General features: G+C 46.4%; 2 protein-coding genes across 2 annotated transcripts; both read right to left on the bottom strand.

The window, feature by feature from the left end:
• Positions 1-34,106: 34,106 nt before the first annotated feature.
• RASSF10 (Ras association domain family member 10) lies at positions 34,107-35,621 on the bottom strand. The gene has a single exon (XM_047070530.1). The coding sequence runs from the start codon at positions 35,619-35,621 to the stop codon at positions 34,107-34,109; it is 1,515 nt and encodes a 504-aa protein (XP_046926486.1).
• Positions 35,622-89,517: 53,896 nt separating this feature from the next.
• On the bottom strand, positions 89,518-267,027 carry TEAD1 (TEA domain transcription factor 1). Its single transcript, XM_047072209.1, has 13 exons — positions 266,799-267,027; positions 160,579-160,643; positions 158,129-158,191; positions 157,977-158,039; positions 144,511-144,522; positions 143,535-143,669; positions 142,099-142,145; positions 141,158-141,219; positions 139,168-139,292; positions 123,301-123,474; positions 100,577-100,717; positions 95,566-95,718; positions 89,518-89,631 (listed from the first exon to the last, which is right to left on the bottom strand). The coding sequence occupies exons 1-13, from the start codon at positions 266,953-266,955 to the stop codon at positions 89,518-89,520; spliced, it is 1,311 nt and encodes a 436-aa protein (XP_046928165.1). The 5' UTR covers positions 266,956-267,027.
• Positions 267,028-288,358: the final 21,331 nt, after the last annotated feature.

The following is a 288,358-nucleotide window of genomic DNA, read 5'->3' as shown; positions in this document are numbered from 1 at the left end:
TTGGTGGTTGCCAAGGACTAGGGGAGAGAGGGGGAGCCCTTACTAATAGCTGAAGGGTTTATCTGGGGGCAGTAAAAATGTCTAAACTCTAGGCTGTGGTGATGGTTACCCAATTCTGTGAATATCCTGAAAACAATTGAACCATACACTTTAAATGGGTGAATTTTCTTTTTTTTTTTATTTTTTTATTTTTTTTTAATTTATTTTTTTTTTCAACGTTTATTTATTTTTGGGACAGAGAGAGACAGAGCATGAACGGGGGAGGGGCAGAGAGAGAGGGAGACACAGAATCGGAAACAGGCTCCAGGCTCTGAGCCATCAGCCCAGAGCCCGACGCGGGGCTCGAACTCACGGACCGCGAGATCGTGACCTGGCTGAAGTCGGACGCTTAACCGACTGCGCCACCCAGGTGCCCCTGGGTGAATTTTCAAGTATGTGAATTACCTTTCAATAATCATGGTTTTAAAAAGTTTGGTGTTGGGGCACCTGGGTGGCTCAGTTGATTAAGCGACCGATTCTAGACTTCAGCTCAGGTCACAGTCTCACGGTTCATGAGTCTGAGCTCTGCATCTGACTCTGTGCTAACAGCATGGAGCCTGCTTGGGAATTCTGTCTCCCTCGCTCTCCACCCCTACCCCGGTCGGTCTCTCTCTCTCTCTCTCTCTCTCTCTCTCTCAAAATAAATAAAAATAAACTTTACAAATAAAAAATAAAATAAATAAAATAAAAGCTCAGTGTTCTTTAAATTTAAGATACAATTACCTGGGTGGCAACAACATTTAGCAGTGTGATCCCTCTCTACAAAGAGCAATTTTTAAGAATATAGAAAGAAAACACACACACACACACACACACACACACACACACACACAAGAATGGATTGGGAATCACGGGGCCATTTGAACTTGGCAGGAGCGGCTTTGCTGGAGAAATATAGGCAGCAAGGGGAAGGGACTGGGTCAGAGGAACCGGAAGTGAGGAAGCAAACAGAGGACACCGTGGTTGCAGACAATTCTTTCAAGAAGCGTCCCTGTGGAAGGGAACAGAGGGATGGCACAAGAGCTGGAAAGGCATGTGGGGCTTGAGTGTCGAGCGCTGATGGGAAGGATCTGGTGGAAAAGCCCCAGGTGGAGTAGCGGCAGTGAAAGAAGATAATCCATACCTACAAACAGATCCAAAAGAAGTTCTGGGATCCAGAACCCGTGTGATACCGAGAAGCACGCTTTCTCCATTGAACAAGAGGGGAAAGGACAGGCTAGATGCTGGTATAGACAGGTCTGCGGTTTGGCTGTGGAAAGATGAGAACGCTCCAGATGGCTGGCTTCTAACCGTGGAGAAGGAGAGAGGATTGGAGGTCTGGGGAGATTTCACATCCTAAACTCCGTACGAGCTGCGTGGTTTTGGCAAACGTGGTGAGCGTCTCTGGGCCAGTTTCCTCCTTTGCAAAGCGAACAACACCTTGGAGTGTCCTCGCGAGGTTAAAAATGAGGTAACAGAACACAGGACAAAGTGACCGTCACACAGCAGGCTTTCAACACGTTTGTTTTTTTAGTTCGTTTCTATATCCTCACTCACTTCGTCAGCATGGCCAAGTACACGCGGAAATAAGAGTTTCTCAAAGGCAAAACTCTTATTTTATTAATCCCTGTGTTGCTGTTACCTATAACAGCACCTGGCACAGAGTAGATTCTCAATAAATATTTGCTTTCTACACTCAGACCCGATTCCTCTTCCCTAAGTAGCTGTCGGGGAGGGATTTTTACCGGTGCCACGCTGGGGGGGGGGGGGCGGTGAAGTTCCTAAAGCCCAGAGAGGTCAAGTCGTCCAAGCCAACCCTTCAGTCCAACGTCAGTGTTTTCCCACCATCTCCCGGCTACCTGGTTTTGCTTTTGTCTTTTGCACTGTTTTCCCTTCCTCTTCTCTGCGGGTTTCTTGTGTGTGTGTGTTTTTGTTTTTGTTTTTGCGTTTCTTTTTTTTTTTTAAATATATGAAATTTTTTGTCAAATTGGTTTCCATACAACACCCAGCGCTCAACCCCGCGGGTTTCTAAGCCAGTCCCTGACACGCTGCCTGGAGCACCCCGTGTAAGCCTCACAAGGGCACCAAGCCTGGTCGGTCTGCTTGCCCTTCCCCCCACCAGGATCGTCCTCCCCTCTTCCTCCTGCCCCGCCCCGACCTTATGAAAGTGTCTAGCACAACCCAAGGCTTAAAGGCTTCCTTCTAGTTGTTTTCAGACCCAGTATGTAAAGAGAATAAATGAAAATCCTAAAGACGGTAAATTGTCATTGAGCCAGTGAAGGTCACGGTCCAGTTCTGGTGCGGTTGAAAAGGCCCCAGAGAGTTCCCTTGCCCAAGTTGACCACAGCTAGAAAAGGAAGAATAACAAGATCAAGGGAAAACCTGACTCTTCTGCTTTAGGAGTTTCTGCCCCATTTTTTTTTTTTTTAATTTCTTAACATTTTAATGAAAAATTTTGAACATACAATTACAGTGGTATAATTGTATAATAACCTAGTAGAAAAAACCGGTATAATGAACCCATGTACCTGACAATTAGCAAGATTTTGCTGCATTGGCTTCATCTTTTTTTTTTTTTTTTCTAATGCAATTCCTGACTTCCTGTTATTTCACTCCCCACCCCAGTATGTATTTTTTTTTTTTTTAAACTGGGCTTTGTTTTGTTTTTTCAATCTAGACACAGGACCATCTTTATATACCAATGAGCTTGACAACAATCTCTTGGTATCACCTAACACCAAATCCATATTCAAATTTCTCGGTCTTCTTTTTTCCTTCTTAATTTTTATTTTTAATTTTTTTTAACGTTTATTTATTTTTGAGACAGAGAGAGACAGAGCATGAACAGGGGAGGAGCAGAGAGAGAGGGAGACACAGAATCCGAAGCAGGCTCCAGGCTCTGAGCTGTCAGCACAGAGCCCGACGTGGGGCTCGAAATCACGGACTGTGAGATCATGACCTGAGCTGAAGTCGGACACTTAACCGACCAAGCCACACAGGCGCCCCATTAATTTTTATTTTTAAACAACTGGTATGCTTGAATCACAATTCCAGCCCCTCACACTGCATTTGGTGGTTATGTCTCTTAAACCTTTTTAAGCTAGGGAGTTTCTCTTTCCCAAGTGTCTCCTTGATGTTTCATGCCAACGCTTTGAAAGAAGTAGATCCATTGTCCTGAGAACGTCCCCCATTTTAAACTAGTCTATTTGTCTCCTTGTGGTAAAATTTAACTTTGCTTACCCCCCCGGTACCCCGCTTCCCACCCCCAAGTAGAATTGGCATTCAACATTTGACTGCTTTGGGTTTTTTGATGATGGTTCTTTGAGGTGGTGCTCCGTGTGTCCCTTTAGCCCACGTCAGGAGGCAACAGTGCTGACCGCCTCGCTCGTGGCCATGCTGAGGTTGGTCAGTGGGTTCAGGTGGTGGGCCTGGCCTTTTCTGGAAAATAGCAACCATGAAACGTGTTCCCGAATGTCTAATCAAGAGTATTTTTTTTTTTAAGTTTATTTATTTATTTTGAGAGAGACAGAGAGAACAAGCAGGGGAGGGGCAGAGAGAGAGAGAGTGAGAGAGAGGGAGAGAGAGAGAATCCCAAGCAGGCTTCGCACTGCTTTTTAAAGAGCAGTAAAAATACTGCCCCCTCTTCCCTCCCCCCCCCCCCCACCAAGGGAAAAAGAAATGAGAACTACCCTGGCCTCACCCTTGAATGGCTTCCTTCTCCTGAGGTTCAAAGCCCTATAAACACTTGAAAAAGACAGCCTGGGGGCCAGCAAGCACTAACATTCTCTCCTAAGACATCATCTTGCTTGGAGCCTGCCTGCTTCCCAGACCCCTGGTCAAGATGAACTTCCCTTTCTCTGTACAGGAATTGGGAGTTTTCTCTAGTAGCCACAAGGGGCCCAGGCAGCCCTATTCGAATCCTGAAACGTTTGACTTCATAACTCAGTGGGCACTTGTGTGCTTGGCTTTGTGTGTCAGATTTTTAAAAGTAGAAAAATCTCACCTCCTGTGGACTGAAAAGGTCTCGGAGGCAGTTGCTTTAAGACATCTACGTCTTGAGTGCCTCGCGGCTGCTGGGGAAGAGGGAGACTTGAGTCTGTACTTGGCAAAATGAGAATCTTAGAACTGGGTCAGCTCAGCTTTTATGTGCTGTCCAAATGCCTCCCCCCTTCCACGGGGGCTCTCACTCTGCTCAACGCCCTCAACAGGGCTTGTGTGCTGGAATTCAAGAGTAGTCTGTATTCAGCTCTTGTGGGGGGTGGGGGGGGGTAAAGGAAAGCGGGAGCGGGACTCGCGGCTAGTGCCCACACGCCAGAAAAAGCGTGTCGAGTGTATTCGGGGGTTCGGTAGCCTCTAAAAGACGCTCTGGCTGCCAGGTCCGCTTCTTGGGTGAAGACAGTGGGAGCCATTGAGGGCTTGTTTCCACAGCAATGTGAAACACACTACGCGGGGCCGCTTCTTCCTCTGAGTGTTTTTATTCCGGACATCCACACCTCCGAAACATGACGAGAGCAGTCTTGATTGCACAAACTCCCTCTCTTTGCACTTCCAGCAACATTTCCTAGCCCGCTCCGGAGCTGGAACAGATTCTTTCCTTCACCTGCCCCTCCTTCCCCATCTCTCCTCCTGACCGCCGCGCCAGCCCTGGAGACTCCAACAACACAGGACCTGTCCTCCCTGCGTGTGGAAAGAGGAGGCTGCAGCCTCTTTGGTGGCCCCACCCGCTGCCTAGGGGACCTCCTCCTCCCCCCCTCCTCCTCCTCCTCTTCCGAGAGTTCACCAGGACCTTGCCAGGGGTCAGGGCCTCCCCCACAGCTTGGCTCGATCAGAGTTCCCCTTGACCAGGTTCCCTTGGTGACTGCCCTGGAGCCTGAAGAAAACAAAGGTGGAGATCTGCCTCCCTCACCTGCGCTGGAGCCCAACCAGCCACCCCAGGCCAGCGGCTCCCATACCGGTTGTGTCATTCCGTCACCTCGGCTCACACAGTCTCTTTCTTCTGTTTGGTTAACTTACATAACTTTGGCTCACGTACCCAGCAACCCACGGGGAGGACTCTGAACTTGTGCGTTCGGGAATTTCTGAGAAAATGCCGCAGAGCACCAGCTCCTGGGGGCCCAAGGTTAAGGCGACAGGAGGATGGTTTCGCGTGTGCGTGGATATCTGACTCACATTAGCGATGCGTGTGCCGGGCGTCCCTCCAATGGCACCGAAGGACTAGACGGTCACAGGGGGATCTCCTGGGGGTCACAGAGGGTCTTCTCCACCAGCTGCTTTCTTGTTTATTATCTTCGATGGCCAGACATTTTGATTTATTGGCAGGTTTTTATATCTGGGCCATAAGTGAATGCTTTATTTAAACAAACGTGTAAACTCGAAGAGTCAGACGTTCTCCCACTGAACCATATGTGTACCCTTTGCATCAGAAAGAAGAAGCCAAAGAGGGCAAAGACCCATAAATCTAAAGCATTACTGAAGACCTTCTAGATGCTCAGTCATTTTCTAGAGGGTCAGGCAGTTCTAGTTCTCTCTACTGAACCTGGGTTCAGTCCTAAGCCAGACACCGTCCTCTGCAGGTGAGAGCCCTTGGAGGCTCCACCTCCACGTGCATAAACCACGGAAGATAACAGAACTCTTAAAGGTGTGAAGAGACTTAAAAAAACGAGAGCATGTGTGCAACGTTAGCCCCTAGTGGGTACTCATTAGGGGTTAGCCCTCTTTCCCACCTCATTGAAAATTTGGAAGCCTTTTTAGAACGCATTAAATCAGTCCAGCAACTTGGGACCATGAGCTTTGAAGTCCAGCTCCTTGAGCTCAAATCGTGCTTCCCTCTCTTACAAGCCCTATGACCCTGAATGTGTTCATGAACTTTGCTACGCCCCAGTTCCCCTACCTGGAAAGCGGACACAGTGGCAATACCAATCTCACAGGGCTGTCGTGATGCTTGAGATAGCAGTCCATGGCACATAATAAGTGCTCAATAAATATTAGCTAAGACTTGCCAGAAGCTGAGGAGAATGAGAGTTGGAGCAAAATTACACTTTCTGTTTGACTTTGTCATTATGAAAAAGCTGTCTCAATTGGGGGGGAAGAAAAGTGCTGTCGCGTTGCCCCGAGAGGAGCAGAAGTCGCCCATTAAGGAGCTACTTGAGGTTTCTGAAACGTGCTATCAGGAAGCCTTACTTTTGACGGGGTGTGGAAAGTTCCGTACAACAGGCAAACTGTGAAATGAAATAGGTTACGTTTCTGTAAACTCTTCCAGCTCTGAGCAGGTTAGTGCCACTCGGGGCTCTCCAGGGACAATGCACGCTTTTGTTGGGGACCGACATTTAAACGTGTTTGATTGTTCCGTACGTGTTGTTTAAAGAGTTGCTTTAGTAAAGTTTAATGGCAAATTCCATTCAGGATTTCCTGCCAAGAAATCTATAAAGCTTTGTTTGAGACTGAAAGCATTCAGAAGTGTTGTTTTTTTTTTTTTTTTAAAGCTGGGAGGTGCTGGGTGTATATTAAAAAAAAAAAAAAGGAGGAGGAGGAGGTGGAGGAGAGAAGCCCTATGGAGGCAGGAGGAGTGTTTGATGTAAGAACTGGCTGGTCAGCTCGAGTCAAGCAATTAAGAAAGGTTTAAAAGGGCCAAGATGAAGAGAAGCAAACAGCTCCATCAACGCCCAACCCAGAAAACAGCCCGGGCTGTGCTCTGAGCCTCTCATTCAACAGCTTTGCTCCTGTTCTGAGCTGACGTGATGACAAAGCAGCTTCGCGTGCATTCTTCGCAGAACGTGACGTTACATAACACCTGCTCTGCGTGGCCCGCTGCGGGCACCGTGGGTTAATATCCAAGGCCGCCATTCTGGGGCTAGGCTCAGGAAATACCTTGGCAGTGGTTTTCATGCCAGTGTTCACAGATGGCACCCGGCTGAAGAGCTTCAGGCTTATGTATCCAGGTAAACCACCCTATATTTGTGTTGGAGGAACACAGGTGAAAAATAAAATTAAAGTGTCCACTAATAGAGGACTTTTTAAAGACAGATAAATATCATACATATAATGTTAAGTGATCTGTGCCATGGCAAAAGGGCATATACAACTCCATGAAACAATTTATGTGAGTTTTAAAATAAGACGGTATTATATATTATTTACAGATGCAAACACATGTTGGCAAGTACACAAACATGTGCCCAGAAATCCCATATACCAACATCGGGGCAGTTAATTGGCTCTGCTCTGGAGAAGGGATAAAGGAAAGGAGGCAGAGGGGCGGGGGGTTTACTTGTATCTGGACTATTTTATTTCTTTAAGTCCAATGAAGGGATCTGAGACTAATATGTCTTAAAAGGTTAACATCTATTAAACCTAGCTGATGGGTGCATGGGTATCTGCTATATGTTTTGTACTTTTCTGTTTTTCAAATATGTCATCATTTAAAATTTTAAATTAGGAAACAGTGGTATATTCATATGGTGGAATATTATGTAGCTATTAAAAAGAATTTAATAAAAGCATTTTAAAAATTAAAAAAAAAAAAGGGGAGCCTGGGTGGCTCAGTCATTTGGGCGTCCGACTTTGGCTCAGGTCATGATCTCACAGTCTGTGAGTTCGAGCCCCGCGTCAGGCTCTGTGCTGACAGCTCGGAGGCTGGAGCCTGCTTCGGATTCTGTGTCTCCCTCTCTCTCTCTGCCCTTCCCCCGCTCATGCTCTGTCTCTCTCTGTCTCAAAAATAAATAAAAACATTAAAAAAATTAAAACAAAAGAATTGAAAAATTGTACAGGTCGTCAGAGGAATATGGGCAAGTGGTATTTTGGATCATAATAACAGGTTGCTCTACAGTATGATAGTATAATCTATTTTTGCTTAATACAATGCACACACACACACACACACACACACACACACACACACACACACTCTGGAGTCTAAACCTTCTCCCTGGGCTACACCCTCATATTCAGTGCTTGCAATCTCCATTTGGATGTCACTCAAGTGATCAAAAAAAAAAATTAGTGGGTGTATGACCAGCCTCTTGATCTTTCTCTCCAGACATTGTCACCTTCTCTTCCCCATCTCAGTACATGACACCGTCACCCATTAGTTGCTCCGGTGAAAATCCCAGGAGTCAATGACAATTCCTCCCTTGTCCTTAGGTCCTGTGGGTCCCACCTGCCCACTCTCGAACCCCCACCCACTCCCCAACTCCTCCATTACCTCCTAGTCCATTGTCACTCAGTGGGGCCTGAAGGCGTCTCCCAACCAGCTGTCCAGGCATCAACTGCTGCTCCCCACAGTCTGTTGGTTCTCCACCTAGCAGCCAGTGGTCCCGTAAATCACCCCCTACCTGAAACCCAAGAATGTTCGCATTGCTCTCAACTCCTTAATTATGAGCCAGGATCTCCCACTCTCCCCTGCCTCATCGAGCCATCTCCCCCTCCACCCCTCGGGAAATACTTCCATGCTCCCACCATGGCCACTGTACCTACGTGCTGTCCCTCTGGTTCCAGATGTTTGATTCCTTCTGCTTTTGTAATCAGAAATCACCCATTAATTTAATTAAAATGTCCACACTGAAAGAGGATCAGATCAATCTAGTTACCTTATGTTTTATTTATTTAATGTGTTATTTATTGACTTCATTCAGCAGACGCTTCTTGAATACAAGCTGTGTTCCTGGACCTGGGCTAGAAGTTATGTTGCCCCTGTTTGACTTTCGAATCTCCAGCCCAATCGCTTCAAGATTTACATAAGGGCTTTCATTTTGATTACGGCCCTTAGTACAGGAACATCTGTAATGAGCCTAGCTCTGCTCTGTGATGGGTGAGACTCAGTGGAAATGCAAACACGCTCATTTCTCATAGAACAGAAAGACTTGATTATAATAAACCACCCCCTTGGGGGGACAAGGCTTAAATGGTTCCCATTGCCATCATTTTCCTCTCACTACAGACAAGTACAAGTCCAGAACACAAGTGATTTTCACTATGTTCCCACTGACCACTTGTTCTGAGATTTCTGCATCAACCCTGTTGTCAACCGATCCCAGTTACTAACTTTTTTGTGTCTGAAGGGTTTGCAGGACACCTCACTGAGGAGCTTAAGGCTTGGAGCCCAGTGTGAGCAGTTTCTGGGATACTCAGACAAGTGCCCAGTGAGCTGTGCACCTTGCCGGTGAGATCTTTCTTGTCTCCTTGGGCGCAGTTCAGCTAAATGACTCATTTCAAAATCCCCAGGGCAGAATCTACAAGGAGAACATGCATTTGTAAGACCTGAATTCTCTAGGTTGGTTATTGATATGAACTGAAGCCAGTTTCTGTTTTTTCTCGCCCAAAAAACCTGAGTGTACAAGAAAAATACTCAGTGAACGTCTGACCAATTATGACATGAATGGAGGTAGTTAGTCTAGCATAGTGTTTAAAGCATGGGCTGTAGCGTCAGAGAAAGCTTGCTCAATATGCTCTTCCCTTCATGCCCTGCCCTTTGCTTCCAGACAAACTCCTACTCATCCATCAACACCCACCTTAAATATCACTTCTGGAAAAATCTCCCCAGTGCAATCGATCTGAGTAGGCAGTTCTTTTTATCTAGGTTCCCAGAGCATGCCTATTATGTCAAGGTGACATACCGTCTTACAATTATTTGTTTGCTTATCTGTCTCTCTCATTGAATAACGAGGTCTTCCTAGGCCAGAACTCTACCTTCCTCACCTGGTTTATCGTGAGGTTTGTCAGTCACAGTAGTGGTCAAATATAAGCCCTCAGTAGTCAGTCAGACCCAGATTCGAATCCTGCTCCACTTCTTACTAGCTTTTTGACCATGCGAAGTTACATAATCTCCATAAACCTCAATTTCGTCATGTAAAAGATATTTACCAATACGTTGTTGAGAAAATTAAGTTAGGCATTGCACATAAATGTGCGACAGGGTAAAGGTGCACACGGAAGAATTTTTAACTCTTGTTTTTATTATTAACCACATAAATGTTCGCTAGCCAAACTAATAAATAAATGGCCCAAACCTCTGATCACAATCCCTTTATGTCAACCAAAGAAGGCATCACGAATGAAAGGGAGGAGGAAATGTCCTTGACATAGCGTTCGCTTTTCCTTAAAAATACAGCTAAAAACACATGGGTATTTTAAATGGTCACTTGTGAAGGCCGCCTGCTAGAAGAAAATAGCCTAACCTTTCCAAATGGCTCCCTGAGTTATGGTAAAAATGAAACTCGGTTTAAACGCTGAAGGTCTTATAATGTTCATTTCATAGTCTACCTGTTTGGGCAAGCGAGGTTCTCTGGGAGCCTACAAGAGACAGTTTAATTAGCGGTCATTAGAATAGATGCAGCTGATTACACATCAGTTGAAAGCATTTCAGGTCTTTTTTTTCCTTCACTTTGTAATCTTCTACTCTTCTCCTTCTCTGGCAACTTTTCTGCTTACTTCTGATTGAAGTTTAAGAGATAGACACGTTTTCATAAAAATGTACAGCCTGTTATTCTGCCTCAGGCCCTTCATCTTTTCTTAATTAGGATAATAGCAGCACCAGATCCTGGAGTACCTACTGTGTGCCTAGCCAGACAGCGTGCTAAGTGCCGGATAGAACGCTATGTCTCCATTTCCTGGAGCTTATCGCCGTCTCACGTACCAGATCTTCTGTTCCTCCGCTATTTCACTATTGGATGTTTGCCTCTCCTCCCTTCCCACTCCTCACCATCTGGGAAGGTAAGAGTCCAAAGTCAGGGAGCTTTGATTTGTTTCCTGATACAGCCTAAGGGATTAGAACGATGCCTGTCATATAGCCGCTGCTCAATAAACATTTGTGGAATGAACACATTTTCACACAACCCTGAGTTTGCTCGTCTCATCTTCGTTTTGACGTGAGGAAAACTGAGGCCCCAAAGTAGAAACTAAAGAGCCCAGCGTCACACAGCTAGTGAGAAGCAGCGATGGCCCTGGGACTCAGGTGTGTCGGACTCTAAATTCTATACTCTCTCCACTAGAGAATGCCTTGTTATAACTGGTTCTCTTCTGGAACACACACATCCTCTGTGTCTGGACTGGCTTGGGACAGGATTTGAGATCTAGGGTCGGCAAGACCGGGAGTGCACACGATTGTGTTGTCAGATGGAGACAAGGAGACAGGGTCAGAGTCCTGGCCACCAGGAGGGGGCTTAGAACGAGGATGCCAGACCATAACACTCTCCAGCTCTACGCTCAAAGAGAACTTCCTGGTCCTCTCAAAACCCCATTTTTACTGTGAGTCAGAAGTTAATATAATCTCCCCTGCCCCTTACAGACCTCCCAAACTTTCTATGAAGATTCATGATGTGTGAGCAGAGATTCCAGTCCTTTGGAGAAAGGTGCTCTGTAAATGTCAGGTATTATTAAGTATTATTATAATGATCATTTACTGCTGTTCATTCCCTTTGATGTTCTGCACAAGGCCCCTTGGTTCCTGGACCCTCTAGTCAAAACTCAAACCTATTTCATCCCCAGTTCCTTGCCTTTTATATCCTGAAAGTTAACAAGATGTTGGCTGAGTTCCATAGTTCCATTCTGGATGTAGATTTTGATGCATGAGCCAAATTAAGAAACCATGACCTATGGTGGGCCTGTCGCGGGCCCTCTCCTCTTCACGTTGTGCATACTTGCCGTGTAAGACCTTTCAATTCCAAAGCTTCAGCTGCTGGTCACACGTAGATGACCACCCAACCAGCATCACCCCCCTCCACTTTGCTTTCCAAACTCCAAACCCGTTTTTGCAACTGCCTTCCACGCGCCTCTACCTGAATGTCTGAAAAACATCTCCTATCCAGCATGTCCAAAGCGCAGCTTATCATCTTACCCTCAGCCTAAGCCCACCTCTCAATTCTCTGTCCAAATGAATGGTGTCTGTCGTCTTTTACTCCTATTCAATTCTGATGTCCTCACTGCCCACATCCAGACATCAAGTGCTATCTCTTCCAAATCAGAAATGCCTCACATCCGTTTCCTCCCTTGCAGGTCTACAAAGACTGCATTAGTCCCGGCCCCAAGCCGTTGCTTCCCTCCTTCCTCGTCTTTCTGCACACAGTTTCTTCCCTCCACACAGGGCCACCACAGCTGTCTTTTTGACATGACAAATCTGACGATGTTACACACTCCGACTCTAGGATCTTCAGAGCTAGCTCAGGTCTCATGCTCACATCCTGTGCCCCATCGTGTACTGTCAATCACGTCCTCCCCACCATCTTCATGCATACCCAATGCTTCATACCCTTCACCTCCCCTAACATGCGGTGGTCTTATTAATTCATGCCTTCATACCCTCTGTTCCCCTTGTCTGGAATGCCTGCCCCCCCCCTGTACCACACATCACCTTCACATACATTTTTTTAGGTCCCTTCTCTGCTTTTCCAAATCCCTCCGCGTGGAGTAACATTCAGAGTCCTCTACGGTCCAGAAAAATAGGACCCAATAGGCGCTATGTATAGGAAGGGATTTATTATAAGGACTTGGCTCACATTATGTGCAGGCTGAGAGGTCCCACGGTCTGCGGTCTGCATGCTGGGGACTTAAGAAAGCCAGTAGTGTGATTCATTCTGAGTCTGAAAGCCCGAGAGCTGGGAGCAGCGGGGGCAGGATAAGATAGATGTTCCAGGTCAAGCAATCATGCAGGAAGGGATGAATCTTCCTCTCTCCAACTTGTCCTATTCAGGCTCTCAGCAGATTGGATGATGCCCACCCACATTGGGAAGGGCAGTCTGCTTTACTGAGTGCACCAATTCAGTGCTAATTTCATCTGGAAATACCCTCAGAGACACGCCCAGAAATGACATTTAGCCAAATACCCGGGCAGCCTGCGTTCCAGTCAAGTTGACACATAAAATAAACCATCACGCCTCTCAAAACGATTCTAGTAATAGCAGGCCTATGACACCTGGGTTAGGACGGGCACTTTTCTGACCTCTTTATATACTCATCTAATCTTTGCAACAGCCCAAGGGTAATTATTATCTTTACCTCCATTTTACGGATCAAGAGGCTGAGACCGGAGTGAAGCCTCTTGCCCAAAGTCACCCAGGTAGGAAACAGAATTGCCCATTCCGATAGAGACGGTCCGCTCCAGAGTCCACGTACTTGACCACCCCCGCTTTTGTCCCCCACGGAGAGATTAATGTACCTGTCTAGACTGCAAGTTTCTTGGTCTCCCCAACTCAAAACCTGGATAATTATTATTAACTATTTCTCAGGTTTTGGGGAGGCAGTAGCAAAGCTTAGAAAGTAGATATAGATGTAGACGGTAAAATACTAATTGAATAGTAAGCAATTACGATTATCACCCTCAACCCTTGCAGCCATCTCTTGACCACCATTTATCCTTCCAGCTCATTCTCCTCTCTGTCACGAAGTTAGTCTTCTACAACAGAGATGAAATAACATACTTCTGCTGCCTAACGTCTTTCACGGACTCTGGATTGTCTCAAGGTTGCTACCCAAGCTTTTTAGCCAGAAATATGGGTCTTTCCTAACCTGGCCCTGCTGTGTCCTGCAGCATTTTCTCTACTGTTGACTTGCAGGTAACTTACACTCCACACATGAGATCACCAGTCATTTTCTAAGCACACCCGTGAACCAGGTCCTCCCATGTTTTTGCCCAGTCTGTTTCTATAAGCTGAAATGCCCTTTCTCTTTACCTATTCAGTGAATAGCTACTCATCTAGTAAGACCCAACTCGATGCCACCCCTCTGTGAAGCCCTCTGACATCCTCAGACAGGGTTAGGCCCATTTCCTTTATGCTACCACAGCCCCTGGGACACAGTGCTGCATCCATCACCCCGCCAAAAAAGGAAGCTTCACTAATTCAATGCAATTCAATTAATTTTTGCAGCCAGCTGTTAGCTGGGTCTCCCTCTCTCATAGATCTGTTCATCTCGAGAGTTGTCCTAACATAGCTGTACCAACTGAGTGGCTTAAACCAACAAAGACATATTGTCTCAAAGTTTTGGAGGCCAGCTGCCTGAAATCAAGGTGGCACCAGGACCAGCTCTAGGGGAGAGTCCTTCTTCCTCTTCCAGCTTCTGGTGTCTGCTCCCTAATGTCCCGTGGCTTATAGATACAGCACTCCGATCACAAGGCCATCTTCTCCCATGTGTGGCCACATCATCTCCCTTCTGTGCATGACTGTCTCTGTCCAAATTGCCCCTTTTTATAGAAACACCAGTCATGTTGGGTTAGGGCCCACCCTAAGGGCCTCAATTTTAACTTCATTACTTCTACAAAGACTGTATTTTCAAATAAGGTTACAATCTGAGGTACTAGGGTTAGAGCTTCAACCCATATTTTTTGAGGGCACATAATTCACCCCGGGACAGTGGCAAATCGTGGTCATCCAGAAAGTTGAATTTTCGACACTTGGGCCGTCTGAAGTCTTCCACCCAAGTTCTGTGATCCTCATGGCTTCCTTCCTCCTGTTTTCTCCCTACCTCCTCTCCTGTGTTCAAACTATTTCAGTTCCAACACACAGTGCCCATAATTGCAGGCCTTCAATATTTTCAACAACTAATCCAATAAGATCAAGAATTCCAAGCATTTAGCAACTTCACTTCAGGTGAGGGGCTGAGCACGGGGAAAGATCTCATCAGGCACCTGCCATGTCTCTCATTCCATCCTGTTTCCGGACCCTTGGCCAACCAACCCAGGATCCTTCCAAGAGACCTTCTTCATTGTCTCCAAATCACTGGGAGACACAGTCCAGTTCTTGCTCCCACCCCCACTTGGACTGCTTCCCCCACTGGGACCACTCCTGGCAACCCAGCCTGGCTTCTCCGGCCACCCCAGCCCAGGATTCTCGCAAAGAAAAATTTGCTCCACTTGTTGCATTTTTATCGATCACATATATGCTGGCACTAAGTTAGATGCTGCTGATACAACAGAAAGCAAGGTAGAAATATCCCCCTGTGTATACGGGTATAGATTCTGGCGGGGAAGATAGATGTTAAGGGCGTGATTGCAAGTACAATGAGTGTGATGACACAAGGACATGTACAACAGCAATAACAGTGCCACAGCTTTTTAATGAGGATATACTGTGAGCCAGGCACTGTTCTAGACCATGAGAAATTCTCATGGGGCTTGCATTCTAATGGGGGACACAGACAAATAAAAATGTCAGGTAGTTGTAAATGCTATAAAGGGAAATCAATCAGGAGTGCCTGGATGGCTCGGTTGGTTAAGCATCTGACTCTTGATTTCAGCTCGGGACATGATCTCACAGTTGTGAGATCAAGCCCTGAGTCAGGCTCCACGCTTATAGCAAGGAGCCTGCCTGGGACTCTCTCTGTCTCTCTCTCTCCTCTCTCTCTCTCTCTCTCTCTCTCTCTCTGTACTCCTCCACCCACTCACATGCAGGCACAGTCGCTCTCTCACTCTCAAAATAAGTAAGTAAACAAGCAAAAAAGGGAACATGAATCAGGATACGAAGGATAAAGCAGTCTGGGCCGGGGGGGGGGGGGTGTATTGGTTAGGATTAGGCACAACTGCACAGAACAGGCAGAATAAATAAGGGCTCATATTAAATGAGGTTTGTTTGTTTCTCTGAAATGAAGACACCCAGGAGGAGGCAGTCCAGGGCTTTTAGAATAGTTTCCAGGCCCTCTGTTTCTTCTCTGTCATTTTTAGTGTGTCTTACATCTTCAAGATTACCTCATCATTCAAAATGGCTGTGAAAGCTCCAGCCATCATATCTGCAGCCCAGAAATGAAAATGGAGAACAGGAGTGAGGGCAAATAGGAGGCACCGGTCCGCTAAGTTGCCTCTTTGTTTTTTTTTTTTTTAATTTTTTTAACGTTTATTTATTTTTGAGACAGAGAGAGACAGAGCATGAACGGGGGAGGGGCAGAGAGAGAGGGAGACACAGAATCGGAAGCAGGCTCCAGGCTCTGAGCCATCAGCCCAGAGCCGGATGCGGGGCTCGAACCCACGGACCTCGAGATCGTGACCTGAGCTGAAGTCGGACGCTTAACCGACTGAGCCACCCAGGCGCCCCTTAAGTCGCCTCTTTGAAGGCAATTTGCCAGAAACCTCACCCAACCTATTCCTTTTACATTTTAATAGCCGCCCCTAAATATAAAGGAGACGGGGAAGCGCAATCTATCAGCTGTGTACAATGCTATCCAGAATATAAACAGAGTTTATGCGTAAGGGAAAATGGTTTTGAATAAACAAGTCACCATATCTACTGGGGCCCATCAAAGGCTTTCCAGAAAAAGGAGGCTTAGGCTGGCAGCCAAAAAATGAGAAAGGGTGTGCAGGCCAGGGCATCATTGCTGCAGTTTTCTTCACACAACAGCACTGATGCTTAGGCTGGGTCCAAGCTTAGCTTTGTTCTGCAGTGTCTAGCTCAGAACTGGGCCCAGTGCTCGTCTCGGGAAATATTTTTTGACTACGTAGTGGCCTCTGATTGAGTGCTTATGTCACCCAACATGCAATCTCTGCCCCAAGATGAACGCCCTCCAAACAGAGTCTCTCAGTTATTTCCGTTCTGCTTCCAGCAAAGCAAATGACTCTTGGGGAAAAATCATCTGGTATCTAGCTACAGGCATGGATATCACGGGTACCCAGAAATCAAAATAGGAAGCATGTACCGCAATAATACCTGACCATAACTTCCGAATGAATCAGGAACATTGCTTCACAGACCATCGCATCTCACGTATTAAGTATCCTTTGTTGTTTATAGCTGTAGAAGTTGCCAAGGTTGGGTTAAGGTAAGGGAATAAGAAGAAACCTGCCCAGCCCTTCCTGTTGATGAAATTCCAATGGAGCCTGGTTCTCAGGTTCAGTGATTACTGAGCCAAGTCTGGAAGCTCTAACACTGGGCCGGTCTCTATGCTGTTGGCAGACCTGGCAAGCTTGGATGGGGCAGCACAGAGGGCAGGCCAAATGAATGTGCCTTGCCCAGAGTCTGGCACATGGCAGATCTTCAATAAATATCAGCTTCCTGAATAGCTGGGGCATTTGAGAAAATGTTTATAGAAGTAGGACATTTGAACTAAGCCATAAAGGGTAAAGAGAGGTTCTTGCAAGGGTGGGAAGAAGGGACAGACACTTGAGATGAAAGGAACAGTGTGTGCAAAGGGAGAGAGGTGTGAATGGGAAAACTCAAGCAGTTCAATGAGTCTCGGGGGAGGGTGGAGGCAGGAGGTGAGGCTGTCAAGATGAACTTGTGCAGGGAAGTGCTAAGATGCTTGAACTTTCTCCAGTGGGTAACAGGGAAATTTTGGAGCAGCTGAGCAAGGGAGAGATGTGGTCAGAGTCACGGGGTCATTAACGCCTCTCCTCCCCAGTCACTGCTCTGATGCAAGGCTTCCCCATATTCAGAATATTGGTTCCACCGATTTACCTTTCTCTGTTCTTTCACCTCAAGACCTTTTCCTCTCACCATCTCAATTCCTGATGCTGTTGTGGATATATCAACATCCATGTAGATATATCTCCTAACACCTTTGGCCTCTCAGCTTTGATGACGTTGGCCTTGAATCGTTCTCTTTAGCCATCTGTTGCCAGAGCAACATCATAGACCTTCTACACCTTGAGAAACTCAAAGCGCAGTTTTTCCCTTCCTTTGTTATCCTTTGAGCAGCTAGGGGGATCTAATCACATCATTCTCCTGCTTGATGCTCTTCAGTGATTCCCAGGGCATTACAAATAAAAATCCAAACACCTTCCTGTAGCCTTCTGGACTCTACGTGTTCTGGCCCTTGCCTACTTCCCCAATCCCATCTTGGGCCACTCTCCTCCTCACCTTCCATTCTTCCTTCTGTGGGCCTTCATCTTGCAAGACTACAGTCACACCTCTACCCACATCATACCAGACTTCGCAAATGAATTCTCATTACTTCCTGTCCCCACCTTCCCACTCACTCCTAAAACCACTAAATGTGGCTTCACCTCCTACCAATCCACTGCCACTCCTCTCTCCAAGGTTATCTTTCTAAATTACCAAATCACATGGGTCCAGGTGGCCACCCCTGTCCTGAAACTCACTCCTCCCATACGGTCTCCACGATGTTACTTTCTCTTTCTTCTGTGTTGTTTCTTAGTCTCTGTGAATTTCCTTTCCTCTGTCCACTATTTCAGTATTAGTCTTGTCCAGAGCTCAACTTTAGTCCCCTTAAATTCCCACTCTGCACCTTTCCTTAAGCATCTGATCCCTGTCTATCGTTTCCCTTCCCCCACCATCAGATGATACCCATAGGAACCTCAACTTACTCCAAACTGACTTCACCACCTCCTACTCCCACCCCTTGTCAAGACCAATTTCACCCCATCCAAGGAAATCACCCAGTCTTATCTTCCATTTGCTCAAGCTGGAAACCTGGGAGTCATTCTAGGTTACTCTTTCTCCCTTGTCCTCTACTATTGATGAGTCACTGCATGTGAGTGAAGTTACCATCCAGTGTCTCAGATCTCTGCTTTGTCCCTCCCCTAGTTCAGGGCCTCCTCACCTCTCTTCTAAATTGTTGACCCACTTGATTGCTATCTTCCCTGCTTTTGTTTTTAATCTCTCATCCCCACTGGACTATGAGGGACCATGTCTTTTTAATTTTTTTAATGTTTATTTATTTTTGAGAGAGACACAGTGGGAGTTAGGGAGGGGCAGAGAGAGCCGGAACACAGAATCCAAAGCAGGCTCCAGGATCTGAGCTATCAGCACAGAGCCTGATGTGGGGCTCAAACCCATGAACTGTGAGATCATGACCTGAGCTGAAGTAGGACACTTAACCCACTGAGCCACCCAGGCACCCCAGGACCACATCTTAATAAATGTCTTATCCTCTGGGTCTGCCAGAGTGGTGGCACATAGTGTGTACTTAGAGTGGGTATTTCTGACTGTACGAATGAAATGAGCATATGAATGTGTGGATAAACTAAGGAACAAATGGGACAAGGCACATGACACCATCCAACTTAAAATAATATGTTTACAACATTACAATTCACAGATCACTTGAATGACAACTCTGTGAGGTGGTTATTATTGTTCCTAACCTCTCTCGTTACATAATTTGGCCCAACTATAAAATTAGTGAGTCACAGAGTGAGGCAGTAGAAAACCCTGGATTTGAACCCATGGGTCCAAGTCTTAGACTTTCCACCAAAGATAGAGCTTTGCTCAGCAATTGCATTATTTTTAGGTCCTTCCATAAAGCTGGTATTAGCCAAATTGATTATCTACTCTACTTAGCAGGAGTTTTTCTAAATGACACATTTTTTTTTTCCTTCAGAAAATGAAACGTATTCATTTTTGCAAAGCACAGAAGTTTGCCTTCATTGTTGTTGTTCCAAAGAATGTGTGGTCACGTACGACCTTCAGGCACAGATTGCTCTCCTGGTATGTGTGTTCAAAATTTAGTCCCAGTCACCAAAGGCAGGAAGATTTATATGCTCTTTGGTGGATTGAGACTTCCTTTAAATTTCTTTTTAATGTTTATTTATTTTTGAGGGAGTGAGACAGGCAGACTGCAGGTGGGTGAGGGGCAGAGAGAAAGGGAGACACAGAATCCGAAGCAGGCTCCAGGCTCTGAGCTGTCAGCACAGAGCCCGGTGTGGGGCTCGAATCCACACACTGTGAGATCATGACCTGAGCCAAAGTCCGTTACTTAACCAACTGAGCCATCAGGTGCCCCTGTGGCTTGAGACTTTCACTGCCTTGGTGATTCTGGTGTCTCTTAGAAAGGCTGGAATAGATACAACATCACTCAAATAGAGTTGATATCCTGCACTGTATCTCCCTAAGCCCCTCCCTCCTCCCATATCCTCTCAGGGAATAGCCACCTATTTCTCAGGCCATAAACCTGGTCATCATCTGAGTCCTCTGGATTCCTCCCTTTGCACGTCCAACCCAGCACCAAGTGGGTCCATTCTACCTCCTCAGTGTCCCACGAGTTTGTTATCTCTCCATCCCAACGACGACAGCCTTCACTCAGGTGTCTGCCTGGACCTTACCTGCATGAAGTATCAGCCCCCTGATACCTCTGCCCACTTCCAGTTTTGCACACACCAAGCCACCATCCACACTCTAGCCCAAGTCATGATTTAGCTAGACAACTCTGCTCGGTCAGATTTCTGCCTTTAAACTTGCAATATGTCCCCATTGGTCTCAAGATTAAGTCCAAAGACTTCATCATGGCACACAAGGCTCATGTGACCCAGCCCCTGCCAACCTCTCCGCATTTGTCCCCTCTCTCTCCATTTTCCGCCTCTCAGCTCTGGCCTTGTGCTCTCTTCCTCTGCACTTTGCACTTACTGGTCCCTCCCTCCCCCACTTCAACTTGGCCACCTCCAACCGGTTCTTCAAATCACAGTTTAAGCATCATCGGTTCCCAGTATCTGTGGCTTCCACAAACTGGGTTATAACGATGCTTTTTTTCTCCCATGGAAGCCATAGCACCTTCCCATACTGTATTGTGATGTCTATTTGCTCATCTATCCTCCACTGCCTTACTCAGTGAGCTCTGTGACGGCCTGGGGTGTATCTTGTTCATCTCTTTACCTCTCTCTAGCTCCTGAGCCTGCAGATGCCTGTAAGTTTGTTGAATAAATGAATTTCTGTTCTCAATCTCTCCCAACTTCTCCTCCCCCTGCCAATAATAGTGGAGGAGACACAAGTAAAACACCCAACCCAGTCAGTGTTACAAGAACCATAACGGAGTTGTGTAATAAGTAAAGTACCCTGGAGCAAGCAGAAGGGAGCCCCAGCAGCTTCAAGTGTCTTCAGCCTGGCAGAAATAGGCCTGGAGTGTTACCTTTTTGAAAAGCAGCAAATGGAAAGAGCACCCAAATTCCAACCCTGAAGATCAGCTTAAGAATAATTCATCACTCCAGAGGGTCCCGTTGTCTCAGTCAGTTAAGCATCCAACTCTTGATCTCAGCTCAGGTTACGGTCCCAGAGTTGTGGGATTGGGCCCCACGTTGGGCTCCATGCTGAGCGTGGAGTCTGCTTGAGATTCTGTTTCTCTCCCCGTCTTCCCCTCCCCCCATTCTCTCTCTCTGTGTCTAAAATTTAAAAACTTACAATTAAAAAAATTTTTTAATAAAAAATAAAAAAAATTATTTATTTTTGAGAGAGAGAGATAGAGACAGAGTATAAACAGGGAAGGGGCAGAGAGAGACAGAGACACAGAATCTGAAGCTGGCTCCAAGCTCAGAGCTTTCAGCACAGAGCCTGACGTGGGGCTCGAACTCACAGATTGTGAGATCATGACCCAGGCTGAAGTCGGACGCCCAACCAACTGAGCTACCCAGGTGCCCCTAAATTAAAAACATTTTTAAAAAGAATAATTCATAACTCCAGACCAGTGGCCCCATTCTCTCTCCATATGAGAACCCCTTCTAATATCAAAAGATTTAGAAATCCCCACATGACAGCAGTTGCTGCATAACATCCTAATGTTCCTCTAACTTCAGCAAGGATCTGAAGAGTCTGATTATATGCATCACAATTATGCATCTACAAAAATTCCCAAAGTAGCAGAACATTCATGTGAAAGGTGCCCACAGACTGTGCCTAGTGTGAGGTATGGGTTTGTGGACCCCAGCATGCTAGGAGCCCATGTTTCAGACCCACTGATGCTAATATCCACCCTTTACACCCCCCACTACCATTTCCCCCCTGGAATTGGGCCAACTCAGGCAATCACTGACATGGAAGAAAATGAATAACTAACTGACAACACTTCATAACTAAGTAGTAAAATCTTGGATTGCGAGTAACTTGTTCTGCGAGCGTATCGCAAGATGAGTAAACATTTCTAATAAATTTTAACTTGATAAACGAGCAATGTCTTGCAATACAAGTACGACGTGATGCCGAATGTCACACGATCACAACTGAGCCAATGATTCTTGAAATTTGCTTTGATATGCGAATGCTTTGCATTACAAAGATGGTTCTGCAACAGATTATGCTCGCAAACCAAGGTTTTACTCTGTTTCTATTCCGGCATTGAAAGATTAATTCAAAACTATAAGAATTTGTATTTTAACCCATGATGAACAGATTAAATACTTTCTTTTAGGCATCTAATCACAGGGTCACTCTACTGGACAGTCTGCTTAGCTTCCACATGATGAGATGAGAATACCGTCTTTTCCAGAGGGTGTGATCACTTTGTAAATCCCTCAAGGCATGGCAGATTGGTTGGCTGGGGGTCACGCTGAGCCTGTCCAGTTATTCAGGTGCACCCTTCACTCTCATGCTTTTAGGTCCTGTTTTTGGCAGCCATGTTTAACCAGGACACAGGAAACAATCCCCCACAGTGCTTTGCTCATATCTTAATTATGATGTCTTATTCATTTTTTTTAAAGTAACAAGTTATATGTACTTATCTCAAATTCAAAAGATCCCCAGGTTTATACTGTTAAAAAAAAAAAAACAGCTTCCCACACCATTCCTTGATCCCGTCTCTCAAATATAACCCCAGATAACAGTATACCAGAGTTTTGTCCTGTTTGGTTTATTAATAAAGGGGGGGAAAACCCATAAACTATAACATACGTATCGTTCTACAACCCAATTTTTCCTTCTTGTGCTCTCTTTTACAATTTATTTTTTACTTTTTATCATGGAAATCCTCAAACCAATACATAAATATAGAGAGCAGCATAATGAATTCTATGTACCCATCACCAAGCTTCAACAAATAGGCACAATTCGTCAATTTTGTTTTACTTATTTCTCCTCTGCATCAAGTTTGTTGTTGTTGTTGTTGTTGTTTTCTTGGAATATCCTAGAAAGTCCTAGACATCATAGCATTTTGTTATGTATTTCTAACAGGTAAAATCTTTTAAAGACATAACCATTTTGCCATTATCATATCTAAAAACAATAATCCCCTAATAATTGTCTATTTTCTATTTTCCCTGATTGTCATTGAAATTGTTTTAACCTTTGGTTTATTTGAATTAATATCCAAATAAAGTCTATAACTGGTTGATATGTCTTAGTTCCTTTGAATCCACAGTTGTGGGGCGCCTGGGTGGCTCAGTCGGTTAAGCATCAGACTTCGGCTCAGGTCATGATCTCGTGGTTCATGAGTTCAAGCCCCGTGTCGGGCTCTGTGCTGACAGCTCCGAGCCTGGAGCCTGTTTCAGATTCTGTGTCTCCCTCTCTCTCTCTCTCCCTCCCCCGTTCATGTTCTGTCTCTCTCTGTCTCAAAAATAAATAAATGTTAAAAAAAAAATGAATCCACAGTTGTAATCATTACATCTCCACTCCCTCTTTTAGGCTATTTATATACAGGCTTTTGTCCTGCAGGATTTGCCACAATCTGGATTTGGCTGATTACACACTCAGAAGATCATGCCACATTCTGTTCTCCCTGTTTCCTACAACCCCCTCAATAGCACTAGATTCTTGATTAGATTCAGATGCCATGATTTGGGCTAGCATATTTGATAGGTGGGGCTGAGTGCTTCCTATTTTATCATACTGGGAGGCACACTGTACCTGAATGTTCCATGGGTGCCAGTGTGATCAGCTGATCATCCCATACAGCTTCCCATTAACCTGACACCTGCTCATTTTAGTACCTATCCATGACCACTCTCTACATGCACTAATTCATTAGGGCTGGGTTGTATATGGGTAATCGTTCCTTCTGCACTTTCTAGTTAAAATTCTCTTGTACAGAAAAACTTCCCCTCATCAAGCAGCTTGATGGACTTAGAAGCATGGTGTGTACAGACGAGAATAAATATTCTCTTCATTACTGATTTCCAGAATGACAACTAGGCATCCTCGCGATTTCCAAAGGTGATTAATGAGTTAATTTCTTTTTTTGCAGTATCATTGTGAACCCCTAGCTTTTTACATTTTTCATGTGCTTCCATCCATAACAGTTGTTATTCTCATTGAAATTGATTTCCCCATGTTTAGCCCCTGGAGTGCCTTCAGGTTACTCCTGAATTTAGATAAAACTACCAAGTCTTTACAGTTCCTTGCTTTCTAGTACCTAAGAGGTGGCAAGCCCATCTTACCTATTTCTTGCTGTGGATTTGGAATTATGATTACTTCAAGCAGCCTTTATCTTTTTAATAGAATATGGTATTTAGATACCACCATATAGGGGCACCTGGATGGCTCAGTCGGTTAAGCATCTGATTCTTGATTTCAGCTCAGGTCATGATCTCATGGCTTGTGGGATAGAGTCCTGCATTGGCTTCTGTGCTGACAGTGCAGAGCCTGCTTGGGATTCTCTCTCTTCCTTGCTCTCTGCCCCTCCCCCACTCTCATTCACGCATGCTGTCTCTCAAAATAAATAAATAAAATTCAAAACAAATTTAGATACCATGATTTAGGTGCCAGCGGGTACTCATTGCCGCTAGGCAATAATTGATTCCAGACCCTTTCAGGGGATAAAGTTAAGAAATGTGTAATTTTTAAAGTTATAAAAATAAGGAGCTTATGCTATTTCCATTAACTTGCTTTTTTATTTAATGATATATTAGATATTTTTCCATGTCGGCAATGCAGATCTGTATTATTTTAGTAGCTGCATATTATCAGCAATATGATTATAACATGGTTTCTATAACCACTTTCCTATTTAGGATGGTTTCTGATTTTCGCTATTACAAGTATTGCTGCAGTGACCATCGTGAGCTTATATCCTTGCCCACTTGCACGAATACTCTGTGGATACCTAAAAGTGGAATCACTGCCTGAAAAGTATGAGTCCAATGTTTAAAATCCCAGTGTTCGTGTCATAGAGAGTACATGTAGTGATTTAACGCTACCTGCTTTACTGATCCCTACCTTTGAAGGCCTAAACCCTAGGCCTGGTACACAGTAGGCACTTAATAATTGTGTGTTGACCCAGACTGAGGAGCCACGGCCTACAGAAGTATATGTAAAAAAGAAAAAGTCTAGGCTAATGTCTCTGTAACGACGCTAAGGGACGTTTGGGAAAGTTCTGTGCCTCTAGTCCCAGGAGGGTAACATACAACAGACCTAAGCCTGACCTGCAGATTGGAGTCCAGTTTGTCTGAGCCTGGATCAACTAACCCTTGTCTGACTCACAGATGCATGAGAGAGAATAAATTGTTATTTTAAGCCACACTGAACTCGGGAGTGATTTGTTGTGCTTTGCTATTATCTTATTCTTGGATAGAATGACTCAACATCATAAAGATGTCAGTTCTCCTCCATATTATGCACACTTCATATGATCCCAACAAAATAGACTGAGAAGGGTTATTATTAGCTAAGTAAGATTTCCTATAACTGAAATTATAGATGATGCGAAAATGAAAAGGGCGCGAGACCGGAAAAGTGAGAGTAGTGTGTTTCTTGCTCAGGAAAAATAAACATAAGTATGGTTCCTAGTAACTTTGCAGTAAGTATGGCTCCTAGTAATTTTGCAGAAGAGCAAAATTAAATGTACAACTCCCAATCAGCCAAAGAAAATTCTATCCATCCGATGAAAGAAGGAAAAGGGGGGAAATCCTGTAAGTGATATAGTAGGAATTGTAGGATAAAGACCTCCAAAAAGTCACTTGTCAATAAAAACAAAAAGAATAGTGGCAAAAAAATTGTCAAGGACTTAAATATGAGAGCTTGAACTGTAAAACTCTTAGAAGAAAAAATAGAAAAAACCCTTCATGACCTTTGATTTGTAAAGATTTCTTGGATAAGACAACAAAACATAGACAACAAAAGACAAATAAACAAGCTGAACTTGAACAAAACTTTAAAAACTTTTGTGCATTACAGACACTATGAACAAAGACAATCCATTGAATAGGAGAAAATATTTTCAAATCACACAGCTGATAAAGGATTACTATTCAGAAAATATAAAGAGCTCTTATAACTCAACAACAAGAACAACAACAAAATTCAATCAAAGCAGGCGAAGGATTTGAAAAGGCACTTCTCCAAAGAAGATAATAGAAGTACCAGGAGCAAGAGGGGAGGAGAGAATAGGAAATTATTCTTTAATGGACACAGAGTTTTTGTTTGGGATGATAAGAAAAAGTTCTGGAAAATGATAGCAGTGATGATTGTACAACATTGTGAATGTACTTAATGCCAATGAATTGTATACTTAACACATGTTAAATGGTGAATTTTGTTATCTGTATTTTACCGTAATAGAAAAAATTAAAAGGAAACACAATAAAACGTATCTCTTCTTTTATTTCTACTGGAAAGTCCTAAAAACAATCACCAACCCAGTGGCAATGAGCACCCCTAGTATCTAGACTGTGGTTTCTAAATATCATTTGCCATCGAAAAAAAATCAAGGCTCTGTGTAGTGATGGCTGATTTCAGGTCTGGGACAGGGTACAGCGCAAGCCTGGATCATCTCGACAAAGGAAGAGCAAAGGAAGCTTTCGAAGACTATGAAAAAGATCCAGGAAAAAGATCCAGGAGTCAACCTCTAGCCAAAGATGGGACCGTAACCACAATGGTTTGAAACACATTAAATATTTTAAATCTGAAAAGTCACAATGATTCCCCAAAAGATGAACAATAAAGGAAAAACTCATTAGTTACCTTTGGAGAATGCTAGAGATCAGCCACATTATTTTGAACCCTAGTAAATAAAAATAAAAAGTAAGAATGTTGCTTTTGTCCTATAGTTCAGGATAATTAGGCTTTCAACTGTCCTTCAGAGTAACACTTTATAAAGGGAAGAATCTTTCTGTGGAAGTACTTCAGTTAATCAACGATGAAGAAATGAGAGAAGGAGAAAGAAGGGAAGGAAGGAAAAAGTAAGAGAGGAAGAAAGAAAGAAAAAGTATGGGGTTAATAGAAGAAACTACAGAAGCATATCTTTGTGACTTTATTTCTTAGACAAGAACCTTAAACCATAAGCCATGGGGAGATGTGGGAGTGCTACATTTAACTATATTATAATTAGGTATCTTTCAACAATAGACACCACAGACACAGTTAAGATGGAGTCAAATTAGAATAAGATATTTATACTTGCTCTATAATTAACAAGAAACTAGTGTTCAGGACACATAGGAATTCCTGCAAATCTGCCAGAAAAGAGAGACCCACAGGAAAAATGGGCGGTAACAGGCAGTAAACAGAAGGATAAAAAGCATGTGAAGGTCAATTTCAGTAGAATTCAAAGAAATGCAAATTAAGACAAAATGTAAACAGTAGAAAGTTGGATAATATGAAGTGTTGAAGAGGCAATGGGGAAAATGGAGACTCTTCACTGCCAGTAAGAGCCCAACCTGGGAGTGTAGCCATTCGGGAGAGCGATAGAGCAGTTCGGCACTCAAACTTCTGGGTTCCAAACTCAGACAAATTCTCTCATGTCGCCACTGATTTCTGCCTGTGTTCACTGGAACACTGTTTGAGGAAGTGAGGAATCGGGAACAACCTAAGTTTCCTTCCCCCAAAGAAACGTAGACCTTAAAGTGACAGAATACCACACAGGTCAGAAAATCATGAGCTAGATTTACGAAGCACAATGTGGAGTGCTTACACAAACATAATGTCATGAAAAAAAAGAAAGAAATATAGTGAGCTGTAGAGTCCAGTAAAGGTCATGCATATTAATCATCAGAACACAACTGTTTCATTCTACGTTTCAAAGATACGTATACCCATAGGAGCGAATGGAACGTGCTGGCACATTGCTCGACTTCAGGGAAACCATTCACACAGTTTCCTAGGTCGATGGTGCCCCCTGGAGGTGTGCAACGTGACAGCCTTGAATATGTAAGATGGTTTGAAAGGTCATAGATCAAATACACTAGAGGAATTGCTTACAGTGGGAGGAAGAAGAGAAATGGGGGTGGGAGTGGGGGAGGAAGGAAAACATGAAGTAAAACAAGAAAGAAGAGGGCCCTTGCACACCCAGTGGCAGTGTGACCTGAATGGAGAAACAGGATCCACTCAATTCTGTGATTTTAGGCAGGGGAGGGTGGGCCTTAGTAGGCGGCCTTGAGCTGGATAACCAACAACCTTATAAATTCTGCTCAGAAATGTGGATTTTACCTTGAAAGCTCTAGCGAACCCTGGAGGTGTCTGAAACAGAAAAAAATTCAAGGGAATGGACGAGAGGGGCAGAGGCTGAAGCAGCGGGCCTTCAAAGCAATCCATTTTTGGGCTACACATGTTCAATGGAAAGAGCGTGGCCAGAGATGCCTAAACCAAGTGTGCACGACTCCGTGGGCACAGGGGTCCTTGGAGGGCCCAACGTTCCCTCCATTGACCCTCTGCTGATTCTCATGTGCCCAGAGGCTCAACCAGAAACAAGGCCTGCTTAAAAATGCTGGGGGCAGTTTCGGCACAGCCTTGGTTGGTACCACCTTCCAGATGTTATTGTGAATAGCACACAGCTGTCTGCCCTGATGGCCGAGGAGTCCCTATTGGTGACTGGCTAGCCATCTGTGACTTTGGGGGGGAGGAGGGGGCATTCATCGAAACCTCCATGCTGATACACAGGGTATTAATTTTTTGTGAGAATTTTTTTCCCACTGTCAAGGACTTCACCTGACAGATAGATGCCCAGATATTTACACAGGAATTTCTCCTCCTTTGTCTTTTTTCTAAATCCCCACCTAGTAGATGTTTACTGGGTCTACGATTTTGAGAAAGGCACTCCACCTCCCCGGTGGAAATACGTGGACAAGAGCTGATCATCTCTGAGGCCCTTCCAATGCCAATGCTCTACAGTTTCTTTGTCTGTAAAGAGTGGAGGTTAGAAAGTTCTAGGGGCACCTGGGTGGCTCAGTCGGCAAGGCGTCCTAACTTCGGCCCAGGTCATGATCTCGAGGTCTGCGAGTTTGAGCCCCGCATCAGGCTCTGTGCTAACAGCTCAGAGCCTGGAGCCTGTTTCAGATTCTGTGTCTCCCTCTCTCTCTGCCCCTCCCCTGCTCACACTCTGTCTCTCTCTCTCTTCCTCAAAAATAAATAAACATTAAAAAATTTTTTAGAAAGTTCTATCTCACAAGATGAATGCAGAGAAAATGCATGCAACAATACTCAGCCCAAGGATCTGATGTCTGGAAAGTACTCAGCAAAAAATAGTTCCTTATCGTCCTCCTTTCCGTCTGTTTAGAACAATATATTTCAAACATTTCCACATTCACAGTTTTACAAATTTCACGGTCAAATGTTCCCTTTCCAAGAATAAGCTCAGGTGTTTTATTACATGTAGAAAGAAGTTCCCAGAAAAATCAAAACTGTTAATTAGAGGCTGTTAATAAGCAAGTGGGCTTATGTATTTATTTTATGTTGATTTAATTTCAGATGGGAGTGGGTAGGGAGAAGCAGAAAATCAAACACGACTTATATCATCACCTTTTTAAAAAATAATTTTTTTAATGTTTATTTTTGAGAGAGCACGAGCGGGGTTGGGGCAGAGAGAGAGGGAGACAGAGTTGCCGAAGCAGGCTCTGTGCTGACAGCAGAGAGCTCAATGTGGGGCTTGAACTCACAAACTGGGGGATCACGACCTGAGCCGAAGTTGGAGGCTCAACCAACTAAGCCACCCAGGGGCCCCTCTCTCATCACCTTCTCAGAATAACCTTTTCTCATAGACTCAGGGTGAAAAAGATAATAAATGTTTGTCTTTTATAAATCTGTTTCTCTTATTTGTTAATTCTCCTAATCTCGCTCATTGTTGGCCAGCTCTGATAGGAGACAGGATCGCTATTCCAAAGCAGGTGCTCAGGGAAGACACGGAAAACAGGAAGAAGGGAAAGCACCGCATCCTCTGAACACTTCCGTTGGATGACCCACATTTCTGTTGTAAGAATATTTTAAGCCAGTGGTTGCCAGCCCTGCATTCCTGGGGCCACAAAGAACTATTTAATTAATTTTGGTTAAAATATTTTCTTAACAATGGGGCGCCTGGGGGGGCTCAGTTAGTTAAGCGTCCAACTTCGGCTCAGGTCATGATCTCCCAGTTTGTGAGTTGGAGCCCCGTATTGGGCTCTGTGCTGACACAGCTCAGAGCCTGGAGCCTGCTTCAGATTCTGTGTCTTCCTCTCTCTCTGCCCCTCCCCCACTAGCACGCGTGTGTGTGTGCGCGCGCGCGCGCGCTCTCTCTCTCTCTCTCTCTCTCTCTCTGAAATAAATAAACATTAAAAAAATATTTTCTTAACAAAACGTAATATCTAATGAAAGCCAAGGGGTGGTGAAATAGACCCCATCACACATAGCAGCTTGTTATTAGAACAAATCTTTTGAAAAGAAAGTTGATGATTAAGTACCAAGTCCTTAAATGTTTGCACTCTTTGGCCTGGGAAGTCTCTTTCCATCTTATTGGGGAAAACAGAAATGTGCACAAAGGAACATGTCACAGTGTTATTTTATAACCGTAAAAAAAAAACACTGGGAATAACTTACTAACATGAGAACAGTTATATGCACTATGGTGTATCCACCAGATGGATGGAGCCTCAGGTCAAAACCCGAGCATAAAAGCATACATACGACCTCATTTAAAGTATATATATTTTTTTTAAAAGAAGCAGAATATGGGGCACCTGGGTGGCTCAGTGGTTAAGCACGCAACTCTTGATTTTGGCTTGGGTCATGATCTCACAGTCGTGAGTCTGCTTAGGATTCTCTCCCCCTCTCTCTGCCCCTTCCCCGCTGGTGCTCTCAAAAACAAAAACAAAAACAAAAAACAAAAACAAAAACAAAAAACAAAAACAAAAAACAAAAAACCCCCAGCAAAATATGAAATCACAATTCAAAAGGTTGGGAAGGAAAACATGCCCAATTTTGGTAGTGATAAGCTTTCGGTGACAGGATTTTGAGTGACTTTTCTTTCTTTTTACTTATGTTATTGTTAGGTTCATCATAAGGACCATGGAATGTAAGTTGTCTAATTAGCAAATCATCACCACCGTGTTTTATATGTAAACAGACAGAGATGCCAGGGGAAGTCTTTTTGGTTTGGGAGAGGGTGGAGAATGGGATAATTAAGATCAAAGTTACGGTAAATTCTATCAGCTCCCAGCAAGGAAGGGGTGGGTTGGTGGGAGCCCCCTCCATTTCACACTGTCCTGCACAGGCTTGCTGCTTCTTCCCCGGGGTTTCCTGTTCCGCGGGGAGAGCAGGAGATGAGTTCCTTCTCCCAGGGGCTCTGACATCCTGAGTGGATGCTTCCACTGCTGTGCATTCATGATGCATATTTTTAAATATGCCATGAGGATTATTTTCTAAATGAAATGACGTTTTCAAAATATCTCGCATTTGTTAGGCACTTTCTAGGCACAGGCACTGTTTCGGTCCTTTTGATATCCAAATTTCACGTTTTCTCAGGCGTGGGAAAGTTCTTAGTAAAAGGAACTATTGTCTCCTTTCTTTTTCACCTCCTGTTCCTTCTCCTACCCACACAGGGAGTGGCTCTTGGGGACGTAAGTGACTGGGATGAAAGGAGAAAGGGGGCAGACTGGGCTGCCCTTTGTTATAAACAGAGCCTCCTCGCTGCCCGCTGCCCGAAGTGTTGACTGGAGAAGCATCTCCAGGTAGACGGGACAGGAAGGCTCTGGAAAGAGGGCACCAGAAAACCTCACAGCCCTTCTCCCTGTGATGTGGCTCATTTGCTTTACAGGCTTCGGGCATATTTGCTGATGTCAGCAGCCCGTCAAAGTTTAAAATAATAATAATAGTGAAAAGGAAAACAGCCCCTTTCTGCCAGGCAGTCCTGTTCTGCCAACGTCTGTATTCTCTTTTGAGTTAATAAACATCTAAGAACCACCTCCCCTACCACTCTGGGGGATTAAAAAAAAAAAAAAAACGGGAGGAAAAAAACACAATAATTTTAAAACCACCAGGTCAGCCCATTGCCAGCAGAAGCCATTCAGACAAGCAGCGTCTGTCACCCTTCAACGAGGATTGTGCCTCTGCCTCAAAAGGGAAGCTATCATTAGGCTTTGTGTTTATGAGATCAAATGATCATCTAGGGGGCAGTGGCCCTCTTCCGGTCCCTTCCCCATTTCAGTCACGCTCAAGACCAAATGAGTAGACGTTTTCCGCATCAGGCGAAACTAAAACACCGTAATTACGCCAGCTAATGTCTTCCGAAAACATTAATTAAGAAAATGGCCTTTTAATCCCCCTTTTCCTTGAAAACCTGCGACATCCACGTGCATTGTAACGGCAAGGGGCAGGGGAGGGCCGGCTCCCCAAAGGAAACAGCTGAAATGGTTGGAGGGCGGTCAGGTGAGCAGGTCCCCACTGGTGACCAGCAGACGCGACCTCTCCAAGGAAAGAAACGTCTCTCTAAAGCAAGACCTCTGACGTTATCTTCACGTGCAGTGTTGAAACCAGAGCCAGCCCCTGCATGGTTGGGCTGACACCGGGCTTCTGCAAACCACACACACACGCCATTGTTAATACCTCCTCAGGACAGATTAGATCCCACATTCCTCAGAAGCACTGAGCTCCAGAGGGAACACTGCCAACAGGCTCCTTCCACAGGCCAACAACTAGCTACAACTGATAACTTTTCATTGAAATAACTGCAACAATTACCCTGAGTCCCCACCAGGGCTCTGTCACCGGGCTATTAGGAGAGAGGTGTTGTGCTTGTATCTCCTGGCGGCTGCAAAGGCAGGAGCCAGAGTCATTCGAGTTGTCTTCGAGCTCACTTTTGTATGCTTTTATCTATGGCTACGTGCCATGGTTAATCAAACTGCTCACCCAAGGTGTACTATTAGACTGACTTCTTTTGTTTTCTTTGGGGGGCCTTACCTAGTAAGCCTGGATACTTGCCCTCTCCGTTTAGGCTTGGACAAGTAACTAATTAATCTCTGACCAAAGATACTGAAGGTTGGCTTGGGTGGGGGTAAAACACCTTGAGGTCATGGTTGGTTTTAATCACACAGCTTAGTTCAAAAGCTGAATGCTAACAAAGATCTTGGCTTTCAAGTCTTAGTTTCAACCGGCGTGCTCATTAAATAGCAAATTTAGTTGTACTGAACTTGGCTTCTGCAACTTTCCTCCTAGTTTTCTTGGAGGAGCAGTGATTGAGTGGATGAAGCAGCAACATGAATGAAAATTAAGGACGGCACAGGTACCTCTGCGGGAGCAAATCCCGAAGGGCCTACATTAAGCTGTAACCAGGGATTAGGTGTCCCAGGATTCTCTATCATCTCAAAAGGGTTATGTTTGGCTTTTGTAATAATAAAAGGTCATTGTAGGGAAAGGATTCTATTTTACCATATACTGTATTTGCTAGGAGGAAATACGAGGCTAGGCTTCCATACAGCTCAGCCTTTGAATGAAAAGAAAAGATGGGGCACCTGGGTGGCTCAATCGGTTAAGTGCCCGACTTCCACTCAGGTCATGATCTCCCGTTGGTGAGTTCAAGCCCTAAGTCGGGCTCCGTGCTGACAGCTCAGAGCCTGGAGCCTGCTTCGGATTCTGTGTCTCCCCCTCTTTCTGCCCCTCGCCCCTCATGCTCTGTCTCTGTCTCTCTCTCTTAAAAATAAATAAACATTAAAAAAAGAAAAAAGAAAAGAAAAGATGAACAGTGTAGCAGATGGGTAAATCCCCCAATCTGCAGAAATGTAAAGAGCCAGGATTTGGGTGCCTGTGGGTTTTATCAGAGATGTAAGCAAGGCTGAGACGAACACCAGTGCTCTTTGGCTAGTTTTAACACGTTCACAGTCACAATTAACATTCAAGGAATTTCCTTCTCATCCAAGAGTTTCTTTTAAAAGCACTTTATGCCACAAACTAAAGTTCTAGCTGCCATCAGTCCTTCCCATACAGAAGATTGCTGAAATCTCCATAATACTTTTTCTTTTTCTTTTTTTGAAAATGGGTTCGGACCACGTCAGTTTCCCTGGGGCAACTGTTTTCCAATACGGGACGTTCTCACCTCCTCCCTCCTTCCTTCCCCTAAAAGAGCTTGGAATGGAGACCCGCCTGCCTCCTCCGGGCCTCCCCCGTCCCGCACCCCCTCCACACTCCCTGGCCTGGCGGGTGTCGCCAGCCCTCCCCCCGCCCCGCGAAGAGCAATGCTACCTGGCAGGGGCTCCCCCGCCCACCCCCTGCCTGGTTTCCAGTCCCTGAGCCGGCCAAGGCCACTGCTTTCTTCGAGGAAGGGAGAAGCGTGGTCTACACCTCTTACACAAGAGATTCGCACACGGGCACCGAGTCCGAGTCCTGGCTGTGCATGGAGCTCAGCCCGGTATCCGAGTCCTCGTCGTTGCCAGGACAGCTCTTGGCCAGTCCGCGGGCCTGGTCCACCCACATCTCCGCGCAGCCCTGAGGCCGCGGTTCCCGGGAGGGTCCGCCAGAGCCGACAGTCCCATCGGGGACCACCGTCAACTCCAACGTGTGCAAAGTCTGGAGGAGGCCCTGCAGCTCGCGCTCCTTGCTGTCCCACTGCTGCTGGCTGTAATCCAAGTCCGACTTAACGGCCTCCAGGTCCGTGTTGAGCCGGAGCCCGATGTAGAGGCTGGTGCTGAGCTGCGTCCTGACCCTCTCCTGCTCCAGCAGCAGCTCGCCGTCGAGGCCACCATCAGGCTCCAGGGGCTCCTCCCGCGCGATGAGCTCCTCCTGGCGCCTCCGCATCCACCTCTGGTTCAGCTCCTCCTGAATCTCGGCTGAGAGGCGCTCCAGCAACTCCTCCTGCTGGGCCCGCTGCTCCTGCAGCCGCAGCAGGTCGTCGCACCGCCGGGCCAGCTCCTCCAGCGCGGCCGCCTGCGCCTCGCCGTCCAGGGGCGCCGCCGCCGCCGCCGCCGCCGCCGCCGCCTCGGGCTCCTCTACCGGGCTGGGCCCGTCGACCTCGATGCCTGCGCCCACCAAGTAGGTGTCCTGCACGTAGTTGACTCCGTGCCGCCTCATGCGGTCCAGGTGCACCTTGGCCTCGTAGCGATCGATCTCGCGATCCAGCTCCCGGAGCCGCTGCACCTGCTGACGAATGGTGTGGTCCTGGGAGAGCACCAGATGCACCAGCGTCTCCATGCGCTCCACGGATGCGCTCTCGGTGGCCCGCGGCGGCGACGAGCAGGACGAGGCGGTGGAAGACGACGTAGACGAACAGGGCGACGACGGCTGCTGCTGGCGCCGCCGGTTGAGCTTGGCCAGCTTGCGGAAGGCCTTGCGCACGACCCGCCGCTGCTTCTCCTGGGTCATGGCCAGGCTGGGCCGCGCGGGGATGCCCCGAACGGAGCAGGGGCGCTCGCGACTGAGCACAACGCGCGCCTCGGCGCTGCGGGGGCCCGCGTTGGGTAGTGACGCCTCGCTGCGCACCAGCACGAAGCGCACATTCTCCTGCTCGTCGCCCCAGGCGGCCCAGAGGCGCAAGATGCGCGTCTTGTTAGGCAGGATGCGTTCAAAGCCCCGCCACTTTTCCACGATGCAATAGCACTGCGGGGGCCCGCACAGCATGCCCTGCGGCAGCGCCTCGTCGTCGTCCTCCTCGTCTTCGTCCAGGAGTTCCCGAAGCTCCTCCCGGCCTGGAGAGTCGCCGGCCGTTCCCCGCCGCCGGCCCCGCCGCTGCCTCCGTCGCCGCCGGCAGCCGTCCTCCAACAGCACCCGAACCACGTCCGAGCAGGTGGTGCGGCGGGAGAGACCAGACACCAGCTTCTCTTCCTGGCAGATCCACACCGATATCTTCTTCTCCGAAGGATCCATGGTGCAGCCGGGACGCAGGTGGCGGGTCGGGCTGGGCCCCAATGGGGCGGCAGCGACGGCGGGCAGCCCGGCAGCTCTGGGACAGTTTAGGAGCCTGGGACCCTCGCCCGGTCCGCACTGGCCCTCCTCCCGGGTTGCGCACCGAACGCAAGCGCCGACGCAGGCTGGAATGGCCGAGGCCGTGCTCGGCCCGGACGGCGCGCTCTCCCTGGGCAGTGCGCCCGGGATCGGGCTCCCGCCGCTCTGGCTCTGCCCAAGGTTCCCGGGGCCTCCAGGTTTTGCTCCTCCCCACGTGGCTCCTCCCCCGCCCGCCCCCAGCGACCAGATCCGCGGCCGGAGCGCGGGAGGCGCGGCGCCCGGACCCGCCCCTCGCTGCCTCGCCGCGCCCGGGAGCCGAGTCCGCCCCCCTCTCGCGCTGCCCGCCACGGGAATCCCGGCCCCTTTCGCGGACTCGCCGCTCTGTTGCGCTGCCTCTCCCTCGGCCCACTGGCTCCTCTCCTTGCGTGTAGAGCTACCTGTACGCATCTTGACTTTCTCACCTTTCCCGGCGCCCCTTGGTCCTTCAAGGCCGCGTCGTCTGGGGAGTGCCCTTTGCGCAGACGAGGAAACCGAGACGCGCAGCGTCTCAACTGGAGACTCTTCTGGCCGCATCACTTGACCTCCAGCTGGGAGCAGTAAGCGCTGCCTTTAATGCGGAAGGCCTTACAGCCCTACTCGTCAGGAAGCAATATTTGCATATTTAAGGAGAGGTGCGCGGACTGTGCGCTCCATGGAGATAGAGAGGGCGGCCTGAGTGGGCTCTCCGGAGGCTGGCTCCAGGTTCCCCGCATGGACAGGGTCGTGGCTCCCCATATTGCGGTGGCTTCTCACAGCCTTATTGGCAGGCGGCGCCTAATTCTAGTGGGATTTCGAGACCCTCGACCCCAGTCGCGAGCTTTTTTCCACGTTCCACCTCCATAGGAGAACACTAGCCATGACCGTGAGGGTTTCTGGCGTATCCAGTATCCAGATGTAGCCAGGAAGACAGAAGAGCCAAGTTTCCCAGCTCAAGAAGTCCAAGACCACAATGTGAATGAACTTCTTCATCCTCAGATGTTGATGAGGGTGGTCCTTTGCGTGCAAGACTTGGCCTCAGCTTGTCCTTGTAAGCACGGGTCTGATAAGGTCACTCCCTTGCGTCAAGACCTTGGATGACTGCCATTGCCTCCTGAATAAAGTACTTTTATTCATTCACTTGGTAAATATTTATTGAGTACCCACTGGCTCCAGATACTGTGCTACGACTTTGGTGATGAACAAAGCACAGTCTTGGCCAGCAAGGAGCTCACAATCTAGTGAAGAGCCCCGCTGAGTGGAGTGTTGAACACAGCGGCTTCTGTGCTCTGATAAGGGAGGTATGAGGTGCTAGGGGAATGCTGGGATAGTATCTACCCAGCCTGGGAGAGCCAAGGAAGACGTTCCCCCCCCCTCCCCCCAGGGAGATAGCATCTGAAGCAAAGCCAAAAGCACCATTTAGGTCAGCCAAAGAAAAAACCGAGGGAGGAGGCAGGTGGCATCCCAGGCAGAAGGAGCCATATGTACACAATGGAGTACTACGTGGCAATGAGAAAGAATGAAATCTGGCCCTTTGTAGCAACGTGGATGGAACTGGAGAGTGTGATGCTAAGTGAAATAAGCCATACAGAGAAAGACAGATACCATATGTTTTCACTCTTATGTGGATCCTGAGAAACTTAACAGGAACCCATGGGGGAGGGGAAGGGAAAAAAAAAAAAAAGAGGTTAGAGTGGGAGAGAGCCAAAGCATAAGAGACTCTTAAAAACTGAGAACAAACTGAGGGTTGATGGGGGGTGGGAGGGAGGGGAGAGTGGGTGATGGGTATTGGGGAGGGCACCTTTTGGGATGAGCACTGGGTGTTGTATGGAAACCAATTTGACAATAAATTTCATATATTGAAAAAAAAAAAAAGGAGCCATATGTGCAAAGTCAAGGAATAGAGAGTGTGGTGGTGTGGCTGTTACTCCGGCTACAAGGATCCGAAGTGAGAGTAGTATCAAAGAATGAGGTTGGATGAGGGGCACCTAGGGGCTCGGTTAAGCAGCCGACTTTGGCTCAGGTCATTCGCTCATGGGTTCGTGAGTTTGAGCCTCCCATCAGTCTCTCTGCTGTCAGCACAGAGCCCTGCTTAGGATCCTATGTCCCCTCCCTCCCTCTGCCCCCCCCCCACCTCTCTCTCTCTCACTCTCTCTCTCTCAAAAATAAATAACATTAAAAAAAATAATGAGGTTGGATGAGTGAACAGGAGTCCATCAGGAAGGGAGGTGAGCCTACCATAAGGGTAATGAGAAGCCACAGGTTATGGATTATGAGTTCAGACTGGCGGAGCAAAAAAATCTCAACCCTGACACTTAGTAGCTCAGTAAGCTTAGGAAAAGTATTTTAACTCTCTAAGCCTCAGTTTCTTCATCGGTGAAATCATGATAATAACATACCCACCTAATAGGACTGTGATAAAGTTTCGATGCCGAGAGGTGGCCAGTCCACGGTGGGAGTTTTATTGGAGGGTTAGAAGCCAGGGGGTGTATTAGTTTTCTATTGCTGTGGAACAAATCGCCATAAATTTAGTGGCTTAAAATAACACGCAGTTATTAGTTTGTAGTTCTGGAAGTCAAAAACCCAGTATAGGATGGCTGGCTTCCCTGCGCATAGTCTCCCGAGCCTACTGGCAAAGCGTTGGCTGGGTTGAGCTCTCATCTGGAGGCTCTGGGAAAGAACCCATTTCCAAGCTCACTCACGTTGTCGGTAGAATCCAGTTCCTTGCAGTTGGAGGAGGGAGGTCCCTGTTTCCTTGCTGGCTGTTGGTTGGAGCTCACTGTCCACTCCTGCAAGCCCTCCTTAGGTCCTTTCCACGTGACCCTCTTCATCTTCAGGCCAGCGACAGCATGTTGAATCCTTGGGAAACCTCCTTGAATTTGAGTCTCTGTGACTTGCCCTTCTACTTGCTGGAGAAAACTCTCTACTTTTAGAGAGCTCACTTCATCAGGTAGATTCACCTGGATCATTTCCCTGTGTTTAAGGTTGACTGATTAGTAGCCTTAACTATATCTGCGGAATTCCTTTTGCTGTGTAACCTAGCATAATCACCAGAGAAACACCAGAGTGATGGAGATCATAGGGCCCTCTTAGACTTCTGCCTACCACAGAACGTAACATGATCTTCTCATTTGAAAAAATCACTCTGTTTGCGTTGGGGGTGACGGTGGGCGGGGGAGAATGAGAGGCAAAAAGGCTCTTTAGAGGATTGTCATATACCTTCATGGAGGAGACGGTGGCCTGCACTGTAGGCAGGGGCAGTGAGGGGACTGGACAAAATTGAGAACTATCAGAGAGGCAGGGCTATTTCCATCTCCCTAGCATGGTATTGGAGGTCTCTGATAGTCTGGCTCAGCCCATTCCCCCGAGTCCTCACATGGTTGGCTATCCCTTCCTCCTTCCCGCCGGACACGTGATCGTTACAGCTTTGTTCTCAGCCGTAATCCCTACTGGATTTTAAGCTCCACGAGGGTAGCGATCCTACCTGTTCTTGCTCACTTTTGAATCCTCTGCATTTAAAGTACAATGCGTGGCACCTTCTAAGTTTACTCAAGTATCTGTCAGATAAATGGATGAACAAATGAATGAGTGGATCCTACATTCTAGCAAGTCAACACCTCACTCATCCAGAACAGCACGGATGTCTTGATGCATCCATGCTTTGGTACATGCTTTCCCTGCTTATGAGGATCCCTCTTAAACAACTGGAAAACACCTACTAATCCTCCAGAAGCTGAGCTCAAAGATCATACACTCTGGGAATCCTTTCTTTTCTCCTCCAAAAAGAATGGGTTCCTTGCTCTTCTTCTGCCTCTCTTAATATGCAGAAGTTACATTTTTTAAAATATCTGTTTATGCCACAAGACATGAGAGCTTTCTGTGAGACTGGATGGACTGTCTTGTTTATATTTTGGTCCCCAGTGCCTAGAGAGTGCCTGGCACATAGTGGTGCCTCTATCTTCCTCGATGCTATAAGGAACACTAAAATAAATGATGTCTAAGATATTCTGCTACCCTTAAGGTTAGTATAATTTCTCTCTAGAGGCAGACAGATATGTGGGATCCCTGTTACAGGAATGATATATATGAAATTCCTGCTGGAGTAATTAAAGGGTAATCAAGGGGTTCCGGGAAGGATAAAGAAGGTGGGACCTTAATGAGCAGAGGGAAGGGGTTGAGGGTATCCTTGGAGGGAGAGATCATGTGAGTTAAATTATTAACGTAGGTATGCATATGGTTGGTTGTATACCAGTGTTTTAGAGTGTGGGTTCTGGAATCATCCTGCTTAGATGAAGCTTTCGCCTTTCACCCAGCTATAACTTTTCCAAGTTTTCTTTGTGTGGAAAAAAGAGACAATAATAGAACCTTTCTTATAGAGTTCCCAGGAACACAAAATGAAATGGTGTACAACAATAAAAGAGTTAACATTTCATCTAGCAAATGCTCAATGAAACATACCTAGCTTTATCCACAAGTTTTATTGAGTATCTACTCCATGCTCTACCGTGGACTTGGTGTTGAGGACGCAGCAGTGGACTAGACAGGCATGGTCCCTGCCCTTAGAGAGCTCACAGACAGGGCTACTTTGGTATTTGTTCGATTAGAAATGTATTTGGTAGATTACGCTAGGCTGTAGTGACAAACGGAGCCAAACATGTATAATGGCTCAAACATGACAAAGGTTTATTTATCACCGACGTCATAGTCAAAAGCAGGTGTCCTGATTGGTAGGTGGTATTATTCTAGACAATAATATAGGGAGCCTGGTTCCTTCCACTTAATGGATCCAAAAGACCATAGACTTCATCATCTACATCTGGCCAGAGGAAGAAAAGAGGAGGAGGGGGCCTACCTTCTTCAAGGCCATGGCTGGGAAGTGGAGCACACAACTTCCCCTCACGTCCCACTGGCTGGGACCCAGTTACACGGCCACTTGTAATGGCGAGGGAGGCCGGGAAATGCAGTAACCCCAAAGAACCGGAAGTGGATTTTTGTGAACAGCTAGCTACCTGCCGCGAGAATCTTTATAAGAAACGGGAGATACGGCAGAGAGAGTTCTGAAAGTCTATAGGTTGCAAATGGGTCTATATGTGGCCCACAGGATGTCTTAGGTGGAGGACATCCTTTCCAGGTAGCCACGTTCCCACCACTTTCTGTGTCTCACATATGACCCAATTCACACACACTCGCAACTCACCCGACCGCTGTGCACCTTTGAGTCTGTGACTCCTGCTGCTACACATCCTCCCAGGATTTTTTCATTCACTGCCAGGGATTTAATACCCTTGATCTGTCATGGCTCCCAAATCTATGTGTCCCTTCCAGATCTCGTGATCTCCAAATAGGTACGTGCAGCTGCTAGTGGCACAGCTCCACTTAGGGGTCCCCCAAACACCCCAAACATGTGTCAAAAAAGATAGGCTGAACCCATCATCTTTTTTCCTGAACCTGCTCTGGCTCCTGAACCCCTGTCTCAGAGAATGGCCCCACCATTCACCAAGTGAGATCAGGAACCTGAGTGTCACAGTCCATCACTCACTAGTTATCTCCTTTCCCACAGTATATTGAAGTTCTGTGAGGGCATGGGTCTTGTCTCTTTTGTTTTCTGCACACAGTAGGCATTTGGTAAATGTTTGTGGCAGGGTGGAAGGAAGGAAGGAAGGAAGGAAGGAAGGAAGGAAGGAAGGAGAGAGAGAGGGAAGGAAGGAAAGAAGGAAGGAAGGAAGGAGAGAGGGAGGGAGGCAGGGGGAAGGAAGGAAGGAAGGAAGGAAGGAAGGAAGGAAGGAAGGAATCAAGGGGGGGGTGGGAGGAAGGGAGGAAGGGAAGGAAGGAGGGAAGGAGAAGGAAGGAAGGGAGGGAGGGAGGGAGGGAGGGAGGAAGGAAGGGAGGGAGGGAGGAAGGAAGGAAGGGAGGGAGGGAGGAAGGAAGGGAGGGAGGAAGGAAGGAAGGGAGGGAGGGAGGGAGGGAGGAAGGGAGGAAGGGAAGGAAGGAGGAAAGGAGAAGAAGAAGGAAGGAAGGGAGGGAGGGAGGGAGGAAGGGAGGGAGGGAGGGAGGGAGGAAGGAAGGGAGGGAGGGAAGAAGGAAGGAAGGGAGGGAGGGAGGGAGGAAGGGAGGAAGGGAGGAAGGGAAGGAAGGAGGAAAGGAGAAGAAGAAGGAAGGAAGGGAGGGAGGGAGGGAGGAAGGGAGGGAGGGAGGGAGGGAGGGAGGAAGGAAGGGAGGGAGGGAGGAAGGAAGGAAGGGAGGGAGGGAGGAAGGGAGGAAGGGAAGGAAGGAAGGAGAAGAAGAAGGAAGGAAGGGAGGGAGGAAGGAAGGAAGGAGAAGAACAAGGAAGGAAGGGAGGGAGGGAGGAAGGAAGGGAGGGAGGGAGGAAGGGAGGAAGGGAAGGAAGGAAGGAAGGAGAAGAAGAAGGAAGGAAGGGAGGGAGGGAGGAAGGAAGGATTGCTTATTTCTTATCTGGATCCTACACTTTCTTCATGAGTTTCCTTGTCTCTGGTCTTGCTTTTCTCTCATACCCACTACTGCCAAATGTTTGATGACCCCCATTAACTTCAGTAGAGTCTACACACCCCTTGGGGTCTGATGTCGGCTTTACCCCCAGCCTGTCCATTCCAGCTGCCCCCTTGTTCATTCCGTCCTCTCTGACCCCCTAATTCCTACCCACCCTCCAGGTTTCAGCTGAATGATCACCTCCTCCTAAAAGTCAACAACATCCTCTCCAGGAAATAATCCAAGCAAAACTGGGCTTTAGGATGATTAACCCATATAACTAGCTGAGAACAATGGACGTCATGACACCCTTTTGTTAGGAAGAGGACTGGGCTGCAGGGGAAGGTGAAGAATGGACTTAAGATTCAGACTGTGGTCACCTAAGCACCTTCCTACACATTGAGTAGATGCCTCCCAGCACACCAGGGACATTCCGGTTTTAATCCTCAGGGTTGTGCTTTCCAACACAAGTAGCCAATGGACATAGGTGGCTCTGGAGCCCTTGAAATGTGGTCATCTGAACTGAGATGTGCTGTGAGTATAAACTACACACTAGATGTCAAAGACTCAGCACACACACAAAAAATGTTTAATACCTCACGAACAATATGCTATAGAGACTACATATTAAAATGACACTGTTTTAGAAATATCAGATTAAATCCTTGAAATTATTTTACTTGTTTCTTTTTACTTATTCTTTTAAAAATTTTTATTTATTTATTTTGAGGGGGGAGAGGCAGAGAGAGAGAGAGAGAGAGAGAGAGAGAGAGAGAGAGAGAGAGAATCCCAAGCAGGCTCTACCCCAACATGGGGCTCGATCCCATGAACCATGAGATCATGTCCTGAGCTGAAACCAAGAGTCAAACGCTTAACCAACCGAGCCACCCAGGTGTCCCTCTTTTTATGTATTCTTTAATGTAGCTACCAAAAATTTATAAATACCTATGTAGCTCACATTGTATTTCCATTAGGCAATGCTGTCTATGGGAAGGCCTAGAAACTTGGAGCAGATTGTTTGAGCCTCTTCGAGTGGAGCTACCCTAAGAGTCCTGAACAAGTGCATATCTGTCTTGGGTCGTGGCCACCTCCAGAGAAAGCCACTGCATATCTTTTCTGGATTTGTAGTTGGAAGGTTTCTTTTTGTTTTATGATGTCCCTCAGAAAAGCTTGTGCTGCAACGTAAGCCAGTCCCCTTAGGCAGCCTAAGAAGCCCGCTCTTGAGGCCCGCCCGCAGCTGGATCCCATTGAAAACATACATTGTTGCTTCCCGGACAGGATTTCAGCATCCCTGCTCATCCACCAGCCCTAATGTAAGACACATAGATTCAGGCAGTGCTCTGAGCCAGAAAAATACACAGGCTTCATAATGGGAGAAAATATACAAAAATATACTTATAACCGAGGGGAGGCATTCACAAACAGGACATTTAAAAAAGCAAAACGCGGGGCGCCTGGGTGGCTCAGTCGGTTAAGCCTCCGACTTCAGCTCACGTCATGATCTCGCGGTCAGTGAGTTCGAGCCCTGCGTCGGGCTCTGTGCTGACTGCTCAGAGCCTGGAACCTGTTTCGGATTCTGTGTCTCCCTCTCTCTCTGCCCCTCCCCCATTCATGCTCTGTCTCTCTCTGTCTCAAAAATAAATAAACGTTAAAAAATAAAAATTAAAAAAAAAAAAGCAAAATGCAGAAAAGGCCAGTCAATACAACCATATCAAAATTTGAAACTTCTGACGAAAACAGTACATAAGGATATCATCAATGATGTTGAAAAGTTAAATAATAACTCAGGAGAAAACATGTACCTTGTAGGTACCAAAAGCTTAGGATTTAGGATGTAAAAAGAACTCGCAAAATTTAGTTTAAAAAAAGATCATGCAAAATCATCACACGTCGTGTAAATGGGCAACAGGTAGATTAAGGAAGAATAAATGGCAACAAACATGAAATAATGCCCAACCAGACCAGAAATCAGGAAAATGTAAATTTAAGTAGAACAAGATGCCCTTTTCCTGCCAGCAGATGGGCAAAATGTTTTAAATCGGTAATAACACTTTTGGCAAAGATGAGATACATCCTCTCATTCGCCACTTGTGTAAATCAATACACCTATTTTAGAGACAATGTGGTAATATCTCTTAAAAATAAAACTATGCAGGGGCGCCTGGGTGGCGCAGTCGGTTAAGCGTCCGACTTCAGCCAGGTCACGATCTCGCGGTCCGTGAGTTCGAGCCCCACGTCAGGCTCTGGGCTGATGGCTCAGAGCCTGGAGCCTGTTTCCGATTCTGTGTCTCCCTCTCTCTCTGCCCCTCCCCCGTTCATGCTCTTTCTCTCTCTGTCCCAAAAATAAATAAACGTTGAAAAAAAAATTAAAAAAAAAAAATAAAACTATGCATACCCCGTGTCCCAGCAGTTCAACCTTCTAGTATCTACCTTAGAGAAACACACATATGCTCAGGAGGCATGAACAGGGGTGTGAACTGACCATTTTTGTTTCAGCAAGCCCCTGGATACAATTCAAGTGTCCACCAGTAAAGGACTGGCTGAGTGCACTGGGGGACAACCATAATTTGGAAGGCGAGGTGTTAGCTAGAGCCAGTAGGTTTATCTGCACAGGCAATAACAGATCTCTAGGATGCATTGTTCTGTGCAAAAGGGAAGTTTTGGAGGGATGTATGTGCTGGGATCCCATTGATATTTTAAAAAATATACACACGAAACACATACCCCTACGCATGTACATAAAGCCACGTTGTATGTTTTCCAGGGGTACTGATATCTGTGTGTGCGTGCACAGAGCCAGGTATCAAAGGTACCAGACCGAAAGCAGTGAATCTCTCCTGGAGGAAGAAGATGTTTGCCGAGGGAGAGGATCAGAGAGGAACTTAGCTTCCTCTGTAATGATTTTACAAGAGGAATTCAGTCACGTATTGCCTGATTATGCAGTTACAGCGTACGATTTTAAAAAGTGAGAGGCCTCAGGTTGGATCACTGAGTCTTGCTTCTCCTTTAGACCTTTTCTTCACCTGCCCGTGTCTCCTTGCTGTGGATACAGCCCCGGGAACGAGGGCATCTCCGTTCCCTGTAATCTGAAGGAAGTTATCTCAGGTGCTTTATCTCCAAGGATGGTGAAGATTAAGAGTGCTACCGGCTGAGGAGGAGTCCAGTCGAGTACCTGGTTTAAAGAATGGGCTTCATGCTGGGGCACCTGGGTGGCTCGGGTCCTGATCTCACGGTTTGTGAGTTCAAGCCCCGTGTTGGGCTCTGTGCCGCCAGCTCAGAGCCTGGAGCCTGCTTTGGATTCTGTGTCTCCCTCTCTCTCTGCCCCTCCCCCACTCGTGCTTGCTCTCTCTCTCCCTCTCTCTCTCTCTCTCTCTCTCTCTCAAAAATAAATAAACATAAAAAGAAAAAAAAGAATGAGAATGTGCTTCACCCTGGATCTTTTTTCCTCTTGTAGGGGAGCTTCTAAGAAGGCAACACAGAACTTCTACGAAGTTCTCACAGTGGGGACAGAGCCCTTTGCTCAAAGTCCTCGTGTTGGATCTCAAGGGTGGCGAGTCATTCGATTCTATGGGTTTTGAGTCATCTTCCTTATACCTGTGAGAAGTGAGACATAGCTCCCTCGCTCGTGAGAAAACTGAGGGCCAAGGGGCAGGCACTGGCCACTTTCCCAGCTCACAGAGCCCTGTGGGAGCTGGTATTTTGTCTGGCATTCCTACCTGTCCAGTCTGTCAGTCACGGTTCGTGGCTGCCGTGGAACACCCCAAACAGGAACTTCCGCCCTTAATTATCCTGAGCCGTGCAGAAGTGTGACTGGACCTCACTGCCTGAATCGGTTCCTCTTAACGATTAACCACAGAAAATAATCTGGCAAATTGTGTTTACGGAAATGCGTGGCTGCTCTCTCAAATGCATCGGGGGAGATCGGGGACCTGCCGCTCTCCACCAAGGGAGCGCATTCCTTACCAGCCTGAGCTGGGGCAGAGATGCTGGGGTGAGGGGTGAGGAGGTGGGCCTCCTCAGGGACACGGCATCTAAAAGTGAGGTCGGCCAGCCACCTGCTCAGAATTGCCCGTGGTGTTTATTAAAATGCCTCTCCACACCCATTGAATTGGAGTCTCTAGAGGTAGGCCCAGGAATTTGTGTTTAAAGCTATCTCCCCTGGGGCTTCTTCTGCACACCGAAAGTTGAGCCCAACTGCACGAGGAGGAAAAAACCTGAGACAAGCACGCTCTTAGCAAGAATTCTCTTTAGCACCTTGGCTCCATGAATAGTAATCATACATATAAAGGACATCCACACTGTAGGATGTTGGCAACATATGACAGGCGAGGGATGCCCCAGGGAAGAGAGAGAAAGGAAGACACAGGACGGAGTAGGGGAGGAGCGGCTCATTCATTATACTCTGCAATCTTGTATCTTTGGTTGAAGCTTTGTATCTTCTGTTGGAAGCCTAGGTTACAAGGTGATAACGTAGAAATGTTTAGGTACGAGAGTCTCAAGTAGCATTGACTTCAGTCATCTGAAAGACACTCTGGAAGATATTTGACATTCTTAGTTTTTGTTCCAACAAAACCAGCCTCGTTCCTGATTCACAGATCATCCTGGGAATGTATGACTTACAGTCAGAGAGAAGTCTCCTGACCAAAAAAAAAAAAAAAAAAAAAAAAAAAAACACGGTTCATTCAATGGTCTATGACATCACCTTTGAAGACTATGTCAAAAGGGGTTTTGTTCGATTAATTTTCATTATCTGTTGTTACCCAATTAACGAAAGGTGATCCTATTAATGAGTGTGTGAACGAGACAGTGTCTTCGTTGCCACATCTGAAACATTCCCCAGCCTTTTCAGGGTGGAATCGGCCTGACCCAAAGTGTGGCCTTTCTTCATTGTAGAGAGATACAAACTCTCTCCAACCGTCCCAACACCAAATTATTATGTGTCAGCTGCTCGACACCCAGGACACAATACGAGGCCTGTGCTTGAGTTACTGCCATTTTATGTGAGCAAAATGCTATGCTTTCTTTTTTCAGCGAAGTCGACCGCGTCGGGAGAAGTTTCAATACCACGTTTCTTGGTTTGAAAGCAGGATTGTTTTATGAGCTGGCACCAGCTGCAGAGAACTCGCCAACTCCCTTTAAGAAATAATGTTTAGAAGAAGCTAAATTTGATTAAATGGAACCTTTGATACAAATGACTCTCAGACAATGAAACTATCTTCACAAGGAGATGTTCTCTTCCCCCACTGAGGAAGAAATAGAGACATGTTTCCATTGTCACTGTGGCCCGTCTGGATTGAAAAGGAAGGCTGTGGGAGAGATAAGCAAAAATAGGTTACATCTGAGTATGCCGGCCGTCTCTCCCCGCTTGCTGGAGAATCTCCTCTTTGTCTCACTCCTGAAGCACAGCGTTGTTTTCTTGGACCGGTGCTCTGAGTTAAACCTGGATTAAACTATGGATCCCTTACACCTGATTTTGTGATTTCGAGACTGACACAAATGCAAACCTAGAACACAATGGAACCCCGAATCACTTAAACCTCCGTAAATAGGAAAGAAGCCACTCGATCTTCCGAAAGATTGTCCGGTCGCTTTCTCTTCCATATCGATTGTTCAGCTATAAAATGAAATCACTGAATTCTTCCGTATGCAAGCGTTTGCTACTTTTGAGTATACGTTAAAGAATTTCACAGAGCAGAACTGTGTCATTAAAAGTATCTTATCCATCCACGTGATTCGGCAGTTTCATTTCTTGGTATGTGCTTATCCAAAAGATTTGAAGACAGGTCTTGAAGACAGATGTGCACACTCAGGTTTATAGCAGCGTCGTTTACAACAGCCAAAAGGTGGAAGCACTCCCAATGGCCATCGACCGATGATAAATGGATAAACAAAATGTGATGCACATACAATTCAGCCTTAAATGGGAGGAAATTCTGACATGCTACAACGTGGATGAATTTCGAGGGCATCAGGCTAAGCGAAATAAGCCAGGCATAAAAAAAAAAAAGAAATACCTTAGGATTGCATTTATATGAGGCACCTACAGTAGTCCAATGCACAGACAGAAAGTGGAAGGGTGCTCACCAGATGCTGGCGGGGAATTGTTGCTTTATGGGTGTGAAGTTTCATTTTGCAAGGTGAAAAAAGTTCTGGAGATGAACAGTGGTAAGGATTGTGCCACTGTGTGAACGCACGTAATGCCATTGAGCGATACGCTGGAAAAAAAAAAAGTGAGAATAGTAAATTTTACGTCATGTACATTTTTACCAGAACTTAAAATAATAATTTGTCTAAGTATTTCAGATTTTTAGGTCAAAGCGCTTATTAAGAGAATCTTCAACTTTTTCAAGATGTAAAATGCTTTCCACGTGACTTTAAAAGTAAATATTGGGGTGCCTGGGTGGCTCAGTCGGTTAAGCGTCCGACTTTGGCTCAGGTCATGATCTTACCGTTCATGGGTTCGAGCCCCAGGTCAGGATCTGTGCTGACAGCTCAAAGCCTGGAACCTGCTTTGGATTCTGTGTCTCCCTGTCTCTGCCTCTCCCCCGCTCATGCTTTGTCTCTCTCTCTCTCTCTCTCTCAAAAATAAATAAATGTTAAAATAAAAATAAATACAAATAAAAGTAAATATAATATTTTGGGGTTTTAAAATTATTTTTTAAATTTTTTTAAACATTTATTCATTTTTGAGATTGAGAGAGGCAGAGCATGAGCAGGGAAGGGGCAGAGAGAGAGACACAGAATCCAAAACAAGCTCCAGGGTCCGAGCTGTCAGCACAGAGCCCGACGCGGGGCTTGAACTCACAGACCATGAGAACATGACCTGAGCTGAAGTCGGACGCCCAACCGACTGAGCCACCCAGGTGCCCCCCCCTTTTTTTAAATTTTTTAATATAATATTTTGTTAATTCCCTGTGTCTTTCAGGAAACTATGTTTCTGGTAACTGTCCACTTGAAGAAAGCCTTTATCTTCCTATTGCTTTCAAAACGTTTCTCCCTGGACCCGTGTATAGTCAGATTCCTTAGCCTCTTGTGCTGGTCTGTGGCTTCATCGCTCTGGTCTCTACCAGAAACTTAGGTAAATGGTTGCAAGCTTTGGTAAACTTGAACAATGAGAGTTGGGTACTGATCAATCTTTATGTAGAGGAGCCTGGAACTATAAAGCATATTCTTAATAAAAATTAATGTTCTACCTAGTTCACAGAACTGTGCACAGAATTAATAGCACAAGGCCCGCAGAAGTGCCTGGAGGCAGCTGACAAGTTATCTTAGTAGATATTTCTTATAAAGCAGTAGCAACGAACAGAGCTGATGGACCCAGGGACATTGCTTTTATCCCTGTTTCCTGGGCTAGGAGGCGCTACGTTTCTAAGCACGTCTCTTAGGAACAACAGAAGAAAGGGTCCTAAATCCCCACTCGTATGTCAGTTAAGTGAAGAAGTTCCATTATGTATATGTTATATATTGGGGTTCTGTTCACCCCCAAAAAGTTTAAATGCACTAACCACGAAGACGTGTTGCTTGACTGTGCACCTTTCTTTCTCTCCTTCCTGCTTCCCCCCTGTTCCAGTTCCACCTGGGAATCAACGCAGTTGTCCGGAGGCTGAAGCCACCCCAAGCAGTGCGAAGGGACCAAGCTGCGGACCCAGGCCAGGGGGATCTCACGTTCCACCGCCAGTGGCAGTGATTGGCTCGGGAAGGGGCACGTGACCTCAGAGGGTGTGGTTAGAGTAAATCTGAAGCACTTTGCTGATAACATTCATTGGCACAAAGATTTTCCCTTCCTGCCTCCATGCCTGGGCGCATGCAGCTCCAGGGAACAGCTGGAACCCCGTTTACCACCAAAGGGTTTGCCCAGATCTGCCGGAGGCGAAGTAACACCAAGGACGCAGAGCCAAGAACCGGTGAGGCGGAAATTGGTTCCCATTCAGGTGTTCGAGCTAGCCCCGAAGCTCTTCAAATCTTTATGGGCTTTTCAATTACATGAGCCGGTGAATTCCCTTTATAATTTAAGCCAGTATGAGCCAGCTTTGCTCTTACTTAGAACCAAAAACATTCTGATGCATCATCCATCCATGTCAGGTGGCCCCTTCATTTTGTGGATGAGGAAACTAAGTCCCAACATGCTACATGATTAGTTAAGAGACATGGCCTTCCCAGACCCAGGCCTTTTTCTTTCACTGTTCTGGTCACTTAGAGCGTGTTTGTGATGAGTTTGGCAGCAGTGAATACAAAGTTAATCCTTATTACCAAGCACTGATCGGATGTGCTCCAACGTGCTGAGACCGATTTGGACTTTGGACATTGGACTGTGGCAATCAATCTCATTGCCGTATGGTCACCCTGTGTATTACGGGTCCTGATGATTCACTAGGAAGAAGAAAGGATCAAATAGTTGGAGCAAGGTGTGGGGACTTGCTTGAAGAATTTTATTTATTTTTTTAAAGTTTATTATTTATTTTGAGAGAGAGAGCGAGAGAGCTGGTGCATGAGTGGGGAAGGGGCAGAAAGAGAATTCCAAGCAGGTGCCACAATGTCAACACAGAGCCCATTTAGGGGCTCGTTCCCACGAACCGTGGGATCATGACCTGAGCCGAAATCAAGAGTCGGGGGGTTAGCTGACTGAGCCACCCAGGTGCCCCAAAGAATTGTATTTAATTTACAGTTAGTTTACCAGCAACTCAGGCTCGATTTTATATGCCGCTTTGCCACTTTCTTCTGAACTTGTCACGGACTTTTGCTTCTTGCTAATCATCCCTTATTACCACTTCTTATCTTTCAAAAGGACAACCTCACCGCCCTGTCTTCTTGCCTTTTGGGCCTCCTCTACAGCCACCAAGACTTACATACATTATAAATGTACGGGAAGGATGAGAGAGGGAGAGAGAAGAAATAAGTGTATGTATGTGGACGTGTGCACGTAGCACGTATGAAAGAAATCGTGCATGGTCGTGACAGTCCTTGTTGCCGCAGCTGATAACCAGGCAGAATTGCTGTTTAGAACTCCCTTCCTCCACTCCTCATTCCATGTTTCCTTCCTTTGCCCCCAGCCAGGATATCAGCAGGTGTGGGTTCTTTACCTGGTAGAATGACCTCAACTTCCCTTTCTAAAAGGTCTGACTCTTTAGTGCTTCTGCCTGGTTCTATCCACTAAGTGTTACTCTTGGACATGCAGGTGCCCCAAGAATCCCATGGGTTGCAGACATGGTCCTCCAGGCCCTCCCTGTGTGGCAGCCTTCCACCTTCTCCTTGGTTACGAGAACCTAACTCCCCAGCAGGGACAGCAACTCCCTTCGTTGCCTCTTTGTTTGGTGACCCGGTGAGCCCATGATGGTCGACTTGGACAGAACCTGCTGAGAGCATTCTTCCCTTGGGCCCTCAGACCTCCAAGACATCAGAACAAAGTTCTGGGAGCAAGTGCTTCCAGCTACTTGGACCTGTGGATTTTATTTATGGGGAAAACAGAAAGATACGCTCGTTGCTGTGTCAAAGTGTATACCACACCCCATAACATAGAACCCTGAACTTTCACGATGTTGTCTATTGGGTGACAGAAGTAGGTCTTCAGTGGGGTGTCCCACCATCCTTGCGAGGTAAGAACAGTAGATCCCATGGGCATAGGCCTGTTGCCTCACTTCTTTTGCTGTGAAATGTGTTCCTTGATCAGAAGTGATGTTGTGGGGAAAACGATGACAGTGAATAATGTATTTTGCAAGTTCATGGAGTTGAGACCATAGCTTAGGGTTGGCCATAATTTGCAACAGCTGGAAGGCATCACCACCCCTGGTCCTGAAAGGGCAATGGGGAAGAAATAGTGTTTCTGGGCCAAGTGAGAGCTAGAAACATAGAGGCAAGTCCCACCCACCCCAGCAGGAGGGACACAGAGGGACACAGCCCTTGCCAGAAGCACAGCGCCCAAACAGGGAGGAATCAGGAAAAAAAAAAAATACTCCAAGCTCATCTTCTACTGCTCTTTGATCTCTAATCGGTGCCTCCCTTTGAACTCAAAGGAAACCAGAAAGCAAAGGGCCGCAGTGATGCTTTCCAGAGGGGTTAGGCTCCCAGGGCCCAGAGCAAAACAAAGAAAGACAGATCGTGGGCTTGGAGTGATGGGAGTTGGGAGGGGGTGATAACCAACACATAGAAAGAATAATTCAGACAAAAGAAATCTGGAAGGAATCTCTTGTAACCTTGAAGTCCTAGGGAGGAAATGGAAGGGCTTACGATCCCAATTAGTATGTTCATTTCTTCTTCCAGTGGCAACAGATTGTCAGAGAGATGGCATGAACATAGAGTCTGGCAGGTGGGACTCAATCGTTGGTTGTTAATAATAAAACTGCAATTTAGGTAGGGAAGAGGAAACATATATAGCCAAAAAAATAGGATAATAATGATATGAAATGACATGGAGGTTCTAAAGGCCATCTAACTTTTTTGAAGCGTTTACTATAAATTAGCTGGTTTCTGGCAACCCACTTTTTTAGGTGCAACCTCAACCTCATAAGGTTAATACTATCAGGCATATTTTATAGATGTGGAATCAGGGCTCAGAGAGGTTAAGTAACTTAATTATGACAACACAGCTAATACGTGGCAAGAGGCAGGATTTGAACCTGGGTCTTTTTGAGTCTATGCTCTTAGTTGGTAGCCAGTGTGCAAGATGATCCCCAATGATCCTGGCCTCCTGGTACTCATGGTCTGGATGTTCCTCTTCCCAACTATTTGTGTGACCAATAGTGTATGAGAGAAGTAGGGATACCTGGCTGGCTCTGTCAGTAGGACACGTGACTTTTGATCTTGGGGTTGTGAGTTTGAGCCCCACGTTGGGCACAGAGATTACTTTAAAAAAAAGTTAAAAAAAAAACATGATAGGGGCACCTGGGTGGCTCAGTCGGTTAAGCGTCCGACTTTGGCTCAGGTCATGGTCTTGCAGTTTGTGAGTTCGAGCCCCATGTCGGGCTCTGTGTTGACAGCTCGGAGCCTGGAGCCTGCTTCAGATTCTGTGTCTCCCTCTCTCTCTACCCCTCCCCATCTCATGCTCTGTCTATCTCTCAAAAATAAATACACATTAAAAATTTTTAAAAAAGGGGAGAACATGATAGAAGTAATGGCACCTCCAAGTCTAGGTCATAAAACACATTGCAGTTTCTGCCTCTTTCTCTTGGATCACTCACTTTGGGGAAATAGCCACCATGTTACGAGAAAAGACCCAATGGCTGAGGAAGTGAGATTTCTGTCCAACATCCATCAAGGAACTAGGCCTTCTGCTAAGCCATATAAGTGAGGTTGGCAGGGGATCTCCTGGCCCCAGTCAAGTCTTCAGATGACTGTATCTGAGGAGTCATGTGACCTCCTATAAGCCAGAACCACCTGGCCAAACCACTCCCAAATTTCTGCCCTGCAAAATCTGTGAGCTCATAAATGTTTGTTGTCTTAAGCCCACTAAGTTTTAGGCAATTTGTTATGCATCAATAGATGAGTGATATATTACAGTAGCAACACAAGCTCAGAAGCCTACTAGCTGTCTCAAAATTCCAAAGTTTCTAATCTGGGCCTTGAGAGAGCAGTGTAGGAATTCACCTGGAAAGAAGGGCATGCAACCCAGCGTGTGCAAAACTTAGAATACGATGCAGCCCTTGCGACCTTGTAAATAGTATGGTTCAGCCATGGAAAGAATATGTTTGGGAGCAGAAAGAAACAGGTGGCCAGGCTGTCCGGGACCAGATTGTGAGTGTTGTTTATGTCATCGTAACATGTTTGGACTCTATCCTTTAAGGATTAAGGAGTTGCTGACCAATAACAATAGTGGACCAAGGCAGCGAGAAGGATAGATTCTTTACAAATAATGTAAGGAGGGGCACCTAGGTGGCTCAGTTGGTTGTGTCTGACTCCTGAGTTCGGCTCAGGTCATGATCTCACACTTCATGAGTTTGAGCCCCAAGTCGGGCTCTGTGCTGTATGGACCCTGCCTGGGATCCTCATTCTCTCTCTCTCTCTGTGCCTCCCCTGCTCATGCTCTCTCAAAAATAAATAAAAATAATAAAAACCTTAAAAAATAAATAACGTATGGAAAATAAATGACCCAATTTTTTTTTTATTAATTTTTTTTCAACGTTTTTTATTTATTTTTGGGACAGAGAGAGACAGAGCATGAATGGGGGAGGGGCAGAGAGAGAGGGAGACACAGAATCGGAAACAGGCTCCAGGCTCCGAGCCATCAGCCCAGAGCCCGACGCGGGGCTCGAACTCACGGACCGCGAGATCGTGACCTGGCTGATGTCGGACGCTTAACCGACTGCGCCACCCAGGCGCCCCTAAATGACCCAATTTTTTAAAAAGCAAAAGATTCGGGACACCTGAGTGGCTCAGTCAGTTAAGCAACCGACTTCGGCTCAGGTCACGATCTCGCGGTCCGTGAGATCGAGCCCCGTATTGGGCTCTGTGCTGACAGCTCAGGGCCTGGAGCCTGCTCCGGATTCTGTGTCTCCCTCTCTCTCTGCTCCTCTCCTCCTTGCACCCTGTCTGTGTCTGTCTCTCAAAAACAAATAAACATTTAAAAAATAATACTAAAAAGCCAAAGATTTGAAGTTACTTCACTGGAGACAATATGGGGACAGCGAGCAAATGAGCATATGAAGAAACAAACAGCATGGGCCCTGAGGGAACCGCGCATGAAAATCACAGTGAGATGCCAATGCACACCTATTAGATGACTGAAGTTATAAAACATTTAAAAAAAAAAAACACTTAAAAAATGTTTTAAAGTCTAAAACTGCGAGTGCTGGCAAGGCTACGGAGGAACTGGAAGGCTCCCACAGCAACTGCACTCAGAGGCATTTACCCAAGATCAACGAAAAGTCAGGCTCACACAAAAACCTGCACCTACATGCGTATAATGGCTTTATTCATAGTCACCAAAAGCTGGAAATCGCCCACGTGTCCCTCACCTGATGAATGGATAAACCAACATTTGGTACTTCCGTGCACACAGCAACAAAACAGACGAACCTCCGGATTCCCCCAACAACACAGTTCAAGAACCAAATGACATCAAATGAATATTGTTTATCGATCTCAAGTTACCAAATGATCCTGTCGTTTTTGAAACTCCATGTTTAGCCCCTTAAGAGACACGATAGCTCTGTATGTATTCTTGCACAGTGGCCCTACATCTGTCTGGTAAACCCAATAAATGTCTGATGAGTGTGCTCATCTCCATTAAGAAAATACAGTATACAATGAAATATAGGGGCGCCTGGGGGGGGCTCAGTCCATTGAGCGTCTGACGTTGGCTCAGGTCATGATCTCATGATGTGCAAGTTCGAGCCTTGCATCGGGCTCTCTGTTGTCAGCATAGAGCCTTTCAGGTCCTCTGTCCCTCTCTCTCTCTGAACCTCCTGGGCTCATGCTTTCTCTCTCAAAAATAAGCATTTAAAAAAATGAAATGCAAATGATTTGTGTTTTCTGTCATTCTGTTATGTGTATCTATACAATCTGTATATCTGTATATGCCCACAGAAGTTTGAATTGGAATGATTTTTGACAGCATTCATTTATCATTGTCGGTGAACAATCATGAATGTGCAAAGGATTTTTATCAGATCAGACCCAATGGCATATGCATTTTCCTTAGTTCTTGAATATTGGCTGCTCTCGGTTATTAACGTTTCTTGATCACATACCCCAATTTCTTCTCATGATGCTCCATACAAGAAACACCAGAAGCTGGGGCGCCTGGGTGGATCGGTCGGTTAAGCATCCGACTCTTGATTTCAGCTCAGGTCACGATCTCCACAGTTCACGAGATCGAGCCCCACACTGGGTTCTGCGTTGACAACGTGGAGCCTGCTTAGGACTCTCTCTCTTCCTCTCCTCTGCCCGCCCCTCCCCCCCCCACTTGTGGGCTCTGTCACACTCAAAATAAATAAACAAACGTTAGGAAAACCCAGAAGTCATTTGAAATCTGATATTCAGTCCACACTTCCCTCCCTTTCCTCTCTCCCCCACAAAATGATAGGAGACCATCAGGATGGATACCTATTAGGAGGCTGACGGAGGTAGTCCTGGAGGGTGATGGGGGAAGCCTGGAGCTGGGTGGGGATATGGGGGTGGAGAGAGGGTAACTACGGAATAGAATTGGCAGAAAAACTGGGAGCTCCAGATAAGGTGTCGGTGAGTGAGAGAGACAGAGAGTAGTTAGTCCTAGCACAATGGACACTGGTTTGTTGGTCCTTTTAGTCTCAAGATATAAAAAAGACCTGAAATTAACACATCGGAAGAGTCTATAAAGAAAATCTGTTTTTAGAAAAATAGAAAAAAATTTTTTTTTACTTCCTTTCTGCACAGGGGGGATGTTTCAGCTCTCCTGACTGTGGGTTTTCAAGTATGAAAGGCTTCTTGCACACTGTTGAGATCAGTGGACTGGAGACCCCGGGTAAGAGCTCAGGGTTCGCCTGAGGCTTCCGTACCCTGAGGGCTGCCAGGCGCCTGGAGGGGATAAGGAGTTTCTGGAAAGCTACAGGAACACAGACGCGGGCGGTGGCTTCTCCAGGAGAACAATCCTCTGGAGGGGGGGTGGGCAAGGAGGCTCCCCTCGAGTCTCTCAGCTGCTCTGGTGTCTGGGATCGGTGGGCAGACGGAGCTCTCTCTAATCCTGGACTCAGAAGAATGATCCTCTCAGCCGCCAGTGGCAGAGCGCTGTTCCTGCACTTCAGAGCATCCTCTTGTGATTCCAGGCGCTTTTTTGCCTTCTCAAGTTCCTTTGTCAACAGTCTCCAGGAAGGAGCCCAGGCTGCTGCGGGCTGAAATGAATGCCAGCTCACATTTTGTTTGTGCCTGCTTAACCATTGCCTTGATGACCACTCCAGCCCTGCCTTTGTTTCAAAAGGTTACCTGTGGGACAACTTCCCCTTTGTATGTTGAAATTAACAGCAGGCAGAGAGAGTCCATTGATCAGCCAGCAGAACCTTAAAATTCACATTAAGAAAGAATTCTTCTCCCGCCTGTGTGAGTGAGCCATGGAATCAGATGGAGTGATAGCAGCTGTCAGTGCAGGGTAAGACAACTTCTACAAACATTCTGACACCTCTGTATGCTCGCGCCCGGCCCCCTGGGCCTGTAAGACAGACTCAGCTGCCAAAACGGGCAGCTCAAAAGAAACCAAAGCTTAAAAAAAACCAAAAACCCACTTTGGGTTCAGCAGAGGTGATAGGGCAGATGTAAAACACCGGAGGAAGGTAGGCTTGGTGCCTCCCACCTCTCCCTCTTGGCTTTTTCCCATAGCATTTATCACTGGGCATTTATTTTGTCCAGGAGTTGTTTTTATTATTGGATGTCTCTTCTCCTGAAAGGAAAACTCCTTGGGAGCATAGCTATGTTCAGTCTTGTTCATCGCTGCCTCTCCAGAGCCTTGAACGGAAGTAGGCATTCAATAGATATCTGTTGACTGCATGAGAAAATGAATGAAGGTGACCTCAAGGGGGGACATGGTAAGGGAGCCTGGATAAAGGTTTTCCGCCTCCCTTCCAGCCGGCCCACATAGCTGGAATAAATTCATTTCACTTTGTCATAGCAAGTAGAGACTCATGCGGGAAAACACACATCCCTGAGAGCTGCAGGCATCCGGAGACGCTGGGTGGGCAGGTAATGGCTCTTCCTATCCGACCCGGATCCCAGCCTGAGTGCTTCCCAAGGACAGGGCAGTCCGACCCCCAGCACTGGAGAGATGGGCATTCAAAGCAGGGGGACATTTGAGGGGTGTCTGCGTGGCTCAGTCGGTTAAGCGTCAGACTTCAGCTCAGGTCATGGTCTCGTGGTTCGTGGGTTCGAGCCCCATGTCGGGCTCTATGCTGACAGCTCAGAGCCTGGAACCTGCTTCAGATTCTGTGCCTCCCTCGCTCTCTGCCCCTCCCCTCCCCCTCAAAAATAAACAAACATTAAAAAAAAAAAAGGCAGGGGGACATTTGAGAGTAGGATAGTCTTGATGGGTCCATGCTGGGAAAACTCCAGAAGTCAGAGCAGGCTGGTGGGAGAGTGCCTGATGTAAACTCTACCCGTTTATTCACAAGTGCGTCCTTCACACAGCTGGGCTCCTGCCTTGGAGAGAAAATACAATTTGTTTCTTCTTCTCCTTCTTCTACATCCATTGGCCCCAGGCTCTGCAGTGCTGGTCGGACCCACTTCTTTTATTTCCTCATGAATTTATTTAGCCAATGGTTATTGAGCACAATTTAGTGCTGGACATTGTGCCTATGTGTCCTCAAGAGGTTTACCTCGTGAGTTCCAAAACCTTTTGTGATCTACGGGGTAAAGCGTTGCTTTCTAAGAAAATGACATTCTGACAGCTGAAGAACTTACTCAGATTACCTTGTGGTAATTATTAAACTGGGATTCGTCGGCCTTGCCTTACGCTGCTAGTGAATTATTTCCCAGGCTGATTGGATGCCCCTTGAAGACAGGCTCCGGTCTAACCACCGCAGTACCTATTGCTACCCTGGGCGTCTAATTTGGCTGCTTTTGTTGTTGCCTTGTGGTTTGCTTGTGGCTGCTGTTTCCTGTGTGATTGTTTCCTTGTGTGTTTCATAACTTTGAGCGCGGGCTGACGGGCAGCGGTGCTCGTGGCATTCCTGCATAGCCTGGGTGGCGAGGGTGTCTTCAAAGTGGTTTTGCATTTGCTTCTGGAAGCCTTGCTACCGGCTCAGGATGTTTCTCATGTTGAATTGCTGGGGACTCCCTGTCACTCAGGTAGTATACATTTGAACCTCAACCCCCTGGTGGGTATAACCCTTCAGTGACAATTGGCTTCTGGTTACAGTTTTTCAGAAGGGATTTTTTTTTTCCTTCCCCATAGCCCATGACCGGCGGGCTTTATTTCCCAGAATGTGCCCCTAGAAGGTACTGGCTCTATGCAGGATCCTCATCGAAGGCCTTGTCCCTGTCCCGAGTGGAAGATGGAACCCCAACTTGGCGACCTTACCCCCAAGGACAGCCAAAGTATCAGATACTACTTGAAACTCCTTTTTTTTTAGCTTTTGCTTCATTTATGGATCCTGAGTATTTGCCTTTTTGTTTTCTTTTCCTTTTGCTAAAGCGTACTGCAGAAATGGGTGCCTGTATCTACCCTATGATGGTGCTATAATCGTTCATAATTCACAAAAGACATTTTGTTTCAAAACTAAATCAAAAGATTTTCAAAACGTGCTATCTATAAGGCTCCATACGGGACACAAAGAGGGAGAAAATACTGAGCCACGCACTCTTAGGAAGCTTCAGGTATGTTGTCTTCTCTGATCGTCACAACAATTTTGCGAGTTAGTTATCATTTCCATTTTACAGACGAGGAAACTGAGGTCCCAGATCTAGTGGCTTACTCAAAGTCACATATCTAGTCAATGAGAGAACCAGCATTAAACTCAGGTCTGTCTGACTGCAAAGTCTAGGCTCTCCCACTTTTGCCATGCTGAGGGTTCACAAGAGAGAGAAAACATGCCCAGGAGAGGGCTAAATACAATGTAAAACTACAAAACAAAAGACAAAAACCAAAAAACCCCGCATGCATATAATAAAAACTACACTGCAAGAAATGCTCTGAGAAAGTAAGGACATGAGTAGTTGCTGATGATATGGGCCTGAGGACTGTGACTTCAGAGGGGTCATGGTGAGCTGGCAGGGGCAGAGACTTGGCACAGGTGTTAATGATATTACCTCAGTGAAGAAGTGGAGAAGCACATTCCCGACAAAGGAGAGGGCACAGAAGAGGCCTGGAGATGAACAAACGTATGCATGTTATGGTCTCCATGAGCAGACAGGGCGTGGTTATGCAGAAATATGGCTGGGACATGAGACAGCAGAAGTTTGAGGCCAAGTATGGGTCTTGATTGCTAACAGATTTTGAGCCTATTGGGTAGGTAATAAAGAGCCTTGGAAGGCTTTTAGCTGGAAAAGATGGAGCCAAGGCAGTTGTTTAGGCATATGTAAATGAGAGTCATGTACAAGATTGGCTGCGAGGGAATGGAGAAAGGAGAGAATCTAGTGAGTCTGGATCCAGGCGGAACAGCGAAAAACAAATGGAAAGGATGGATAAATAGACATTTCTCTTACTAAGGATGCCAAGGCCAGTTGTTCTCAATGAAGCACCAGTTCAATGGGAATTGAACTTTATCAGCCCCAGCCAGCCCACTGGGGCTGAGTCCCCGGGGGCCAGAGCTGGGCCAGCGAGCCATTAGCCAAGGTTACCAGGAGAACGGAAGTCAGTGTAGGCCACATTCTGGACACACTGAATGTCAATGCTGGGAAGGTCTGAGTTCTATCTCTAGACTCATGGATGAGTATGACACAGGGAATAGAAAGCAAAGATAAAAAGCCAAAAAAAAAAAAAAGGTATTGACATATTATAAGCAAATGGGTCTAGGAGCCGTGAATGGAACCTGAGCCTTGTTTTAATTGGTCTTAGGTTGCCTAGAACATTGTGGGGTCAGCTTAGTTTAAAGATATAAGGCTGGCATGAGCAGCTTTAACATCTGAGCTATAAGGGAATATGGAGAATGCATCCCTTCTCCAGACTTCCATCTCTCTGTCATCGCATTTACTGCAGTGCAATGCAAATTATCTAGCTCCTTATCTATCTTTCCCAGTAGACTCTGTGCTCTCTGTGGCAGGGACTAGGTCCTACTGATCTATATTCCTGGCATCTAGCACAAAACCCAGCACAGAGTAGATGCCCAAGTAAGAGTTAATGGTGGTTTGGACCAGAGTAGGAGCAGGGGCATGGTGAGGACTGGTCAGTTTCTAAATACCTTTTGAAGGTAAAACCAAACGGATTTCCTAATCTTTTGGACGTAGAGGATGCAAGCAAGAGTGGAGTGCAGTGTGAGTCAAGGTTTTTGGCTTCGGAAACCCAAAGAATAAAGTTAGAATCATCTGAGATGGAGAAAGCGGCAAGTAGAACGTGTTTCAGTGAAAACAGCAGGTGGTAAGTCTGCACATGCTGATTTGGGGTGTCCAAATCAGAGGTGACACGCAACAGTTAGTTTCTCAAGTTGGACATCTGAGAGACGTTTGGACCAAGAATATAAACGGGAGACTCATCTGCATCAAGATGGTATGACAAACCTTGAAACCGGGCGTTAGTACCCAGGGAGTGTGGACAGAAAAGAGAAGGGGCCCAGGGTCTGAGCCCTGGAATACTGCCATGCCAAAAATCTGGGGAGAAGAGAACACACTAACAAGGAAGACTGATAAGGAGCAACCAAGGAGATTGGGAAACAAAAGACAATCCAGCAGACAAACCAACAATAACAAAAACGAACAAGTGGAAGGGGTATCCTGGAAGACAAGTTAAGAAAGCATATCAAGGAGGAGGGAGGCGTCAAGTGAGTGTGTCCAATGCTGCTGCGAAGTCAAGGAAGATGACGAGTGAGAAGCGCCTGGTTTAGCCCATGGAGGAACACATAGTCTTGTGGCGAGGATGGACGTGGAACTAAGTCACTGTAATGTGGAGATGCTTGACCACCATGATGAGACTCCGGTGGTTTGGTGGAACCCAAGGCCTGGGTGGGGTGAGTGTAAGAGAGCATCGACAAGGCTAAGATCTTAGACCCAAGGTCAGACTTCCAGCCTTCCATCTTCTAGTAGTGACTCTGTTATGAACTGAAGGTTTGTGTGCCTCCCAGACTCACGTGTAGAAACCCTACCCCCGCTGTGATGGGACTAAGAGGTGGGGCATTTGGGAAGTAATTGGCATTAGATGAGGTCATAAGCGTAGAGTCCCCATGAACGGGATTGGTGTTTTTACGAGAGTCACTAGAGAGCTGGCTTCCTCTCTGATCTCCAGATGGGCAGACACAGTGAGAAGTCAAAAGTCTGCAGCCCAGCAGAGAGCTCTCACCAGAACAAGTTCGTGGAGACTTCCAGGCCCCAGAACCGTGAGAAAGAAATTTCTGTTGTTTAAACCCCTAGCTTATGGTATGTTGTTCTAGCAGCAGGAGCAGACTAAGGACGAAGGCAGACTCTCAGTAGGAGGCTCTTCCACCTTCTGAGCTCGTCAAGGATGAGGACTGAATGTCTTCCCTTGATTCTTGGCGACTGATATATAGTATGACACTTAGTAAATGTTTATCAAATAAATGCCTGTGCATAAAAGACCTGGCAAGTTCTTTGAGCCATAATTTCACCTGTTAAATGAAGATAATAGGACCCAAATCAGAGGACTGAAGAAAAGAGGGCATACGCCAGGAACAGAAAGGGGCCTGGTACTTCGTATGTGCTCAGCGGACGTTAGTTTTATTATTAGCTCCGGGCCTTCATTTTACAGCTCAGGCAACAGTTTGCTCAAGGTTGCACAGCTCATCGCAGAGCTAATAGTCTTTGGATTCACGTTCCTTAACTCTTCCCACATAACCAGAAGAGTCACCCACAATGGCCAAGAAGATGGAGGTGACTGTGTCTGGGTTGGATTGATGAGAAGCGTGGATACTAGGAATTAAGAACACCTCTGAAATCTCTGTATTCCTATGTGGACCGACACAGGCCTCCTTCCTGCCTAATTTTTCAGGACACTCAGCCAAGGCGATCCTCACACGATGCTCTGTCTTTGTCTCATAGCTTTTTCTTGTTTTACCAGAATTCTGGTCTTAATGTGCTGGGTGGCAATTCTTCCTATTCCCTTCGTATCCAAGTCAAGGGACAAAGCTACTCTACATGCCCGTTTTGTTCGGTGTTAGTCCTTATGTAATTATAAATCTAGATGGCTGGCCCTACTGGCTACCACTCCAGGTGATAATATAGACATAGATCCAAAACATGTTCCTGGGCAATATTAATATAAAGTTTAATGACCCTGGAAACACCTTCTCTCATCATACTTGCAATACATGAATAGCCTGTCCTTGCCGGGATGAATGGAGAACGCTTACTTTTGTCAGCCTTTATTAGTGGAGTACTATATGCTGCCATTTCTTTAATAAGACAGTAAATCTCCAGCAGAGTTTATAGTTTGTCTTTCATCCAAAGACCTCAAAGTAACTTTGCTTACACTGTGTCATTATTAATCATGCAACTTGCCCAAAGAGGCAAGCACTGGTTGTTTCAGAGGGAGAAACTGAGGTTCCAAGAAGGTTATACAACTTGACTTCTCAGGGTCATGAACAGGGTCGGAAAAAAAGAGCTGGGCACAGAGCCCAGCCTCCTGTCTCTCGGGCCTACGACCCAGTGTTCCCCCAAAGCTCTCTGAACATTTTTTAAAATAGAAAATGCAATTTTCTACCTTGATCTATTAAGCAGAAGTGAACTCTAAACTCTTCTTTAATTGCTTGGGGGGGAGACTAAGTTTATTTTTGAAGTCACTTCCAGTCATAAAATGCTTGATTCACTATTTTTAATAATAAAATTGAAATAAGTAGATAGCTTTGTAGTCATAATGATAGCTTGGGCTTCAGTGGTGCCCCGGCTCTGAAAAGCACAGCTCACAGGCTTCTAGACCTTCAGTCACTGGAAGAGGGCTGCCCCTCTTGGTGACTTCCAGTATCCTTTTCTTTTTTTTTTTTTTTTTTTTTTTTAAAGTTTTTTAACGTTTATTTATTTTTGGGACAGAGAGAGACAGAGCATGAATGGGGGAGGGGCAGAGAGAGAGGGAGACACAGAATCTGAAACAGGCTCCAGGCTCTGAGCCATCAGCCCAGAGCCTGACGCGGGGCTCGAACTCACGGACCGCAAGATCGTGACCTGGCTGAAGTCGGACGTTTAACCGACTGCGCCACCCAGGCGCCCCCAGTATCCTTTTCTTTCTCACACGCTTTTTCTCCCCCTCCCCATTTCCTTCACTTACACTCCTTTTCCTCAAATTACCTCTTCCGTGCACCCAGTGCTCTAAGATAAAAGACACTCCATGCTTTTGCTGGATATGAGAAAAGACTTCCAGGCCCTCTGGAGTATTCTGTGGAATCCCATGCTATGGGATTCTCCAAGAGTGTCTCAGTGGGGGCGAGTTTAGATTTCATCTTGCATGGAGGTAAAGGATCAAAGTTACAAAGACGGACTAGAATTCATCAAACATTCAAACAGCCCTCTAGATATCCCCCAGTCACCCCTCCGCCCCCCGCCTTATACTTAAACTGGGGTTTTAGAACTAGTCTGGCCAACGGAAGGAAAGGCAGTTGAGAACAGTACTCCTCCACCTTCAGAGTGACCTTGGAGGTCACACCTTCCAGACTGCCATACCCGAAATCTAAGCTATGTGGCGTTAGCTTAGCTGTTAGTCCAGAAAGGTGGCAATCCATGGTATGCATTGGCAAAAAGTGAGGGAAGCTGGGCCTGCAGACTTGAAAAGCAGACCATGAGCCATCTGAATTTAGAAGTGTAAGGCAGGGGCTGGCAAATTTTTGGTAGAGACCCAGGTGGTGAATATTTTCAGCTGTACAGGCCTTATGGTTTCTTTTGAAATTACTCAGCTCTACTATTATAACATGGAACCAGCCATAGAGAATATGTAAACAAATGAGCACGGCTACGTTCCAATAAAACTTTATTTGCAAAAATAGAAAGTGTGCTGGATTTGGCCTGTTTGCCACCTCCTGGTCTAAGGAAAGTGTTTGGATAACAGAATAAGTTTCTGTTGCCCTTTTCGGCCTTTGACAAATTTCAATAGGGAGGGGTTCCAAAAGTATTGGCTGGTTGGCGAATAGAAGTTAAAGAAAGAAGTCAAAATTTGGGACCCCAACTTTCCATAAAATTTAAATGGGCTAAGAAGGCTGTGTGGCCCCCAAAGCCCATCAGATAGGGAGGAGGAAGATAAATGCACAAGGAGGAGCCTCCTGGAGAGCAGAGCAGGGGCAGGGATGAGAGGGTTTATAATTGAACAGAGACCTGAAAAGAGCCAAGGACAAGCTAGGTGGATAGATGGGGGAAGAATAGAATTATAAGCAAGTACAAAGGCCCTGAGGCAGAAGTGGGCCTTGTGCCTTCAAAAAACCACACGGATGCCAGTGTGACTGCAGCAGGGGACACAAGGGATGGAGGGGTAGTAAAAGATGACAGCAGAGAGAGAGAGAGAGAGAGAGAGAGAGAGAGCGAGCAGATGGGCACAGGTGGTCCACAGGATAAAACGCACGGGGCCTTGTAGGTAATTTTGAAGATGCCGACTCTTCTCAATGAGTTGAGAAGCCAAAGAAGGCGTTGAGAGTGTGAACAGGGACACGCTCTGAGTTAGGTTTTTAAAAGGATCATTCTGGTTGCCGGGTTATGAAAAAAAGAGCAGGACGGGAGGTAGGGGAAGGATGTAAGCCAGAAAACAGCTGAGAGTCTATTGCAGTAATCCAAGCAAGGGGTCATTCATTCATTCATTCATTCACAGAGGAAGCATTTCCTGGTTACCTCTTGAGAAGACATCACCAGAGATAACGCTTCGTGCATCACACACATATTGTGGGAGATTTCCCTTACACGGCAATGTTGTGTTCATGCTATGAGAAAAACAGGTGAAATATGGTAACATGTTGTGAGTTCTTTGAGACACTAAAGATTTGAAAGATCATGAGAAAGTTTTTCATTTTTAACTTTTGAGGAAGCTTTGAATAAAACTTTGGCTTATGAATTTTAGGAATGAGAAATAATTTGTTTAAGATCAGAGGACATCTTCCTTATGTTATGTTATATTACACAGCAGGAAATTTTGAATGTAAATCTCTCCCTTCCCTACTAGGAAGTTAAAACTGTAAACAAATGCAAAGTGTGACTTTAGGTTGGATCCTGAATTGGGGGGAAAAAATCTATAAAAGCTAACATTATTAAAACAATTGACAACATTGGAACATGGACTGTAGATTAGACAATCGTACTGTACGGATGTCACATTTCCTGAATTTTATAATTGTACTGTGGTTATAGAAGATGATAGTATCCATGTTCTTGGGAAATATACACCATGGCATTAAATTGAAAGGGCACAATGCATAGAGAGGGGCATGGTATATGCAACTAATCTTCAAATGGTCAGAAAGAAATATGTACAATGCACATATGTGTGTGTGTATGCACACAGGGATTGTGTATGTGTGCACACACATATATAGGGATGTGTATTATATGTGCATATACATATATGTCTGTATATATATGAAAAAATATGACAATATTAACAACTAGTGCTCTAGAGAAAAGTATACTAGGGCTTTATATATTATTTTTGAAATTCCTATGCTAAGTGTGAAATTATCTCCCCCCCCAAAAGTTTTTAAAATATTTTATAAACACTACAAAGTCAAGTTTACCCCTCCACCTACAAAAAAGCTAAGCTAGTTGAGCTGTAGGGTTCCCCTTCCAAAGGAAGAAGGAGCAATATTTTTACCCCCGAAGGACGTTACAACGTTCATATGAAAAGAAGGAGGATTCGGAGTCTTCTCTGTTTGAATGCTTCCTTTGCCAACCAGAAGCTGATAACCCTTCTTCTCTCCCCAGTGGGTCCCCAAGTCTCATTCATAATCATTCCAACCATTCGGCACCACCACTGCTCAAATTTGGTACGTGCTGGAATCACCTGAAAAGCCTGAGAAATTATCGATGCGTGGGGTCCCACCACCAGAGAGTCTGAATCACTGAGTGTTGGGGGTGCGTGGTCTGGACATCAGGATTTTTACAAACTCCTTCGTGTAATTATTCTTTCGTGCAGCCAACTTGGAGAACCCGCTATTTTACTCCATGTCACCTCGCACTCGGAGCTGAGCTCAGAGCCTGGTGGTGTTCGAGATGTGCCAGAGTCCCCCAGGTCTCTGGCTTCGTTCTTTGGCTGCAGTACCTTTCTCTGATGGCTTGGCAGTCCCATCTAGGGACACCACACTGCAAGGGGCTTGGAAATGTCCATCCTGGAGGGTCTCAGCATCACCAAGACACTCATTTATTTGCTCCAGGGTTTCTATACTCATGGCTCAGCACTAGGGGAGTGGAGGGTGTTTTCGTACATTACCCCGGGAAGGTGACTCTCTGTAAGCGCGACCGGTGGAGACGGAGTCCCGAGAGAGCGTTCAGGGCCTTTTTCTTTCAGTTGACATCCCTGCTCTACCCTGCGAGGCTTGGTCTGTTTCTCTGACAGACACTTGCCTGCAACTGACAGTCACAGGACAGGTCCCTGAACCACACACACAAAGTGGTCAAGCAAGTGATTCCCAAACCTTTCCTGCCACATGGATATATACTCTGTGCTCTCTCTCCCCGCTAAGCCACCCTCCTTCTACATCCTCCTAAAGAAAGTTCTTTTTCACCAGCCTTGGAATGCCAGCGCAGAACAGCCTCTGGCAGCGCACCGCGCGGGTACTTTTCATCTCTAATCGCCCCTGCTCTATTAAAAGATACGCTCCCATGGCTTTGGGAGCAAGTTACTCATTCAAATACTGTTAACAAATAACAGGATTTAAGTGTGTAATAGGTAGTTACTCAGCTTTGAAAATTTGCCCTGAAGAGTTAAAATTTCTGCTTCATTGGAAAGGGGTGGGGGGGGGGGCGGGAATGTCCTTGTGGGAGGAATTTTCCGCCCCCGGAATTTTATGTCTGATCTCCCTCCCCTGCACTTGGGCTGGAACACGAGATGCAGCGGGAGATTGCAGGAGAGGGCGGGCGGGGGACACTTCTGGGGCCTGCAGGTGCGTAGGGGCTTTACGGCTAGGGCTGCTTCCCCACCCAAGCCAGCAGACACCCGCCAGGACTTGCCGGAGCCCAAGTCAGGGGAGTCAGCTTGTAAATTACTCTCTGGATGATCATTCCGTGTTGGATGGGATCGTGGGAGGGCAGAGCGTGGAGGTGCTGCCGTCCAGACAGCAGGCGGAAGGCTGCTTGGGGCAAGTCCATGAGGCAAAGGCTGACGACGCAGTGATGAACTGCCATGACCTCCCAGCAAGCGCAGGAGGGCCTACGACCCACACTTCTCTCTGTTCCTGCCTCCTCCAAAGCAGCCCAGAGCCGGGGGCCTGCACCCCCTTTCACCTCTATTTTAATTATTGGTTTTCTTTTAGTAAATACCCCCTGACATTCTATAGTATGAGAACACGACACACAAGTCCTATACTAGGAGACGTCCTCCACTATGGTGACAGCCATACCCTCCGGCAAGGCTGTAGAATCTGGGCCGCATAGTTAAGTGCTTGATAAATGGCTGTGGTTTACATGCAGGCCCCCAGAGTGGTGTTCAGAGGCAACCTGTGAGTCCCCAGATAGCGTCGGTGATAAGGGGAGGGTAAAACTCCACACTAGGGCAGGAAAGGACTTCACCTGTGTTGGTCGGTCACCAAGGATTCTCAGGTTTGGCTCTTCGGTGGGCAGGGTCAAGTCAGAAAGAGTTCTCTCGGTATAGGAATTCAGAACCGATTTATTACAGGAAGAAACTGATTAAATGAGAGGTGGGAGAGGGGGTGCCGTGACCAAGGCAAGTGTCTCCTGAGCCTGTAGGCAGAGAGCCAGGGAGGCAGCCGGTGCAGGTGCATGGAATGCCACTCGAATCCCTTTGGTGCTTCAAAGAGGGTTGCAGGGCAGGGGTGGGGGAGGGGAAAGAAGCCTAAGCGAAACCTCAGGAAGAGAAGAGTCAAGGGTCAGGTTCTCAAATTCTCCTTTTCTAGCGGTGAGAATAGCAGGCTCTCCTCAGGGGAAATTCAGTCCCCCTCAATGTCCCATCACAGATTTGACCCCATCAGCACCCCACCCTCCAGCCTGCCCAGGCCACCCACCGACAGAGACTCACAGATTATAGCTTGAGAGCGAATGTATTCAAGACCCAACCCAGTACTTTACATATCTTACCTCCAAATCTAGAAACCAATGCCCGGCTTTCTCTGCCTAAATCCCCTGTCAAAGTTCTTGTCTTGGATCCAGTTGACGCTGATCTACATTTTTGTGATAATATTTTAATTACATTTGTATTTGCCTGTTGATTTTCATACCGGGCGTCATCCTGAGAAGGACCGGAGGCAGCTTCTGAAGTTTCAGTGTGGTAACTACTTTCATAAATCTGGCTTTCCACCCGGCTTCAAAAGAGCTATACCTGCATCGCAAAATAGAGAGGATTTTTTTTTTCTTGGTTTAATTGTAAAAACACATACAAAGCCCCTTTGAAATCTGGCTCCAAGTTTTAAAATATGTGCATTTACTTACCATCCCAAGAAGCCTCAGGCAGTACTGGGCATCCGGGCCAGCTACATGTCAGAGCTGTTTGAGACACCCTGGGCTCTCCCAAAAGTGCACGGTTCCTTGGGCGGGAGTTTGGATCTGGAGCTTGAGATGTCTAGAAACGTGACCTCCTTGATTTTCTTTCCTTCATTAAATGAAGAGGAAAAAAGAAGTGCCAGGGTTGTGCTGGAGAGAGGTGTTTTGTTCAAGATGGGCTGGGGAGGGGGGCACCGAAGGTGCAGGGATTTTCCTCATATCTTGCCAGCTCGGACCTTTCTCCAGCCACACTTGCAGGGAGTCGATCAATCCCTGCGGGACCCACAGTCCTTTGCTAAAAGGCCTCTTGGCCACAGCCCAGCTCAACAGGGGGAGGGTCCAGCTTTGTCCGTGGAGGGCTTGATGTGTGGGGTCCCACCTTTGGGGGCCCTCATGCTGTGGGAATCTTGCAGGCTCCCCTTCCCACGTTCACACAGGTCTGGCTTCTCTGGTGTTGCCTCTGTGGAACTCAGGAATGTCCCTGTACCAACGACTCAGGGCCAGATCTGTTCTCTCCTTACTCGAAGGGCCAAAGGGAGGGCAATGGGCACAGAAAGAAATGGTTTTCTTATTTTGTTGTTGTTTATGAATTGAAAACGTATACCTTTCTTCTGGAAACATCTGAGAGGTCTCACAGAAAGCATGACGCAGGAGAACGCGTGTAAACATCGTACGGAGTGGTCTCCTCGGCCCGAGCAGAATATTTGCTTTCAAAGGCTATAATGGGTATGGAGCAGTGGAAAGAAAACATACGAGCTTCCATTTGGGGGTCCAGTCAACACTGGGCCTCCATTATCCTCATGGCTTTTTACAGCGCTCTAATGGGAGATGTCCTCACCACTATCGGACAAAGACATTGAGGTTCAGAGAAATGCAAGAAACTGCCCAAAGACCCGCCGCTATTCAGTGCTAAAATCAGGGTCGGAATCCAGACTGGGGGCAGTCTAGATCCCTCAGCCCAGCCACTGCGTAGAATGCCTCTCCTATACTGTTACTGCCCTCAACCATTCATCCCTGCACTCCCTGGCCACTGAGGCAAAGCTAAATTAGACGCAGGCTAATGAATCTCAGCCCTCAGGTGCACAGGTGGGTTTTCTGGGGTGGTTTTGCTTTAATTGTGAACGCCCGTCAACGGGGAGGCAGGCGCTGCCTCACATGGGCCGCTTTCCTTAGTTACGAGGATTGCTTTCTCCTGGTGTGCATTTGCGCTCCCAAGCCCCGAATCGTGGTTCCATCAACTGTGAAACACTTCAGCTCTCTCATCTTGACACCTGTGTGCTTTAGGGCCTGCCTGTAGGAGGCTGCAAAGTCCTCCGGGGAGCTTATGAAGGCAACCCCGTCTACAGAAGCGCTAGAACCCCATCAGGAATGTGGACGAGCGCTCACCAAAGACGCTTTTCATTAGGCCGGAATCGATGCTGAGCTCCTCAGGACAACAGGGCTCCCAAGACAGGAGAGAGAGCTGTTGGATTATTGTAAAAAAGGAGATGGGGGGGGTGAGGGGGTGGGAAACGAGGTTTCAAAAGTCCTTTCTTTGCTTGGTGAGAGACGAGGCCCAGGTCACAGCCCTCGGGCGGATGGGAGTTTTCCTGTTTGCTGCCCTCCCTGCCCCTGGGAGAGCCAGCACCAGCTCCCGGACGCAGCCCTGGGGAACTTTCCACCTGACAAAGCCAAGGCTGAAAAGAAAGGTCTTTTCCTTTTTTTTTTTTTTTCTCTTCTCTTTGCAGACCGAACTTGTGAAGAGTGTGCCTTTTTGAAACTAGGTAGACCAGGTTTCAAATCCCCATTTTCTTACTTCATAGCTGGATCAAGCTAACATTTGTTGAATCCGGTTTTTCAGCAGGAACATGCAGATGAAAACACAGCCCTTGCTGGGGTGCTCTAAGGATTAGAGGCAACCGGTGGAAGGGCTCCCGCCTGACCCCACAGGAGTCTGATTCCGTGCTGAAGGACAGGCTTCACTGGAATAGCACGGGCCACACAATACCTGGCCGCAGTTGGGGCTCAGGAGTGTAGAGTTTCACAGTGAACGCAAACAGACAACTGGCCAACAGCACCCCCACTCCTGTCGCCTGCTCTCCCCGCCCCCCAGCCCCCCCATGAACTTCCGAAAAGTTTACTTCAAACCTAGTCCTCTAGGGTGAGCAGGCCTTAAGCGGCAGTTTACTGCCCTCTGCTGTCCGCCTGGAAAATTCCCTGGATGCTTTCGGCAGCTTGGCCGGCCTTAAAATCCCAAGGAGCTTGGCACGCAGCACTTGCCCGATCCTTCTGAGAGGTGCACCCCACGACAAGGGAAGCACACAATCTGAGGGGTCCGGTGAAAAATGCAGGGCACCTTGTGGGAAAGCGTCTTAAGAATTTCAAGACAGCCACAACAGAAGGACGAGCACATTTGAGGGTGGTGCCCTTTGCGGCTGCGCGTGTTCCACGCCCGTGAAGCTGGCTTTCCCTGGTTCTTACCTCCTCCTGGCATTGACCTTCTGGGTCTATGGTATAGTCTCAATAGCTCCCTGAGGAAAGGAAATTTAGTAGAGCGTGTCTGGGGAGAAGAGGTGGGGAAAGGGTGCCCCCATTCCTCCCCCCTCTTCCTGTCACAAGCCAGACCCGGGGAGGGGGGCGACTTTCTCCTGGCTCTAACACAGCAGAACCGCACATCTGATCTCTCCCCTGCGTGCTGCCGGAGTGTGAGGAAGCCAGGGAGAAACAGCACGCCTTGTCCTGGCCTTGGGAACCGATTCAGACTCAGAAACCGGACAGATGGGGATTCAGGTATCAACATTATTGCAAACAGGCTACGCTGGAGGACAGAGCCCTCCCTGTGACTCAAGTGCATGCTCAAGTTCACCCTCAAATTCCGCCAGGAGAGCCCCACCTGGATGAGAATGTGCAGCAACGGCTGTCACCCACTGACCGGGGAATTCACTGGACCTCTGTGGGCACAAGTAAGGAATAGAGCAAGATGCCAAGAGTAATTAGAGAAAACAATCCCTCGCTATGGAAACCAGAGCAGTGGAGAGAGAGTGTTTCCCCTGCATTAGTGAGGGACTAACTAGGAAAAGAGAAACCACTTAGAGTATTTACAACAAAGGGAATTTGACGCAGGGAATTGGTTTCACAGGTGGTGGAGGTGCTGAGAGGTTAAAGCACAAGATGAGCAGGAAGAGGACCTCACTCCCACTTTCAGGACGAGGAGTGAATGGATAAGCTGCCCCCAGCTGCGGTGGGGGGAGGCGTCAGACCACTGGCAGAAGCTGGAACCCTGTGGGTCCCTCAGACAGGAGCTGGAGCCCTGGAGGAAACACAGCCGTTGCTCTTCCTGGAATGAAAGAGGGGAAACAAACTCCATATAGAATGGAGTTATCTTTCCATAGGTTTATTGGCCATGCAGATTCTTTTGGGGGGAAATGACTGTTTAAGTCTTTCTCTATCTTTGACTGAGTTATTTTTACATATTGATTCATGATGTCTTTTGTATATTGTTATTTTCCCTCGTTATACATATTACAGATATCTTTTAGTTTGGGGCAGTTACTTTCACTATCGTTATAATTAATGGAACTTATGAATTGTAATTAAATGTATCAAATTTTCCTTATTGGGTCTTCCTTTTATCTCTTTTAAGAACTCCTTGCCTAATCAAAAGTTTTGAAAATATTCTACGTTTACTTTTAGATACTTTATAGTTCTGCCTTTCTTATGTCTATCTTTAGCTTATCTTTAATTGATTTCAGGGCATGTTGTAAAGTCAAGATACATTTTCGTTCTTCCTGGTGGTTAAGCAATGTCTCCCCCAGCATTTACTGAATAGTCTATTCTTACACCACTGATCTGTAGTGCCATTTCTGTCATGTATCGAGGTTTTATATATGCTTGGATCTTTTTCTGATCTCCCTATTCTATTCTGTTTGTTAATTTGTCTCATCCTGCATTATCAGCACACAGTTTTATTTAGTAGGGCTTTATAATAAATACCAATGTCTTGGTAGGGTTAGTCTCCTATGTCAGTCACAGAATCAGGACACAGAAATCACACCAGTTACTATAACAGGGAAAATGTAATATAAAGAATTGTTAACTAGTAGAAAGGGCTTAACTACTGAAAGGGGTAAAGGAAGACTCAAGGAGTCCAGATATAGCAGGCAGCTCCTACCTCCATGCTGAAGAAGTGGGGACAAAGAAGGAACTAGAACCTTTGGAGAACCACATGCCTTCCCAACCGACGGCTGAGGTATATGCAGCCTGCTCGTTGCAAAGAAACCTGACAGGGCGTATGGGCCCGAGCTGGTGTGTAGAATGGTCCACTGTTGCCATGGGGTATGGAGCTGCCTCCTTGGCGGAGACACTTGCCTGAGGGCATAGTCAGAGCCATAGTAGAAGTGGCCTCATGGAGCCCCACAGAAGCACCCGCCGTGGGGGGAGGGGTGACCTGTGGGCACAGCTGGAGCTGCCTCACCAGGGCTGCTGGGCCACTGCGCTAAGTAACGGTAATGGAGGACTGAGCCCAATGCCTTCCTGTCGCTGCTGTCGTGCAGTATAACTCCAGTGCCCTCTATTGGCAAAGCAAAACATTTTGCCAACCGGCAAGGAAGAAGTCTTTAGTGTCCAGCTCCAGTCTCCCGAAGAGGGCCGAGAAGGCAGATTTGGAGGTAAGAGAAAATTAATTGATAACTGGCACAATCTTCTAGCTTGTTCTTACCTTCAAAAGTTTCTTAACTAATTTTGGTCCCTTGCACTGCCATGCACGTAAGTGAGGGAGTGGAGAGAATGGAGTTTTTACTTGGATTTCACTTAATCTATAGATTTAGTTGGTGGAACTGACAACTTTATGCAATTGATTCTTCCAGTTCATGAACATTTGGATCTCTTCATTTACGTAGGTCTTCTTTAAAGCCTTTACAATAGCACTTATATCATTTTCTCCACAAAGATCTCTTATGACCTCTGTTGGGTTTGTACTTTAGTACTTCATATGTTTTAAGGAAATTTTCTATATCTTAATATTATGCAAAAATGCAATTTATTGTTGGTACATTGTTTTGTATGCAGCAACATGTTAAATTTACTTCCAAATTCTAGTAACGTATCCATATATTCTTTTCGATTTTCTACATGTACGAGTTTATCTTCTAAGAATAATGACAGATCAGATTCCCGTTATGTATTTTATCATTCTTGCCTTACTGTCTAGAGCCTCAGTATGTTGAGCAAAAGTGGTAGATACAGACATCTTGACCTCATTCCCAACATTGAAAGAAATGCTACGGCTGTCAGCTCATTATTTTGTAGATACCTTCCATCAGTTCAAAAAGGTTTCTTCTAGGGGCGCCTGAGTGGCTCGGTTGAGCCTCCGACTTCGGCTCAGGTCATGATCTCGAGGCCAGTGAGTTCGAGCCCCAGGTCGGTCTCTGTGCTGACAGCTTGGAGCCTGGAGCCTGTTTCAAATTCTGTGTCTCCCTCTCTCTCTGACCCTCCCCTGTTCATACTCTCTGTCTGTCTCTCTCTCTGTCTCAAAAATAAATAAACGTTAAAAAAATTAAAAAAAAAAAGGTTTCTTCTAGTCCTAATTGGCCAAGAAGTTTTCAAAAAAATTATGAGTGGACATTGAACTCTATCAGGTACATCTATCTTCTTCTATGGAGATGATCTGTGATTTTTCTTCCTTCATGTGTTGATGTGTATCACATGGGTTGATTTCCTACTGTAAACCAACCTTGCTTTCCTGGAATGAACCCCGTTTTGTTATCATGCATTATGCTTTATACATATTGTTATACTCAAATTGATAATAGTTTGTCAATTTTATGCGTATTAGAGAGATTAACCTTTTCCTTTTCTCATATTGTCCTTGTTGGTATTCTAGCCTTATAAAATAAGTTGGGGAGTATATTTGGAATCAACTTTTAGGGGTGCTTGGGTGGCTCAGTTGGTTAAGCATCCGACTCTTGATTTCGGCTCAGGTCATGCTCTCACGGTTCATCAGCTTGAGCCCTGTGTCAGGCTCCGTGGTGACAGTGTGGAGCCTGCTTGGGATTCTCTCTCTTCCTCTCTTTCTCCCCCTCCCCTACTTGCACTCTCAAAATAAACATTAAAAAAAAAACAACCTTATGCGTCTTCTCAGATACCTCTGACTGCCTCCTTTCTCTGCCTTGACTGACATCCCACACATGCCACGTTTTCCCTCCACTTTTGGACTTTAATGAAACACCACCACATTACAAGATATGGGATCTGAATTCCTGAACAGCTGCTAATAGGTGGATGATGCCACCCAGAGGGACAGGCAATTGTATCTCTATAGGGTGATGACCTGTGAGAACTAGGAGATGGGAAGTTACCTGACAGCCAAATTATTCTTCCATTGACTACTTCAAGATATGGTTCTTCCCGGAATCCTTTCCAGAAGGGTCCACATGCCAATAGCCCATAGTCTCACATGCTGAATGACCTAATATTCTATTCAATACATAAATGTAGCACACTGCATTTCCCTTGTTTTACTTCCATTTTCTTCTCATCTACTCTGTCGGAGTTTGCATTTCCCAGATAGTTTTAGTATCTTAATCCTTGTCTCAGGCTCTGCTTTCTAGAAGACCTAAGCTTAGATAGTTCTATGCACTGAAATATTTTGTGTAAGATTGCAGGATTTTGTTCCTTTGAAGTTTGATAATGCTCCCTAGTAAACTGTCTAGGCCTGGGTTTTTCTGTTGGGGAACTAGTGTTTCATTTTCTTTAAGGGTTTTAACACTGCTCTTTTCAGAATTTCTATTTCTTTGTGAGACATTTTTCCAAAGTTATAGTTTTCTAAGAACTCATCACTTTTATCTATCGTTACACATTTATTGACATAAAGTTTATATCTTTATTTCATTGCACTTTTATTAATATCTGTAAGATCTATAGTGATGTTCCTGTTTTAATTGCTGTTACTGTTGTTCGGTTGGTTCTCTCTCTTTTCCTTATCAATCTTGCTAAGGGCTTGTATATTTTATTAGTGTTTTTGAATAACCAACTTTTGACTTTGTTGATCTCTAACATGTTTGTTTTCTATTTCATTACTCATATTTATTAGTTCCTTCCATTTTTTTTGTTCTTTTAACTTCATGAATTAAATGCCTAGCTCATTAGTTTTTAGTCTTCTTTTCTAAAATGCATGTTTCTAAGCATGTTAGTCTAGTGCCCTCTAAATGCTTCTTTAACTCCATTCTACATATTTTAATAGGTGGTATTGCTTTAACATAGTTTCAGTTATTTAATTTCCATGATTTATTTTCATGTGTTAATTAGAAATGCTTAATAACCCCAAATATATGGGGCTTTTCTAAAGATTTTTTTTTTTACCGATTTCCACCTTAATTGCACATGGTCAGAGAATATTGTGTATTGTAGCCATCCTTTGAAACAAATGGACACTTGCTTAATTTGCCACGTACATGTTGGTGTTTTTTTTTAAATTTTTTAAATGTTTTTATTTTTTATTTTTGAGAGAGACAGAGACACAGAGCATGAGTGGGGGAGGGGCAGAGATAGAGGGAGACACAGAATCTGAAGCAGGCTCCAGGCTCTGAGCTGTCAGCACAGAGCCTGATGTGGGGCTCAAACTCACAAACCACGAGATCATGACCTGAGCTGAAGTTGGCCACTGAACCAACTGAACCACCCAGGTGCCCCTGCCAAGTACATGGTTTTCATATTGTTCCTTATGTGATTGAAAATTATGAATGATAATGTGATATACACTGTGAACGTGCACATACATATAATCAAAATTTCAATTTTTATGCACATTTCCTGGTCTTTGTCTGCTTATCCCATCAATTACTGAAAGATGGCTGAATTTTTTTTTTCTTTGTCGTTCTCTTGTTTTTGTTTCATATTCTTTAAGACAGGATGGACAGTATTTCACCTTCATAGTGATTTAACCTTATATCATCTGAAGTGACATCTTTAAGATTTAATCTTAATGTCTATTAGGGCTCACAAATAATGTTTGCACTTGAGTCTTTTTTTCAAAAGAGTCTACTGGGACAATCTAAATTAGGACAGTTGGTCCCCTGGAATGTTGTAGCACCACACTAGGACGGCCACCTGTGATAAATTGGCACTGGGTCTACAAGGAAGGGGACGCGCTAAATTACACAAACTCTAGCATGTGAGGGTGGTATTAATTCACGGTTGTGGAACAGGCTGGTTATTGCTAAGTGCAATCAGTGCACAGAAAGAAGAAAATGTCACGCTCAACTCAGGGCCTGGTTTAAAGGTCTCCCTGGCAGCATTTGAAAAAATCCTTAGCTCATGCAGCTGATGGCAGACTTTGCTGAGAACGAAGCCAGAAATTACAAAGAGAGCTGAATTCACAGCCTTCACAAGTCTATGTTACAGTCAGGCCTTAGAAGTAAGTAGCAGCACCCTGAAACGTGGGGTGGGGACATCTGGGTGGAAACGCCGAGACTTCGAACGCTCTGGGCGAGTAGTACACCTGCTCTTGCTGGGATAGCAGCCTCCCCTGCGTGGAGACCACGTTAAGACCTCAACTGAACTGGATGCCTCACAAGATGAAGTACTTGCATCCCCGAGATCTGCCCCACCTCATCAATTACTAGGGTGGAGCCTCAGCACGTCTGGTGGAGGAGATCTGGTTCTTAATTCAGGAGGAAAGGGCTCATCACCAAGAGTGCAGGATTTGGCTAGCCTGTACTCTTCAGTCCTGCAGGAACTGGCAGAACATGCCTGGAAATGGGGGCGCCTCGGTGGCTCAGGGGGCTAAGCGTCCAACTCTTGGTAACGGTTCAGGTCATGATCTCACGGTCGTAGAATCAAGCCCCAAGCTGGACTCCACGCAGAGCATGGAGCCTGCTTGAGATTCTCTCTCTTCCTCTCTTTCTGCCCCACCCCACTCATGCTAACATTAAAAAAAAAAAGAAGAAGAACGAGGCTGGGAATTAATCTTGAGAACCTGCGACTGGGCTAGCTTAGGGAGAGTTTCTTGGTATAGGTCACATTCTTCTAAAATTAGTATTTAATATCCTGGTAAGGGTATCTGGAGATGATCCTGGGTCAGCTGGACAGTGTGCTCCTGGGTGGTCTCTTGAAATCTGGAGGAAATGATGGCGTAGAGGAAATGTAGTAGAGGTGTTGGAACTGCCTTGGTACTTGGTACCGAGGCAGAGCTCAGAAAGTTCAAAGAGTCAACACTCCTGGAGGTGGGGGTATAATTTAAGACCAGAACACCTACCATAAAACTATGTGCTCCAGAAGCCCAAGAAAAGAGTCCCTTCACTAAAATAGCAAATGCACCAGTGAATGGGGCATAAGCGTTGCTGAGAAACGCAGTGGTGGCCTGCAGGCCAAGGTTGATGGCAGGAGATACTGAAATGGATTTGGGTTCCCCTATGTGAACGAAGAGAAGATTCTGGAACAGCAGAGATCAGGTAGCAGCAATTAACTGTCAGAGGCAAGGTAGTGACTACCATAACAGGCAGCAAAGGATGGAAACCAAGGAGTCTAGCCACTCAGGGATCTGTGAAGATGGCTAGGGGACCATGGTAAGATAGGGACAAGATAGATGGGCAACCATCGAAGGTGTGGACTGTATTAATCATAAAATATCCAAGATTAGATGAACAGATGTCAGCTGCTCCAGTGAAATATCACTATCTGTCCCTCACCCTTTCCAGATCTAAGCCTGTTCTTAGACCCATAACTCACTGATCAAAGGGAAGGCTTGGATACTTGAGGAAGAATGCTATGATGCCACATCAAGGGCATCAAAGGAATTGATAGCCATTTGCCAGAATACCTGTACACTCGGCAACAGGAAACACAGACATCTTTTTAGGACCTTGCTTTTTTGGCTTAGGATGGGAGTTGGCAAAATACTTTAATGATTTTTTAAAGCTTATTCATTTATTTTGAGGGAGAGTTGGGGAGGGGCAGAAAAAGAGAGAGAGAAAGAATCCTAAGCAGGCTTCACACTGTCAGTGCAGAGCCTGATGCGGGGCTCGATCTCATGGACCATGAGATCACGACCTGAGCCAGTCAAGAGTCCGATGCTTAACCAAATGAGCCACCCAGGTGCCCTAAAACATTTTTTTTTCCTGTAAGGAGCCAGGTAGCAATTATTTTAGGCTATAGGTCTTTTATAACTAATCAACTATGCCTTTGCAGCACGAAAGCAGCCATGACAGCAAGTAAATAAAATAGGAGCTAGTAGTGTGTTTTAATAAAACTTTATTTGCAAAAACAAAGAGCAGGCCAGATCTGGCTCACAGACTATAATTTCAAAACCCCTGGCCTTGAATGCAGTCAATTTTCATAAAAATTCAGTATGTGCTTGGAAACAATGTGTAGTCTCCCAATTGTTGGGTTCATCACTTTGTATTTTGTAAACTAGAACAGCACATTAAAATAAATATGCTGGGGCGCCTGGGTGGCTCAGTCGGTTAAGCGGCCGACTTTGGCTCAGGTCATGATCTCGCGGTCCGTGAGTTCAAGCCCCGCGTCGGGCTCTGTGCTGACAGCTCAGAGCCTGGAGCCTGTTTCAGATTCTGTGTCTCCCTCTCTCTGACCCTCCCCTGTTCATGCTCTGTCTGTCTCAAAAATAAACGTTAAAAAAAAAGTAAGAAAAAAAATAAAATAAATATGCTGTTCAAATCCCCTATATCTGACTTTTTTTTTTTTTTTTTTTGGTCTGCTTTGCCTGTAAATAACCCAATGAGTTTACTTGTTTAAAAACTTCCCACTACGGAATGCCCAATTTTGCTTTATAAATTTGAACCTATGTTATTAAGTACATACAAGTTAAGAGTCTCTATTTTTTTCTGGGTAATTAAAACTTGTATCATTTGAAATAATCCTCATGAACTCTAGTAGTAATTTTTTCCCTTGAGCTATCCTAGCGTGAAAATAATCTATCAGCTTTCCTTTGGTGTTTTATTAGTATATTTTTCAGCCTTTGTTTTCAACCTTTCTATGCCTTTACATTTGAGTTGGTTTCTTATCAGCACAGAACACAACGTTTAAGTCTGAACGTCTTGGGAGCCAAAGCAAATAGGAGAACGTTTACTGGGGAAAAACCAAAAACAAATGCAGTCAGGTGGTTGGCAGACTATTTGCTATAGTTAAAACAACCTAGATATATCTGACATATGGGATGTTAAACAGAACAAAGGTGTCTTTAAAAGCAGTTTAAAAAACCCAAAGGCTTCACAGGCTTACACAACATTGTTTTATTTTGTTTTAATTGGAGCTCTATCAGTTGTTCACTGATGACTTAACGGCAGCCGCTAATTTGGCTTTCTGTAAGTATAGCTATGTTTGTTAGTCTACTGCAACAGTAAGTCAGAAACGATCCGGGTTCACAGCAAAGTTGCTCGTTCCCTCATCTTACAGAAGCCTTTATTTGTCCTCCCCTTTACTCTTAAAATCCCCTTCACTCAGTGATGTTCACCTCGTGTGTCTCTATCTTTGCTGAACTTCAGTTGACTGGAACCACAGGCACTAACGGAAGAGGTTTTTAATGTATTAAAGCACCTGGTTTTAGAGGAGTTGTAGGGCAAAGGGTGCCACACGGTCAGTGGTGGAGTCAGAACGGCAAGGGGGTAGGCGTTTCCACCTCTCAGTTCTTGCCACTTAGTAGCTTTCGTGACCTTAACGAGGGCTTACTTTCTCTGGGCCACGATTTCTTTATTGGAAAACAGGAAAGGACTCCTTTATTTGAGTGTGTGGTTTAGAGAAAACAGTGACTGTAACGGTGCCTGGCGTACATTAGGGCCTCCACAATGTGTTCCACAGTTCCTCTCTCTCTGCCCTGAGCAGCTCAGTGGACAACAGCATTCCTCCTAAATTGTGGCTTGCCGAAGAGGTCTCTTTTCAAAGGAGAGGAGATGTTATTTCTTCTCTGTTCCCACTCCCACCAGTGACTTGTGGGGTTTGAGGCACAGTTGACCTCAGCTTTCAAAGAAACGGCAGAAACAAGACCCTCTGAGGTCTAGTTCACAGACTGGAGGATCCCAGGGTACACTCGGTCTTTGTGTCAGAAGCCTAAGGTCATCACTGTTTGAAAAATTTCTGGTCTAGCCTTGAGCTACTTACGTCCACGGATTCTCAGTGAGTCGTAATGTGGGGGTCAGAAGGGAGGAAGGACGAGGCAGGAGTCCCAGCCTTAGAAGGTGAACTATTTAAGGCTCCACCACTCACCGGTTAGGGCTCCGGATGACCCATCTCTTCTGAGCCTCCATTGGGGGTAATAATGTCACTGTCATTGGAACTATTGTAAGAATGAAAGGAAACAATGTATCCACATTGTATCACAAACCCTTGGCCAGTGCCAAGCACACAGTAAACTTAACTCAGTGAATCAAAGGCTTTCTTATGCACGGGTGTGCCTCATACACCCGAATCATGGAGCCCACAGCTCACCCACAACACATAATCACATGTCATTTTCAACAGCATACACTTTTGCAGATAAAAAAGGTAACCCACACTTTCATTGTCTTTATTTTTCATTGATACCGTATGAATACAAAGTTTCTAGAAAGCTACAAAATGTCTACCACTTTATCAAGAAGGCATCAAAATGTGTCACTTTGCAAAGACATGAAAACACCTGCAGGAACTGACACAAAAATAGCATTTTTAGAGTGATGAAATAATTGCACTTAACTGTCATGGATATTAAAGTTATCACACATATGTACCGCGAAAGCTAGAATACATTTTTTTTTTTTACAAAGCACTTTATAAAAAAATTCTCTGCACACAAACCCTATAATTTTCATATAACTATCATACTAAAGATAAATTCACTTTAAAGCCAACACTTAGAACATTTTTAAACAAAAAGGTACCAGTACCTAAACACAGACGTTAACAAATACAGGAATACTGTACTGCCGAGAGGTTTAACCGAATGCCTTTTGAAAGTTTCTGCAAACAGTTTAAGAAAACGTGTGTGAGAATTTGCCCCCCCCCACCCCCAGATCTCCAATCTACCAAGAGGAACCTCATTACCCACAGGCAGGTTCCATAGCCCCCTCCCAGCCGCAGTACAATATCAAAGCAACCACTGAACAGATGAAGCGTTTCCGTCACAAGCCCATAGTATACACGGGACACAAAGACACAGACTGTGAGAATCCCATTAAGTCATTTAGAATGTGAACAAACACATGTGGCAAAACCAATTTACATAAAATCGAAGCATATTAAAGAATTAAAGGCTATTCGGGTTTCTTTTTTAAATGTTACAAAATTGTTTTGTTGTTTTTCAGGCACGTACTGTTTTTGTGTTTTCTTTCTTTTTTTTTTTTTCCCCCTTCTCTGCAGGCGTGAGCCTATTGACAAAGGCCTACAGAAGTGAATCTTTCCAGGAGGTAACAGGGAGATGTATTTTTCCTTTTTAAGAAGTGCAGTTAATATCTAATTTACACAGTCAAACTAGTCACAGAAAATGATCCAAAAAAATAACAATGAAAATAAAGAAATACGAGACTGGTTTCCAATTGATTTACGCCTAGATTCTGTTGGCCCCTCTCAGAGACCAGGGAAGGGCAAACCATAATGGAAAGCAGACAAAAGAGTCTATCTGAGAGAGGCGGAATCTACTGGAATCTGACCCCATTTAATGAGGAGCAAGAGGGAACATAAATGCCATTTCAAATGAACTAAAGTGATGGGGCGTGGCATATGACTGACTCAACGCAAGTTCACAAAGAATAAAACAGGCGATAGCTTAGGAAGTATGACAATAAATACAAATATTTCATCTCAGTTAATGGTGCGTGACCTCAGTGAAACTATCCTTGCAACGCAATACATTTTAAACACAAAACCTTCATTCTTAACGATAAGAAGCGATGATGAGTTTATGGGAGAAATCTATTGCCAAACAAAGCACAGTAACAGTTGAGAAGAGAAGCAGGGAAACAAGTAATTGATTAATTTCTTTCAAGTTGTGGTGGAGTAAACTAGCAGGGAGGGGTTGGATACAAGCAGCTGACTAGCGCTTGTGTTAGGTCAGTTTCCTTTTCATCACCGGATTTTTTTTTTTCTTGTAGAAATTTCTATACTCACAACTTGGTGTGGGTAGGAATCACTCCTGAAATTTCAGAGCCCAGACAGGGTATTCTTAAAGACACCAGGTGGAGACGAAAGAACATACGCATTAAGAGTTCAGAGGCTAACTTTCAAAGATGTCTGATGTCATTTTGAAGTCTATATTGGTAAAGGACAATTTTTTTTTTTTTTCTCCTGGCTTTTGTTTGGCTGGTGTTTTTGCCTTCTGGTCCTTTCCACTCCTCTTCCTTACCTCTAACAGTTTTCCCAAGCTACACAAGGTTTGGATAAAAGCCAACACGGACTCTAGAGAGTTGCCCTTTTGAGGGCTGGAACATTCTTTGAAAATGCCGAATTGTGAATGGTGCTCTTTGGAAGTTTCTCATAGCACATTCATACACAACACTCAGAGTCAACATCTGCGCCGTAAGAAGAACACTTCAATTGTCATGACCCTAACTCGCTTTTTGTTCTGCACGGTCATCTCAGTTTGAGGCTTCTAGCTCTCGGCATGGTATCACTGTGTAAACCAGGTAAGTGCGCGCGGTCGTCCGGATGGAAAAGTGAGCCTCCAGAGACTGGACACGAACAGAAGGGGAAGGACGGATCTGTCCACCGGCCGGAAGTCTGCCGTTTGTGTGCAAGTCCCCTCACGTGGACGCGGGGCTGGGTGGCGAGCGGAGGGGACACCTGGGTCGCTGGCACACACAGACAGGACAACGACAGTTCCTGGGGGCCCTCCTCCCGCGGCGTGCCACTGGTGACTGGTGGCGGCCACAGGCAGGGTCCGCGTCGCACCCTTGTGGACAGAGGCCTGTGGTTGGTTACTCATCCTGGTAAACCAAAGGCATTACGGTGATCTCAGAATATTTTTGGTCTCTCTACAAATTTACCACGGCAGCACTTTTCTAAGCTGGAATCTCAAACCAAAGGCACTTCCATGCTAGAGCGCAGAAGGTTCATAAATAGCTAAGTATTTGGTCGTGAATTTAAAAGGCAGCGTTAAAAGTACAATTTGCTTTTCATGGTAAACTACGAAGTTGGAAAACTTTCCATTTTGGTATATACATTGGAGAGTGCGGTCAAAGAACCCACTCATGTTCGGCTTCCGATTTGAGACCAAGTGTGGCCAGTTTCTTATAGAACCGGAGAAAAATGGGCTTACGCAAGAGAAATGAGAACGGTTTTTGCCTGCGTGGTTTCAAATACTGGGCCAATTTCGTAAATGGGCGTGGAGGGTTGGGTAAGAAAAGGCCGGCGGCATGACTAGGTATCACTAAGGCACTGCTTACTGGAACGCTTTGGCAGCTCTGAATTTAAAACTCCCTAAAAAAGTAATAACAGTAGTAAGAGAAATGCTTCCAGCTTACAAAAGGGCTCACAGTTCCGAGGCAGCCTTTTGCACTGCGCACCCTACATGCAACGTCTCAAAGATTTAAGGCTTTTCAGAAATGACATGTGCAGGGCTTTGCCACAGAAACAGCAACAGAAAGAAAGAAGCAATGCAGACATTTCCTCTCAATGTCACAGGTGTGAACACCAACGCACAGAATTGGTTCTACCCTTCGTTAGGACAGGTGTGGTGTACCAGACAGAGCATATACAAACTTATACAAATTGTATGTACCTGGTTTGGTAAAATCGACTGTCATCTCATACAATTCAAATAATTTACGGTTGTACAAAAACAGACTGCTAAAGCCGCTACGGTATCGAGACCTAAAGAAGCCTTGGGTTTAAGTCCTCTGGGGACCTGTAACACCAAGTGCCGGGAACCGGGGCTGCTTTTTGGCTGGTCTGAGTGTGGGACTTTGCTGCTGGGATGTTTGGCAAAAAGAAATTGGACTCAGAGTCTGGGGCAGGTGAATTGTCCTCAGGGTAAGCGAAAAGGCTCATCAGCTTTCATATCTGCTTGTGCGTGTCTCGCGTAGCTCCAAGCGGACCAGAGGCTCCATGTGAGAAGTAACGTCAGCATCGGGCGGGGCGGGGGGGGGGGGAGGGGGGGATGCTATTACTCTGGCTGAGGGGGACGGTTCTTAATCTTCCCCCTCTCTTCTGACCTGAGCTTGTGCACACCTTTGTAGGGATCAGGTAGCCTCGAGCACTGGAGAGGAACAACCTCCACCAGGAGAGGCCAAGGATTAAGTGACAAGGTCCCAGAGCCTCCTCATCCTCATTCTGTCGTTAACTAGCTGGGTGACTTTCAGCAGGTCACTTCCACTCTGGGCCTCAACTTTCTCATCCGCTAAATGAAAGACGGTAGATTGTGCCCTCTTGTAGCTCAATTAAAAAAAAAAACAAAAAAACCTATCAGCCCTCTTCCAGAACTGGTCCCTCTCTCCAACATCCCTAAAGATGAAAAGAAGTGTTCCAAAGGCTTCCATAAATTCTAACAACGGCACTGAAGGTAGGGCAGAAAGTAGAAGACTAAAGGAAGTTCACTGAAATGATGACAGCTTCGATCAGGAGACCCGTAAGCTTCTGAGGAATCATGAAAATAGCTGGAACTTCTTTTCAAGCTGGTACACGAAAACATGAAGATCAAATTCCAAATGCACCTAACATAGAGGTGCAAGTGGATTATCCGCACGACGGCCACCAGCTGCTCCCGACTTCCCCAGGGATGAAGGAAGGGATACTTTGTAGCGAGACAGACTCTGCACTGAAATAGAAGCTCTGAACTGGAAGAGACCTGGACATAATGTCATTTGAGTAATATTCCTACCTGCCTCTTAATGTCCTGAAACAAGGCTCCCAGGGGAGCAAGACTTCTAAGGGTGAAATGGAAGGAAACCAGAAAATCTCAAATATGCTATTGGTGACCTGTAAGACCTAGGGCCGTGCTTCTCAACGGGGGACAGTGCTGTGCTCCGTGGGATACCAGGCAATGTCTGGAGACATTCTGGATTGTGGCAGCTGAGGCAGGGTGGGGAAGAGGCCAGGGATACTGTTAAACTTCCTACAATGCGCAGGATAGTCCCGCACAACAAGGAACTGCTCCAAACTGTCCGGTGTCGAGGTTTAGAAACCCTGGCTTGGCATAGCTTAGGCCTTCTGGGATTCTACCTGTTCTGAAAAAGTCCTGATTGTAATTTTAGGTCTTTTGCTAAGATGGAAACAAATGCCAACAGACCAGATCCAGTTCTTTAGTGCCTCCCTGTCTAAGCTGTGGTAAATCAGCCTCCAAATTCTCCAGTAAAAGCACATGATGTCCCTGACTCAATCCTGGTAGCAGAGGGTCACCAGGATAGATGGTACCCAAAAGAAAGCTGTAAAGACAGAGGTGTGGAAAGGCTTCTTTATGGTTTAGGAAGCTTTACATATAAAGGGTGAAGACTCTGCTATTAAGGGTGAAAGGCCAAAGACAGATCTGGATTAGGTGTTACTACACAAATCCCACCCCAGCACCTAATTTGAGAGAGATGGAGAGAGGGCCAAGTGTTTGGGTGATTGGCTCAGTGGTTAACATAGGGAAAATATCTGCCCTGGAGAAAGTTTTAGAAGAACGAGACAAGAAGTAAAATTTTAAAGATCTTAGAAATGTCTTGAGAGCAAAAAGCAATCCTCAAGGATGTTCGTGTAAATGCCCCAAACTCAACCACGAAGGCATTTGGGGGAAGAGGGCATTTGGCGGGGTGGCATTAAAGGGCCCAGCCTGTCTCTGTGAGTTCAGCAGACCGGGGTCTGCCCTTCTCTGCAGCCAACAGAACCACCCTCTAGCTGCTCTTCTGGGGTCTGTTTGTGCTTTGAAAAGTAAACCCTCAGGAGCCCTCCTGGCAGCACAGAAGACCCCATTCCTGGGTGGGAATGTGAATCGGATGCCCCTCTCCCTGAATTCTCGGATGGTTCTGGCCATGGCGGGTCATTTACACCCCTCCGTAGGGTCCTGGTCCTGGATGAGCGGGGTTTCCTTTGAGGAAAGATGCAGGAGACAGGAGCAAAAAAAGCATCCCTGGGAGGGGTGACCGAGAGAAGTCCTTACGTACGATGACCATGGAAGAAGCTTAAATGCTTAGGCTGGAGACCAGATGGAACGGACAACTGGGGTCAATCCTTCCAAGGCCCACTTAGAATCAGAGAATAAATGTTAGTTTCTTTACAGAGGGAAGACAGATCTCATCCTACTGGTGTGAATGAGGGATGTGCGTTCCAAATGGGAAACATTCTGCACTTTCTTCTCTGGTCTTCCCAGGAACCGGTGGCATATGAGTTTGGAACAGGTCAGGCTTGGTCCAGTGTCCTTCCCTTTGCCACAAGCCAGCCACACCCTCATGATCATGACCACCAGGCACTAATCAATACACAAGCAGGGCAGGTGGTGGGACAGAGAAGAGGGGAAGTTACTTGGAGGTGAAAGAAGAGGGTGTTCATTTTCCAGCTTAATGAAAAAGTCTTAATAAGGTTCGTGACTTACAGAACTTATTCCACCATGTTAACATATGCCTGGCAAATATAAAAACGTCACTTTCCTCTGGGAAGTTGGGGAGTATGCCCTCTCTCCTTCCCAATGAAGCACTTATGGAAAAATAACCCAAGACATGTTGGCCACTTCAAACCAGCTGTGCCTGGGCAATGCTTTGGAATATCTGGGTCGGAAAGTCGAATTTCTCCTGGGAAGAGAACCTCCCAAATGAGTCTGTTTGAAAAAGTCAGAGGGCACTGGGCCTCTCAGACCTCAAACAAGTACTCTGACTTATTGAGAGATGTTGAGAAAATGGATGTCCTGTGAGAATATAGCTAGATCTATGGACACAGATTGAGATATACATACGTATCAGCACCTAGCAAATTGAGTGACACTAAATGTTCAATAAATATGTGTTGAATAACTACACATGTATATGTGTATAGAGGCATACACAAACACACACATACACATATAGTTATAGCAGGTTAATATGCATGTTGGTTCACCAGAAATAATTTATCCACAGGCTGGTGAGGATGCTTGCAAGTTTTCTGGGGAGCAGAGATGCTAAAACTGATGAGCCTTTTACTTGTTTGGTTGATGAAATTTCTCCCAGCCACAGGATTTTCTAGATTTTGCAGCTCACAGTGCAGTATTCGTGCCAATTTTAAATTTTTGTTATTAAATTTCAGTGGTTCAAACATTTACTCATCTTTATAAAAAATTTGGTTGTCCATATAAAATATAACTGCACACACAAGACTATAAACATTGTACGTTTAGATTTTCAGTATTTATCTACTTATTGCAAAAAGAGCCATCTTTTTTTTTCATTAAATAATCATCACATTAGTACAATACAATTTTATATTTCTTAAATATACTATATATGTTAAGGATAAGGGGTGAAGTTTTCTTCCTTTGTAATACCTGTTCAAGAGTTTAATGGATTAAGAGATTAGTTTTAACCTTGAGGAAAAAAAAGTACAAATTTGTCTCATTAGAATATTTCTACCAAGCATTTAAGGCTATATTTTAACATTTGGTTTCAAAAAAGAAAGAAAAGTTTCATTTAAAAAATAATTTAGTGAATTACATTCTTTCATAACTTCCACCCTAATTAGTTACAAAGATAAGTCTAAAGATTCTTAGTTTTGTGTACTAATTTACATTTATATTTAAAGATTAATTTTACTTGTATCTTAAAACAAGAATTTTATGTTGGAAAAAAAAAAAAGAACTAAATACATTTGTATAAAGGCTGTAAATGTCCCATGGCAAATGCTCTGTCTCAAATTTTTTCTACCACAATTAGAAACAGGTCTCTACAGACTGAGACCCGGGTTCTTAAGGTTCATCCTTCCCAAAAAATTGTGGGCTGTGGATCTGAAGGACACATAGAAACAACTCGATTTCTCTTTTTACAACTGTACCAGAACTTCACAGCTACAATGATAGTATGAACACATGAAAAATGACTTCACTCAAACAGGATTTAGAAAAAGTCAGGGTGACCTCGGGGCCAGGGCACCCCCCTGTGTGGTGAGGTTTACAGTCAGTCATTCAGTAATGGAGAGAGAGTGTGTGTGCGCACATATGTGTGTGTGTGTGTGTGTGTGTGTGTGTGTGTGTGTGTGTATATATACAGATGTCTATATATATAAATAACCATGTTCAGTCTTTTACAAGCCTGTAAATATGATGTTGTGCTCCATGTTCACTATTTGAAACTTCAAATACACAGGCCATGCAGAGAAGAGTTTCTTGTGTATCCCTGTTTGTTACCACCTGTTAAAAAAAAAAGCATATATATATATATATATACACACACACACACACACACACACACACACAGATAGAAAAACTCACATGGATGAAGACATACTCCATCTGTACCACGACAACTAGGATTTGCTTGGAGAGGAACAGTCTCAAGTCCAGCAGGTAGACTGTTGGAGGTGTTCTGGCCTGATTCTGCCCTCTCCAATAAACTCAGGATATTCTGGGACTGACTTGAATCCTATGTGAACTTAGGTACCATGTGTAAGAAATACCTTCCGGACAGGGCCTCACCCATTATCTGGGTCCACAAAGAGACCACAAGAATTAGTGTGGGTTTTTGGGGAGGGTCAATTTCTTGACAACGAAGACAATTTTCTAGCATTCTGTCCCACGAGATGGGTCATTTACCCTAGGAAACGCCTCCCATCTTGTACCTAAACTTTTACGAGGTTGGTTTCACAAGGGCCAATGATAGACATGAGCCCCACGAATGCCCTGCTCACCAATGTTAACCAGCAGTGCTGGGACTCAGTAAAATATGTGCTGAGTAAGGAATGGTGGGAGAATTTTGTCAAAGGATCTTTCTTTTCATTTTTCATTCATATAGGCTTTAGCTTTCGAAATGTACTTGAAATACTCATCTAGTTCAATACTCATCATCTACTTCCCCTCCTGGTTGAAGTCGCTGGACTCCAGCTCTCTGTTCTTCTTGCCCATGGTCTCAGCCTGTGTTCCTATCTTGAGTGACCAGATCTGACCCAGGTCCCTGTGGCCCCTCCCTACTTCTCAGAGCCATTCTCACAAGGGACTTTCTAAAAGCCCCGTGCCTTCAAACACTTGGGAGTCTGAGGGCCTAGTCCAGTGCATCGGGGGCCCCGCTCCCAGCTCTGTCAGGCTGCTTCACCCATGTTGTTTCCCTTGCCTTCTCGGTATCCAAGGGTATGGTCTCTGACTGATGACTAAAGTCTCACAAACTTGTAATTCCCCATCAGAGCACACAGTACTGTCTGTAAGTACACACAGATTTGTAAGATTTTTTTTTTTTTAATGCCCATGTCATTCAATGGGTTATAAATTCCTGAAGAACAGGGACCATGTTGCCTAATAACTAGTCTGGCACACAACAGCCATTTAATAAATATTTGCTGAATGAATGACAATCCACATAATAGCCAACATATAGTAACTGCTTCGTATACATCTACTCAGTATTAAATGCTTCATACACATCCGTCTCATGTAATATTATAATAACTCCATGAGTAGGTGCCCTATCAGATCCCCTCCGACAGAGAGGGAGGCAGGGGAGTTAGGTGATTTAAGGTTATACAACTGTCGGGGCACCTGGGTGGCTCAGTCAGTTGAGTGTCTGACTTTGGCTCAGGTCATGAACTTGTGGTCATGAGTTCGAGCCCCACATCGGGCTCTCTGCTGTTAGCACAGAGCCTGCTTTGGATCCTCTGTCCCCCTCCCTACGGCCCTCCCACACTTGCACTCTCTCTCTCTCTCAAAAAAAACCCAAAAAACTTGATAGTTTGAAAAAAAATTAAGGTTAGACAACTGTCAACTAAGAAACCCAGATCTGATTTTGAAGACCTTTTTTTCTAATCATTAAGCGATGCTGCTCTAATGAATTGATACAATAATAGATTATCTACATTTATTGTTTCTGGGGAATAAAGATTTTTTTCAATATTGGTACCCACCTGCTTTCCTGGTCTTATTTCCTGCCTCTTCCTTCACAGACCAGACTCCAAGTATGCAGGCCTCGTATCCTGGAAACCTCTCTCCCTCTCTCCCCATGTCCAAAGAAATGCCATGTCCTGCCTGCGTTTACCTCCTGAACAGCTCTTGAATCATCCCGGTCTCCACCGCCACAGCCCAGGGGACCAGCCAAGCACCCAGACTCCCCTACCAGGAGCTACCCTGGCTCACACATTCCCAGGGGCACACAGCAGCCACAAAACCCCTGTAAGTAATATAAATCTGACAACAACACACTCTTGCTTAAAAACTCCGATGGCTGAGCAGACCCCGCTCGGTCTGGCTGTTCCCGTGGCTGTTCCTACCTGGCTGGCTCCCTGGGCTCCTCCCTCTCTCCACGCCAGCCACACCCCCCATTTCCAGTCCTTCCACTTGCCTGCACACCTGCAGTGCCCTTCTCCACCCTCTCTGCCTAGTCACCCGGCGGGTATGCCTCAATGGTTTCTTCCTTCGGGAAGCCTCCCTGACCAGGCAAATGCTCCTGTCATGTGCTCTCGTGGCACCACGTACCTCCCTCTGCCAACCAGCAGCCACTGTTTGGTTTACATCCATTTTGTGATGGATTGCTTGAGGAACCCCTGCCTCTCTCAGGAGCCTCCAGGACGGCTGTCCCACCCCATCTAGGTCACATCCCAGCACCTAACGCTTAAGTATGCACCCGCCGAAAAGCCCTTTGCTTGGTAAATCTGCAAAATGTCTGTTTATCCATCAAGGCAACTTAAACCTCATCTTTTAACATCTCTGGGAATTCTCCCACCTCATTCCAACTACAGGTAACTGCTCAGGTAGTTACACTACTCTGTATGTCCAGGTGTCTGTTTCTCAAGGATACTGCAGTCATGTAATGTACAAAGGTATTGTAACCGTCTCTTTCCCCTACCAGGCCAGGATTTACTATCGGAAAGGGACTGTGTTATATTTGCACTGTATTCTGGCAGCTAGTACAATCTCTCCATAGTTTAGCTGCACAAATGAAAATATTCTCAATGACCTTTGAGGTGAAGCATACAGATGTGAGCATTTTGTTTGTAAACGGAGAAAACTGTTTAGAGACTTTAAAAAACTGACTCAAACCAAGATCATAAAGTAGAGTTGGGTCTTAAACCCCCGTTTTCAGACTCCATGATCATGAAACAACCTGCAAAGTGTCTTTTCTATCATTTTAAGTCTTAATTTATGTGTGTCCTTAGCTCTGTGACCTCAGAGAGGCCTAGTATTCCTTATCCATAAAATGGGAATAAATATGACCTTATAGTTCTGCGGTGAGAATTTCATAATACGACATCTACAAAAGATTCAGCACTGTGCCTGGAACCTCTATGATTTACCTTACCTTCTCGCAAACTTTCTGAGAAAGAAAATGTCCTATTTGTTTTTTTGTTTGTTTGTTTTTTAAAGTAGGCTCCAGGCCTGCCGTCGGGCTTAAACTCACAACCCTGAGATCAAGAGTCAGATGCACTACCAACTGAACCAGCCAGGTACCCCCAATGTGTCCTATTTAGACTTGATGATTGAGATTCAAAAGGAGGAAGGAAAAAAATGTCCCTAGCAACGTGTATGTATGTCTGAATATACCTCCAAAGAGGACAAGAACGCTTGGCCTATCATTCAGCTACTGTCTTCCCCAGTCTGGATACTGTCACTAAGGCCTTCCCTTTACGGGTTCACCTCAATTTCTCCATCATCCTGATGAAACCAGAGTCTAGCTCACCAGCCAGTAAGGTCTGGGACTGATCTTGCCGACAGAGGCTTTGTATCCAATACCTGGTAAAATACCTGCCACTGTGTCCAGCAGCTGCCAGCCTGGCCGTATTCCTACACCCTTCCTGGGAGGAAAAGCTCAGAAGTACTATTTCTCCTTTATTCATCAAGGAGAGGATGTGACTCTCATAATCCAGGCGTACTGGTTTAATTTCAGCTTTTCTAAATGCTAAAATATTATTTCTGGCAGACATTTATTGAGAGCTCCTAGTTCTTCATAGCAAAAGGATTTATTTAGTGGTTTAATGATACATTTTGGAAATTAACATAATGTGGTGTGTTTTCTGAATATCTAAGCTGCTGGAAGTCACGTGTTCTGAAAGAGTATTACTAGTATTCATGAGTTTGGTGGCCAACAGATGCTTTTAATTTCTTCTGGGCCTGATTTTTCCCAAGCTATGCTCTGTGAGGTAGGGTTATAGGCAATGAGGACATATTCCTTAACATGCTGGAACAGACCTTAGAACTGGTTTGTAACAACGCCTAAGGCTGCTTCCAAGAGAGGTGGGCTGGCCCATTCACTCACAGAGTTTGGGTTAATTCGTGAGGCTATTCAATGTCCACCCCAAGGTGCCACACTCACCTTTTGCTCATCTGAGCACAAAAGTCACCTGTTCTTAAATAGCAACAGGAAGCACCTATACGACAGGTGCCTGCCAGCAGCCCAAACTGTGAACTGCTCAGTTTTCTCTGAAGACCATCAGGGAACACGATACTAGTAAATAATAGTTATTAAAGAACAGGCTTTCCAAACTCTCCCTCAGGTTGCTAGTTTCTCGCGGACACGCCTGAGAATCCACAGAGATTCCCTCTCAGGAATAAACGAAAATTACATGCCAAATGATCTGTCCGCCAACTGTATGCCGATCACGTGTCTGTGAACTCTTGAGGTTCTCTGTGGCTCACTTAGCCATCCCCTATAGTGGGTCTCAACAGCTGGGAAGCTGTAAAAATGAAACAAAACCAGGATGCTGGGCCCCACCTCCAGGGATTCTGATTTTATTTATCTGAGATGGGGGCCAGGCCCCAGAATTTTTAAAAGCTTCCTGGCTGAATCTGATATGCAGAAGATTTTAATTTCTAAACCTTTATTTATTCAGTTCTTACATTTGGTGTGAAGAAGCTGGCTCCTACTGGCTTCTGAAAGTTGAATATTAAGGAAGTTCATGAACTGGACAACCACTGGTACTCTGAAACTGACCATGGAAATGGGCAAAAGCTAATAAATCAAGGGTTTGGGGGAAGGTTGGGGAACAGCCGCCTTCTTTTTTTTTTTTTTTTCCCCTTAAAGTAGCACACCATTGACTGAGAACCCTGGTTTCAAAGGATCCCAAAACTGGTAAACAACTTCTGCCCTAAGTATTCCAGTTTTTCATCCTAGAAACAGAGCAACAAAGCAGGCCTTCAGAGGGCTGGATATTTGACCACAATATTGTCTTGCTGCCCCCTTTTAGCACAACTGTTTCCAAGTTCTGTTTTGGCATTTTTCCTTCAGTTAAATCAAGGAATGCTAACTTTTTCAAAAATGAGCGTTATGAAACCCACTGCCGTATATTTTATAGGCAGATTTTTGAGGACAACACTGTTCTTAACCTTCCCAAGTCTCCAAATGAAGCCCCCATGGGAAATTTGTTTTAAAGTTAAATCTGAGGGGACCCTCCCCCACTCCCCAGCACTGCCCAGGGGAACCAGAAACTTCTCCCATCGTGGACCCTGAGCACCACTGTTTTCACTTTCCCTTTTAGCTGCCCATGTTTTGGCCATACTTTTCAGCCTATGGAGAATACTTCCTCTGCCCTCTTCCTGGTCATGACATTCTATTTTAATTTTCTATTTCTTGTGGTACTGAGGGTTTACGTTTTGCTGTCTTAAGGTATGTTATCTCTTTTAAAGCCTTGCAATCCTTCGTGAAATGAGTCAAGGTGTATTTGAAGGACAAACCCACGGACTTTACAGTTTTTGCCTCATTTGAGATTTGCAGACAATGCTTCTAGGATTCGCACTTGGCTGACACTGGTATTACCCAGGGAACTATAAAAAATATTCATGCCTGGGTTCTATTCTCAGAGATCCTGATTTAACTGATCTAGGACGCAGCCTTGGTGTCAGGCTTTTACAAGTTTTTAAGTATTTTAAAAGTTCTCCACATCTTTCTAATGTGCAGCTGGAGTTTAGAATGCAGGGACCATAGGTTTTACTACCCATTTGAATTCTAGTTTTCCCAAGCTTCGAAAAGCTTAGCCCAGCCCAATGAAACCCCGTCTCTTCTATAGACCTGAGCCCATGCTTGCCCTGGATACTGTGGATTCAAATGGTAATTGATCAACAGCCTGGTCGCCTCCCCTGGCCTGGCCACCTTGCTGTCTTTCCCCACCAGCTGGGTCTGCCCCAAGAGGAAAGAGGCAAAACAGTTACCAATAAAATTGTGAAGTTTTCCAAAACACTGTTCATCATATATTTCTCTGGTAAGTGTTTGAGCTTGTGGATGAAGTTAATCATATATTCACACATCGGGGAGCGGTTTATCCGGTACACAAATCGGCCATTCTCAAACCTCGCATACTCCGTCTGTGAGGGAAAAAGGAGTTGAGCACTTTTACACTTCTGACTTCAAGATACATGAAAAAAGCTATTGCTGCCTGCAAAAGCATTTTTCCTTTTCAACATGAATCATCCGCTAGATGCTGTACTATTTATGTAGTTTACTTAATTAAAAAAAAAATCCTATTTCCAAACTGAATGCCATACTCAGAAATCCAGGATTTTTCTGGAAATTAAAAAAACAAAATGTGTAAACAGAATAGCTTTAAAGAAGGGTTGTACAGGTCAGAAAGAAAAGAAAGCAAAGGCTGGAAAGAAATATAATCACCTACTCAGTGATTTTCTACCTGGAAATCTGGGAGAGCGGGCCCAGCCAATGACAATTCTTCAAAGAGCCCAGAGAAAATCCTCCTTCACTGTTATAAAGGCCTCACAGCCAACAACCAATGCAGCTAACTTCTCTACCTTGGGAAAAACTACTTTCCACTGATCATGAGCTCCTGACTGTGAGTTATTTATGTCTTTAATAAAAAAGGAAAGAAAAAAAATACTGGTATTGAAGTTCCCACTGAAGCACTCAGAAATAAGAAACACACCCCTAGATAGCCTTGGATCAAAGAGGAATTAAAAAGGAAATTACAAACTATCTCAAGAATAATGAAAAGGAAAATCCTTTACATCAAAACTTATGGGACCCGATGAAGCTATACTTGGAGGACACTTAATGATGCAGCTTCATGAGTTCATCATTAAAGACGAAAAATTACAGAACTAAACCACATCTTTGATTAAAAAAAAAAAACCCACAAAAGTAAACCCAAACCACAAAGAAACCAAAGAAAACCCAGAATAGGAAATTAATAAAGATAAAAGCTCAAATCTATGTTAACAGAAATAAAAAATGGAGACAGAATAAATTTTAAAAAACTGGTTCTTAAAAAGCCAAAATAAAATAAAGCCTTCACAAGGTTAAGGAAGAAAAGAGATGAAACCACAATGACAGTAGAGATTGGGAGATTTGTAAAAGGTTACTTCACATAACGCTGTAAGGCAAAAAGCCATAGAGGAGAGGACGCTTTCCCAGCAAAACTTAAACTACTAATACTGAACCAAAAAATAGGAAACTCCAATAGCTCAATTACCGTGGAAATGCCTAGAAACTTGTTTAGAGATGAATCCCTGAAAAAGGCATAAAGACCACCTGGTGTGATGGCTGAGTTTTATGGAACTCTTAAGGAACAACTGTTTTCATTGTTATGGAAACTACATCAGACCAGGTGTCCCAATTCTTTTTAGGAAATCGGTGGACACGGAGAGACTATAAAAAGGAAAGGTGATTATCACTTATGAGATGCAAAAATCTTAACGTAAAATAGCAAATGGAACACATCAGTGCGTCCAAAGTAGGACTTTGTTCAGGAATGCTATGGTGGCTCAAACACAGGACATGCATTAACTCGTGATGTTCACGAATGGGAGAAAACTGATAGTAAGAGTTGCTGAACAGGCATTTGGCAAAATATTGCAGCTGTTACTAATAAAAACCCTCAGTATGACAAGAATACAAAGAAAGCACTTAAATATAAAGACCATTTATAAAATCCAACAGTAAGTATAACCCTAAATGGCCAAACACCAAGTCCATCTCTATGAGCAGCAGTAACTAACTATACAGGGATACTCACCATCCTATTTCTTTTTACAGGTGTGCTGGAGGTTTTAGAAAATGGAAAGAAAGCGAGAAAATAATAGTAACAGAAAAGTGGCATAAACATTGGAGAAGAAGAAATAAAATAAAGCCGCTCTTTTTGCTGCTGCTATGACCACACACGTAGAAAATCCAAGAACCTAGGGGCAAAACCCGGTAGAGATAAATAAGGGAATATGGCAAGATGGCCAGATAGGACATATTTTTGCTAAAACCAAGAACTTGTCTCTCTTCTGGTAATTAAAATCTAGAAACAGGAAATCGCATTAACAAATTAATATAAATTAACGTAGATGTAAAAACTACAAAATCTTATTAAGATAAGTAAATGGACCTGCAAATATGTTCTTCACTGGAAAGACTTAGTATTGGCAATGTATCAGTTTATCCCCACATGACATATAAATCCAGTACGATTATAATTACATTGATCAAAAGGTTTTTGGCTTTCTTTACTTTTTTTTAAAGTGATCTAATTATTTGGAAGAATAAGTGCTGGTTATTGGCCTACAAAATATATGGATAAGAAGAAAAGCAAGATCGACTTGCCTTAGCAGATGTAAGAATGTACTATAAAGCCCGTGTAATCAAATCAACGTGGTAGAGGGGGACAAGGAGAGATAAACAGGGTGGAATCAAACAGACTCCAGGAATGGCTCCCAGGATACACAGGACCTTAATAGGGGTACATCTAAGATCTACTCAGTGGGAAAAGGATGAATCGTTTAATAAACGGGTTTTATTTTATCTTAAAAAAAAATCTTTTTTAATGTGTTTTTTTTTTTTTATTTTTGAGACAAAGAGAGACAGAGCATGAGCAGGGGAGGGGCAGAGAGAGGGGGAGACACAGAATCTGAAGCAGGCTCCAGGTTCTGAGCTGTCAGCACAGAGCCCGACGCGGGTCTCGAACTCACAGAGTGTGAGATCATGACCTAAGCTGAAGTCGGCTGCTCAACCGACTGAGCCACCCAGGCGCCCCAGTCAACGGTTTTTTTTTTTAATTTTTTTTTTTTCAACGTTTTATTTATTTTTGGGACAGAGAGAGACAGAGCACGAACGGGGGAGGGGCAGAGAGAGAGGGAGACACAGAATCGGAAACAGGCTCCAGGCTCCGAGCCATCAGCCCAGAGCCCGACGCGGGGCTCGAACTCACGGACCGCGAGATCGTGACCTGGCTGAAGTCGGACGCTTAACCGACTGCGCCACCCAGGCGCCCCTTTTTTTTTTTTTTTTTTTTAATTTTTTTTTCTCAACGTTTATTTATTTTTGGGACAGAGAGAGACAGAGCATGAACAGGGGAGGGGCAGAGAGAGAGGGAGACACAGAATCGGAAACAGGCTCCAGGCTCCGAGCCATCAGCCCAGAGCCTGACGCGGGGCTCGAACTCACGGACCGCGAGATCGTGACCTGGCTGAAGTCGGACGCTTAACCGACTGCGCCACCCAGGCGCCCCCCCAATCAACGGTTTTGACACAAACGTCTGTGTATTTGGAAGACAACAGAAGTGGACGCCCATCTCACACCAAATGCAGAAATACATTCGAAATGGATTAAAAGCTTAATTACAAAACTCCACCAGCACTCACGCTACCTTCTTCATGAAAATTCCTGGGATTTCAATCAAAGGTAACCTTTTCCTGCTCCCTGAACTTTATATACAGCTTTGGGTATGAGTTCCCAGATTCCAAATCTGGGAAACAGAGTAACTTGTCTGCTTCATCTTGTCCGGGCAGGTGGTCCATCTAGAGGTGAGCCCTGACAATTTGGCTATTCAGCAGCAATGCTGCCCACGAACATTCCACGTTCCCAACCACTGACCAGTAATGGTGCTTCCTCTTGCTCGGAGGAGATGGGAGGTCATCTGGCCGTAGGCCTCCCAGACCTGTCTCATTACACGGTCGGTCACCTTCTCACCTCCCCTCTCCTTGGGCTTCCCAGACATGCGTTGGGCTGGTTCCCCTCCTCCTTCAGCCATTTTTGTCCTCTGCTCCTCTGCTGGTGTGTCCCTTCCACTCACCCCGGGGCTGGCTACTGCTCCCACGCCCTCCCTGCACCGAGCCCTCCATTCCCATAGCTTTAATTGTCCTTAATGCTTAGGATTCCCAACTGGTATTCTCAGTCTTCCAAATTCCAGTCTTGCATCTAGAATCATCCCCTGACTACTTGCTTTTGAATACCTTACTTTCTAATCTCTGCTCATGGCAGCGCGGCCCTTGCAACCACAAAATGTGTGACCTTTGGTTCTTCCTCCTCATTAGTATTTAATATCTGGTGAGTCTCTAAGTTCCATTCAAAAATGTTTTACTGGATTTCCACTGCTGCCATGTTCATGAAGCTCAGGACGCCTCAGCTGACATCGACCATCTAGTCAACTCCCTTCTATCCACTCTGGCCAGTGTAACCTCCTCAACACCATCCACAGCATGCCCCTCCTGTGCTCAGGAAGCCAAAGGCCGTGCAGCAGCCCAGATCCTCATCGTTCGGCCCAAAGTCTTCAAACCTCTCCTCCCGCCCAGGGCATCCTCTCTCTCCCGCCTCGGCACCAAGTCTGGCACAGTCAGGCTGGGCCCTGGGGCCTGTGAGCTCCAGGACGGCCATGACGGGTGGACCGGGTTAACGGGCAGAAGACGTCGGAAGATACAGCTTTACGTGGAATGTCAACCGCAAACATTCACACAAAGCAACCCACCCTGCTGAAAAGAACACACGTTTTTTGAAAGGGAGGGAGGTATGCAACAGGAAAACTATGAATAGGTATTTGACCCCAGTTCGCGCTGGAAATCTGTCCGGAACAATGAAAGGAGTAGAAGGGGCAGAAGCACCCGCACCAGGCTTGAGGTGTCCGGGTTTTAGAAGGCAGGTGCTATTTACAACACCCGGAAGTGCCCTCGGACCTAGGGGCGGGGCCTGTCTGTAGCAGCTTCCACACCAAGGCACCGAACACTGCTGGCCACACAAGGCAGGGTCCCTGCGGTAGGGGAGGGGTGGCGTGGGGGCTTCTTCCCCTTGCTTGCAAATCGCTGTGTCTTTTTAGAAGTGACAGGGAAAAGAGGTGAGAGAGAAAGGGGGAGAAGGAGGAGACACCAGAAAAGTAAAACTCTCTGCCCTGGTGAAAGCTGAAAGGGAGGAAGCAGGGTGCCCCCGAATGAAGGCTCCAGTCTGCAGATGCCCACTTACCTCTACTTTTTCTACTACTTGCTTCCCAAAGGAGCACACTTTGGTGGAACAGGTGACTGTCATATTTTCAGAACTCTCATACTGACTGGTGACACCATAAAAGGCCCCAGCGTCATCCTGAATATTGCAGTTTAGGTCGGCCTGTTGGAAAGGAAACGGAGGTGGGGGTTATTTTCTCTTTACAGGAGTCACGGCAATGAGCAGTGACGGTGGGGCGGGGGGAAGATCTCCAATCCTTCTGGCCGAGCAGAGGGCGGGGGTGGGGGGCAGGGAGGTGGTGAGGTGATGCTGATCTAGAAACAAGTTCTGCAGCCCACTGGTCATTTTTTGAAGAGAACACTAACTCCAGCAATCTTCCCGTGAAATGACGATGGTACACGCATCTATTCAGTTCGCTTTCTTGCATCCAGTATAGAATAATACTCTATCCTTCTTATAAAGGATCCAGGAGGTCTCTGAAATATGTGCAGAAAGCAGTGTATGTCTTGGGTTCACATTCACTGATCTGGAGACAGATTTAAAAGAACAGGAGATCTGCAGCTGGCTAGCCACTTGTTATACGTACAAAAACAGAACCTTCATTACAAATGACAGCATCCAGGAGGGAAATGGTTCCTGTTCAAGACTGGCTTGCAAAGATGCCAAGTCATTGGTAATTCCCACTCATTTAAGGTATCGTAGGATTACCTACTGTGTGAGGTTTATGCTAGACACTATACAGGACCACAAGTGAGAGGTATGTCTTAAAAGAGCTGCAAGGGACATAGAAATACTACCACGTCAAAGATGCTCAGAGTTCAGACAAGGGAAGGCATTACTTTCAACCAGGGGTATTACTTACGGGGTGGTTACGAAGTGAACATGCAGAGATGGGTTGAGGGGACAGTGGGGGTAGAAGCAGCCTAGGGCGCCTCTTTCCAGCTGCAGTGTTAAGGACTGAGGCCACCAGGAGCAGTGAGTTTGGAAAAACGCAACCAGGACCCAGGCCATGGAGGGCTAAAAAAAGGGGTGTGGATTGCATGCTGCAGGAAATGGGGACCCTTTGAAAGCTCTGGCACAAGAAGGTGCTGTGAACCGAGCTGTGTTTCAGGGATCAACGTCTCAGTGTGGTCTGGTGTTCACTGTGGAGGGAGGCTGCAAGGCCGCTGCAGTGGCCGGGCCACTGATTGACGGCTCCCTCCCCTCCGGTACCTTGTGATCTGCTATGGCACACCAGGCACTGGGTGGGGAGCTGGGGATCAGAGTAAGCACGAGCTGGGCCAGTCCCTGCTGCCACGGGCTCACAATTTAGTAGGGAGGACGTCACCCTAGGGATGAGCACTCCTGAAAGAGGCATCGAGGGCCATGAGAACCAACTTTGGGATCAGGGAAGCTTCTGAGGATGATGCAGCCCAGATCCAAAGATGGTAGAAGAGCTGACGTAGGCGGGTGAATGTGTCCTGAGAGAGTGTGGACAAGGTGCACAGAACTAGAAACAAGGCCACGAAAAGGCTGGGATGAGAGAGGGTGGCAGGAGAGGCAGGAGGGTTTAGGTCTTAGATCCTACAACCAAGGGATGCAGGAGTTGTAAGTGCCCAGGACAGGCACAGTGACAAGTTATGGCTGGATCTGAGTTCCTAAAAGGCACCCCGAACACAGCATGGAGACGACTCTGGAAAAGTGAGAGCACAGGCAGAGACAGGTCAGAAAACTGTCAAAGTGGTCCGGACAAGGGATGGTATCTGCACCACTGTGGGGGCTAGAGAGAGACAGGTGGACCGGACTCATAAATGAGACCACAGTTTATGAGGTCTGGCACATTCTGACCAGCTCATTCTCAAACCCTGACAGGCAGTAACCACTAGGAAGACCTGAGTCATCCTATATATATTTTTAATGAGGATCTGCATTTGAATTGAATATCAAGACAGTGTCCCTTTCCTTAGGCAAAACTGCAGATTTCCTGGCCTCAAATAAAAAGAACCATATGCTTTAAATTCCCCCTTTTTTCTTACATGCCAAGAAATTCAAAGCTAAATTCAGGGCTCAACGACAGTAATTACCTGTCCCAGGTATTCCTAATAGCAACTAACAACCAGCGTATAGCTCCTTTTACTGGATTCCAATCTGCTTTTACTTGTACTTGTCCAGGTTTGTATTACCCATAAATTTAGTAACACTCCCTCACATTCTGCCATTTGCAATTATATGGTGCACAGATTGTAAATAAATAAAAATACCCAAGTGTACATTTTCAAGTTTTTTGCAGGTTTGACGCTGGACTCCGCGAAAAGAGCAGGTTAGCAAGAAACGATGATGTCTGACGCTGACTGACATCTATGCCCAAGCTCTCTGGGTCTACTGAGCTCCAGCCTCCAGAGGAGAACGTTACCAACGAGTCTCAGGCATGCGGGAGCCCAGAATTATATCTAGCTTTCTACCTGCCATGTGGCGTGCACGTGGGCCCGCAGGAACCACTGCCTTGTTCTGCCACCAGCTGAGGACATGAGGCTCTGAGAAGTGGCTCAGGTATGTTTCAGTGGTGGGATTTATGCTCTCATAGTCATGGTATAGTTTGTGCCAACAGGTTTTAGTATTTTTCTGAAAAAAGTAAAAACATATATGTGGTAAGTAAAAAAAAAGAAAGGAAAAGAAAAAGAAAAGAAAAGAAAGAAAATAAATCAAACTGGAAAAAGAGTGTACATTTTATTTCTACCCCTGAACTTGCCAATCTCTCTACTGGTGATCAGTGTTTTCCAAGCGTCTTTTTGGAGAGAGTTAGTACTTAGATAAGCAAGCACACACCTCCCCTCTTTTTTGCACAAAGAATGGTACTCTTCAAACCTTGCTTTATGTATGTATATATGTATATATGTATATATATGTGTGTGTGTGTGTGTGTGTGTGTGTATATACACACACACACATATATATATATACACACACACACACACACACACACACACACACATATATATATATATATATATATATAGTTGGGATGCCTGGGTGGCTGAGTTGGCTAAGTGTTCAACTCTTGATTTCGGCTCAGGTCGTGATCTCACAGTTCATGAGTTCAAGCCCCATGTCAGGCTCGGAGCTGACAGTGTGGAGCCTCCTTGGGATCCTCTCTCCCTCTCTCTCTGCCCCGTCTCCGCGCTCTCTCTCCCAAAATAAATAAACTTTAAAAACTAAACACAAAAAAATACACAGCTACATCTTAGAACTCATACAGTACTGATACGGAAATAATCAGTTTTAAAAAGACTAGCCATTTAAAAACGTGAGCAGCCTCACATTTTGGTAACTGCATACTATTCCATTACCCAGGCACAGCATAATAATTACTGCGTGCTCTACTGATGAATAGTTCGTTGCTTCGCAACATGGATACAGTAATGAGTTTACGTGCAGCAGGAAAGGTACATTAGAAATTACTTTTCATTTCCTTTCCTTCCATTTAAAAAATTTTCCAGCACTGAAAGAGTTTCAATGGGCTATAAATAAACTGATAGTATTTGAGTTACAAATAAACTCATTGTTTTTGACACAATCGGGTTGTTTTGAAAGACTGGTGAACAGTCAAAGGCAGTCTGGTGTGAGGAGCGAAGTATAGGGAAGAAGGTGGTCAACGAGCAGTTAAAAGCAGTCTGATGTGACGAGTGGAGAGAAGTATAGGAAGGAGGTGGTTAACGGCACAGGCAACCGGGTGGGTTACTCTATTTAAAAAAAATTTTTTTTAATGTTTATTTATTTATTAAAAAAATTTTTTTTAACGTTTATTTATTTTTGAGACAAAGAGAGACAGAGCATGAACGGGGGAGGGTCAGAGAGAGGGAGACACAGAATCCGAAACAGGCTCCAGGCTCCGAGCTGTCAGCACAGAGCCCGACGCGGGGCTCGAGCTCACAGACCGCGAGATCGTGACCTGGCTGAAGTCAGAAGCTTAACCGACTGAGCCACCCAGGCACCCTGGGTTACTTCTTTTAAACTACCAACCTCAGGGGCGCCTGGGTGGCGCAGTCGGTTAAGCGTCCGACTTCAGCCAGGTCACGATCTCGCGGTCCGGGAGTTCGAGCCCCGCGTCGGGCTCTGGGCTGATGGCTCGGAGCCTGGAGCCTGTTTCCGATTCTGTGTCTCCCTCTCTCTCTGCCCCTCCCCCGTTCATGCTCTGTCTCTCTCTGTCCCAAAAATAAATAAACGTTGAAAAAAAAAATTAAAAAAAAATAAACTACCAACCTCTACTTATGTCAGTGATACGACCAGGAGGGAGGTGTCTTCAGAACTGCACCTCAGCTCACTAGGCACAAGACTTTCTTTTCTGCCCTTTTTTTTAAAAAAATGCTCCATTTTTTACTTTATTCACTTTACTGGCATTGATGATGCAAACTAACTCGGACGTTTAAAACCTAAAGCAAGCATAGAAACAAACACACAAAATAATCTGTCTATATATATAATTTAAAAATGTTTGGAATGGTATCTGCCACAATGTGATGTTAGCAAAACTGCTGGAAATGTCCACAGCCTCCCGTGTCTCCCAGAGATGCCCCCATCTCTCAGAGTTTCTGCGCGTAAAGTCATGCTGGTGACAGAAAGCAGCCGTCCCGGGCAGCGGCGCACTGCGTGGACCTCAGCAGACTGGATTCATTTTTAAGAGCCTCTTTTCTTTATTGGAAAAAATTATTTTCAGTAAGACTCAGCACTCTGTTTCACAGTTGTAAATTTTAAATGCAAGAACTCCCAAAGTAGTAAGAGAGTGACAGAACTCAAGTGACTCCAGTTCTGTTTTGCCGTCTGCATAATGACTGTGCTATCAGGGTGCCTTTCCGGGTCTATGGTTTAGCCATGGGACTGCAGCCCAAACGACTCCAAACTGTCAAGAACTTACTCCTACGAACGGACACAGGCTGAGTCCACATGTGTTACTAAAGAGTAAGTCACACAACGGCCACGCAATAGAAGAGTGCTAATTTGAAGCATATATGTGTGTGCGTAGATGGAATAAAAACACTAACTTCACCAATCGTTTAGAACTTAGGTCAACAAAATATTTTTTTCTCTTTAGAAGTATTTTGTCAACGGCATTGTTCAGAACCGTGGGCACATGGTGATCATAAACATGACAACGATTTTTAGGTGGTTTTACCATTAAACGTCTCTACCACCACGGACGTCCTTACTGCCTTGCACCTGGGCAGATCATCCTTACCATCCCACCTTCGGTTCACCACTGTCCCTTCGAAGTCCCCAAATAATTTTAATGAGTTTTCCTTGGTGATGGAGGATCTATGGTTTTAATGACAGGAAGTATCAAAAATGAAGCTATTAAAATATACACATTACGAAAACCTGCTCAGAAATTAGCTCAACAAATTAGGAGTTCTAAACTTGTGGAAGTTTGTTTGTTTGTTTGTTTATTTATTTATTACATAAAACTAAAGTCTGACGTACATTCAGAGCGACACACAGATCACAAGTTTACAGTCCGTTGATTTTCATAAAGTGAACACACGCATGCAGCCAGCACCCCGATGAAGAAACCAGAAGCCCTCCCGTTCATGCTGTCTTCGAGTACAATCACCCCTTTACCTCATAGGGGTGATCTTGAGGGGAAAACACTGTCCGTTAGTTCTGTCTGGTGTTTTGAACTTTAAATAAATGGAATCACAGATTGACTCCTTTGTGCTCAGTTTCATATGCTCAGCCTTAGCGGGGAGATTCACGCATGCTGTTGTGGGCAGTTCATTCACCTGCTACTTGCTAGACGATTCCACCGAATGAAAAATACCACGATCTAGGCATTCTACCACTGCCGGGCCCTGGCAATGTTTCCAAATCAGAGAGCTACTCTGAACACCCCTGCACACGCTTTTGATGAACACATGTATGCATTTCTGTTGGGTGTTCCCAGGAGTGGAACAGCTGGGTCATGAGGACTGTGCACATTATAGCTTTCATTTAGATAACAGGGACAGATGGTTTTGGAATGATCTTGCTTCTCTCACAGTTGAGAAAACTTTAATTATCAGTATACATTTATCAGGTTAGTTTTTAAAAGGCTTCTCGACTAACAGTAAATAACCAATTTGCTCTTACAACTCTCCGCAATTACTCTCGAACGGTGGGAAATAATCACGTAGCCATCCCACCACATCAACAGCTGTTCTTTGGGAATTTTCTAGGAGGAGGTATTGATGGGAGAGATAATCGTCTGTCAGCTGAGGATGTTCCGATTATCCCAGAAAGAAATGCATTCACTGAGCTCCCATGGAGCAAAGGTAATACCAAAGAAAGAATGCTAATATTGAATCAACAACAAAGGAGGCAAACTCTGTGATTTGAGTCTGAGATTCACATGTAGTTCATCACCCCCCACCCCCCTACCTGTTTCTCCCAACTGAAAACTCAGGGCAAACCTGTTTCAGACAGTTCTTTTTTTTTGTTGTTGTTGTTCTTTTTTTAACCTTTATTTATTTTTGAGACAGAAAGAGACAGAGCATGAACGGGGGAGGGTCAGAGAGAGGGAGACACAGAATCCGAAACAGGCTCCAGGCTCTGAGCAGTCAGCACAGAGCCCGATGCGGGGCTCGAACTCACGGACTGTGAGATCATGACCTGAGCCGAAGTCAGACGCTTAACCAACTGAGCCACCCAGGCGCCCCCTGTTTCAGACAGTTCTGAAGGCAAGAAAATAAGAAAGAATGTGCTGGTATCAGATACAAACTATTTCTGCCTCATCGGCTTTATCTGACTGCACGATATTTTCTAAAAGCAAATTAATGTAAAAATCTAAGAAACAGCTAAAATCCAGCAAACTTGTCTTCCCAACAAATCCCAAATTCAAACCATATCCCATCCTTTCCTTTGGGGACAAGCCAACCTAAAATGGTCTGGGCTGGGCTCTGAAGTGCTAAACACACACACAGGCAGATGTGGCTGTGGAGGGGGGGATGTCCAGGCAAACGGGCCCTTTTAAGGACTCTTTGCCCATTTTGCCTTAGAACAGAGACCCCATATATGAACTAGGCTTGGAGGTCAAATGCAGGAATCCTTTCTATGGTATCCTGACCTGTGCTGCCTTTGGGCTAAATATCTTTAGATATAGGAAAATCATTGCTTTAAGAAAAAACTACATGCAGGGTAGACTTCATTGTTAGACAGTTCTTTTTCCTATTATATTAGTTATCTATTGCTGCTTTAACAAATGAGTAAATTGAGTGCCTTAAAACAACATAAATATACAATCTCAAACTTCTGCAGGTGGGACTTCGACGCTGGTCTCCCCGGGTCTATGAGGGTCCTGGCTGAGCTGTATTCCTCTCTCGAGGCCCTGGGGAGGGACTGGTTTTCCTTGCTTCTTCCAGCATCTGGAGGCCCCTCACATTCCTTATCTGAGCCCCTCTCCCCATTTTCAAAGCCTGCAACAACAGGCTGGGTCCTTCTCCCGCTGCCTACTTTCATCTCTCCTGGGTCCCCCTCCTCTTCTGCTTTTAAGGAACCTGGTCACTACTCTGGGCCCACTCAGATAATCCAAGATCCTCGCCCTAGCTGCTGATAAGCAGCCTCGATTCCCCTTTCTGTGCGATGTAACATATTCACAGATACGATGGCTACGGACTTGGGATGTGACTCTGCCTACCACACCCCTCAATTTGCAGTTTGTGTCCCTGCAACTCCCCCCCAGTGCTCTGCCTTCTGGAATCACACAGATCCAAGAATACCTCTGTTAGACAATTCTGCAGTTTTCATTCATTTCCCCCCTACTCTTACCTGTCTTCTTCTTCTTCTCACCCACAAGGCTCTTCAGGTCCCATCTGTTTCCCCAGATTCAAGTCCTACATTTATTTTTATCAAACCCCATCTTGATTTCAGACCCCCCTTCCATCCATTACAGATGTCTGTGAATTCTGACTTTTCACCTATCCTTATTTCATTCCAGACGTCTGCCCAACAGCATGGACAGCAGTCGTTTCTTTCAGTCTCATTCTCCATTTTTAACCACAAAGAAAGACCTGCTTCCCGAAGCCGCCACAGTGATAGGAAGAGATGGCACATGAAACAAAATGGCAGCCGTTAAAAACGCTGACAACTGTTCCTAGTAACTCAGTGATCGAAAACGCACTCAGGACAGATACAGACGGAGCCTTGCGTCATATCCACAGAGATGTAACCGCGTAAAGATGGTTGTTCATAATCAATAACCAAGACAAAACAATGCCCACAGAGCCAGTCTGAGCCCCCATCTATAAGGATCAGGTGCACAGTACAGACACATGATGGCTTTTTCCTAAGAGAAAAAGCAGCACTTTTTCTGATCTGTGAGTTTATGACGAGTCTTAAGTTTTGGATATAACTGTTCACACAGGCACAAAATTACCATCTTTCCCACAAAGAGTTAATTAGAGAGGTTACAGAATTCTTTCTGCAAATAAAACAAAAAAGCAATCATTAATAAAGGCGTGTTGAATCAATTAAAGACTTCAGACTCCACTGGTGGGCAAGTCCTGGGAAATGATACAAGGTCAAGGTGGAAGCAAGTTATAATGCCACACAGAGAGAGCTGACTGCATCAGACAGCAAAGAAACAATAACAAAAAAAGGAAACATCAAATTTTCCCTAATCCTTCTCTAAATCATCCTTGTCTTACACTCATTATAAATGCAGCGGAAACGTTTCAGTCACCAGGCAAGACTCTAGATTAGTTTCTCCTCTGTTACTTCTCATTTAGTTAGCCCATTTATTCATGTGTCTGTTCCGCTGTTTAGTTTTATGTTTTTGGAATTTGAAGTATAAAAGCAATATACTTCAGGGGCGCCTGGGTGGCTCAGTTGGTTAAGCGTCCGACTCTTGATTTCAGCTCAGGTCATGATCTCAGTGGTTTGTGAGATTGAGCCCTGCAGCCTGCTGGGGAGTCTCTCTCTCCGCCCCTCTCACCCCTCGGAAATAAATAAACATTAAAATAAAGAAAAGGAATATACTTCAAAGAATGATCCTTCCCATTCTAGGGCTGAGGAAAAATGAGGCCTCACCCTGGTAAGTAGGATCCAGAGCTCTCAGAGGGGAGGGTCGGGCCAGGGGGCCCTCTGTGCACAACTCCAGGGCTCTGAAAACCTGGCTCCAGGTGGCTGAAGGACCAGGGCGTGAGCACTACAGCTGCTGAGCAAAGAATGGAAACGCACAGCTCACGCAGGAGCAGCGCTGGGCTGGTGACAAACTCTGCCGTGAGCTTCTAGAAGGTAAAAGCCTGCCGGCACTGAGGGGAAGCAGATAACCCCACAGGCAGGGGACAGAGCAGGGGCACCGGGTCAGGAAAGGAGGAGGCAGCTGGACACTCCCTTCCACCCCGAGGGCTTGCAAGGGCTGAGTGGGAATTACTTGGTTGCAAAGATGAAAACATCAAGAGGACCGTCCCTGACAAGAGACAGTCTAATAGGCACTGATGGAGGCAAGGAGACGCTGGCATTTTCAAACCACCACTTTGAACCTCTCCTCTTCATCCTCTCTGAGCAATGATCAAAGGACCAAGATTTCAAATTGTGAAGCAATTTTTTCCAATGGCAGCATCTGCTCCTTGGCAGGCGGCACTGGGAGCTGGGCCTGGTTGTGGGCGGCCGTCCAGGCCTGCCACATGGCCAGGCTCCGCCGGGCAGGGCACCGCGTAGGCCTGCAGCTGCTCCCGCAGGCGCCAAAGGACAATCACTCCGCACTGGGCAACAAGGCGGCGAGCAGGGAGGGGGGTGGGGCAGAAGGAGCCCAGGAGGCAGTGCTGATGGGGGGCGGGGGGGGGGAGGCTCTGAGGATGCAGGCTGCTCCCACACCCTCCCCCCTGACTCATTTGCATACGCCCAGACCCCTGAAACCAGCCCCCCTGGCATCAGAGGACTGCAGTGGGGGAATTTCACCGGAATGACCATGGGACAACTCCCGCATGGCAACCTGCATTGGGGGAGAGCGAGGGAGCTGCTCATAGGGAAGCGAGTCTTTGAGCGTGTTCACTTGGGACCATGGTGCCCTTGCCCAAACAACGGGACAGCAGCTGTAGGGCTCCTGCCACAGCTGTTTTAAATAAGAATAATAGGAATAAACTCAGCCTCGCTCTTCAAGTTACTTTCCACTAATTATGGCATATATTTACATCTACAAAATAGACGATTTAAAAAAAAAAACTCCACCAAGAGCCCCTTTATTGTGCAGATCGGGCACCCCTATTTGAATTTCATAAACATTTAGTACTTCAAAGAATCTTAAAAGCTTGCTTTAATTACAATATGCACCGCTTGAAAGGCTGACTGTTTGCATTGCAAATTCCTACAAATACCGGCATTCATTTAAAAAATGTCAATTAATATCACCCACAGGACTTCAGGTAACTGGCACTGGTGACTTCACACAGTAGCTGGGATGAAAGAGCCAAGGTCTCAGCCCCAAGCACAAAGCAGCTGCACAGGCCAGTTCTTTCCAATGGAGGCAGCTAATGAGTACTGGGCTCCCAGCTGAGCCGGCCCGTCACGCAGCACATTCATCAGGTGTGTGAACACTGGCCCGAGACCACCCTTTCCAAATCGGGAAACAGGACCTTTTTTTCTGGTTGAGAGTTTTTGTGCAAGAAAAGTCCTATACAGAATGACAACAAATCAATTAACAAGCGCAGAGTTGCCAAATAAAATACAGGACACCTCGATCCATTGGATGTTTAGGTAAACAACAAACTTTCTTAATTATGTGCGTTTCCCAAGGATCGCGTGGGAAGCTGTGTGCACTAAAAACGTGTATGTTGTTTATCTGAAATTCAAATGTAACTGAGTGGCCTGTATTTTCGTTTGCTAAAATCTGGCAACTCTACTAACAAGTCATGTTAACAAAAAGAACAAAGATTGGGACTTACCCTCAAAGACGTTTTCTGCTCAGGATATTTTAAGAAAAAAACAAAGCCCCCAAATCATGCATGGAGCATAATTCTTTTTTAGTACAATCGAATGATGGATAATGTTTGTAAATGTGTGTAAAAAGTCCAGGAGGATACATGGCTGTGGGGGTGGGGGGAAATCTCACGTTTTCTTCTCCAGTCTATTGATTTCCTTAGACTATTTATAATAAGCTTATATTGCCTTTGCAATGTACAAAGTAAATACAAATGCGGTGGGTGGGTAGGATGTGCTCTGGGTCGCCACCTGTGAGAAAGGATGTCATGTATCACCAAGGGCCTACGTGTATTTAGACAACCGACCAAGATGTCCGGATGACTATGTCCAGATAATCCACTTATTCTTGCAAAACTGGGTCTGGCAACAAGAACCACCCGGATCGTGCCACCTTAGTTCTCTCCTTCTCAGGCTTCTCTTGAGCCAAAGTTACAGACAAGCCAATCGTGCCGCCAACAACGGGGCAAATACTGGGAAGGGCAGAGACATCACGTGTTTGCTTCCCCAGACCTCTGCTTAGCAGTGGCTCATGGGGGACAGTGGCTTAGCATCTCAGCCTGGAACCATGGCAGGGAGCAGAGTTAAAGAGCCCAGCGCAAGAAAAGATGGACCCCTGACCTGGGCTTTGTTAGCAACCACTGAGCCAAATGACCCAGGACAGAAAGCATTAGAGGAACAGCTGTCAGATGGGGTCTCCCAAGGGCTTAAGGGAACTCCAATTTACATCCCGCCAAGATGTGCATAAGCATTCAAGTTAAAAAAAAAAAAAAGTATCCATACTGTGGCTGAGGCTAAGGGATTGAGGAAAAAGCAGAATGAGCGTCTTCCATTTTCTAGGCTGTCCTGTGTGGCCTTGTTTTCAGGGGGATCCAGAAAGTCTTTTAAATAGAAAGTGATGGCCACAGAGATCACTGTTTCCAACCCAACCCTCACCGTTCTCCAAGTTCTGGAAGACTCAGCAGCCAACACCTCCTAGTAAGATTTCCGGTCTCTGAACAAGCATCCACTTCCTGGAACTCCTTCCCACTCCCCTTCCACTGACCAAATTCTTTCAAGATTCGGCTCAAATGCCATGTGTCTGTGAGGCTTTCCGGAATGTTCTCAGGCATTCTGTGCTTCCACATTTCCATCCCAGCTCCTATCCCATGGTGCTGTCACTTACCTGCCTATGTGTCTGCCATCCCAGACCTGACACCAAGGTCGGCCTCTTATCAAGTCTGTTTTCCCAGCTCTCTAGGATCAAAGTAGAGTGCACTGAGAGTTGACTGAATGACTCACTAGTGACGTACATGTCTGTCACTAATGCAAAACAAGAAACCATTTCTATAAGAACCTAACAGAACTCCAGAGATAGCTCGGAAAAAAGCTTCCGTGGGGGCTCTCTCAAGGTGTCCTCCCCTACTCTGGTAAATGCCTCTAGAAGCATCACTCCATAAACTATCAGATGCTTACTCTATCAGTACACGACATCTGAGCTGGCTAACTGGCAGGTGTATTACAGCACCTGATGTATAGCAATTTTTCTACGTGTGCTGAGTGAAAGAACTCTTCAGCCAACAAATTTTTTTAAAACACTTAAAAAATCTGCTATATACACCACACCGCCGGGTAAACAAAAGCTACAGATGGGATCCCTGATCGGTGGGGGAGGCCTTCAAAGAAGTTTAGGATGCAGGGCCGGGAAAACAGGAAGGAAGCAGCAAGAGACAGCAGTCAAGGCAGAAAATGCCAGCAAGCTCCAGACATTTCTCTTATGAAATCAAACCAAACTGGATGCGTGTGCAAGTTTATTCACTCGCCTAGCCCTCCACACGCAGTACCAGAACTTGTGGATAAGAGATGTTTTTTTTTTTAAAGTTTATTTATTTATTTTTGAGAGAGCACGAGAGAGAGAGAGAGAGAGAGAGAGAGAGCGAGCGAGTGGGTGTGCGGGGCGGTGGGGGGGGGGAGAGAGCAGAGGAGAGACTCTCAAGCAGGCTCTGCGCTGTCAGACACGGACTCAGGGTTCGATCTCATGAACCGTGAGATGCTTAACTAAGTCACCCAGACACCCCAAGCAATGGTTTTTAATAAAAAACAGGCCACTGGTGAAGATGATCACATAACCACAATCGGCCCAGGGTATTTATTATGTATTAGCCTCATAAATACCTCCGAACACCGTGGTTTTGCTTGCTAATCTTCCCTCCACTTACATCATGCCACCACTTGACAGTGCTCTCGTAATTTCGGGACTCGATGCTATTTTGAGATGAGACCGAAGTACGGAGACATGGAAGGCTTGTTGAACTGAAAGGCCCTTTCTTTACTGATAGCAGTTTGAAACATGTGCGGAGCAAATCGTTCCATTTTGCTAACTTCCTTTTCCACGAACAGGAACGGGTGGGTTTGGTTCCAAATGATAGACTCCAGTCTACAATTCCAATCCAAAATCAGGCCGAATCCAATTAGACACAGGCTGAAACTCCGCAGGGGGCCATTCGGGCAGCTTCCGTGTGCACCCGGTTTCTCCTCTTACATAAAGCCCAGTGGTTTTATTTATAGTGGCTGTCATTTTGTCCAACAAATGCGATTCCGTTCTTACCAAGATAAAAGCATCTTCTAACAGCTGCCCTCTTTCCAGATAACTCACTTTCTCTTTCTGTTTTGTAAAGCCTTCTCACATCTGCTCTGGTTAGTAAAACTAGCCTTTTTCCTCCCCCAGAAAAATAGGTTAAGAAAGTTGAACGACTATAGATATATTTATTTATTGTTAATTGTTTCGACTGAATGATCATAATTCCAAGAATTTTAAAAAGCAAAATATCACGCATAGCCACAGGGTAGCATCATATACCTTGGTTTCTAAAATACCACTAATTTGATAATTTGAGAGAAAAAAGAAACGTTATATAAACGTGTATAAAATTTTTCTTTAACAACAGGGTACATGTCCGTAAAATTTCATTTTCATATTACTCATTATTCCAAGCAAAGTTTAAGACTAAGTCTTCATCATACTAATTATTCTTCTAAATAGTTTTAGGCTGCAAGGTTATCAGTAACGTGTTGGTAACACGTGGCTTTCTTTGAACCAGAGTCCCCAAGCTTGACACTTGAACGCCCTGTTAGGACAGAGAGTAGAATTCTGAGGCCCTTCAAAAAATATTAGCTTTGCTGTGTTTCTTATTTGGTTAAACCCATAATTCTGTTTACTTCCTTCAGGAAACTACATGTGGCTGGAAAGGAACTTCTTTTGAAAGTCAGCTGCAAGTGTTCCTTTGGATTCCTTTGGAGTCTTTTGGGACTCACGACGGAATCACACCCACACCTTGTCTAGCTTTGGGAATCCGATGGTGAATCCAAGACAGTTGGCATTTATCTGAAATTAGCTGCCTTGTCTGCCGTATCACTGGCAACCCATCTGCGTGAATCTCGGTGCGGAAATGGTCCATTTGCAGATGGGGCTCTTCTGTTCTTAGGGCCTCCACTGCACCTAATCCATCACTGTTTTATAAGGGGAAAAAAATGTCTGGTTTTCTGCCAGTGCAAGGGTTGCCTCACCAGTCTGGTTCCACACTCCTCGATCATAACTTCAGTCCTGCATCTAACTGTAATTTTTCCGAGACGTTTTCAGTAGGGATTCAAGTTTAAGCTAAGACGTGCACTAGTCGTCCAAAGCGCTATTAGCACAAAAGACTTAACTAAGGCGACAGGGGGCTGGTGAGATGCCTCCCACGTTGGCTCAGGTCACAAAGGGCAGGTGAGGACGACCACAGCTCTGGAGGGGCAGGAAGGCACTGATGGTGTCCGCTCTAAGCAGCATCCCACTTCTAGAACTGCTAAGATGGGAACAAGTATAGGTCTCAGAATTGAGTGAAACAGTATGTTTAACCTCGTTGATAGTTTCGATAGAGGGGGCACCTGGGTGGCTCAGTTGGTTAAGTGTCTGACTCTTGATTTGGGCTCAGGTCTGACACACGGAGCCTGCTTGGGATGCTCTGTCTCCCTCTTTCTCTGGCCCTCCCCAGCTCGTGTGCACTCTCTTTTGCTCTCAAAATAAATAAACATTAAAAAAAGTTGCTCTAGAGAATGAGGAAGGATTAAGGTCTTTGAGTAGAAAGAAAAAATAACTGCAGGTGAAGAGGAGTTCAAAAAGCAAAGTGACAGTTGAAAGTTGTTTCGTTTTAAATTATGTCCATGCACGCTGGATACAGATGCCTGTTCTACTCAGCGCTCAACTGCCTTAGAAAACAGCACCTTGGTTATTTACACACACACACACACACACACACACACACACACACACAGTAATATTATCAATATTTAATAAAATAAGGATAACTAAATTCTTATTTAACCAGCAAATTGGATATTGTGTAGTCATTAAAAATGATAATTAGGGGGGCGCCAGGGTGGCTCAGTCGGTTAAGGGTTTGACTCTTGATTTTGGCTCGTGTCATGATCTCACAGTTCGTGAGTTCAAGCCCGACATCAGGATCCACGGTGACAGCGTGGAGCCTGCCTGGGATTCTCTCTCCTTCTCTCCCACTCGCGCGAGCGCTCTCTCTGAAAATAAATAAATAAACTAAAAAAACAAAAAGGTAATGAGGGATGTAATGGCATATGGCCACTTGGCAGGGTGTCTGGTAAGGGAGAAAAGCCGGATACCAGATTTAATTTAATGTATTACCCGATTCAAGCTACATAAACATGTCTTATATTCATGGTGCACTTAGGAATGAATGAAAAATTATATATTTCCAAGACTGTCTAGAATGTTACGATATTGCCTTTGGAATCATAATGTAAACACGAAGCTGCTGCTCCCCTAACCCCACCCCAAAGGCCGCTAACAGTGAGGTATCAGTTTTTCTAAGAAGACTTGAGGTCCGACCTGAACTTCCTGGTAGCAGCGTCTGCTCACGGCTGCCCCCACGTAACGTGCACCAGGGCATCCCGTGATGACAGGGCTGACTTCAGCCGGAAACCATGCTGCCTCCCGTCGGTTACCGTCACCGGCTTCCAGCGAAATCAGGCCAGGAGAGGGGCTAGGGGCAGAGCTGTGCCCCCTGCAGAGGCCATGCACAGATTTCATGGAAAGAGTGTGGATTCAGAGTTTGGCCAATCCCACACTGATTAGCTGTAAGACTTTGCAGAAGTCACTCTGCCTCTCCCTGACTCAATTTCTTTATGTGTAAAGTAAAGTAGGAATAATCACACGGGCCTCACAAGGATTAAATAATATCAAGGACATGTTTATCTGGCATAGTCCTGGCTCAAAAAGGGAACTCATTAAGTCACGTTCAACTGCTGAAAAAGTGAGAAGCCCCTTCCCTCTCCTTCCTGCAGAAGCCTCTTCTTTTCTTTGTAATTAAATATGGAAAAGAATTAAAATGCACAAGAGTGAATGAAAAGGAGGCAGGAAGGAAGAGAAAGGAAATAAGGAGAGGGTCATGAAAAGAAAAAGATAAAGAATAAAAATAGAGAAGGCAAAATGCAAATAAAGTCGCTGTAACACTGAGTAAAAAGAATCCGAATACTCTCTTGGCTTGAAAATGGTTAAAAGCACTGACGGCTTCCTTTTGCTGACACGATCAAACCCGATTCATTGTCTTTCCTAATCTGTCTGCCCACCTACGCCTCGCATACAAGTGAAGGCCCAGCTGCAAAGCACCTCAAGATACCTGAACGCTCCTGAACTCACCTGGATGGACCTCACATGTGCCCTGTGTCTTGCTGATCCCCCTAGCCAGCCCCTCATCCATCTACAGTGTTCAAGGTCATCTCTCCCTACCCCGATACTGGCCGCCATAATGGTTGAAGGAGGTGGCGAGTGACCCTTAACATCTCACCTGGTGGGAAGGGAAAATAATCGAAGCCACTTAAGAAAACACCTGGGGCAGTTTCTTAAGTTTGACATGAAGTTACCATGTGACCTCGCAATTCCACTGCTATGGAAAAATGCCAAGAAAGATGGTGAACACGCAACCGTCATGTCCACACAAAGACTTGTACACAAAGACTTCATACCGGCATTGTTGGAGAAAAGCCTAAAGGGTCAACAGTCCACAAGTCTATCAACTGGTGAACGGATAAGCAAAACGCAGTATGTCCACACGATGGGCTAGTACCAGGCAATAGAAAGAGGCTACCTAGAGGCACGCCGTAACATAGCTGCACCTCAAAACACTGTGGGGGAAAGAAGCGAGGTGCAAACGGCTGCACACTGAAGGGTTCAAATCTGTACAGACGGAACGTAGATCAGTAGCTGTCTGGGGCTGGGAGCGGGAACAGGGAACGGCTGCAAACAGGCACGGGGGATCTTGCTGGACTGATACAAATAGGCTCAAATTGTAGTAGAGTGATGGTTATGTAACTCTACATTTTTCTAAAGATCACCGGTTTCTAAGGTGTAGATTTTATGGTTTGTAAATTATGCCTCAATAAGGCTCTTAAAAGAAAAAAAAAAGATCTCACCAGATATACAGCCATCCACACGGGCCCTTGGTGCCCCACCCCATTAAGGCATGAGGGGTTATAGAGCCAACAGGGTAGAGGGGCACCCACATGGGCACCCTTGCCTCTGTCGGTCATTTATGTTTGGGGACCTGAGTCCTGGGGTGCAAGTCAGGGTCTTCCACCCTCCGAACAGTGGAGAGACTGCTGCTTGGCACACCACCATGCCATTCACCTTCAAGGGTCAGCTGGCCAAGGGCGGAGGTGCCCACAGCTCGCGCCTCCAAGTACAGGCACTCAGAGGGTAGCGCTCAGTATTTCCTCCGCGGCAAACTCCTGACCTTGCCTAGCCCGACTGAGTCCAGGCTGCAGGTGGCCGGCCCGACATTCCGAAAACAGCTTCAGGAGCAATCGTAGGGGCAAATGAAGAGTCAGCCTGACTTTGACACCCTAGAGACTTCAGGCACTTTGAGAAGGAGGAAAAAGGGAGGAGAATAAAGGAGATCGGGTACAGGATCTCTGCTGAAATTTACTGAATTCACATAAAGATAAGAAAATCTGCTAAGCAAATTGCAGATACAAAAAATATTTCAAAGGGAGTGTTAAACCGGCTTCAGAAACACCTGCTAGAAACACCAGCTATCCAAGGATATTCTAAAGTATAATTCATTCTTATTGAGGCATCGGAGGAAGCCAGTGCAACTTCAAATTGCAGCAAATTGCAAACCTAATTCAAATGGCCTTTCCTCATTTATTTATTTAAAAAAAATTTTTTTTTAACGTTTATTTATTTTTGAGACAGAGAGAGACAGAGCATGAACGGGGGAGGGTCACAGAGAGAGGGAGACACAGAATCTGAAACAGGCTCCAGGCTCTGAGCTGTCAGCACAGAGCCCGACGTGGGGCTCAAACTCACGGACCTCGAGATCATGACCTGAGCCGAAGTCGGCCGCCCAACCGACTGAGCCACCTAGGCGCCCCTCCTCATTTATTTTAACGTGGTTGTGACTGAATGTCTTTATAAAGGTTAAGTGGTGCTCACAATTGTACTCAAGGAGTGAATTCTCCTCCCACATTCATAGGAGTGCTTAATTTTAATCTTGCATGTGTTAATTTAATAAACTAGTATCTAATCCCAGAGCGATTGTTTCTAAACTGGACACTTCCTACCAGCAATCACACGCTACAATCTAGGCTTCATTCCTTGGGGATTCATGACCAAAGGGGCCCAGCACTGAAAGCGTTTATTAAAATCATCCCAAGTTTTTGCTTTGGAAGCAAAAACAAGAATAACTTTTTAAGCACTTTCCATTCCACTTTATATCCAAATAACATGCTAATTATAAGAAATCTTATTAACCTTAAAAACCAATACTGTTTAACGTGAAAGTAATGAAAACGGTTTCCTTTCATCGGATCCTACAATTTCTGATTAATTATAATCAACTTGAGTAGAATGGCCTCTTTTTTTTTTTTTTTTTTTAATTTTTTTTTTCAACGTTTATTTTTGGGACAGAGAGAGACAGAGCGTGAATGGGGGAGGGGCAGAGAGAGAGGGAGACACAGAATCAGAAACAGGCTCCAGGCTCTGAGCCATCAGCCCAGAGCCCGACGCGGGGCTCGAACTCACGGACCGCGAGATCGTGACCTGGCTGAAGTCGGACGCTTAACCGACTGCGCCACCCAGGCGCCCCAGAATGGCCTCTTTTTATACCCTTCACAATAGTGGTTCTCAAAAACTTTTTGATCTCAGGGACCCCCTTCTGCTCTTAAAACTTATTGAGGACCTCAAGGGGCTTTTGTTTCTGTCGGTTATACCTATCTGTATTTTCTGTATTGGAAATTTAAACTGAGAACATCTTAAAAAGATTTATTACCTATTTAAAAAAATTTTTTTTAATGTTTATTTTTGAGCGCGAGAGAGACAGAGCGTGAGTGAGGGAGGGGCAGACAGAGAGAGAGGGAGACATGGAATCCGAAGCAGGCTCCAGGCTCCGAGCTGTCAGCACAGAGCCCGATGCGGGGCTCGAACCCATGAACCGTGAGATCATGACCTGAGCTGAAGTCGGACTTAACCGACTGAGCCACTCAGGCACCCCTGTTTGTTACCTACTTAAAAAACAAACTCATTACATCTTTTTTCTTTTAATTGGACATACCCATATTTTAAAAAACAAAGACAAAAATTGGAAGAGTAGTACTGTCTCATACTTTGCAAATGTATTTGACGTGTGTCTTCATGTAAACTCCTAGACTCCCAAACATGCTTCTACATTCAACTTGTCACGATGTGTTGTTTTTGTTGAAGTACATGGAGAAAATCCAGACTAACATGAATAGGGAACTAGAAAAGGGAAGAGTACTTCTTTTTTTTTTTTTTTAATTTTTTTTTTCAACGTTTTTTATTTATTTTTGGGACAGAGAGAGACAGAGCATGAACGGGGGAGGGGCAGAGAGAGAGGGAGACACAGAATCGGAAACAGGCTCCAGGCTCTGAGCCATCAGCCCAGAGCCTGACGCGGGGCTCGAACTCACAGACCGCGAGATCGTGACCTGGCTGAAGTCAGACGCTTAACCGACTGCGCCACCCAGGCGCCCCAAGGGAAGAGTACTTCAATAGGCTCTTCAGATACTTGTGGTCATTTTTATTTCATACCATACCAAAACTTAACAAGCGATAGTTTCTTTTTTTTTTAAACTTTTTTTTTTTTTCAACGTTTATTTATTTGTGGGACAGAGAGAGACAGAGCATGAACGGGCGAGGGGCAGAGAGAGAGGGAGACACAGAATCGGAAACAGGCTCCAGGCTCCGAGCCATCAGCCCAGAGCCTGACGCGGGGCTCGAACCCACGGACCGCGAGATCGTGACCTGGCTGAAGTCGGACGCTTAACCGACTGCGCCACCCAGGCGCCCCAACAAGCGATAGTTTCTTAAAACGCAGGTGCAGTGTGGAATCTGAAACCATACCCGTGAACTTTTCATACGCGGTTACATTAAAATCCACTGGTTTATCTTACACAATACCAAAAAGTCACTTTTGTTGATTTGGCTGTGGATCTCACCAGACAAGTCTTTTAAGTATTGGAAAGCTGTCAAGTTCACGGAGGTGGATATGAGTTTTCCAAAACCCTTATTTTTTCTAGAAAGCTAGGATTTTCTCTTTGGTAATAAATATTGTCAGCCGTTCTCCTTGATGTGGCAGGCAGGCTCCCTGCATTCATTTGCCATGTGTACTCTGGGTTCAAGATGTAATACAATTCATAAAGGACATTCTTGGTGTGACTAGTTCTCTGTTTCTTGAAACTGTACGTGAGTACCAGCCCAATTAAGCTAAAGCTTCAGCAGTTTTGCCCTACTTTTTTTTTCTTTAATTTTTTAAATGTTTTATGTATTTTTGAGAGAGAGAGAGACAGAGTATGAGTGGGGGAGGGGCAGAGAGAGGGAGAGACACAGAATCTGAAGCAGGCCGCAGGCCCTGAGCTGGCAGCACAGAGCCCAACGTGGGGCCCGAACTCACAAACCGCAAGGTCACGACCTGAAGTCAGATCCTTAACCAACAGAGCCACCCAGGCACCCCTTACCCTACTTCTTTTGAACCTTCAGAGTGCATATCAGCAGTGTGCACAAGCCAAATAATGTCCCAGTGTCATAATAACAATAGCTTTGGCCTTCTCAGCCCATTGAAAGTATACGGATGAACCCTCCAGGGGACTCTAAGCCATGCTTTGAAAACTGCTATGTTACCATATAATAACTGACCCCCAGTGACCATACAAATCTCTAGTGGCAGCCCCCAATCTGAAAGGGATTTTTCCTTATTCAGGTTACCCATATGTATTACTTGTCCCAAGAACATTAATATAAGTAGAGGGCTTTTTCCACAACAATCCAAATTTAATACAGAAGAATGAAAAATGAAATCTAGTTGCCACGGACAGATATAAGAAACTAAACAAACTAAATTTAATATGTAAATTCTCCTCCAAGAAATTTAAAACATACATTTTCCCCTGATTTATTCATTCGTTTCCCCATTCTCTGGGCTTTTTTGTGTAAGGCGTTTGTGTGGTATTGGAGAAATGGAGAGTCCTCGATGGACAGAACTCCCCCTCCCCCCCTGCCTCCCGGCGCCCTGCCTGACCGGCCGGGGCTCACAGGGTATGAGGCAGCCAGGAAATCAGGCAGAGGCACAACAGCCAAACTTATCTCATTACAAGACCCGGCCCCCCACTCTACAAGTAGCCTGTCCTTTGTAATCTCTCAGTCTCTGTTTTCTTAGCTGGATAGGAGGCAAATCCCACTTAACACTGTGAGGACTGGATAAAATGAGTGTAAAGCGTGAGCACGGCTCCTAGCCCACAGCAGGTATTCAATAAACGGCAGCCCTATTATGAGTGAGGTGCCCCGGAGGTAGCCTGGGTCCAGAGGGGAGTGGGACACACATCCAAGTAATTATGACCCAGCATGGGAACTGATTAACTGCAAAATGCGCTGGGAGTAAAAGGAAAATCAATGGTCTGCCTAAGTGAGGAAGGTGCTAGAATAAAGGAGCCACCATCTCAAAGGAAGGAGGAGCTGGCCCCACGGGAGAGAAGAAAAGGAAAAAAATCCATCAGACACACAGAACTGCTGGGCACAGGATGGAGAGCAAAGAACCCCCTGGAACCAGCTCACTTAGGGCCTTTAATGCCATGCTAAGGAGTGCAAACGTTTGAAGTGATTTTATTTTTGTAAAGACGGGTGACTTATAAATACTGCTAACAGGCCCTCTGGTGTCTCGCTGCCTCCAATATACACACATTGTACTCATGCCTGTGACCTGTTAGCAGTCTCTTGGCTCGAGCCTGACTAGTGGAGAAAAGAACAGAAAACCTCTCTCAGGGCGAGCCCCAGCAGCTGGGGGGATCTGCCCTCGGTGTTTTAAAGCACAAATGAGGGACCTACGGGGAAAAGCCACTTTGCAGGCTCTCCGACACTTCCAAAATCTTGAAGCATGAAACTTTATCTCCATCCCGGCCCCATTTTGCCTCAGGTCCTGTGCTCCAGTGGAATTTATAGGTTGTTTTGCTTAATGGAGTGAGAAGAAACAGAAAGGGTCTCGTCGTGCCCCATGTCCTCTATCACGACTCCAGCCGTCTGTGAGGACGGCCATGGCACGAGTGAGCCCTGAAGCCCAAAGAGGCCTTCCATCTCTCTTTTTCTCGGGCAGGGATATCAGATGCTGCCCGGGTGCATCTGTACCCAAGGATGTATCACAAGGTCAGCACAGGGATGGCCCCCCAGGCGCTCCTGCGGATGCACGCGCACGGGCTCCGCGCTCACACACAGGATGCGACCATTCAGACAAAATCCACCGCGACCACAGCAATGTCTTACTCACCCAGAATTTTACGAGGAAGAAGGCATTTTGGGGGCCTTTTCCAAACAGTTCCTTTAAGCCACCTTTCTTTTCAGGAAATTTGTCATAAATCTGACGAATGTCCACTGATTCGAGCAATGGGTCACTGTAAGAATGGTTGGCATGCCCAATGTGCACGAAGAGGTGTTTGTTGTACTGTAAGAAACCAACAGAAACATTCCCATTACAAACCCTTTGATCAACCTGGGGCACATCCATCTTGAACTGGAAAAAAAGAGCAACAGTCTCGAAATCCTGGAATTACGCCTTGAATAGCCTAGGGTCTGTGCCTTTGAAAAGATGAAGACGTTAAGAAAAGCCATTATAGCTCAGGGTTAAAACAATCATTGTCTTTCATTGACAAGGGCATATGTTTTCCCTAAAAAGGGCTTTCTGGAGACATAGCAGTAAATAACAGCTGAAGTTATTTTAACTACCGAACCAAGAAACTATCCTCTCACCCAGTTTCATCTGATTCAACTGAGAATGACAGCAACACCCTTTGGAGCCCAATATTTGCAATTAAGCCCAATAAAAAGTGTGTGTGTGTGGTCAGCTAACAGCATCGCCCAGAATGCACTTCTTGCCCCAGCTCCCCTGGCAACAGCACGGATGCAGTGCTCTGGGCAGCGGTACCCACCTACTTCCTCCAACGGGAGTAAGAGTGCCGAGCCTCTTTCCCACCATTCTCCTCAGTAACCAGTCTAAAGCTTCTGCAGAGGGGCCGGTCAGTACATGGTTGTCAGTGCAAAGTTAGGGTGAGGAGTACAGGCCATGGAGAGGATTCATGGTACAAGGCTATAAGGGGCCAGTAATCTGAGAACACAGGTCACTCAGTCATGAACCAACCAACCAACCAACCAAAACCCTGTTAAGTCGTTTAACTTAGAAAAGAGACCCTTTCTTCTCCTTGCTTTGGTAGAAGACATGGTCACTGGACCACAAAGGAGTTGTCCAAACCAGTGGTTCTCAAAGAACATTTAAACCTCACCAGTGCCTGGTTAGCCCATCCGGACTCACTGGAAATCCCAGAAAACGAGGCCAGCCATCAGCAATTTTTAGTGGTCATTACATGAATTGCAATATGCAGCCAGGTTTGAGAACCAGTGGCCTCCACTTCCTACTCCAGATCCTCTGTGCCTGCCTCTCCTGCAGAAAAGACGCTTGACACCAACATAACGTGACACAAACACGTCTGGGGCGGGGGGTGGGGGTGGGGGTTGGGGCTGCGGGGAGAGCGGAACCCAACAGGACTCATACAAGAGATTCTATGCCCCTGCTCGCCGAGCAGCCCCTGTTTACCTTTTAAGTTTAAACAGACGTTTCTCCAACTAGAGTGCTTCGGGATACTGATCCCATTGGGAATGAGGAGTCCCAAATACAAGAAGCCTTGGTCAAGGTCACCTACCAGAAGAGTACTATATCCTGGTTAAGAGCATGGGGTCTGGACTCAGCCTGCTTGAGCACAAAGCTTTGTGCCCAGGGCAAACCAGCTAAGACAAGTGCCTCCCCAGTCTTTAAAATGGGGAAGGTGCTGGCCTCTACCCCCCAGGGATGCTATGGGGTTTAAATGAGAAACTGTGTAGAAAGAGCTTACTAGGCTCACAGACTCAATGAACAGTAAACGATATATGCTAGCTAGTATTACTGGCTACTGTTTTAAAAAAACCCCTTCTTTGAGATTCACAGTAGATATTAGCATGATTAAAAAACAGTTTTTAACAGTGTAACCCAAAGTTTCCTAAACTTGTGTGGTCACAAAACCCTAGAAATACATCCTGAAGAAATGCTGGTTTAAATCCATAACTTGCTACACAGACCATGGACCTCTGGCCACAGGACCAGAGGGCAGGAGGCTCGACACCCCATCCGATGGCAGTTGTTCACAGTGCTGGAGATAAGGAGATGGCGGCCAGGGTCCAGCATCTTCTGGGAGAAGGCTACGCCCCTCTTCTGTTCAACATCAGAATGGGATCTTTACCAAAGCTTCAAAATCCCTAAAAAGCAGCAGGGGAAATGAAAAAGGGGGCACCTGTCCAGCTCTGTCACGGACCCAGCCTCTGCCCAGCTACCTGGTAGGTTTCAGGTGAGACTGGGGGCTGGGGACCACTATGCAAGGACAGACTATGCCTGTACTGGAATAGAATTTGAAAAACAAAGTCAAAGCCACTGCCAGGTTAGGGAGCTGAGATCCACACAGCGGAGTGTCTCTGACCTTTCTGTAAATGTTCCCAAATGCTGTCACATCATCTTTTCTCCACTTCCCCGCCATTCTGAGAGCTGAGGGCAAAAGGCGTTGTTCTTTCATCATCCAGGTGACCGGCCGAGTGCGTGTCCATCCACCCAACCCTTCCTAATAACCTCTGCTGGTAGCAAGCTCCCAGCCCTCCCCGGCCCTGTCCGGGCAGCACCGTTTCTGTCATTTCGTGTGCCCCCTGCAGGCTGTGAGTTTCTGGGCAAGGATGCACCACAAGCAGAGCTATGGGGACACCTGCAGATAGAATCCGAGTCTCTCTGCAGAACACCGCACTCCCAGCTCTTCCTCCCTGGCAGCCACCCACAGGCAGCCAGAGCTGGGATGTAGGTGAGGAGCTGGGACTTGCAGTCTTTTTGGCTCACGAGAGCTAGGGTCCCTGCAGCGTCCTGCTGGAACCCAGGACCTCTGCACGTCAAGAGGACAGGAAGGTGAACGGGGGGCAAAATTTACCACACTTTCACGGGGGCCATGAAGATATGGCTGAACACAAAAACCCCGGAGCCAGATGAGAACCTGAAATCCCAGCTTGCTCACATGGTCAACGAGGACGCACCATGTGTACTGCACCGCGGGTCTGAAGACGAAAGGTGATCATGCAGAGAGAGGGCCCTCGGCATAGGGCCTAGCCCGTAAGAGGTGTTGGACCGATTGTAGCTGCTGAGATTCCTACTGTTGTCATTTACTATTATGTGAGGTGACTCCATCCTGGGGGGAGAGGCAAAAGAACTTTCCTACTTTCGCTACCCCTTTGCCCAGCAAAGAAAAAAAAAAGCACAGGTAAGCCAAGAGCTGGGAGCAAGTTGTGAAGCCATGCGACCGTTCAAATTCTCGATTGTGGCCCACTCATAATGAGCTTCCCGGAGTGTAGACAGACCTCTCCTGTGCCCGACGGACGGAAAAGCGCTGTACCCATTCACTGCTCCGGGCAACGTGCTTTCTATATATGTGACCTCAGGTAATCCCAGCCTCACAATGACACTGCAGGGGCATTTTATTAAGGTCATTACACACGAGGAAATGGAAGTTCAGAGATGAACAGACTTGCCTGAGGTCACACTTCCGGGAATAGTCCCAGAGTTAAGAATAAAACTCGGACCTGTCAATGCCACAGCCTGAGCATTTGCCGCAAACGTCAACCACACCGCCTCCCAGAAGAAAACGTCTAGACCCTTCTCACTCACTCACATCTACGTTTTCTGATGGTTGACTTGAGAAAAGAGAAGAGAAAAAAGCTGACTCGTGTTTGCAAAATTCTAAGAAGTTAAATTAGAATTCAGGATAAACATAATGATTTGCAGATGCATCAGACAGACTCTTCTTCTAAGGTTTCTATTTTGAGGAAGTTACCTTTGTGCCCGAGTGGCTGAAATGAACGGAGAAGGGCAGGCTGTCTTTGCCAAAGGAAACCGGGCACTGCCTCTCCAAAGCTGGTGACGTGAAACCAAACCCTGACTGCTGGCATCTGGGTGGCTTGATTCCTGCCAAGAGGTGACTTTGTTTCTAAGAATACAAAGGACTAAAGAAGGTATCCTGGAGACCACAGCAGTGAGACAAACAGCCTTCCCTCTCCCCTTAATTCAACCTGGGTAGGTTAGGAATCCCTCCGCCCCCAAATCCAGAAGACTGAAAGGAAGAGATCTACTGGATACGTTTGGGTTCAAGTTTTGATGGAATCAAAACTCTAAAAACTATTTGGTAAGGCTCTAACTACTTCCCATCCTGCCAGTTCTCCTTATAAGGGAAGAAGGTCAGGGTGAATACCTGATTTCCCTTCCTCCTTCCCATACAAATCCCATTTTCTTTTCAGCAATGGTGGTTTCCCCAAAGCTAAAGGTGACACACGGCACCAAAAAAGGGCAATTCTATTGTATAGGGCAGGAAACAAATATTGGCAAAAACAACACCAGTAGCAGCAACTAATCTTAAGTGTTGGGGGCAATGTATAAGCAGAAACTGGGTGAATGTCAGTAAGTCATGGACACTAAAGCCTAAGACTAGATTGCCTTGATACCAAAAAAGGAGGTTAGCGTTGGTTTGTTCAATGATTAAAAAAAAGTCTCCTGCGGTGGTCAGTGGATGTGTGGATTATCAACATTTCAATGACAACTACAGAAAAGGTGCTCATTCTGCATATTTCTTTTGTGGACTTCAGTGGAACAAACCAGCACTCCTATGGCCCATTCTATGCCAGGCACTATGCTAGACACAGGGAATCCATGAGCTAATAGCACAAAACCCTTTTCTTCACAGACCCTATAGAGTCACCGTATGGAGCTAGTCTATTGCCTCCACAGTCAGAATCATATATTTACCCATGTAAATAAATGTTCTCAATGATTCCCATAGAGCGGGTTGGGAATAAAGACAGTCAACATTTCCTCTCCCGTATATCACATGACTTAAATCAGCATTCACCTGCTCTTTTGATAGGAATGACTATTCTCCAGCACTAACCATACAGTGTTACTCATGAGCAAGGAGAACAGAGGTGGAACTCACGGGATGTGAATAAGGGTTCACAAGTCTAAGTTGGAAACCATGATGAGAAACAAGTTATCCATCACATCTGAGTGAGAGTTGAACACACTCAGATTTGTAAAGGTTTCAGAAAATTAGCCCTGGCTCCAACTATTCCAGCTAGCTGCCGGAGGATGTTTTCACAAAATGAGGGAATAAATCACAAGAGGGAGATGGGGCCCTAATCCAGAAGAGAGGTAAGAGAATGCACAGGCTAGCAGCTGGGCCCCTGACCTGGACGGCAGCTGGTCCAGGGTGGATGGAGAGCCGGAGGGGTGCCACCAAGGGGACAATGGACTTGAAAGATCCCCTGACTTATGTGACCATCTGGAGAAGAGTATGAGAACTCTGTTAGAAACGTTGAGGATGAACTTGTATGGGCATGTAAAAACCGAATTAAAAAAAAAAAAAAGAGGCAATGACAAATCCCAGGAAAAAATGTTTACAATCAAGAAAATGGTTCTAACACATCACACATTAACCATGCTGTATGTAAAATTTACAGGCTTGTGATACAAATGCTGAGTGTTAACTAAACCAAAAATTGTGATGTAACCACACTAGGGGATGGGCAGGAAAAAAGTGCTAAATTTATTTAGAGAGCTAAGTGTGGTCTTCCATAGCGAGAAGTCAACAAAAAATGTCCAAAATTGATGGATTGAGATATACAGTATGATCATGTTATTTGGGAATATGGCAATAATATACAAAGAAATAGCTGAAAGGCTTTATAAGTGCCTGTCCCTAAGAAGAAGGACCAGGAGGTGGGGAGACATGGGACAGAGGACCACTGCTTTTCTTTATAGGCTGAGTCTGGTTCAATTTGGCTTATGTACAAAGCACAAATATGACTTTATTAAATTAAATAAACAGCCAATCAGAAACTATCTTGGAACATCATGGAGTTTTTTTGAGGAAGAGAAAGAACTATAAAGGGAAACAAAAATATTAAGACTTGTGCTTCAGGATGTTTATTCTAGTTGGCCACAGTTCCCTGGACTCAAAAGGAACTTGGTCAGATCACAGAGCCTTCCTATGGCTCAACTCCTCAGAATGACCCAGCAGAAACAGGCACCCTTGTCTGCCTGGACAGTTCACCAAAAACACCAATGTTGCACCAGCCAAGTCCCACCTGGATCAAGGATGTCTCACAGCTCGGCAGCCCCTGACACAACCTTAATACACAGATTTCTTTTGACTTGGGAACATGCTCATTTTCTCTTTTCGTCGTTACAATCCCTCTAGCCATTCTTCACAGCAGAAGAATGTGTAGTGTGTAAACAGTGACAAAGGTGAATGTTACCCTAAAAACTCAACAAAGCTAACTTGCAACGGGTTATTTAGCTACCCTGGGCGTTTCACAAAGGACTTTTCCTCCTCTCCCAAATCTGTTGTGAGGTCACTTTCTATCTTGCTCCCGGCTCTCCTCTCCTCTCTGCTGCTTGGGGAGGCTGCAGAGGGAGCCCCGAGGGCCCGAACTCTGGAGTCAGTCAGGGTCTGTGGCCAAATCTGGCTTGGGTGGCACTTCCTAGCGGGGGTCAATGGGGATGGGGTTGGGTCCAGCCCTCCGGGACAGCTTCCACATGTGGAACGTAGGAGAAGCAGAGAACCCACCTTGAAGGATCATCACAAGGGTTAAAGCAGATAATGTGTGGGAAATACATAGTGCTGTGCTTGCACCTAACTTGTTATTATCCTTCAGACTGGTCAGTGTCCGCTCTCTGAAACGCGCAGAACCTGTCCTTGAAAGTGCCCATCACCACAGATGAGATAAACCAGACTCCCCAAAGTGGCCACTCAGGTTTGATTTTGACTTTCTTTTCTCTTTTTCGAAAAAAGAACTGCTACCGGATTCTATTTCAGGGACCTCTGATGAGGCAGTTCCCTTTTTGTGAAAAGGGGGAGAGAAAAACCCTGGCCCTTGGCCTTGGTGCCGCTTCCTCAGACACGCCCAGAGCTGCACTACACCGTCCGACATAAAGATGGCGGTCTTTTCCTAAACTTGTTTCAAAAATTCCAAGTATGTGAAGAACGTAGTAAAACCTTGAAAAATGACTGCTGTCAAATAATACCAGCAGAAAAATCATAATCCACTTAGGAATTTAAAGAAACCAAGACGAATAACTCATGTCAAGGGATGCTAATGTACAAGTTGGAACAGAACAGGGACAAATCACCTACCTTTGCTTCCTGTCCCTCGCCTGCCTGGGCTCTGTCCAGACACCCCTCCCCCAGGGCAGCCTGGGCAACCTGCGATAACCCCTGGGCCCTGCAGGGAGTGGCTGTAGGGCCGAGCCAACCAGAATGACCTGCACATTCAGCGCCTGGAGGCAGTGGGGGGACGGGCAGGGCTTGGCCGGGCTCAAACTCCAGTAGGGCCTCTCCTCAGCTAAGGGCTCAGAGGCACCAGCCCTATCCTGGCTACTTGGCTTCGTCCCCTGCCCTGTGCCCTTCTCAGAAACAAACAGCACTGAGAGCAAAGACTAAGGAGCAAATTGGGTCTTTCCTGCCCAGATCTCACACCAGGATGCACCCCCTCGGCCCTGCCTCCCATTTCCACCACCACGGTTAGAGAGGGTCTGCTGTTTTCTCAGAGAGAAGCGGGTCTTCCCCGCAGAGGTGCAGCTGCAAAGGCCCGTGGGCCGTGCGCGGGGACGGCAACCGGCGGGGAGGCGGGCGTGGGGAGCTGACCCGCCCCGGAAAGCAGATGGGAGCCTGGCCGGGCCTCTGTGAAACGTCCATAAAACCCAGATTTCCAGATGCTTTCAATTGCCTCATCCCCCAATGGCAATGAAAAAGGATGGCGAGTGCCCAGCGCAGCTCCCACATGAGGATAAACCACCCACCGCTGTGAGAGGGTACAGCTGGGTGAGGATGGGCAGCGGGGACCGCCGGGCAGCACGCAAGACAGAGCGGGGAAAACCACAGCACACCACACTGAGCCGTCACCCAGGAACACCGCCTTGCTTGTGTCCTTCCAGAAAAACCTGGGGAGAGAAGCATTTAAACACTGGGCGCAGCCAACCGTCGGACCAGCTGTAGCCTCCCTTGGAGAACCGGGAAGGCCAAATGTGCGCTCTGACCATTTATTCCAAGCACATGGGGCGTCCATTAACAACACAGGGATTAGAAGCCGAGCTTTGGCGTTGCTGAGCGGTGTGGCCTGGGGCAAGCTGCTTAACCTTTCTGGGTCTTGACTGCCTCATCTGAACGCAGATGACACCTGGTTGGCTCTTCTCCAGGGGTCAGTGTGAAGGGCAAACGAAACAGTAAACAGGACAGTTCTGTGTGAACCACAGGGAGCTGCTTCCTAAACAAGTTTAGGAAAAGGTGCTGGTAGGCAGGTCTGCTGTTCATGAGATCCACCTGCCACGTCATGAACTGGGGTGCGAGAAGGAGCTTCTCTTCTGAAGGACCGGCAACTGCATCAGGCCAAACAGCTGTTTCCCGTGAAAGCACGACCCCATTCCGAGATGAAGTGCTGCCTCAATAGCCACCGCAGGGCCTAGAAACTTCTCCAGAGAAACCCTGCCCTAAGTCTTCACCCTGTCCGTGATACAGGCAGGGATTCTCCTGGCAGTCCGTGGAGTTTTAACCTTGCTTCGGAGCTCATTCCTTTATTTCTCCAATCGACTCCCCATACAAACCACCTGCCTTTCTTTTCGCCACAGTCCTCATCAATGGTACATGTCCTTCGAGCTGCACCGGTCACATTTTCCAAACCAAAACCAGGATCTGTGATCCAACCAAGGAATTTTCGTTGATCTGTGAATTTAGGCCGTTGAAAGGAGCTATAAAAATACGAAAATTAAATTGCTCCTGGGGCCACAGTGACCACCTGTCTTCGTAGAAAAGAATAAGGTTATCTGCGGGGTAACCTGCAGAACTGCAGGTGGGCCCCCCCGGAGGGGTGGGGCTGGGGTGCACATCCTTGTCCTCGCAAGATCGTCCCAGTCCCGATCCCCTCCATGTCACGCTGCGAGGAAATGCACGGAAGAATGCTTAGAACACAAGATCTCCCTGAATGGTGGTTACTGCTTCTACGTCTCCTCAAACTCCTTAAACCACGGGCTTTGGATTCAAGACAAACTTCAAATATCTGGCCACGCCATCTAGAAGCTGATTACTAGGCTCAGCTACCTAAAGACGCTGAGGTTCTCTGTTTCCAATACCCACTCCAGCCAAGTTCATTTTGACAAGAAGCAAGAGCATTAGCAGACAGGCCAGCTCCTAGCAATCCTGCTTTCTTCTCTGTTCCACAGCTCTTCAAATTACAGCGCCATCCCTGGTCTCAAAAACACAGTCATCCCATTATGCTCTTCCTCCCACAGCTAATTAATCCCCAAGGCCTTTTAATTTTATCAACACGATGTCGCTCCCCTCTGACATTCTCTGTTTTGTATCCCCCTGGGCATGTCCAGGCCACTGCCTTCGTTTGGTCCTTGCCACATTACCTGGACTGGAAAGTCACTCCCCTCCCCCAGCCTGCTTTCTAACCAGTTGCCAAGGTCATTCTCCTGGAACACACATCCGACCACATCTTGTCTTTCAAAAGAGGAGTGAGGATATTCACATTACCCGGTATACGTATTAAAATCTCTGCGGGGCGCCTGGGTGGCTCAGTCGGTTAAGTGTCCGACTTTGGCTCAGGTCATGATCTCGCGGCCCGTGAGTTCGAGCCCCGCGCCGGGCTCTGTGCTGACAGCTCAGAGCCTGGAGCCTGTTTCAGATTCTGTGTCTCCCTCACTCTGACTCTCCCTCATTCATTCTCTGTCTCAAAAATAAATAAACGTTAAAAAAAAAAATTAAAAAAAAAATCTCTGGAAGGACTCACAACAATCTAGTAACAGTGGTTACCTACTTGGGGTAGGACAGGCATTGGAAGGATGGGAAGTCTCCCTCCATTCTTTTATGCTTCTAGATTTGGGGCTGTGTGTATGTATTCAAATCAGAATTAATCAGAATTAATTAAAAAAAAATCATGCTATGGGGCACCTGGGTGGCTCAGTCAGTTAAGTGTCAGACTTCGGCTCAGGTCATGACTTCATGGTTTGTGAGTTTGAGCCCCGTGTCGGGCTCTGTGCTGACAAGCTCAGAGCCCGGAGCCTGCTTCGGATTCTGTGTCTCCCTCGCTCTCTGCCCCTCCCCCACTCATGCTCTGTCTCTGTCTCTCAAAAATAAATAAACATTAAAAAATTAAAACAAAAATCATTCTGGCTCCCCGCTGAATTTCAACAGGGTCCAAACCACCTGGTGAGCATAGCCTCTCGAGCCTGGTCCCTTCCTTATCTCTGGCCCAACTTCCTGCTACATTACTACAAGGCGCTCAGGTCTTAAGTAGATTTGTGGAATTGTCGACATGTCCAAGGATCCTACTCACGTTCACTGTCACAGCAATACAGTGAAGACCATTATGTCCATGAACAGACTGGAGTCAGGCTGAGTCCACTGGTCCCCAATCTCACACAGCTGGTAAGAATTCAGATAGAGCCTTCTCGTTCTACCAGAATACACATGTTGCCACTACAGCATGATGGGAGATGTGTTCTGAAGTCCAGGTGGCAATCTTCTTTGCCTCTTTTACTCCTTTGCCCCAAATCCTGAGAAGAACCATGGTGCCCCAGGTTGGAAAAGGAGCTCGGGGGAGACCCAGCCCAACTCTCTACCCAAGGTGAAGGGCACTGTTTACATCCAGCCTGTGCTTAGGGAGCTCACAGTTTGGAAGGCAGCGGTCTTTCTGTTTGAATAATTTCTTTATTTCTTCAAAGGTACAGTGAGGTGGTTAAGAACACCGAGTGGAGCCAAACCTTGGCACGGCCACTTCCTGCCGATGGATCTTGATAACGTACCCTCGTGTTTCTGAGCCTCTGTTCCTTTACTGACAGACTGGAGAGAAGAACAGTATCCATGTCAACATACTTGGCATACGGTGCTTTTAAAACAGCTCAGTCAGTGCCAGCAACAGTCATCGCTGCTGTAGTGAGTTGAGGTGTGCTTTCCCTGTTCAGGGAAAAACCTGTACCCGTCACAGAGCTCCCCTCCTTTTTCTGCAAAGCAGTGCTGCTTCCCAACCGAAAGAGAATACTCTCCTTGTCCCTCCTTCTCCAATCCACCGCCTTCCCTTCTCTGGCTGTATGAACTCCTACCTAAGTAAACTCACACACTCTCTTCCTGCATATAGTGCTGCTTGCCCTGGCATCCAGAACAATCCTGTGCCTGGGAAGTCTGAACCAGTGGGGGGCTGCCAGCTGTGGGGCCGGATGTGGCCCGGGCTGCAGGAGGGCTGGAGGAACCTGCCGCGTCCCAGGGTAGGGATGGAGGAAGTTGGCTAGGCTTTATCAGGAAAAACCACTCCCCGCGCACAGACGGTGAGCCCAGGTTTTCATCCGCCTAAAGGAGCAGCTGGCTCCCTTGGCCAGATTTCAGGCAAGGTGCTTCTAAACAGCCCACCCTGGGTGGAGGATCTTGCACTTAACATTCGGAAGTCCTTTGATACGCAACAGTGAAATCATGTAGAAGAGTGCATTTTCAAGCATTACTAACCACTTCTAAAATAGTCTTTGTTGTTTCGATTCCTCCTCCCTTTCTTCACCCTCTGCTGTTTTTCTCTTAGCTTCAAGTGGAGCCAAAGGTAACAGAGGGACTGACTTGCTGGTTTTCCACCAATATAAACAACCACCGATTTGGGGAAATGCTGCCGTCTGGTTTGTACACGATGCAGAGCCAGCAGGGGGCGCTCGCCGCCCGGATTACTCTTCCTTCGCTCCTCACAGATTTCGCGGAGCTACGGACTACAACATGAAGATACAAGTGGATCTTGCAGCTCTTTGGTCATCGTCTCCGGCTGCAGAGTCAGCAGGCCTGGACCTCCATCCCGTGTCCAATGACAAGTGACTGCCTAACATGGGGCAGGCTGTGTCACAGGATTAAATAAAATGATGCACGGCGTCGGCCACTGCCTCTACTGTACTGCGGAATATTACCAGCAGCCAGTATCGCCAGGGATGGCAGTCAGGAACAAGTCTTCGGTGGCGGCAGTGGTGATGCGCGTGGTGTGCCGAAGAGTGACTTTCCAGAAGAGCTGGTACCAGGGAGGCCGCCCTAGACTGGGGATGTGGCAAACCAGGTTCTCCTCTTGCCTCTGTTGCTACACAAGTGTGTGTTCGTGCCTCATCTCCTCCTGGGGGACAGTACCAGCAGGGTTCAACGCTGGCCACGGCTACCCTTAAACCAGCTATCTCTCCAGGCCTCTTCTACAAAAAGGAATAGAATTACCAACCTCACAGGGCTGTGATAAAGATGAAAGAAATCACTAGTGAAAAACAGCACAAGACGCAGGGCACTCATTTATTTGTTTGCCTTTTGTCACCACTGCCTATAAGCCCGTGACTCCAAGGAGGCTGAGCCCTGAGAAAGAAGTGGGGGGGCACATCTGTATGTGTGTACGTGTCTAATGTTAAATTCTAAACACTGTATACATCCCAAATTGTTAAAAGATACCAGGTGAGTTTCTTTTAGATGGCTTTACAATTTCCTAGAGTTGGAACAAAATTACAGTAAAATTAAAGCCCGAGAAGCACAGAAAGTCTGAGAGCCAAAGAAACCATCCACAAACTCCACGTTTTTCAGTGTGACCTTGGGCCCGAAGTGTTACATTCATTGTAACAGCACCCTAGCGCTCTGTAGTTGCAAAATAAAGTACACATTATGTAATCTGAGAAGCTGGTGCTTGAGACCCTCTCGAACTCAGCTTTAAATAGTTTTGTTAATTCTCCCCCCCCCCAAATTTCAATTAGTCACCTTGTTCTCCCAAGGTTCCCCTGCTTCCTCCTTCGGTAAGACTCATCCTTCAAGCCCTCACGTTTCTCCTAAAATTAACCCATATGCTACTATTCACAATCCCCCGTGTATTCACTTGTACACATTAAATCCATTTGTGTACCCCTGCAAACTAAGGGTCCAGAACCCAGGAATGTGAGGAGCCACATCAAAAGTGAGACTGGTGTTTACAAAGGAAACGACATAATTTCACAACAGTGATACAGCTTTGGTTGGCACTGACAGACATACTTTTAAAATCATGACGCAAGCCAGCAACACCAACATATGTATTAGATGGTATTATTACTTTCAGAAATTATACTTTTTTAATCTAAAGGACGAGTAATTTTCACACTGTGAAAGACTGTTATATTCACTTCAGCACCAACATCACTCCACATGGGTGTGTGTGTGTGTGTGTGTGTGTGTGCGTGCATTTCTGGTTTGTCTTCTCTAGAACACAGCCTCTATGACAATGGGGATTAGCTTCCTCTGCTGTTGAATCCCTAACACCTGAAACAGTGGCTGGCATGTAGTAAGTGTTTAAAACTAGCTGTTGAATGAATTCCAATTTCTTTCAGTCCCCAACTCGTGTCCCCTTAAAATATAATTATGTTCTCAAGAGGCCCAAGGGTGTTGACTCACGCCAGGCCTTGCATTTATTTCGGGGCCTCTGAAGTCATGTGCTAAAGTCCAGTCTTTAGAGCCAAACCTTTTCCTCCATCGGTAAAAGGCCAAATCCAGTCGAACCAGTCGGATTATCATGTGTAATCCTAAACACGTACAAAACACGTATCTCTGGACTGTATTCCAAGGAGGTGGTGGGTCCTGCCTTTACAAAACTGTTTACCAACTTTCACTTACTCCTTTATATACTCAGAGTCATCACGTCTGGAATGTTCTTCTCCCTTATTCTTCCTCGGGCTAGATCAATCCTCTACCTAAGGTTACTTCCTCAAGGGAGTCTGCCCTGTGCCGTTAATCGCTCGCGGCATTCGATGCTCTTCCTTCTGAAACCCCACCATACTTCACAATGACCTCTTCATGAGTGGCTGGTGCTTTGTGTGTGTCCCCCCATTAGATGTTACACCCCACGTGGGCAGACACTGTGCACGCATGCGCAGGTGCTCGTAAATGTTTACAGATTGGACTGAAGGAATCCAGGGATTCACAACGTGAAGCCAAATCAACACTAACAACAACAAAAAGAGAGACTAGAGATTCCGGGCCCTAATGGGTCCATGATTGGAGAGGACAGTCACAAGACGGGGCTGCCATAGGCATTTTCATCAAAAAAAAAATTTTTTTTATTGCCATAAAACATTCTATCGTGTTTTAACCAGGGAAAACAACTACCATCTTGGGACTTTTGCTTCCCAGTGCGTTGGAGTTCTGTTCCTTAAAAAATGGTCACAAGCAAAGAGAGAGATTTGCCACACAGGAGGCATGTGTACTGAAGAGAGAACTTCAAAACTGGGGATGGTTTACGGTAGTCAAAAGAGTATAACGGAATAGATTTGGGCTCCTGATCCCTGTGCTTATTTGCTAAACATCTTAAGTTGTCTTAACATTGTCTGGGCCTCGGTTTCTTCGTCTGTAAAATAGGGCAAACAATTTAGTCATGGGGCCCTACGGGGACAGAATGAAATAATCGATTACACCGTACTCTGTAAGGAACCAGGTGCCATACAAACACACGTGATGCAAAGTGAAAAGCATTCCTGGGCCGAAACCCAGACTTTGGCCAAAGAATCCCCTGTACTTTCCAGAAAGAAGAAGAAACAAAGAACCAGGAGGATGATCTTCATGTTTGTTCATCTCAGTGCCTCTCAGAGAGAAAGATTTTAAGCCATCGCCACTACCCTTCCTATAAAACCGCTCAGCCACGTAAGAAGAGCGATCCAGCTGGCCCTTCCCTCCCTGGCCCCAGTAACTTGCCTCAATGGGCCCAATGATTTACTTTACATCCCTTTCTTCATTTTTCCCCCTAGTTTTGGAGCAGGCTCTATTTTACTACCAGCTCCCAGAGTTCACAATTCGTAGACAGAAGTGCGTCAGCGGTCCACACACAGGCTCCCCCTAGGTCTCCACTCTGGTGATGGCTCGCGGTGTCTCTCTGATGCCGCCATCAGAGGCTCTCCACTGAGCTGAAGTACAAACACCCCGGAGAGGTCACCTCCAATCGTTCAGTGTGCTGGTATTTACGATGGATGGTGAACTCACCCATGATACTTTCTGCTGACGAGGGAATGACAGCAAGGCGGTGAACTCACAGGGAGCCTGGGACCTCTGGGCGTTGGGAGCCCGAGATTGGGGCTGGGGGGGGGGGGTGGGGGGAGGGTGAGATAGAGTGTGCGGAGAGAAGTTGGTGAGGATCCCGAAGACAAACCTCCTGATTCCTGCATTTTTGCCTTGGGCTCACCCACACACAGATGCAACGCTCATTCTCACAGCCAAGGAGTGGGAGTGAAGGAAGGGTCTGGGGCTCATCGGGTAGGAAAGAAGGGAGGCTCACATATGTATGGGAAATAATGGCGCAGGCTGAGAAACAATGAACGGTATGGCGGGTGCTGGATGGGGTGGTGAAGACAGAAAAGAAGAAAATGACACACAGAGTCCAGATGCCATTGTGACTGGTATTTATATTATAATGCAACGCGTTCTGTATCAAACTGCTAAAATACCATCTTGTTACTTCTCCTTAAGAAGAGAACCACTTGCTATCTTGAGAAAACAAGCAAAGACAGTATAGAATAACTAAGCTAAATGCTTAGGCTTGAGTTTTAAAGACAGGAATTGGAATCTCGCATCTAACAGGTATTACCTGTGTGACTTTTGAGAAGTTAATCTGTTTCCTCATCTGTCAGATGGTACCCGCCCTTGTAGGGTTTTTGTGGGGATAAAAAGTGACCATGTATATAAACAGCTTTGCACAGTGCCAGCCCCACGTCAGGGTTCAGTAACTGCCACCTACTGTTACGTTTTATTAAACACAAGAGCCTATTAAGGCCTTTCCCTTCCAGCTCCAGCCTTCCCCGGAGTTTGAGGCACAGAGCATTTGGCTCTAAAATTCTACCTATTTGTCAACACAAATACCTTTCTACTTAATTGGAAGTCGGCCTGGCTCATCTCCCGCAGGCCCATTTACATGCAGGTTATTTGTCAGGCATGAGGCGGGGGGAAAGGAGAAGGAAGGCAGAGGCGGGGGAAGGTGAACGGGATGGGATTCAAGGCACACCTCGCAGTACACTCACCGAGTCTGGGTCTCGCTGCTGTTCGAGGAAGGCTGAGAATTCCACCAGGCGAAGTTTGGTTGTGCCGATGGAGCGGCCCTGCCAGGCTGGGACTGAGGGAGCTGGGGCTGACGCAGGCTCAAAACCTGAAAGACCAATCGTCACCTCTAAAGGAGGCTGTGAGCCTCGTCCCCTTGGGTCTCATGCCAATACTGGGGCAGGGCCCTGCACAACAGCTGAGCCGGGAGGAAAGGCCAACAGTCCCCCTCCGCCAGAGTCCAGGGGTAGAATTAAGTCAGGCGGTGGTGGAGTTCTGGCCAAGGACCCCGGAGGCACAACGGTCATGTGGCTCCTCTCAAGGCCAACTTCAGCCCAGTTTAAGGGCTGGAAGACACCTCACCCTGGATAAGGGGTCCAGCTGGGGACCAAGGCCAGAGAGGCTGAAAGAGCCCAGGTGAATCCTGCAAAGATCCTCTGAGATACTGGGACTACCGGGCACTTCTTGTGTTGGCTCATCTCCCTCCTTCCCTCCCTCCTTCCTTCCTTCCCTCCTTCCTTCCTTCTCTCCCTCCCTCCCTCCCTCCTTCCTTCTCTCCCTCCCTCCCTCCTTCCTTCTCTCCCTCCCTCCCTCCTTCCTTCTCTCCCTCCCTCCCTCCTTCCTTCCCTCCCTCCTTCTTTCCTTCCTTCCCTCCCTCCTTCCCTCTCTCCCTCCCTCCTTCCTTCCCTCTCTCCCTCCTTCCTTCCTTCTCTCCCTCCCTCCCTCCCTCCCTCCCTCCTTCCTTCCTTCCCTCTCTCCCTCCCTCCTTCCTTCCTTCCCTCCCTCCTTCCTTCTCTCCCTCCCTCCCTCCTTCCCTCTCTCCCTCCCTCCTTCCTTCTCTCCCTCCCTCCTTCCTTCCTTCCTTCCTTCCCTCCCTCCTTCCTTCCCTCTCTCCCTCCTTCCTTCCTTCCGTCCGTCCTTCCTTCCCTCTCTCCCTCCCTCCTTTCTTCCTTCCTCTCTCCCTTATTTATTTATTTATTTATTTATTTATTTATTTATTTACAGCACAAGGCAGAGAGAGAGGGAGAAAGAGAATCCCAAGCAGGTGTGGACAGAAGCCTCCCGACACAGGACTCAGTCTCATGAACAAGGAGATCATGACCTGAGCCAAGATCAAGAGTCAAACGCTTAACCAACTGAGCCACCCAGGCGCCCCTCAACCCCCAATCTCTTTTCCTAAGACTGTGGTCATGAACACTACAGAATTCTCTCTCTCTCTCTCTCTCTCAGAATGTTCCATGGCATCAGAAAAGAGGGTAACACATGAACACACATCCCATCTGGGGATAGTTCAGCTAAGTGACTCCAGGCGCACAGGTGGGGGATGGGGCAGGTATGCGGGCGAGATTTGGGTTTCCTGGTCAAGGCTTCCCTGGAAACTCTTCGTTAAAGAAAGGGTGCAAGGAACTGAAACACTGACATAAGGAAGGGTAAATAAACCCTATCTGCTCTCAAGACGTGGACTGCCCAATCCAGCCTGTTTATGATGAGGAAGGAATCACCACAACTTCCCCTTCCAAGGGTGACCCAGTGTCTTGGCGAAAGTGATGGGCTTCCCTTTTCTTTCTTTTTTTTTCTTCCCACTTTGCAATTGAGATATAATTGACATATCTAAATCTTCCTCCCTTTCTTTTTGTTAAGTAAATTCTCTGCCCAATGTGGGACTTGAACTCATGACCCCAAGATCAAGAGTCACATGCTCTACTGACTGAGCCAGCCAGAAGCCCCTGGCTTTCCTTTTCTGTAAAAACCCATCTGAAGAGCTCCTGGACGGAGACTGGGGGCACTGGACACATCCATGCCCCTCCTGACTTCCAGCCTTAAGGAAAGTAGGGGTGAGGGAGGGGCACCCACGAACCTACAGGGTGGGGGTGGGGGTGGGGGTGGGGGTTGCACTGCCGTGGAACACAGTGTGACGGGCTGGCTGCCAGCTGCGTGGGACACTCTCCACGAGGGAGCCGCTGGGAGACTCACCTGGAATGGGGGCTGTGACCGCTGGCTGGATGGGGTAGGCCTGCTGCACGAAGGGCTTGACGCTGGGGGCGGAGGGGCGGACAGAGTCATAAATCGAGACTATAGCAGTGGCTACTCTACTCCCCAGGTCTTGCCTTGGCCTCCCAGTGCTGGGGCCCAACCTGCCACCCCCACACCCCCCCAATTAAGGTTCCCTGCTTGCAGGTGGTAGCACAGCCCAGGCAGAGCTCTGCCAAGACAGAGACGGTGACTCCCTCTGATTGAGACGGGCCACCATGGTGCTGGGGACCCAACCATCAAGCCTCACACCGCTTCCTTCAGTGGGACAAGCTGGAGAGACCCCAGCACGATTCCCATACGCTGTGACATCTACTGGACCCTCTCTTCTCGTCTCTGCCACGACCCAGGTCAGGGGTCACCACTCCCAGGCAAGGTTTGGGACGTGCTTCAGGCTCCTTCTCTTGGCCAAACAGCTCAAGTTCTTTTGAGAACAGGTGGGCAGGATTTCCTTTCTGTTTTTATCTCCAGACCACCCTCGGCTTCCAGTTTACAAGGCCCGCTTCAAGCAGGATGGTCTCTTAGCTGCCCTTACCACCGGGAAAGCCAGCATGGGCTGGGCTATAGGATCGCCTCCATCGTCCTCTCTCGGGAAGGCACTTCTCAGGAAGACCCCGGGCTCTGCCCTCCAAAGCCATGAAAGGACGGGGCCTCTCTCCCTGTCTCCCGCTGGACACTAATACTTAAGGTGGCCGTGAGCTGGACTTAAGCAGTCTCTTTGCTGCTACTGGCCTCGGTGGATAATGGGAGATGACTCTGGCAATCTCAGGTTAAATCTCCTTTCTCCCGCAAGCCCTGAGGCAGAGTCATCCTAGAGAAACGCCACCGGGGTTGGGCTGTGACCAGACCCTTGCCGTCACTGAGAAGCCCCTCCTTGCACTTACTCTTGTGAGGATCCCGGCTGCCCTGTTTGTATCATTCCTGGCCAGAACTAGAAGGCAAAACGCAAGAGGTGTCAGAATTAGGAGTTCACATCGAAGCACTGTTCGGGATGCCTACACACTGCAGCCCCTGCTAAAGACAATGGGTTCAGACCCTCCATCAGCTGCACAGTGACCCTCTCTTGACGTAGATGTGGTCACCGATGTGCACACGATGGCAGTGGCATCCTTGGCCTGGCAGCCCAGGGCTCCTCCTCCAGATCAGTGCCCTGAGGGCAGGGACCAGACAGCAGCTTCTCCATGTTCCCCTGACACCTAACAGAGATCTGGGCACATTACAGGTGGGCTCACAGATGTTCTGTCTGACTGCCTTATCCAGGCACACCCCCACCCCCCCTTCCCCCTCCCCTTCTCTTCCTCCATTCTTTTTTTTTTTTAATTTTTTTTTAACGTTTATTTATTTTTGAGACAGAGAGAGACAGAGCGTGAACGGGAGAGGGTCAGAGAGAGAGGGAGACACAGAATCCGAAACAGGCTCCAGGCTCTGAGCCATCAGCACAGAGCCTGATGCGGGGCTTGAACTCACGGACCGCGAGATCATGACTTGAGCCGAAGTCGGACACTTAACCAACTGAGCCACCCAGGCGCCCCTCTTCCTCCATTCTTAAACCCTCCCTGTGTGATGTTCTGTCTCCACAGCTCACAGCACCGAGGGCCCAGCTGGGAGAGGACAAAGCTCTGAGCAAGAGGCCAAAAGCTCCGAGAAGCAATGCGGACACCTCCTTTGCTGTAAGCTTCCCTGAGGCTTCTGGTGCCTGCCGACCCCTGCTGGAGAGGCGGCCTGTTGTAAAAGGAGTTGCAAAGGGAGGCATAAGGCTCCAGGTTTGAGTCCTGAGGTCACTATCTATGGGACTGTGATCAAATTTCCCAAACTCTTGTTACTCCGTAACCTCGTCTGCAAAACGGCAACAATAACTAGAACCGCTAAAGATGATTTCAAAGATTAATGGGATTATAACAAACATTCAACTTCTCAGCCCTTGGTAGGTGCAAAAGGAAAACGGTAACAGAATACTTTGTCCCTTTAGGGCTTAGTTCCCTTAAAGTGACCCCGAGGACACAGGAAAAGAGACGAAGGGCCAGGAAAAAAAGCAGAAACAGCAGGTCACAACCCAGAAAGGCACTGGCAAAGTAATACCTAATCCCACGTCTGCAGGGACCAAGGATGCCTTCCTCTTCCTTTCTCTCCAGGCCCCCTCCCTCCTTCTCTCTCCAGCTCCTTCCCTCCCTTTTACCACTTTGCCCCCAGCAGCATCAGCTGGCCACAGGTAGTCCCTCCCTCCCCTACACGGGAGCCAAGAACAAGCGCCAGGTGGATGGCTTCATGCCCGGCCCCTCACCCCTGGGGGCCACCACTACAGGACCAGCTTGTGACTTACCCCCGGCGCCCCCGGGAAGGCGGGGCGTGGAATCCCAGGCAGCCCCAGCTTGTTGTGAATGGCGGTGGCCGAGACAATCTGTGCTGACGACATGGCGGCCATGTGCTGCAGGGCCTTATCCTTGGCAGTCTGATCCTTGAAGGTGACAGTGACACACAGACTTAATACAGAACACAGGGCTACCAGGCAGCTTCCACAGGCACAGCCACGAGCACATGGACTAAATACAGAGCCACAAGAGAGGCCGGAGAAGCAAACATGCACGGATAAATAAACACAGCCAGAAGGCTAAAACACACTCGACCTACCGTTAACTCTGAACCTTTACTGAGACTACCCAGTGGCAAGGTTTTATAAAAAAAAAAAAAAAAAAAAAAAAAAAAAAAAAAAAAATTTTTAATCTGTTTTTCAACAGAATGGGAAGCCTCTGAGAAGAGTGGACAGCGTATTTATTTTTCCAGCTTCCATAGGGAGATTTCTCCAATTACTTAACACATTCAAGGCAAGGGGAGGGGGGAAGGCCTTGCTTTTAAGCATACGGATGGGAGAAGGGGGCGTAAAGAGGGGTGGCTGTGGATCTGGGTAGGACCATCCACAAGGTGCGGGCAGGCCCCATCGGTGTGCACAGTCACGGGGCCGCACTCCCAGGGGCTGCTGGAGTCATGCGAGGCCCAGAAGCCGTAGCAGACACCTGGTGAGGGGAGGATGGGAGGCAGCAGGGCGGGCAGGGGGCCAGGACGGGGCCAAGCAGCATGCTGGCGGGGTGCATGCTTTCTCAGGTATCCCCACCATGGGGCTAAGGCCACACAGGTTCTCTCTACAGCCGAGAACGCAGGGGCTGCTACCGGGTAAGTGGTTTCTCCCTTCCCTGATGGGTCACTTCTAGAAAAGCCAAGGCTGATAACACAAAAGCTAGCCAAAAAGTCTGCCAAGCACAGCTAAAATACAGAATACTCAATGTGGTGAAAATACTTACCATGCTTGTTACCTGGATACAACAATAAACAATTTGTTAAAAGAATTGCGGACAAAAGCAGGGGTATTTTTCTTCTTCACTTAAAAAAATACATATATACTTATACAAACACAAAATATTGGGTACAATAAAATGCATAGGAGTGTGGGTCTTTTTTCACATTTTAGGAGGGATGTCTGACCCAGATAACTAGAAGGGCGATTACCAACCATTCCAACCTTTCAGAAACTACTCCCAACCCCCTTCGAGCTGGTTCTGTGGCTTCCCCAGTACAGATGGAGAAACGGTCAGGCAGGTCCTGACGGTACAGGCTTCATGCTTGGGAAACAAGTCAAGGTTCCTCCCGGCTGCTAACAGAAGGTCTATACAATCTATACCAGGCCCAGACTCCATCAGAGCAGGAACAAAATGGGGACGGTAAAGTAAAGACAGCACCCACCACGGCTGCCATTCAGAGTCAGCCAGTGAGTGAAGGTCAAGGGGAACTTCAGGCTGAAACAGCCCTGACTTGGCTTCAATGTGTACAGATTTACCCAGAGGTGGCCCAGAAGCATGCGGAGGTGCCAAAGGCAAAGCCAAAAGGAGAAATTTAAACACGAACAAGCAAAAACCAGAAACAAAAAGCCCCCCAAAGCCTACAAAATAACTACTAGGGGCTTCTAAGAAAGATCAAATTAGGTGCTCCCAAGGTATAGACAGACATCACTCTGCCCCGTAATTGCCAGAACACCGCGTGAATTTGCAAAAAGCTTATGTTGCCCCTTGACAAAGAGCCTAACACTTGCATAAAATTTGACACTTGTCACATTTCTCTGGCTCTCAACTGAAAAAGTAAGGAGCCTCATGTCACAGCTTTTTGGCTGGCACACGGTCATTATGGTCATCTCGAAAGGCACGTGCTACAGCTGAATGGCACCACAAAGGGCCCAGGAAGCCTGCAGGATTGCTCGTCCCCAGTGGAATGGCACCGGGGGACTAGAGTGGTGCTCTACTGCCTCTGGTCAGATGACATTCTTTGAGCTGAGCCTCCATTTGCTTATTTGCTGAAGGCTCTACCTAAAGCTAGCTTTCTCTGTCAACATTTTTGCTTCCTTCCTTCCTTCTCCTTCTCTCTCTTTTTTTTTTTTTTTTTTTTTAAGATCTGAATCATTTCAGACACTGCGATGCTCATAAAAGACAAAATCATGATGATGGTGGAATAAACTGACTAGGTGTATAAGTTCCCTAAACCCAGCTGAGCCTGACACACACACAGATCCCAGCTCCAGTCCATCTGTTCCTACCTAGCTGGTCCCGTGGTTTCACCTGCCACCTGCCCCCTCATCATCCCCGCAGAAGGTGATCCACATGTGTGAACAGAAAACCCGGCTCTAGTCACACTACAGCCCGTCTCCGTCAGAAGTGCCCTGACACGAATACAAACACATCAGTTTTCTTCTGGGCCCATCACTTTGTACTCCAGCCCCGAAGCCACCTAGCCCCTAATGAGAGGTTACGGACACCTCTCAAGGTGATTTCTGAACTGAAGTAATGCCACAGGTCTCACCACAGGCGCCTTCCACTGAGAGGAACAAGCCTCACAACTTCTCCGGGGCCCAGGCTAGGGGAGCTGGGACAGCGCAGCCCAGACTTCTCGCAGGCCTGGCTGATGGGAATTCTGAGGAATTACTACAAAAGATCTGTGGGCTTGGCTCTATCCCAAAAGCACCATCCTCGGGGCGCCTGCAGGGCTCGGCTGGCTAAGCGTCCGACTCTTGACTTTGGCTCAGGTCATGATCTCAAGGTTCCCGAGTTCGAGCCCCGAATCGGGCTCAGTGCTGACAGCACAGAGCTGGTTTGGGATTCTCTCTCCCTCCCTCAAAAATAAATAAAACCTTTTTTTCTCTCTCAAAATAAATAAAAACTTCAAACAATTTTTTTTTTTTTAATTTCAAATGCACGTCATGGGCCTCTCTCAGACCTGAGAGTCCCCTGTTGATGAAATGCTGACGACGGGGGTGATTTGGCACGCCCAGATACAGTGTGTTTGCACACACTCGGGTGGATGGAAGGACTCAAGAATTAAAAGTCCAGGTCCAAAGAGAAAGGACTCCCCCACATCTCCATGGCCCATTTTTATTCTACTAGAGGTGCTGGAGATGTTCCCGTGTGCTGCGCTGACTGAAAAGTTCTTCGAAAAGCTCATGAAAGTTTGATGCTTTTTTTTTCTTTTTAAAGGAAATCAGTCAAGGAGGAAAGGAGAAAAGTCACCAGCTTTTGTATGTCACACAGCTTCGGAACATGGCCGTTTCCTTTTGCTAAACACAGTAAGGTTGGACTCTTACTGCCCAGCGTTCCAGGACGTGCCTGAATGGGACACACGTCCGGAAGCAGGAGAGCAAATCAGTGGTTCCTAGCTCACCAAGTTGTTCCGTGCAAGTAAAAGGAGCCTCTCCAGGCTGGCTTAAACCTGCCTCGGCGTGACGGTAGTGGGTTGCGTTACCTTGGGCAAGTCATTGAATGCTCTAATTTTCTTCATCTATGAAACAGAGTTGTACTTTATTCTCTAAAGCCTTTCTGGCTCCAAAAGTATTTGTGGCGATGAGTGTGAGTTCCATTTATAAGCAAATACGTCTTAACACACACAGCCAGAAACCACCGGCGAAAAGACAGTAAGATGTTAAAATTTGGGCAGCTCCTGGCCACCTATCCTAACAGAGAGAAAGCCAAGCGTGGAGAGGAAATTTTATCTCAAGTAGAGGTTCTTTCTGCACTTGACCTAGCTATTTGAGAATAGGCAATTTTCTGCAAATGGACTAAAATGTCTATACCTCTGATTTCCTACCTTTTGAAGTGGAGACACTCTACCTACTCATCTAATTTTAGAACATCTCCCCGTTTATCTATGATATATATTTGAAAATTAAAAGGATTAAATTTTATTATTTAAAATCTAAAGCAACCCTGCAGATAATAAGCACGGCAAGCAAGATCCTGAAATCAGAACCGACAGCCTGGCTGTTGACCCACTTAATCTGAAATGGGAGTACGGAACGATGCCAAGCTGAGAGATTTCAATGGAAGGGCCTCTAAATTGTCATTTGCAGCCTAGAGATACAAGCCTGGCTTGGAAGAAATTATAACTCTAAGTGTCAGACCTGAGTAAATTGCTTCTCTGTGTCACTCTGGTCTAATATCCTGGACTTTTGGGCGTCCCACTCCATCCTTACCACTCACCCCAAAATAAAGGGGGCAAGGCGGTTGTTAATCTACCCAAATAACTGACACTTAAGTAAGTTCAAAAATATACGTTACACTTGTACATCAGAATACTTTTATTCTAAGATGTTTTCACACCAACATTTCTGAAATGTGGATGAGATTTACAAAGGATGAGCACCCTGTTTTAACCTGAAAAACTGTTACTAAGTCAATACCAAGTTGCGGTCTGTGATGTCTTACAGGATGGGAAATACTCTGAGTGTGTGCGTGTCTATACGTGACCTTGCATGAACAAGAACACCGTGTCCTAGCAAAAAGCCTGGACAACTTCACACCGAGTCCTCATTACTGATTTTAAGTCCCTCCATCCCTAAGATTACGAAGAATGAGGCCACAAAAAAGCTGAATATTTAGGGAATGGAGAATAAAAGGCAAATCTCCTTTTCCAACTGAATCCTAACTCAAGCCCATGGTCTGAAATGTGCAAAATATTTATGGAGCAGGAAACACGGGGGCTTTAAGAACAAATGGCCCGTCTGTCCGAAGAATGAGGTCAGACACAGCACTGTGCCGAGGGACGCAGGTCTCAGAACCCACTCGACTTTCTTCCTTGTCCAATTTCTGGCACGCCATGCTGTCAATGGCCTTCCCTGCCTCAGCCACACGGGGTCCAGCAGGCTGTGTCACGCATAAACTCCTCAGCCTGAAGCCTTCCAAACTGTTATTGCCATTTAGTAAACAGGCTTTCATATTTCATGAAGCAGAGCAAGGCTGCTGCTATACCTCTGGGTTCCACAGACTGCCTCCTCGTTATGGTTTAAATGTGCATGATGTTTGGAAAGTGTCTACAGTGTAATATACGTGACAGGAAGGCGGCCAGTGTCACAAATGCACATGGCTGAAGCAGTGCACTCTTCAGACTCCAGGACATGTGATGAATCAGTCTCCAGACAGTATGGGAGTCTTATTCCCACTTTCCTCTGCTTCCTTGGCTTTTGATTACTCTGAGGAATCAATTATCTTATCGTTTTCCAGCACTAGCCATCAACAACGTTAAAGATAATATAAAGTTCACAAGCTTGCAAGTATAATATTATAGCTGTTATATATGGCATTTTAATGAACAGCATACTAAATCAATATACTCCAGTTTGTTCAGGGGCCGTCAATTTAAAACTTAAAGACTCCAATCTACTTTATTCGTAAGGAAGTCCACTGATACACCAGGAAAAATAGGCAACGTTGGAAAAAAAGACCATGGACTCAAAATCTCTGGATAGCTCTTAAATGTTTTTCCCCAAGTGCACTTTTCCCAGCAATACAAAAATACAGTACAGGAGAGGAAAGATAGCAATTTGCTTGCAAAACCACTTTTTTCAGGAAAAGACAAAACACAGGATGCTCTCCTAAAAAGTCATTTTGCAGATGTTGCTTTCACCTTGCACTATGTGGATTCACATGACCTCTGTGATTATTAGCGCTAGCCCCTGAGTACATAAAACATCGCAAATCTGTAGGATGGTTTGGGAGAAAAGATGGAGGGCACTTGAATTTTTCTAGCCATGATCCCTAATTTACTTATTATTAGAGAAAGCAGGAGTAAATACAAAAGGGGGCTATTTCGGTCGGGCAACAGCTAATGCCAGGGGGGGAAGGCACATTCATACTTCTCCCGACTTGCCATGTAATGAGTAGCAATTAATTCATCTTATTGTATTTCCAAATGCCAGAGACTCCATTCACATCAAAGAAAAAATTTTCAAGGCTTTTACTATTGTTCATTTTTAAATGTACTAAGCTATATTTAGTATTTTATAATTGTCAATAGTGTTTCCTTTAATTTTGATGTGGGGCTTAGCATCATAAAAGATTGTAGATGAAGATCCAGGTGATTTATAGGTGTGCCTGACAACACTACCAGGAAACCTATCATTGAGGTCAGCTAAAGCTAGGTCTGGGTGCTGAGGAAAAGGCAACCTTCTGACCATAGCCCCCTTTCCCCTGGGAGGTGACAGTAAGAGGCAGGAAGTAAATCTCTCCCGAGGAGCCAGAGGAACCCACGCAGGCAGCAGGCTCTAGTTTGGCTCCAGACTGAGTTCCAGCTCCCACCACTCATCTGCTGTTTAATTCAAATATACAGAAGCGCCTGGGTGGCTCAGTCGGTTAGCATCCAACTTCGGCTCAGGTCACGATCTCACGGTTCGTGGGTTCAAGCCCTGCGTCGGGCTCTGTGCTGACCGCTTGGAGTCTGGAGCCTGCTTCGGATTCTGTGGCTCCCTCTCTCTCTCTGCCCCTCCCTGGCTCATACTCTCTCTGTCTCTCTCTCTCTCTCTCTCTCAAAATAAAGAAACATTTTAAAAGATTAAAATTAAATAATTCAAACATACAGACACGATGAACAGTGAGAGATGATGTGAAAGCATCTTGAGTCAGAGAAATGAGCCCTCATCCTTGACCAGTATTCTTTGGGCAGAGCTGCATGACATCATGTGAAGAGTTTGGGCTTTGGTGCTAAATGCAGATCAAATGCAGACTTGGGACCCTGGGTAAGTCACCTGGCCATTGAGCATCTGCTTCCTCATTTGTAAAGTGAGGCCGAGAACAGCGCCTTCAGGACTGCTTTGGGAATTGCATTAAGCACTCCCCAGGGTGCCCGCAGCCTTGCCATTCAGTGAACTTGCAGTCTCTGGGGCGCATGTGACCCAAAATGCTTAAGACACCCTGGTCCTGATCACATGAACTTTCAGCTCTCTGGTAGTCTACAGCATCGTAGGCACTGGGGGCCGATTAACAACGGGATTTCTCTAGCAAGCGATAAAAACGGAGAATGAGGGTGTTTCCGTTGCCCTTAAAAAGAAAATCCAGCCCTGGCTCAGTTCACACAGAAAGGTGAATGCATTCAGCCCTCTGTTTACACTGTGAGTTCCGCATCACCACACGGTTGATAAGAGGTTCTAATTCCAACACACCCAAGCCCGAGAAATAAACGGTCTCCACCCTTAGCTTGAACTCAGGTAAATTAAAAACAAGGCAGAGAAAATATCACTGGGGAGAGAGGGTGAGTGCAAAAGAACCCCCTGAGGATCGGAAGGTATCAGGAGAGGTGCCGCGTCATTTCCCAAATCCTGCGGCCGGGCCAACTGTCTCAGGACTGGCGCCGGGACAAAGGAGGCTGTGGTTTCAGGCTTCCGTGGCCGTGTGTACCGCTGACAGCCATCGCCTGAAGGAGCGGGGTGGCTCAGCAGGCCACAGAGAGCACCGTGGGTGAAGTGAGGCGTGTCTCCCCTGTGGACGGGCCCATTCGTGGCCGGCATCGGTGGTGACACAACCGGGAGGTAGCCTTGTGAAGTGCAGCAGCGCCCCCAGAGAAGTTCCTGAACTCTCCGCGAGAATTAAATCAACAATTTGAACTTTAAGCTCTCTGCTTATTGGAAGGAACGGCAGATTGGGAAGAATGGCCTGCTCAGAAATCAAATCACAAAAGGCCACCAGGGTGAGGATGAAGAAAACGGCCCCGGGGAGCACATGTAGCTCGTAAATTAGTCACCAACGACTGGACGCAATCGGACACTTGCGGGCCCTTTTCTGCTCTCGTGGCATGACGCAATGTCAGCAAGTAGTGGCTTTTCTTCAGTGCGAGTCCAGAGCTGGACATGAACACGTCCACCGCCTAAGATGTATTCCTGCTGAGGTCAGGGCAGAATGAAGAAGCCCTCTTTTCCTCGGAGTACCGTCTGGACTTGGGCACTCCAGACCCCAGGAGGCCGGCCCACCTTCTCAGGAAGATGACGACGGTCCACAGGGGGTGGGTGGTCTGCAGGTCGCCTTTCTGCGGCCGCCAGGGAGGGGAGGCCTCTGGGCAGGGACTGGACAACCCCTCGAGGCAACTGAACATCCTGAGATAAGAGACTCGGAGGAGGAAGCTCGAACTAGGAACCCTAAGCAGCAAAGAGAGACTGCTTCGTGTGTGGACCACACTTCTGCGTTCTTTTTATAGGCTGGGATAATAAATCGCTGCGCTTCCAAAAAAAAAGGGGGGGGGGCTAATGGCCTCTTGGGCAATTAATGGTGAGCGAAATAATTCAAAGTAGAGAATAACTTCTAGAGCTGTGGGCCAGGCTCGGGACCACGCCGCACGCTGTCTTCTCTGACAGGCTGCCGCTTCTCCACTGCTCAGCCAGAGATCGCAGTGAGGGGCTAACCTGCGGGTGAGGAGGAGACGCGCGACAACAAATGAACCTGCTCTGGGTGACATCTGCAGGTGCAGCTGGTGACACGAGGTCCGAGGGAGGAAAGTCGGCATCCTTGGAATTGCTAAAGGCACGTTCCACCGATCCACAGGTCCTTCCCACGCTGCACCTGTGAGGCTCCATCTTTACCTTGTAACTACAATCAGGCCTAGTTACAAAGCCGTGTGTCACCTACAACCACCCCAGAGCCTGTTAGAGCAGTGGGTTCAAAAGGATTTTGTCTGGGCAGGGACTACAACATGGCACGCCCAGCGCTGCGGAACGATTCCCTCAAAGCTAATAAGCTCCATCTTAGACCTCCAGTTAGCGCTCTGATTTGTCTCTTAAGGCCCGTTAGTCCAAGAAGATTAAATCAGAAAATAAAACACTGCAAAGCGTATGCTTAACGCCCAAAATTCTGGCACTCTGGTCACAAGTGCCTTGCATTTCCTTATCCATTTTAGCAGGCTCTTGAATCTCAACGGGACTCCGCCAACCCCTTCACCCCTTCTTCCTACTGGCCCGGCTTCTCTGCTCCTGGTTCTTCGTCTCCTCACAGCACTCCTCGACTACCTCAACCATCCCCTCGATCTGCTTGCCCCTTGCCGCCCTCCCTTGTGCTTACAGTCTGGGGCCAAGGCCATCCCAAATGGCTAGCCAAGTCTATCTTGGCTTAGGCTTCTACATACATTATTAATTTCTTAAGTTTATTTATTTATTTTGGGAGAGGGAGAGTGTGACAGTGAGCAAGCAGGGGAGGGGCAGAGAGAGAGAGGGAGAGAGAGGGTCCCAAGCAGGCTCCATGCTGTCAGTGCAGAGCCTAATGTGGGCTCGAACTCACAAACCGTGAGATTGTGACCTGGGCTGAGATCAAGAGTCGGACGTTTTACTGACTGAGCCACCCAGGCACCTCTAGGCTGCTTTGCATAAACAAAATGTCTCATGTTGGTGCCAATGGCTTTAGCACAAATTCAGAGTAAACGATGGATACAAATCTAGACTCATTTTAGGACAGGGGCAAAAGGAGAAAATAGTTTTCACTGGATTTATTTTCTTAGGGAAATAAATGGCAAGGAAAGATACCATTGCTGGGGGGTGGGGAGAAGAAGGAGATTGTGATTGGCTGGGGAAAGAGGTTGGGGAGAGGAAATTAGAAAAAGAATAACGTTTTGCCATTTGATTTCTTCCACTGGAAAAAAAAATGAAGAGAAATACATCATAATGAAAATGATCATTTCTGGTTGGTAGAAACAAATATTTTATAGTAACTCTCTTCACTTTTTCATGTTGTCCTATTTAAAATACAGCAGCAAGAAACTCGTAGTTAACTGATGCATCCCCTCAGTGAACTACCATTACTTTAAGAGAACCCAACCTTCAATAACCTATACGTTCAATGCTGCTATTGAAAAGTGTACACTTTTCAGACTTAGTAAGGAGAGAAGTTTTAAACATCATTTACTCTTTAAAAAACATTGAGGAAGGAAGAGAGCACAGCAGTCAAGGGGACAGGAGCGGGAGCCAGCTGAAGAGACTGTGTGTGTGTGTGTGTGTGTGTGTGTGTGTGTGTGTGTGTGGCTGCCCCTGGTCCAGGTCAGCACCCCTCTCACTCAGATCCTACAGCAGCCCCTGAATTAGGCTCCCTGCCTCCAGCTCTGCCTCCCCCTAGCCATCCATCTGAAAAGGGTGGGAGAGAACTTTCCAGCCCAGAGCACATCCCACGGCTCAGAGATGAACCTCATTCTCTCACAGAGGATCTGGGACCTTTCTGTTAGGCTTGCCCAGGTCCATCCCGTGCCTCCAAGTAATAGTGTTTTTCATGGTTCCCCAAACACACCGATATCTCAGGGGAACTGTCTTCCTTTCTCAGTGCCCAGTTCTAACAGCACGCCCTCCCCAAGTCTTTCTTTAATTCTACACTCAGAGCTGACCACTCTTTTCACTGGAGTCTTTGCACCACTCTATTCAATTTCCACTGCAGAGCCCCCTAGTTGGGGAGCAGTCTCCTGGATATTTAGTATTTCCCCAATTGTGGCCAGAAACAACAGAAATGTTAAGTGTTCCTCAAGAACAGAGATTGCTAATTTGATTCTCTATGCCCGACATGTACTCGAGGGTCTAGAACACTGGGTTCTCCATGAAAAGTTTGCTGTGCTTTATAAAGTTCAAATCTCCGTGGAAATCTTAAATGTCCACAAAATGAAAACAAATTTTGTTATGACAGCTAAAACTAAAGTCCACACATTTTGGGGTGATCTGGTTTACGAGCAAGCACTCTGAGAACCATTTCTGCACTAGCAGAAGAGTAAGGCTGACCTTTGGGTCTCATTCTAACAGATTTTCAAGAGCATGACTTTTGTAGTAAGGATGACTCATCCTTAATTGGGACATGAGCATGACCACGCTCTTCTTGAGTCTGGTTTCTTCACAGGAATATGGCAGAACCGGCTGCCAAACATGGACTGTCCTGTAAAGGCTGCAGGGACAGCGGACAGTCACCTCCTTTTCCCTTTGCCTAAGGCAGTGTGGTTTTCAAACTGTATTCAGTGGAACACCCCAAGAGGCCATTGCTAAGGCTAAAAGAGCATGAGCCCCAATTAAAATAGTTTACTCATTTATATATGAAATGCTTCAACAAAGATTTCAACCTGAAACACGAGTTTGCAGCTTAAAAAAAGGCTGGAAAGTCACCAGCCTAAAGAATTCGACCGCACCCTTCCCCAGGAAGGAGGGAGGCTTACAGGCACGAGGGCTCCCATGGAAGCCACGCCTGGCGGCGGCCCCAGGTGTGAGCAAACCACTTTTTCAGACTCCAAGGGAGGCCAGAGGGATGAAGCCTGGCTTCGTTCTCTTTAAGGAGGGCCTCTGTCCACCCCAGAGAACACAAATCCTTGACTTCTGAGCACATAGGAAAAAGGCCCAGCAGCGGGGCTGAAGCAGGCGGGGCAGGCCATCAGCCACCTTCTCCGGCGAACCTGGCTACGTCTTCCCAGGCAAAGCACGGTGTCTCTTTTTGAAGTCTGGACCCTCACTGCCGCCCCAAGGCCCGCCCAGAAGCTATCGCTGTTGTCTGTGGGGATGACTTCAACCTTCCACAGCGAGTCTGCCTCATTAATGAGTGTGGGAGGCCAAGGCAGTGTGGCCGTCTGCCTGACCCCACAACGAACTCAGTGCTCACCCCTGCCTCCCACGAACGTGCTGGGAGACACCAGACCTGAAGGGGAAAGCACGGATAAGCCGGTGAGACCTACCTCTCCTGACGAGCCCGCTGCCTGCCTGGTAATGGCTGGTTGGGAAGGCTGAGGAAGGCATCCCTCACATCAAATGCCCACGGGAGGCGAAGGCAGCAACATGTCCACTGGCTGTCACCTGCCAGTCTGGTGACAGCCAGTCTCACTCATTCTCCTCGGCTGGCCTAATGCCCTCTGGGTGGTGACACAGCGGCACTGCGACTAGGACCTCACTGCCCTGAACTACGGATAATCACCGCAGTGCCAATCACACATTAGGTCCACATTCTGACCAAGGGCTCGAAGTTCACAATTCGCCTTGTTTCTAAAGTGTGGGTGCCGAAGAGAGGGCTGGTGGTCAGAACTGCACGCCCAGCTCCGAGGGACACGAGGGGGGGGGGACGACATGGCGCGTGCTGGCACAAGACCTTCTGCTTGAGAACACTCTCCCATCTCCACTGGGTGAAACCCCGCCTCAAAGACCGGTGGGGTAGGCGTCAGAAAGACCTGAGCTCAAATCTTGGCAGCGACGTGTGCTGGGCTTGGTAGCTTCGGGCAAACCAACTGACCTCCTGGCTTCTTAAATATTATCCCTCAAAATCTGAATAATGGAACTCACTTTGGAGTGAGCTTACTGCATGAGAGGACACGTAACAGACTTTGCATACACTCACTTGGTCTTTGCATTCCCCAACAGCAGCACCGTTGCTGTGCAGCCCGTCCCTGGGATTCCCTCCACGTTTTCTCCGGGTGCTTTCTGCTAACACTCATCTGACAGTGCCCTCTATTCCGCCTTCCTATTTCCACGGCCAGCTCTGTGAATAGGGGGCTGACTGTTAACTGCCCACCGTGATGGACACCATGCCTGGAGCACTCCGTTGGTATTAGCTGATGGGAAGAACAAAGGCCTCCCTTTTCCCAAGAATAATGTGGTAGGGAGGAAGGAAAGGAACCGCAAGAAGATGGAGGTGGTTCTTGGAGCTGAAACGCTGAGCCGGTTGCTACCCTACTGCCTCTGTTTCCGCCTCCTCAGTGTGTCTGTCCCAAAGGAGAGTGGGCCAGGGCTGAAAGGAGGGGGAAAGTCATCTTTTTTTTTTTTTTTTAATAAGAACGAACACAAATACAACAACTGTGTTTGCATGATGTACGTGTACATATAAAGTACTGGTAAAGTGTTTCCACGGAGGAAGGCTCTCAAAATCCCTGAATAAGAAAACGAGTACTTCCGATATCCCATGGGGCTCCCTTCTGGGCAGGAGAGCTTAATTCATCACGTAAAGGGCTTTTGGTCCAGGGCTGTGTGCCCTGGGTGAGCATGTAGGAACCACACAGACGGTACAGAAATAGAGCAATTCATAACATCGCGGATGGAAACACAGAATGGATGTCTGTAAACTTGTTTGAACATCATTAATTCGTTAGCGCAGAGAAACTAGATACAGAGTCAGAACTTGAGCGAACGCTGGGGGAGTTACATCCACATAGAGAGGACGGCGCCTTTGGTTAAAAAGCAGGGTCTGTGAAGTTATCTTAATCTTCCAACTGCTCAGCCAGTCAGCTAAAAGCCAGCCACCATCAGCCACACGTGCGAGCGAGCCAGCATGCAGCCCACTGCAGAGGGCCACCAAATGCTCCTTCCTGGTCGCTAGTCCTGTTACACAGCCAGCCTTGTTTGCATAAAAAAAAAAAAAAAGTTGGAGGACTTTGGGAAGGATCCCAGTGTTCAGCATTCAGTGCTGTGAAATCGCACTTCGTTCTTTAGGTTTAGAACAAAAACAAATTTAATTAATGTATGGAAAAAATCAAAATGGAACAACAACAAAAAAAGGCATGTGGGAAGGGCAACAATATGGGCCACAAATTCATTTTTATTATAAAGTAAAGCTCTTCTATGTAAACTATAATTCCTTTGCATTTTTAAAATGGGGCATTATGGAAAGAAAAAGTCACTTATCTTTTACTACAAATTTTGGAAGGGGAGAAAATACGGAGAACTTGCATTTTAAAAATCTCAATGCCTCCATTTTTGCTGTGAAATGTATTTTCAGAGACTAGAAAATGAGACACATGTAAAAAACAATTAAAGTAAACTCAAGTAGAAATGGAACTGCAAACACGGATTTGATTAAGAGCCTTCCCATCTCTTAAGATTTTTTTTAAAGGCCTTACCTCAAATTTCTTTTTTAATAACAGAGCTGTACCCTTAAAAAACAATATTGAGCAACGTGGAAGAAATCTGGCAGAAAATACTGTCTGTTTTGAAAGAATACTTGAAAAATTACATGAAAAGACATTTTTCATAAGTATTCTCTAAAATACATAACAAGTACAAAAAAATGACTTCTAAATATTTTTTAAAGTAATCATGAGAACTACTCTAGAAGTGATGCATTTTATTTTACTTTATTACTTTTTTTTTTTTTTTTTTTTTACAATTTCTACACTAACTTTGTGTCTCTGGACTTTTTTTCCTCTCCCAGCCCAGGGCTGTTTGGTGGACATTTGAAGGTTAAAAAAAAAAAAATCATGTTTCTGAGCTGAAAAGTTATCAAGACCAGCTTTCTGCTGCATTTGCATTGTTATTAGGGACACACACACACACACACACACACACACACACACACACACTAAGCTTAATGTGAGGCTAGTACAGAAACAGAGATTAGACACAAAGAAATGTAAACAGCTCTCACATGCGAGGAAACTAGGTTACGAGAATCCCAGCACCAGGCATTCACCAGTCACCATGGAAAACAGGAAGTGAGATGCATAGCAACCACAAGCCAAAAAGCAGGAAAGCGCATACCTTTAGCTTGGAATGAAAATCACGAGATTTCCTTCTGGCAAGAACCTGAATGTGACTAGACACCTGCAGGGTAGGGGAAGGGAGGAAAACAAAGGAAAAGCCTGTAACCATGGAGATGAAAAGCCCCCTACAACTGGGCAAGCCAGACGTACCTTAATGGCGGCTTGAATTTCTCGAACTTTCTTTCTTGCTAAGACCTGTATATGACTAGACACCTACATTGTTCGGGTTTATGAGGGGAAACAAAACAAAACAAAACAAAACAAAAAAAGGAAATCAAATATAAAATCGCTACTCCTTGGGAGGGTTTTGGGGTGGGGGTTGGGGGAAGGTTATTTGCATCTCAACAAAGCTCTGCAGTTAGGAAATACACAGTCCCAGCCAGACACCAAGCCCCCAGCGCTGCTCTAAGCTTTTCAGACTGGGTCATCACTGCAGTGACTTGATTCAGGATGAAAGTTAGGCTGCTTTTAGTTTTCTCACCAGGGAGAAATCACGGGCACGGGATGAGAGGGGGAGAGTGGAGTTGTTTTCTTGATGAAATTTAAAAGGTGGGGCTAGAGGTAAATGAAAATATTTATAGCTTCTCAGGATCAGGAGGGAAAATCCCTCCTTCTCAATTTAGAAGAGACCATCCATAAATTAGCACATTCTGCAGAATCAAAAAGCCGAAGCTGTCGGTTATATTCTGATCTCATTAAGAGCTCTGGATTCTGTAGCAAATGTTAAAATAATACCGACATGTAAATTAGATCTCACAGAGAAATGGACAGACCCAGTCAGCAGAGGGGTTTTTTTCTCCCCCCCCCTTATAAATATCTTCAATCCTTCCACTCTTTTGGGTACTGACTGGGCGCGAAGTGGATTTGCATATTATTACAAAGCGAAAAGTGTGAATACAGCCAGCCAGCCATCCTGTTAAAAATCTGGGTTGAAAACCACACGATTTGCTGAACAACAAATTCACATTGGAGAGGTATCACCAACTGCTGCCTAAAAACATCCCCAGGATGCCGGGGTGTTGGAAACCAAGCCAAGCCCAGCTTCGGAAACACAATGATTCCACTGGGTAAACAAATTTGCATCTCTTTCAGTGGGTTACATTTGGTTAAATTTAGAAGAGTCCCAGGTGAAGGGGTTGGGCACGGGACTAGGGCTCACAGACCCAGCAGAGAGATAGCCCAGGTCCACTGCTTTCAGTATGCTGGGAACTGGATCTATTTCGGAAATTTAGAACCCTCCATTGAAAAGTTCAGCAACTCGGACTGAGAGGCAGTTATTCCATTTCGAACACTATACTGACTATAAAAACAGGATTGATGGTAACAAAAGATCCTTTTATCTTTAGCTTTATCTTTGAGTTTCAATGATTTTTGTTTGCAAGTTGCCTTTTTTTTTTTTTTTAAAGTACAGAGAAGCGGGAACTCCCCCATCATCGTCACCCCTCCATCCGGCTCCTGCTTTTACTTGTTCTCCCCCTAATTTTGTTCTTACATGATTCTCTGACTTGCCTAGGGCCACTGTCCACTGTCACAGGGTGGGGGGAGCATGCACCGAACAGACAGTGCCCTGCCTCTGAGCCCTGGCAGGAAGCCATGGCCCTCTGTGCTGACTCAGCAGTCGGGCTCCTGGCGGGGGCACATGTAACATTCCTGGGGAAAAGCTCTCCCCGTCATAAACACTCATGAAAACAACTCATCGCTGAGCAGAGAACCGGAGTCTGCTGCTCATACTTAACGAGATCCACAGTTAAGCTTGCCTTTTGGTACGATGATAGTTTTCAAAATCCGTGCCAGAGAGATCAGCATAGGTCAATATTAAAAAATAATTGTGCTCTGTTAACAGCTCACCCATGAGGTTTGTTCGAGGCTCTTCCCCCCTTTGCCTTTCTCTCTTCCTTTCTCCGTTTTTAGCTAAACACGAATTGCTCATCCATTCCAGTTCTGAACTGGGTCAGAGATTTGGACCGCTTTACGTCAGAAGGAACGGGGAGAGAGCCAGAGCCCTGACAAAGGGCAGAGGAAAATTCCTGACGCTACTCTGCACAAAGGTATTTAAGTTATAACTTCATTTCAGTCACAGCAGCTACTGACAAAAAGCCATAGCTTAAGGAGCAACAGTTCCCTGGACGCACATCATTCAGTATTATGTTCAGGCCAACAGTCATGGCTGCCAGTGTTACTTTTGCATCGAAATGATGACTAATGCAGAATTGTTCCAGGATTTTACAATGCGCAAAATCTCAAAATTTCGTGACTTCCAAGTGTACTTGCACCTGCAGCGTCTGTAGCGTTTACAGATGCGCAGTTCGGGAAAGAAACAGAAGTATTAAAGTACAGTACCAGACCAGTGCATACACTGTCCTTGGCAGTGAGACTTTCCCATGTGTGTATAAAAAGAACTCTGGAGACCACATCGTAAAGGGTCACTGAAATGATGAACAGTGAAAACTGAGCCAATTGGAAACACCTCCAATACTGACGTCCTTACAGGGAACTCAAGTTGGGGGCTCCTAGGAGCCAAAGCACAGCCAGCCAGTGCAGCCAAAATGCCTCGTCGGGCCATTCGCTGACATGCACAGTGTCCAGGTACGTTATTTTACCTGTTTTCTGGTCCTCGTCTTGCCTGTCCTGAGTTTGATGTATCTGGCTATCAATTCATTCCTACCTGAAAGAAAGAAGAATTTACAATAAGATGGGTTACTTAAAAAAAGAAAAAAAAAAGCCACTGAAAGCTAAGAAGTTAGAACAAAAAATTTTCAAAGTTGGAGCTGTGTATCTATTCATGCCAGAAAAATAAAACAGTACGATTGTTCGCAAAAATATTTGCTAGGGGAAATTAGGATAAGGGCATTTAATTATTAGGATCAGCAACTGAGGGTAGAAATGTGCCTTTTTGTTTCTTTACACGTTTGTGCCTAAAGAGGTGGTCAACCTGTACGAGCAACAAACACAAGGCTTTGCGCGGGAATCCACAAATCTGTTTCCGTCTTAGTTTCCATGCCCATTTCGCTGCACCCACGTTTCCATCCCTAGTTCACTCCAGTTAGAGTCATGAGAGCCACCGGAGACTGACCTGCTGTGACCACAGAAACCCCACAACAAGGGGCTAACGACATTCCCGAAAGATGTCACTGTCCCAGTAACTAACTATACACGAGATCATGTTCATGAAAAAGAAAAAGAAATGACTTAACTACCTCAAAGCTTTATAACCTGTAGGGGAAAGAAAATGCCTACAAGAATAAGCAAAATCTCCCGGCTTTACCCCACCAGGAGACGGAGATGTCACAAACAGGTAATCTGACTTCGAAGAACTATAATGTCATGGGAGAATGTGTCCCTGAAGCTAAGTGGGGAAAGGTATTAATAACACTACATGAAATAAAAGCCCTCTCGTTCAGTTAACCACATTTGTCAGCTGTAGAGCTGGTTGTAGAATTCGTTTGTGCTGCCTTACTTTGCAGACATTCTGCATAACTGAACCTCTTCAGACAAGACAAGAGCTTTGTCTGTTCCCCAAAAGCCTCCCCGGCACCCAACACACCGCTGGGCACACAGAAAGAACCAATGAGACAATAACACAGCCTCTGGTGACAGAGAGGGACCGCACCCCCCCAGATCTCCCCTGGCACAGTAAAAAACTGGCAGCCCTAATGAGGATCAACCCAAGAGTGTCCTTGTGGAAAGCTTGTCTGAGGATTCTGAAGACTCCCTCGGCACTGCCTAGAAGGTTCCTGTCATCATGGCTCTGTCCGTGCATGTCTGTTAGGACCATGCAGATCAGGGTCACCACTGGAAGGCAAAGGAATTGTGGGATCCTGGGGCTGGGAGATTCCTCTGGGTCATCTGCTCCTACCGCTAGAAGCCTAGAGTCTTATAAACGTAACCAAGCACTTATAGAATTAAGGAAGCAGTCCACTTTATCTTAAACCATATTTAAGAATGAAAAGGGGCGCCTGGGTGGCTCAGTCAGTTGAGTGTCTGACTCTTGATTTCAACTCAAGTCACTTGATCCCAGGATCATGGGATCAAGTCTTATGTGGGGTTCTGCACTGAGCATGGAGCCTGCTCGAGATTCACTCATTCATTCATTCTCTCTCTCTCTCTCTCTCTCTCTCCCCCCTCCCCCTCTTTCTCTCCCTCTGCCCCTTTCCCCTGCTCACACACACTCTCTCTCAAAGGGAAAAAAAAAAAAACACAAAAAAACAAAAGACCCTCCTTATTTGGAGCTTCTTAGAACTTTCATCCCCAGGTTCTCCTTGTTCCTCTTCACATGAACGAGGCTATGCACGTGACTGACTCTCAGATATTAACAACTTTCAGGTCTTCCTGGAGTTGTACCTAGGCCAAACTTCCTCTGTTCCTGTTACCTGTGGCAGCTTTTGGAACACTACCACAGCCATCCGGTGAGCATCCTTTATCTAATTTCCTTTCATAGGCTGGAGCCCAGAACCGTAGTGGTGCTCTTCCTGTGACAAGTCCACAGCAGAATGAGTCTATCACCTCCCTCATCCTAAATACCCTACTTCTGTTAATGCAGCCTAAGACTGCATTTGATTTTGGGGACCCACAATAAACTGTCAATTTATGTCACTTGAACTCCTAGAGGTCTTTTTCATATAGACTACTCCTCAGATATATCTCTCTACCTCTGTGCCCAGTCTTTTTGTGCACAGTTGGGATTTTTCAGATCTAAATACAGAAGCTTACATTTATTGCTACTGCATTTCATCCTGTTAGATTAAGTTTATCATTCCAGCCCGTCAGGATCCTCTCACATCCTCATTCTTGTCTGAACTTACGCTTTAACCACAGGAAAAGGACCTCTAAATTCAGGTTTAAACTGCTTCTCTGAGCATTCTGTTTCAAACTTTTGAGAACTACCAATATCCCCTGTAGGGTCCTCGGGTCTGCTTCTCCATCTCTCAAATGGTTGTACAGATTTTGCAATTTGTCTCAAAGGCTCGCTGACAGCACAGCCCGGCCAGGAGTGCCTCATTACCAGAAGCCAGACCTAAATGACAATGTCTGCAGACGAGCCAAGCATCCTCTAGCCCAGGGCCTCACTGTGAGCCCTGTTTAGGGCTGTCTGAGTGGTCAGAACAAAATAAATCCAGGGTTCTATATTACATGCAACTTCACCCGAACCTTGTCCAGATGGCAGGAACGTGCCCTGCCCCCATACCCGTCTTCTGTGAAAGCAGACGCGGTTGTGTGACTTGTGTGACACGTAACCTCCATAACTGATTTCCTATGGCATGTGGTCCCGCGGGGAGATGAACATCCAGGTCAGCCACATTTGACCGTACACAACCCTGCGGTCTGTGCGAACGATACCCGTCGGAGCTAAATGATGTCAAATCAAACTTCTCAACATTACCCTCTCTACAGCAGGGCCTCGCTGAGCACCTAGCATGCGCAGAGCACTACGCGACAGCCACCAATTCACTGAAGCTTGTCGTGACTCTCACGTCCCTGTTCTTTGCGTAAGATCACCTTTCGAAACCCTGCGTTCTTTCTTTCATACCACGTTTGAAGCCGTGAAGGGTAATTAACTTGAGGTTTCTGTGTGTTTCTTGCCTCCACAAGGGGTACCGCTGATGCGACTTTTAAATTCAGATTCAACTAACTCTGAGCACCCACCTGATCTAGTAAGTACAGTGTTTGTTAATCACTTTATTTTGTGTGAATTTTTTAATCACCATGCGGGCAGCTTTGTACGCAGAAACACTATTTGGGCTTACCTGGCTTTTAAAAATGGATATTTTATTCATTTATTTAAAAAACAAGGGTGCCTGGGTGGCTCAGTCAGTTAAATGACCAACTTTGGCTCAGGTCATGATCTTGTGGTTTGTGAGTTCGAGTCCTGCATCGGGCTCTGTGCTGAAAGCTCAGAGTCTGGAGCCTGTTTCAGATTCTGTGTCTCCCTCTCTCTCTCTGCCCCTTCCCACTCAGGCTTTCTCTCTCTCTCTCTCTCTCAAAAGTAAACATTAAAAAAAAAAAAACAGATGTAAACACTCTATCTAGTTCATCCTTAAGTTTTAAGCTCAACTTACATATCTTATAATTTTTATAATCACTTTCAAAGGGCCATTCAAATAATGTTTGCTCCATTTTACAAAGCTAATTGAAAGTCCTTTAAACGTTTAAAACCGGGTATTTAACTTAGAATATATTTAATTCTTTTAATTATTAGAATTGTTTGACTGAATTTCCAAAACCTTCCCTTAAACAACTCTTAGAAACCTAACGAATTATCTTAAGTGTTCTAATACTGCTTACAATTCTAGTAAGACTTCAACCCTCCCTCAAATCAAGTCTAAACCAATTACCTCATTGCACATTTTAATTTGGAAATAAAGGCTCACCTGTGGCACGGGCCAAATTATTTTCAATAATTACCTGAAACATCAAATGTGTATAAATCCTCTGAGTCAAATATTAACATTATAGCTTTGATTCTATTAAAATCTTCTGTTTTCAATTCTAAATCTGCCCAGAATTAAAATATGCCTACCATTACGGAAACAAGGATGACATTCCAAATGACCGTGGGGTATCTATTAGGCACCCCGGGGTTGTACATATTTTGGGGAAATCAACAAGGTTCTGAATGGATCTTGGTCAGTGACCTTGACAAGAACATCTGAGCCCTATTTATATATATTTCTATAGTACGGCTTTCCAAATGGGGTGGATCCATATAGTCCAGAATTCCCTTGCCAAGGACTGGGAGCTTGGGCACCCACAATCACCGATGTAACCGGCAGCCAGCCTCGGGTCACACAGCATAGTCTTGTTTTGCAGTCATGATCAGAATGCCGGGAATTGGAAATGTTAACCCCAATTTTTCTCTTTCTTCTAAAACACTCGCGAGTGTGTGTGTGAGCATGCACGCACACACGCGCGCGCACACACACACACACACTCAGTGGTCCAGTAACCTTACATTACAAACAGGACTTTCAGTAAAGGTAATGGCAACGTTAAGCATACATGACATTCCTAAACGAATCCTACTGGCAGGTGGGGACCACCTCTTTGCGCCTTTTTTTTTTTTTTCAACGTTTATTTATTTTTGGGACAGAGAGAGACAGAGCATGAACGGGGGAGGGGCAGAGAGAGAGGGAGACACAGAATCGGAAACAGGCTCCAGGCTCTGGGCCATCAGCCCAGAGCCTGACGCGGGGCTCGAACTCACGGACCGCGAGATCGTGACCTGGCTGAAGTCGGACGCTTAACCGACTGCGCCACCCAGGCGCCCCTCTGCGCCTTCTACGATGCCTGCCTGGTGCATCAGGGATATAAAGAGAAGACAGACTGCCTGCCCACAAGGAGGTCACGGGCCAACACAAAAGCTAAGATAAAAGCGCCAACCAGCTCCAAGGGTCACACTAGGACTACCGCCATGGAAGAGGGTCTGATAACATACACGGACAATCGGACACAGTAATTTAGGAAGTCTAGAAAGCTGTCCCCAAAGTACCGGAACATCATGTAGGCTTTTAAGGACAGATGATACTTTCTCCCAAGTTTTATTATGAAAAATTTCAGACGTACAGAATTTTTTTTTCTTTTTTGCAGAATCTCACAGCACACACTACGTACGTACCCACCTCCTTCGCTTTTTCTATACTTGCTTCGACATGCCTTTCCGTTCCTCTGCCCATCTGCCGAGCTCTTATCTTATTGCTGCGGTTGCGTTTCGTGTTGCGGTGGTTTCCGCAGGCATGGGAACACTTTTCCTAAGACTTCAATGTGAGTATCATTAACTGAAGTGCTAGGACGGATTCTGTCAGGCGGAATGGAGGGGCATGGGAGGAAGGCCATGCCACACGGAAGGGCGGCATTTCCTTACACACAGAAGCAGGAACGTGGAACCCCACAAAGCCACACCTGCCGCTCCCTTGACTGCCCCATACTTCCTTTCTGGGCCCGAGAGTTTCTGACCCGATAGTCAGCGCCCACAGCATTCACGCCTCACCTTCACACTTCTCTATCAATATTTGTGATACCTTATAGAGCTCAGTGCCAATGTCACACTTCACCACTAAGTGTCATTATACTACAGCTACTCTGGGGCATAAAATGTCCGTTAGACACCTACACCCCCTTGCTTCTTTAAGCCTGAGGCTCGGCAGCTGTGGCTGCCCTTGCTTTTCCCACAGGCAGCGGGCAGCAGCAAAGACAGACAAAGCCCGACTCGTCACTTTCCTACCGTGATCCTCACCAGGCACCGCAATCCAGCCTTTATTTATTCTTCCTTTCTCTTAAAGCACATAACAGCGTTGAAAGTGAGCCATCATCGCTGCTCCCGTGCCCCGGATGGCCGTGCAATCTCCCGCTAAAAGGGACAACAGGGAGCAAGACTCCAGCTGAAAGGCGAGGAGTCTGCACGGGGCTTGCCTTGCCCAGACAGAAGACTGGTTAACGTTGTTGTGGGCTGGGTGTGTGATGGGATGTGGCCTCAAGGTCATGTTTGAGGCCCAGCAAATGCAGGGTCTGTGGCTAGAAATTGTAGCCCAGAGACACTGGGCTTTCACAGCGTAAGAGCCACTTTGTAATTGAACGGAGGCAGGGAGCCACAAAGAAAGAAGTAAGGCACGGAACCTCCTCTTAATGGCTGTAGCCGGGGTTCAGAGGCAAACTCACACCAGGGGAGGGCTGACCACCCCAGGGGCAGGGCAGGGGCTCTGGTCACTGCACACTGGCCCTCTCCTTGCTGGGAGGGATACCTGAGGATCCCCCACGTCTCTTAACCACGTAGAAAATCAGAAAGGAAACTCCAACTTCTCCAGACTGCTAGAACGAAGCCATATAAAATAGACGCTGATGCCATGGTTGTGACCTCAGGGCCTTCTTCCACAGCCCCTCACAAACCCTAACTCAGCTCAATGGCCCTACTGGCTACCAGAAGCTTCCCTGTTAACACCTTGAGCCTTCCAAGCTCTGTACCCGCACGCACAACTGCTTTTCCCTGTATTGCCCTCTTTTCTGCACATCTGGATTCTGCTCATCTTTCAAATGCCTCGTCCTTCGTGAGCCTTCTGGATAGAAGAGGCCTCCCTTTTTCTTAAACATCCACAGCCTCTGACTTGGGCCTCTTCGCTGCTGGTTCATATCCTTTCTGTCTTATATTCTATTGTTTCGGTACATGCCATGGCTCCAACCAGAAGTCGCTGAAAATAAGAACCAGTGGTACTCATCTTTTCTCTGCTTCCCCCTCCCAGGCAGCTCAGTGTTTGTGGAATGAGTCACTGACAGGGGCAGAAGCAGGGCTGCTACCTCCCTGTGATCAATGCACTATGACACGGGATCATCAACATAAAGCGAACACAGAGAAGGGAAAGATGTCCCAGTGGAAAGAAGCACAGAAGACGCCTTCCGCAAGGTGACGAGACCGCGGGACGTGGCTCTGTCCTCCGACACAGGAGCGGCGCCCTACAGAGAGACGGTTTACGAAGTACTTTCTCGGGCAAGATTCTCTAAGGTGGTGGTAAAATACTTTGTAGCCACGAATCCCCCCCGCCCCCTTTTTTTTCCCTGTCAGCTGAGGTTCCTCTCAAGGAAAAATTCTCTTACGCTTTGAAAGTCAACACCAAAATGCACAAGTGTAGGGGACGATGTGGGCACCAAGGGACACGTCATACTCCTCCTGAATCTATGGGGAGTCTGTAGGGATGAACACTGCCAGAGGAGGCAGTCAAGGGTCTTTATTAACGAACCTGGGAGGAGTTAACAATTAACCTTGTTTTCCACATGGCTGCCATTGCACCAGCAACACGGGGAGGAAAAGGAGGCCTACTGAAGCTGGTCAGTCACCGTCTAGTCAGACAACTGATGGCACCTGCAGAGCACAAGCAATATGCCAGCATCACAGGGGGTATGAAGATGCCACTGCCTTCAAGGAACCTACACCTGTGAAGGACCCTCATGACAATGGAGTCCAGTCGCCCGGCCCGGGCCTGTGCCTCTCGTGCACCACAGCTGATGCGGCCCACGTATCCGAATGCTTCCGTGATAAATGCCTGCCCCTCCCACTTTGCCAGACAGGAAGTTCCACAGGAGCACCGGCCACACATTGGGGTCTGTGCATCACTGTACCCCTGGGGTCGAGCACACAGCAGGTCCTCAAGAGTAAGTACACACTGATGAACGACTGAATTGCAGGGATGGACAACCAGAATGGGAGGAGGGTACAAAGCTAAGCTTGGGGATAAAGGAAGGGTCACCAAAAAAACACAAAAAACAAAAAACAAAAAACAGCATCTGAACCAACCCCAGAGCACTCCCAATGAGGAAGTTCAGTGTCTCGGTTAATCCCTGATATAAATCATTGACCAAAAACCAGCACCAACGTGGAAAATCACCAGAAAGGGCCAGACAGCCTGTTCTGGGTTGTGAGGGGTTGGTGCTGTGTGTTCCCAATCTAAAGGTTTACAGAATGGACTGGTGGCCTTCAGGAGGTAAACACTGGCAAGTCCCTTAAAGAACCTGTGTCTGCATTCCACTCAGGGGCTTAGAAGCAATCGCCATAGCAGAAAGAATACAGAGGATGGCTATGTTAACCTCTGGCAAGTCGGCACTGACTCCTCACACCCCTTCAAAAGGCCTGGAGAGAACTCAAATCCCACTTCCAGGAGCTCCTACCAGTCAACGGCGGCCGATAACATTATCAAGGGATGGCCCCCATAAAACGCCGTCTTGTCCTTCCTCTTAGCGGGACAGCTGACAGACTGCACACTCGGAGTAGACTACAAGGGCCAAAGAGGCAAGCAAGTAAAACCGCCCAATGCTTTGTATGGAACACAGTCCTTCTACATTGGAGAGAAATCCTTGCTGTAATTATGTCTAGAAGGAAAATAAATATGAATGAAGTAAGCGTCTCTGGTGGTGCATTCTCTGCGAAGCGGTAAAGAGATGCTGGCTGATCACCTTTTAAATTCTCAAATGAATAGCTGAACTTTATACCCCTGTTCTGCCTAGTCCATCCTGTCCACGGCTACCTATAAAGCACAGCTCTGGCTTAGCCACGCTACTGCTTTAAGACCTTAATGGCCGACTGCCTACAGTCTAAAGGTCAAACCACTGCAGTATAGTATTCGGTGCTGTTCCACCATCTGGCCCCAACTTTGCGTTCTCATGACATACCACCTCCACCATCACCTGAATCCATTCTGCCACCATCAAAACGCACAATGTAGCTTTCAGTTCCCTGAACCGTCCTGCCATTCGGAGGTTTTGCTCACGGTTAGGACGATCCATCAAAAAAATCCTTCCAGGCCCAGCTCGGAGGGGGTGTCCTCCACGAAACCCCGTCTGAAAGACGCACAAGGCAGGGAACATGTGAAGAGTGAGCCAGAGAGTCAGGAGCCTGGAGCTCACCTCGCAGACCAGCGTCTGGGAAAGACCACAGTGCAACAGAGCAAACTGGTAACAGAAGATAGATAGTGTGAGTTATAAACACATCGCTCAGCATGGCTTGGTTCTGGCCGGGAACGTAGCAGAGAATCACCATTTTGCTCTGGGCCCACGATGCCTTACTTCTGCCTGTGTCAAGGCACGGCCCACATTCTGGCTCTAGTAAGACTCCTTGTGTAACAGACCATAAGCTCCTTAAAGGTAGGGTCTGTGTCTATACACACTCAAGGTGTAGACGGGATTGAATGGAACCCATGCTTGTTGCCCTTGATGGCAACCTAAACAGACCCCCTACCACAGGCTCTCAGGGAAAATCTTCACTTGTCTTTGGGGCATCTGCCTTTTCTTTCAAAGCCACATCTGATTATGTTGCTTTCTCACATCCACAGGTCCCTGGCCACTGCAAGAAAAACACACACTCCTTAGCCTGTACCCAGGCCTACTAGCCCATTTCTATAGATGGCTCCTCTATTCTAGCACAAAGAACTTTGGAGACTTCCCAAGGTCACTATCATGCTTTTCCGTACCTCTATGCCTTTGCACAGACCATATGTTCTTTCCCTTCTCCTTTGCCTGCAAACTCCTACTCATCCCTGTAAGCCCCAACTGAAGTATTTCCTCCCTAAGGTCTTCTGGGACCCATCCAGAGTGAGTCATTTTCTCATATGCCCAGCATACCCCCTGCTGCTCTACACGAGGATTACTCATCTAGGGGACTATTCATTCCCTGTCTAGGGCTATAACTGCTCCATAGAAACAATCTATCTAGTTCTCTCTGACTGTAGATCCAGCACCTATTAAGTAGGTACTCAGTAAATGTCTTTAATAAATGACCGAGTGAGGTCTCCTACACAGAGAAAAAATGATCTAGAAAAAGATCGTATAAAGTGGGCAGCACCAACAGTATCACCTGAAACCCGTAAGCCCCTTTACAGTTACGACTACTGCAATGACAGTCAGCAAAGTTTTCCAGACCCTCGTTCTGCTCTCTTAACTTGGCACAAGGGGGACCAGCACATGCCCCTTTCCTCCTCTCCCCTTCCTACTCACACCGACCTCCAAATGCCACAGGAATATGGACCTGGTCCAAAAGAAAGCTAATCTCAACATTAACCCAGGAGAGTCTTGTTAATGAAAAACTTTGCTAAGAACACTCTGTTTATTTATTAATTATTTGGCCTTTAAAGAAGTGTGAAATCCACACATGTGAAGTGCCAAAAACTGTTGGTTTTTCATGGAGAATCTTTAATGGTGGCAACGCTGCAGACTTGTTTTTGTTTTTGATTCCGAAGTAGGACTTGCAGTCTTGCTGGGGAAGTTGGACTTGTACTTATAAGCTGTGTGAGTCGGGGCGGCTTGCTTAACTTCTCTGGAGCCTTATTTCCTCACCTGTGAAATGGGGATGAAGTATCTACTCGAGAGGATTGTTGCATGCGTTAGCAATGACAGGGGAAGGGTCTCACCCCTCAAAGTGATCTTAAATGGTCCTGGAACTATTATGCAGTGTCACTGCACTTGGTTTATATGCTTTCATCGCTTGGAACGCGTATGTGAGGTTTCTCTGTCCAGAGTGCCATGCCACACAGCATCTTGTATAAACCTACAACGCTTCTACTTTCTGGGATCTTAACACCTAGCAGCTCTGCCACGCGGCACTGAAACCGTTCTGGACATCTTGACCGCATGCTAACCTGTCAAAAGGATGTGGCCACAGAAATTGTTTCCAAGTAAACGGAGCCCTTTATTAGGATATCTTAACATTAACCGGGCATCATGCAGGCTACTTACTTGCTATAATAATCTTTTAATTTAGAATGGATTGTTCATTGAATAAGATAGCGGGAATTAGGTTTTTGCCAAGGGCGAAGCGCGGCCAAAATTCTTGTAATCCGTGGCAGATTGTAAAATTATCTTTATGAACAGGCTGGCGGCATCGTATTAAATAGCACGTCACCCGCCGGATTTCCAGAAGTTAGTTCTTAGTGCAAATACAACCGTCACTAGAAGAATAAAGCAAGAAACTTCTGTAGCTACTAGGCGGCTGCCGTACAGAGGCACGTTACCCATGCACTCAGTCGAAGGGACACTCACGTGGGACCGCCCGCCGCTTAGGAAACATGCTAAATAAAGAGGATTCTAAATGCCCAGGCACTCGGGGATTCTTTTAAAAATAACATGGAAACCATGATCATAAAGGACATTTTAAAAACGGCACTCAAACTGAGGACATATTAATCTGAGGGCTAAGCGAAACGAAAAACCTACTGTGTGGTGGGTAGAGACGCAATGAGGTGGGAGCGAGGTGGACAACAGTGTGTGCTGAAGACCTACTGTGCGCCAGGGCCGCGTAGCGCGCTGTGCTTATTTGCTCGCGTGCGTCACCCTCGCACCTACCTTGTTCCCAGTTTGTGGATGCTGACTGATGCTCAAAACGCTCAGAAACCCACCCAAGTCGCCAAAGTGCTAAGTGGGGGAGTCGGGCTCTGGCTCCACCCTCATGACGCCCTGACTTTGGACCGACTGCTCTGAAGATAGCCTCGATACCCCAGTAAGTTAACTTCTCACAAGGCCACTACTAGGCGCTTAGTGAGAACACAATCTTACTAGAAGGGGGCACAACCCGGCCGTGAAGTGGACTGAATGTACACCACTTAACGTCCTCCATCCACCACCTACAACACAGGGTAAAACTCAACCCGTCCTTCTGCTTTCGAGTCCTTCCTAATCCAGCCCCGATGCACTCCCCTCCCTCGCTTGACGACCATCTGTTGAATACTTTCTATACAAAAGGCGCCGCACGAAGCATCGCAGGAGCAGTGTGGGAGATCCACTGGAACAGTACATATTCTCTGCCCTCAAGGGGCTTCGAGTACAGGAGGGAAACTGAGGCAGAAAGCCATACAACAGCAATAAAAGCAGGGCATTATGAGGATGAGAGGGACAACTAAAGAACAGTCTGAGATAAAAATCCAGACGTTTTCTCCCGTGGTTGCCACACTCTGTCATTCACGCAGCTGCGCCGGCCACATTCGACTGGTCGCAAAACCAAGAGCAGCCAAAAGCAGCAACACACGGGCCGATCATTAAGGAGAAAACAGTGGCCTACGCACTGGGCTTTCTACGTGAGATCGTGAACAAGCACACCAGAATACCTCTCTTGGTCGAGTTTCACATTCAGGAGAGTCAACCCCCTTTTATTCTCCTTTAAAAATTTCAAATTACCCAGGTGATATGCAGTATATGCTCCCTGTAAAAAATTAAAATGTTACATACACAAACCCACGTTTTTTGTTTTGTCTTCTTTTTTCCTTTTTTTCCTGTCACTCTCTACACATACTGTCATGTCATGTTGGGTTCTATTCCTTTCATGTGAATGACCTCCCCTCCCCTCCCCTCCCCACACCCCCCCCCCCCGCCATCCCGCCCAAATCTGCTGAAGGCTTATTTCTGAGTTACCAAAACCCAGGTCACATGGCACTTCCCAGTTCCCTGCCCGTTAGCCTGCTCTGCCCCTTCCGCTCAGCAGACTTTAGGTGTGCGTCCAGCACAGGGCTTACCATACTACACGCTGCTTGTGGGTGTTTCCACTTACCTTCTTTGACAAATTATCAGCTTCCTGAAGGCAGGGGACACCTCCTACTCCCAGTCTCCCCGAACCCCCAACTCCCGGCACAGTACTGAGAATGTGCTACTTCATGATAGCACCACTGCTGATTTTAGCCCCATCTTGAAAGGAAAAATATTTGAACAACTGTCATGACGGCACACAGGAGGTGGTGACTGAATGTTTTCTTCCAAGAGGCGGGAAGAGAGGGAGGAAGACAGAGCTGGCAGGACAGAAAATCACCGTGCTGGCAGATATCTGGGATATAAAGAGAACACGACAGGGGCTCCTGCCTTCGAGGAACTCACAGTCCAGGTGAATGCTGAGAGTGGCAAATACCCAAGAACCTTTCCTCTTCCCAAGCTCTAAGAAACGTACGAGGCACCCATAATCACAACTGAGATAGATACTGGGGAGGGCAAAGGGATGGGGAGGGGTTACTTTATTCCCTGGCAGAAAGCACCTGCGAAACCCACAGCCCTCCCTTCTTCAAAATGACAATGCTTTTCATTCCTGTAATCAAGTTCAGATTTACCATCCGGCCTCAATCCACCACCTACAAAGAGTATAACATTCAGTATCCAACAGAGAAAAACACACGTTCTAAGAAACCTCCCAACTTTTTCTTTGGTAGAATTGGTAAGGATGAACTGGATAAAACACACATGAACCAGCTAACCATATTCTGGGTAGCCACAGTATTTTTCAAGACAAGGAACACATACAGTCAACGTGGCCTCATCTGCAAGCTCATTCACCACACTCAAGTTTGATTTTAAGAAAAGGCAGAGCCCAAACTACTTCTGCTTACATGGCTCTAGCCTTGAAGGTTGCTTTGCAAAGATATCTCAGAGTGAAATTATCCAGCAAACCCTTGTGTGGATAGAAGGTTCCACAAGTCAACAACCGCTTAAGCAGTTTAAACCAACAAGCAAGATGCCCTCTATTTAAATGCTATGAGCGAATCTATTTTAAGCCTTTAAAAATCCTCTGGGCAGGTGTTTAAGCTGTGTACAGACTGAGCCTGCGGAGACTCTCGGGGTGGGGGAGGGTGGGCTCCACTCTCCATGCAGGCAACATTTTGTTCCGACAATCTTCCTGCAGCAGGTCATGTGACAAAGGCCAAATAAACAGCATCTGGGGATTTTCAATTACAGACCTTCGCCCAGCATGCCTGCACTGTAATCTCTACCAGATGAGGCTCAGGCCTCCCTATTTTCAATAATTCACACACTGTGTACACATAACATGACAATAAGGGCATTCATGGAGCGGCCTGATTCGCAGATCAAAGCTAGCAAAGGGCCAGCTGTAAGCATGCTCTACTGCTGGATGATTCGTGCTTTTCACAGGCTTGGAAAGACACTCTGCAGGACCTGGCAAGCTAGCCTCTTTCCTGTGCGGGATGCCGAGCAAACTCTGAGCATGAACCGGGCACAGTCTCCCCGGGATGGCCAGAGAGGCGACCGGACTCCATGCACAACCACAAGCACTGGGCAGCCTCAAACTCCAATCTGCCCTCCACAGGGGCTTGCCTTGGCCAGTGCAAGACCCGTGCAAGAGCTCTATTGCTCCAGGGAGCAGGTGGTTCTTGAAAACAAACCTGTTCTAAAAAGACAAGGCAAGGTTCCTGTACTTAAAGAAACCCCCCCGCCAGGTGCTCGAGTTTACAAATCCACTGGCTGTGCCGTTTCCATGTCGCCGTCGCACCCATACAAACGACTCGGGCACAAACTACATGGAGGGGTATTTTTAACGGCTGTCACAGAGCTTTCGGTCTGGGAAATGAAAGAGGACACTCTGTTGTTATTCCTGAAATCCCTACACGTTAACTCAATTAACTCGGGTGCACGCAGACCAATGCGTTTAGGCACTGTGGGCGTGTGAGCATGCGCGCCCGAGGGCTTTGAAAGCATTCAGAATGCTCGAGTCCACAACATTCCAAATACCCATCGCCCTGCAAGGAGAGCTGCTGCTGGAGGAAACCGGGACACTGATTCTTCGTATAAAGATTTCATACCCGTCAATCAGGGCAGGATCCCGGAGAAAGCCATAATGGTGACTTCCTCAGCAGCAAACACATGCTGCTCACCAGCTGTGGGCTGTGCATCCTTACCCTCTTTTCTCTCTCATTCAGAATGGTTTCCTCTTAATCACAATAATCCCAAAAGTGCTAAAACATATCAATCGTTGGGTAAGCCCTGCCTACAAAGGGCCAGCCGGCTGGCTTTTATGGCCTTGTCCAACAGCAGCTGATACTTCATTCAGTGACAAATCCAATTGAGCAGTTACAAGAGATTTAGCCTCCCTGAAAAAATATTGGGGTTGATCTGGCACTCTAAAGTCAGCACATGCTCCGCTGCCATATTGTTGCAGAGATTACGCTCTGCTGTCATATTTGGATGTCTACAGCCAACCGTCTCGCACCTTCTCTACCCTTGCCCCCCACGATCTAATGATGGTGGTGGTGGGGCAACAATGTAATCCCTGGATAAAAAGTACAGGCTACAACCATATTTGGAAACTGACTCAATGATGTGATTTTATCATCCTCACACACATGCACACGTGCGGGGATAATTGGCTCTACTTTTCCGATGGGAATGTCTAGCACGCTGGAGGGAAAAAACTATGGGGTGAAATTGATTTTACTCTAACTTTAGGGATCTAAGTCAGCTTTGAAGGGTGAAAAGAGATAAACAATGTGTAAAGATCTCACCCTTGGACTGAAATTCATCATATTAAAAACTCCTGCAGGACTAGTGTAAAGATCTTGTCATTAAATTTTGCACATTCGTTTTAGAAATCAGAATGTTAAAACGTAAGAAAAGCTTTAGGCCAGGGTGGAGAGAAGCACATAAACCGACAGAAAGAAAAATTAACTTTTGAATATTTAATATACTCAAAATACATATATTCTTTACAGATAATTATAAATGCAAAGTTAAGAGAATCTCTTAAGAAAATAACTTGGATAATTTAGCTATTAAAGGGACACGCAACCAACAAAATGCAGCTTTTAAGCAACACCACAAGGTAATTTACAAAATACAATAAAAGGGAAATGATCTAATAGGAACACGGGCTGATTATTCCTTTAATATTACGGCTTTGTAGTCAACAGTTGGTTATTTATCCCAGCTTTCACGATACCAAAAAAGTGACCACAGAGACATCTGGCTTAAAAAAAAAAAAAAAGTTTTCAGTGCCATAAATGAGACATTTGCAATTGTGGCTGGCAAGATATCAGTGATGGAATATTCCATACATGGAGTTCTTATTTCATGTGGTTTTTAAAACTTTATTCTCTACTCTGGATTTTTTAAAGCATAAACTGAAAATTAAAACAAAAACAAACACCCAAAGCCTGCAGACGGGAGAAGACATTAACTTCTGTGAATAACTATCCATTAGATTAATATTTTGCCAATGTCACTTGTCACAACAAAAGCAGCGGCATTTATAATTTACTCTAAGACTGGTTTAATTAAAATTCAAAAAACCACGACAAAGCTAGATTGAATTTCATTTGCCACATTGTAATTACTTACTTTGTAGCTCACTATAAACAATATTTTATTACGTCCACAAAAATGCACTTAAAACTAACAGTAATGCGGAGACATTGGGAAGAACAGATGAAGTAAGTGCTGTCACTTCTACGTTGAACAGAGAGTGACTTCCAAACTTTCCTATGACATAAGAAAGTGGGTCCCCATTTCCCCAAGCTGAGGGGACCTAGGAGTCTGCCGGCATTACCTTCCCTTAGAGTAGGGCTCGGACTCAGAACACAGATTTGGCAAAACCAGATCTGTGGACCTCCCTCCCAAGACCAAGGAGGAGTCTCACTTGGCTGAGACTCAACAATGAGACAATAGAGGCTGCCAGGCATGATGAATGACTTAAAGGCTTAAAACCACCATTTCCATCCTCCCAGATAAACAATTAGCTTAAAAAAAAAAAAAAATTCTGGAGGCAACTTCCAATACTGTTAATATATGCCTGGCAGGGGAGAGTTAGTTTAGTGAAATTAGACTTACTTTAAGGCCATTTGTCTGAGGCATTCTCTGAAAGTGCTTTACTGAAGTGGGAAGAAAGAAACCTTTCACTTTGGATAAAGGGCAAAGTTTAGAATTTTAAAAGTTAGAAAAGGCTCAGAAACATCTGAGTCTCCTAAAGCCACTATCAAGGTTTTAGATGTATTTGATTACTGAATTTTTCCATTCCTTCTTCCCTTATTTTAAATCCACATAATTCATAAAGGCGGCATAATAAAAAAAAAATTGCTTATTGAACAAGGCAGGCAGGCAGTAACACGATCTAAGCATGAAAGGAAACGGCCTTCACGCACCCTTGCCAGATAAAAACCAGTGGTTCTGAAACTGCACACAGGCCATTCTCTGGAGCTCGTGAGGCTCCAGGAACGAATGCCCGAGACGTGACAGAGAAATATCTGAAGAGTCAACCTGCATTTTTCTAGAATGAATTTACAGGACGGGGCAAGAGTACCTCCGGAAGTTCACCGAGCCTCCATTAATAAATGGGGTAGCAGTGCGGTTCCCATGACGACCGAGACTCCGACTCTAGGGAAAGCTTAGTGCACAGCCACCAAAGGTTTTCCCTCAAATCTCAACTTCCTGTTTGGAGGTGCTGACAAAACCAAACATACTTTTAAGCCCGGGGATACAGGGCAGGGTTTTCCAAAAAGGATTCTCCTAGCATTTGGCTTGGCCCATCGTGGGGTGGCCGCGTCACCGGTCTCGGAAACTCCGTCTTGCTACAGAGACTTGGAACACGATTTTAAAGGGAGTTAAGGGCCCCCAGAGAATGTTCTGTGGGTTAAATATACCTGCTGCAATATTATAATGTGTTATGACAAGTTATATATCATTGTAATAGGCTCCCATGATTAACATTAGTCTGACTGGTTTTTCTTTGCTCTGTAGAAGTGGTTTGAGGAATTCAGAGTCAGCTTGCTCACCAGAATCCAGCACCTGGGGAAAACGGACTGCATTTCTTTAACATATGTAACCTTGAGGCTGATACTTGACGAGGTCAGGACACACTTTCAGATGAGAGCTTTCCAGATTCCTCCACAGAAACGGTGGGGGGGGGGTGGGGGGGGTGGAAAAATACAGACTCTAGAACTGTGCCATTAACTAGTCACTGACTTTAGGGAAAGTCCGTTTCCCCAAAGGGCTAGTACCCTGTAATGCTATGATATCACAATGATGAGATCTAGCTACTTTTAGATTCCCTCCAAACACAAGCGGCCAGAGAACAAACAGAAAGCTCTGGTGTCCTCCTGTCCTCCACCCTCTGCCTCCCTCTGAATGCTGAAAGTGTGGAGCCTCCACGGCCCAAACCAAAGGAAGATGGCACGCTTCCCAGGAAATGCAAGTAGCTGCATGAAGGACAGCTACTATGAGAGCAGCGCTGGTCTGGTGGGGGGGGGGGGGGTTGGGATTAGAGGGATTCTTAGAAAAGCCCAAGAAAATTATAAAGTCGCCCTTCCAAAAACAAGGCAAAGCAAACATTCACCTTCGAGTTTCCCTCCGGGAATAGTGATGGAGGAGAATTAAGTGCAGTCTGTATGCTAAGGTGAGGACACACTTCTTAATCAGCACCCATCCTTGCAATCTCAAGAGCTGTGCTAGACAGAGCACAGAGATACTATGCTAAAGCCAATGGCTTCTGAGCACCCATTATGGGCATGACTTGGAGGCGGACAGCGAAGAGGACAAAGGAAGGAAAAGGTCCTGCTTCTGCACTCACAGAACTTACAATCTAGCTACCTAATGGTGTATAAGAGACGCAGTTAGGGAAAGACAAAAAAAGGCATATCCGTGGTGGTTAGATATTTCTAAGGGTTTCCTTTTTAATTCTGTTCCCCTTTTTCGCCCTTCCACATATGAATAGTCCGGACTTGGGTCCCTCTCTGGCATCCCCATAATAATGTTAACTTCCCCCACCTGGACTGCCTTTAGCCTGTTCTCATGCTAAAAGGCGTTAGGAGACAGTAACAAATTCCTGACAGCTACCACTGATAGCCTGAGAAGAGAGAAAGCATCCCAATATTCTGTTTCCATTTTTAGACAGGTCTGGCCCGGCAACAAACCGGCTGAAGGACACGGAGCGTAAAATTTCCAGAACAATCTCCCCCCTCCCCGCCATGAAAGCCATGAAGTTGCTACCTGGGGGAGCAATCAAATGTGGACCCCAACTCCGAAAACCACACATAATCTAATTCTGTTCCTCTCACGAGATCACATATAGGGAGCCACCGTGTACGTATGACCTCCCGTAACATGAAGCCTAGATCTCATTTTTTACCTCAGAAAACGGAGAAGCTTCCGATGCAAATAGGGCCCCTCTATCCTTGAGAGATGTGGAGCCAGCTGGGCACGCCTACAGACATACACAGCACCCCCAAACCACGTGAAGCACATGCAGAGGGGAGTCCCAATGACATCATCTCAGCCAAACCCAGGTATCAGGAGCCAAGAGACGGTCACTTAGGCCGTGAAAATGAAAACGAGTAAAAGTTGAGAAAGACCGTTACTCAGAAACAATCATCCCCATTATATGAGTTTTGATTGACCTTTCTCTGTAATTTAATTACAGACCTTTCAGTGTGAGTGAGCAGTTGGGAGGACTTATTTAGCTTGGTTTACGAAGCGAGTAGCCAGGGCAGCGGAGGCCCAGCTGAGGTTGCGTCAGTGAGACAGGCATGCTGAGAGTTAAGGCTGCATCCCGAGGACAATGCCAAGCGCCATCAGAAGTGCTCGAGGAGGGCGCCTGAACATCCTACCTGGGCTCTCGAAGGAAAATTCTAACTAGTGAATGAAGAGGAGCCGGGAAGGGGCTAATTGGAGGCAGGGAGGGGGGCAAGGAGGATGGAGCAACAATCCAGGGGAGCGGGGAAGAAAGCCTGAATTTGGGAAGTAGCCCGGAAGAAGCAAGAGAGGGGACTGGATCAAGGGCTGGCACTGGCCGGTCTTCTGGACACGTGTGGTATAGATGGAAAGGACAGATTTCAGGGGCAGCTGATCGTCTTGGTTCCAAGATGGTATTGCATCTTAGAAATGAAGAATGCGGGAAACACAGGCCACTGGAGAAAGGGAGGCAATCAGTTTCGTTTGGGCATCTAAATTTGAGGGCACAAAGAGATGCCCGCGGGGAGCCATCTGTAAAAGCAGCTGGATGTGCGAGGTGGGGGATTAAGAGATCCAGGCTGAGCAGGAGGTATGGGTCCGGCAGTCAGCCTCTTGGCTGATAAATAAGCCTGAAAGCAGCCAATCACACCAGGAAGAGTACAGAAGGAAAGGGGAGCTGGAGAGCACAGAGGGTTGAACAGAGGCGAAGGAGTCAACAGAGGAGGTTGAGAAATTGAAAAAAGAAATATACTTGGTCAAGTAGTATCATGGAGGGCAAGGTCAGATAAAGTTCCAAAAAGAGCCCGAAAAGCCACCCATTTAACATGCTAGAGAAAGGTCAAGTAGGATGAGAGCTGTGTGTTATGGGACACGTTAAATTACATCTCTTAAGAGCGACAATAAACACGCTCACAGACAAAAGTGGCTGTGGTTGTGGGTGTGCCCGCCCATCAGTCTGATGCAGAATGAGGCTTGTTGGAGACAGGGGTTCGCAAGTGGGGTTCCAAGAATCAAGGGCCCTTTGGAAGTTACACGACTCACATGGTCTCATGTGCTGGACTCTGGTCACTGACCTCGGATATGGGGGGGGGGGGGATGAATGGAAACAAAACCCAAGGGCAGTTACTGAATGGTGTGTGGTCTGGGAGAGAGTGTTGACAAAGCAGGCCTGTGTCCAGAAGCCCTCTGGGAGAGTATGTAAGGGAGGTGAGGCAGCGGGTCCACTTTCCCAGATGAGCAGAGACTGGGGAGTGCAGGCGACACCACTCTCTGCTCGCTGCCCGCAGTCTAGCTAAGAACACAAGAGAAGATAGTGAAAATACTGTGAAAATCAATTGGCTGCATGGAATTTACAGTCAAAAGCACTGTATGTTTCATTAGTATTTGTAGGTTGTGTGCTATATGTGCTCTTTGTTAGTGAAAATTTTAATCAACATATATGTGTGTGCATCAGTGAGTGTGTGCACGCACATGTGTGTTTTAAAACATCTGTCAGCAAAGGCACCTGGGTGGCTCAGTGGGTTAAGCGTCGGACTTTGGCTCAAGTCATGATCTCACAGTTCCTGAGTTCAAGTCCCACGTCAAGCTCTGTGCTAACAGCTCAGAGCCTGGAGCCTGTTTCAGATTCTGTGTCTCCCTCTCTCTCTCTCTGCCCCTTTCCCACTTGTGCTCTGTCTCTCTCTCTCTCTCTCTCTCAAAATTAAATAAACATTAAAAAAATTTTTTTTTAAATCTCTGTCAGGAGATCAGTGGCCAACAGCCCTTTTAGTCAGTGCTTCTAAAAGTTTCGCCAAAGGAGGGGCGCCTGGGTGGCTCAGTTGGTTGAGCGTCAGATTCTTGGTTTTGCTCAGGTCACGATCGACCGTTCATGGCATTAAGCCCCATTTTGGGCTCTGCTGTCAGCTTGGAATTCCCTCTCCACCCCCTCTTCTCTGCCCCTCCCCCAAATGCACACTGGCTCTCTCTCAAAATAAATAAATAAACTTTAAAAATAAATAAATGTTTCACCAAAGGGGCAAGGAGTTTCCTAAGTCAACTAGAGATGTCACATTTGAGTGACGTCTTGTGAGTTTCTCAGAGGTGATCCAAGCAACACCCACAAGTTAGAACCCCCCACAATCACATGTGCCTTCTTCTTCTGGCTCCCCATCCTTACATGATCCATTCGTCTGCAAACACACAATTGCATAAACATCTGTCCCTCGGGCTCATCCACACTTCTCCTAGGCCCTCACCATTTCCTTCCCAATCTTTCCCAGTAACCTCCTAACTGCTTCCTGATCTTCCATTTCCCCCACTCTGACCCTTCCTTAAGGCTACCACCAGAGCGGCCTTGCTTAATTAAAACAAAGTCTTCTCCCGATGTCTTCGGTGCCTCCTTCCAATCCCTGGGCTTTCAATCAGTGCAGTCCCCTGCAGCAGGGATGCCAGCTCTTGTTGCTACCTGCAGACTGCAATCCACATTTTAAAAAAAATATTTATTTATTTTTGGGAGACAGAGAGACAGGGTGCAAGCAGGGGAGGGGCAGAGAGAGAGGGAGACAGAATCTGAAGCAGGCTCCAGGCTCTGAGCTGTCAGCACAGGGCAGCCTGACGCAGGGCTTGAACCCACGAAATGCAGGATCATGACCTGGACTGAAGTCGGACGCCTAACTGACTGAGGCACCCAGGCGCCCCTGCAATCCACCTTTCCATAAAGCCTTCCACAACCTGCAACTGGGGTTTCTCTGCTCCTGCTCGTTGTACTTTCCTGCTCTCAGAACCGACCCCAACATCCATCATTTGTTTCCATGACCGCCTTCTCTAGAAGTGGCCGGGGTACCAGATGGCAGGGGCTTTCCCCATCACCCTTCTATCCCCAGCCCCCAGGATACCACCTAGCACATATAAGATGATCAATTAACATCGACTGAATGAATGGACCAACAATATACATAGTGTGCACCAGACTTCTTTCTGAAGCTTAGGATCTTAAAAGGTTTTTTGTTTGTTTGTTTTGTTTTAATAAAGTTGGAAGGAAAATACTATTTATCTTTTAAGTTTTTAAAAAAGTTTATTTATTTTCAGAGAGAGAACCAGCGGGGGAGAGGCGGGGGGGGGGGGGGGGAGGAGGGACAGAGGAGCCAAAGTAGGCTCCATGCTGATAGCAGTGAGCCCGATGTGGGGGGGGGGGGGTTAAACCCATGAACCGTGAGATCGTGACCTGAGCCAAAGTCAAGAGTCGGACCCTTAACCGACCGAACCACCCGGGTACCCCAGAAAAATTTTAGAAAAAAAATGTATTATTTGGGAATTTTCCCAAGCCTATGAAAAAGCAATGCTTGCTCAGAGGTCTTTCATGATTTCCTTGTGTGGTAACATGTTTTCTGTCAAGAGAAATTTATACGCCTGCTTCTCCACTTTGAGCCACACAGATTTTCTGTTGAGAAACCCTTTCATGCCATGTGTGTGGTTTCTCATCTACTCAAGCCTCTTAATTACAAAATATTATCACTAAAACCCACAAAAAAAACGATGGAAATACTTGTAACCATACTGCCTGGACTCTGTCAGAGGAACTGTCTTAGAGACTTTAATACGAGAGAGTCAGAAATGTTTAGCTCTAGGAGACACTAGTCAGAAATGTTTAGCTCTAGGAGACACTTTAGGGATTATCTAATAATTTCAACTTTTTTTTGCAGATGACAAAATTCAAGCATGGAAAAGCCAAGGGACATGCCCACATCCCCACCACTCATGAGTTTAAAGCGGGGAAGTATTCATTCCAGATCCACTCTGTAATAATAAACCTTTGTTTTGTATCAACGTTTTACGCAAATGCTAAATGTTCTCTTTAAAGTGCATCTCGGGGCGCCTGGGTGGCTCGGTCGGTTAAGTGTCCGACTTCGGCTCAGGTCATGATCTCACGGTTCGTGGGTTTGAGCCCCGCGTCGGGCTCTATGCTGACAGCTCAGAGCCTGGAGCCTGTTTCAGATTCTGTGTCTCCCTCTTTCTCTGCCCCTCCCCTGCTCATGCTCTGTCTCTCTCTATCTCAAAAATAAACATTAAAAAAATCTTTAAAAAAAAAAATAAAGTGCATCTCATCATAAACATTTAGTAAATGCATAAAACAGGCCCTTAACGTTGCTTCCAGCAGGATTTAAATCCAAAGTTCTCCTTAATTAGAAAGAAAAACCTAATCCAGATATATGTGGAATTGCGTCCTGGAGTCTATTGCGATCGTAACTGCAGAATCAAAAAGTAAAGGCCGCTCTCCCCCTAAAACATCAGAGGCCTTTGTAGAGGCCACGCAGCCCTGTCCACACTGGACATTATCCAAAGACTTTACAATGTTCCAAGGGCCCCTCCACAGTGGGATCCTCCTGAATGTAGTCAGTTTCACAAAAGGAGGTCCCGTGTCAACACCAAACACTCCTGTTACTAGGATTCGTAGGGATATGCCGTATGTTCGGAGGCAACAGTGTTGTTTTCAAAATCCCATAGGCTCCAAAATTCCTCTGAAGAGAAAGAATGAAAGATCTTCCCTCTTAATAAGCAGGTTGATGATGCGGAAGAGGTAAGAGGAGGTGAAATGGCTCATTTTGAGCGCATCCAGTGGGTCCTCAAACATGAGAGATGATGATGTAAAGCAGCCGTGTCGGTCCCTGCTTTAACCCATGAAGAGCCATCTACCAGGGCGTCCATGGCTCATCCTTCCCGCTCCGCCCCTCAGACCAAGCCCACCCTGGGTGGGCACCTGCGATATCCTGCTGGGGAAGGCGTTCTGGTCCTCCACCCATAATTTCAGCCTTAAAGAGTTGGAGTCTTCTCTCCAGCTACGTTTCCTCTCTGAATCATTCATTCTCTGAATCATTCCTTCATCCACAAAATGTCCGACTCACTTAAATTTCAGCTACAGAGATATGCAGAGTAACAAGATATGAAATGTATTATGCAACCCTCTGTCCTAACAATCTTCGTTTGTAATTTCTAAGCTCATCTACATTCAAGCATTTACAAAAATACTGGATGCATCTGCATTTACCCTAGACGATTTTAAGCTTCCTTTATGTCTTTCTTCCAACTTTCTTCTTTCCAGACAGGAGGGCCAATGCCTTCAGTCTCTCCTTACCCAAAGGCGATCCCCAGGGTCACTGTCATTGCCAGGAAGTATGCTTATCTCTTTACATCCTCCTGCAGGAGCAGCTTAGCACTGGGTCGGGCATTCCAGGGGCCAGCAGCAAACGGTGTAAAAACACAGATACCAGATCTTATAGAAGAGGTGGCTGGTTTAGAAAAAGGAGCCCCAGCTTAGGGACAGGGACACCTGGTTCAAAATTCCAGTTTGAACTTACCCGGACCTCCATTTTCTTATAAATGTGCTGCACTCATTAGCTGACTCCAAAACCAGGCGTAAATAAATTCATTTCTCATTACCATTATAATTTCTCGTTCACACCACTTTCAGCATTCACTGCTGCCAGTTAAACCAGGGAAGAGAGAACACGCACTCCTCCCCACCTCTGTTGCCCGTAAAGCACCACCGCACCAACACAAAGATGGTCAAAGGGCTTGGAAGGCTAGTTCACAAAAGAAACAGAAATGATTTGATAGAGTGAGAAAAGGTTCATCCTCGCAGGTAATGCAATGTAAAACAACAATAATCCTCTCTGCTCCCAGGAGCATACCTTGTTGTTGGGGGAAAGTACTGATACTCTGATTCAACCCTTTTTGGCGAGCCATTTGATTATATGTATGAAAAGCCTTAACAATACCTTTGTTCCTGGTGTGATTTAGGGACAGAATCTGGAATCCTGGGGAAGAAGGTTGCTAAGCGGTGTCTGTCACAGTTATGTTCGTGAGGGGCAAAGAAGAGAAACACACTAAAGATAAGGAATTGTTCAACTTTCTCTGAATAGAACATTAAACAGGCATTCAAAAATATTATTTAAGGGGCGCCTGGGTGGCTCAGTCGGTTAAGCGTCCGACTTCGGCTCAGGGCATGATCTCGCGGTCCGTGAGTTCAAGCCCCGCGTCGGGCTCTGTGCTGACAGCTCAGAGCCTGGAGCCTGTCTCAGATTCTGTGTCTCCCTCTCTCTCTCTCTGACCCTCCCCCCCCCCGTTCGTGCTCTGTCTCCCTCTGTCTCAAAAATAAATAAACGTTAAAAAAAATTAAAAAAAATATTATTTAATACGAAAGGCTTATGCTTTACGTGAAGAAAGCACAATAAAACATGGAGGATGATCACAACTTTGTAAAAATGAACTCATATGAAGGAAAATACACCAGAATGCTAACAGTAGTTGGTTCTGGGCAGTGGGTTTTTTTTTCACTTCTCTATTCTATTTCTTTTTCTTTCTTTCTTTCTTTCTTTCTTTCTTTCTTTCTTTCTTTCTTTCTTTCTCTCTCTCTCTCTCTCTCTCTCTCTCTTTCTTTCTTTCTTTCTTTCTTTCTTTCTTTCTTTCTCTTTCCTCCCTCCCTCTTCCTTCCCTCCTTTTTCTTTCTTTTGTTCATTCGTTCGTTTGTTCGTTTATTTATTTTTGAGAGAAAGAGAGAGCACAAGCAGGAAAGGGGCAGAGAGAGAAGGAGACAGAAGATCCGAAGTGGGCTCTGTACTGACGGCCCTACGTGTGGGGCTCGAACTCACAAGCGGTGCAATCGTGGACCTGAGCCACAGTCGGACACTTAACTGACTGGGGCCAGCCAGGAACCCTTATTCTCCGGATTCTGTTAGGGGAATCCGTCTCGTCCCCACTGTGCCTACCTCCTGCACACACTGCCTACACAGGGGCACGGGGGACAAGAGGGCAGACGAGAAACCCAACCAACCAGAGCAGCACAAGTATGTAGGGAGAAGGCTACTTGGTCAATACCATTTGGTGACCCTGACCCTCCACAGATAAAATCCCATTTTTCACATTGAGCACCACTCACAAATCCAAGGACAAGGTACACTGAGTTCTAGAGAGCTGGTACAATTCAAGAGTACAATCTGTGTGTACGTGGCATTCAAAATCACGACAGAAAAAAAAACAGTAACTATCTCTAAATCCAGTCACACTGAATTATCCACTGCACTCTCTCTCATATCCTCTGGGCCTTCAAACATGAGACTCCGCCCCTCGTTTCTCTTCTCCGCCTAGCCAATTCCTACTTCTATGTCAATTCCCATTTTAGACAGCCCCTGACAATAAACATGGTTTATAGACTACACTGTAGGTCCGTTCCACCCCCAAATTTGTTAAGTTGAAGCCCTGAACTCCCATGTGACTGTGTCTGGAGACAGGGTCTCTAAAGAGGTAATTGCGGTTAAATGAGGGCATAAGGGTGAGGCCCTATTCCAGTATGACTGGTGTTCTTGTACGAAGAGGAAGAGACCAAAGGAGATGTGTGTGCACAGAGGGAAGGCCAGGTAGGGACAAAGTGGGACGGTGGAGGTCTATGAAGCCAAGAAGAGAGGTCTCAGGAGAAACCAAACCTCCTGACACTGTGATCTTGGACTTTCAGCCTTCAAAACTGTGAGAAAATCAATTTTTGAGAAAAATCCATTTTTGTTGTGTAAGCCACCCAGTCTGTGGTCTTTGGTCCAGCAGCCTTAGCAAACTAACACAATGCATATGTGGCCTCCAAAGAGACTCTAAACTTCTTGAGGGCAGCAGCCCCATCTGTCCTGTCCACTCCTGAGGGCCCAAGGCCTGACACAGCGTAGGGGCTCAAGGAGAAAAGAACACATCTTGAAACAAGATGCAACAAACACGAAACCCTGAGTGTTTGCAGAAATTGATATTAATTTCAGGCACACAGCCTTAGAGTATGACGAGAGTGGCATCTGAAAGTAACAGCCAAGCAGGCAAACAAAGGAATGAAGAGGGTAACCAACCATGTCCAGTCCCTTTTATTCTAAGCAGATTTTAAAATACGCTCGCAGTGTAAACGCTTGGACATTATAAATAGTTAATTTAAAGATAATTATGGACAGAGAGTAAGTTAATTAAGTTGTTTGCCTTTTATGCACTAGGGTATATGTGAGTGTGCCTGGCTTGAGAGAGAGTCACTACGGGATGTGCGGCATTAATTAACTTGGGCTCAGTTGCTGAACATAATAAAAAGCACACATTTAGGCTGAGTTAGTTGTATTTAAGGAAACTGTGTTTCATAGTACAACACTTTTCAAAGGTGATCGTTGCCAAAGAAAAAGAGACCCACTTTTTCTTCTTAGGACCAATGTGCCTTTACTCCCCACCTTTACCCCACTTGGTCCTCGATACAACATGGCAAGGATTCCTCAAAATAAGCCTTAAGGCAGAAAAAGAGGGGAGGGGGAGTACTCGGCATAAGAATGCGTTGTTTTCCACGGCTTGAAGTCAGAAATTGAAAGGTAGTATTACCCGGCCCATGAAAAGACAGCGTTGCAGTTACATTCCCAGCGAATCCACAAAATCTCGTTCGGCTCATAAACCCGAGACCAGTCCACGAAACTCTAACCCATAAGAGTAAGACTACTAACAGTGGCCACCTGTCTTCCTTCGAGGATGCTAAAAGGAAAACAGGGACTTCAGCCACCTGCTCCCCAATTTAGTAGGAAGCAATGTTTTGTTTTGTTTTATTTTTTTCCTAGTCCTCCTCCCCACTACCTTTACTTCTTTCCCAAATCCTATTACCTCTTTCTCCCAGCACAAGGCACTCCAGCCCTAAAGTAGTGAGCTAGGCTCAGAAATTACTAAGCCCCTTCTCTGCTCCCACATAAGATCGCACTCCTGCAATGCCACAGTCCCAGCTGGGGTCAAGAGAAATTGATCTCACTGACCTCATTTACACTACACTCAGTACCCTTTACTTGTCATTGCACGGACAGTGATGTTTTAAAAGAGGATTATGACTCTCAAATAAAACTCCAATAGCAGCATGAAGGCATCCATCCATCCATCCATCCATCCACCCAACAACCAAACCCTTCCTGTGTGCCAACCCTTTCAACCGGAGAGGTGTGGTGTCGGTCAAGTCCACACAGAAGTACCAGCCCCAGTTTCCCAAATTTGAGGTCTCTTGGGTTCACTTCTCTGCAGAAGAGGTCTCCTTGCTAAACCCTGCACGTTTAACAGAAAAACAATACATACTTCTAAGCCAGGCCTAAGTTAGAAGCCAAGGTTTGTTTGTATAAATTTCGCCATTTAAAAATCTCACTGCCAAGCAGATTTCTTCTCCTATAAACAGGACAGTGTTTGGTATGTATAAAATACCAGATCTAGATTGGGAGTCTATTCCAAATCAGTGGAAACAGATACTCTCACAATGGCAGACACGCTGCTTTCCAGTAGAAGAAGACAAACAAACAAGGTTTGCTATTATATGTATTCGCTGCCGTGTGTTGGCACATCACCTCCTGCCCTCCCTCTGCTACGTTCTGGGCTACATACACGATGCTCTTGAGTCCTATGGAAGTGACACATGATCTCACAGAGACAATGGCCATCTGATGCAACCAGAGGCAGGATTTAAAAAAAAAAAATTGCAAAACTCTAAAGCACTTCCTCCTTATACACACACCTATATTTACTCACCATCCTTCTGAACTCTCAGAAGGAAGAGTCAAAAGATCTTTAATCAGTAATGGGTATCATCTATTGAGTGCCTAGGGTGTACCAGCCGCTATGCAATATCCTTCCCAAATAATCCCTTCATTATCACGGACGTTCTATTATGACAGACGCTACCATTATTCCCAGTTTACAGATGAGGAAGCTGAGCCCCACACCAGTTAAAGAGCTCACTGCAAGGGCACAGCAACTAAACACCAGGCTGGGAGCTGAGCCCAGGTCTGTCAGAACACACTGCCCTTAAAAGGAGGTTGTGTCAGACATTCACAAGTCCAAAGCCTCCACGGATATCAGTTCCAGCCACCGTCCAGCCTAAGTACAGATGACCTAAAAAGGATGAATAATCTAAGTAAATCAAATGCTAGAAAATCTATTCTGCATATCTCCTATCTCACCCTCTCCTCTCCAAACGTGAGCAGAGCAATTTATCTTTCACACCTCAAATGGCTTGTTTTACACCAAACTGTAATTACCCCCATCGCTGGTTGCCAGCCACTTGTTGACAGGGGCTATAATACACATGGCTTGATGTCTAATTTTATCCAGGCCTTCCTTCTTCGATTCCAACTCCAAATTCTCATTCCTCAAGATATCACTATTGCAACTCAATTCGACAAACGCTTATTAAGTCTTTACATAATTATACATGTCAGGTACACAGATAGAGCCTTTGCCCAAGGGCTAGTCCCAACTCCGGTGGGGGAAACGAGGAACCAAACGTGTAGTAAGCGAGAGGAGGAAGCAACTAGTCTGGTCTGAGAAACTCAGAGGAGGCAGCAGAAAGGGTTCTTGAAGAATGAGTGGGAATGTCTAGAATGGCTGAATCATAACAGACCCTGGAAATACCGAGTGATTCTGTGTAGCAAAAACAACAGGGGAATCAACAAGGGTGATAGGCTGTTCACGTTTCAAACACGAAAAGCCTGATCCGACAGGAAAAAGGGAACCAAAGCTCTTTTCAGCAGCATGGCGACAGGAGTGAATTTAAGTTTCGGGAAGATGAGACAACTTATCCAAACATTCTGGGGGCCGACTTGCTCTCCAAGACTCAAGACGAAATTCCACAGTTTCAGATTTTACGTGCGCAGTTTGTTGGGCGGCCAATGATGAATGTCCAAAAGAGCGTTTTTTATTTCTTTTTCAGTGCTTAATTCAGAGAACAGCACTTTCCTGCCTTGTATCGATCAGATCTACATGGTACCCTGTATTAAAACATTTCAGCCCCACAAGGCCAGGGGAGAGGCAGACCTGCGTTTCGGCACACCTCTCTCTGCGGGGTGGGGTGCGGCGTTTCTAATTAAGATGATCCGCATTCCCCCCAAATCTCTTTTTCTTCAATTCATTGATAAAGTCTTGATTAAAAATACAGACATTTTGTCATCCTGACTACATTTACCTCATCTCAACACTCTCCTGACTGGGTGAAAGCTAATGCTGCTTCTTCTGTCTGGTCAATTATTGCATGGACACAAGGGACCAATTAATGCCATCCATAAAAGCCTGAATCATTCTGTCAATTAACGAGAACTAACTATGTCATCAGATATATTACTGGTGAGCAAGTCTATTTGGTTGCAATATGTCTTGAAGGAGAGCAGGATCAAATGAATCACAATTGACTTGGACAACTGCTAGCATAATTTCGGAAGATGAAAAGACAGATGTGGTAGTTATTAGTGGTCCCCTGAGGAATTACAGGCAAGCAATTGTAATGTGCTAAGACTGAACTAGCAGGTGCCTGCGGTACAAATCAGACAGAGGGTTAAATCAATATTTTCAATTTCTTAGGATCAATCTGGTGTTTGAACGAGATGGAAACTTGTTAGCGATTGGCAGGATGTGTAAATGAAAAGTCAAACTTCTTATTATTTGTTAAAAAGGAATGAGTGTACTGAATCATGCCCTTGGCACAAGGTAATGCTTTCATGATCCAGTAGCTGGGGCATTCACGGAGAATCAAGCGGTTCTTAAATTTTAATAGAGTGCAAAAGGTTAGCTTTATAAAGGTGGAACATTCAAGATCTTTAAAAATGACTGATGTGTCAATAGGAAAGTTTTGAGCTGTGACAACAGTATAGTTCCTAATGATTAGGGCAGGAGGCAAAAGGAAACCTTAAACTCAATGTAAAGAGGGGGGAGATAAGGTCTTACCAAGAATGTACAGATTAAACACAGTCTTGGGGACATTACTGCTTTTCTCTTGTTTTACTAAGAAGCAGTCTGGCTGGGAGACCATTTACCAAAAACTTTTGAGTATTTTTTCCCAGTTGTCTATATTGAATTTATAACCCTTGCTGAGTGTCTAGATTAACTGAGTGACTATCTCCGCCACTGTTCCATCTTGGTTTTTGTTACTCTGCTTGCTTTTAATTAAGGGACAGACAATCCTTCAAATGCCCCCAAATTATGACGCTCCAACATACAGAGAGAGCTCAGAACTGGAAACAAGTAAAACTTGTCCTAATGCATTTTGTGTGTACATAGTAACCAGCTTAATCATTACTAGGGGGCAGTGCGGTTCACTGGAAGGAGTCAGAGAGATGTGGGTGGGAATATGGGATCCTGGCTTCCTGGCTGTATGCCTCCGGGCAAGTCACATGACTGTTCTAGGATCAGTTATCCCATATGCTGAAGTCCGGGGGTGGGGAAGGAGGCGAGGGACGCTTCCTACCTCCTATACCTGTTGGAAACAGTAAATCTCCTGCTTGACATATTAGAAGTACAAACGTTTCTTTCCTGCGTTAAAGGAAGTGGCATGTTTCAATAAGGAATACGTAGTAAGTACAATATGAAGTTTAAATACATAAAGCCAATTTAAGTAGTCATATACATAGACTGAGATTACAACATTTTCCTTTTGCTTAAAAAAAAAAAAAAACCCACAAACCTAACTTTCCAGAATCAACAAGAAACTAATTCAAACAAGTATTTCTTGACTATATAAAAGCAACCTTTTTGAGACACAAAGATAATGAGGCAGAGCATCCGCCCTCAAGGAGTTTGAGGGGAATATGCGCCCAATTAATGGTGAAGCAAGCACGTCTAAGATCAGCTCAGGTCACTGGGGGAATTCGGGGAAAGGAGAAGGCCTCTAGGTGGCAGGCGGCCAGGGCAAGAGCAGGCTCTGCAGCAAAGTCCACGGAAGAAGTGGTGTTTGAGACAGCCTCTGAAGAAAGCCACGATGCAGACAGGACAAGCTGGAAAGGAGTAGGAGGAAGACAGACCAACACGGCAGGCTTCTTAGGGTGGGGGGGTGGTCACGGAGGTTTAGCCATTGAAGGGTAGGTGAGGGGGGGTGGATTTCAGGCAGAGAGAGCTTCATCTGCCAAAGAGGTCTCATCTGGGGAACTGAATGGAGGGAGATGGTTTTCACAACAGGGAGAAGGGAAAGGAGAGGGCATCACCTTCCTACCAGCAGCACTGGGGGCCTGGGGTCAGATGACGGGGCCAGGGCAGAAGACTCAGCCAGAGAAAACAGTGGAGGGATGGAGACCATGGGTGTGGGGTTGGAGGGTGGCTCGCCCACTCTCCTGACATCTTTGGCTTTTTACACGGTTACACGGGCGACACATAGGAACTAAAATGTGTGTGTGTAATGTAATTATTAATATAATTAGTATATAGTATATGTATGATTCATTTATAATTCATGTGCAAAAACGTGTGTCTATATATGTATTTATGTGTATTACACACAGGCTTATAGATTTTTTTGAAGAATGAACACATTCTTGATTTTGTTTATTAAATACACACAAGCAGCAGATACCTAAGGACAAGTGGGGCTGGGCTGTATTGCACAGAAAGGCAGCTCTCTCACATGCAGTGAGGCCCTGAGACCCTGGGCCCTAATCCCTGCCCATCTCTAAGTATGAGGGTCTCCATGCCCAGAGGTAACCGGGTGAAGCCTTCCCTTCAGGGGCATGGAATGAGGACAAGCCAATTCTCAGGCCACCCAAATGGGTAGCCAGGTTTGGGCTGAGTCCTCCTCAGGACCCAGGACTCAGGGATGTGGCGTCAGCCCTTGAGCGCCACAGCTAACTTCCCAGGCAGCCTAACAAATGAGGCAAGCCAACCAGGGCGGGGGGGGGGGGGTGCAGGGGGTGCAGGGGGTTGCCCGTTTCCTGCCAAGACAACACAAGTAGATACAGTATAAGTAGAGAAATAACAAGACGAACAATGCTGAAGATGAACCCCTCCAAGGGGTTCAGAAATCCAAATAATAGTAATACTAATAATAGAAAAGAATCAGTGCCTTAGAATTCACAGTTGATATTTCTTTGTATCAGAGAAAGGCTCAAGAATTCACTGGAACAACCATGCATCCTGGAATCTGCAGACATGGAAGAGGAATTTGATTCCCCTAAAACACAACGGGGTCTTCCCACCTCTGTACCCCTTGCTCACCCCCACTTTGTACATCAGGACACACACCCGTGCCCTGCCCGCCAGCCTTTGTGAATCTCCGCAGGGCAGGCTGTCCTCTGGCTTTCCCTACCCACGTGAGGTGAGGCCCAGCTCAGTCTCCAGAATGTTCTTTCTCATTTGGTCACTATCACTCTCAACCCTTCTCCAATTTCTCTCAATTCCCTCCTACGATTCTTCTTCTTTTTTTTTTCTTTCAATTTTTTAAAAACATTTATTTATTTTTTTGAGAGACAGAGAGAGACGGAGTGTGAGCTTGGAAGGGGCAAAGAGAAAGGGAGTCACAGAATCCCAAGCAGGCTCCAGGCTCCGAGCTGTTAGCACAGAGCCCGATGCAGGGCTCGAACCCACAAACTGCGAGATCATGACCTGAGCTAAAGTTGGACGCCCAACCGAGTGAGCCACCCAGGTGCCCCTCCCTCTTCCAATTCTTAACGGAAGAGGGTTTCTGTCACCCCCAAAGTCCTTTCTCGGATGCTTCCCTGGCCTGCATGTCCTCCCTCAATGTCTCCGCTCCCAAGGCACAACTCATCAAACTTCGCTGATCTTGCTCTCTTCAACAGAGAGCTACAAACTCTCCCACTGCCCAGTCGTTTCATTAAAAAGCCTCTATGTGTCTTGTGGTGAGTGTCGCGGAGGAAAAAAAAAAAAGAGATGGCTTCAACAGTCTCATGACGCCAACACACGTTGTGTCCTGTCTCAAGAACGACCTAAGTGATTACAGGGAAGGTGCCAGGCACCATCTGCAGGATATGGCATGTGCTCAATATACTGTAACTCTTGTAGCTTTCATGACAGGTGCACTGCAAACACCCAAGTCCATACCTAATCTCTACAGGTGGAATAAGGGGTCAGCAGAACACCACACTGGGAGATTCTCCATCTCCCATGCTGAGGCAGAGACTCGACTATAGAAGATGTTCAATAAATACAGAGATAAAGGAAGAAAACCGTTCGTCTCGAGGATCAACAGAAGCATAATCAGTCAACAAAGATGGCAAGAATGAGGAAGAAATCAAGGTCCTTTTCTTCGGTTTGACTTTTCTTCTTTTTTTTTTCTTTATAGATGTTTTTATTTGTTTTTGAGAGAGAGAGAGAGAGAGAGAGAGAGAGAGAGAGAGAGAGAGAGACAGAGCATAAGCAGGGGAGGGACAGAGAGAGAGAGGGAGACCCAGAATCCGAAGCAGGCTCCAGGCTCCGAGCTGTCAGCTCAGAGCCTGACGTGGGGCTCGAACTCGTGAACCGCGAGATCATGACCTGGGCCGAAGTGGGACACTCAACCGACTGAGCTACCCAGGCGCCCCAGAGTTCAACTTTTCTTCTAAAGACAAATATAAGGCTAAGCAATGTAGTAAGCCCGAAGCACAGCAGGCCCCGACTGCTCTGGAGAACCCAGCTGCTCTCTAAGGCACACCCACAGCCCCCTGGTGACCACAGTGGGGACGATTTCTAGTGCAGTTGAGGCTTAAGGGATGCTTCCACAAGGGAGGAAAAGATCGGGTGGGCTCATTTGCTCGTTCATTTTTCTCATCTATTTTCTCAAACTCTTGTCTTGGGCCAGGCACCATGGAAGGCTCTTAGGATTCAAGGGTAACAGGAGTCTGTGCCGTGCAGAACTGGATGGTCGACTGGGGCAAAGTGCACCGGATAAAAATTCTGCCTGCTGCACTTCAGTCCAGGGTGAGCTCCCCCATCATGGGAGCCTCCTCGTCCACCAGGCATTCATTAATCAGGTCAGAGAGCTACGTCCACAGAACAGGAGGTGGAAAGAGGACGCAGGAAAGACATGTTTCTTTCTTTCTTTTTAATAAATTTTCTTTCCGATATTTAAAAACGCTCATAAGCTGAAAACAGCAAATCCATGTTTCATAAACATTGTCCTTTGCAGAAATAGTTGGTGGGACAGACATAACAGAGTTTACCTAATTTATTTACACTCTTGCTTGGCTTGTTCCCCAAAGGACTGGAGGTAGGTTCAAAAAATACAGGTGAAGAAAACAGACAAGAGTAAAATTAAAATTAAGACAGGAGGAAGAGGATACAGAAAAATGGAAAGCAAGAGCAGGGACTCTACAGGAAGGGCTGTGTGGACCGATACCGAGGAAAGGACTGAGTGGAGAAACGATTCACTCGTATTTTTCAGTTAGTGCATACTGTAAAAAATATATATAACATTCAGCTAAAAAAAAAAAAGAAGTGGACTGTGTGGATCTTCCTGATTTCGATTTTGTGAAAAGAAAAGCTACGCCTTTAAGAAATTCAACTCACAGATGCCAGCTTTTGAAACCAAGGTTCAGCAAAGAAGAGCCAATAAAAATGCTGTAACTTGAAACCAGCCCACACAGCACAAAAAGAAAGGAGAGAGAGGTCGGCCCGGTCGCCCTCCGACACACCCTTCCAACTCGGTTCTAGAACAGCAGCGCCCAGTTTGCAAGACAAGAAGCTAATTGACTCCAGTGTCTGCTGCATAAGCTATAAAATAAGTACATAAAGAACAATATGAACATACAGCGCCATCAGTTACATAAAAAGGCCTGCTGTCCGACGCCACACTGCGCACCAAACAAGCAGGGCGATTGTTTCAGCAGGCTGTCCTGACGGAGGATGAATAATTAGCACACTTGTGAATTAAGTGTCCACCAGGAAGAGATCTCTGTCCTGGAGCAGTGGCACGGCAGTGCCCTAGGCCCTCGAGACTCAACCTTGAGGTTTCAAAACATCCTTAGTGACCATCGTGATGAGAGCGAATACATTCTTCAGCCAACAACTCACTCTGCTGTGACCATTTCTTACTCGCTGAAACACACACACACACGCACACACACACGCACACCCCACTTCTCTTCTAAAGTTTCACTAACTGCTACTTGCCATTCCCCGGAAATGTCATTTTCTCGCTCACTTATTTTTTCATTGGCTAGGGATACAACTCTTGCCAAGAAAGCAGAAATGGTGACAAAAGCATCCACTTGAGCTGTCCTGGCACAAAGAGGGCGAAACGCAATGTCAAGTCCATACACGGTTGTCCACAGAGTTGGGGGGGGAGGGGAGGTGCCAGGAGTAAATATGTTTGGTAATAGGATTTTTCTCACTGCCGGCACAACAAATGTAGAAGAACGTTTTTCTTCCCTCTGCAAATCTGAAGGTAAGCAAACAGGATGCGTGGTCTGTCACTAGGACAAACCTGTGGCTCTGGCTGTATCAGATGCGCAAGGCCATCTGCAGTGTAAGCATAATAAAGCTTCCAGCCTAGAGTGGAGTAGATCTGAGTTCAAATCTCTGCTCTCCCTTAAGAGCTATTATTATTTTCAGCAAGGCACTAACTTATCTGGGCTCTCATTCTTCTGTTTGTAAAATACAGGCAATGCTTGTTGACATCTCATAACCTCCCCCCAAGCATGGCAGAGAGTACAAAGTGAGGTTATGTATCTGAACACCATCTGACACCTTGTATGGTTCCATAACTTTGCCTGTTTGGAAACTCAGAAAATGCCAGGCACAGTCCCAGCCTCTCCTGACTGCTTACTGTTTGCTTAGCGCTGAGGGCAGGTGCCTAGGAGATGCAGAGAATTCAAAGATGCAGTTCCTGCCTGTAAAGAACTCACAGGGTACTCAGAGGCAGGATATGTACGTTTAGGGCTCACGTGAGATTAGGCATGGTTCGCTGGAGATAATAAAGTCTAAATGCTTTCCCCTCACCTCGCTTAATTCTTCTGCACTCAAGAAAATCCACTGGGTTCTATCCAGAAGGCTCACAGCCCTAAAAACAATAACAATAGAACTGATGAGTGGCACCTCACCAGCACCCAGAGGTATTCTCGGAGACGGAGAGTTGAGAGGAATTCTCTCTTGCCCTTTAGTTAGTTACTCTGTGAATTCAAACCGGAGGGAGCACGGCAGCCCCAAAGGAAATCACGTCTGGAGTGACAAAAAGACTGTGCTGCCAACCTTTCGATTGAAGCGTATTTTAAAGAAGAAGGCTCTGCAGGGATGCCTGGGAAAACCTTGTTCAAGATGGAAGCTTTGGAGTCAGAGTTCCAAACCCAGGGACCTGAAACCCAAACCTGTGGTAATTAACAATGGGCTCAGTGCTTAACCCTTACGTGTGTTACTTCACTTGATGCCCAAAGCAACACTAAGGGAAAAGCAATGCTTCTATCTCCATTGTACAGGTGAAATTAAGGACTTGAGGGGAAGTAACTAGCCCAAAGTTTGCATAGCCGGTAAGAAGTAGACCATGACTTGAATCCAAGCAGTTTGATGTCAAATCCCATGCTATTTCTTATCACACCTGATTACTGTTATTAGTCTGGTCTGTGTGCATTTCCTTCTCTACTGTTCATTTCTTGAAAACTATTTATTTCCACTATTTTCTTTGCGAAGGACAAAAATCACTATGGATCTCCTTCTGTGCAGGCCCAGTAGACCCACGGTTGACAAGGAAAAGTGTAATCTGAAGTACAAAGCTCCACAACTTGATGTTCTTCTCCAAACAACTACTTCTCTGGGAAAGTCTGGTGGGTGGGTTAGGAGAAGACAGGACAAAGATCCCAGAGATTCTAATTTGGGGTGGTTAATACATTTTAAGAATTCAATCCTGCTATGAACAGAATACAGTTCCCTCACGTGTCTGCTTTCCACCCACTGAATGAAGAAAGATTTTTAAAACGACAGTCTTCAGGGCTAGCAAAGGTATACTGAGTTGGTCCCACATGTCTAAGAACTAAGAACCCAAGGTCATAACGATTTTTTTACTGTGGTTTTTTTCTGGAAGATTGAGCCTTAGCTTTTACATGTAGGTCTACGTCCCATTTTGAGGTAATCTCTGGAGAGAGTCTAAGGGTTTCAATTTATCTTTTTTTTGCATGTGGACATCCAACTGTCCCAGCACTATCACTATTTGCTTGAACATACTATCTTTTCTCTATTAAATTGCTTGGGCATCTCTGTAGGAAAAAAAATCAATTAACAATAAACGTTATGGTTTATTTTGAGACTCTCAACCCAGTGCCATAAACCTACCCTTACACCAGCAACAACACACTGCCTTGACTACTGTAGCTTTGAAGTAAGTTTTGAAGCCAAAAGGTGTAAGTCCTCTATCTTCTTCTTTCTCAAAATTGTGTTTTTATTCTGAGCCCTCTCCGTTTCTGTGTTAAAAGGAACACCATGTCAATTTCTACAAAAAAAAAATTTTTTTTTAAAGTATGCAGGGGTTACAATGAATCCATAAACCAATGTGGGAAGAATTAACAGTACTCTGTCTTCTGATCCATGAGCGTGGACTCTATTCCATTTAGTTAGATCTTTCATTTTTCTCAGCAATGTTTTCAGGGTGCAAGTCTTACAATTCTTTTGTGAAATTTATTCCCAAGAATTTTATTTTGTGATGCCATTTTGTTCTTTTCTAATTAAAAAAATTTTTAATGTTTATTTTTGGAGGGGTGGAGAGAGAGACAGACAGACAGACAGACAGACAGACACAGGACCCAAAGCAGGCACCAGGCTCTGAGCTGTCAGCATAGAGCCGGACATGGGGCTTGAATCCACAAACCACGAGATCATAACCTGAGCCGAAGTCGGATGCTTAACCAACTGGGTCACTCAGGTACCCCCGTGATGCTATTTTGAATGGGACAGTGTTATTAATTTCATCTTAAGAGAGATTTTTTTGTCAGTACTGTATATATAATTGATTTTTGTATATTGACAGGTATCCTGAAAACTGGCTGAACTTACTGCTTCTGGTAGGTTCATGTGGTGTGGGGTGTGTGTGCATGCGTGCGTTCCTTAGGATTTTCTATATACCAGGCTCAATTCGTCTGCAAATAAAGACAGTTTTACTTCCTCATTTATAATGTCAATGTTTTTATTGCCTTAACCAGTTTTATAATATGAATTTTTTTAATGCCTTAACCAGTTTTGAACAGAAGTGGCAAGAGTGGACATCCCTGCCTGTTTGAGCTCTTAGGAGGACGCGTATTCATAATCTGTACAAAGTAGTCTACGCAGGCTTTACTGAGGACCTTCCAAAAGAGAGCTGGATAAATATTTCCTTATACTGATGACCCATGATCACACACAAATGGGAAACATACTTACAACTTAAAAATAAATCAATGTGTGTTTTAAATTAAGAACAGAGAACCAAAAATGTCACTAACAGATACAACATAAAAGTTACTGAACGCTAAATATACGTAAAGGCGGCACTGTCTCATGCACTGATCGTGAGAAGTGGGGGGAGGGGGAGGGCAAAGAGAGGGCAAACCAGGGCACCACTGCCAGCTCTTTAATAGCCCCCAGGTCAGTATGGCTCTTCCGGCCTGGAACCTGCCCCACCAACTGTCTCCACGCTCCACTCATCCCACTGCCCAAGCCTGCGGACCTGGGGGACCCACCGATCTGGCCCCAGCCCTCTCCCCCCATCCTAAAGCCAGCTGGGAGTGAACTCTGCAGGGGTCTGGCAGAAGGGAAGCCTCCAGTGGGAGTTCCCTGCAGCAATTTTCACACAACAGTCTCTTATCTTAACAAAACAGGTGGACTTCTTTAAACGCACGCACGTGCGTGCACGCGCAGTTCCAGGATGGAGACACTCAAGCAGCATCCAGCGCTATTTGAAAGAACGCACTGGATCCAAAGACCGTGTTTTCTCTGAAAGGTGGAAGTTGAGAAGCCCCAGCAACAGGCACAGACGGCGGTTCAGAATCCACGTGTGGGAGCAAACTCTGTCTCTGACTCGCTCGCACTCTACCCTGCGCACACCCGCCAGCTTGGACGGCGGCACCTGCCTGCCAGGACTACCGTGTACCCCCTCGGACGAGGCCGCAGACGACGGCTGAGTGCCTACAGCATGCAGAACCCAGGGCCCATGGTGTACCTCGTCATCTGTAACGTACCTAGGCCATCACAAAGGGCAATGAACCTGACGGATGGCTCAACAAACTGGACGTCACGGGGTGGGGATTTCGTAGGAAATGAGTTTCAAAACAAAACACTTGCTCAAAGGATTTAAAATCTAGCCAGGGATAGAGAGGGAAAAACCAAAGCGTGTGGGCAGAACTAGAGCTCATTTTCCTGCTTTTACAGAAGTTCTCCTTTTCCGGTATCTCAGGGAGGTGGGAAGCCGAAATCACTTAGTCTCCCCAAGAACCAGAAGAACCGTTTGTTCAGGGCAGAGCAGGCAGACCTCCGTCTGTTAAAGGGAAAAGTGGCAACACTCAGGGGGCTCCCCCAGGGCCCTGCGCTCACTGGCACCAGATATCTGCACACCTCACCCAGTACCGCTGCAGTTCCCATCCCCAGGGTCCACACCCTCTGCACCCCCAACCACCACCGTCCCTCTCACCCCTGCAGCCCCTGCGCCTGCTACACAGGAAGTGCCAAGTGAAGGTTTCCCTTTCCCTTCCTCCGCTAATGGTACTTTGGACCAAACACCGGACACTGTGTGTATGCCATCACAGCTCACGCTTCTGTTACACACCACTAGTGCATTACACAAGCGGAATGCACGTCGCAGCCTCGTACCCTGCCCCATGCAGAGCTCGATGCACTATCACAATGATCTGGGGGGAGAACAGATTATCTGTGTCAAGGAAGCGCCTGCTCTCCTTCCCCACCTGTTCCTCCCAACTAGAGAAAGCATCTCGGGGTGGAAAGGCAAAGAGGGTCTTCTAGAAGTGCCCCAGCAACCCACCAGTGCGGCAACCAGGGCAGTCTCAGCACCCGCCTTGCCCTGCCCTGCCCCAGAAAAGGGCTTTCTGACACTTTCTATGGACAGGTGCTTCTCACAGAGGTCCCTCATTTAAGCCTCAGCTCAACCTTGTGAAGCAGGCTTCACCTATAGAGTAGGAGCGTTTTAGAAGCTAGACTATCAGAGCTCAGAAGTCAAGTGAACTGCCCGGGATCATGCAACTAGCAAGTGCCCGCAATTTGGCTTTCCATTTAGAAATGACCTCCGAGGCTCCACACGCAAGCCCTGCAAGGTCTTATTTTAGTCATTAAACATTCCCGAAAGCGCTCAGAGAGACTGCCTGATTAGCAAGGTGAAGGAGCACTGGGATAGCTCACTGTTACTATTCTCACTGTTACTATTAAAGATGAGATGTGCTGGGGGAATTGGGAAATTATAAAACAAGTAAAAATTGACGTACGTCAAAAAAAAAAAGACGCTGGATAATTACCTATTAAGAATGCTGTCTTGAAATGTAAAAACTACAAATTAAGCTAGAGCTCGGTTTAAATCACTTTTTTCGTTCACTTGTTAAGTAGTCCGTGCAACATGTAATCAGGACATGTTCTGAAGATTACCCCAATAAGCTCTGAAAAGAGCACCGTCATTAAATAAAATCATGAGATAATTGCATGGTTCTTAGGGTTGGGCGTTACTAATACGGATGCTAATTTCATCCATGCGACAACACCGATATCAGAGTGGGGGCGCTCCTAAAACGCAAGTTCCTTTAGCAGAGCTCCACAGTGCACCATTCTGCAAGGCGTGCATGGCCGGGGAAAGCTCTGAGGCGTCTGCGTAGCTGGAAGGAGCAGAGGGCATGTGCACAAGGCCACCTTCCTGGCCCTCTCCAGAAGCATCTGTAGTCTCTGGCTACATGCCTTCTTCCCTCCTCCTCCCAGGACAGACACTTCACAGGCAAGCGTCTATCCCACCTCTTCCAATGGACTCCTATGGAGAAGCCAGGGTGGGAAGGCTTAGAATAAATGATCTGGGCTCTCATCCTGAGGGGATGTGACAGGGCACGCCACCTGTCTCTCCCAGAGCTCACAGCTGACAGTAGGTGGGTACACCGCGTAACGCAATCATTCCTTGAAAATAACTAAGAATTTCTACATTCGTGAGAGGGGCACTCTATGTTTTCACGGACAGAGGACCAGCGTGTGAGAAACTAGACCTCTAGCTTCCCTGCAGGTGAGGCAGAGCAGAGAAGGAGAAAAAAGAGGAGGAAGTTGCAAAGAACACAGGAAGAGAACAGGAGCAGGAGCGGTGGACAGAGGCGGCGGAAGGTCCAGTGAGAGAATGTGCTCCCCCCCCAGGTGTGCGCACTGAAACGCGTTACCAATGCTCAGCCAATTCGAATCTGGCTATAGATTCCGCACAGGCTGATCAATAACTTAAAAACACATGAAAATAGATCTGCATTTCCTGTAAAGCCATTTTCACTTTCTCAATAAGCTTCCATTGAGTATCTGTGATGTCCTTAGCACCATGGAGTCAAAAGATAATAATCTTCTGATCCTCTAGAAGAGGTGGTAGCTCGGGGTTCCAGACCATTTGCTATAGTCAGCAAGAAAGAGGTATTGGCAGCTGTGTATGTGTGTGTGTGTGTGTGTGTGCGCGTGTGTGTGTGCACGTGCGCGTGCATGCTGGAAAAGTCGGAGGCCAGACCTCTATGTTGCTAGAAAAGGAAGATGTCTGCAACTGGGAGGGAAAGCAGTGTGAACTGTGGTCTGTGATATCCCTAGTATACAAAGGCATAGTTCTTTAAGCTCTAGAAAGCATAAGGTTCCCCAAGAATGTACCTAAAAAGCCAGTCTCCATGGGACTTGACACGTCATGTGGACATTGCTCAGAAGGAAAGCGATCACCACGCATTCCCTGGAGCACTGAGAGATTCTACTGAGCCTGGAACTCTAAGTTAGGACTCTGTTTCCCAAGACTAGTTTCTTCTCACGGTGGCACACACATGTTGCGTGTTGCCAGGTGAATGAGAATTCATCAAGTGGGAGAAGAATATCATACCCGGCATATTTGGAGCACATTAACTTGAAACAGACTGGCATCGTAGTTCAGAGGAGGGACTCTGGAGCCAGGCTGCCTGGGTTCAAATTCCAGCTTTTCCGCTTGCTTGTTCTGGAACTTGACCTCCATGTGTCTCAGTTTCCCCCATCTCTCACACCAGAACATGGCAGTACCCATCGCATAAAGTGGCTACGAGGATTAAAACAAGCCCCTCTATGTAAAAATGTTATTGTGATAGAATGTGTGTACATGATCAACGTACAAGCTGGGACTCAATGTGTGTGTCCTCCATCCTTCCAAAATTCGTGTTGAATCCTAATCCCCAGTGTGATGGTAACTGGAGGTGAGGCCTTTGGGGAGTGATTAGGTCAGGAGGGCAGAGCCCTCAAGAATGGGGTCAGTGTCCTTCAAAGGAGCTGAAGAGACCGGGCGCTCCTTCCGCCATGGAGAAGACAAGCCACAAGACCGCCATCTATGAGCCAGGAAGCTACCGCTCGCCACCAGACACTGAGTCAAGCCAGTGCTTTGGTCTCAATCTTCTAGCTTCCAGAACTGTATGTAAACAGCAGAGACTATGGTCTATGGTGTTTTGTTCCGGCAGCACAGACTAAGACAGCACCCACGAAAACATTAAATTCTTATGCCCAAGAGAATTCTCCCCATCACAGAAGCAATTGCTAACATTACTAACATTTTGTCTTGTCTCTTTTGATGTCCCTGTTTTTGCCACTATACTTAGTGGGTGAAAGGGCTGAGCTGCAAAGAGGTAAGCCGCCGGAAGCGAGGGCGCCCCTGGTGCTGTGCGACCTCCACTCGCACGTGAAACAGGGATTTCCCGTTCAGTGAGTCTAACTCGGCCCCGATGAACTTCCCGGTATCAGTGCTCCCTACTCATCAGCCAGGATGCCCACGCTGTTTATACCAACTTCATCTCCTTAGGGACACACTCCTGACACACCACAGAAAAGTAATTCACTCGCAGCTACAATTCCAGCCCATGTGGCCCAGTGGAATCCGAAGAGATAAGCTGTGAATGAAATGAGATGCGGCGATGTGTCCCTTTCAGGGGCCACCCTCTGCAGGGTGCAGATGACTCTTCTTTCTTTTTTTTTTTTTTTTAATTTTTTTTTTAACGTTTTATTTATTTTTGAGACAGGGAGAGACAGAGCATGAACAGGGGAGGGTCAGAGAGAGGGAGACACAGAATCTGAAACAGGCTCCAGGCTCTGAGCTGTCAGCACAGAGCCCCACATGGGGCTCGAACTCACGGTCTGCAAGATCATGACCTGAGCCGAAGTCGGCCGCTTAACCGACTGAGCCACCCAGGCGCCCCCAGATGACTCTTCTAAACCTAGTACGACCCCTACACTGTAGGCTCCTCAGGACACACGGGAGGCAACCTACTTCTATCCCAAAGACATTCTACCGACCCCAGGGCCACGGAGAGGAGCTTCTACAATTCCATCTGCATGCTGAGGGAACTCCCAGTGAAGGCCTCAGTCATGGTCCCATTTTACTGAAAACTAAACTCTTCAAGAGGTTAACCTCCTCTTAGGTCCCCATTAACATACAATGCAATTATGAATAAAAATATTCTCTTGCAGGTGGATACAGCTTTGACAATTTCTAAATGTTTTCACATGTATCATTTCATGTGGTCCAATCCAGCCTTTTTTTTATTCCCCTAAGACTCAGAAAGGTTTCAGGACTAGGCCAAGGTCACAGGGTAAGAAAGTGATGGGGCTGGGGCCAGCACTCAAAACACTGGCCTCCTCATATTCACAAATCCCAAGTCGGCAAGCACCACGCACTACAGAAGCACTGGCTGTTAAATCACACACTTCCATCAATGGCTCATCACACCAGGGCCTTGAACAAAGTCATGCCACAGAGATTCCGGCTTTGGATAGCAGAGAACTGGACCAATTGAAGAACAGGGGCTCTACTTCTGGAAACCCTGAAAGCAGCAGGAGGTCACTTCCCCAAGTTTAAGGGCAGACAGGGCAGTGGAGAGACCAAGGCAAAGACGAAACAAAGCATGCCGGGAGGTACAGAGCCCCCAAAGGGCTGCAAACACTTGCCTTCTGCCAAGCCCTTTCTGCCGTCAGCCGGAAATAGACTGACGTACAATATACCTTCCTGGGTTCTCAGCTTGATTTTCACACTCGCTGTTGCCATCTTATAATGACTCACTTTTGATTTCTTTAAATCAGTGTATCAGTGGCTCAACAAAGTCATTACAACGATGAACTTATTTTAATTTGGGAAACCTGCACTTACCCAGCCCCTACAAGGCAAGGGATTTCCTCAGCCTGGCTTCCCTTCTGGTCTGGGGCTTATCCCTGGGAACAGTAGCCACAATCATGGAATAGGCACCACTTTGTACTCCCTTTTTCATGTAATCACATTTCCTCTCTCACGCCAAGCATGCCTAATGACCCTGGCAAGTTCCTCCTCCAAAGGCTTCTTTTAGGGTGTTTCGATTTCATCACCAGGGTAGACAACTGATCTCAAAGAAGCTCCGTGACATGTCTGACTTGTAACTCCTAAGGTCTGAGATCATGGTTTGGGTGAGAAGGAGAGCGCTTTGGGGGTGGGAGGAGAGGAAGAAAGGAAAAACAACTGTGCCTTTCTTCTCAGGAGACAAAGTGCTATTAGAGAGGAAGGCTTTGGATGCCCCCGAGGGTGGGTGGGGGCAGGGGGCGCCTGTGGCTCTTGGGCTACAGAGCTGTCCGTCCCCCACAACAGCAGGGTCCTGTGGGTTGCAGAAAATTACTGCAGGGCAAGGGCCCTGGGCAGATTTCATTCAAACCGGCTCACATCACGCCCCCAACATACTTCCCCACTTAAAACCTTTGCCATCCGGCTCTGCACTGATGGAGAAGTTTATATTCCACGGCACAGCACACGGTGCCCTCTAAGCTGCCTTCCACCTCCTTCCCTCACTGCGCAGGCCCTAAGCTCCAAGGGCCTAAGTTCCCGGCCACCTGGCTACGATGCTCACTCAGTTCCTCCACCTCCAACCCCAGGAAGAATGAGAAACTGCCCCTGTCCTCACGAAGCTCGCAATCAGGGTAAGAAAATCAATATGCCATTTAGTTGTCTGGGACACAGTAACATGTTCTTAACCCATTGTTTCAAATGGTTTAAAACTGGGCCCATAGATGACAAAATAGGACTGCTTCTTAAACATCTTCTACCGCGAAATGTAACATAAACACATAAAAGTAAGACCTAAACGCACTGCCTAAACGAAGGATCATACTGTGAATACACTGGTGGCCTCATTTTTTAAATCAGCAACAAAAACTCCCCTCCGCATAAGGCCCTGGGGGTTTCCTACAAGCAGGGATAGGGCAGCCTCCACCCAGTACCCAGTAGGGGGGGCGGGGGATGACACTGAAACGCAACCTTTCTCGAAACTGGCTTGTCCTTTGCAACATCTCAGCACCCTACTCTGTATTTCAGTCAACACACATCCCAGGGTTTCTGGGACAACCCCAATTCCAAAGTTTGCATAAACCATCAAAAGCGCCCCCAAATTCCTACGATCTCCCAAACTTCCTATTGAGCCAGAAACATTAGAAAAAAAAAGCCTGGAACATACCATAAGCCCTAATTTGGGGTTCAAAATATAGTGGCTGTTACTCTGGCCTATTTTCTGTGTCTGCTTTCGATTTGTAGTTCTCTTGCAAACCTAAGAGGATTCGGTTGTTTCTATATGGGTCCCAAGTCAGTCCTAAGCTGACTCACATAGATTTTCTCATTTCCACCACTAAGCGTGATAAAGGTTACAAGTATTTCCGGTGCAATTATAAATTGCATCTGCACACCCCAGCTTGTGAGTGCCTCAGGACAATTTCACACTACTCTGGTTCAATGTCTCCCTGTCGCCCTCTAAGCTTGAGAAACCCATTGATATTGAATCTCCTTTGACAGCAAAGGCAATTATAAGAGTTCCGTGTGAGGGAAGAGGGGAGGGCCAAGGAAGGCACAGACAGAGGGCAGTTTTGAGGAGCCGGACTCGACTGACCCTCCGGACTCAAAGGGCTTTCATTTCCCAAGGAGCCGGACGCCCTGACTCTGGGTCATTAGCACCACCACTGATCTCCAAACCAGACATGTCTCCAGAGAGGCCCCAAAGCGCTATTTCCTCAACTTTTAGTTTTTGACTCCAAAACACACACACACACACACACACACACACACACACACACACACACACCAAATCCCATGTCCTTTGAAAGAGCTTAATGAGATGTGGCCATGTGAGAACCGCTCAAAACACATCCACTCTTTACACAAATGTTAACAGTGGTGCCACAGACAATGCGTGTGACCCCACGTTTAATGGAGGTAGGACAACTCCAAGTCTACATACACTCTGGAGCACACCGGCAAACGAGTATCACGTGGATGAAAAGTCAGCACTCAATTTCATTCTCTCAAGGGTTTAGAACAAAGGTTAAAAATAAAAGGTGTTTAATGGTTATTAGGGGCAACCACCCGCATATATGAAAAGTAATGAGAGCCTGTCTCCCAATTTCCTATAGGTTGTCTGCCAAATTCCTGCCTCCTTCACAAGAAGACAGAATCTGCAGTGTTTTCTTTGCCATACAGATAGACCCCATGTCACTATAAACAAACGCTGCTTTCTTTGCAGCTAATAACCACAATGTGTGGGTAAGAAACCTCTCCAGTATAAATCCGTGGGGACAAGGCTGCATTGTGGGCATTAAATAATTATAACAATCTGACATGAGTCAGAGGATTGTTTTTCAATGGCCCTGTGCACTTCAAACTTTCAAGTCAACCCCAAACTCTCTTTCCTGGCACTCTGTCCGTGTGCTGGGGCTATTGTGAAACAGTTCTCATTCTCTACAGTTTGGTCCCATTGCAAGAAGCTGGCAACGTGGGCACTCATGAAATATTAACACGTTACATTGATTTTTTTTTATAAGTGTGGCCAACAGTAGATCAATTATATTACTATGAAAAGCTTTTCATAATTCACTTGGGGGGCATCAAGATCTCATTTCGAGACAGCACATGGATGATGAAGTCGACAGTTTTGAAGAGGCCGGTGCTCACATGCACAGAATACATTAAATGTGATAGACCAAGTACTAATTCCCTGTTCACAAAAGAAGAGAAATATTTACACCTGGCGAAATGATTAAAAAATAGGGTATGCTATATCAACAAGTTGGGAATTAAGTCCATGGCAGTCTCTTTCTCCATAAACAAGAATAGAAAAATCCCAAATGCTGGCAATTCGTACCCCTTCTGGCTGACCGCCGTCTGTTTATCCCCACCGCTCTCAAAAGTAAAATTTGCTAACTTCTGGCTAACAGAAGAGTCAGCTCAACCTACCCTCGCTCTGAAGTACCTTTTATTCCAAGAAAATTAACAGGTGGCCAGAAAGAACAAATGTCTTCTGACTTGCACGCGTCCGCGGACCGCCTGGCTCAAGGTTCTTATTGATCTGGCAGCTAGTGAACAGGAGAGACTTTTCTCTTTAGTCGTGCAGTGTACATGAACTTCACACAGGCCGCTCCACCAAAGGCGGGGAGCCTTCATCTGAGCTGGGAACAAACAGTATTCCAGGCTGGCAGGCCTCCAGCCGTGTGGCCCAGAGAGGGCATCTTGATGAAGCACAGGGAGGGTCCAGCAGTTCTCAGTTGTAGACTTCCACGTGAGAATGCTACACAGCAAGCTGTGCCCAACTCTGTCCCCTCCGCTAAAGCACGAGTGTGTCGAGAGCAAGAACCAAGGCTTCTTCACCTTGACTCCCCCCCCTTCCTGGCACTGGAGATCTGCACAAAAGATGTGGTAAAAGACAGCCACAGGGTGTGAATTCTCCCTCCCTCTCTGGGAGTCCTGCATCTGGCTTGTGTATAAAAACTGCATTTCTCCTCTTTCTTGCACTGATTCGGAGCATCGCCTGGAGCAGAAAGTCACCCAAAGGGCCACCTTTCAGATCTCCCAGACTAGGGGCCCAATGTGGAAATGCCCCTAATAGGCCGACAAATGGTTTCTGTTACTTTAGGGCTTGTAAGCCACTAGGAATACAGAAAAGGGCTTGCCTGCATTCAATTGCCGAGCCAACCCTGAAATCCCCTGCAAAATAAATATTCAGAAGAAAAGAGGCTCCCAGGGGCAAAGGGCTGACAGTCTTGGCTCCAGTGTCCTGAAAAGTGAACCACAGCTAGTATGCCTTTCCAGAACCCTCCAGGGGCTTTCCAGAGGGCCAAGCGGGAACGTGGTCACACGGGCACTAGAATGACAGAGGGTGACAGCAAGGTGGGCAGCCCCAGGTGCGACGTGGCTGCAATGGTATTAATGCCGATTTTAAACAAAGAACAAAAGAACCACCCAAGAGCAGGCCTGGTGTGAAGGTGGATGGCTCACAAAGACACTTGGCTCCCAACAGAGAGAGGACAGGCCCGTCACCAGCTTGCCTGGCCTCAACAGAAGCCCTGCCTGGGGTCCTAACAACCATCCATCTTCTGAAAAGTGAACAGGACTTCAGTCAGGGCCAAATCAAAACTGAAGTGCTATAAACAGTAATTGAAATGGATCAGGTTTATGTCATATTTATGATCCTGACTTGCTGCCTTTGCCTCTTTCCCCTGAGCCAGTGACAGAAGAATCCTTGAACCTTTAAGTCAGGCAACAAGTTTTAATGTGTTGGTGTGGCCCGCACCTGCTCTCTTACGGGCGACTGTGCTCAAAACACCCCATCTCTCCTGTGGCCCCGCCCCTGCACGGAACAACATAGAAGCAACACACAGACGGGCGAGCACACACATACACAAACACAAACGTGCCCTACGACCGTCAAGTCCCCCATGGTTCTGCCTAGATTACAATTTAGTCTAATTATCACCCAGTCATTAAAACTACTTATCACCTGGCTACAATTAGCTGCATTTTTCACCCAGAACACTTGTGACCGGGGACGTGACCTCACGTCATCGCTAAGTTTTAACGAAGGAGGAAAGTCACTGCACACGCAGCCACACAAGTGTGTTTTACAATGTTTGCAACTTGGGCCCATTACATTTCTGGGACTTCTTCTCTTCTCCAGATTCCTGTAGTTTTTTTGATTCAAAAATATATTTTTTTAATGTTTATTTATATTTGAGAGCGAGAGAGAAGGCAGGGGGAGAGGGACAGAGAGAGACAGAATCCAAAGCAGGCGCCAGGCTTTGAGCTGTCAGCACAGCGCCTGACGCGGGGCTCGAACTCACAAGCCAGGAGATTGTGGCCTGAGCGGAAGTTGGATGCTTAACCAACTGAGCCACCCAGGGGCCCCCAGATTCCTGTATTTAATATCTGTGATTTCTGAATTATTTTATTTTTTTTTATAAATTTTTTTTTAACGTTTATTTATTTTTGAGACAGAGAGAGACAGAGCATGAACGGGGGAAGGTCAGAGAGAAGGGGACACAGAATCTGAAACAGGCTCCAGGCTCTGAGCTGTCAGCACAGAGCCCGACACAGGGCTCGAACCCACGGACCACGAGATCATGACCTGAGCCAAAGTCAGCCGCTTAACCGACTGAGCCACCCGGCGCCCCTCTGAATTATTTTAAATGCTGTGTTAAGTAGGAATGAAAAATTTTGAAGAACAAAAACCACATGGAAATTCTTGGGGGTGAGAGCAGAACTGTTCATTCCAGAGGCAGCTGGGAGCCCTCCTTGTGCCCCAAGGGTCTCCACTGCAAATGAGGGCAGTGGCCAGGCTCTTTGGGAAGGAAGGAAGGCTTCCAAGTCCCAGCAGGCCTGTCTTCTAGCTCCCTGGGACAGACACAGCTTCCATTCTAAAACTCACTCCGAGATTTGGGGACAGGGGCTCTGGAGCCCACAAAATGAAAGCTACTCTTATCTATAAAACAGAACTGGCTTTGATGTTGGCCAGCTTGCTTGCCTCTTTCCCTTTTCAACTGTGGTTTATCAGCAGCAATATCTCCATTAAGCACTTAGTCAGCAGCCATTATGGGGCCCAGTTCTGCACTGGACGCCCGTTCCTGAGTAATAAAAGGAAAAAGCATGCGCCTTGCGCACGTGGAGGGAGCATTCAGCGGCAACTGGGTGGGCAGACACACACACGGACCGTGCTTTTGGACGGTCAGAGGGCGGCTGGACTGGAGATGAGAATTCCCGGCCCTCTCACTGTGCGACAAATTTGCTAACCTGTCCACACCTCTGTGCCCTTCCTGCTGCTGGGGAATGAAGGGGGGCAACATGCACAAATGTTCCCCACTGTTCTCGCTTTATTCACGGACTTGTCAATCATTTCTGGCCTGGACTTCCTCTCCACTCTGCTGGCGATTCTTGATGAGGACAAGCTCCTCAGGTTCCCTGAAGCCAAAAGTACTCTCCCTGGCCCAGCCCCAGAGGCCCCCTCCTCCATACAAGCTCTCCAGCCAGGCCATCAGGGTCTCAAGGGGAGGTGGGGGCCCCGAGGATGTCAACCCCACCCCTTCAGAGCTGGCCAGCGCCCTCACACCCTCTCCCATTCGTCCCTGCCGCCTTCAAAGGCGCCCACTGGCTACATCCCTATCTGCTTCCAAGGAGAGCAAACTCTACAAGAGTGGAACCAGCACTCAAACACAGGAACAGTGGCCCAGGACACTACCCTCGGAAGACAGAAGCCCCTATGCACTCCTGGGGCACCCAGGGCACCCTGCAGCCTTAGCGCAGGCCTCAACAGCCAGAGTGCGGTCTCTCGCTCTGCCAGACATCCTCCTTCCACAGAGAGCAAACAATGACAGACACTGTCAGCGCGGCCACTTTCCACTCCTCCCCATACGTCAGCCCCAGTGACCAGCAAGGGTGGCGGGCAGCAAGCAGGAGGCAAAGGGGAATGAGAAGCAGCTTCCAGAACGGTTTGTTTGTGTCCAACTGTCGAGAACCTGGAGGCCGTGCCAACGGGGAAAGAAACACCTTCCTTGTAGCACTTCTTCAAGGCTTCAGACTTGTGGCTAGCACCTCTCAACCTTGTCCAAGAGAGCCGGACCAGGCTGGACCCCACCCTGTCTCCTCCACCGTGGGCGGGGACTCAAGACGCTGCCTGAGGCAGGAGAGGACACCAGCACCGGCTAAACCCGAACAAAACGTGGAGGTCCCAGGCGAAGCGAACTTATTACAGTTCAGCGTGCTGTCCTCTGGCACGACCGAGGAGGGAAGCGGGGGCTATCATTTCATCGCGGCTCCTTGCGAAGGAGGTGCAGGCGGAGGCCCAGAGAAGGTAAGGAGTTCGCACAAAGTCACACAGCTCTCGACTTGTCAGAGGCCTCTGAGCTCCTCGTGTTTCGTTTCCAGAAATGAAAAGCACAGTTCTTGGCTTTAACATTCCACTGCTTCTCGAAAGTACCACCGTAAGGAACGGAACACATGCGGGCACGCACACGTGCACACACACGCACACGCTGTGGGAAATGTTACTTTCCCAGGCCAGACTTGGGATGCACAGTCCACATGGGGGGTGGAAGAGGAGAATGTAGCTCATGGTGCTCACCTCACCTCAGCAGCTCCTCCGTACCCACTGAGCCTCGACTTGGGCTCTCCTAGAGCTCCCTTAAAGGAGATCCCCTCAACAGTAGATTGAAAGGTAGCACTTCTACTGTTCTGGGGGGGGGAGGGGGGGAGGCACCCAACAGGTTTCCCTGGCTTCCTCCACCTCTCAAGCATCGAATGTGGTAGCAGCTGCTGCCGGGACACGCAGGGAGCCCCCGGCATGCCCCCACTGCCCCCACAGCCCCAACACCCTCAGCTCAGGAACATCTTCCCCAGGACTGAACCCCCAGCTATAGGCCGGCTCTTGCCACCTGGCTTAGTTACTCCTCCGGGGCCACATCTGCCCGGCAGAGCCCGCTGATATGGGTTCGGCAGGAACATCCAAACACCAGCAATTCTGCCCCGACTCGCCTTGCTGAGACAGACCGTGTGCCCTGATTCTCGGTTCAGAATATCCTGGTCACTAACCCTTTCCTTTATACCAGACACCTGCTGGCACATGAGCCCTTCCTTCCAGCCTGGCCATGTGCTGTCAGAGGTATTATTCTATTATGTTACCGCTGTGTTCACAGTCTCACTGGGTATCCAGAGGACCTGCTCTCAGGCCCATTAGGGGTGATTCTGTGGCTCTGTGTTCCTGAACCCAGGAAAGCACTCAGCCACCACCTCCCCAAAGAGATTGACGCAGGGAGGGACTCTCTCTGGTCCTGAATCTAGGGGATTCATCCTTACCAAGAGGAGTTCAAGAAAAGCTGTGGGCTTCCAGCATCTCCAAGATTAAACTTTCTCTAGGAAAGTTTCCTGAGTTTCATATTAGATACTATATTTGAAAGACTGGCTAACGGTAGTCATTCAGAATTCTTTTTAAAACTTTTTCATTTTGGGGTGCCTGGTGGTTCAGTCGGTTAAGCATTCGACTTCGGCTCAGGTCATGATCTCACGGTTCGGGGGTTCGAGCCCTGCCTCGGGCTCTGTGCAGAAAGCTCAGAGCCTGGAGCCTGCTTTGGATTCTGTGTCCCGCCCCCGCCCCCGCCCCTCCCCCATTCATGCTCGGTCTCTCTCTCTCTCTCTCTCTCTCTCTCTCTCTCTCTCTCAAAAATAAACCTTAAACAATAAATAAATAAATAAATAAATAAATAAATAAATAAATAAATACAACTTTTTCGCTTTTTAAAAACTTATGCCAATGTGCATCTGTCCCTCTATTAACCTTGACCACATTTCTTACAGACCTGTTGTCTGTAAGAGGCTGAGACTCCCACAGGATAGAGGCAAATACCTTCAATCATTCCGTCTTCCCAGGACCAACAGACAGTAAGTGTTCTTTTCACTCCCACCTTTTTCGGGTTCTAATGTCAACAGAACAGCAGGGAGGGGTTATCCCTGCACGAGGATGTCCTCTTCTACCCTGTCCACGCAGCCACCTCGCTGCAAAGCCCTGAAATCCTGCCTGTCCCTCACATCCGTCCTCCCGTGCCCACACCAGGCAGCCCTCACTGCGTAAGTGGTGACAAGAGGGCCATTCCCCTACCTTTCCCGTAAACCCAGGAAGCAATTTTCTCCGTCCACAACCACCAGGCCAAAGCCACAAGCCCAAAAGCCCGTGTGCATCATAAGAGAGTATTTCTGAGCACGGCCCCGGCCCTGTGGTTAGCTCTGGCCGGTGGGTGTATCACTGCTGAGCGTGAGGTCTATCCAATCACAGGTGTGTGTCACTGTCACACCCCAAGATGAGCTGTGAGGGGCTCTTCTCAGCATAGAGGCAAGAGCTTCACAAAGCAACAAAAAAGAAAGAAAGAAAGAAAGAAAGAAAGAAAGAAAGAAAGAAAGAAAAAGTAGAGATCTCTTTGGGAGAAATACATCTATAACAATCAGACTCTGCAAACAGGACAGAAATTGGACCTCTCCATCCCCTCCCCACCACACACACACACACACACACACACACACACACACACACACACGGGCTGTGACAACTGAGGACCAACACCTCCATCCTGGGAACTTTATTTTAAAAACAGAGTTAATTTTAGGGACGCCTGGGTGGCTCAGTCGGTGAAGCATTTGACTTCGGCTCGGGTCATGATCTCGCGGCCCGTGAGTTCGAGCCCCGCGTCGGGCTCTGTGCTGACAGCTCGGAGCCTGGAGCCCGCTTCGGATTCTGTGTCTCCTTCTCTCTCTGCCCCTTTCCCACTTACACTCTGTATCTGCCTCTCAAAAATAAACATTAAAAATTTTTTTAAAAAAAACAAATAGACTTTATTTTGTAGAGAAGTTTTAGGTTCACAGCAATCCTGAGTAGAAGGTACAGAGTTTACCTATGTACTCTCTGCCCCCACACATGCATAGCCTCCCCCATTACCAACACCCCCCCACCGGAGTGACACTGGCTACCATTAATGAATCTACACGGATACATCATTATTATGCAAAGTCTATAGTTTACATTAGGGTTCACTCTTGCTGTTGGACATTTTACGGATTTGGACAAATTAATGACATATATCCATCCTGAGATCTTTGGTAGATGCCACTGGAACAAGGCCACTCCCTACTACCAGTCCAAACCTTCCCATGGCTCTCTTCCAACCCACTCTTCCTCAGCACTTCCCCGGGCTTCTGGGTCCCACCTCTGCCTCTCTCCAGAATCACAGACAGTTATCTCTGGCCTTGACCTCTCCCCCCTCAACCCCCCCAGCGGCATGAGGTCGGAGTTATGCCCTGAATACACCTGCCGTGGCTGATGCCCACTCATGATAAGGACTTGGAAAGATCTTGTTGGAAATTCTTCACCAAATTCTCATCAGGAAGAGTCTTCATATCAGGTTACCACATTCCAAGAAACAATTAAAACTGGCTTTTAAGCAAAGAACAGAGGAAGGGGGATTAGTGGTTCTTTTAACTAAGAAGTCTTGTTCTAGCAGCTCAGATGACATCATCACAAAGCTGTCCCCTACTAGGTTAGCTACTGGTTCCAACCAGTCTAGTACATGCGTAGGTTCCTTAGAAAGAAAAATGCTACCATAGTTACAGATCTCATGTCCTCACACACCATCCATAGAATGCGAGATACTCAACCAAAATCTATGGCGAAAAAGAAGATTTACTTTTTCAGAAGTCAAGACAAAAATCTCATCTATTTCACTGGCTCTGACTGGGTAACTAGTTGCCCATGGACAGAAGCTGTTTGTTTGGCTTATGTCAATCATGGCCCACCTATGTAGTTGTGAGTGAGGTCAACCCCTCCCAAATGATATAAAAAAAACAAGGAGGGGGGCACACCTGGGTGGCTCTGTTGGTTAAGCATCTGACTCATGATTTCAGCTCAGGTCTTGATCTCACGGTTCATGAGATCAAGCCCCACGTCAGGCTTTGTGCTGACAGCACAGAGCCTGCTTGGGATTCTCTCTCTCTCTCTCTTTCTCTCTCTGCCCCTCCCCTGCTCGTGTTCCCTCTCTCTCTCTCTCTCTCTCTCTTTCTGTCAAAAACAAATAAACACTAAAGAAAAAAAAAGGACACAGGGGAAGGCTAGCCTGTGTGCTTTTGGTAAGAAGAGCAGAATGGATGCTGAGAAGGCTTCCAAAATGTCCTCTATAAGCCTCTTGAGGAGCGCTTAAGTAGCCCCAGGCCACCTTTGTGCCAATGACTCCCAGCGTCACAGGCGGAGATGAAAGCAACCATCTCACCAGTCCAGGGAAAGAATTATTAACAGCAAGCAGCCACTGGATAAGGAAGAATCCGTAGCCTGAAGAAATGTCTCTCAGGGCCAGGGACACAGAACTATCTGAGACCTCTCTGACCAAAAGCTCTGGGAAGAACTTCATGAGAAACCTCCAAGATGACGAAGTGGGTTCCTGCACCCAAATTCCAATGTGCGCAGGGAGTTCCCACCCCACCAACAAACAATTCGTGGACACCAGCAGCGTGCTGAAGAATTCAACTCAATCCTGACACTTGTCTACTTGGAGATAGCATCAGATTCCACAGGTCAAGGGTTCAGTCCCCCAAAGCTGACCCCTCTCCCCATTTCAGATGCCAATCACATGCCCAGGTGGTTACCTGTGCTTCTGACCAACTGGCTATAAATGAGAGGTTCCCATGACCCCATCCTCAGATTTGATTAATCTGCTACAGCAGCTCACAGAACTCAGAGAAACACCTTACTTACTAGCTTATTTATTTTTATTACAAAGGATAAAACCCAGGAACAGCTAGATGGAAGGGAGGCACAGGGCAAGGCATAGAGAAAGGGTGTGCCTTCTCAGAAGGCACCATATTCCCCAAATCTCCACATGCTCACCAGTCTGGAAGCTCTTGGAACCCGATCCTTTGGGTCTTTATGGAGGCTTCTCATTACACAGGCGGTATTAATTAAATCACTGGCCAATAAAGACGGATTCAACCTCTAGACCCTCATCTCTCCCCAGAGGTTGGGAGTGGGGAGGAATCGGGATGGGATGGGACTGAAAGTTCCAACCCTCTAATCACATGGTTGGTTCTCCTGGCAATCAGCAGCCACCCATCCTTACTTGGGGCCCACAAGTCATTTCATTAACATAAAGAGAGACACCTTTGTCACTCTCAACAGGAAATTCCACAGGTTTGGGGAGCTGTGAGTCAGGAGCTGTGGATGGAGACCAAAGACATACAAGAAAACATATATTTGGTCAGCTGCGTGACCAAATATATATTTTCCTTATAAATCACAACACCGCAGTCACGTTATCTACCGTACTCATCAGCATGTAGGACGCAGCACTGGGCATCAACCCACTGCTGGTGACATTGCCAGACCCAGGGAGGTACAGCATGGTTCCTGGTCAGACCAGAAAGCACAGAGCCCTCAGTCACTAGACATCCCGACTCCACAAAGACACTCAAAAGACGCAGAGGGACGTGGAGAGAGGGAGGAAAATGTGTCTCAGCCAGAGAGGTCAAGACAAAAGCTTCCTCAGCTCTCCTGTGGGCAACGAGCCCAGAGTTCTCCCAGCACACCCCTAGTTTGAGAAAACAGGAAAATGTCTCTAAGTTCAAACTGGCCATTTTCCCAGGCTTAAACCCCAACAGAGAAAATGTTCCAGCTTCCATACATTTGTCCCTAAATTCCCAAGCTCCTTCACTTCTAAAAAGCCTTCACCTGGTAGCAGTTACTTAGGATTAACAGAGGAGTTTTTTCTTTTCTTTATTTTTCCCTTTTATCGTGGGTCTAAAGAAGACTCCTTCATGCCTCGGGAGCATTTCCATAACAACACCGCCAACCTGTGGGGCGCAGGGCTTGGGAGATCACAAGGTACAGCTGAGTTCCTGGTGGCCGAAGGTGGAGCCCCCCGAGAATGAGGCAGAGGGTTTTCTCTAACCTGGGCTGCAGACAGAAGCCTCCGGAGATCTTAGCAGTTGCCCACAACTGCCTTGAGTGGTGAAGCACAGGAGGACGGATTTTGGCAGCCCCTCCTTAGGCTTAAGTGCAGCCTTGCCAGTGTAGACCTCCCTACAAAGAAGAACATTATCCCTGGAAGTGAAGAAAGGCTATGCCCAACGTCCCGGTCGTGTCTGAAGTGGCCAGTGGAAGGGGGATCCTGTGGCCAGATCAAGAAATATGGTCTTTGAAGATCTGGGGAGCCTGGGGGATCTGGGAGGACACCTGGCTAGCTTGGTCGGTAGTGCGTGTGACTCTTGATCTTGGGGTTGTGAGTTTGAGCCCCACTTTGGACACAGAGATTACTTATAAAAAAGAGAAGATCTGGGGGTAGGCACACAAGACATCAACCCCAAGGGTGACATTCCTCCAGCTGGCACTTCTTGAATGTCTACTAGATACTAGGCAGAGTTCAGGAGTGGGACTAGCAGTGAGTGAAACACACTCACTGACACTTGGGCTGTCAGTGGGGAGAGCAGAGGGTTTGAACCTTCCAGATTCCACCTGTCTTCACGCAGAGAAGGATTCCAGGCTCTGCCACTAAGTAAAGGGGAGGGTAAAGAGTTCGTTATGAAGATTTAAGACCTAAAAATCCTAAGGTTACACTGACCCACGGGATCTGGTAGGGCCAGAGCCAGACTGTGAGGGTCTATCACTGAGGGTCCATGGCTCTCCCTTCAAAGCCTGTTCCCTCTGGGGTCCTCTAGGTCCGCGACTCAGACACTTTTCCTGGGTCAGGAAGAGTGTAACTCTAATCATTAGAGTTACTATGAGTTATCAGAGTTACTAGAGTTACCCTCTAAGAAAGAAAACCAGTGCGTAGGCCATACTCAATATGGACCATCGCAGTTTCTGCTTTGGGAAGGGTCTCATTTCTCGTCTTAGCAGGGATTCAGAATTCAAACCTCCAGCTCAAAACAGGATTCTAGGAGTGTTTGGGTGGCTCAGTGGGTTAAGCGTCCGACTCTTGATGATGGCTCATGTCATGATCTTGTGGTCTTGAGATCGAGCCCCACGTCAGGTTCCACGCAGAGTGTGGAGCCTGCTTGGGATGCTCTCTCCCTCTCCCTCTCAAAAAAAAAAAAAAATATATATATATATATATGTGTGTGTGTGTGTGTGTGTGTATACAAATATATATACACACGTGTGTATATGTATATGTATACATATATAGACAGAGAAAAGAATAGGATTCCACAGCTCCCTCCCTCCATTTGTAGCTACAGAGACTGCAAATATAGAGTCATCCAGCCTGTCACCTGCAGCACTGATCCTCACAGCCACTTCGCAGAGTGGGAGCTATTCTCCCCACCTGACAGGTGAGATGATTAAAGCTTAAAGGATGGATTTTTCAACATCGAGAATGAGAAAGAAAACACCGCTGACAAGTTTAAAGTTGAAACTTTAAAGTTTCAAGTGCCTGTTCAGGAAATTCTGTGCATCCCATGGGTTGCTTTCTCCCTAGTGTCTCAAAGAAGAGGGGCTTGGCGACCAGTGAAACCACCTACTGCCCCACACATAAGAGAAGGCATAACCTAGCAGCCTCTCGGAAGACTCCAGCTAGGTGCTCTCGGTCCGTGCTCTGAGCACGCAGGCGAAGCTGGGACCTTGTCTCCCTTCTTACAAAGGAGAAAACCGAGGCTTACAGAAGACCAGGGCGCAGAGGAGGTGCACTCGCAGGGGCTGCAAGAAATGAATTCAGTGGCAGCGGCTCCAGAAAAGAGGTCAGGCTCCTGTGACCCCCGTCGGCGCAGGCTCCAGGGCAGAGCTGAGGACACAGGAGGGGTAGCGGTCCGCTGCCTCATCCCATGTCCAATTCCAAACTGGGCACCCTCTAGGCACTACTGTATGTGCCTGCTATGCTCTGCAATCTCCCTGACGATGTCTGAGGCCAGTATTTGATTATTCCTGAGCGAGACGATTTAATAAGCATAAATCACTAAAAATAATGATAGCTACAAGTTACTTGGGAAGTGGGATGAATAGGGCATTTAGAAACAAAAATAATTCTCCTTCTCATCCTTTCCCCCGGTTTCCTGAGGCTGTGCATTGTATTCACTTAGAAAAAAGAAACTTCCAGTTGTTTCTCCATCCTCTTCCGCTTCATACTCAAAGAGGAAAAATCGCATCCTTCAAAACCACATTGTGGATAAGCATTCAATCACATCGAGGGCTCTGGCAACTCAGGACTCTTTGGGGATGGGTGAGGACCACAGTCTGCTCTCAAGGACAGGAGGCAGGGACGGAGCACCCAAAGGAACCACTGAGCCCTCAGCACCTATCCAGCGCTGGTCACTTCCGGAGCTTCAAAGCATCACTTATGTCACCTGAACAGGTAAATTCCAAGAGAAGGCAAATTATCCGCATTGGGATTTTCCTTGCAGCCCTTTATAATTTTCATAGGTCCTCGTGGAAAGGTTCTTCTTCTTTTTTTTTAATGATTATTCATTTTTGAGAGAGAGATCGTGGAAGTGGAGGAAGGGTGGGGGGAGAGGACCCGAAGCGGGCTGTGTGCGCTGACAGCAGAGAGCCTAATGTGGGGCCTGAACTCACAAACCATGAGATCATGACCTGAGCCTAAATCAGATGCTCAACCAACTCAGCCACCCAGGCGCCCCCAGGTTCTTTTACCATAAAATGTTGCCTTTACGTAAACCCTTAAACCTTCCTCACACAAGTGAGCTAATGATGATTAGTTTCCATTTATTATTCTGTGAACTGACTACTATTACTAGTTTGCTATGTGCTAAGTAAGCTCTTATACCTGTATTTTCTAGTCCCTACAGCCACCTTATAACAAAAGTGCTATTATTCAACCCATTTTACAGAATGAGAAAACTAAAATTCGGAGACAGGTTAAAGAACTTGCTCAATGTCACACAGGTATAGCCAAGAAATGGCAGAACCAAGAAGAAGAACCCATCCAGCCACACCAAACCATAGTAATGTCTTCAACCATTTTGAGGTTTAAGGTTAAGGAGACATTTTCAGGTATCCTGTGAAGAATCAGTCTTCATAAAGACTGTGTTTCGAGCAGAAACTGAACTGTGTGGACACTGAAGGTTGACCAGCTTCACTTTCCTGGAAAACCTAAGATAAAAAATTATTTTATTCTGCCCAAGTAAACGTGCCTGCCAACATTACTGCTTCCAAATAAATTTATGAAGAAAAAAAAGAGAGCTTTCACATTTGAGAATTTTTTTGTGAAAACTGGCATACGCTTTTTATCTGTGCTGTTAGGTTCAGTGTTTTAACCTCACTCTTTAAAACAACCTGCAATGCCTACTAGGTATTTATCCAAAGGATACAGGAGTGCTGATTCGAAGGGGCACATGTACCCCAATGTTTATAGCAGCACTATCCACACTACCCAAAAAAGTATGGAAAAAATGCAATGTCCATTGACTGCTGAATGGATAAAGATGTGGTATATACACACAATGGGCTATTACTCAGCCATCGAAAAGAATGAAATCTTGCCATTTGCAACAACGTGAATGGAACTAGAGTGTATTATGCTAAGCAAAATAAGTCAGTCAGAGAAAGACAGATATCATGATTTCACCCAAGTGTGGAACAAAACAGATGATCATAAGGGAAGGGAAGCAAAAATAATACAAAAACAGAGAGGGAGGCAAACCATAAGAGATTTAAATACAGAGAACAAATTGACGGTTGCTGGCGGGGTGTTGGGTTGGGGGAAGGGCTAAAGGGGCGAGGGGCATTAAGGAGGGCACTTGTGATGAGCACTGGGTATTATACGTAAGTGACGAATCACTAAATTCTATTCCTGAAATCATTATTACATTATATGTGAAATTACTGGGATTTAAATTTAAAATGAATAAATAAATACCAAGAACAAAACAAACAAACAAAAAAAGACTGGAACTATAAACTTGGGCCCCAGGTGAGACTGTGATCAAACAGACCCCTCTGAGCCTGGATTAGTGTCTATAAAATAATCCTATCTGCTATGCAGGACTACTGTAAGGGTCAAAATGCCTTAAAAATCATCAGGTGTGCTACCAATAGAAAGTATTAAGAGATTAAAAAATAAACACATTATCAGGGGGAGAAAAAACCCGTAACGCAATTTGCTTCCCCAGAAAAGCAAATTATTTATTACTAATTACATTTTGTAATTTTTTGCCCCAAACAGCCTCAAGATTTTGCCGACGGGAGCCAACCTACCAATTCATTTGGATTGTTCAACATAACCTGCAATTCTTATAGGTGATTTCACGGTCACAGGGATTTCACAGTATAGGTCCCCATATCTATAAACTAAAAAATATGACAGAATTCAAACCTGACCTGATGAGCTCACCTATTTTTCACTCAACTCTCAGACTATGATCTTTAGATCATTTATAAGGTTAAATGGCAAACATTACTTAGGCCAACCCAACTACTCAGTTGAAATAACTCAGTTTCAAGCTCAGAAGCTTGAAAGTCAGTTAGAAATTAGTTATGTTTTTACCCGCATTCAATACTGTCCTTAGACCCAGGCCACAGCACCCAACTGGAACTGTAGGCCTCAAAGGCCCCGCTCCGGTCCTCTCTCAACCATACTCTTCCTCTCCAGGTAAAGTCTTTGAAGGTCAGGGAGACAGCCTGCTCAGGGATCCCCTTACCTTTTAGACCAGGGAGCAAGAACCTCTGGCTTCAGAACTCCCAGACCCAGGTCCCCAATCTACATCGAGGGCCTTCACAGACCAGTTCCCCGAATCTGGCCTCAAAAGGACACTTCTGTCCCTAGTAAGTGTACCCTCAGGGGCAAGCAGTGACCAGCTGTTGAAGGGAGTGGCGAGTGGAGGAGAGTTTGCCTATGCCAGCTGGGGAACCCACATATCCAGGGGTGGGACGCAAAAGGGGGCAGGTCCCCAACTTTCTGGTTCTGGGTTATTATGAAGGTACATTTATCAAAGTAGGAGATGAGAAAATAATTTGTTGGTTTAAAACTTTTAAAGGTTGAGACATATGGTATAGGAGCTTCCACTTCTACTCTTGCTTCAGGTTCCATGAATATTAGGGGCAGGTCGGGTCACATTCAAACACAAGAGTGCTACCACTGTAAACAGACTAAGGAGAAGTTCACACAGACCCTCGAAATTTATAAGCCAGCCTGTCAATTCAGGTATTAAAAAACGGTCAGCAGAACTCCTAGTGAAAGAATATAAAAAACTCCCCTAAAACTATCTAATCAACCCAGAGGCACACCAAACAGAGCTGTGAAACTAACTCAATTTAACTAGATCAATTTTTCGGGTGGTACAGGGTGAATCAATGATTCAAAAAGTTTCTGAAACTCCTTATCTTCATCTGATCACTCAATGCCTGATTTTGCAGAAATTGTCTCAATTTCTAAAACTCCCCGGGTTGTCTTAAAACTATGGTAAATAATTATCAAGAGCAAAAAGACCACTGTTTTGTGTCCCGTGCATGGAAATCTGTACCATCTTTAGGGACAAGCATTTTGAAGACACAAGAAATAAAGTCAATATGGAGAGACCTAAGACCTCGACTTGAATGGTTCTACATAAAAGGTTGTTTTATATAATCACTGTAATGCTTTTTAAATTTTTTTTTAATGTTTTTATTTATTTTTGAGACAGAGAGAGACAGAGCATGAGCAGGGGAGGGGCAGAGAGAGAGGGAGACACAGAATCCGAAGCAGGCTCCAGGCTCTGAGCTGTCAGCACAGAGCCCGACGCGGGGCTCGAACTCACGGACTGTGAGATCATGACCTGAGCTGAAGTCGGACGCTTAACCGACTGAGCCACCTGGCACCCCCCCCCCTTTTTATTTTGTAAGCCTTTTTAAATGGCCAGGATATATGTTACACGATCCTTACTTCTGGGCTCAGAAAGGAATGAAGACCCCCGCAGTATATAATGATGACCTAACAGTTATCGTGAACTGGGCCTGTGCTAGAATTCTGAAGAAAAGGATCCTCCTGCAATGAAAAGTGCCCATCTCATAAACTATAGTTACAAATGTCCTAATGTCTCTCAAAAATGTCCTAATGTCTCTCAATTGATCATCCTCAGCTGTCTCCCAAAAGAGAAAAGTAAGCAATAAAAAAAAAGTCATCTTGAATGTGATACCCATCTTCCTCCACTGCGAGCATCTGCCTCCCATGCAGATAACAGGCCTGCTCTCCGACCATAGTTGTGCGACTAGGAATTTTAAAGGAGACTCACTTTATCATTTGATCTGCACAGCAAACCACCAAATGGTCATTTGACCCCTGCTTGAACACTTCTCCCTGTATTCTGGAACAGAAGCCTAAGTCCATGTTGGTAGGACAATTAGAAAATAGTATTTGACTGCCTCCATTATAATTAGGGTCCACAGGACAAAAGTGCTTCCTCTTGACCCATGAGCATCTTTCACATATTTGAAAACAAGTCTCATATCTCTGAGAGTCTTTTCGAAGCTGGACCAAACACCCCCAATCCCTTCGATGATTCTGTGTACCATGTGATTTTCTATTCTCTTTATCATTCTCTGTACGAGCTCCACAATGTTTACGTTCCCTTTAAAGGCAGCTTTCTTTGTGTCCACCCTTGTAGTCCCAGCACATGGAAAGGTGCCTTGCACAGAGTACACAGGAAGGAGGGGCGGAGGGAGGGAAGGGGGAAAAACAGGAAGAAAGCAGAACACCCGACTCCAAGCATCATCGAATATGGTGAGCGTCCCCTTCTCTTCGATCAACAGAGCCCGAGACAACATTCACTTCCGCAGAGGCCACTTTTTTGAACTTAACTGTAATCTCACAGTCAACAAAACCCACGTAATACTGTCAAGTCACATGTTTACTGTCCACGCTGGGACTTCTGGGTACCTTCCCTCCTCTAAAATATCCTCTTTCTTAGATGGATTCACTTTCCAGCAAGGGCAGACTTTTTCAGGCCCACATCAAGCATGCTCACCCTCTCCAAGCTTCATGTCATCTCCACCAGGCCGCCGTACAGATGTCAGCTGGGACACAAGATATGGTGGCAACAGCCAGGAAATGATCTCCCACGTTACCACCTGCTCATTAGCCTTAGGCGTTAAACCAACGGCACTTTAGAATCAGAGCCCTTGCATGGAGCACACAGGACAGGTCTATTTTCGACAGAGTAGACATCACTAAAAATCAGATAAACTGCCTTATTTATCCTCTACATCAACTGCAGTTTTCTGCTCTATTAGCTTTGCTATGAAAGAAACTACCTGGTAGGAGCTGTTCTTAGTGAATCCATGCTAGTTCCAAGTGATGACCACAAGAGAAACGCCACACTCTTCAGCCCACAGTGATAGGAGGTAAGTGCCCAACAATGCTCTGTTGAACAGAATTCAAGGCCATATGCTGCAAGCCTGGAAAGCACTTTCTCCCACGGAGGTCCCTTTTTAAGACCTCTTTCAGGTGTGAAGAATGGAAACGTCAAAAGGCACAGTCTTTCCAGATTAATACTTTGAAGAGAGAGACATTTCCTTAGGTACCTGGGCTCTAGTGCATGTGACTAAAGATAAAATTCCACTACTTTATCACTGGACCTGAGAAAACCTCACAGAAGGCCTGGGCTTCGTGATTTTTCTGGACATAACTTAGGCATCTGATTACACACATACGCCGCCATATTGTAACCATCCCCCTCGGGCAAGAGTTTGCAAGAAAACTGCCATGTGTCACTCATACCTCCTAACCGAGCCTTTCACCAGCTATGGGCAAAGCCCCACCACCAAATCCTGAGTCAGAAGGCCCCGCATCCATAATGCCGCTTGCCTTGGAGGCAACAGACCTGGGCGGGCATTCCACAATCCTGAACAGGCAACGGCTCCTCAGAACACTGGTTTCTCCAGGGTTCAGCACAGTGAGAGTGAACGTAGTCTGCAGGATTGCTGTGAGGGGTCCAGGGGACCCCACTCTGTGAAAGACCTGCCTCCGTGACAGGGACACACAGCAGGCATTCAGAAAGTGGGATCTTTCTCCCTACCCGCCTCCCACCTTCCCTTTGGGGATGTGAGCTGAAGCTCCACCAAGTCCCAGCACAGTGGCATTCAATCAACAAAAGCCATGACAATTATTATCTCTGTGGCCCAGCTTACGAAAAGCCAGAGCTCCCCTTCCTATTTACCGGCGAGCCACCTGAAGTCGTCTTTTGCTCACACACGATCGACTTCAAGCCACAGGTAAGCAGAAGCCCTTCCTCATTATGACTAAAAACAAAGCCTCCCTGACTAATTCACAGGCCTCCTCATAATCCTTCATCCAAGGACCTTCAGAAATACCAAGACCCTCAGGGAAGTGAAATTTCCTCGAATGTGCACAGAGCACCGAGGGTTTTGAGATGACTAATAACAGACACAGGCCGTAAACAGGGAATATGAAAGCTCAGAGAGCCTCCCGGGGAAAGGGGGGGGGCGGAAATCCGCCTCATTCAGGGCCTGTGGAGAGAATGGCAGCTTTCTGGAAAACCAAAAAACACAGGTGAAAATGCTAGGCCCTCGCAACTCCTGTCTTCACGGAACCCAGAGCCTGCATGGGTCGTGTTAGGGAGAAGGCGCCCCCCGGCTTCTGGCTACCATGGTGTTTTTTCTGTCTTGACAATTCACTTCTCCAACGGGCACACCGCCAACTCAAATGAGACTCCGAGCCGTGAAAAGCCCTTCAGGTAAACAGTGTGATAAGCTAAACTGAAAAACTAGACAATGTTTTTGGACTATGAGGTAGTTGCTATGGAGACAGTTGCTAATTAACTGCTTTCAACCAGGAGAACAAAGGGCTCGGGGCAGGCAGGCCTCTGTATCTCTGGGTGAGCAATGCTTCCAGCCTTGCGCAATCGGCACATCGCTCATATCTGGAATACCTGAGACCCGGCTGGGTTTGCTACATGCCTGCAGAAATGACAAAAGTGCATTCTCTCCATCTTGACCTGGATGAACAGCACCTGGCCACCAGTCCCTCTCGGGAAGCAGGCCATGCAGGGAAATGAAGATTCACGGGCACTGACTTGCCCCCTACCACGTCCTACCATGTGCCAGGCACTTTCATAAACAGAATCTTCCTCCCTGTCCAGAGACAAAATTGAACTATTTGGATGGGGGTGTGTGTGTGGGGGGGGGGGGGACAGGAACACATGGTTGTTTTAAACGATACATTTTACTGTATACACTTTATCATACAGAAAACAAAACTCATGAATTCAAAAGGGGACTAGGTCGATCTACCCTTCTTTAGAAGTATCCCCCTCGTGTGGAAAAGGTGACTAGTTACTTCTCAAAATCAAACAATAAAACCCACAATCATTTCATATTTCTAAGACCCACCCATGGTGGACACTCAACAAGTAATAACAAAAAAACTTAATTGTGATCTGATTTATCACTGATGGATTTTCTTGAACACCAAGCTCTGGCTGCCTCAAATGTGGTCTCATCTCTGGAGGTTAAAATTGGTGCCCTGAGACTGAAATGATCTGTTCTGAAGGGCTGACCTTTGAGCTACATCCCGTTAAAACCAAAGATCTATGTTCCCTTCACGAATATTTAAAGTCAAGCGTGAAATACGAGGGGAGCCGAGCGTAACTGCCTCTTTTTACTCCACAGCAACCCCTGAGGGCCTATTTCAGCCCTCTGCCTAATTTCAGCTTACACTAAATGTACCTACATTAAGTAAATGTCAAACTCAACCAAGCTATTGTGCGATCCGTTCTGCCTCCCTAGAACAGAAATCAAATGGGTTTTTGTTGCTGTTGTTGGGTTTTTTTTGCCCATCAGAAGCACGGATCAATAAAGCCTGTGAACCACCCACCTTCATTATCCGAGGCTGAATGTGGATTAAGGCATGTTATGATTCTGAATGAAATACAATAATATGATTCTCAGTTTGACTTTGTGGTGATAATGTACATAAACATCTTCAGGAAAGTCCAGCAATCTGGCATCGCTGAAATCCATTTAAGAGCATGAGCTTTTGGAAGAAAACAGGCCCAGACTCAAACCAAGGCTCCCATTCAACTAGCTATTCAACAGGGGCCATTCTGAGCTTCCGTTTGCAATCTTCAAAATGAGGACATTAAAACCTATCTCAGAAAGTTATTTGGTGGATTCAATGAATTAAAGTGTCTACCACAGTCCCTAGCCTACGGCAGGTATTCAAGATATTGTAGCTATTAATTAAAGGCCTCCATGAAGTTACCCCTTTTCTTAAAAATGGGGTAAAACTACCAGAGGCTCTAGTTTCTACTCCGGCAGCCCCATTCACTCAGAAAAGGAGAGGATTTAGTGGCTGAGTTGGGACCTTCCTACCCCACCAAGAACCCAGTTCTGTCCACAATGGCCTTTTCACACCAGCCACCAACTAGAACTTGAGAAGCTTTCGCTAAAGCACAAACTACAGGCATTAGGCCTAATCAAATCAAATCATTTCTGGGATAAGCTCAGTCTTCTCTTGTGAAACCAAGAAGTTAAATTCTTGCTTTGAAGCTGGCAGCTTTTCAAAAGGTTCTAGCCCAGGCCCCTCCCTGCCTGGGTTACATTTCATCAATCACAACCCAAGAGCATCTCACCTCTCCTCACTTCAGCCTCTTCCCTTTGCTCCTTCCAACTGTGCTTCCAGCAAGCTCCATCCATCCATCCATCCATCCATCCATCCATCCATCCATGCATCTATCCACACACTCAACACCTCTGTGCCCAGCACCGTGCTGATACTGAGAAAGATGTAACCTTGACTCCATTAGCAAGGGGTTCTTAGGCCAGTGTGGGATATAGTCAGATGTGCAGGATACTTCTCAATCTATAAGATTAGCCCTGTGCTGGGAGAAGCACATGGTCCTCCGGGGCACAGATGGGGGCAGAGAATGGAGGGTAAGATGCCCCACAGTATTCCCAGAGGAGCAGACCATGGCTCCTGAGGTTCTGCTTCCTTTCTGTACCACCATTCATTTCTATCCCATTCTCTACTGTGTCCATCTATAAGCTGAGCACATCTATACGCTGAGCACCCAAGGAGGGATACTATAGGGAAATGAAGGTGGGGTTGGACGGGCAGGCAGAGGAGGGAAGCTGACTTTACTCAACATTAGGGAATACTCCCTCATTGACACCCAGCTCTCCAGCATGGCTTAGGGCCTCCCAGCACTTCTTCAGGCCCCGGGCCTATCTCCAGCACAACAGGAACATAGCTGTGTTTCCTGGCAGTCTCCCGCTCTCCAAGAGAGAGACCTTATCTAATTTATATATCCATCTGGAGCACCTACCATGGTGCAGGGCACATAGCTACTCCCACACCGCCCTGAACTGAGGTTGAGGGCATGCAGGTGATTGATGCAAGATCACATAGCTGGGTGGGAGAACTGGATTGGAACCTAGAACTCTGACTCATTCATTCTGGACAGGGGTGACAGTAGTATTTTTGCAGAAGACTATTTAGCTCTGGAAGTACAGGAAGTAGTTATCTTCAGATTTGGGTATTTACATACATCTGGGCTCTCCAGCTTCTAATCTCTCCTTAAAAGCCTCTCACCCAATTCTGTAGACCAGTGCAGGTGACACTGAGAGAACTCCCTTATTAGAAACTGTATTTAATTATTAGCATTAGGTGCGCATTCCCCTGGGGTGCCTGAGTCCAAAGACAGCAAGAAAAACCCTGCAAAGCATTCAATCTTTAGTTACCAAAGAAAAACAACAAATAAATGAATGAATGAATGAATGAATGAATGAATGCCTGGTGGGATCTGACAATCTTGCCTCTTTCAAAAAAATTGCATTCTCAAACCCCTGCTTTCACCATCTACCATACAAGTTTGGGATATGAGTAAAAAGACATCATTTTTGAGCCAGGTTAGAAGAACAAAGCATGGGAAGAAAGACAAATAGAGAGGACAGGACTTCCCAAGTCATGAACAGAAGTTGGTGCCGGAAAAGCAAAGGATTAGGAGGACTTGGGTTCAAATTCCAACGTACTAATCGTGTTGAAGTCACAGCCCAGTCTCTTAGCCTCTCTAAGCCACTTACATCACTTGTTAAATGGAAATTAATAATAACTCTACTCACCACGGCTGTTGGAGTAAGGGAGATAACATGTGAAAAAGCCCTTATAAACTGTAAAGCGCTGTAGGAAATTTTTCCAGTAGGTGTTGAAATGCAGACACACATTCTCACACACACACACACACACACACACACACACACACACACACACAGCTGTTGCCAACCTTAAGAGAGAAATACAGTATAGCCATAACCATAAAAAGGAACGAGAATGATTTATAGGGATTAAAGTTGTAGAATCGGACATCTGATTGGGGGAAAAAAAAAGACATTCAGTCACCTTGATATTTATTGGAAAAACAGTCATCATTAAGTGTCTTTTTAAAAATAACTGCCCTGGGGCGCCTGGGTAGCTCAGTAGGTTAAGCGTCCGACTTCGGCTCAGGTCATGATCTCGCAGTCCGTGAGTTTGAGCCCCGCATCGGACTCTGTGCTGACAGCTCGGAGCCTGGAGCCTGTTTCAGATTCTGTGTCTCCCTCTCTCTGACCCTCCCCTGTTCATGCTTTGTCTCTCTCTGTCTCAAAAATAAATAAACATTAAAAAAAAATAGAAATAAAAAAATAAAAATAACTGCCCTGAGCTGAGTGTGTGATCGTTCACAACCCCCTCAAACAGCTCTGTGCCCCGATTCCTTATCTGTGAAATGAGGGTAACAATGTTGTGAAATTTAAATGCATTAATACCCATAAGGCATGTAGACTAGACCAATGCCTGGCACATTTCTTTTTTTTTGTAATTTTTTAAAAGATTTTGTTTTTAAGTAATCTCTACACCCAACATAGGGTTCGAACCCACAACCCTGAGATCAAGCATCACATGCTCTACCGACTGCACCAGACATTGCGAACTTGAGAGCCAAGGTAGGCAGGTAGGTAAGCCAAGAAAAAAAAGGCCAGATCAGTCCGTATTCTTCATTTTCCCACCACACCTATTTAGACAGATTCCAACTCCCTCACAGATGAGGGGAGCCGAATGTGACACCTCAAACTTCCCCTGAATGAGTTATTAACAGATAGAGACCAAGCGTTCAAATCTTTCTACTTCAATACAGGACCGGCAAGCAGAATGCCAGATTTTTTTTGTTTTTCAGGTGGGGAGGTAGGGAGAACGGGAGAGAAAGGACCAAACAGTCCCCACACTGAGCCTAGATCAACACCGCCCCTGCTGCCCTTGTCGGTGGGACAGTGGGACAGCACGGACGTAAATCACCACCTCCACAGAAGTTCACGTTCCTTTTATGGCAACAGAGCAGTCGAGGTTTTATAACATTTGTACCAAAGGAGAAACAAGTGCTGATCTGGTGCCAAACTCCACTGTAAATACAAAGTGGTTTCTTTTTTTTTTAATTGGTAATTACAGATGAGAACTTTACACTTTTGGCATATGCATCGTAGTCATGCTTGGTTTACATATTTGAATAAATATACCCGCCACAGGTTCCAATTTTCTCCCTGCGTTCATGTGACCACAGGCACCGAGTTCCTACTCTGTGCAGAGGAGTCCCCTGGGGAGTGTGTTGGGAGGAGGCGGGGCAGGAGGTGCGCAGGCAGACAGCCAACCCCAGATATCCCCCTGAAGACCACCGCAGAACACCAAGTAAGCCCTGCCCTTAGGGAGCTTCCAGTCTAACTGAGGAAACAGAACACCAGCATACTACAAGTTAGAAGTCAATATAAGTGAATTCAAAACAGTTTACGAAAAGGTGCTAGAGAAGATGAGTACTCTGCAGGTCAGAAGGGAAGCCGGAGGGGTAGCCTAGGTGGCTCGGTCGGTTGGGCAGCTGACTTTGGCTCAGATCACAATCTCACAGCTTGTGAGTTCGAGCCCCACGTCGGGCTCTGTGCTGACAGCTTAGAGCCTGGAGCCTGCTTCGGATTCTGTGTCTCCCTCTCTCTGCTCCTTCCCTGCTCATGCTCTTTCTCTCCCTCAAAAGTAAACATTGAAAAAAAGAGAGAAGGGAAGATGGAGAAATCAAGGGAGGATAGAGTGGTCAGGAAAGGCATAGTGGAAACGGAACTGGAACCAGGAGTCTTCAAAGACAGGAAAAGCATGGATAGGCAGGGGGAGACAGACAGTCTAGAGGACTGGATGCATCGCCTCCAATCAGCAGCCAAGCAGACTTCCATGGGGCTTCACATATGCCAATCACAGAGTGTAGATGCAGAAGTCAAGTGTGGGGAAACAAAAAATACTGTGGTGAGGGCTGAGGCCACCAAGATGACTGTGGAAGATAAAAGCGGGAATAAAGGTAGAGTTTACATTTTATGCAAAAAAAATTTAAGGCACACACACACACACACACACACACACACACACGGCGGAGGAGGGAGAAGGAAGAGGAGGAAAAGAATTGCAATTTCTATGGCAGTAATAGAAATAGGCCATTAGGACTGAGTGGAAGGAATGGTAAGGAACATGGACAAGTGAAAGATGTCCCAGAGGGGAATGAAAGAGTCAGGGACTGAACGAATATCTCACAGGTGAATCAAATGGTAGGGCTAACTAGGAGGTTTCGAACATAAGGGGCTTGGAAAAACAGGAGATTGCACACGATGACACAAAGAAGAAAACAAGGAAGAGAAGTCGGTGGGTTCCATTTGGAGCCTGTGGAGCATTTTGCAGACAAAAGGACATCCATCTGGAAGGGAAACAGCGGTCCTTTGCATAAAGATAGTAGTAAAGTTGGCCAAGTGGAGGAAATTCCCAGAAAGAGGAGAATAGAACCCTGAAGATAACCAGTGAGTGGAGTCGAGCAGAAAAAGGCCAGTAAAAGATGACCGAGAAAGCACCCGAGACATCAGGACTACACTGTGGAATTCACAAGAGAGGCGGTCAGGATGAGGGGACGGGTATCCCGGAAATCAAGAAGGCCAAGGAATGAGGGAAGGACACCAGTCCTGCCCACAAAGAGATTCCCACCATCTCTGAGGACCCTGGCCGGATGACTGCGTACACATGCCACAGCCAAACCTCAAACTGAAATGGGCTCTCTCCCCACACTCCGGGGATCAGCTGGGGGAAGAAGGATGGATGGGCACTGAGTTTAAGGAGAAAACAGGAGCCAGAGGCTGCGAACATGGTCACCTTCCTTCTCCAGGCCAACGGTGGTGAAGGATTAAAGCTTAAAATGTCACCACTAGAATACCGTTCTCTCCCCCTCACCGCAGCTAAGAATTACTCACACTGTAGTCTCAAAACTTCCCAAGAACCCATTCATGTTGGCTGATAGATCAAGACTTACTAAACATCTTAAGCCCTCTACCTCTGTGTCTCTTCCTGGTACCCCAAGGTAATGCAAGAACTTTCTCTAAAGGACAAAACTCAGGAAGACAAAACCATGCTGTTTGTGTAGGTCTCTTTTCAATTTAATTCAACAAATGCTGATCGCCTGCTACATGCTATATCTCCATGCCCCTTTTTCAGGCTCCTGGTCTCAGTAAGTAGGTTGCTACCCTTCACTTGGCATTTGTAAGAGGTAAGATCAGAAAAGAAAAGCAGGGTGGTTTTCCTTTGCTCCAATATTCTGTCTTCGCTGAAATACATCCCCTCCCTGCCAAGTCTCTGTGTTATTAGGGAAATAAAAGGACCACCCTATACAGATAGGATTCTCAACTTAAGTATTGCAGGTTCTTGACATCTTCCAGAAATGAGCACCTCCAGGCCCCAGAGGTTCTCAACTCGACAGTGAATGAGAACTACCTAGGCAGGTTTTTGGGAAAACAAAAAGCAAACAAAAACAAAACAAAAAAACAAACAAAAAACAATGCCCACTGCCTCATCAGAGATTGCATTCACACCGCCTGGGGTGAGGCTGCTGTCATTGTTTTTGTTTGTGTGCTTGTTTGAAAGCTTCTCAAATAATTCTAATATGCAGTCCGTGTGGAAATGGAGTGAACTAGCCCCCCGTCGCGTGCTTCCCCCAGCTGAGTGTGCACACAAATCCTGGGACCTTGTTAACTGCAGGTTCCGATTCCACAGGTCTGCGGCAGGGCCTGAGAATACGCATTTCCCACCAGCTCCGGGATGATGTGAGGTCGCTGGTCCAGGGGGCACAGGCGGAGGAGCAGCAGAGGAGGGGCCAAGGCCTCTGTGCTTTTCATTAGCTCTCCAAGTGATTCTGATGCACCAAAGTTTAGTGGAAAGAGAATGAATTTGCTTCGGGGTCAAAGTGACCTGGGTTACAATCCTGACCCCGACACTTTGTAATGGTGACTCTGGCCAAATTACTGCTCCTCTTGTGACTTGCATCTTTGTACACAACACGAGCATTATGGATTCGAACCGTGTCCCCGAGAAAGTTAGGTTGAAGTCCAAAAGCTCGGCACCTCCAAATTTGGCCGTATTTGGAAAGAGGATGGAAGCAGATGTGATTCATTAGCTGAGGTCATACCGGAGTAGAGGGAGCCCTTAACACAACGTGACCGGTGTCATTTAAAGAAGGTAGAGTAAAGACAAACTAGGAGCAAACACCACGTGACAAGGGAGGTGGAGACAGAAATGATGCAGCTGCAAGACAAAAGAAGCCAGGGACTTACAGCGACATCAGAAGCTCAGAGGAAGGGGGGGACAGATTCTCTCGCAGAGTCTCAAGAGAGCCTGGCCATACGGACACCTTGACTTTACGCGGTCTAGCCTCCAAGCTGTGAGACGACAAATGTCTGTGGGTTTAAGCCGCCTTGCTCACAGTCCTTTGTTATGCAGGCTTGGCCAACTGACCCCATGCAGCATTGCCATCCACCTGACAGGGCTGCTAGGAGACTGGACCTGGCCACAGCAGAAGGTGCCTGCACTGAGGACCAGATTTCCTTTCCTCGCCAGAAGTGCTAGAGAAAAGCACTGGGTGCTGGGCGTCCCCCTTTCCAGGAAAAGTAACTGCCTGGAGACGCCTTCCAGCGCCTGGCCTCTCCCAGGGCTTTCACAGGCTGCCGACCCGGCAGCGGGGCCCATTATGTGTCTGCACACCCGCTCAGGCACTCCCAGTGGGTTGTAGGAGCAGCCCTGCTCTGTCATGAGTGGGAACAATTATAGGCCTGGCTGGGTCCTGGCGGCCCATTCTGGCCCAGTGGGTTCTGACAGGCAGCCGCTGGGCCACGCGGCGGGGAAACTCAATGTCAGAGGGCCCTCCTGGAGAGGAACAATCAGCGCTGGGGTAGTATCCGCCCTGGCCCTAACCCAGAGAGGGCCTGTCACATGTCCTAAAGGGAGGATTGATTCTAAGCCCCAAATTTTGCAGGACACTCCCAACTCAGTGTACCTTGACTACCTATGAGAGGTGGCTTTTGTACTTTTACATATAGATGTAAAAGTAATAAACAAAGAATGTTTAAAAGTCAATTCCAACTCTTCAGAGAGCAGTTGGCTCTGATATATAAGCCACCACACCCTCAGCCCCATTCGGCCCCATTCACAGATAATCACAAAGGGAACACCATATGCATGAGGATACAGAGGTGTATATGGCACAGATCAGGCCTAGAGAAGCTCATGGTCTGGCGGGAGGAGAAAAAATAATTGACAAGCATTTACTGGATGCTTAGAACATGCCGAGCGGATCGTACGTATTATTCGTTTTACCAACACAGCAAACCCAGGATATTGAGACGAAGCAACGTTGCATGATCTATGCAGGGTCACACAGCTGATAAGTAGAAGAGGCACGATTTGAGCTACTGGTTCCAGGTCCTTCCCATCATCCCACAGCTGTTTCCCATCGGATTTGGCCAGAGTAAACAAAACATAAGATGGGGTGGGATAGACCAAAGGTCATGGCCACTTCACTCCAAGAGCCCCAACAACGAAATGTCCACTTCTGTCATCCTATACGGTCATCCCAAACCAATTCTTCAAAGTGGTGCAGTGCACATACACCTGGGATACCCTCAGGGCACAGCCTGTGTCCTGATTTTCCCAGTGAGCAAGGCTTCTGAACAGTTGCGGGGAACTCACAATGAGAAATGAGGCCCCAGATGTTAGGCGCTCAGCAAGATTTCCATCTACCCCACTGCAACACAACCACTGGGCTTGAATAAAGAAGTCATCTGAGTTCTCTTTGCATTCATATTCCACACCTGCATGCCTTTTCCCAACAAAGTCTTACCTCACCATGTCAGTGGGTGCCTAAAAATGCTTAAAAAAAAAAAAATGTAATGCCACCATCGATATATCTGCAATACTCATGAGAAGGGTCAACACCTGCAAATTAATAAGGAAATAATACTGTAACAGAAGAATTGGGGGAAATGTTAAATCGATGATTTATGAAAGAAATGGGAATACACTGTAAACATATACAATTATTTAAGCTCACCTGTAACCACAGAAGTACAAACTGAATTAACAATAAGGTGTTTTCTACCTATCAGAAGAGCAAAGACATTTAAAAAATTAAACACTTGACATTGAGCATGGACTGGGGGGAATGAGCGTTCCATTTCGTTTTTAGTGAGGCGGACACAGGGAATTTGGCAATATTATCATATAGCTCTTAAAGAAAACAATCTACCCTTTATCTATCCCATTGCACTTCTTGGAACTGGTCCTAAAGAAAGAATCGCATATATTACTCAAGAGCATTCACTTCAGTTACTTGTGGAAGGGAAAAACTACTCTCGCTGCTTTAAAAAAAACAAAACAAAACAAAAACAGGCAAATGCCTGAATAAAAGTATTTTACGTGCACAGATACACGCATATATTCGAGGTCATTTTTAAATAGCTTTATAGATTTTCAACGATATGCAAAAACTAAACGTATATCGGCACAGAAAGAGAAAAACAGGACAAATACAGATGATAGGAGTTTGATTTCTTCTATGCTTTTCAATTGTTTCTAATGTCAAAATAAGAAAAACAAAAAATGAGTGTGTACCTTAGATCTAAACATTTCCAATTATAACTTCCACCATTTAAATTTTTTTTTAATGTTTATTTCTGAGACACAGAGAGACAGAGCATGAGTGGGGGAGGGGCAGAGAGAGAGGGAGACACAGAATCTGAAGCAGGCTCCAGGCTCCAAGCTGTCGGCACAGAGCCCGACGTGGGGCTCGAACTCACGGACCGTGAGATCATGACCTGAGCCGAAGTCGGTCGCTCAACTGACTGAGCCACCCAGGCGCCCCATATAACTTCCACTGTTTAAGATGCAGGGCACTAACACTTAAACATTTATCATGTTCCTGGCATGATCCTTGACTTTATGCTAAACATCTCATTTAATGTTCACAGCAACCATATGCATGCAGCACTAAAGCTATTTTAAATATAGAGAGATCAAGAGCCTTGTCTGGAGTTGCTCAGCTAACAACTAGGCTGTACATATCCAGGCCTGACATTCTAAAGCCAGGACACTTTAATACAGCAATGCAGGGCAAGGGGGAGGGGGGGGCGCTGAGACCCATCCTTATTTCCGTTTCAGTGCCCATCACAAGGGCATGAATATACATGGGCAATTTTTTTTTTTTTTTTTTGGTAAAGCAGCAAGTTTTCAGATTTGCCTATATTTTTATGTCTGTGCCCAAACCTTTCTCCATGGCACATACAGCACATTTTAAAAGTTTTTCCCCTTTCCTTTCCTGGTTATTCTTGTAATACCCTTGGAACTGTGCCCCTTCCTCCCCAAATATGTGGAATCAGTGACAGCTGCCTGGAGAAAAAAAGGCCCAGAGCAGAGAAGCACTGTTTACCTACCAAACAAAGCCTGATCGAGATCTCCCTTAAAAATGCTCGCTTACTTTTGTCCGATTTCTGTACTCACCAAACAACTTTCCAATCAGTGAGGTGATCTCCAAGTGTCCCCATGTACCTGGAGTAGTGTCCTGAGCACCTGCTCGACTCCCATCACCCTGCAGCCTGATCTCCCATTGGGGGCACCTCTAGACGGTGCCCCCCCACCCTTAGTTTACGGGAACAGCAGCGTCCATGTCTAGCTTGTTTGTTCTTTTGGAATTCCTGCTAGTCCTTTAGCTTCAGGTTTCTGTAATTATACCCTGTAGTACATGCAGAAATTTTAGTTCGACTTGCTTTGTGTACAATAAACATTTCACCTATGTTCTCCAAATAAATAAGGCTGCTTGCCTTGTGCTTGTTATTTTCTCCCTACGGTTATCTCTCTGTATTCTGCCTGTTACTAAAGAAACATTTTCCCCTATTCCATTTTAGTTTTTTTTTTTTTTTAAGTTTATTTATTTTGAGAGAGAGAGAGAGAGAGCACAAGTCGGGGAGGGGCAGAGAGAAGATGAACCAGAATCCCAAGCAGGCTTTGTGCCATCGGCGCAGAGCACGACGTGGGGCTTGAACCCACGAACTGTGAGATCATGACCTGAGCCGAGATCAAGAGTCGGACACTTAACTGACTGAGCCACCCAGGCGCCCCCATTATAGTTTTACTATAGGAAAAACTTGTGTTTCTAATGCAGGACAATAGATGCCTAGAGAACTGGCTTAAGTCAGTTCCAAATCTCAATCAAGAGGCCCTTTCCTTGAGGCTGACACCACCCACTGACTCCTAAACATCACAGACACATCTAAGATGCTCTGCTCCCACGCCCACCCACCTATAACCCGTCATTGTACAGGGCCAGGAAAAAGCCTGCTAATCAGGTATCCCAGTCACCAGAAACCTCTATAAGAAAGACCTGCCCACTCCTGAAACTGACGAGGCCCTTATCAGCACCTTCAAGAGATATCCCATTACTGCCAGAATCTTCTATCAGACCAGGAATTCATCTTCGAAAGCCTGATGCGTTGAAAGCAACTCACACCACAAGAAGGGGTCCCCCCCATGCTGATTACAAGGAATGCAGGAGACCAAAGTCTGGGAGACACCAGACATGTTCAGTTGATAAGGGTTTCTACAGAAGTCTCTACAGGAGACTCCCTGAGTTTGTGTTCTGAAAACACAGACCGAACTTGGGCTGTCCTCTGAAAGTGACAATGACGGAGGCCAAAGCTAGGCATTTCTGAGGCATGAACCGCACAAAACAGACCCAACAGGAGAGCAGCCATCCCAGGAAAATCTTTACCGTATGTCCCAACACCCAGTCCATATCAGAAACCAAGGCATTCACACAAAGCCTGTAAGAATAATACTGCAATAAATACGTGCACACAAATCTTTGTGTGGACTTATGTTTTCATTTCTCTTGGGCAGAGATGTAGAAATGGAATTACCCTGCCTTTCACCTTTTGAGAAACTGCCAGACTGTCTTCCAAAGAGGCTGCAACATTTTACTTTCCCCGCCCGCAGTGTATGCGGGTTCCAGCTGTCCCCTGTCCTCGCCAGCACTTACTAGTGTTTGCCTTTCTGACCACAGTCCTCCTAGAGCAGGTATGAAGTGCTATCTCATTGTGGTTTTAATTTGCATTCTCCTAGTGGCTAGTGATGTTGAGCATCTATTCATGTGCTTTCTGGCCATTTATACACTTTCTCTGAAGACATGTCCATTAAGATCCACTGTCAAAATCAGTTAAGTTTGAACTAGTTAGTGAAGATGTACAAATGGGCTTCTTTTGAAGTCCTGAGTGTCTGAGATGTTTTGATACTGGGGACATGAAAGGAGCAGAACCTAAGGGAAAACGAGAGTGTCCTCACCTCGTTCCCCTTTTGCCACAGCTGAATCGAATTACACGAACGGTCTCTCCTCCCCAGCACAACTCAGGGATGTGGGCAATGTCATCCTCATTTTACAAATGAAGCTATTGTTTCATGAGCACCTACTGTGTCCAAGGGACATGGAGATAAAGACAACAGGCTAATAGCCCCCCGCTCCCCAATTCACTGCCCATTAATAGAGGAAGCAAATCCCAAGAGGTAAGCTGACTTGCCCGCCCTCCCTCAACCTGGGTGGCAGAGTCCACATCTTAATGTCTGAGCCCTGGTGTCACAGTCCCCACAGGCCGGGAGCACGAAACCCCGGGTTCTTGCCCTGCTTTGAAAAAGGTCCACTGACGAGGGGGAGGTCCTGGAGGGGCAGCAGGGCCCCTCTCTGGGTGCAGGCTCAGCAGGTGCCTCTGTAGGGGTGGAGGCTAACGCAGGGGGCTGTGGGGCTGGCCTTCCCCACACCCAGTCGCCGGACAGATCCCCTGCGGCGGTAATTAGCTGAAACCTGTAGCACGCGCACACACATACACCACCTCCACTTAAGACTGGAAGCGGTCACCAGCAAGGATGGGTTTAAATAGCAGAGCAAGAGCTTCAACAGCCCTGGCCTGACAGAGGCTGCAAAGCAGCTGGAGGCCACAGCCCCCCACAGGGGTGGCATCTGCTCCTGCGAGCCTGCGGGGTGGGGGCAGTGTCTGTGCACCAGCTGAGACCCAGGAGGGTCCGACTAGGGCGATGCCTGCGTCGGCCCAGCTGAGCCCACTGCACATCCCAACCCGGCTCGGGCCTCCCGATGCCATGTGCCGCTCTCACCACACACCCACGCTGCAGAAGAGCTGCCCAGGGGACTCTCCGCCCGCATCTGTCGGAGCTAATTATCAACCTGGCTGCACAGCCATCTGGAGGGCGATGTCAAGTGTGATGGCACATTCAGCAGGATTCTGAGTTCCCACCTCCCACCTACTGTGAGCCAAACCCCCCTGTCTGCTCCCCCACCTCTCAAGGCATTCAAACGATGCTACCTGCACACCCAAAACTTGAACTTGGGTGGCCTCGAAAATCATGAAATAACGTAAGTTGTAGAGTCTCCGTCAGCAATGCCAGTAAGAATGATATGGGCCATCACTCCCCGAGAGCTCACTATGCGCCGGTGCTGGCCAAGGACCCGATACGAGTCGCCCACTTAACAGGCAAAACCACTCCATGAGGCTGGTTTCAAGACTCCCATTTTACAGACAGAAAACTAAAGCTTAGAGATGGCCAAGTCCTATAGCTAGAAATGCTAATGCTAGATCTTTCTAATCCTAAAGTGAATGCGCTTCTAGGCTGTAATCCAAACTGGCGTGGCAAAAATCTCAATTTATCATGGTTGGGACTCAATTACGTTAAAGTGGTTTACAATGGATTTTAGTCCCTGCTTAAGGACGTAGCTAAACTTGCTCAAACAGGCTTGGTCTAAAATGCCTTTTTTTTTTTTTTTAATGTTTATTTATATTTGACAGAGAGAGAGACAGAGTATGGGTGCCCCATCAAAGGCCTTCTTTTTAAATGCACAATTTACATACCTGTGTTTTACTGCTCATTGAATTTTATCTGATGCTTTTTACAGTGGTCAGCCCTGAGATTCTGTTTTCTTAGTACCCATCTCATGACCTGGCACGGGACAGCCCCTCAAAAAAGCCTGCTTAGTTCTTACTTTAAATATTGGCTTGAGGGGCACCTGGGTGGCTCAGTCAAACGTCTGACTCTTGCTTTCAGCTCAGGTTACGATCTCACAGTTTGTGAGTTCGAGCCCCACATCGAGCTCTGTGCTCAGAGCACAGAGCCTGCTTGGGATTCTCTGCCTCCCTCCCTTTCTGCTCCTTCCCCATACATGCGTGCTCTCTCTCAGTCTCTCTAAAAATAAATAAACAAACATTTAAAACAAAGAATATATGTATAAATATTGATTTGGTCTTGATGTTTTCTTCACAACTCTGGTAAAAGAATCCATTTTCACATTTGAACTGTCTACACTACACATTTTGTAATGTTTATTTATTCATTTTGAGAGAGAGAGAGAGAGAGAGAGAGAGAGAGAGAACGTGAGCTGGGGAGAAGCAGAGACAGAGAGGGAGAAAGAGAATCCCAAGCAGGCTCCGCACTGTCAGCTCTAGCCCATGAACCATGAGATCACGACCTGAGCTGAAATCAAGAGTCTGACGCTTAACTGACTGAGCCACCCAGGCACCTCTGCATTACCTTTTTTAAAGTGCTTCCTTTTTGCATCTTCTCAAATAAACCTTATGGATATATGTAAAAATTTAAATATTTATTAATAATATTACTCAGCAAAGTTAATTTACTCAGCAAAGTTAATTTAGCACTATGGTCTTCTGTAAGTCATCAGGCTTGTTAAAGATACTTAGAAAATATTTGCTACTCCTTTTAGAATTATAATTCTCATCCCCCAAATTGGCTAACATTTAAAATGATCCCATTTACTTAAAAGTCTAGGTTTTACAGCCTCAGTATTTTTTTCCAAAGAACATAAATATTTTATAAAAATAAATTGCTGGGGCACCTGGGTGTCTCTGTTGATTCAGCGTCTGACTCTTGATTTGGGGCTCAGATCATGATCGCAGGGTTTGTGAGTTCGAGCCCTGAGTTGGGCTCCGTGCTGACAGCGCAGAGGCTGATAGGAATTCTCTCTCCCCCTCTCAATGCCCCTCCCCACCCCTCCCACACCCCACCCCTGGGTGCCCATGCGCTCTCTCTCAAAATAAATAAATACATTTGAAAATAAATAAATTAATTAATTGTATATATGCCTTAGTGTCAAGGTCAATGTGAAGTCTGTTGGCTTTTTTTCCTCCATTTTTAAATCAGACTTCAGCCCAGTAAAGTGTAAGAAAGCTGCATACTATGATCAGCTCACTCTTCCCTTTCCTTTTCAGAGACTGGAAACAAAAGACATGCTTTCAAGCTCTTCGAGACCTCAAAAAAATTTCAATTTATTTAGTCCAAAGAAAAATGACTTCCTTCAACACCAACAAAAACTCATGTATTTTAGAATTGTACTTTATCTGGAACTTCAGATGTGTAAGCCCTGTCCGGTAAGTCATTCCTCTAAAGCTTAATAAGAAACATTTGGAACTGTCCCTCGAACCAGGTATTATCACACAGGGGTTGAAAACACGTAGAGATAATCACAACACTTCCCTCCCCTTGTTTAGGAGGAATGCGTCATTCAAATGGAGAAGACAGAAAGGAGAGAAAAAGGCAAAGATCCTATAAAGTGTTGCTGAGTCCTGGTAGCAACGACTTTTTATTCTAAATGACATGCACGCCTCAAGTCCCACAGCCCACCTCTGCAGGCAAGATGACAGAACGGGACCCCAGGCCAGCTTTTGGTGTGATCTCCACCAACTGCCAGGGACTCTCCTAAAACCCCATCAGATCAGGGGCACCTGGGTGGCTCAGCAGGGTTAAGTGTCCAACACTTGATTACGGCTCAGGTCATGACCGCACGGTTTATGGGATGGGGCTCTGTGTCGGGCTCCATGCTGAGCATGGAACCTGCTTAAGATTCTCTCTCTCTCTCTCTCTCTCTCTCTCTCTCTCTCTCTCTCTCATCCCCTCTGCCCCTCCCCTGCCCTTGCACATGCACATGCACACACTCTCTCTCAAAACCAAAAATAAAATAAAACCTCATCGGCTCAGTGTAACACTGTATGTTAACCATACTGTAATTTAAAACAACAGAACAGGGGCGCCTGGGTGGCTCAGTCGATTAAGCAACCGACCATGACTCAGGTCATGATCTTACAGTGTGTGGGTTCGAGCCCCACGTCAGGCTCTGTGCTGACAGCTCAGAACCTGGAGGCTGCTTCGGATTCTGTGTCTCCCTCTCTCTCTGCCCCTCTCCAACTTGTGCTCTGTCTCTCTCTCTCTCTCTCTCTCTCAAAAATAAACAAACATTAAAAAAAAAAAAAGAAAACAGAACAAAATCCTTATCAGATCACATCCCCACCCTGCTCAATACCCTCTCCAAAGGCCTCCCGGGTCCTTACAGAGGCCCCTCCACAAGCTCTACTCCCTGACCTCACTGGCTCCGCTTCCACACTCTCCCTCCTCGCTGACCTGGCCCCAGCCACACTGGTCCTCACGGCTCCTCAAACGCACCGGGCACACCAGGGCTTGACGTGTGCGTCGCCCAAGGCCTGGGATGCTCTTCCCCTAAAACGTCTGCTTGGCCTATCCCCTCAAACCCTTACCCTTACCCAGGTGTGAATCCTCTCCCCACACCCCCTCCCATCCTCCCTTCTCACTTTATTTTCCGCTTTCCCACTGTCACCATCCGACATCCTTATGTCTCTTCCTTATCGTCTACTGCCCCCACTAGACGAAAGCCCCAGGAGGTCAGGAACTCCTGTTGTCTCTCGCTCAATGAAAACCCCCAGTGCCTACAACAGCATCTGACGTGTCAGTTGGGACTCAATAAATACCTGTTGAGTGAAGGCAGCACTGTGAATGATTACCCCACGTTCCAGAAGCAAGCAAAATCCGGCCAGATACTACTAACTAAGACTGCCATGTGTAAAATACAATTATGGCATGGAATATACCTATACAAGAAAAATTAGTCTTGGGGCGCCTGGGTGGCTCAGTTGGTTGAGCGTGCAACTTCGGCTCAGGTCATGATCTCACGGTTCAAGAGTTTGAGCCCCGCATCAGGCTCTGCTGTCCGTGCAGATGCTGTCCCTCCCTCTCTGCCCCTCGCCTACCCGTGCTCTCCCCCTCTCTCTAAGATAAATAAATAAACTTAAAAAAAAAATTAGTCTTTACCTGCAATTCGAATTTAACAGAGTGCTCTGTATTTTTATTTGCCAAATCTGGCAACCCTACTCCTCACTCCAAAATGGTCAAATCCAGGCCATCCAGGTCACCTGGGCAAGGCAGATGTTCCAGGACACAGTCAGAAGACCCAACGAGAAGCCATCTCCTGTCCTTGGACCTTCTTCGCTCAGGCCCCATGGAGATCTGGGTTCTGCCAGCTTTGCGTAGAAATGCGGGCCCATACAGGCTGAGGAGTCCCCCGGACAGAGCTCTCATCACCTCCTCGACTCTCAAAAAAGAACACCTCTTCCTAAACCCCTATTTGGCCTCGTCTCAGAGAGACCCAGATGCTCACGTCCCTCCCACCCTCCTCTGTAACATACTTCCAGGAAACACACTTCCAAGTTTCCCTTGTGCTGGGCCTTCCAACGTAGGAGATCCCTGAGGCTTCTGTTATGCAGACCAAATCTCAAAGGGTGGAGATCTGTAAGTCCCTGGCACCCAAATCACATAGGTCATGGGGTGTAGGGGAGGTGGGACCACTTCGGGGGGTACATTAAGAACTGAGCCCAAAGTGAAAGCACAGAGAAGAAGATCACATATCCTGGTTTGCCTGAAAGGTCTCAGTTTATTTCTGTTTCCCTGGTGTTATTCTTAATACTGCCCCATTTTATTCTCTCAAGTGTTTTAGTTCAGACATTCAAATACATGGCATCTTAGGCAACTGGGAATGACCTCTGCACCCTGGAACCCGGGATCAGTGGGACGGGAGGGAACAGCCATGTAGGAGCAGCTGCGACCACGCCTGGCCAGCTGGCCCCCAGAACCGGAACTGGGGAAAGGGCATCTCTGGGCCAGCTTCAAGTATAAAAAGCAAGGACACCAGACCCCTCCAGTTCAGGGTTCTAGAAGAGCAGGCAGAAGAGGCCCTTGCCTTCCCCTCAGCTCCCCTCCCACCCCCGCCGGCACAGAGCACATTCAGGCCCACACGTCCCCCACGGCACCCAGGCTCAGGCTACCAGGAGCCCAGTCCTGGTTCAGAGAGAGGGCAGGCCCTGCTTCTGACAGGTCACGCTTACTGTCCCTGGGCTCTCCGGGCCAGCCCCAAGACAGCAAGCTGAAGCAGACTCTGAAAGGAGGCACTTCTACCCCACAGGAGCCACAGTTAAGGGTGGGGGGGCTGATTCCTTGCAACGCAAAGGACCGCAAGGGTCCCAGCAACGCTCCCCGGGAGCCTGGGAGGAAGGAAATCACACATCAGATCCAGACCAGATCTGGTTTAGGTTAAAGGAAGGAGCTAAACAAGGATCAGGGTCTAACCCATTAACTCACCCTAGGGAGCCACAGAGTAGAACGTGTCTACAGACTCAGCACCCCATGAACCTACAGGAAAAGTACCCATGCTCCCATCAACACACCGAGAAGAGACAAACTTCAAGACTTCAACATACTTAGTACAATAAACATGCAGGCATGCGGGCTCCCCGGCTCCAGCACTTGTAAGGTTTCACGTGACAAGCAGGATGCTCAGTAAGAAGACGGACACACAAGCGTGAGCTGGGGCCTGACTCTTATGGCTGCAATGGTTCTCACCGAGACCTTCCTTTCTTTAGTCCTTTCTCCTCTCTGTCTCCTGCACAAGCTCATTCACTTCTAAGGCTTTAACTCCAAACCTTGAGATGCCGTCCCTCCAAACTGTTCTCAACCCAGGACGCTGAACTTCCACGTGCCTGCTGGTCTCCTCCCCCCGGAGAACCCCAAAGTCCTGCCAGCTCCATACAGCTCAGACTCATGACTCCAATTCTGCCCCACAGAATCTGCTTTTCCATGTGTCTGTAAATGCGCTGCTGTCCACACAGATGAAACACCTCCATCTCTTCTCTTGCCACCAAGCCCTAGCGAGCCTTCTGATCCCTCCTAGACTCCATCTGGATTGCCTGATCGCTATTATCCTGACCTAACCCATCCTGGCCTCTCGCTGTCACTGCACAGCCCCTGACATAGGTGAAGCCATCCTCCTTTCCTACAGGAGTGCTGCAGTGACCTCCACCTCCTTGTGGGTCACTCCTCAGGCTTCCAGAATAATTCTTCTTCAACACTAGCTGAGTATCCAAAAAAGTGATGGCTCCTGTCCCTCTTCCAGAAATGTGCTACTCACACAGACAAGCTGATCTTCAGGGTTCAAATGCAATCACCTGCCATGTTACTCAAACTCCTCCTCCTTTTCCCAGTTCATTAGCCATTCCGTCCGTTCTTGTCGGCACCCAGCCCTACCAGACTCCTCACTGTTCCTGAAAACACTTGTCTTCACACCTCTCCCTCCCTCAACTGCGTCCATTCCCGAGAGGCAGTTCGGCCTAGTGGTTAAGACTAAGAGCAAACTGTCTTAGCAGCCAGGTGGCCATGGGGGGCATTCTGAGTCTTGCCTCTGCCACTCCGTACCGCGTGACCCTGGGTGCCAGCGTGTGGCTAAACATCTGAAAAGCAGCTCACTTGGTTTTCCCCCAACACTGAAATAGGAACTTCCCTCCACAGGTAAATCCTTGGGGGAAAAAATTCCATGAGACATGTCGGGAAATAAACGCATCTTAGCGGAGAACCTTCCCGCCCAGTTGGCACATGTTTTCCAAGTTCTAAAGGAGGAACCACTGGTAACTAACATGGTGATCTATGATACTGTCGAGCTTCTGCAGCGACTGACTTCCAGAGTATGAGGACTGGGCTCTGCCCTTCTCCTCTCGAGGGGTTCCGACACTCAGGCCCAAAGGCAGCCTGCCAGGAGCAAAGCTGTTCTCCAGGGACTGACCGGGAAACTGAGGTTCCCCCCAGACACCGCCTAGAAAAATATACAGGCCCAGAACTAAAACCCTGGTCTTTGCCATGCTTACTGTGATTTAAAAAGAAAACACGCAAATCTGGCTTAGTAACTCCTGGACACAAAAACCCTGGCCTTTAACACACAAGTGGTGATTATTCTTTTGGGAGGAACATCTGGTTTAGTTCGACCAGATTTGAGCCCTAAGTTCGACCACCATTTTAAGGGTAACTAAATTCAGATCTACCTAAGAGTTTGGGAGGGCCGATTCTATGCCAGGCAGTTGCACCATGTAACGTCACTCGACCTCTCCATTAGCTCTCCTAAATCAGCATTTAGCTCCCAGCCTAGAGCCCTACAGATTCTTCTACCCGCTCCATCACCCAGGATCAGAATTAATTGCTAGGTTCACCTGCTTTCTCAGCATTGTCCTCTCAATTCCATCTTTGCTACTGTAAAAGTAGCAAGAAAAGTAGGAAGGAAATTATCACAATGGTAGCTAACATTTACTGACCATTTTCAATGGGCCACGTAGGATGCTAAGTATATACATTTACCAACCAGCTTTATTGAGATATAATGTATATATCATATAACTCACTGATTTAAAATGTAAAACTGATTTTTAGTATATTCAGAGTATGTATGCATGTAGACTATCTGTGTGCGTATATATGTATGCGTATATATACACATGCACGTGTATATATAACATATATTAATATATGTAATATATAATACATATTAATCATCCCAGAAAGAAACCCCATATTCATTAACAGTAATTGCCCAATTTCTTTCAAATCCTCCAGGCCTAAGTAACCACTAATCTATTTCCTATCTTTAAAGACCGGCCTATTCTGAGTATTACACACAACTGGAATCATACAATATATAGTCTTGTAACTGCACTCTGTCACTCAGCATAATGTTTTCAAGAGTTGTTCATGTTGTAGTATGCACTGGCAATTCATGCCTTCTTATCACCAAATTATAATCCATTGATTGGATATATCACATTTTATTCATGCCCATATTTATTTATGTCCATCCACTGATGGACCTTTGGGGTCCTTCCACTGTTGAGACTATTATGAATAATGCTGCTATAAATATTCATTTACAAGTTTTTATAGGGATATCTGCTTTCATTTCTCTTAGTTTTATACCTATGTGTAAAATTGCTGGGTCTTCTGATAATGCTATGTCGAACCTTCTGAGTATCTGTTAGACTGTTCCCCAGAGTGGCTGTGCCATTTTATATTCCCACTAATAATACATAAGGATTCCCACTTCTCCACATCCATGGCAATACTTGTTGTCAGTCTTTTTGACCATAACCATCCTAGTGAATATGAAGTGGTATCTCACCATGGTTTTAATTTGCATTTCCAAGATGCCAAATGATGCTGAGCATCTTTACAATGCGCTATTGGCGACCTGTATATTTTCTCAAAAGAAATGCTTATTCAGGTTCTTTGTCTACATTTTAATTGGATTACTTACCTCCTTTATCAGAGTTGCAAGAGTTCTTTCTATAGTCTACATACAAGTCCCACATTAGATTTATGGCTTGAAAATATTTTTCTCCTATTCTCCAGGTTGTTATTTTATTTTCCTGATGGTATCCTTTGAAGCACAAAAGTTTGTAATTTTGATGAAGTATCAATTTATTTTTACTTTTATTATTCATGCTTTCGGTGTCATATTCAAGAAGGCTTTACCTAACCCCAGATCTTAGAAAGACTTATTCCTATATTTTCTTCTAGGGTCTTATAGTTTTAGCTTTTAAATTTATGTCTAGTATCTATTTTTAGTTAGTTATGGTGTAGGTTGTGGAGAACGGGTTCAAATTCATTCCTGACATGTGGATACCCAATAGTCCCAGCACCATTTATCAAAAAACCTATTGCTCCCCTCTTTGAATTAGCTTGGCACATTTGTTGACAATCAATTGACCATAAATATGCAGGATTTTGTTTCTGGACTCTTGTTTCTATTCCCAAGATACATGTCTAACTTCATACAAGTACCACACAATCTTGATTCAGACTGTATCTTTGTAGTAAGTTGTGAAATCAGGAAGCATGAATCCTCCAACTCTGTTCTTCTTCTCCAAGTTATGTCCTGGCTATTCTGAATCCCTTTAATCTCCATATGACTTTTAGGATCAGCTTGTCAATTTCTACTAAGAAGTCCGCTGGAGTTTTAATAGGGTTTACACTGAATCTGTAGATCAATTTGGGGATGACGGCTGTAACACTATTAACTCTTCTGATCTGTGAATACAGAATGTCTTTTGATTTATTTCAGGTCTTTTACAATGTCTTTCAACAACGTTTTGTAGCTTGGGGAGTAAAAGTGACACACATGTCTATTTTCATTTATTCATGAGTTATGTTATCCTTTTTATAATGCTGTAAACAGAACTACTTTCTTAATTTCATTTTTAGACTGTTCATTACAAATGTACAGAAATACAATTAACTTGGTGTATTGATCTCATATCTTGCAACCTTACCAAATCCTTTATTAGCTTTAATAATTTTTTTATATAAAAGATCAGAAAGAGATAATCTTACTTCTTCCTTTTTTTTTTTTTAATTTTTTTTTTCAACGTTTATTTATTTTTGGGACAGAGAGAGACAGAGCATGAGCAGAGGAGGGGCAGAGAGAGAGGGAGACACAGAATCGGAAACAGGCTCCAGGCTCCGAGCCATCAGCCCAGAGCCTGACGCGGGGCTCGAACTCACGGACCGCGAGATCGTGACCTGGCTGAAGTCGGACGCTTAACCGACTGCGCCACCCAGGCGCCCCACTTCTTCCTTTTTTAATACAGATGCCTTTTGTTTCATTTTCTTGACTAATTGCCCTGGCTAGAACCTCTAACACAACGTTGAATAGAAGGAGTGAAAGCAAACATCCTTGTCTTATTCCTGATCTTAGGAGGAAAGCATTCAGTGTTTTACTATTAAGTAAACATCATATTACTATGATGCTGGCTGTAGATTTTTTACCAATGCCCCATATCAGGGAGGAAGTTCTCTTCTGAGGCTAGTATGGTAGGCACATAGGAGTTTGTTTCTATCAAGATGAGGTGTGGATTTTGTCAAATGCCTTTTCTCCATCTATTGAGATGATCATGTGATTTTTGTTCTTTATTCTATTGATAAAGTGTATTACGTTAAATTCCGATTTTAAACCAACCTTGCATTCCTGGGGTAAATCCACTTAGTCATGGTGAGTAATTCTTTTTATATGTTGCAGGATTTAGTCTATGAGCATTTTGTTGAGAACTTTTATATCTGTTTTTTTTTTTTTAATTTTTTTTTTCAACATTTATTTTTGGGACAGAGAGAGACAGAGCATGAACGGGGGAGGGGCAGAGAGAGAGGGAGACACAGAATCGGAAACAGGCTCCAGGCTCCGAGCCATCAGCCCAGAGCCCGACGCGGGGCTCGAACTCCCGGACCGCGAGATCGTGACCTGGCTGAAGTCGGACGCTTAACCGACTGCGCCACCCAGGCGCCCCTTTTATATCTGTTTTATATCTGTCTATCTCATAAGAGGTTTTGGTCGATAGTTTTCTTGTTATGTCTTTCCCTGATTTTGTGGTCAAGATAATACTTCTAAGAATGAGTTGGGCATGTGAAGCATTTTACCACATTATCTCATTTAACCCTCATATCAACCTTGTAAGATAGGTGCTAATATTAGCCCCATTTATCAGATGAGGAAATGGAGGTTCAGGAATACTAACATAGCCAAGGTTACACATTGGCAGAGCCAGGACTTAAGCCCAGAGAGCCCCCCACTCCTGACTCCATGCCCTTAACAACCATGATGAACTTACTCCTATGGGCTGACAAACCCCCATATAAATCAGCCACTAACAAGATTAGTGGTAGGTTAAATCTATGCTAACCAGATTTTGTGACCTGGTCACAAAGGTCTGGTAACCTGCCCTAACTTAAATTAACAACCTTCTAAACTCCACAGCAGTAGCTTGCTTAGTTCACTGTTTCACTCAAATGAATCTTTCAGGATCAACAATGTCATCTTAGGATAATCTGTGGAAGTCACATTCAGACAGGTTAAACCAAATCCACAGTCAACCTGAAAAGAGTAAGGCACACACATATGTATGCATAGACACCACTTAGGACATGTCAAATAAGCTTACAAACACACTGTAGCGGGTATATCCAAAGGGGAAAAATTGTCAAAGACTAGCTTTCTAGGAATATGTTTTACTATAGTTATAAAAATCAAATCAGGATGGGAGGAAGGTGGGTTCAGTCACCACAATAGCCAAATCAGGCTCAGCCATCCTTTCTAGCCACTGAATTTCCTATATGGGCAGAATCATGGTGATATGGGCACAAAATTGTAAACTAAGAAAAAGTGTTCCCATTCTCATTGACCCAGGCACAGGGTCAATGTGGTCAGAACAGAAAAACACAGACATGCGGACGGGGTGCTATGGGTTCCACCATAAATTCTGCTTTACCAGGAGGTTACCTCAAAATAAGGTATCCTAATGGAAAGCCCTCTGGGCTCTGTGCCCCAGTTTCTCATCCATGAAATTCTAACTGTTGCCTTCATTATTTCATTAGAATGTTGCACATGTGATAACAATGCAGGGAAAAAATGCCTGCTAGAGATGGAAAGGTGGAATTATTATTACCAACAATTTTCACCAATCCACACATTTTTTGAGGGCCTCGTGTGTGCCAGGCACTATGCTAAGTGCTAAAGACGCAGACGTGCTGATGACACTGCCCTGCCCCCCGCGGACACGGAGACACAAACACTGTAAAAAAACTGCGCCTGAAAGGCTCTGACAGTTAAATAACTTAATTAAAAAAAAAAAAGTGTGCGCGCGCACACACGCACACACACGCGCGCGCGCACACACACACACACACACACACACACACACAAAGGAGCAACTATCTCTGCTTGTGGAGTTTAAGGAAGGGTACGGAGAAAAGGAGAGTATTTTGTACAGGGTCTTAAAGAACCTGTAGGAGTTTGCCAGCCAGATAATAGGATAAAGAGGATCCCAGACACCAGGAAAGCACATTCTCCCCTTTTCGTTGTTTACTTGGAACCAAAACTCTCTCCCAAACCAGGCAGGCAGCAGTTTAGGGACACGGAGTCCAGAGGACCTCAGGTTACAGTTCTGTCAAGCCTCAGAGGCAGCAGACAAGTGGCGGTTGAGACTCCGGTGCTGGCGTCAGACCGATAGGGACTCATACCTCCGATCCAGGAGTTACGACTTGCGTGACCCTGAGCGTTTACTTAACCTTTCCGGGCCTTCGTGTCCTCATCTGTGACACGGCAATGATAATAGTAGCTATTCATAAGAGCTGTCGTGAGGCTTAGGTGCATTGATGTTAAGCGTCTAGAATAGTACCTGGCACACAGCAAGCCCTGGCTAGATGTTCATCATCGTTATTGTGAATCCCTGTTGCAATGCCTGCCCCGGTCAGCCCAGGCCTCACTCAGATCTGTCCATCTCAAAAGTGCCCTACCCCAGCGCACGCGGTCATCCCACCTGGCAAATCCCTTCACCTAACAACTGTTTGCGGTTGCTGTCTCAGGACACACAAGCACTGAGAGAATGCTTCCTAATACACGTGGCTTACGATCCAAGTAACCCAAATAGCATCTTCCATAAGCAGGATCGTATCGCCACTGCATTCTGTGTGTTGCTGTGATACAGCAAATACAAAGGCACATCGAAGTACAGAGACTGCAGAAACAGTTGAATAAACATGCAATCCGATACCTCACATCTGGCCATGTCATCAGCCCCAATACCTTACTCACCATCAAATAGGGTTAAAGCTGTGGCTACTTTATAGGTACAAATGTCTTTATCGGGACATTAACGTGTGCCGAACCTCTCTCAATAAAAGCAGCCATAAACAACAATCTCTTCTAAGCTGTCACGGAAGCTACTGTGTTTGTAATAGAACCATTCATCTGAGAGACAGTTGCCAAAGCCTGTCTCAACACAATGGCAAGCTAGTCACAGAGCCAAGGCAGATCCAGGGAAGAGGGCAGACACAGAGTAATTGGGACCTTTTCTAAATGGCTGGGGGGGAGAAAAAAAAAAACCCTCAGCTTATTAACATATGTTAAATATTACCCCAGATGCTGCAAAGCATTTCCTCCATAGCATTCTCTTATAAGGTAGCCTAAAAGTTCCTCTGGCCTTTGCAAAAGGAACAATGTCTATGGAAATTTTCAGCTAATGACCAATTTCATTGCCTGTGATGAAAAGGCTGTAATGCTATTAAAAAAAAATGTTTTTTAAATAAATTGAATGTCGTGGGCAGCACGTTTCAACGTCACACCTTTCAGACTGTGCTCTGAAAAGCTAAGAAAGAGGGGACTACAATGATACAGAAAGAGGCTTGAAAGAAATAATATCCTTACAGGCTTTGAAGAGTGAATTTGATTTTATTATTTACCTGGATTTGAAGCATTTGAGAGAAGGGAAGGTGGGCAGACAGAATAATCTGCAGGTTATGCACAAAAGGTAAATATCAAGCAAATGAAACCTACCTGTTATTAATTCAAATGATTATATCAAATGAGAATGTATACTACACCATAGTCTCCAGAGCATTTTCATACTCTAAAAGTCACCTAGCTCTGCCGAAAGGCAATGCAAACACAAGACTATTTGCTAGGAATCTGTTACAAAAAATAACACGATCATCAAAAAAAAAAAAAACCATTAAAAAAATTTTTTTAGCAGTTTTATTTACTTTTTGAGAGAGAGACAGAGAGAGACAGAGAGAACATGAACAGGAGAGGGGCAGAGAGAGAGGGAAAGAGAGAATTAAGCAGGCTCCGCGGTGTCAGTGCAGAGCCCGATGTGGGGCTTGATCTCACAAACTGTGAAATCATGACCTGAGCCGAATTCAAGAGTCAGACGCTTAACCGAACGAGCCACCCAGGCACCCTTTAAAAAAAAAAAACAAAACTTTTTTAAAGAGAGGCCCCCTCCCAGCCCTCCAAAATAAAATGTGTCCACTACTCCTGTCAAGTTTGAGTTAAATGATAAGCACTGGTGCGGCAGGGGATATGGTGTGTTAACTCCCATTAATATTGTCGTGTCCCTTTGCTGTGAGCGTGCAGACATTAGAAGAATGGATTCGAACGCTTTTCTCTACCACTCCCATAGCCATTTTACCATAATAGACGAATGTCAGAATAATTCCACTGTTGGTCTGGACAGCTGACTGACAGATCCAACTGGCCAGGGCACCTGTTGAACTCCCGGACCGATGTCCTGAAATCTATAATAAGAACACTCTGTCCTGCTTCCTGCCCCAGCACCACCACTCTCTGACCACCTGTCCCTCAAGACTGTTGCCCTGAAGAGTTCAGTGGCACCAGCTTCCCTTCCACTCACCAAGACCCTGCAAAGCCCACCCCACCCCCCACATCTCCAACAGAATCCCTAGTGAACGTCACACCAAAGTGGACCTAGGCAATATGGTTTGCTTCTAATTCTTGGTACTTTCCACATTTTCCTTTAATGAGTATTCCTTACTCAGAACCAGAGGGACAAAATAAACTTGATATAATTATTTTTTTCTCCAATTCCAAAAGCAACATATGTTCGCTATTAAAGAAACTCCATTAATACTGCAATATATAGGAGAAAAGGAGTAAGTCTCCTATAATCCAACCCCTGTGGCAACCACTATTCTTATGTTGTAAATTCCTGCAGATTATTTCTATGATCCTGACCACGTGATACATTTATGTATTTAAATTTACAGAGTTGAACATTCTCTAAGACGGCACCTTTACTAAAGAGATCAACAGAACACAACCATAATAATAATTATTGAAATGACCACTGTACGTCCTATCAGTGGAGAGGGATACAAATAAGTAATGATAGTAAGAACTTAGAGACAAGCTCCCAAGTGACAGGCAAGGCCACAGCCACGGGAGCGTGGAGCTAAAGCTCTAGAAGTCAGTGGGGGAAGAAGAAAAAGACTTGTAATCCACGGTTGTGCCTACAACACCCAAGTGCGTCCAAGCCCCCTCCCCCTGGAGGCTGTACAGGGCCACTTGTCTGGGGCTGCCCAGCCTCTGCGGTGCAACAGGCTCCCAGTGGTCCCCCGCACGGTGTGTGACTCTGACCTGGACAAGTTTGCCCCAATCTCCCCTCTCCGACCCCTTCTTTGGCAGAAACCCTGAAGGGGGAGGGGGGAGTTCAACCCTCCCTTAACGAAACACCCCTCTACCTAGGACAGGGAAGCTTAATCCTGTGTGACAACTCCAAAACATTCCTACCTACCTTTCCAACAGGCCCTAAGGGGGCTTAACCTCACAAAAGTACTCTTTTTAGGATTCAGTTCAAAGCACTTTCTCATCTGCAATTGGATTTCTCTCAGCATTGTTGAGAGGCAGGGAGAGATATGTGGATTTCCTCATCCCATTCTACAGATGATAGTGACAAAGTACAGAAAGCTAATACAGCTGTCCAAAGACACATCACAAATAGGAATAGTATGGGAACGGCTAGAGAAGTTGGGAGGAAGGAGGTAGGAACTGTTAGCATCTTCTTGTGACCCTAAATGTTCCTTCTACCCCACCACTCTGCCACCTGCTTTTCACTATGTCCATACCATGTATTCATTCACTTATACCTAACTCGTTCCATTCACATCCATGGGGTCATGTCCTCAAAGAATTTCTCCCAATATCTGGTTACTCTGGCACATTTATTTACAAATTCACACTTCACTACTATGCACTTTAACATTCAAGTGATTAATGAACCCAGTGCTGATGAGGTTCCCCATGTTTTACTTCCTCTTCACCAATGGTCATCACCCACGCTCGTATCAGTTGACCACATTCATGGCCACACCTCGAAACTCATCGCTCGAAATCTCTCCACCTCTAATCTCAGATGCTGCCTCTCCCATGCGTGACCACAGCCTCCTACCCTGCCTCTTCTCCTAACTAGCAGAGGCTCTGGGCAGTACATGCCATGACGTAGCCCCTCCAGCTTCCCCTTGTCCCTTTCCCAACCTAGGCTGGTAAAACCATGTGATCACCAGCACCTTGGTGTCTCAGGTCCCAACTTTGACAACTGTCAAAATATGGATGAACCAATAATCCTCTGGTGAAAAAAAAAATACATGTATCACAAAATCACGCCAATGGGCTTCCCAAAAAGTACTGCTCTCCACCTATACATGAATTAACTCAAAATTGATTATAAGCTTAAATATAAAATATAAAACTATACACCTTTTTGAACAAAACATCGGAGAAAATCTTCAGGATCTAGGGCTAGGCAATGAGTCCTCAGACTGGCCATCAGAAGTATAATCCACAAAAGGGAAAATTAATAAATTGGATCTCATCAAAATTAAAAACTTTTAATGTGAGATCCCATGTGAAGAAAATGAAAAGAAAAGCAACAGACAAGGAGCCAATATTTGCAAACCACATATGCAACAAAGGAGTCGTATTTAGAATAAACTCCCTAAACTCAACAGTAAAAACATAAAGAATCCAATTAGAAAATGGACAAAGGACATGAGCAGACATTTCACTGAAGAGAATATACAGATGGCTAATAAGCACATGAAAAGATGCTCCACATCATTAGTCACTAGGGAAATGCAAATTACAACCCACACGAGATACGACCACACACCTCTCAGAATGGCTAAAATAAACAAGGGACAACATCAAATGCTGGTGAGGATGCAGACAACCTAGATCGCAGGGAAAAACGTGAAGCTGCTCTGGAAAACAGGGGACCAGTTAAAAACAACAACAACAACAACAAAAACAAAACAAAAAAACCCCAGAAAGTCCCAACTACCACTGCTGGCCATTTTACCCCGCAGAAATGAAAACTCACGTTCACACAAAAACCTGTGTATATCAACAGCCATAGGAGCTTTATCTGTAATAACCAGAAACTAGAATCAGTCCAGATGCCCTTAAACAGACATCCCACGGAAAACACTCAACAATAAGAAGGAACAAGCCATTGATAACACGCCAACAACAGGGATGAATCTCCAGGGAATGATGCGGAATGGAAAAAACGAACGCAAAAGGTTCCATACAGTATGATCCCATCATATAACAGGTTCGAAATGGCAACATTTTAGAAACAGATCGATTAAAGGTTGTCAGGAGTTAAAGCCGGAGGAGGCGGGACAGAGCTGGGTGTGGTCATAAAAGGGCAAGTCCAGGGATCCTAGCGGCACTGGGGCTGTTCTGCACCCTCACTATGGTGGCGGATACACCAATCGACACTGGTGATAACAGTGTACAGAACTTCATGCGCACACACATGCACACACACACACACACATGCACACAAGTACAAGCAAGAATGGGGAAATCTGAGTAAGATCACTGGTGGGTTATCTATCAACATGAATACTCTGGTTGGGACAGGATGTAACAGTTTTTGCTAAATGTAACCATTGGGGGGAAATGGACAACCCGTACAGGGGATCACTGTGTATTTCCTACAATGGCACGTGAATCTACTTATCTCAATACAGATTTCAATTAAAAAAAGGAAATAAACAGGATGCCTGGGTGGCTCAGCTGGTTAAGCATCCGACTTCGGCTAAGGTCATGATCTCACGGTTCGTGGATTTGAGCCCCGTGTCAGTACAGAGACTGCTTGGGATGCTCTCTCCCTCTCTCTCTGCTCCTCCCTGACTTGCGCTTTCTCTCTCTTTCTCTCTCTCTCTCTCAAAATAAATAAATGAACTTTAAAAAGAAAAAGAAGGCTCTCCAGGTTCTCTCAGGGCCTCCTGCCAGTGCTGGGCAATACCTTCGCTCACCCCAGCTCCCCCACAGCATCTCTACTAAGCCTGATCTACTTTTCCAAAGCCCGCAACCCGCCTCGGCCCACATGGCCTTACTCCCCTCATCGGTAGACCCGATCATTAGGCCCTCCCCAGACCCTCCGCCCATCTGGTCCTGGCATTGTGCCTCAGAGTAAAAGAAGCCCTACCCCCTCTTAAAGTCACTTCTGGGTTCTGTGTCACCAAATATATCCTCACCTCATCAATTTCTGTCCCCTGCCAACCACCCTCCCCTGTCCTAAGGAAAGTCTTCCTTTAACTACTCACGTCCTTCAAGATACCATCTCATGGCTGCTCCTGTGTGTGGCCAGATCTCTCCAAAGACTAGGCCATGGTCATGTTCTGTCTCGGTACAGAGGAAACATAATCTGACTAATGTAGTTTATTTCCTGTACCCAAACCTTGTAAGGACTGTTTCAAATGTCAGTCTCATTCTCTGCTCATTTCTTTTTTTTTTTTTCCCCCCACTCTAAAAAATGTGCTCCTGTCCTCCTGGACCCAGGCTGTAGCCTCCTAGCCCTATGGCTCTCAACCTGGCTGATCACCCAAATTTCCCGGGGAGCTTTAAAAAATATAGATTCCCAGACCATTTTCCTAGAGGTTCTCATTTGATTGGTTTGAGTTAGTTTTTTTTTTTTCCTTTTCTTTTTCTTAAAGACTTAAAAAGCTTCTCAAGTGCTTCTGCTGATGACGGTCAGGCTGGGGAACTACTGAGGTGTCTCTCTTTTTCTCAAAAAGCCACTTCTCTTTATTGTCCCACTGCAACAGGTACCTGATTTAAAAATTGTGCCAGCTTCACTGTGACCCACTGGGAGTGCCTAAGCCTCGCAGGCCCGTCCTCACCGCTCCCACGGCTTCAGGGACCACTTCTCTGATGGCGAGCTCCCAGCCAGCCTTGGTGGCTGCCCGGGGCCTCGAGCTCTTGACAGAACTCACCTCCTCCTTCCTCTCCTGTCTACAAACCTGCTTCTCCAGTCTCCACTCCCCACTTCATCCTCCGGGCCCCTGGAAGCGGAACCCTGCCATCACTCAACCCCGCCTTCTCTTTCACAAATCCCACTGGGTTGGCCGGTCCTGTTGGTTCCACATCTGGAACTTCTCTGCCCACACTGCTGGTACCTGCTTCAGGCCTCTTCCTCTCCCACTGGGCTCCTGCGATAGCCATCTAGCTTGCCTACACGCCTGCAGAGCCGGCTTCGTAAAACACCAGCTGAGTCACGTCATCTCTCCGGGAAAAATGTAATGGCTTCCCTTTGTCCTCAGAATGACCACCAGACACCACGCTGTGGCCTTCACGGTCCTCCATGATGCAGAGGCAGCCCAGGCCCGCCTGCCACCACCCTTCCACATACACCCTCATTTCTAACAGCACCAGAGGGATGCCGTCGCAGGACCCTGTGCCTTTCTCACCCGGTCTGCTTAGATCTGTTTGCCTTTCCCTTCTCCGTCTCTTGCCACAGCAGCAAGTCTGAGCCTAGGCGTGACATCACCTGAAGTTTTGTGCAGTGATCCTGTCACTTCACCCAACTATGCATCTCCCTGGGGAGAAGAACCACAACTTTCTATGGTTTTCAAAGGGGTCCATAATCCAAAGTAAGCGAAAAACACACACTACATGGCCTTCTCCCATTCAAAGTTAGCTCAGATAAGTCTGCCTCTCTGCCTCTGCCCCCTTCATTCTTCTGCATTTTCTAATAGAGGCATGTGCATTCCCCAGTCACAATCACTTCCCACTGCCCTACCACTAAGCTGTGTATATCTCCAGTAGGGCATACACTTCCCTCCAGATCAATATGTACAGCTGACCCTTGAACAACACAGGGGTTAGGGGCGCTGACCCCCTAAAGAGTCAAAAATCCTACAGAGTCAAAAGTTTAACTTTTGGCTCCCCAAAAACTTAACTATTAAAGAGCCTACTATTGACCAGAAGCCTTGCCAATGATAGAAATGGTCGATGAACACATATTTCATATGTTGTGTGAAGCATAGTATATGCTGCAGTCTTGTAATAAAGTAATCTAGAGTAAAGAAAATTATTTTGGGGGCACCTGGGCGGCTCAGTTGGTTAAGTGTCCAACTTTTGACATTGGCTCAGGTCATGATCTCATGGTAGTGGGATCGAGCCCCGTGTCAGGCTCTACATCAAGTGTGGAGCCTGCTTGGGATTCTCTCCCACCCTCTCAAAATAAGGAAATATTTTTTAGACACAAACTTATTTTTAAAATCATAAGGGAGAGAACACACACTTACAATACTGCACCACATTTATCTTAAAAAGCCTGTATAGAGTGGGTCTGCACAGTTCAAGCCCTTGTTGCTCAAGGATCAACTGTAGTTAATTGTATAAAGTGGCTTGCTTTCAGATGTCAGCTCCACCACTTATCTACTATGTGACCTTGAGCAATCGATTTGACCTTGGGCCTCAACTTCTCAGCTGTCAAGTACCTGTATCGCTGGGTTGTCACGAGGAATAAACAAGACAACACGTTCTCAAACAAAAAGAAAGTGTCTAGGGATGCCTGGGTGGCTCCATCAGTTAAATGTCTGACTTCAGCTCAGGTCATGATCTCAGGATTCGTGAACTCGAGCCTCGCGTCGGGCTCTGTGCTGACAGCTCGGAGCCTGGAGCCTACTTCGGATTCCGTGTCTCCCTCTCTCTTTGCCCCTCCCATGCTCATGCTGTGTGTCTCTCTCTCGATAATAAATAAGCGTTAAAAAAAATTTTTTTTTTAAAAAACAAAAAAACTTCCCAGCCAAAACGCTGATGATGCTGGCTTTGCTTTTCTCACAGGAACCAAAGTCTTTCAAAATCCTCTACTACTCACGTGTTTTGAGGAGTCCAGAATTAACCCTCATTCTACCACTGGGCCCACCTGGGCAGAAATCCTTCCTACCTCTTGCATTAGCATCCGCCAGCACCTAGCAAAAACCAGGATTTCTTCTTCCTCATCTAGGAAGACCGCTAAATATACAAACACCTTTCTCTCTCTTTTTTTCCCCCCTGCGTTCTCTTCTCCCTTTCTTTCTAGCCAGTGCCTCTACCACCAGAGGCCCTCTGGGCTCAGGATTACTCACCAACCTTTCTCTGTTTTCAATGATAATTCAGGTATGCATGTATTGGACAAACATCACTGATAGCTTCTCTGTCTGACAAGGCAGTCAGGGTGGGGTCCTTGCCTTACGGGGCTTCTAGTCTGTTCTCAGGGCACAGTTCTTTGTGCTTCCCATTTGTAGCCAACTCACTTGAAATAATACCCTGAATCACAGGTCAGACAGAAAGAGGAAATCAAAGATGCCACATGATGTCCAGGTGCAGAAAAACAAGTTCACCTCAGGCCCCGAGCGTCACTTTTCCAAGTGGCCTGGAGATCCCACAGGGCTTGGATTTTATAGCCATTTCCACATCAAGGCCTCTGGGGCCTACAGGCACAGGCCACTTTCCTGGTCTTGAAAGGGGATGTTCCTGCATTTTCCCAACCAGTTCTCGAAACCAGGAGGACCACAGATTTTAGTCTCTGCCTAACCGACTAATGCTCACCCATTCTGACATCCCCTGCTGTCACCTCACTACAAGTGCCCCCCTCCCTTTTCTGTCAGTGCCTTTGTGAAGTAGGCAGGGGCCCCTTCCATGTCCAGTGCTCCCCCAGCTGGCAGGGTTCAGCTTGAACAACTGGAGAGGACTGGCCCACAGGGGTCTTCCTTCTCACCCCCTCAAACTTCTGTCGTCCTCACAGTTCTTCTCTCCAGGACTAACCAGTAGGTCTGGCATCCCAGCAAGAAAGGGGCCATCCATGGAGCTGTCCCTAGGTGAGGACCCCCAAGACATTTGCTCATAAAAGGAGAAAACCATTGCCTAGCAATTGCTCTGTCCAGGCCGCCTGTAGGATCCCAGGGCACCAGAATCTTCCAGACAGCTTCCTGGCCACCATCATGGCCAGCCTTGTGATCTAGGATCCTCCCTGCTGCGTTATTTGAGAAGCGTTCCTCCTGCCAGCATTGGGCCAGGTGCCCTGGACGTTGGTGGCCAAGAACAGGCTTCAAAGGCTAAGTGGAAGGTGACCATCTTCAAAGGGTCCTCAGACTTCCCAGAAAGCTCTGGCACACAGCCCTGACCTCAGGTCAGTGTTTCCTGCACATGAACTTGTGACGGCTCCGTGAGGGCAGGGACCGTGTCTGTCTGGTTCACTGCTGTATCCCTGACAACCCCCGGCACCCGGCTGGAATACAGGCGGTGCTCAATACTGATCTGTTGAATTAACACATAATGACCTCCACCAAGCAAGGAATGAAAGCACGTGAAAAGAGCCCAGGTCTGGGGGTCAGACAGACCTGGATTTGAAACCTTCTGGCTATACCATTTACACTAGTCATGTGCTTTCTCGTCAACACAGTGGGGATCAGAATATCCACCTCAAAATGTCATTGGGAGCAGTAGATGGAAAGTGTATGAAAAGCCTTTAGCCCAGCTCATGGCAGACAGCACATTTCGTTTTCCGTTCACAAACACTTCCATAGCTCTCACCGGATGCCGGACATCGTCCAAACGTGGCAGGGGGAATCCCAGATCACCATTAGTTGGTTTAAGTCTTGTAACAGTCCCACAAAGTAGGATCCATTTAAATCCCTTTTGCGGTTGTGGAAACGAAGGCACCAGGAGGAAAAGCAACTTGCCCAAAGTCTGATATCTAGAAGAGGCAGGGCCAAGCCTCCTATCAATTCCAAAGTCCAAAATTTTAAGTGCTGCACTCTTCGGTCTCTAAAGCAATCAGTGGAGGAATGTTAGCTGCTGTCCCTACCCTGGTTTGATTATGGGAGATAACGGGACCACAGTGCTAGACTAGGGTTTTCAGCTGCAAAACAAACACATCTGGGTATCCCTGTGGTTCACGGCTTTGTTTTAAAAACTAATGGCCTGTTCCCGTGAAATCTAATCTCAGACCAGTTTGCTGATCAAAACCTTCTCTTCCATTGTGTCCTCTTGCTATCTCCTCTCCAACTATCTACCAGAAAAAGAGACACTCAGCTACATAAAAATAGGAAACACAGAGAGAGAGAGAGTGTGAGCTTGCAGAGAGGCCTCAATCTCCTAACTATCCCTAAGGACAGGTGCCCACACAGAGGGGCCCAAGGCAGAAAAGTAGTCTGTCCACGTGGAGGCCAATCACATCAAGTCTCAGCTTCCCCACAGACCCAGGCAGCAGAGGGAGAATCAAGCCATCTCTTCTAATGGCCCAAACCTCCTCATAAAGAAAGCTTTCCATTTTTCCCCTCTATAAGACTGCATTTGCCCTATTGCCGACCACGGAGGAAATGTCATTACCAAAATAAATCAGCGCTGCACTTGACCTTCCTTCTCAAATGGCTCAGTATTAGTGACATCACAATGCACTCTACAAATGCTCAGAAATATTGGAAAAACCCCCTCAAGTCAAAAACACTTGGTATTTCACTAAAAAGCATTAGATTATTTTGATTTTATTCCACGGAATCTAAAATGCTTTCAATGTTTTCATTTTCAAAATGCTCAAAAGAAAAAGAACGCTCTTAGGACCTTAGGACACTTCGACTCTGGGTCTGGTTTGTGCCTGGTTCATGTGTGGTAAGATGGGGAACAAGCCAGAAGCCAGGGAACAGTACCTCTGGCCCCACACTGCTCACTGACACAATCCACAATCCCCGAGTGGCGGGGCCCTCACTGTGGAGGTTCCCACGTCTAACTTCTCTTACCCTCAAAGTCACAGGGGAATCAGCAGCAGCCCTCCTGAGGGATGTCGTCTGCACCTCTCAAGTCCCTGCTAACTCCATGTGTCCCTTTCAAATTACCAGTCAGAGCACCACCCCTCCATGCTGGCCACCGAGAGGGGGTTGAGGGCATGGCTTCAAGACCACCGCAGCAAATGCATTTCCTGCACCCCCCCATCCGGACACGTGACCCCGCAGCAGTTGTAATTCCTAATGCTGCTTGCTCAAAAGACCTCCCCATTTTAAATCAGCTTGGTCGCTACTAACACAGTAAGTCGGTGGAATGTTGGTTTAAGGAAAGAAAGAATCCATACATCAAGAACAAGTGCTCTCATACTGATCACTCTTACTGAGGTACAAAGTCCCGGCATCACCAGACGTACAAGTCTCGGGGACCCATAGACATCAACCACTTTAACTGACTCTTTTTCCTTTCCACGGGGGAGAAAACGGAGATTCAGGCAGAAGGCAAATCTGTCCGCGGGTGGTAAAGGACTCCAATCCAAAACTTCTTGGTTATTTTTCCATATTCAGCCCAGTGCCTCAGACACCCCATGACCACCAACAAGAGCACTTAACACACGGATTTCCACAATAAAATTGTTTCTGTGATGGTGTTATAGGCAGACTGGTTAAATCTACCAATGCTGCTACCTAAAAAGTAAAACCAACAGAGAAGAAAACACAATCGGGAGTAGACAAAATTAACTTTTGCTCTGAATTAAGTTCTCGGCCGCAAACCTCATTCCTAAAGCACAAGCACCTTTCCAGTATCCTCTGTGAGAAGAGAAGGGTAGTAGTTCCTACCGACCAGGATGTGCGATACTCGGCCGGTATTTTAGAGAATAACAATTTCTGGACTAACAAACTGGAGTTGTACAACGGAGAGCAGCCTGAAGCCGCCTTCACAACTAGTAATAAAATCAGCTTCAAAGGAGGCGGAAGGATTAAAGTACTTTCCTCTGCCTTTAAAATGGGGGGTGGGGGTGCATTTTTAGGTATGAAGACAAGACCCTGCAAGCATATCCCCAGGCTGAGGAAGGGTAGCCCAGGAAAGACAAAGACACACACACACACACACACACACACACACACACACACACACAGAGAAAACAGACAGCCCTGAAACTTTCTACCCACAGCAGCTGATATGTTTCACCCTGAGTCCATTTCACCAATGGACACAAAGAAGCTTCTCTGGCTACAAAGGATCACAGGAGAGCATAAAACAAATGAAGGCTTGGGCTCTCTCCCCTGTGTGTGTGACACTGACAGGCTGGAGACTCCAAGGCTGCAGAAGGCAAAATTTCCCTTGTTTCCATTACATCATCCAAGTTGGAGAAGGGGAGGGCAGGGAACACAGCTGGTAGCAGCTGCACCACCATCTGCCTTCTCCTTAGCCGCGTGTGCTAGTTTGAGCAGCAGCCTCCTACGGCCCCAGATAGACGAGGCGCAGGATTAAAGGTACAACACCCTATTATGGAAGAGCTTTCAAATTATTTAGAAATAAATCACTTCCATGATAAGTTAACAACCTCAGGTAGGCTGCTGGGCCGGTTCTCTTGGAGGTTCGGCGATTTGATTGCGTCTCTTTAGACTCTTTAGACTCTTTAGCACAAGCTCTGTCAACTCAACGTGCCCAATTAGACAGGCAGAACGTGCAGGCAACCACCTGCCATCTGCTTCCCAAAAGGTGAGCAAGCACAGGTCTGCAGCTGGAAGCACTCAGGGAAGGACCAGGGAACATTCAACCCCAGCACACAAGCCCCAGACTAGTGGATGGGTGCTTGCCGCGGCCCTTGGCACCCCAAGCCATTTGGTTAACCAGTCTTCCCTTCGCGGGCACTCCTGAAGTTTCCTTTAAAACGCACTGCTAAGTGTCCCCTTGCGCAAGGGGAGGCTGGTGAGAGCCTGGGGGCTAACACCTTGTCTGGCCATTCAACTGCAAACTGGCAACACAGCGGTTAAGATTGTGGTCTGAAGGTCTGAGCAAGCCACATACATGTCTGACTGGCCTATGCAGGGTTGTGCTTAAAAAACAAAAATGCCAGCTTTTAAAAATGAGTAGATTTCATGTATCAACATCTATATTGCTAGCTTTTCCTGGGGGGGAGGGAGTGTGGGGGGCGGGAATCAAGAGATCTGGTAGCACCAGGTCCCGTTTCCACGTGACACCAGTCAGTTACTGGGAGCTAATATGCGGCAGGCTTCGTGAGACTGGCCATGTGCTCCTAAGAACTAGCCCCGACACATGGGGGTCTGTGCATGTCACTGCAACTGTGCTCCAACCTGGACCTTGAGAGCTTTTGTTATAATGCTGCTGAGCATGTAGAAGGACAAGAAAACCCCAGAGAATGATTTCCCGACGGCCCTTTATGGACTCTTCTGGTTAGTTGAGATTTAGTCCCTTGATGGCCAACTAAAATCCACAAAGATCATCGAACCCAAGCCAGTGAATGGATCTCAGGACGAGGCTAGTGACAATCGTCCCTTATGACAAAAGCACATCATAGCATTCCAGACCACTTACCATACATCTTGCCTTCGTCTGATAAGATGATTTTCCTCCTCCCACATGGCGGATAGATAGCCAAGGCTTCCTGAAAGCTCTGCTCAATGTCAGGGCTCCAGACCCCTTCCGCATCATTGTCAATCGGCTTATCTGCAGAGTCGCTCATCCTTTCCATGTTTTCGGCAGGGCTCTCACTGCCGCTCCAGCTGCTGGGCTCAATTTTGGCGGTTGGATTTTCCAAGCCGGAGCCTGGAGCCTTTTCAAGAAAATAAACCTAAGAGAGAAATGAAAAGATAGCATAAGGACGAGGTAATGACCAACATACTGCTCTCACTAGTTCTATTACACGTTCTTCAGTCACTGGCTTTGCTCGAAAAATAAGTCCTAGCAGAGAATACGGAATCCAGGGGTCCAGGCGGCTTTTGTTCTTTATGGATCATGTTAAACACTCATACGCAAACGCGATGGCAGGCAGAAACTGGATAGTCTTCACAGATGTGAGAACAGTACTCACTCGGAGTTACAAGTTCACAGTGAATCCTGCAAAAACCTCTGACTGAATGCCTCCAATCTACCAGGAGCACTTTACTCAAGGATAATCCAATGTCCACGGCAAAACAAGTGGTTCAAAAGGAAATAAAGTAAAACAAAAGATGTCTGCCTCACTGTGGCAAGTGGCACGAGAACTCAAAAATGTCAAATCAGCCCAGTCAGTGTGTCACTGAGATCGCCAGAATGCAAGACGGTGGCAGGAGGGAGGAAGGAGGAGATTACTGTTATCCTAAATACTCATTCCACTAAAACCAATGCCAACTGCCCTGAATCTGCTTCTGTACAGCATTTCTCTGCGGGGCTTTTGCCCTATACGCTCAGCTCACTTGGCCACTCTCAGCTTCTAGACTGTAACCCTGCAGCAGGGACCAAGACGCCCCTGCCCTCGCCTCCCCTGCGACCTCGACAAGTGGCCTGCGCATTTGCAGAAATGTTTTTACACCTACACGGGGCACTTCATCTGGTAGCCTGCTTGGAATTTCTGATCACATGAGAACCGTAGGGAGTCTTTTCATTTATTCTTCTGTAGCACTGAAGATTACAGAAGCACCAGAAATTTTTCTCAAAGATTTATTCCCCTTAAATTATGCATGTAACCTATGGTCATAATGGGATAAGCTTTCCAAACAAATGTCAAACCGGCACAAACACCAATGTGAAAATGATCTAATCCAGTACCCCCTGCCGTCTGCACACTAACATATCGATATTCCTTTGTCGAAGAGGCATCAGATCATTAATTCAAAGGCTTCCCCAAAAGGGGAGAAGAAATGCGCCTGGGGATGGATCGAAGAAGGGAGGCACAGGACCGGAGCAGGGACAGCTCGGTGTGACCACCATCCCATCCACCTCCACACCTCAAGTCCACACGATATTACAACAGAGGCGGCCAGAAGGGCAGCAGATGCCGGCGGCCCCACCAGGCGCAGGGGACCTGTTCGGCGTTCCGGGGCAGTCCCCTGAGAGCAAGCAACCTGTCTTCTTTCCTTCTCGCTCCCAACTGCACCCCCTCTCACCTGCCCTCCCCCAGCTGCGTAGATCAACAGATCCCAGGTGCAGAAACTCAGGGGCATGTGAACATGACACAATTAATGGTGTAACTGGTGGGTGCGTTTGGCTTCTTAGCCTGACAGCTTTTTGGATCTAGCAGCACCTGGATAAAAGAAACCCTCAGGTTGTCTGCCTTTAAATGCTGCCATTGACCCATCACTCAAGGAGCTTGTCAGCAAAATATTTACCACGTCTTACCAACACGTGTGCGTTAACACAGGACTTTAAAACCTGCCAAACGTTGAAGCATAAACTCTGCCACAAGAAAAGGTCTTGTGATTGACCTGCAGATGAACTCCATGATGCCTTCAGTGTGGGCTTTTCGAATTCTCAAATTATTATATTTTTTTTGGTTGGGATTTAGGAGTCTTACAAAACTTAGGCTGACCTGTACTACTCTACCCGACAGTCGCTTCCACCTCCAAAGCACTTTCTCGGAAGAAGTATGAGAATATGAGCAAACATTTTGAGGTAGCGGCGAGCCCGCCTTCTCCTTCTCTACCTGACCCCAAAATAGAACAAAACAAAACAAAACGAACGGCACAAAAAAACACAGGCCAGTCCCTCTGGGCTCTGGGCAGCTCCCAGCAGTATGAATTCACTGTAGGGAGCCTCACCGTAGGATGAACAGGTGATGTGCCCAGCATGCAACCACGATGGTGGAGGGATAGAATCCAGGACAGTGAGGGCCTGCTGAGGGACCGGGGAGCGTGACTTGCCTAAGGAGAACAACACCGTGTGAGTGAGAGCCTCAGAGTCTCCAGGCCAAAATACAGCGGCACCCCCTGATCCTATGCTTGACATCTTCTCTAACTCTTCCATCAGCTGGTCACGCGGTCTGCACTTGAACATCCCCAATGGCAAGGAACCCACTCCCTCCCCAATACCACTTCCTTTGTACTGGCGTGCTGAGATTCTTCCATCTGGGAGGCTAAAACCCAGTTAACTTCTACCTATTCATCCCCTGAGGGTCTATCCCTCAAGGGACAGAAATGGAGCAACCCTCCCCCCCCCCAACAAACACCCATTGAGGTATGGCTGGTACAGCCCCCAGCCTCCTGATTACGTTCCAGACTAGGCATAATTCACATTGTCCCTCTGCCCAGCCCTCATAAATGCATCCCATTTTGTCCACAACCCTTCATAAATGACACTCAGATTCATAAACCTATGATTCATAAAACCTCCAAGCTCCCAAGTGCTGCTCCTGAATTTCCTCTCTTGTGCAACTGGCTTCGGAGCTAAAAACGGGAGTTTATATTTATTCCTATTAAATTCCATTATTTTTACCCTTAGGGCATGGCTCAAAGCTGGTAAGATCTTTCTGAATCATAACCGTCAAGCTCAGTGTCCGTAGACATTGAACAACCTCTAAGAGTTGCCACATGGGAAGGGTGTAGACCCATTCTGTAGAAGTTCCAAAGAAGATTCTGGCTCAACATACGGAAAATTTTCCAGCTAGTTGAACTGTTCCACAAGGAGGGAAGTGCCGTAAAGACAGGCAGCAGAGTCGGGCGGGCAACCCCTTCAAGTTACCTCTAAGGCTAAAACTCCCTAGTCCTTGGTTAGGGCATGCAACATTAGCTAGTATTAACTGATCCATCCACTTAGTCAATACAGGCAGCGCTCTAAATGCTCTCAGGTTTTTACTCATTTACTGCAAAGGGAAGAACGCTGTGTCCAGGCTCTTGCAATTTGGTCAACCGGAGCTCAGCAGGATGGAATTACCTACTCTGGACAAGGGCCAGAACATAGCCCCAGAAGCTACCACATACATAATCCACAGAGTTCTACAGGCCCTTGGTTTTACAACCCAATTGTAAGATGAGGCCCTGTCTGGGCAGAGAGTTTCCGATCACAAGACTGGGGCTGGCTGAGAAAAGCTCCCGTACTGGATACCGAAATAACCATCCTGGCATTCTATCCCTCAGGTCCCTTCCAGCCCAGCTCAAAATCCACCTCATCCTGGAAGCGTGTGTCCGGTGGCTCTGCGAGTGTCAGTCACACATTAGGAATATCCTAAGCATGTGTGGAATCGGTAAACTACCACGCAATCTACGTGGCCCCTGAATGTATAGCAGCAAACGCCTGCTTATTACCAACAACAAGCTCTAGTCAAATGAGTTGAGCAGAGAGTATCTGTGCCAGGGCTTACATCCTCACCGGCTCATACATCCTTTGAGCAAGGGAGTCAACTTTCACTCAACTCAGGAAATGAAGAAAAGCCCAGGATCGGGGGCTGGAGAGGGAACATGTGGTATTAAGACTCAACTTGACCTGGCTTGTAAACCTGGCTCATCCACCAGCCACAACACCCAGACTAAACTAGTTCATCTCGTAGAAGCTGAGGGTTTAACCTACAAATGGACATAAATTTAAGTTCAATCCCAACACAGAAAAATCATGAAGGGATAGAAGGACTCTACTCTCACAGGACTGTTGTAGAGACTTAGGGGGATATATTGTGTACTATGTAGCATCTGTGTGCCTCCGTTTCCGTCATTAACACTTTTCTAAAAGCTCATTTTGTTCCTAAAAGTCTCCTTGGCCACGCTATAATAAAAGTTACCCGGGACCTAAATATTCCTGCTAACTGCCCCAATAGCTACACTCCCTAAATGGATCGTTCTTCCATAATTACCCACTGACACTTCAAGAAAGGTGATAGGATTACAGTGAAGTGATAGCATATATACAGTTAACCAATTCACATTTTAATCTAAAAGTCTGGGCAAAGAAAGGGGTGAGACAGTCAAATGCAGGTGCTTCTGACATTGACTCCATTCAAGGGACCTATTCACAAGGGTATGACCTAAGGCACAGTATTCTGTTGCTCCCTGTATCTTAATTTCTATGGGTCTCTCATAATGTAAGCACGTCACCCACTTACAGGTGATTTAAGAGCTGTTAAATAAAGGGGTTAGTTTTAAATAACCCTCCTGATTAATGAAACGCCACTGAACATGAGGGTCACAAAAATCCATACAGCTTCTGTTAGGCAATGTCTCAGTACTCTACGAGGCAACCAGAAAAGGGATGGATTGGGCATTATGACTCTATCTCCACCTGAGTAACCCAGGAACACAGGGCACTCATCAACCCCCATGTACATCAGTTTCCGTCATTAACACTGAAGGCCAACTAAGGCCAACACAACACTACCTTGTGTTCCCATTGACTCTACCTATAATAAAACTTGGTAAGTTGATTTGTTATTGCACCCCAGCGATACTCCAATCTCCTTGAGGGCAGGGACTTTTACGCTCATCACGGGATCCCCAGTGCTAGCACAGTATGTGGAATAATGCTCAATGAAAGAATGAACCAACAACCGGATGACGTGAACATTCTTTGACATCAATATGAATGAACTTATCACCCAAGCTTTCCACAAGAAGGGCGAGAGCTTTGGTCCCTTTCCCATCCCTCACCCTGATCTGGTCAAGGTTCTAAGGAGAAGAGTCCCAGAGAAAATCACCCAATTACGAAGATGTAAGAGAACAGACTTAAGACAGGCACAGTTGAGATAAACAAGAGTTGACTATCTAACCCAATTTATTAATTATTAATCACAATTACTGACAACCGACTGCCCTTCTGTGTTAAAGACACAAATATGGTTTGGGTCCTCTAGAAGGTAAACTCCTGCTTCGATGAACAAACATTATTTTGAGTGGAATGGAAATTTCTGAGATACAATGTTTTACCCTCTCTCGTTCTCTTTTCTTCTGGCCCCTAGAGAAGACAGAACCAGACAACAGCAGATATGAGAAAAGTCATAAGAGAGGCAAAGTGGCGAGGATGTGAAGGCCAGAAACCCAAGAGGTGGCCAACGAAGAAATCTGAAGAAATGAAAAATGGTAACAAAGCAAATTTGAGTGAGCGGGTGAATGAAAAAGGAACATTAAGGAGTGGCACTGAAAGGAATGCTAAGGAAGATTTCTATGAGCTCAGAAGAATGTGGACGTAGGCAAAGGTGAGAGCCATTTAAAGAAAGAGAATCACTCTTGGTCACTGTGATCTTAGTGACAGCCCAGATTTTCCTCATAAGAGAAAAGCTGCCCTCCAATAAAAGACTAGGAAAAAAAGATTCTTTACTTCCAAAGTGAACTGGAACCTCAAATCCCAATTCAACCTTCTCCCAATGAACCACGTTTCAAGCACAATGCCAGAAGCTCTGACCTACAGTATCTTACTTCATCACTGCCCTACTCCTATCGGGTATTATCTCCACCTTATGAGGTCCAGAGACCTAACTAAGTTGACTAAAGTCCTATATTAATGAAAATCTGAATCCAGGAGTCATTTTGCCAGACACAGCGCACCTTCCCTGGGAATATCAGACTCAACTACACCCTCACTAGACAGTGAGCTGGAGGCTGGATTTCCAAGGGAGAGAATGTAGGCAGTGCCGAAGGCTCAGCCCTGTCTCCAACTGACACCTGCAAGCGCAGTCTAATTAATTCCTAATGAGTAGTGATGATACTGACTCACCTCCCCAGGTAGTTGGTAGGAATGTCAGGCACTCATGATGGTTCATCACTTTGCATACGTAAGGTGGGACAAGTTACTAGTTTCCCATCATTTTAGACACTAGCCAAACCTGCCAACAAGTAGCCCGAGAAATGCAAGCGAAGCCTGACAGACTGGATTTTGGAGGCAACCTCCAGAGAAATGGAGCTGCAGAATGTTAAGTCCTTGTCTGAGCAGAACGTTCAGGAAATGACAACGCTAAGAACATAAAGCCATTAGCAGCCAGGGAGCCTTGGTGTCATAGACTTCAATTGCCAACAGATGCTAATTTCAGCAGGAAGGAGTGGATAATTACTCCTTCTCATTTGCAAACATCACTTCCATATCAACAGGATCCGTCAACAAGCCAATGCCTCTTCACCAAGACCGCGATGCTGAGCACCCCACGGGAGGACTTTAGCATTACCCTCCTGAGTTTCTCTGATTAATTCTCCGGCTCCATCAGCCCCAAGTACCTGCCCAGGTGACAGTTCAAGAAAAGGCTTCGATGGACTTCATGCCATGCAGCTCTGTATTACCAGCCTTTAGTGGCATCACCTTTCCCATCCCCTTAAGGAATCTGTTAGCCAGTGAGAACGGAAATTTTTTTTTCTAATATATGAAGTTTATTGTCAAATTGGTTTCCATACAACACCCAGTGCTCATCGCAAAAGGTGCCCTCCTCAATACCCATCACCCACCCTCCCCTCCCTCCCACCCCCCATCAACCCTCAGTTTGGAGAACGGAAATTCTTGCCTCTCCCTTTCTCCTCCCGCCACTACCAGTCAAACGAATCACTGCTCTGTTTCATCCCAAGACACCTTCAAAAGGAACTAGGCCACAGACCTAAAGCCAAGCAGTCTATCCAATCTGACCATTCCAAAGTGAAAACCTGACATCAAGACAGTGCACTCATATGTGAGGCAGGAGCTGGATGGCATGGTCCACAGCCTGAGCCATGGGGCCCCAGGAGGTCGACTACTTAACACATTTCAAAGGCAGAAACAGAAGTTTCTTTCCTGCCTTAAGAGAAAAAAAATGCCACAAGAGTTAGCTTTTAAGTAGCGCTCAGTGAGCATTCAAAAGGAAAATTCTTACGACCTTTCCCAGGGGTAACAGTCCAAGAAAACCCTTCAATTCCCGTAGGTCTGTAAAGTGAACATATATTTGAGGTGGGCAGAGCAATCCCAGTGATTCTTTTTTTTTTAATTTTTTTATTACATTTATTTATTTTTGAGAGACAGAGTGAGACAGAGCGCGAGTAGGGGAGGGGCAGAGAGAGAAGGTGACACAGAATCCGAAGCAGGCTCCAGGCTCTGAGCTGTCAGCACAGAGCCCGACGCGCAGCTCGAACTCACGAACCGTGAGACCATGACCTGACCCGAAGTCGGACACTTAACCGACTGAACCACCCAGGCGCCCCCGCAACGATTCTTTAAAACAAAGAAAACAAACACCACAAAAAGAATATTCCTTAGTCACTAAGTTACAGATACTATTACTTTCTTAGTTGGTGAGGTTCACCATCAGATTACTGTGATGCCTTCTCGTTTTAAATGGCAATGAATACAAATTAAAAAAAAAAAAATCAAAAGGAGACAGTTTGTATTTTAAAAGAAACCAACACAGCAGGGAGGTACATACGCTGTGCTTGGTCAAACCCGATGACGAGCATTTCAAACGGCCCATCTCAGTCCCATACCAGGAAGAGTGCCTACAAATGAGCCTCGTACAAGCAGAGTGCTGCACCCTGGGTGGCAAGTCTGTAGGTCACAACTGGGGTGTCACCTTCTTACAAAAGGCCATGGGGACGCAGTGTTACACAGCTTGCTGCCAGCCAACTTAATGATATGTTGGCTCTGGGCTGACTGAGTCCCAACAACTGACCTGCCCAGATGCAGTTCCTCTGGCTGATGTGGAGTTCGAATTCTATTGCATCAGGAACAGCCCTCCCTAGTCCACCTACAGAAATGGTCCCGGGCCACCTTCTCCAGCTCCTATGACTTAGGGTGCTTCTCTCATTCCAGCCGAGCCCACGTCTACCCAGGATCATTTACACAGTATGCAAGGAAACAGAAGGACTGGGTAAATCCACAGTTCACTTCTGATTGGGCCAGAAGTCCATCAACAAGAACAACTGAACAAAGCTGGCATTTTAGAGTGCTGAACTGTGGGGGCGCCTGGGTGGCTCAGTTGGTGAAGCGTCCAACTTCGGCTCAGGTCATGATCTCACAGTTCCTGAGTTCGAGCCCCGCGTCGATCTCTCTGCTGTCAGCACATAACCCCTGCTTTGGATCCTCTGTCCCCCTCTCTCTCTGCCCTTTTGCTGCTGGTTCTGTCTATCTCCAAACAAATAAATAAACTTTAAAGTGCTGAACTGTGAAGTCCAAGCTCTGCTCCAGTTCTTGTACGGGGTACGCTGGCACTGAAATGCTCTCTAAAGATCCAACAGACCCCTATGGACCTCCTCAGTACTCACAATGTAAGATCCAAACTCTGGGCTCCAGAAAAAACTACTCTTCCCTGTCACCGTCAGGAAACCAAGGACACAATTCAACACAACACATGTTGTCCTTTTCCAGCCCCTCAACCATCAAAAATCAGGATATCCCTTTTTTGTGGGGGTGTTGGGTCTGGCCAATCCACTTTTCAATAGCCATTTCGAAGGGATCTAAGCATACAGATCCTCATCCCAAATCATACCGGGGTATCTGGAGCCCAAAACACAATCCTAAAGCTCCCTGGAAGCAGAAATTGAGCCCCTGAGCCCTCTAGGACCTCGGACAGTGGCATGTGGCATTAGGGGACTGCATAAAAGTGGAACACGGCAGAAGGGCAGCCACAACTAACCTTTCTGATTCCACAGTTACGTTAGAGACAAGTGTGTTCCAGGAGCTCTCGGTAAACTGCTTTTACCGAATTACGCTTTTATGCAGCGCCATCAGCATACAAAGGAACATCCCAAGAATTAGTCACTGGATTTACTCCAAGAAGGTGAAGGTGTCCTTCATCATATCTCACGGATTGCTCTTTACAGAGATCCCAAAGGTAAGTTCGATGACGAACAAGACAACGTGTGTTTGTCTGGTTTGGTTTTTCACGTTGTGGTCAACCAACTAGGCCTTGGCTTTACTCGCCAGCCGCAGACTGCCCTGAGCCACACCGGCAGGCCCCTCAGAGAAGCCACGGAGGTTGTCAGCAAGTTTAGTTTCATTCGCAGATCCACTACAGGGCCTTACCTCTACACCATCCCTTTCTTCTTTCCTGCATTTCCCTTTTAATTAATGCCATTTTACAGCCTTGCAAGCCGCCTTAAATTCATTCTGAAGTCAAAGAGGGTAGAAACACAAAGCGGAAAGTACTTCTGTTTTCTCATAGCCTGCTCCCATGTCCACCATCACGTGCCAGGCACTACAGAAACAGAGATAAACAAGCTACTCTCCCTGCCTTCAAGGAGCAGCCTTCCAGCTGGGAGACAGATATCGAAGTTCATAATCCTTCCTGACTTCAAGCCCCTCTTCTGGGAGGCTGTCCGACCCCTCCCTCATTTTCTGCCAGAAGCCGGGAAGGCCTTTGGCTCACCAGGACAAATGAACTTGCCTCACTCACTGCACAGGAAGGATTTACGTGTCTGCCGCCTTTGCAGGTGTGTGAGATCTTTAAGGCTTAGGTCCATGCCTTTAGTCATCTTCCTGCCCCTGGCATTTAACAGAGCGCCTGGCACACAGTAACTGCTCCTCCAAAATGATGACTGAATGAAGGTCTAAAACAATGAGTCCATGGGTGAAGGAATGAATGAACAAGGAATGGATATAGGATGCCAGAGGAGGAATGAACCAAGTGCGATTGGGGCACAGATCCAGGAGCTGATCCCGCCTCTCAGGTCAACCAGAGGGTCACAGGAGGGGAGGTTCACACTGCTGTGGAAGTCTAAACAGGACTTACCAGGCCGATTACAAGCAGGGTTCAGGGGGGCCCGAGAAGAGTGTCCGTGCATGGGATGTGCTGACAGAAGGGCAAAGCAAGAAAGCAGAAAGGCTGGAGCAGAGCTTAAAACACGAAGCTGAACCGGATCACACAGGGCCCCTCGCACACTGTGACCAAAGGGCTGGGCTATTGCATACAGCAGCTAACAAGAAAATACCAGCAACATCAGGAGTGTGCAAGCCACTCAGGAAGGGGTGTGTGTGTGTGTGTGTGTGTGTGTGTGTGTGTGCGCGCGCGCGCGTGCACGCATGAGTGTGTTATCTGCTTGGGAGAATAAAGGATGAAGAACAGATAATTTTATAAATTTGCAATCAGAATTTTTTAATCAAAAGCATTTTCAGTGTGGTCCAAGGCCAGAACAGTTCTCTAGGTAACTTCAAGTGTTCCATCCCTGAAGCATTCCAAATTCATAAAGGTGTTTTTAACGACAGTGTAAACAGATGTGTTTGTTTAAACAGCCCAGAGCTACCAGATGAACTCCACTCGGATCTTCAATTACTGCTCATTAGACTTTGTCTTCAAGCACCCTGCATTATTCCCCTGGTCCCCAAAGAGGGCTGTGTGCCGACAGCACAGTCACCCCCAAACCAGCACGGGGACTAAGCTGCTGTGCTCACACAGACACACATCTGAGAATGGCCAACATGCAAACACCAGCTAATGCCCACAGGAACGAATGTATAATCTGACCGAAGACATACGACCAAAGACAACAGTGGACCCAAATGTCCGCTGGTCCCAGTGTTACTGACATAATGGAATCCCCACTCTTCAAATGAGAGACGCAATGTGCCATGTAATGAGGACACAGTGATGGAGCAGCTGCAAAACAGGTCTTCTACTGAGAGGGATGCAAATTCAGAGACCAATTAAAGCCCCACCCTTGCCCACATCCCTATCCTCCAAATGTAAACCTGGTCCTTGCCTTACACCCAGTTCAACTTCAGCAGGAGCACTAGTCTTGGCACTCTGGCTGGAAACTGGCTCAGGCAGGATAAGCGAGTATTCCCCCTTTAGACAATAAGCCACTCATTCAAAAAAGTCAGATGCTACGTGAGCACCTACTGTGTGCACAGCACCAACCAGCTCTAAAGCATGCAAGAGGTCCACAAACACTTCAAGGACACACAGCGGGACAAGACCCCCAGGCAACGAGAAGCACAGACTGAGAAAGGCTGAGGCACCCAATTCTGGAATCCAGCCTCCCTGTGCCTTCACTTCCACGTGGCCCAGGAGGCTCTGAAAGAGGGCGTGCCACCAGACTCCTGCCTCCCCCTCCCACCCTGCCAGCGAGTCCCCTGTACCAAGTAAAGGAGGCAAAAGGCCAGAAATGGATTCAGTCTACATTTCTGCAGCTCCCCAACACACACTCATACACACACACACCCAAGGATTTCTTCTTTCTTCAGAAGAAAATTAAGGGGGCTGGGTTTATATTTCTGTCCAGGATCTCTTCTTCTTCCAACACAATCTGCTACCCTGATAGAGGAACACGGAACGCCGGCCTTCAACTCCTCCCCTCGAACCCGAATCCATTGCGGATTCCACCTGTGGAATGGCACAACAGCCCTCCCTCTGTATCGGGCTCTCCCTTTCTCCAACGTTCATGGTGTTGATTCCCCATCAGTCCAACTGACTGATGCGGATGGGTTCAGCATGCAGGATTCAACTTGAAGGCCTAAACGGCCCAAAAGCAAGCCAAACAAACCCAAACCCTCACATATGCACAGACCGGGCAGACTGGGTGCTGACACCTTCGACGCCATGTCTCTGCACTGAGGGTCTGTCTCTAAAAGCAGCCAGGAAACCCGAAGAGATTTTCCAGGTCCTTGGTGAGGGGACCCAATCGCACAGCCCCCTCAGAGAGGCTCCGCGACTCACGGGAGTACAGCACCCACGGCGGGGGCCACCATCCCACGCTCCCCCCACCCTTTCTGATGCAACTGAATCCCAAGAGTGTCCACTCAGCCCCCCAATCCCTCAGCTGCATGCCCTCCGCTCCCCTCCATCCCCATCGACTCTGCTCTTGTCTCACGGGCAGTTGCCTATGTCCCCAAACCACTACCACTCCTGACAACCTGGTTCTGGCCGGCTCCCAGCTCTGGATATAGGTCGAGACGACATAGGCGGCTTCTTAAAAATATGATCCCAGCTCTGAGGCCAGAAGTACTGAACCAGAGGCCCCAAGAAATGTATTTTTTTTTTTTACCAAGTCTCTCCTGTGCTCCCAAAATGCAAATATGACTTTCATCATATGCTCATTCAAAATCTTTCAGCAGATCCCCACCCACTCCAGAACCCAAGTGCATAACAGGGGCACCCGTGGCCTGAACCACCTAGCTGCAGCCTGCTCCCATTCCGACCACGTGACTGCTCCGTGGTGCCCAGATACGGCGGGCCGCCTGCTTCAATCCTTCCGCCACCTGGGTCCCTCTGCCCTGGTGCTTCCTTCACCAGCCGTTCTGCCTAATGAATATCTATTGGTCCTTTCAAGACCAAAACTACCAACCTCTCTCAATCTGCCTTAGCAGATGTCTCCACTCAGAGAAGTCACATCTGTGTCCCCAGAGCACCTCAAATAAACTTCCAACCCCCACACATGCATGCTTCACCATAATGTCTCTTAAGATACAGTCTCCCAGCTAATCGGTAAGTTCCTTGGCATTCCTATATCATCTCTCAACACCAGACAAGTTTCTGGAACTCCAAAAAAATGTCTGCTACATGTTTTCGTTCATGGGTACCCCTAGAGCTGCAGGGAGTACACTGTGCATCTGGAGAGCCTATATGTCAAAGCAGTGAAATATATATAAAGAGTACCTAGGGTTTTGGAATACCAAAGAGTTTGAATTTTGAGTTCTCCACTTTTTAGCTGTGTCCCGGTGTTTTTATCCCCCTTCTGTGCCAATGAGAATTAGCACTACCTACCTGTTGTAAAGATGATGAGTGGATGTAAAGTACGGGTGTCTCAATCATCGGCAGTCATTACGTACGTTATTTATCATTATCTACAGGCTTACAGATTAGTGAGTATGAGTGCACACACATCTTAGAACTGTGGCTGACACACTGCAGGTTCTCAACGTAATTGCTGAACAAATGTATATAGCTCTAATGAATAATTACTGCTTATATATCTGTCTTTCCTGCTATACTACAGACATTTCATAAGCCAGGGACTCTGCCCCATTCATCTCTACACCTCATCCCCACCCCGGCTCAATAAATAATTGCCTGATTTAGTTTAACATAAAATATTAATACAGTTTTTATGACTATTAAGAAATTCATCCTTGTCTAAGGAGTCACAAAGACAGCCCCGGGCATACTCTAGACCAAACCCACAGAACAAAATTAAAAAGTCACTGGCTTGAAAAACCTTCCTCCAATCTCCAAAGGCCCTGATGAGCTAGCTTCTAGTCTCAACATCAACTCTGCTGAACCCCCTTCAAGGTAGGGCCTGTTACCTAATGAGCCACAACCCGAGGTCTTAACTGATGACACACAGGCCCTCCTCCCAGGTCTGTGGGATCCCTGCTCCGATCCCTGAGCCCCAGCCCTGCCACAGCTGCTCCATGTGGGACACAGGTTCCAGCCTTCTCAGCTCACAGCCAGCCCCCCTCCGGGGGCCTGGGGGCTGCAGTCGGCAGGCCAAAGTGTCAGGTTACCGCAAAATAACAGCGGGCCTGCACAGTCAGCGAGCAGGCCAAGTGCAGAAAGAGAAGCCCAGGAGAAAACACACACACACACACACACACACACACACACACACACACAAAACAACAACAACAAAAAGCAGACATTTGAGTTTGAGTCAAAGAGGAACTGGGTTTTAAGAAATATACTTTAAATTCACAACTACGCTCTTCACATAACCACTACAGCCCCTACAATAACTCATTCACTTAGTGTCCCATCCAGAGCAGCTTATATTTATATTCTGCTTAACTACTTTAAACGTGCTTTTAAAAACATTATTTTAGGGCAAGAGATGGGGGGGGGGGGCGCGGATTTTTATTTATTTATTTATTTTTCTTATTTAGTTTGTTTCTTTTATAAAAGTCAGATTGGGGTCAGTGAAGGTTTTAACAAGTATTCCCATTCAACAAATCCCTGATATTACTCAGCTTTAATTTTCTCAAAACTAAATCCAAACATGACAAAGCTAATTAACTCTGCTGAAGGAGGAACAGACCTTCAAGAAAGAAAAGGCTAATAAAAAGCATTCGCACATTTTTTTTTTCCTTTTCCCAAAATGAAACCAAAAGTCACCCCCGTGCTACCCTCATGCAGGAACACTGCTGGCTTGATGTGGTCTGACCCAGCCGGCGTGCTTCAAATAAAGTTAACTTCAATCACGGTGGCGAGTTAACAGGTTATTGATTCTCCGTCCACTGTTCTTTCATCTGGGTATACTCCATACACCATGCTTCTGTAATGCGCTCCTAGCAACTGTTTTATAAGAGGGTGGGTTGGGTGCAGACCTAGTTACAAGAAATGCCCTTCTCCAGCTGGCAGGTAAAACCCAAGGCCAGGCAGTGTCGGGGGCGGATTTGGTTTCCCATTGTAATCCCTCATGCGAGAGCCTGCTGTGAAAGCCCCAGCACATTAGATCCCCCGGAGGAAGGTGTTGAAAGGGAGGCAGATTAAAAAAAAAAAAAAAAAAATCCAAATAGGAAAAAAAAAATAGATTCTTTAAGATCTTCTTTAAAAAAAAAAAGTGTGTTTTCCTGAGGAAAGGTTCTCCAACAAGACCTTATTTTATAGTCATTGATCTATGTTTCATGTTAAAATAGCAGGGTTATGAGGATTATGAAGGCAAGCAGTGCCCTGAACAGGACTCCCTTGCAAATACTTAAAGGGGAAGGGGCGGGGGAGGGACTTTAAAATGGCAATCACAGTGGCAACCAGCCCAGCTGGTAAACACGCAGACAGGCAGATTGTGTGCTTCATTTTTTTTTTTTTCTTTTAAGAAATAGCCCTCTCCCAATCCCATCCAAAACTTCAGAAAAGGAACCTATTAGCAGCGGGGGCTGAGTTCTGCAGGTTTAGAAGACTAACACACACACAGTGAAATTAACAGCAGTTTCACTCGGTCTTTAGAAACAGTCTAATTCCCGGAAGAGAGGATCTCATCCGCTTGTTCCTCCTCAGGCTGTCAGAATTCACACAGTTCATGCAGGACACATCACACCGTGCAATTACCAACCGGCACTGCCACTGCAAAAGATCTTTAATAATCCTGATTTTTTTTTTTTTTTTTAACCATAAAAGCTCTCATTATTAGCCCAGCTCTTTTGGCTTGTCCAGCGTGCCTGGTCACTTACAGGAGGAGGAGAAAAAACCCAGGACTCAGCTCATCTTTCCCCAGCTGTGTCTCCCAGGGAGCTGTTCGTGTCTCCACAGTGTGATGCCACGCCACCGCACTGGCCGACCGGGTTTAAAATTAGCCGAGCCCTGGAGAGCCACGGGTAACCTTCGGACAAGGTTAGCCGGCAGAGCAGCGCACGACTCGGGGAGGGACATTAATGAGAAGCCAAGTAGAGCTTTTCAACAAGCCCATTAGGGCCTCTCTGAACCCTCACAGTCTGGAAACCTGGAGGAGCTGGGTACACCCGCATGAGGAGGCTGACCTAGGCTCTTATTTTTATCCCACTAAGTCAGCAGCTTCCTTTATAGGCAATTGACACAAGCTCTAAATGTGTTTCTCCAAGTTTCAATTCGGCATACTCAGCTGCTGATTAGACATTAAGTTTAAAACTTTAAACTGGATTTTAAAAATATTACATTTATTCTAAACGTAAAGTTCATACCCACAGATGACCAAAAAACTGGAACATCTGGAAATATACACAGAAAACGAACTTTACCCATAGTCCTCCACCAAACAGTCGTCAGTGCTAACAACACGTTCTGATGTACTTCTTGCATAAATAATGTTATTCTCATCAATACTATTTACTATTATTCCCTACAGTCTTGGGTTCATTTCACACTTAGCATTTTCCTGAGTCCTGAAACATTCTTTGTATTCGTGATTTTTAAGACGTATAGTATCCCATGTTGTGGATATACTTATTATTTGACTATTTCCCCACGGGTGCGCATTCATATGTTGCCCAACTGTTCACTGTTATGGCAAACATCCTTGTAATCATCTCCTGCGGACAGATTCCTGGAATCCACAAGAGCAGGGAAAAATGGAAGCCACTGGTGCAGACTGGGGACCCTTGAAGACTGGGACTGTGCCTGTCACACTGTGGTATTTTCTGAATAAAGGAATGTGTCTCGGTGCTTCTCAAATAGACAACCCTAAATTCTTATATGACACCTTCCAAGCGCCTACCGGGAGATCAACAGGCCAGCACAACAGAAGTCCCCTCAGCAGTGAGACAGAGGAAGCCACAAGCAAGGGGTCCCTCTAACACCTCTAAACACCTGTCAAAGGGGATGTGGATGCTGCTGGTACTATCCACACCAACCCCACCAATACCTCCCCAGAAGGGCCAAGCTGGTTGTCTACAATACTGAAATACTTCCATACGAGTTGGTGAAGAGCCAGTGGTACAAGCCCGTGGAATGCCCTGTCCCTTTGGCTGCCCCCCCCCTCCCAGAACCCCCAGGCCTCCTCTCTATCCCCATGAAGGATAAGTCCCTGGAACACCCCGGGGCCTCCAGTGCTTTCCCTGGTGTCAATGTCCTTATGGTTTAATAAATATTTTAAATACCACTCCTGTTCGCAGGCAACTTATAACTCAAGGTTTGCTTTTTATTTTTATTTTTGAGAGAGAGCACACGCATGTGAGCAGAGGAGAGGCAGAGGGAAAGAGAGGGAGAATCTCAAGCAGGCTCCACGCTCAGTGCAGAGCCCAACGTGACGCTCGATCCCACGACCCTGAGATCATGACCTGAGCCCAAATCAAGAGTCAGATGATCAACCAACGGAGCTCCCCAGACGCCCCAAGATTTGCTTTTTAAATTTTCTTCATCCTCCCTCCCCACCAGCTCCCCAAAGACCACTGGTTAAAATCGTAATTATCACACCAGCACTGTTTCTTAAATTCATTAAAATCCTTTATATTTTATTTTTAAAACCGAAATGGACCGTTAATAAAAAGCACTTCCCAAGACGCTAGCAGGGAGCTCTTGCCACTGAGTTATTCTCTACAGGGCATAGTGAATTGGGTTAGACAAACAGGGACATCATAATCATAAGGTCCATACACCGAGTACGAACACCCGTGATACTGGCTCCTCAAGGATAAAAGCTGTCTGGTTAAATCACATGAAACTTAGAGGAAGTCTCAGATCATCAACTATAATTCTCGGGAAGCTAAAGCAAACATATTGAAATGCTGAAGTCCAGAGATAAGTAGAAGAGTCAAGTACAACCCAACCTGTGCCCCAACCACCCTGGTATTGGCTTACCTATCACTCCAGTAAATGTAGTATTTTGGAGCCGGGCGCATTGCTATGCAGTTGGAAGCATGATCTCTACCTCATCACTCTTTGCTAACCTACAGTATTTTCTGTGTGAGGGAACAGATAACGAGTAAGTGGAACAGAATTTCGCTTCGTCTAAATGTTTTTGTCTGTCCTCTATTGCGGATGCCAGGGCAGGGACAACAGCCAGGAAAGAGAAGGACAAACCAGAAGCCTGTAAATTGGACCTTGAAAACCAAACGAGAGGCAGCCTGGATGCGTTACAGCCCCGCCCAGCCCAGCCCAGCCCAGCAGCTGGGATGGTGGCCGGAGCGGGAATCAGCTCAAAGCCAATGCCCACCAACATCTCCACTAAGGAAGAATATACTCCAAATTTCATGTCACTATGGGAGGCACTTTTAACTCACAATATCAAATACAATGGCAAAAGCTTAAGGAAATACCTTGGAGTAGTAAATGGAAATCATAGCCACAGCTAACATTTATTTAACACTACTGTCTGTGAGGCACAAGGGTCAGGACGTTATTTTTATTATTTCTCCTACTCCTCATCACAGCTCTAAGTAGAGCTACACCCATTACTACATCCGTTCTCCAGATAACGAAGAAAATGAAGTTTAGAAACTTTAAGTCATTTGTCCACCTCTCAAACAGACATTCAAACCCAGATCCACCTCAGCTTGAGCCCAAAGTCTGTTTTTTTGTGTGTGCCACAGTCAATCCCCCATCACTGGAGGTAATCAAGGAATAGCTGAGGGATCTCTTAACAGGGATGCTGTACTGGGAACTGGAGCAGGGAGAAGGATATCAGGGAAGGCACATTCTAACCTCTGACCCATGACAGATGAAAACAGATTGCCTCCTCGCCACTGGCTCTGTACTGTCTGCTGATGGGACAGGAGGTGCGGGAGACCCTGTGAATGCAGTAAGCATACCGTTAGGGCTGAGAGAATGGACAGCCGCTGTGTTTTTCTGCTCACAACAAAAGGCAACAGAAAAGCAAGGCCGTTGGAGAGTCCAGACTCTACCCATGTCATCCCAGCAGAGCTGGCACATGTTGAGCACAGGTTCCTTCTCCGTCCCCAGAACACAACGGCAAGGGTGCATGCCTGACTACTGCAGGGCAATGAAAGAGTCTTTGTGTGTGTGTGTGTGTGTGTGTGTGTGTGTGTGTGTGTGTGAGAGAGAGAGAGAGAGAGAGAGAGCAAGCGCGCATGCGAGCAAGAGTGGGGGAGGGGCAGAGAGAGACACACACACAGAATCCCAGGCAGGCTCCAGACTCTGAGCTGTCAGCACAGAGCCCGAGGCAGCGCTTGAACTCACAGACTGCGAGATCATGACCTGAGCCAAAGTCGGACGCTTAACCGACTGAGCCACCCAGGCACTCCGAATCTTTGTCCTTCTCTTTTTAAATTTCCTGCACCTGAATTCTTTTCCAACACAAAGCTAATATTTATGGTAAGTAAACTATTCAAATTTGTTTTAGAAAATATCAAGAACACAACCAGAAAAGGAGATGAATGGACAAGTCACTCAGAAGTATGTGACTCTCCCCCTTCACTAGGAGAGGGAAAGGATGACAAATTTGAGCAAGCTGAAGGTGTTACTGTAAAGCTCCTAACCAGCAAACTTGTACAGACAGTAATAACATCTGCAGTGAATATGACACCGGGGATGCACCATGGTGTTGGGGATGTGAAGACCCAAATGGCTACATGACCAAGAGCCTCAAAGGCTTGGATCCTTTCACTTAGTAATCCTCGCCTTAGAAATTTATCAAAAAGAGAATTCCATGGAAGAAAAACATTAGGATCACAAAGATACACATTACAGAATCACCCATGATACTATGAACGTGGGGATGACTAAGAAAACCACAGTACATAATGCAAAGGAAAACTGTCTCCATTTGTAAGAAAAATGAAAAAGAACAGGCTGAAACATTGAGGAAAGCTTCTCAGAGTATTGATTTTCTAAAGCAAAATACAACATTGCGTATATATGTATTAGAAAATACACACTTGTATGTGTAGAAGTGTGTATGAAATTATATGTATTTGTATATATTATAAAATAGACTTACATGTGTTATGTAATATTTATGTACTCACGAAATTGTGTATGGTATATACACAATTAAAACTTTGATTTTATGCTTGTACCTACAAAATAAAGTAACTGAAATTTTAAAAAATAGTTACTATTAGGAGGGTGACATTACAGGTTTTTGTCTTACACTTTTTTTATGTTCTATTGTTTTAAAAAATGACTCTACCTTTTTTTTATTTTTTTTAACGTTTATTTATTTTTGAAGGAGAGACAAAGCATGAGCAGGGGAGGGGCAGAGAGAGAAGGAGACACAGAATCCGAAGCAGGCTCCAGGCTCTGAGCTGTCAGCACAGAGCCCGACATGGGGCTCGAACCCACAAACCGTGAGATCATGACCTGAGCTTAAGTCAGACGCTTAACCGACTGAGCCACTCAGGCGCCCCAAAAATGACTCCAATTTTTGAAGAAAATTTAAATAATCAGCTACAAGTTGAGACATTTGAGCACTTGAATGAAAAAAGAAAAGCTTGGAAGTCAGACGTCTGTGTCAACCTGAATCCTCTCTATCTTCAGGACCCCCCAGGAGCCATTCTCCCACTTTCTAGGACTAGTCACAAGCTTCGAGTCCAGACGCACACAGATCGGAGCCTGTTTTTGGTAGACCCGAGGACTCTACAGCAGTAGTGGACGCTTACACCGTGTACATTCTGGACCTGGCCCTACGGAAGCACTTTATAGGTCAATTCATTCAATCCTCTTAACAATCCTATGAGAAAAGTGCCAGCACCATTCCCATTTAGAAATGAGGAAACCAAGATCCAGAAAGAGATCAACTGCCCGGCCTCGCTCAGAAGAGGTGCAAGGCCAAGATCTGAGCACAGACGGCTCTAAACTGGCAACTACCAAACTAGACCGCCTGAACGTAGAGATGAGTCTCTCGCCCACTGCTGTGCACGCACCTCTTTTCCAAAATGTCCTTCCCTTAGCCCCCTGTAAGCTAAGACGCACATACTCCAGAGACCAAACTGGCCCCTCTTCGGCAAAACCTTCCCCGCGGCGCTCGCACGCAGCATGAATAGGCACAGAGTTTCAGTCTAACATGAAAACAGTTACGGAGACGGATCACAAGGACGGGGGGCAAACCAATGGGACAGTGCTTAACGCCACTGACCTGTACACTTAAAAATGGTTAAGGCAGTGCATTTAGGTTATATGCATTTGACCACAATTAAAATTACAGATAAACAGGTCGGTGCGTAGATAGATAGGTGGGTAGGAAGGTAAAATGGACCTCTAAGCGAAGAAATCAGACCAAGTGCAAGCGTACCGGCAGTGGAATCCGTAACAGAGCCCTCACCGCCCACAGAGCCTCACACATCACACAGATGCCACATGCATCTTTCCAAGACTCTTCCCCTTTCAGCAGGGAGAGCACTCCCTCCAGGAGCCTTCCTGGATCCCCAAGTCCAGTCTGGGGAGCCTGGCCACATGCTCCCACAGCCTCATGCCCCTGTACCAGAGCACCTCTCTGAGTGCCTGTCAATCGGTCTGCGCCCCTGGTGTCAAGCTCCCTGAAGGCAGCACCCTTATCTTATTTGGGTGTGTTCTCAGGACCTGGTTCAACACATATCACCTTTCATAATTACCAAGTCAATTCATTAACTGCTGGAAAAAAAAGGGCCTAGAATACATGCTCCGATTTTCAAAGCCCAAGAACACGGTTGTCTTGAAAGGTGGTGGTTAAAGAACGCAAGCCAATGCTCGTCAAAAACTCAAGATTTTCCCACCTGAACCTGAAAGGACAAGGGTCCATCCACCTGCAGAGATTCCCAGAGTCCACTGCCACCTCTATCAGCTCTGGGGGATTTATCTGTGAACAGGTGATTTTCAGCATCTCCAGCCCCCATGGACTTAAAGCTCCATACCTGTCTTCCAATACCCTGGGCTGGCACTCGGGTGCCAGGTGCTGTACAAGGGCGTAGGG

This window comes from Lynx rufus, unplaced genomic scaffold (genome assembly GCF_022079265.1).
Source record: "Lynx rufus isolate CCGP_SWC_20201006 ecotype Redwood Valley unplaced genomic scaffold, mLynRuf1.p SCAF_9, whole genome shotgun sequence".
Lineage (NCBI taxonomy): Eukaryota > Metazoa > Chordata > Mammalia > Carnivora > Felidae > Lynx > Lynx rufus.
Note: the sequence above shows the minus strand (reverse complement) of the source record. Positions and strands in the feature narration are given on the sequence as shown.

What these genes read in the sequence shown, in the direction of transcription:
- RASSF10 (XM_047070530.1), bottom strand. Translation starts at nt 35,621, where the DNA reads ATGGATCCTTCGGAGAAGAAGATATCGGTGTGGATCTGCCAGGAAGAG.
- TEAD1 (XM_047072209.1), bottom strand. Translation starts at nt 266,955, where the DNA reads ATGGAAAGGATGAGCGACTCTGCAGATAAGCCGATTGACAATGATGCG. An exon ending in AGACGAAGGCAAGATGTATG is followed by an intron (nt 160,644 to 266,798) that starts GTAAGTGGTCTG and finishes TCTTTCTTTCAG; the next exon opens with GTAGGAATGAATTGATAGCC. An exon ending in AAAACTTCACAATTTTATTG is followed by an intron (nt 89,632 to 95,565) that starts GTAACTGTTTTG and finishes TTTTTTTAACAG; the next exon opens with GTGGTAACAAACAGGGATAC.